We start from the raw sequence: 236,430 nt of genomic DNA on the forward strand, positions 1-236,430 counted from the left end.
GGGTCGGGGGGCAGTCGTAGGGGGTCGGGGGGCTAGTCGTAGGGGTCGGGGGGGCAGTCGATAGGGGGTCGGGGGGCAGTCGCAGGGGCGGGGGCGCAGTCGTAGGGGTCGGGGGCAGTCGTAGGGGTCGGGGGGCAGTCGTAGGGGTCGGGGGGCAGTCGAGGGGTCGGGGGGGGCAGTCGCAGGGGTCGGGGGCAGTCGTAGGGTCGGGGGGGCAGTCGTAGGGGTCGGGGGGCAGTCGCAGGGGTCGGGGGCAGTCGTAGGGGTCGGGGGGCAGTCGTAGGGTCGGGGGCAGTCGTAGGGGTCGGGGGCAGTCGTAGGGGTCGGGGGGCAGTCGTAGGGGTCGGGGGGCAGTCGTAGGGGTCGGGGGCAGTCGTAGGGGTCGGGGGGCAGTCGTAGGGGTCGGGGGGCAGTCGTAGGGGTCGGGGCAGTCGTAGGGGTCGGGGGCAGTCGTAGGGGTCGGGGGCAGTCGTAGGGGTCGGGGCAGTCGCAGGGGTCGGGGGCAGTCGTAGGGGTCGGGGGCAGTCGTAGGGGTCGGGGGGCAGTCGTAGGGGTCGGGGGCAGTCGTAGGGGTCGGGGGGCAGTCGCAGGGGTCGGGGCAGTCGTAGGGGTCGGGGGGCAGTCGTAGGGGTCGGGGCAGTCGTAGGGGTCGGGGGCAGTCGCAGGGGTCGGGGGCAGTCGTAGGGGTCGGGGCAGTCGTAGGGGTCGGGGGGCAGTCGCAGGGGTCGGGGCAGTCGTAGGGGTCGGGGGGCAGTCGTAGGGGTCGGGGGCAGTCGTAGGGGTCGGGGCAGTCGTAGGGGTCGGGGGCAGTCGTAGGGGTCGGGGGCAGTCGTAGGGGTCGGGGGGCAGTCGTAGGGGTCGGGGGCAGTCGTAGGGGTCGGGGCAGTCGAGGGGTCGGGGGCAGTCGTAGGGGTCGGGGCAGTCGTAGGGTCGGGGGGCAGTCGTAGGGGTCGGGGGCAGTCGCAGGGGTCGGGGGGCAGTCGCAGGGGTCGGGGGCAAGTCGTAGGGGTCGTAGGGGTCGGGGGGCAGTCGTAGGGGTCGGGGGCAGTCGTAGGGGTCGGGGGCAGTCGCAGGGGTCGGGGGGCAGTCGTAGGGGTCGGGGGCAGTCGTAGGGGTCGGGGGCAGTCGCAGGGGTCGGGGCAGTCGTAGGGGTCGGGGGGCAGTCGTAGGGGTCGGGGGCAGTCGCAGGGGTCGGGGGCAGTCGTAGGGGTCGGGGGCAGTCGCAGGGGTCGGGGGCAGTCGTAGGGGTCGGGGGCAGTCGTAGGGGTCGGGGCAGTCGTAGGGGTCGGGGGCAGTCGCAGGGGTCGGGGCAGTCGCAGGGGTCGGGGGCAGTCGTAGGGGTCGGGGGGCAGTCGTAGGGGTCGGGGCAGTCGTAGGGGTCGGGGGCAGTCGCAGGGGTCGGGGCAGTCGCAGGGGGGTCGGGGGCAGTCGTAGGGGTCGGGGGCAGTCGTAGGGGTCGGGGGCAGTCGTAGGGGTCGGGGGCAGTCGTAGGGGTCGGGGCAGTCGTAGGGGTCGGGGGCAGTCGCAGGGGTCGGGGCAGTCGTAGGGGTCGGGGCAGTCGTAGGGGTCGGGGGGCAGTCGTAGGGGTCGGGGGCAGTCGCAGGGGTCGGGGCAGTCGTAGGGGTCGGGGGCAGTCGTAGGGGTCGGGGGCAGTCGTAGGGGTCGGGGCAGTCGTAGGGGTCGGGGGGCAGTCGTAGGGGTCGGGGGGCAGTCGTAGGGGTCGGGGCAGTCGTAGGGTCGGGGGGGCAGTCGTAGGGGTCGGGGCAGTCGTAGGGGTCGGGGGCAGTCGTAGGGGTCGGGGGGCAGTCGTAGGGGTCGGGGGCAGTCGTAGGGGTCGGGGGGCAGTCGTAGGGGTCGGGGCAGTCGTAGGGGTCGGGGGCAGTCGTAGGGGTCGGGGGGCAGTCGTAGGGGTCGGGGCAGTCGTAGGGGTCGGGGGCAGTCGTAGGGGTCGGGGGCAGTCGTAGGGGTCGGGGGCAGTCGTAGGGTCGGGGCAGTCGTAGGGGTCGGGGGGCAGTCGCAGGGGTCGGGGGCAGTCGTAGGGGTCGGGGGCAGTCGTAGGGGTCGGGGGGCAGTCGTAGGGGTCGGGGGGCAGTCGTAGGGGTCGGGGGCAGTCGTAGGGGTCGGGGGGGCAGTCGCAGGGGTCGGGGGGGCAGTCGTAGGGGTCGGGGCAGTCGTAGGGGTCGGGGGCAGTCGTAGGGGTCGGGGGGGCAGTCGTAGGGGTCGGGGCAGTCGTAGGGTCGGGGGCAGTCGTAGGGGTCGGGGGGCAGTCGTAGGGGTCGGGGCAGTCGTAGGGGTCGGGGGCAGTCGTAGGGGTCGGGGGCAGTCGTAGGGGTCGGGGCAGTCGTAGGGGTCGGGCAGTTTCGGGGGTCGGGGTGGCGGCCCCGCGCTGCTGCCTCCCCCGGGGCCCCGGACGCCTGGGCCCTGCAGCGCCGCGTCCCCCCAGGGCGGCGGCGGAGCCCCGCGCGGTCGCCAGCGGCTCGGACAGCGACAGCGGCGGCAGCAGCAGCGGCAGCGAGTACCACGAGGCGCCCGAGGGGCCGCTGGGGTGAGGTGCCCGGACGCCGGGGCCCCGGGAATGGGGGGCGCCCGGACGCCGGGGCCCCGGCGATGGGGGGTGCCCAGATGCTGGGGGCCCGGGAATGGGGGGCGCCCGGACGCCGGGGCCCCGGGGATGGGGGGGCGCCCGGACGCCGGGGCCCCGGCGATGGCGGGGGGCGCCCGGACGCCGGGGCCCCGTGGATGGGGGGGCGCCCGGACGCCGGGGCCCCGGGGATGGGGGGGGCGCCCGGACGCCGGGGCCCCGGGGATGGGGGGCGCCCGGACGCCGGGGCCCCGGCGATGGGGGGGTGCCCAGACACCGGGGCCCGGGAATGGGGGGCGCCCGGACGCCGGGGCCCCGGCGATTGGGGGGCACCTGGACACTGGGGCCCTGGAGATGGGGGGTTCCCGGAAGCCGGGGTCCCGGGGATGGGGGGGCGCCCGGACACCTGGGCCCCAGGAATGGGGGTCACCCAGACGCTGGGGGCCTGGGAATGGGGGGGGCGCCCGGACACCGGGCCCTGGGAATGGGGGGGCACCCAGACGCTGGGGGCCTGGGAATGGGGGGGCGCCCGGACGCCAGGGCCCTGGGAATGGGGGGCTTCCTGGACGCCGGGGTCCCGAGGACGGGGGGGGTGCCCGGACACCTGGGCCCCAGGAATGGGGGTCACCCAGACGCCGGGGCCCGGGGATGGAGGGGCGCCTGGACGCCGGGGCCCCGGGGTGGGGGGGCACCCAGACACCAGGGTCCCGAGGACGGGGGGGTGCCCAGACACCTGGGCCCCGGGGATGGGGGGGGCACCCGGACACCTGGGGCCCCAGGAATGGGGGGGCACCCAGACGCCGGGGTCCCGAGGATGGGGGGGTGCCCGGACGCCAGGGCCCCGGGGATGGGGATGGCTGGACACCTGGGCGGAGGAGCAGGGAGATGGGGGCACCCAGGGGAGGGGAGAGGGGATGGGGGGGGCCCGGACGCCGGGGCCCCGGCGCTGAGCCCCAGCGCGCAGGCAGGAGCGGAGCCCCGAGCCCCCCGCAGCCCCTCGGCGCCCCGAGCCGGAGCCCCCCGAGAGCCCCGCGGCGACGGTGAGGGGCAGCGCACCCAGCACGCTCTGCAGGCGTGCACCGTGCCTAGGGCCCTGCACACGCGTGTGCAACGCATGGGGCCAGCGCACACGTGTGCGACGCGTGTCCGGCTCTGCAGGCGTGTGCAACGCATGGGGCCAGCGCACACGTGTGCGACGCGTGCCGGGCTCTGCAGGCGTGTGCAACGCATGGGGCCAGCGCACACGTGTGCGACGCGTGTCCGGCTCTGCAGGCGTGTGCAACGCATGGGGCCAGCGCACACGTGTGCGACGCGTGTCCGGCTCTGCAGGCGTGTGCAATGCACGGGGCCAGCGCACACGTGTGCGACGCGTGTCCGGCTCTGCAGGCGTGTGCAATGCACGGGGCCAGCACACACGTGTGCGACGCGTGTCCGGCTCTGCAGGCGTGTGCAACGCATGGGGCCAGCGCACACGTGTGCGACGCGTGTCCGGCTCTGCAGGCGTGTGCAACGCATGGGGCCAGCGCACACGTGTGCGACGCGTGCCGGGCTCTGCAGGCGTGTGCAACGCATGGGGCCAGCGCACACGTGTGCGACGCGTGTCCGGCTCTGCAGGCGTGTGCAATGCACGGGGCCAGCGCACACGTGTGCGACGCGTGTCCGGCTCTGCAGGCGTGTGCAATGCACGGGGCCAGCGCACATGTGTGTGATGCGTGTCCGGCTCTGCAGGCGTGTGCAATGCACGGGGCCAGCGCACACGTGTGCGACGCGTGCCGGGCTCTGCAGGCGTGTGCAATGCACGGGGCCAGCGCATGTGCGTGCAGTGCATGACAGACTCTGCATGCGTGCACCGTGCATAGGGCTGTGCACACGCGTGTGTGGCGCACACTAGGCGCTGCATGCATGTGCAATAGACAGGGCCCTGCACATACGTGTGCGGTGCACACTAGACTCTGCATGTGTGTGCAATGCACGGGGCCAGCGCACGCGTGTGCAGCATGCACCACACTGCATGCAGGTGCAATGCACGGGGCTGGCACACGCGTGTGCGGCACACGCCGGGCTCTGCATGCGTGTGCAATGCCCGTGTGCAGCGCGCAGCTGACGCCCCCTCTCCCCAGGCGCCGGGGGCCGACCCGTGATGCCCCCCCGTGACGCCGCCGAGCCCCCCCCTCCACCGTCCGGAGCCGCCCAGGGGCCCCCCCGGCCAGCAGGGGCCCAGGCGTCCGGGGCCCCCCCCACCCGCCCCGGCGAGGAGCAGACGAGGCCGAAGGAGGCGCCGAGTCCGACACAGCTAGAAATAAATACGGTGTATTTACCGCGCCGTTGCCGTGTGACCAGGAGGCGCCGCGGTGGTGCGGGGTTGGGGGGGGGGGGTCAGGCCGTGGTGCGAGGGGCTCGCAGCCCCCTCGGGGCCCCCCCCGGCCCCGGCGCGCACACCCGCTCCGGCGCGCACACCCGCGCGGCTGCCCGCAGCCGCCCCGGCCCCGGCGGGCGCGCGAGCGAGACGGCAGCGCCGGGCCGCAGCACCCTGCGCCGCTCGCCCGCCCCTGCCGCCTCGGCGGCCCCTTTTGGCGCCCGGACCCCGCGGCGAGGGGCCGGCGGGCGCCCCGGCCCCGGCCCCGGCCCGTCTCCGCCCTGCTCCTGCCCCTGCTCCGGGAGCAGGCGCGCACGTCCGGCTGTGTCCGGTGCTGTCCGGTGGTGCTCAGCGCTGTCTGGTGGTGTCCAGCCGTGTCCAGCGGTGTCCGGCCATGTCTAACGCTGTCTGGCCATGTCCAGCTGTGTCCGGTGGTGTCCGGCTGTGTCTGGCCGTGTCCGGCTGTGACTGGTGCTGTCCGGTGGTGTCCGGCACCGTCTGGCGGTGTTCAGCCGTGTCCAGCCATGTCCAGTGCTGTCCGGCAGTTTCTAGCAGTGTCCGGCCGTGTCCGGCCGTGTCCGGCTGTGTCTAGCGGTGTCCAGCTGTGTCCGACGGTGTCCGGTGGTGTCTGAGGGTGTCCGGCCATGTCCAGCTGTGTCCGGTAGTGTCCAGCATCCAGCTGTGTCTGGCGGTGTCCGGCTGTATCTGGCCGTGTCTGACGGCGCCCAGCGGTGTCTGGCGGTGTCTGGGGGTGCCTGACAGTGTCCGGCTGTGTCCGACGGCGCCTGGCTGTGTCCGGTGGTGTCCTGCCGTATCCGGCCATGTCTGACGGTGCCTGGCCGTGTCCGATGGTGCCCAGCTGTGTCCAGCAGTGTCCAGCGGTGTCCGGCGGTGTCCAGCCGTGTCCGATGGTGCCCGGCTGTGTCCGGCGCTGTCCGGCGGTGTCCAGCCGTGTCCGATGGTGCCCGGCTGTGTCCGGCGGTGTCCAGCCATGTCCGATGGTGTCCGGCTGTGCCCGGCGGTGTCCAGCCGTGTCCGATGGTGCCCGGCGGTGCCCGGCGGTGTCCAGCCGTGTCTGATGGTGCCCGGCGGTGCCCGGCGGTGTCCAGCCATGTCCGATGGTGTCCGGCTGTGTCCGGCGGTGCCCGGCGGGAGGCAGCCGCCCGCGGGCCGGCCCCAGCCCCGGCCCAGAGCGCCGCCGGCGCCCGGCGGGGAGGAAGCGGGGACGTCGCAGGGGCCCCCGGCGCCTTCAGGCCGCGTCGTCCTCGGGGCTCAGCGCCTGCCGCTGGGGGCCGCCGGCCATCAGTGCGACCCCCCCCGGCCGCGAGACCCCCCCCGGAGCGCCTGCGGCCCCCCCTCCGACCGCGAGACCCCCCCCCGGATCGCCTGCGGCCCCCCCCCCGGCCGCGAGACCCCCCCCCGGATCGCCTGCGGCCCCCCCTCCGACCGCGAGACCCCCCCCCGGAGCACCTGCGACCCCCCCCGGGCCTGTGCAACCCCCCCGCCCCCCGAGTGTGCGAGACCCCCCTGCATGTGTGCAACCCCCCCCAAGCATGTGTGCCCCCTCCCTGCAGGTGTGTAACCCCCCCCCCCCAGTGCCTGCGACCCCCCCATGTGCTCACGAGCCCCCCCCCCAACGTGCACAACCGCCCCCAAGCGTGCACAACCCCCCCCAGCATGCAAGAACCCCCCCAAATGTGCGCAACCCCCCCAAACATGCATGACCCCCCTCGTGCACTCAGACCCCCCGAGTGTGCACAACCCCCCCGATCATGCACAACCCCCACCCCGAGCGTGCACAACCCTCCCCCGAGCGTGCACAACGCTCCCTGAGGGTGCACAACACCCCCGAGCGCGCACAACGCCCCCCCCAAGCGTGCACAACGCCCCCCGAGTGTGCACAACGCCCCCCGAGCGTGCACAACCCCCCCGAGCGTGCACAACCGCCCCCTGAGCGTGCACAACCCCCCCCCGAGTGTGCACAACCCCCCCCGAGCATGCACAACCCCCCCCGGGCGTGCACAACCCCCCCCGAGCGTGCACAACCCCCCCCGAGCGTGCACAACGCCCCCCGAGCGTGCACAACCCACCCCGAGCGTGCACAACGCCCCCCGAGCGTGCACAACGCCCCCCGATCATGCACAACCCCCCCCCGAGCGTGCACAACACCCCCCGATCATGCACAACCCCCCCGATCGTGCACAATGCCCCCCCGAGCGTGCACAACGCCCCCCGAGCGTGCACAACCCCCCCCCAGCGTGCACAACCCCCCCGAGCGTGCACAACCCCCCCCCAGCGTGCACAACCCCCCCCCAGCGTGCACAACCCCCCCCGAGCGTGCACAACGCCCCCCGATCATGCACAACCCCCCCGAGCGTGCACAACCCCCCCCGAGCGTGCACAACGCCCCCCGAGTGTGCACAACCCCCCCCCCGAGCGTGCACAACGCCCCCCGAGCGTGCACAACGCCCCCCGATCATGCACAACCCCCCCGAGCGTGCACAACCCCCCCCCGAGCGCACACCCCCCCCCCCGAGCGCGCCCCCCCGGCGGGGGCCGGGGCTCACCGGCGGGTAGCTGTAGCCCTCGTGCCCGCGGCAGATGTGCACCTCGTCCTCGGTGGTTTTCTGGTAGACGGGGTTGTCGAAGTTGATGCTGTTGGTGTTCTTCAGGCGCCAGGTCTTCCACAGCAGGAAGGCGCCGAAGGCCGCGAGGATGAGGAGCGCTGCGGGCCGGCAGCGCGTCAGGGCCCCCGCCCGCCCCGGCGCCCCGGTGAGGGGCTGCGGCGCCCGGGCGAGGGGGTGTGCGAGGGGACACGGCACCCGTGCGAGGGGCTGCGGCACCCGGGCGAGGGGCTGTGCGAGGGGACACGGCACCCGTGCGAGGGGCTGCGGCACCCGGGCGAGGGGGTGTGCGAGGGGACACGGCACCCGTGCGAGGGGCTGCGGCGCCCGGGCGAGGGGCTGTGCGAGGGGACACGGCACCCGTGCGAGGGGCTGCGGTGCCCGGGCGAGGGGCTGTGCGAGGGGACACGGCACCCGTGCGAGGGGCTGCGGCGCCCGGGCGAGGGGCTGTGCGAGGGGACACGGCACCCGTGCGAGGGGCTGCGGCGCCCGGGCGAGGGGCTGTGCGAGGGGACACGGCACCCGTGCGAGGGGCTGCGGCGCCCGGGCGAGGGGCTGTGCGAGGGGACACGGCACCCGTGCGAGGGGCTGCGGCGCCCGGGCGAGGGGCTGTGCGAGGGGACACGGCACCCGTGCGAGGGGCTGCGGCGCCCGGGCGAGGGGCTGTGCGAGGGGACACGGCACCCGTGCGAGGGGCTGCGGTGCCCGGGCGAGGGGGTGTGCGAGGGGACAGGACACCCGTGCGAGGGGCTGCGGCGCCCGGGCGAGGGGCTGTGCGAGGGGACACGGCACCCGTGCGAGGGGCTGCGGCGCCCGGGCGAGGGGCTGTGCGAGGGGACACGGCACCCGTGCGAGGGGCTGCGGCGCCCGGGCGAGGGGCTGTGCGAGGGGACACGGCACCCGTGCGAGGGGCTGCGGCACCCGGGCGAGGGGCTGTGCGAGGGGACACGGCACCCGTGCGAGGGGCTGCGGCGCCCGGGCGAGGGGGTGTGCGAGGGGACAGGACACCCGTGCGAGGGGCTGCGGCGCCCGGGCGAGGGGCTGTGCGAGGGGACACGGCACCCGTGCGAGGGGCTGCGGCGCCCGGGCGAGGGGCTGTGCGAGGGGACACGGCACCCGTGCGAGGGGCTGCGGCACCCGGGCGAGGGGCTGTGCGAGGGGACAGGACACCCGTGCGAGGGGCTGCGGCGCCCGGGCGAGGGGGTGTGCGAGGGGACACGGCACCCGTGCGAGGGGCTGCGGCGCCCGGGCGAGGGGCTGTGCGAGGGGACACGGCACCCGTGCGAGGGGCTGCGGCGCCCGGGCGAGGGGCTGTGCGAGGGGACACGGCACCCGTGCGAGGGGCTGCGGCGCCCGGGCGAGGGGCTGTGCGAGGGGACACGGCACCCGTGCGAGGGGCTGCGGCGCCCGGGCGAGGGGCTGTGCGAGGGGACACGGCACCCGTGCGAGGGGCTGCGGCGCCCGGGCGAGGGGCTGTGCGAGGGGACACGGCACCCGTGCGAGGGGCTGCGGTGCCCGGGCGAGGGGGTGTGCGAGGGGACAGGACACCCGTGCGAGGGGCTGCGGCGCCCGGGCGAGGGGCTGTGCGAGGGGACAGGACACCCGTGCGAGGGGCTGCGGCGCCCGGGCGAGGGGCTGTGCGAGGGGACACGGCACCCGTGCGAGGGGCTGCGGCGCCCGGGCGAGGGGCTGTGCGAGGGGACACGGCACCCGTGCGAGGGGCTGCGGCGCCCGGGCGAGGGGCTGTGCGAGGGGACACGGCACCCGTGCGAGGGGCTGCGGCACCCGGGCGAGGGGCTGTGCGAGGGGACACGGCACCCGTGCGAGGGGCTGCGGCACCCGGGCGAGGGGGTGTGCGAGGGGACACGGCACCCGTGCGAGGGGCTGCGGCGCCCGGGCGAGGGGGTGTGTGAGGGGACACGGCACCCGTGCGAGGGGCTGCAGCACCCATGCGAGGGGCTGTGCAAGGGGACACGGCACCCGTGCGAGGGGCTGCGGCACCCGGGCGAGGGGCTGTGCGAGGGGACACGGCACCCGTGCGAGGGGCTGCGGCACCCGGGCGAGGGGGTGTGCGAGGGGACACGACACCCGTGCGAGGGGCTGCGGCGCCCGGGCGAGGGGGTGTGTGAGGGGACATGGCACCCGTGCGAGGGGCTGCAGCGCCCGTGCGAGGGGCTGTGCAAGGGGACACGGCACCCGTGCGAGGGGCTGCAGCACCCGTGCAAGGGCCTGTGCAAGAGGACATGGCACCTGTACGAGGGGCTGCAGCGCCCGGGCGAGGGGGTGTGCGAGGGGACACGGCACCCGTGCGAGGGGCTGCGGCGCCCGTGCGAGGGGCTGTGCAAGGGGACACGGCACCCGTGCGAGGGGCTGCGGCGCCCGTGCAAGGGCCTGTGCAAGAGGACATGACACCTGTACGAGGGGCTGCAGCGCCCGTGCAAGGGGGTTGTGCAAGGGGACACGACACTCATGCAAGGGGCTGCAGCACCCATGCAAGGGGCTGTGCGAGGGACCGTGCAAGGGGCTGCGGTGCCCGTGCGAGGGGCCGTGCGAGGGGCCGTGCGAGGGGCCGCGGTGCCCGTGCGAGGGGGCCGTGGTGCCCGTGCGAGGGGCTGCGGTGCCCGTGCGAGGGGCCGTGCGAGGGGCCGCGGTGCTTGTGCGAGGGGCCGTGGTGCCCGTGCGAGGGGCCGCGGTGCCCGTGCGAGGGGCTGTGCGAGGGGCCGCGGTGCCCGTGCGAGGGCCGTGGTGCCCGTGCGAGGGCCGCGGTGCCCGTGCGAGGGGCCGTGCGAGGGGCCGCGGTGCCCGTGCGAGGGCCGTGGTGCCCGTGCGAGGGCCACGGTGCCCGTGCGAGGGGCCGTGCGAGGGGCCGCGGTGCTTGTGCGAGGGGCCGTGGTGCCCGTGCGAGGGGCCACTGTGCCCGTGCGAGGGGCCGTGCGAGGGGCCGCGCCGGGACCTACCCAGGGGCAGGACGACCGAGAGCGCGCCGGGGCCCGGCCTCTTCTCCGCGCTCTCCGCGGTGACGCCGGTCTGGGCTGGAAAAGGGGAGAAACGGTTGTGAGCGCCGCGCCGGGCCGAGCCGTGGGGCCAAGCCGTGGGGCTGAGCCGCGGGGCCGAGCCGTGGGGCTGAGCCGTGGGGCCAAGCCGTGGGGCCGAGCCGTGGCGCTGTGGGGCCGAGCCTTGGGGCCGTGGGGCCGAGCCGTGGGGCCGAGCCGTGGGGCTGAGCCGTGGGGCTGAGCCGTGGGGCCGTGGGGCCAAGCCGTGGGGCCGAGCCGTGGGGCTGAGCCGTGGGGCCGGCAGCAGCTGTCGCACCTGGCAGGGTGGTGGCGGCCGGGCTCGGGCCGCGGAGGCCGGGGCGGGGGGGGGGCTGCCGGGGCGGCGCCGGGGCCGTCGTCACCGTCGTCACCGTCGTCATCGTCACTGTTGTCGTCGTCACCGTCGTCGTCGTCACTGTCGTCGTCGTCGCGGCGGGCGCCGAGGTGCCTGCAAGGGGCCGGAGGCCGGCTCGCACGAGGGCCGGCTCGCACGAGGGCCGGCTCGCACGAGGGGAGGGACACGAGGCCGAGCGGGGATGCGCGAGGTGGCACTTGCACACTGGGGACCCATGAGGCCAAGTTCACACGCGGAAACACTTGTTCCGGGCTCACACAGAGGGACGCACGAGGTCACCTCGCACGGGGCAGGGCTGCCCGAGGCCGGCGTGCACGAGGTCACCTCGCACGGGGAAGGGATGCCTGAGGCCAGCTCGCGTGCAGGAGGGATGCACGAGGCCAGCGCGCACGAGGTCACCTCGCACGGGGAAGGGATGCCTGAGGCCGGCGCGCACGAGGTCACCTTGCACGGGGCAGGGATGCCCGAGGTCACCTCGCACGGGGCAGGGATGCACGAGGCCAGCGCGCACGAGGTCACCTCGCACAGGGCAGGGATGCCCAAGGCCGGCTCGCATGCAGGAGGGATGCACGAGGCCAGCTCGCACGAGGTCACCTCGCACGGGGCAGGGATGCACGAGGCCAGCTCGCACGAGGTCACCTCGCACGGGGCAGGGATGCACGAGGCCAGCGCGCACGAGGTCACCTCGCACGGGGCAGGGCTGCCCGAGGCCGGCGCGCACGAGGTCACCTTGCACGGGGCAGGGATGCCCGAGGCCGGCGCGCACGAGGTCACCTCGCACGGGGAAGGGATGCACGAGGCCAGCTCGCACGAGGTCACCTCACGCGCAGGAGGGATGCACGAGGCCAGCTCGCACGAGGTCACCTCGCACGGGGCAGGGATGCACGAGGCCAGCGCGCACGAGGTCACCTCGCACGGGGCAGGGATGCCCGAGGTCACCTCGCACGGGGCAGGGATGCACGAGGCCAGCTCGCACGAGGTCACCTCGCACAGGGCAGGGATGCCTGAGGCCGGCGCGCACGAGGTCACCTTGCACGGGGCAGGGATGCCCGAGGTCACCTCGCACGGGGCAGGGATGCCTGAGGCCAGTTCGCGCGCAGGAGGGATGCCCGAGGCCGGCGCGCACGAGGTCACCTCGCACGGGGCAGGGATGCCCGAGGCCGGCGCGCACGAGGTCACCTCGCACGGGGCAGGGCTGCCCGAGGCCGGCGCGCACGAGGTCACCTTGCACGGGGCAGGGATGCACGAGGTCACCTCGCACGGGGCAGGGATGCCCAAGGCCGGCTCGCATGCAGGAGGGATGCACGAGGCCAGCGCGCACGAGGTCACCTTGCACGGGGCAGGGATGCCCAAGGCCGGCTCGCATGCAGGAGGGATGCACGAGGCCAGCGCGCACGAGGTCACCTCGCACGGGGCAGGGATGCCCGAGGCCGGCGCGCACGAGGTCACCTTGCACGGGGAAGGGCTGCCCGAGGTCACCTCGCACGGGGCAGGGATGCCCGAGGCCGGCGCGCACGAGGTCACCTCGCACGGGGCAGGGATGCCCGAGGCCGGCGCGCACGAGGTCACCTCGCACGGGGAAGGGATGCCCGAGGCCGGCGCGCACGAGGTCACCTTGCACGGGGCAGGGATGCACGAGGCCGGCGCGCACGAGGTCACCTCGCACGGGGCAGGGATGCACGAGGCCAGCGCGCACGAGGTCACCTCGCACGGGGAAGGGATGCCCGAGGCCGGCGCGCGGGGCCGCGGGCGCAGCGGTACCTGGGAGGCAGGCGCGTCCGTCGGGCGCCAGGCGCTGGCCGTCGGCGCAGGCGCAGGTGTAGCGGGGCGAGCGGCGGGAGACGCGGGGCGCCGGCAGGCAGAGGTACCCGCAGCCCCCGTTGCCGCCCGCGCACCAGTTCTCGCCTAGGCGGGGGCGGGAGGCGGCGTCAGCGGCGCGGGCGGCGACGCGGCACCAGGGAAAGGCGGGGGGCGCGCGGGGGCGGAGGGATGGGACCGTTCAGGGATGGAGAGACGGAGGAAGGCGGCGACGGGGGGTGCAGGGACGGAAGGACACAGGGACGGAGGGACGGAGGGACGGCGCTGCAGGGACGGGTGCAGGATGCAGCAATCCAGGGATGGAGGCACCCGGGGACGGCGGGATGCAGGGATGGAAGGACACAGGGACGGAGGGATGGGGGATGCAGGAATGGAGGGATGTGGGGACGGAGGCATGGAGGGATGGAGGGACACAGGGATGCTGGATGGAGGGATGGAGGGACACGGAGGGCGGGATACAGGGATGGAGGGATGCAGGGTGGAGGAACGGAGGGACACAGGGATGCTGGACGGAGGGATGGAGGGACACATGGATGGAGGGATGCTGGATGGAGGGACACAGGGATGGCGGGATGCTGGACGGAGGGACACAGGGACGCTGGACGGAGGGACACAGGGACGGCGGGATGCTGGATGGAGGGACACAGGGACGGCGGGATGCTGGACGGAGGGACACAGGGACGCTGGACGGAGGGACACAGGGACGGCGGGATGCTGGATGGAGGGACACAGGGACGCTGGACGGAGGGACACAGGGACGGCGGGATGCTGGATGGAGGGACACAGGGACGCTGGACGGAGGGACACAGGGACGGCGGGATGCAGGGATGGAGGGACACAGGGACGCTGGACGGAGGGACACAGGGACGGCGGGATGCTGGATGGAGGGACACAGGGACGCTGGACGGAGGGACACAGGGACGGCGGGACGCTGGACGGAGGGACACAGGGACGCTGGACAGAGGGACACAGGGACGGCGGGATGCTGGACAGAGGGACACAGGGATGGAGGGACGCTGGACGGAGGGACACAGGGACGGCGGGACGCTGGACGGAGGGACACAGGGATGGGGCCGGGCTCCGGTACCTGCAGGCTGCTTCAGGGCATGGTAGAGGACCAGGTCCTCGGGGGAGAACAAGTTCTCAGCCACCGTCTTCACCTCGGCGCCCGTCAGGCGGTTGGCGCTCAAGATGGCCTCCTGGTCGACGTCGGTCCAGAAGACGGTGTCCTGCGAGCGGAGAGGGGTTGGGGCGGCGGCGGGGGCAGCGCCGGGGCCGGGGCCGGGGCCGGGGCCGGGGCTCACCTCGAAGACGGTGACGGCGAAGGGGTGCGCCAGCACCCGGGGGTCGGTCAGCACCGTCTGGCGGTTGCCGCCGTCCACGTCGATGCTGGAGAGCGCGTGGAGCCGGGAGTCCACCCAGTAGAGGCGCTGCGACGGCAGGTCTGCGGGGAGCCGTCAGCGGGGCCCCGGGACGGCGGCGGCCACCGCGGGCGATGGGGCCAGGGCCGGGGCCAGGGCCGGGGAGCAGGACAGGGACGGGGGCAGGACGGGCACTGGGAGGGGGCCGGGACAAGGAGCGGGACAGGGACGGGGACGGGGACGGGGACGGGGACGGGATGGGGAAGAGGCTGGAGATGAGGCCAGAGATGTGGCTGGAGAGCAGGACGGGGACAGGGACAAGGATGGAGATGACGACGTGCACCAGGACAGTGACAACGACGGAGACGGGGACGATGACGGAGATGGGAGCAGGACAGGGACAGACGTGGGACCGGGGGCAGGACAGGGATGGGGAAGAGGACGGCGACGGAGATGGGGACGGGAATAAGGACAGGGACGGGAACGAGGACAGTGACGGAGATGGGGACAACGACGGAGATGGGGACGATGACGGAGATGGGAGCAGGACAGGGACAGACGTGGGAGCGGGGGCAGGACAGGGATGGGGAACAGGACGGCGACGGAGATGGGGACGGGAATAAGGACAGGGACGGGAACGAGGACAGTGATGGAGATGGGGACGACGACGGAGATGGGGACGATGACGGAGATGGGGACGACGACGGAGATGGGGACGACGACGGAGATGGGGACGATGACGGAGATGGGAGCAGGACAGGGACAGACGTGGGAGCGGGGGCAGGACAGGGATGGGGAACAGGATGGCGACGGAGATGGCGACGGGAATAAGGACAGGGACGGGAACGAGGACAGTGACGGAGACGGGGATGGGAGCAGGACAAGGATGCTGCATGGGGTTGCTGGAAGCCCCGCGTGGCCCGAGACGTCCCCGTCGCCGCCCGCGTCCCGTCCCCGTCGCCGTCTCACCCAGCGTGATGCCGTTGGGCCACTCGATGCCCTCCGTCACCAGGGGGAAGTTGTCCGCGCCGTTGAGCCCGCTCTTGGCGATCTTGGCCGAAACGCCCCAGTCGGTCCAGTACATGAAGCTGGCGGCCGGAGAAGCGGGGAATGAGCTCGCCGGCGACCGCCGCCGCGCCGGGGCCGAGCCGTCCCGGGGTTGGAGGGGGGGGGAAACGGCGGGGTGGGGTGGCCGGCAGGGAAACGCACCCGCGAAACGGGTCCACCACGATGGCCCGCGGCTTGGAGCCCGGCTCCCGGATGAGGGTCTTCCTCTTGGAGCCGGCGCCGTCGGCCACGGAGACGGAGCCCAGCACCGAGTCGGTCCAGTAGATGTTGCCGTGGACCCAGTCGACGGCGAGGCCGTCGGGCGCCCGCAGCCCGGCGCCGATGACGGTGGCGTGGTGGCTGGCGTCGCCCGCCTTGTCGATGGAGGCGCTGCGGCGGGGACGGGGAGGGACGGGAGCCGGTTTCGCCGGGGCTCGGCGGCCGAGAGCCGGGGCCGGGGTTTTGGGGGGTGGGGGGGGACACCCGTCCTCACCGGTAGATCTTCCTCTGGGAGAGGTCGGACCAGTAGACGGTGTCGCTGGCGACGTCCGTGTCGAGGGCCACCACGTGCTTCAGGCGGGGGATGAGGCTGGTGTAGTTGCTGCGGTCCAGCGCCAGGCGCCGCACCTCGTGGCGGTTGGTGAAGAAGAGGAAGGCGGCGGGGCCTGCCGGGGCGAGAGGAGGCGATGCCGCCGCGGCCGGGGGGCAGGCGGCGCGGCCCCGGGCCCCGGGGAGGCCGCTCACCCACGGCTTTGCAGGCCTTGCTGGCCGGCTCCAGGCGGTAGCCCTCGCTGCACTCGCACTTGTAGCCGCCCTGCAGGTTGACGCAGAGCTGCCCGCAGCTCTCGGGGTCCTGGCACTCGTCGATGTCTGCCGGGAGAGGCCGAGGATGGCGGCGGCGGCGCGGGCTGCCTGCCGTCGCGGCGGCCGGAGCCCCGGCAGGTCTCACCTTCGCATCGCTTCCCGTCCACCAGCCGGAAACCCTCGGGGCAGAGGCACTCGTAGCCGATCTTCAGGTCTTTGCAGATGTGGGAGCAGCCGCCCCGGTTGTCCAGGCACTCGTTGACGTCTGGGGGGAGAGAGAGGATCGTGCGTCCATCCCGCGGGCGAGGGGACCTCGTGCGTCCATCCCGCAGGGCGAGGGGACCTCGTGCGACCCCCCAGCGGGGCGAGGGGACCTCGTGCGTCCATCCCGCGGGGCGAGGGGACCTCGTGCGACCCCCCAGCGGGGCGACGGGACCTCGTGCATCCATCCCGCGGGGCGAGGGGACCTCGTGCGTCCATCCCGCGGGCGAGGGGACCTCGTGCATCCATCCTGCGGGCGAGGGGACCTCGCGCGACCCCCCAGCGGGGCGACGGGACCTCGCGCGACCCCCCAGCGGGGCGACGGGACCTCGTGCGTCCATCCTGCGGGGCGAGGGGACCTCGCGTGTCCCTCCCGCGGGGCGACGGGACCTCGCGCATCCATCCCGCGGGGCGACGGGACCTCGCGCATCCATCCCGCGGGGCGACGGGACCTCGCGCGTCCATCCCGCGGGGCGAGGGGACCTCGCGCGTCCATCCCGCGGGGCGAGGGGACCTCGCGCGTCCATCCCGCGGGGCGAGGGGACCTCGCGCGACCCCCCAGCGGGGCGAGGGGACCTCGTGCGTCCATCCCGCGGGGCGAGGGGACCTCGTGCATCCATCCCGCGGGGCGAGGGGACCTCGCGCGACCCCCCAGCGGGGCGAGGGGACCTCGTGCGTCCATCCCGCGGGGCGAGGGGACCTCGTGCGACCCCCCAGCGGGCAACGGGACCTCGCGCGCCCCCCCCGGCGCTCACCGCACTCCTTGATGGGCTCGTCGGACCAGTCGCGGCAGTCCCTCCGCTTATCGCACACCTTGGCCAGGGTGATGCACTCGCCCGAGCGGCACTTGAACTTGTCGGGGCCGTCGCAGGCCGTCACTGTCGGGCAGGAGCGGAGGGGGCTGGAGCGCGGCGGCGGGGGCCGACGCGGTGCCGCCGGGGGCCGCCCGGGCCGCCCCGCGCCCCCCTACCGTTCTCGCAGCCGGCCTCGTCGCTCATGTCCTTGCAGTCGAACTCGCGGTCGCACTGGCGGCTGCCGTGCACGCAGCTGCCGTCGTCGCACTGGAACTCGTCCGGGCGGCACGTGGCCGCGGCTGCGGCGGGGACGGGATGGGTGAGTTGGGGGGGGGGGGTCCGGCGTCCGGCCGCCCCTTCGCTCGGCCCCGGCCCGGGCGCCTTACCGCAGTCGGCCTCGTCGGAGCGGTCGCGGCAGTCGGGGCTGCCGTCGCAGCGCCAGCGCCGGTGGACGCACTCGCCGCTGCCGCAGCGGAAGTGCAGCGGCGGGCAGGGGCTGGGGGTGCCGGGCCGGGGCCCGCAGGTCTGCGGCCACTCGTCGGAGCCGTCGGGGCAGTCGGGGTCGTCGTCGCAGGCCCACAGGCGGGGGATGCAGAGCGAGTTGTTGCAGCGGAAGGTGAGGGGGCTGCAGGTGGGCGCCGGGCAGCGGAGCTCGTCGTCGCCGTCCTCGCAGTCGCGCTCCTCGTCGCAGACGAAGTCCCGGGCGATGCACTTGCCGCTGCGGCACCGGAACTGGTCGGCGGCGCAGGGGCGGGGGGCTGCGGGGAGGGAGGGAGCGCCGTCAGCTCCCCCCCCGCCGTCGTCGGACCCCCCCCCCCCCGGCCCCGGCACTCACGGCAGTCGCGCTCGTCCGAGCCGTTCTCGCAGTCGGCCTCCGCGTCGCACCGCCAGGACGCGGGGATGCAGCGGTTGAGCCGGCCCCCGCAGCTGAACTCCTCCGGCTTGCAGGACACCGAGCCTGCGGGAGCGGGGGGAGACGGCGAGGTCTCGCACGGCGCGGACAGCGCGGACAGCGCGGCACGGGATGGCGTGGCACGGCACAGTGCACGGCACGCGGCACGGTGCACGGCACGCGGTACGCGGCACAATGCACGGCACGCGGCACGGTGCACGGCACGCGGCACGATGCACGGCACGCGGCACGGTGCACGATGCACGGCACGCGGCACACGGCACGATGCACGGCACGCAGCACAATGCACGGCACACGGCACGGCCCGGGGAACATGGGACACGGGACACAGCATGGCACTTGGCCCGGGGCACATGGCATGGGGCACACGGGACACGGCACACGGCATGACACATGGCCTGGGGCACACGACACGGGGCACACAGGGCCTGGGGCACATGGCACCTGGGACATGGGACATAGCATGACACATGGCCTGGGGCACATGGGACACGGGACACGGAACATGGCATGACACATGGCCTGGGGCACATGGCACATGGGACACGGCATGGCACGGCACAGCACGGGGCACAATGGGACACGGGACACGGCACACGGCATGGCACATGGCCTGGGGCACAGGGCGCACGGGACACGGCATGGCCTGGGGCACACGGCACGGGGCACATGGCACATAGCACACGGGACGCGGCACAGCCCGGGGCACAATGGGACACGGCACACGGGACGCGGCATGGCACACGGCCCGGGGCACACGGGGCACATGGGGCACAGGGCGCATGGCACACGGCATGGCACACGGGGCACACGGGGCACAGGGCACACGGGGCACACGGGACGCGGCATGGCACACGGGACGCGGCATGGCACACGGGGCAGACGGGGCAGACGGGACGCGGGGCACACGGGGCACACGGGGCACAGGGCGCATGGCACACGGGACACGGCATGGCACACGGGACGCGGCATGGCACACGGGACGGGGCACACGGGGCACAGGGCGCATGGCACACGGGACGCGGCATGGCACACGGCCCGGGGCACACGGCATGGGGCAGACGGGGCACAGGGCGCATGGCACACGGGGCACGGCATGGCACACGGGACAGGGCACGCGGGGCACATGGGGCACACGGGGCACAGGGCGCATGGCACACGGGACGCGGCATGGCACACGGCCCGGGGCACACGGGGCACACGGGACGCGGGGCACACGGGGCACACGGGGCACAGGGCACACGGGGCAGACGGGACGCGGCATGGCACACGGGACACGGCATGGCACACGGGGCAGACGGGGCAGACGGGACGCGGGGCACACGGGGCACACGGGGCACAGGGCGCATGGCACACGGGACGCGGCATGGCACACGGGACGGGGCACACGGGGCACAGGGCACACGGGGCACACGGGACGCGGCATGGCACACGGCACACGGGGCAGACGGGGCAGACGGGGGCCGGCCGGCCGGGCGGGCACTCACGGCAGGCGGCGGGCGCCTCGTCGGCGCCGTCGGGGCACTCGGCGCTGCCGTCGCACACCCAGGCGTAGGGGAGGCATCGCCCGTCGCCGCACGGGAACTTGCCCCGGCCGCAGCCCTCGGCCCCTGCCCGGCGCCGCGGGGCCTCAGCGCGCTGCGGGCCGGGGGGGCCGGGGGGGGCCGGGGGGGGCCGGGGGCACCCGCGCTACGGGGGGGCTGGGGGTACCCGCGCTATGGGGGGCTGGGGGGCTGGGGGAGGGCACCTGCTACAGGGGGGGCCGGGGGGTACCCGTGCTATGGGGGGGCTGGGGGGGCACCCGCACTACAAGGGGCTGGGGGGTACCCGTGCTATGGGGGGCTGGGGGGGCACCCGTGCTATGGGGGGGCTGGGGGGGCACCTGCTACGGAGGGCTGGGGGGGCCGGGGGAGGGCACCTGCTACGGGGGGGCCGGGGGTACCCACGCTATGGGGGGCTGGGGGGGCACCCACGCTACAGGGGGGGCCGGGGGGTACCCGTGCTATGGGGGGCTGGGGGGGCACCTGCACTACAAGGGGCTGGGGGGTACCCGCGCTATGGGGGGGGCCGGGGGATACCCGTGCTACGGGGGGCTGGGGGGGCACCCATGCTACAGGGGGGGCCGGGGGGTACCTGTACTATGGGGGGCTGGGGGTACCCGTGCTATGGGGGGCCGGGGGGGCCGGGGGAGGGCACCCGCTACGGGGGGGGCCGGGGGTACCCGTGCTATGGGGGGCTGGGGGAGGGCACCCGCTACGGGGGGGCCAAGGGGTACCCGTGCTATGGGGGGCTGGGGGGCCGGGGGAGGGCACCCGCTACGGGGGGGGCCGGGGGTACTCGTGCTATGGGGGGCTGGGGGTACCCGCGCTATGGGGGGGGCCGGGGGGTACCCGTGCTACAGGGGGCTGGGGGGGCACCCATGCTACAGGGGGGGCCGGGGGGTACCTGTACTATGGGGGGCTGGGGGTACCCGTGCTATGGGGGGCTGGGGGGCCGGGGGAGGGCACCTGCTACGGGGGGGGCCGGGGGTACCCGTGCTATGGGGGGGCTGGGGGGGCACCCGCACTACAAGGGGCTGGGGGGTACCCGTGCTATGGGGGGCTGGGGGGGCACCCACGCTACAGGGGGGGCCAGGGGGTACCCGTGCTATGGGGGGCTGGGGGGGCACCTGCACTACAAGGGGCTGGGGGGTACCCGTGCTATGGGGGGCTGGGGGGGCACCTGCACTACAAGGGGCTGGGGGGTACCCGTGCTATGGGGGGCTGGGGGGGCACCCACGCTATGGGGGGAGCCGGGGGGGCACCTGCTACGGGGGGCTGGGGGGGCCGGGGGAGGGCACCCGCTACGGGGGGGCCGGGGGTACCCACGCTATGGGGGGCCGGGGGGGCCGGGGGAGGGCACCCGCTACGGGGGGGCCGGGGGGTACCCACGCTATGGGGGGGCTGGGGGGCACCCGTGCTATGGGGGGGCTGGGGGGGCCGGGGGAGGGCACCCGCTACGGGGGGGCCGGGGGTACCCGTGCTATGGGGGGCTGGGGGGGCCGGGGGAGGGCACCCGCTACGGGGGGGCCGGGGGGCACCCGTGCTATGGGGGGGCTGGGGGGCCGGGGGAGGGCACCCGCTACGGGGGGGCCGGGGGTACCCGTGCTATGGGGGGCTGGGGGGGCTGGGGAAGGGCACCCGCTACGGGGGGGCCGGGGGGCACCCGTGCTATGGGGGGCCGGGGGGGCCGGGGGAGGGCACCCGCTACGGGGGGGCCGGGGGTACCCGTGCTATGGGGGGCTGGGGGGGCTGGGGAAGGGCACCCGCTACGGGGGGGCCGGGGGGTACCCACGCTATGGGGGGGCTGGGGGGCACCCGTGCTACGGGGGGGCTGGGGGGGCCGGGGGAGGGCACCCGCTACGGGGGGGCCGGGGGTACCCGTGCTATGGGGGGCTGGGGGGGCTGGGGAAGGGCACCCGCTACGGGGGGGCCGGGGGGTACCCACGCTATGGGGGGGCTGGGGGGCACCCGTGCTACGGGGGGGCTGGGGGGGCCGGGGGAGGGCACCCGCTACGGGGGGGGCCGGGGGTACCCGTGCTATGGGGGGCCGGGGGGGCCGGGGGAGGGCACCCGCTACGGGGGGGGCCGGGGGTACCCGTGCTATGGGGGGCTGGGGGGCATCTGTGCTATGGGGGAGTGTGGGGGGCACCCACACTATGGGGGGGGTGGGGCCTGTGCTATGGGGCAGTGTGGGGGGCACCCACACTATGGGGGGTGTGGGGCACCCGCACTATAGGGGGGCTGTGGGGTGCCTGTGCTATGGGGAGGGTGCCCGTGCTATGGGGGGGCCATGGGGCACCGTGCTATGGGGGGGCCGTGGGACACCGGCACTATGGGGGAGCCGGGGGGCACCAGCGGGCGGGATGGGGCAGGGCAGGGGGCACCGCAGCCGCCGGGGGGCTCTGGGGCAGCTGTGGGGCTCCCCCAGGGTCTATGGGGCAGGAATGGGCCCAACCTGGGTCCTGGGGTCTATGGGGCAGCCGTGGGGCCCAGCCCTGGGGCTGAGGGGCCCCCCTGGAGTCTATGGGGTGGCCATGGGGCCCAGCACCAGGGGGCAAACACGGGGGACTCTGGGGCAGCTATGGGGCCCAGCCCTGGGGCAGATGCAGGGTCTGTGGGGCAGCTGTGGGGCCCAGCCCTGGGGTCTGTGGGGCCCAGCCCCAGGTCTAGGGGGCGGCCGTGGGGCCCAGCCCCGGGGTCTGTGGGGCCCAGCCCCCGGGGTCTATGGGGCAGCTGTGGGGCCCAGCCCCAGGGTCCATGGGGCCCAGCCCTGGGTCTATGGGGCCCAGCCCCGGGGTCCGTGGGGCCCAGCCCCCGGTCTATGGGGCGGCTGTGGGGCCCAGCCCCGGGTCTATGGGGCGGCCGTGGGGCCCAGCCCCCGGGGTCTGTGGGGCCCAGCCCCCAGGGTCTATGGGGCAGCTGTGGGGCCCAGCCCCAGGGTCCATGGGGCCCAGCCCTGGGTCTATGGGGTGGCCGTGGGACCCAGCCCCCGGGGTCTGTGGGGCCCAGGTCTGTGGGGCAGCTGTGGGGCCCAGCCCCGGGTCTATGGGGCCCAGCCCCCGGGGTCTATGGGGCGGCTGTGGGGCCCAGCCCCGGGTCTATAGGGCCCAGCCCCGGGGTCTATGGGGCGGCTGTGGGGCCCAGCCCCGGGTCTATGGGGCCCAGCCCCCAGGGTCTATGGGGCGGCCGTGGGGCCCAGCCCCGGGTCCATGGGGCCCAGCCCCGGGTCTATGGGGCGGCCGTGGGGCCCAGCCCCAGGTCTATGGGGAGGCTGTGGGGCTCAGCCCCGGGGTCCATGGGGCCCAGCCCCCGGTCTATGGGGCGGCCGTGGGGCCCAGCCCCCGGTCCATGGGGCCCAGCCCCCAGTCTATGGGGCGGCCGTGGGGCCCAGCCCCGGGGTCCGTGGGGCCCAGCCCCCGGTCTATGGGGCGGCCGTGGGGCCCAGCCCCGGGGTCCATGGGGCCCAGCCCCCGGTCTATGGGGCGGCCGTGGGGCCCAGCGCCCCCAGGGCAGGGCGGGGCGGGGCGGGGCCGCGGCCGCGGCCGCGCCCTCCCTCCCCCTCCCCCGCCCGCGCGCCGGGCCCCTATTGGCCAGCGGGCGACGGGTCGCGCCGGTGGCCAGTTGCGGCCGCGGCCAATGGGAGGCGGCGGCGCGGCGGCGCGGGGCGCGGCGCGCGCGGCCATTGGCCGGCCCGGCGCGCGGGGGGCGGGGCCTTCCCCCCTCGCCCTTTTCCCGCCCGCCGCCGCCGCCGCCGCCTCCCCTCAGCTCATGGCGGCAGCGGCCCCGCCGCCTCGCCCGGCCGCCCGCGCCCCGGCCGCTGAGGGGACGCAGGGGGCCCGAGGCCTCCCGGTGCCCCCCGGTGGGTCTCTGGGGCCTCCCGGTGCCCCCCAGGCTTCTCCAGTGCCTCCCGGTGGGTCTCTGGGGCCCCCCGGTGGGTCTTTAGGGCCCCCCCGGTGGGTCTCTGGGCCCCCCCGGTGCCCCCCGGTGGGTCTCTGGGGCCTCCCGGTGCCCCCCAGGCTTCTCCGGTGGGTCTCTGGGACCCCCCGGTGGGTCTCTGGGCCCCCCCGGTGCCCCCCGGTGGGTCTCTGGGGCCTCCCGGTGCCCCCCAGGCTTCTCCGGTGGGTCTCTGGGACCCCCTGGTGCTCCCCGGTGGATCTCTAGGGCCCCCCCGGTGCCCCCCGGTGGGTTTCTGGGGCCTCCCGGTGCCCCCCGGGCTTCTCCGGTGCCCCCCGGTGGGTTTCTGGGGCCTCCCGGTGCCCCCCGGTGGGTCTCTGGGGCCTCCCGGTGCCCCCCAGGCTTCTCCGGTGGGTCTCTGGGCCCCCCCGGTGCCCCCCGGTGGATCTCTAGGGCCCCCCCGGTGCCCCCCGGTGGGTCTCTGGGGCCTCCCAGTGCCCCCCGGGCTTCTCCGGTGCCCCCCGGTGGGTCTCTGGGGCCTCCCGGTGCCCCCCAGGCTTCTCCGGTGGGTCTCTGGGCCCCCCCGGTGCCCCCCGGTGGGTCTCTGGGGCCTCCCGGTGCCCCCCTGGGCTTCCCCGGTGCCTCCCGGTGGGTGTCTGGGGCCCCCCGGTGCCCCCCGGGCTTCTCCGGTACCTCCCCAGTGCCCCCCGGTGGATCCCTAGGGTCCCCCGGTGGGTCTCTGGGGGCCTTCCGGCGCTCCCCAGCCCCCGCCCCCCCTCCGGTCCCTCCCGGTTCCCCGCCCCGGTGCCGCGGCCGACCCCAGCCCCTTACCTGCGCCGGCGCCCAGAGCGGCGAGGAGCAGCGCGACCATCACCGGCGCCTCCGGCCGCGCCGGGATCATGCTGCCGCCCGGCACGTGCTGCCGCCGCCGCTCACCGGAGACCGAGGAGCCGGTGGCGGCGCCGGCTCCTTTCAAGGGGGCCGCACCGGGGAGGGGTTTCGCATGGGGTGATTCTGCCCCGGCGCCGCCGCCGCGCCGAGAAGGGGAGGAGCAGCGGCCGCACGATGTGACATCGGCGGCCCCGGCCCGGCCCCGGCCCTCGGGCCCCCCCGGCCGCCCGGCTCCTGCCTCTCTGCCGGGGCTTCAGCCATTCGGCCGCTTTCCCCCCACCCGGGAAAATAAAATGATAAAAAAAATCAAACAGTGCCGCCTGGGGGGGGGGTTGGCTGTCCCCCCCCCCCCCCCCGAAAGCGCAGCGACGCAAAGCCGGGGGGATCCGTCCTCGCAAAGCGGCAGGAAAGCGCTAAATTCAACCGTCCGCGCCAAATTCAACCAGCCGTCCGCGCCAAATCCAACCAGCCATCCGCACCACATTCAGCCAACCATCCGCACCAAATCCAACCACCCGCACCAAATTCAACCAACCATCTGCGCCAAATTCAACCAATCACCCGCACCAAATCCAACCAACCGTCCGCACCACATTCAACCATCCGCACCACATTCAACCAGCCATCCGCACCAAATTCAGCTAACCGTCCGCACCAAATTCAGCCAACCACCCGCACCAAATCCAACCACCCGCAGCAAACCCAACCAACCGCACCAAATCCAACCAACCGTCCCCACCACATTCAACCGTCCGCACCGACACGGAGCTACCTGGGTGCCCGGCGAGCGCCGGCAGCTGCAGGGATGGGGCGACGTGGAGGCGAGGAAAACAAACCCCCCCCCCCAAAAAAAACCCCATCCAAACACACACGGTTCTGCTTTTCCCAAAATTGGGCGAGGGGCGGCGGCGGCAGGAAGCCGGGTGCTTTCGGGGCCGCCGCTGTTTGCGCTCCGAGGGCGGCTGGGGCGAAGGCAAACATCGCGCCCGGCCGCCGGGGTGCAAAGTCCGCGGTGGCTCCGGGGCGGAAAAGCGGCCCCAAACGTGCCCCCCCCCCCACCCCCCGGCGATACGGCGCCGTCCCGTCCCACCAGCCCCTCGTTAGCCCCCCGCGGGGTTTAGCCCTCACGAAGGCGCGAGCAGCGCTGGTTAATCAGTCGTTATTTCCCCGGCGTTAAGGGATTCGCGTCTCGGCCCGCGGCTCCTGGGGGCAGGGAAACGTGCCGGGAACGCGGCGGACGAGCGAAGGGCGCCGGGGACGCCGGAAAGCCGCGACGCGGGGAGGCCGGGGGGGGGGAACCCCCCGGCGAATAAAACCCAGGCAACGTTCGTTTAATTTATTACCGTTTTGAAATCCAGTGACATTGACACACGCGGCCGGCGCTGCTGCCCGCCCCGGCGAGCGGCTGGCGCTTGGGCCTGTTTCATAAAATACAGTACTAGGAGTGGACTGCTACGCACATGCATCCACGCTTTAAAACTACAGTGAGCCAATACTGCAACCGAAACAGTACTGCCATAGAAAGAAAAAAATAGATATCAAGTGTTCCCCGATCCGTAATTCTTTTAAACAGTTAATGCTGTTACAAACGCTACTGATGTCAGGACAAGGCAAGACACGAACAGTCCTACATCTCTCTGCGGTATAAATATGGAAGAGTTTTATACAGTTTACTCAAGTCTGATACTACGTCGTTGCTACCCGTTAGAGCTAAGGGAACGCGGCTTCTCCGCTCGGGAAGGACGGGCCGGCGGAACGTGGCGCTAGTCCTCCTCCGTGCCGCTGCCGGAGCGATCCTGCAAGGCGAGAGGGAGAGGTGAGCGGGGCGGGGGGCCGCGGGGCGCCCGGGGGTCCCGGGGGGGAGGCGGCGCGTTACCTCCTCCTGCTCCTCCTCGCTGTCGTCGTCGCTGACGACGGGCTTGGCGCGGGAGCCGCGGCTGGTGCGCCGGCGGCCCTTCAGCCGGTCCTGCGCCTTCTCCTTCCGCCCCAGCTTGATCTTCACCTTGACCGATCGAGCTACGAAGGGGAAGGAGGAGACGCCGTGACGGTGACCGCCGCCGCCGGGCCCCCGAGAGGCTCCGTGCGGGGCTTCCCGCTTTCCCCCTGCCGCCCGTCCGGCGGCGCTCGCCGAGACGTTGTGCCGTCCCGGATGCTGCCGCTTCGACGGCCCCGGGAGCGGCCGTGGGGCGTCGGGGAGCCCGCGCGCACACGCGCCGCCCACCCTCGGCGCCGGACGTCCTCGCCGTCCCCGGAGCAGGGCGCGCGGGCGGCGTGAGCTTCCCCCGGCGGGGAAGAAGGCCCAGGGTCCGCTCCCTCCCGGAAACGCGCGCTCCCGGTGCAGGGGCGACAGCGCGGGAGAGTACTCACACTCGGATTCAGATCCTTCCTCTTCTCCTTCCTCCTCCTCCTCGCTGTCCTCACCTTCGCTGTCCTCCTCTTTCTCAATTTTCTGCCTCACGCTGGTGAAGACGGACTGCAGCACTATCGAATCCTCGTAGATCTGCGGGAGCGGCGCGGGGGTCAGAGCGGGGAAACGCCTCCCGGCGCGGCGCCCGCGTCCCACCCCGGGCCGCGGCGCTCCCGCCCTCCCTCGCCCCGCGAGCCAGCCAGCCAGCCGGGGCCTGCTGGGCCAGCGCGGGCTCCACGCGCTTCGCCGTCATCTCCTTTAGCGGCATCATCTCTTAACCTCCCGCGAGGAAGGAGCGGGCAGCACCTGGCCCGCTGCGGGGCCGGGATCCTGCTCGCGGCCCGGCCGTCGCTCCCCGCTCGCACGGGGCGGCGGCGCCATGCCTTACCAGCGAGCCTTCGAGGTTGAAGGTTTGGGCGTTCTGGCACAACAGCATGACGTCTTTTTCCAGGTCGTTCAGGCTCCGATATTTGTGGTTGCGGATGCGCTCCTGCGGGAAAAGGGGCAAAGTCGAGTCCTGCTCCCGCACGGCGCCGCGGCGCTCGGTAGCCGGGCAGCGACCGAGGGGACTGCGCGCCCTCCGCTCGCTCCCCGCCTGTCCTTCCCGGAACGCTCCCTCGCCCGCCAGCGCCGCGGCCTCACGCCGGACACGACGCGCGCGCTCCGCCCCGGGAGCTCAGAGCGTTTTGGGAGCGAAGGGAACGGCGTGCACCGGACACCCCGGGAGCGCGGAGCCCCCGGCAGCTGCCTCCCAGGGGCTAACGGCGGCGCCGGCCCCGGTGGGCTCGTGCCGGGACGGCAGGGCACCGCGGGGAGGAAGCCCCGAGCCGCCGGCCGCAGCGCCGGGGCCAGGCGGAGCGGCGCCGCTTCCAGCGTTCCTCAGGTTTCGGAGCCCGGCGCGAGGCCGGCCGCCGCGTTTCCCGGCGGTTACCTTGATTTTCTTGAAGTCCACCGGCTTGCGGATGAGCTCGTAGTACTCCGGCAGCTCCTTGCGGGAAGGCAGCTGAATGAAGACTTCGCTGAGCTGGCGTCCACTGCTGCTGCAAAACAAGGGAAACGGCGCGTCAAAGGCGAGAGCCGGGCAGCCCGCTCCGCGGCAGAGCCGCTCCCCGGCCATCGAGCTCTGCCTCCCGCGCAGCGAGAGGGCACGCAGCGGAGCTCGCTCTCCGCAAGCGGAAGAGATCCCCTCCCGTCTGCTGGCGGGGGCTGAGCTCTCCTCCAGGGGGGCTTCGGAAACGCGAGCGGCGCGACTCGCCTTGCATCGGGGAGCCGGTTACTCTCGCGCCCCCGGGGCTGCGGGCGCCGCGCTCAGCCAGGTGCTGAAAGCCACCTCTGACGCTCCAGCGGCTTTTTAAAAGCCGCATTGGAGGCGAGCCATCAGCGAAAGCCTGCTCCTCCGCCCGGCTACCGTGGCGCAAACCTCGCGCCCAGAACTGCCTCCTGCCCCTCCGAGGCCAAGGCAAGCGGCGAGAAAGGCCAGCGGAAAGGAGCCACGAAGCCGCCCCTCTCCCGGGGAGACGGTTTCGGGCTTTGAACGCGCGACCTGCGCCCAGGTGCCCGCGGCACAGCCGGGCTGTCCGGCGCGGGAGGCGGCGGCCGGCGACCACCTCGCAGCAGGGCGGCTGCTGGCGCTTGCGGGGCCACTACCGCTACAAACTGGAAAAACCGCTTGCGAGAGCACTAACGGGTCGGCTGACGGTCTCGAAGGGACGAGGAGTTTCGCAGCCAGCCCGCACGCACACGCACGTGCCAGGCACGGACCGGGCAGGCGGCAGCCGCGAGCGCCGCGCTCATCGCGAGCGCCGCTCTTTGCCGAGGCCGCGCGAAGCGGCCGCTGCGCACCTGGGACCGCGGCAGAACTTGCCCTCCGCGGGGAGGTCGACCGACAACTCGTTCCTCGTTTCCAGCCCTCCGAGTAAAGCTGCCAGCTGGACGCAGGCAGCGTTCGGTCCGTTTGCTCTTCCAAGCGTTTCGCAAGTCTCAGCCGCCCCAACAAGCCAAGAACGGAGAAGGGACTCCCGCCGCACCGGCGGGTCAGAGGCGCTGCGCGGGCTCTCGTCCAAGGCCACCCACGGGCAGCCGGGGTTGGGAGGGACGGTGGCGCTCTCGGCTCCCTGGCCGGGGTTCAGCCCGCGCTCCCGCGGCCGCGCGTGGGAACGGTTTCGCTTGGCACCTGCCCCTGCTTCTCTTACCTGTCCTTATACTTGATCACGGCATCCACAATCTTCTTCATTTTTTTGGTGAGGTTGGGCGGGTTGGGGGAGAGTTTCTCCGCGGGCGGCCTGCCGCGCTTCTTCTGCTTTTTGCTATCGTCATCCTTGTCCCGGCTGCGGGTGCTCGTGGTAGGAGTGGCAGAGCCGACATCCGTGTCCCGTTTGCGTTTACGGGAAGACTTCTTCTGGCGCACCTCCTCTTCGATCTCCTCCAGCGTGCCCTCCTCTATCGCCTAACCCAGGGGAGCAACACAGGAACCGCTAGCGCTGCGGTCACCGGGTCGGCGACGAGGAGCTACGCGGCTCGCGGCGCTGAGGACCGCCACGGCCTGCGCAGCGGCTGCCGGGCCCCCTCTGCTCGCCCAGGGACTTCCCCCCAACCCCAGGAGGGAGCTGGCGCGGTCGCGGCCGAGACGCTCGTGGGCTTTTTCAACCGCCCTCCGGCTGCGGCAGGTCAGAGCGAACCGCCAGCGCCGCGAACACCTGCTGAAGAGCTCTGGGCGCTTCTAAGCGGCTTCCCTCGGGCACATCTCCAAGGCGTCTTACGGACGCAGCTGGGCTCAGCACGGGACCAGAGACGTGACTTGGGGTTTCCGTTCCCGAGAAGGAGGCTCTGTAGAGCCCTGCTCCTTGCGCCCAGACTCTCTCTACTTTGGCTTTAAATAAGGGAATACCAGCCACCGAGGGGCTTTTTTAGTGACCATGACGGTATTTTACGATGAGGGGTGAATTTGCTGAAAGGGTATTTGTGGGATGGGGAGGAGACGTGGCTCAGGAGAGACAGTACCCGACCACGTGGAGTAGCTCTACAGTCTCTCTCGACTCCCACTTCCCAAAAGATCTCGATACGCCGGCCTTGATACAGCAACTTAACGTGCTAGCCGAGGCGGCCCCCCTCTTCCTGCTCACAAACGCACCCTTCAGCAGCGCACGCGGAGGCGCAGAGTCTGCCCAGCAGCGTTTTACGGGGATGCTCAAACCCTGCTGGAGCAACCACCGACTATGGCACGGGATCACGACCGGAAACCTCCGGGGCCCCGCAATGCGGTGAGGTGAGGTGGTCAAATACCAAGCACCAGCCTCGTACGGTGATACCAAAACCCGGCTTGCCGGGCAGCAACCGCGCTCGGGAAGGCGCAAACGAACTGCGCTTTGCCTTCGGCAGGCCAAATTCAAGCCGTGTGACAAGCTCTGCAGCACAAGGCAGTTTTTCTGGAGCTGGTGGGAACGGCTCTGCTGCGGGGCGCGGAGCACCGTGCTGCTAACGCAGCCACGCACCGACAGAGGCTCCAGAACTGGGTATTTGCTCTTGCGCGCACACACACACAAACATGAGCGCTGAAGCATAGGTTTGAGAAGGCCATTGGAGAACGATGCTGTACCATGTATACCTTGAGCCACTGCTTTTCAGTCAGCGAGTCACTGTAGTCCACCTCCTTACGGTGCCGTGAGCCTCGCCCAAACATCTTTTCCTCCTCCTCCTCACATGTTAACCTCTCCACCTCTGCATCATCCTTGATGATCCAAGATGGCAGCTCATCCTCTTCCATCAGACGCGGCTTGCGCTTGGGATTGCGCGCCTCCTCCCGCCTGCGGTCTAGGTCCATGCGCTAAAACAAGAGGTGTTTGTTGTGGGGCTGCTGGCAAAGCTACGGAGGGCAGCGACTACCCTAACGCGTTTCCGCGCGCTAAGCTCGTCCCTGTAGGAACGCTCGCGCGAGTCTGAAACGGCGTCACAGCTCCGCGGGCACGGTACAGCCTGCGAGAGCGCCGAGGTGACCCGAGGACGGACCTTGCGCAGGGCAGGACTTGGCTCGGGGCTCTCCGAGCTGGCCCAGGTGTTGGCACGGGCAGGGAAAGCGGCACGGCTGTTTGCGCAGCCGGCAGGGTCAGAGGACACTACCCTGCGATTCCCTGGGGCATGTGGTGTCTGCGGCCTGTGACGGGAGGACCCACGTGAGGAACCGAAAGTGTTTTGATATCTACCGGCTCACTACAGCTCAGTAGGCACCGTTTAAAAATAAACCCAGTTGTACAGGCAAATCGGCTGCAGCAAGGTATGGTAAACAGGGGAGACGGCCCAAACAGGAGGCAGAAAGCAGGTATTAAGAGTATGTTGCATCTCATTACTCCAGCTGCTTTGCCAGAGTCGGGCAGCTCTTATCTCTCCGTCAGCCTTTTTCAAATCAGTCGCCTGGTACCTTCTGCTACCAGGTCCCTTGAGGGCTCCAGGCCGGCGTGCCAGCGCTGGTACGGCTGACGGGGGCTGCGATTTAGAAAGTCAATTTCGGGGCTCTGGAGGAGACACACAAAGCATTACACAAATGTCCGATTCTAATTAATGTTTTGCCTGAACTAGAGCCTTTCATCCGAGATCTGTAATTCTCAAATGAGGCTTTGGGTTAAATGCTCTCCTCCCCTCGCATGAGAAACAAGGAGTCTTTCCTCCCTCTTTTTCTAAATGCTCCTCATCCCATCTCCAACAGTCGTCTCAGACCGGAGCTCTTCTGGGTGGGAAACGTTTTTTGTGTTTTTTTGTTTTTTTTAAAACAGGAGCCTGCACAGCACACCCAGGTCCTGGTTTATGACCGGTGTACGGGGGCATAAAGCCGACAGACCGTGCAAAGCTTGCACGCGAGACAGGGCAGAGCTCGCTCAAACCTCCAAGCCCCATCTCCTTCCTGCAGCGGGAACACAGCCGCCGGGGCTCGGCTCAGCCTCCTGCTCTCCCTGCATCCGCGGGGCCGACAGCACCCAGAGCCTCATCCCTTACCAGAGCGGGGAGGCAGACGCAAGCGTCCTGACTTTGAGCCCCTGCTCTGTTGTTTTGTTTTACCTGTTGAACTCGAACGAATCACGGCTCCATTTAGCACTCTCAGTTGATTTCTGTTAGAAAGACCGTTTTAGCTGCTACTCGGAAGAACAGCAGGCATCACTTCTCTTCCGCAGCCTGTGCCATGCTCACCATGAAAAGGTCAAACTCCTCTTCGTGCCGCGCAATCATCTGGTTGACCGTTTCATCATCGGGAACCTCATCTTCTTCCTGCAAGATTTTAAATTCCCGATTCAATGGCGAGAGAAGACGCCGCGGCAGTTCGTACGCTCGGAACACAGCACCGAACATCGTTACCATCCGACGCTTGTTCGGTTGCCCGTGAAAGATGTGTTTTTTTTTTTTTTAAATTTTTTATTTTGGTGGTCTCAGTCCAGTTTCTAGCGGACAGGTATCCACATTTCAAAGACCACCATCAATCAGAGCTGGCACGTGCGTTGGCAGTCTCAGCAGCAAGGCCGAGGATTGAATGGGCGTGGAGACTGAACAACCCCTCTCACCTTTAGAGGTGGTTCCTCCAACTCAGCGTTCAGGCACAGGGTTGAGGCAGTGTGGGGGAAGCTTGCACTGCCACTGCCGCTGCCCGCGCTGTATCTGTTCTGTGGATAAATAGAGGACTTCAGTCTCCAGGGCTGTCAATCCGGCACCTTTCACCGACGCTAAAATTCACTTCAAATAGAAACAAGTGTTCATGCTCCTTCCTTCTAGCCCCCACGCCCTTGGCCTCAAGGACGCAAAGAGCAGTGGAGCAAAGCCAGCCACACGTTCGCCATTCGCGCTCTGGAGTAGCAGGAAGCGGCCTGTGCTGCCCCTTACCTCGTCCTGCTCCTCATGTTCCAAGATGGCCTGGAGGAAAGCTCTTCGCTCGTGGCTCGAGGACTTCTGGTCAAACATGCCGGCTTGGATAACTTTCTGATCAACATTCAGCTTGTATTTGGCCGCGGCAAGGATCTTCTCCTCCACGCTGTTCACAGTGCAGAGTCGGAGGACGCGCACTTCGTTCTGCTGCCCGATGCGATGCGCTCGGTCTTGCGCCTGCAAGTCCTGCCGGGGAAGCGCGCATTGTTTGCCAACTGACTTAAACCCAGCTCCCTCCAAGATAAATATTTGGTCCTTTAAACACATCATGGGAAAGGGCTACGGGCTTCCCACTGAACTCTCTCAGCGATATCTGAGGATCATGTTACGCCCACAGGAAATTCAGTTAATCAAAACAACTTGTATTGATGGCTACTCTACCCTTATGAGATTGGACGCATGTAATAAGAAAAGAAGAAAAAATAACATAGACAATCGCATCTAGTATTCGGGGACCGCTCTCTCTGGCTCTTACAGGCTGTTTATCACTGGGAGTTTGTCTGTGAATTTCCACCAGTGGAAAGCCATTTCCACCGGCTTTCTCAGCCGGCCCTGGGCTTAGAGCGAAGCACAATCACAGGATAAAAGCAAAGTTGCGGTGTCTTAACGCAACACGTGCTAGGGAGGAGGAAGGGCTCTCTATCTCTGTCAGCAGCTGAGGTCAATTTTTAAACATTACTGTTAGCATAAAGAATCATGTAACTGCAGCTGCAAGAGGCTCTTGTTGTTTCTGCAGCCTACGTCATCTCTCAGGACCAAGCCCTACCTGTAGCCGAGAAGGCAAACAGCCAGGTTCTTACGCAAGGGACCTATCTCGGCCACGACACCGTGGCAGGCAGTGTTGGAAGGACAAAAACAGCAGCTTTTCGGGGGAGAAGCAAAGCAGCCGATAGTCGCACAGCTCACAGGCTGGATCTTCGTGGTAAGGCTAAACTGCCATTACAGGCTGCAGTTCTCCAGGCTTGGCAGGGAGAGGGGCTAAAACTTAAGACCGAGTGAGGTGTTCTTCTGTGCGTGCAAGTGAAACCAGAGCCGTCTTCTCCATCTGTTTCACTGCTTTTTTTGGTTGGTTGGTTGTTTTTTTTACCTGGTGAGGATTCCAGTCGCTGTCAAAGATAATCACAGTATCTGCAGACTGGAGGTTCAGACCCAGTCCGCCAGCTCGAGTGCTCAGCAAGAAAATGAAGTACTCGGAGCCTGGCTCATTGAAAGTCTTTAACAACATGCCCCGGTCTTCAGCCTTAGTGGTTCCTAGAAACAGAGAGGCATGATTATTTCTGCCACAGGTTACACACAGGCAATAAACACTACGGCGCTAGACCTGGCGACACAGGAGAAGGGATTCTGCGTCGTTCGGAAAGCATTGCCCACCATCCTCCACACCGCAGCTCCAGGGGCGGCAAAGACAGCTCCGGGATGCCCAGAAGAGGTACTTCTGGTACAGACACTGTGACATTAACGCCAGTGTCAACGGCCCCGGTGAGGAGCCCTCTCGAATACTGTGCCAGCGATGAAGAACGACAAGTTCAGAACGAAGCGTGGAGGGGAAAGCCCAGTCAGGGTGACGGAGCTTATCTGATGAGAGGATGCTACAGCGTGACTTGGTCAGCCTAACGTAACACAGCCTAAGGAGGTATATGGTTGCTTTCCGTAGAAAGGTTGTGAGAGACAGGGCAAATGGGAAGAATCGCAGCTATAGCTGGTGGGTATTGCTCATATAAAAACGACTTGGGCTCTATATTGCCCATGAGCAAGTTTAGGCTGCAGATCAGATCTCCAAAGTAGCAGAGCTCTGGACAGCCTCCCAGAAGGACAGTGGCTCCAAAAACGCAACTGGTTTTAAGACAGCGTTTGGTAAGCGTAAGAGCAGGGTTATTAAACAACGTTGCTTGCGGCAGCAAGTGACCGGACTCGGTGACACGCAAGGGTCTCTCCCAGCCTGTATTCCCCCAAGACCATCCTCTTCCAGCTCTCTGAGGTGGAACCCAGAGAAACTCAGCTTGGCAAATCACACGTCTCCATACACACCTAGACGTATCAATCGGAGAAGAGTTAGGGATATTTCAGAGTGTACGATGAGCTCACCACTACAGCAAAGGGAACAGTTGCAAATACTCGGAGTACACCTCTTCACACCGGTTGTGGTTGACAAAGGCTGTCAAGGCCTCAGCACCACGGGGGGAGACTCTCCCAGGTCAGCGCTGGGGGAAGGCAGAAGGCCTGGCCACACAGGGTGCATTACTACCCTGCTCTTAATGGAAACGGCCGGATCACGTACTGGACGCGAGGATGATGCTACAGTAACACGCCCATCCTGCGCCAAAAGTCAATAGATTTTGTGATCGAAGGAGTGAACGGTTCCGAGAGCCTGATTTAATTCATGTAATTCTTTAATTCAAGAAGCCTTGATTTAAATAAGTGCTCTAATCTTGTTTTGCACTTCCGACTTCTTAGTAGTTTTATCTTTGTTCAGAAGGTTGATTCCCTAAGAAGTACTGCTTTTGCTACCCGAGAGGGTATGGGTCTGCGCACACTTCAGCAATCTGCTGGCTGCATGTGTATTTTTTTGCAAGCATTTAATGTCTCATTCCAGCACAACATGGTGAATTGACTTTCCTTATTTACTAGATCAGATTTTTTCCATTTATGGTTTATGCTGCACTCCTTCTGAATGAAAAGCGGACTTCAACTGAATTATTTATATTTACGTTAACATATTATACGTCACCCAGCCCTTAACAGCATCTTTCAGAATTTCAAGAATAAACAGTAGATAAGTTTAACTTTATAAAATCAGATGCTGCTAAAGTTAAGTTAAAGGCTGGCACTTTGTATCTTTTTTCTGCATCCTGTAAGCGGTTTATTATCTGAAACAAACAACGCATCCATAAAGTACACTTCACTTGCAAGTCGAAAGAGTACACACTGGCAAACGCAGAAAGGAGGCTTATCTAACTGCTCATTAGTTACACACGTGGGGTTTGAATTGCTGAAAGCTTCAAGTGACAGGCAGGAGGCTGCCACCCCCGGACGTCAGAGATGCTCACCGTCCAGCCTGAGGTATTTGAATCCACGGTAGGCAAAGTAATCTTCCATGATGGTCATGAGGGAAGTCATCTGACAGAACAGCAGCACCTTGTGGTTGGTGGCTCGCAGTTTGGGAAGAATTCTGTCTAGGAGCTCAAATTTCCCCGATGCTCGGTACAAATCTAGTCTGGTATAGAAGAGCGGAAATGAGAATTCAATACTAAAAACAAGGTATCTTCCTCTCATAAGAATTATCAGTGCCCATTACAGTATTGCGAGGTCACTTAGCATGCACCAATAACCCACACCACAAAAAAAGCTAAAAATATCCCTGCTTGCTAAAATTCTGAAATAGCCTACTTACCCCTGCACAATGCCGCCAGTGAAACCTAAGTGCTCGGAAAAGGATTCCTGCAACCAGAAAGAGGAACAATGTCAAAAAATACCCCTGTTCTCACACGCACAAGTAACCAAGAAATCCAACAAAGTCCTGGAACTGCCCTAAAAGGAAACTGGCCACCAGGTTCAAAGAGGGAGAACCGGCAACAGCAAAGGTCCTGTCTGTGAAACGACCAGCTGCGTTGGGAAGCACGCACAGAAACGAAGCGGTTTTCAAAGGCTTCCCTGGTGCCAGATGAAAAACCAATGTCTTGCTGTCTATGTGAAGAGAGAGATTGTGTCCAAAGAGATCAACCTGGCAATGAATACAACTGATTTCACACTTTCAGGCAACATTGCTTCACTGAACGTGTCTGAACAGATTTCAAGCCATTTTGGATGGCAAGGAGGAACATTTTGAAATGCGACTGAACTCCACGCAACACCACAGAGTTTATGCTCAGCTGGCCAAGCAGTTAGCTCCTGCACTCATGATTTTAACGCACTGATCCTAGCTGGTCTGCGCAGCCATGACACAGCAGCAAGAAGCGGCTGTTTTATCCACTCTTCACACCTCCCTTCAAATCAGACAGCAGATTGCGGGGGGAGGGTGAAACCAGAATAGTTTTTACAAGGTTCCAAAGCACCTGTACTCAACACACTTGCAAAAACTGATGATGCGTTACCTCTATATGCTGAAACATGTACGGATGATTACAAATTTTCCTCAGCTGCATGATCGTATTCATCAAGGTTTTTGTGCCGCCTTTACCCTGCACAAACGAGACAGAACATTCGAAATGTGAATTTGACTACAACAGCTATCGAGGTGTCCACAAGAAGCGTTCTAGAAGTATTTAGCTGGGAGCGCACATCCCAAAGTGCTGGGCAGATCTAGCACGAGGTGCATCCCGAGGGCAGGCCAACTTCCAGGCAAAGCACACTCCCCAAACCCACAGCTGGAAAAGCTGCCCCAAACAGCAGTGGGCTGGGTGGGCAGACAGGCTTTCCTCAGTTAGCTAAGGGATGAATTTCAAGGTTTTAAAATCACCTTGAGAAATCTAAGGAATGAAGGGTGTTTAAAAGGCAGTTGCTTTAGGGGAACAGAGAGTTGAAAGGAGGTAGATGGAAGAACAAGGAATTTTTTATCTCTACCTCTTTGCTATTAACCCAAACCAAAGTGTCTTTTTTTTCCCCCCCCCTCCTCTTTTTAATTAATTGCCATCTGACTTTTTAAACCACTTTTACAAGCCAGCTGGTGGCCTCAGTGAATTTCCTAGCAGACAGTTAACCACACACTGAAATCCGCCACATCCTCCAAGGCTCGCCTGTAAGCGGGAGGGATTCGTAGCAGATCAAACTCAATCCATAATCTAGAGACGGGCCATCCACTTGAGCAGAGGAATAGCCCACAGCTGCTCTGAACCAGTTACCACAGTCTCTGAATGTTCATACGGTGCATAAAACGGGTTCATGCTACATCTGTTCTTTGTGCCGGTGGTTGAAGTCAGTCAGGAACTAACGCTGACCTCACCAGCAGAAAGGTCTTCCAAAGCCCAGAGGGCAGTTGACACGTACAGAACAGACACCCCCTCCCCAGCTCCACTGCCCGACAGTGAAGGTGCATCTACCAAAAGCAAGGACTTCTTTAGCCAAACCTTTTTATCCTTCTCGGATCCGTCCGTGAGGAGTACTCCCTTGGCCTGCATGTGTCTATAGAGCACCCTCTGCAATGCCGACATGTCGCATTTGATCACATACTCCACCTGGAAGGACCAAGGAGAGGTTAATTCCACAAGAAACGTGAGCGAGCTTCTCCAATGCCGGACTACAAACACACGGAATTCTTTTAAAGTGCGGCACAAATTCATCCATTTTTAAAGCCTGAGGGCACCTCTAAAACCTCGTATCAGATAAATTAACCCAGCTACTTCTTGATGGAGCTTAGTAAACTGCACCAAATGAAAACAAGGGGAGAACGAACACAGACACGTAGGAAGAGCGGGACAAAGTTGTTCTTCCAGCCTTTACCTTTTCAGGCAGCTGTGCTTCTACTTCCTTCTTTAGCCTCCTTAGCAGGAAGGGACGTAGCACTTTGTGTAAACGTCGAATTATCAGAATTGTTTCTTCTTCATTCAGATCCACCTATTTCACCCAGGAAACAAAATCGTTATACAATGACTTGTGGAAGTTCCTCTCTTTCCTCAACACCCCTCAAAGACCGCAAGAGTCCCAAGGTCAGGGTAAGACGTAATGAAGAAATCCCAGTTACACAGCTTACGGAGGTTGTGTTTTCTAGCTGAAAGTCTCTTTGATGCGATCACCACAGTTTGAGGTTTCTGCATTGACTTCATTTTTAAGTTCAAGCTCACTTATCTTCCCCTGGCTGTGTGATAACCTGCTCTGTATAACCTCAGCTGCTGCAATTCAGGAGGAGTTTCTTCAAAGAGATACGTAACCAATAACATAATGGCACTGAAAGCACCTTCATGGTTTGAGAATCTATGCTGGCAAGAGCCCAACCGGCTTCTCACGTCGATGCTCAGATATCTACGTGACAGGAGAACAGTCCATCTACTCTCATTTCCAGGATTCAATTACGCTCTGAGTTTTCTACTCTACCAGTAAAAACCACACTAAAGAAACACCGCTTTACAGGAAGATGATGCCCCTAATCTAACTAGCAGAAGTTAAAGATTTTTGAGAGCATATCTGTCTCCTGAAGTTTATAAACACACACCACCAAAAAGCCTGGTGGCTGACAACAGCCCTAAATTGTCCCAACTTAAATTGCCATCACAACGCTTCCTTCCATCCCTACCTTTTCTCCTGTCATGGCAAATGGAGCGTTAAACCACTGCTCAAACGTGCTACAGCTCTTGAAGATGGTTGGCAGGAGGAAATTGAGCAGAGCCCACAGCTCTGGTAGCTTATTCTGTAGTGGAGTCCCTGTCAGCAGCAAACGACGTGGAGCTACATAGTGTGTGTTGAGGACTTGCGTTAGCTTACAGTGGTGGTTCTTCATTCTATGCCCTTCATCCACAATCATGTACTTCCAACGGATCTGTTGGCAGGAGAACAACAGAAGTGTGGGCAAGACAGAGACAGCAGCTCTCCCCGCTGCAGCACTTTTACTGAGCTCCGTCTATGACTGGAGAATCACACTGACAACCTTTGATAAAACTGTGCCTCCAGAGTTGTCCAATGGAGCAGGAGAGATCACAGTGAAAAAGGACTGTAGAAACCCACTCAAACTTCTATTAAACTGCTGCTTGGAAACTGCTCCCATCAGGAGCACTTTATATCTCTGGCTCAGAGACAAAAAAAGGAAGGAGTAGGAAAAAAGGAAGAATGCTAATGCCAAATAGATGGCAGAGATTGATGCTAGCTTTTGGGAATTTCAATATTTCTTGAGCTTTTTGGCCATGAACAAACAAACTTCATTTAACTCTCAGCAGTATGAGGAGAGAAGAAAAGAGAAGACAGTTCCCTTCAAAGCCTTGTCAAGGTAAGAAAAGGCGCATCAGCTTGAATGGATCTGAAAACATGTGCAGACCCCAGTCACCAAGTGAAGCGGTGCTGCCTATCTGTTGTGCCAAGCTGAACTATTTTAAGCAAAGACCAAACCAGTTCATGTAAAGGGTTTTGACATACTGCCTACATCCTTTTAAAAGGGTGCAACTTTTCAAAAATAAGTGAGGCCTAAAATCTTTGCCCTGTGGCATGCTGCTAAGTATATAAAAATCTCCGCTGATCAGCTGGGATAGAAAGGTGATGAAAATCTTGCATGGTTTCCAACATATATTCATAGTTCCATGACTGACTTTTTTAAAAGTGAAAAAAAGGTTTGCACTATCACACTATATGCAGCCAAAAATAATGAATGGCACAGAGAATACTACATCAACTCTTTTCCGGCTGGTCAGGGTAAGCAGCAGCTCCTCTCTTCCTAACACGTGATAACGAGAGACTCAAGAGGGGAAAAAAACCCATTCATCTCACACTTCAATTGCAAGATCTTTTGGACAGGGACTGTCTCTGTTACGCCTGTACAATGCCCACTAGCACAATGAGGCTGGATGACCTCTCTACTGCAATGCACATAACACCTAACAGGGAGCTTCTGTTGCCTTCTGCTGGGAGAACTCACCTACCTTAGCAAGAATGTGCTTATCTTTGATGATATATTCGTAAGTAGTGAGCAAGACATTGAATTTTCCACTTCGAAGCTGAGGTACAAATGCTCGTCTTGCTGCTGGAGAGCCCTGGTACCAGAATTTAAAAAGAAACATTAAGCTAGAACATAGTTCTCGGAAAGGAGAGGCGGTAGGAGTAGTTATTCTCAACATGACAACAATTGTTCTGGTTATATAAAAGCAGCGCAGCTAGAACATTTGTGCAGGCAGCATCAGTCAGATTCTTTCTGTTGTTAAGGAATGAGAAACAAATGTGGATTTAATCTATTTAGTGCCAGGAAGAGTCCCATATTCCTTTTGATAATGGAAACACTGTTATAGTGGGGAGAGGAAAACGCAAACTGGCATTCAAGGAATCCTCACAAAAGGAGCAGCCAAAAGAGCCCAGTAGGTGAGTGCAAAAATAAAGCTGGTACTTGCCTTGTATGAGACCTTCACCACAGAAGGAGCCCATTTATCAAACTCATATGCCCAATTTGACAGAGTTCTGGAAAAAAAAGAGGGAGAGGAAAAAGGGAATGGTAAATCTTGTCCTTGGCAGAACGGAGAATCATACCACAGCCCTGGAACCAGCCACAGCCACAGTAACCATGCCAAGCATTTTCTATGCTTTTCAATGCTGAAAGGGGTGATGAATTCACACATTGCACTTACGAGAGAGGTACTATAATGAGGAAGGGGCCGTTGATACGTTTGTGCTCCATGAGGTATGTAATTAAAGCAATGGTCTGGATTGTTTTGCCCAGACCCATTTCATCTGCCAGGATACCATTCAGATTATTATTGTATAAGGACACTAGCCACTCCAAACCTTTGATCTAAAGAAAAAAGAAAAAAGGGGAAATCAAGGGATGACAATTAAACACAATGACAGAGGAGTCGCATATCAAGGATGGGCTAATGACCTGCATCCCCCACCCCTCCATCTTATGCATTATGTAGATGAACTCCGTATACACTATTAAACAACTTGTTTTAATTATTTAAAACCAGTCACTGGCATTAATGTATTCCTCTGCTTTCAGGATCACGGATTACACACAGCCGGCTAACATTCTTTGCTTTAAGCAGCGAGCAGGTCTGGCTCATTATTTTATACCAGAAAAAGCTCAGCAGCCTGGGTCATCGCACCTCATCTCTCTCATTGAATCTCATCGCATTTCTACTGACTGCAGGTGCTTTACGTCCTTGCAGGGGGGAGAGATGTGCTAGGTCTGCCTTCAACTCCCACTTCTTGCTACCACGAGCATCTCGGAACAGCCCGAATCGCCAAAACCTTGCCTCCTCTCAGGCTACCCGGTAGCGCCAGCCAGACTAAACGCAATGCCTCGCGCTGGGAACCGCATGCACGCGTAACGCGCAGCCGCATCGACGGCGCTGAGCGGGGGCGCTCCCGTCCGCAGCCTCTCACCTGGTACTGTTTGAGAACTCCGTTGACCATAAGCGTGGACTGCTTGTCCACTCTCTCGGTGACTGCGTGGGCCACGGCATAATAAGACTGCAGGCCCCTTGCCAGAGCTTGAGAAACCCCGTATTCATCATCAACGTCTTGCTTAGCATTCCTGGGGGGAAAAGATTTGGAGATAAGAAAGATCATCCTTTGGGCATACAGGTTGGGAATCTCCTTGGCAGCCCCATCAATCCTCGGGGTGGTTAATTCCTTCTTCCAAACACAAATCAAATCAGCTTTCATTCTGGAAAGCTCGCTCTCAAGAATGGAGAGCAAAGCAAATACTGCCCCTCTGCATTTCACTCCTTTGACACAAAGCAAGAGATTTACAAAAGTGACCAAGTGACTTTGAAAAAGCAGCCCCAAATATTCTGAAACCTACTCAAACCATAATTCAAAAAAATCAAGGTGTACTTAGTCTCTGCTGTGCTAACAGGAGAGATTCTTTGGAGTTAAAAAAACAAAAACAAAAAAAAAAAGTACCTAAAGAAGTATTATAGAATTACAAGTAAGTTTCACTCAGTGAAATGCAACAGTTCCTTGTAGCCAGGCACAAAAGGAGCAGAAGAATCTCTTTTTGCACCAGGGAATGGCAACACACAGGCTTCCCTTTACCAGGTATTAATGTGTGTCAGATACCTCCAGCAAAGCTCCCCGGAGCAACCACTCCATCCCGCCCCTTCTCCCCCAACCTTCAGCAGGGGTTAAAAAGAGGGGACCACAACATTTAAACCACAAAGACAGCAAGTTAAGAGGTGGAGCTTACTCGATGATGTGTCTGGCATCCACTTCTGACACATCGTCACTGTCTGGATCTGGGATCTTTTTCTTCTCCTCTACAGGCAGGGCAGGCTGAGCAGGTTGCGGTTGCTCTTCTTCCTCCTCCTGCCAGAGGATACAAAGTGCACCGTTCTGAACAAAGCGACTTACTGTCGTTTCCATTGTGTGGATGAGAGTAAAACCTGCACAACTGCACTGGGAGGAGTGACTGAGTCGGTATAAAACGCTTGCATAGGACAAACTCTCCAGCTGCACTCCAGAGGCACCTACAGACTAGCCTCAAATAGAAAGATGCAGAGCACTTTCTCAGTAAATTCTTTTGAAAGCTCTTTTTTTGCCCAGACCCCAAGGGGGGAAAGCATGAACAGACTGGCTAAATGGCACATCATGGACATAGAAAGCCCCGGAGATAAGATACTCTGAAGCAAAAGAAAAATCATCCCTCTTGTACCAATAAGTCAAGGAAGAGCACAGAGCACTGTAACAGGGTTATGAAGCTCCAAAAACAAAATGGGAAACACAAAACGGGGAACACAGCTTCACAGTACTTCCTTCTGAATGTCCAAACAATTATGTGAAAGACATTAATGAAGAAAACACGACAGCTAATAAACTAAATTCGCCCATCTCCATGCTGCCTGTGGTTGTTCTTTATGTAGGTTTTCAGTTTATCCCAAATACGCTTATTTTAGTCGGGCTCGCACAGATCCATGCTGGAAAAAGTAAGCACTGAGATGAGCTTACTGTTGTATATTACATTTACTGCTGTTTCCTATTCTCTCAAAAATATGTGAAATATTAAAGCATAAAAATGACTGGTGATATTTCTCCTTACCTCCTCCTCCTCTTCTGACCCACTTTCTTCACTGTCAGATCTTGGAGCTACTTCATATCTAATTAAATAGAAATATTAATATTTAATTTCAAATCTGCTACCCACAGCACTCTACACAAAGCATGAGATCAGCATGGTCCTATAAACCCTTGGATTAAACTGGAATTTAGTTCTTAGTATTACTTTTACAACAAACTGCTTATTTATTTATTTCTCCTTACTGATTTCAAGCTTTCACATGTGCTCTTGGAAAAACGTATGCTCGAAAGCATATGTACAGGACCACCCACTAAGCACTTCTGGAAATCTTTCCCACATAATTTTAGTAGCTGCATAAGTACGACTGATGAAATCTTTCCTTTCTGACCTACAGCACCACTTCTTTCAGCTCTCTGCGCTTCCCAAGGTTTTGGGTTTGGGCCCACGCCAATGCTTAGTGCTTGTCTTGCCGCTGATCCAGTACCGAACATCGGTCCCAACCCTCTGAAGAGCTCCGTCAGGGAGAATCACTACACAAATCCAGCGCGAGACTGGAGCCATGCTGTCTCAGATCCCAAAATATTGGGGCTTTCCATTGCTGCTCAGGCTCTGGCATATCATTGCATAAGATGCAGAGCAAAGGGACAAGAACAAACACTTTCCCCATCGGACTTGTAGTAGACCAGACGATAACCCGTGGCCTGCAACGACTCACCCTGGGTTCATTTCCAGCCAGGCTTCCAGTTGCCCAGCCTTTGGCGCGTCCGTGCCAGTGAGGATCTTGCCACTTTCCACATGGATCACTTTCACAGGGAGATCGCTCATTTGGCTGGTCTCATCCAGAGGCTGAGAAAGCAAGGTCATGCTGCAGTTAAGCATTTTTATTTTTCCACCTCAAAACAGAGCTTGCATTTACACCAGCAAGCACCACTTCAACCAAATCCACTTAAGTACTACGGCAACAACAGTTAGGAAGAAAATGGCTGTTTCAAATACCACTTCACCAAAGGATGGGCAAAGATAGAAAGCTCGCTAGATTTAATATCTTCATTTTTAAAAATGAATGTGCAAATTAAGAATCCCTGTGTGGGACAAAGAATGCATATTCGGATGCCAAACAGCATTAATAAAAGAACGATTAATTTGAAATATCACTAACTACCACTGAAAAGCTCTTCTGCTCAGGAGGGATTTTGCAAAGTCTTAAGCACATGTAGTTTTAAGCACCTGGATTATCCCAGTGCATTATCCGAGCTGCTTGCATATGTAAAGTTATGAATCCCTTGCAGGAATTTTTACAGCTTCATTGCAGTTGCACCTGAACATTTGGTAATCTTTTGTGTACTTATCCTCAGCACGCATGTCTGTAGGGAAGGCTTTATCAACCAGAGACAGCGAGTGAAGGCAGCTCCGGAGGGCGGTCCATCCCCCTACTGCAGGCACCTCTCAGGGTGGAACAAAGCGTCCTTGGGAGCTGCCTGTCTCTGATTACGGAGGGGACTTAGATAACCCATCGTTTTTCAGCAATGGGCAAGGTGATGTGAATCCTAAGCCGACTCACTTGTCTGAGATAACACAGGAAATCTGTGTTACAGGGGGAAACCAAACTCCAGTTCATAAACTCCCAGATGTCCTAAATACTGAATCATCCTCTTCCCCAGCAGGTCTAAAGCCCGACTGCATGGACTGGGCTTCCTGCTAAAACTGTTCAAGTTGACGATGGCAAGAGAGACATTTCTTTGCATCATGGTGTAAATTCTTACTTAAGAAGTCTCAGTTTAGCTGCCTATTGCATTAGATCTCATCGTTGCAGTTAGCCTTTGAGCACAAAGAATTATAACAGGCCTTTTCAGCACGTGGCTAACAAATGTTTTCTATCCTACTTGGCACAGCATGAAATAAGATTATTGGGCTTACTTCGCCATCTGGTCCAATTGCAGGAGTTTGCCCTTCTGCATTCTCTGCCTTCTGAAAGAAAAGGAAGATAACTATTAGCAGTTCAGTGCTGAAGGAAACAATAAAATCAAAGCCTCAACAAACGTGTTATTCCAATGCCACGCTTGTTATGTGACTATCCCAGTAAAAACGGAAAAGGGCGCAGAACAGTAGACCCAGCCAGACAAGTTCAGCTGTAACGAACTTGTGAATCGAGTTCCTGTCCAAAACGCCTCCAACGGAGCTAATACTTCAGTGTGATTGTCTGCTAGCCCCCATCAGCTAGTACCACCCTGGTTCTTGCCAGCGCACCATTCTAGCACCGTGCAAAGCTTCACTTTTAACTCACCTTCTTTTTCTTTTTCTTCTTTTTCTCCTTTGCGACCTGCGCAGCCTTGTGTTGCCGCACTAGCTCAGTCAGGTTTGCTACGTACTCATCTGTCTGCTGAAGCAGGTAGGCCAAGCGCTTATCTTTCTTCTGATCAATAAGCTTGCGGTATCCTTCTTCATCTTCAGCCTAAGGAAAAAAGGAACGTTAACATCCTGTGAGCAACAAATAACTGAAATTAGCCATCCTTGCATGTATGCTGCCTGTGCTGTTCATAGCACAAACACCTTTAAGTACATAACATCTCATTATGCACATGTGCTATATCTATATGTACGCAAACAACAGCTTCCCAGCGCCACCAAAGCCTTACCATCAAACGACGCATTCTCTCTTTCTCAATCCTCTCATTCTCTTTCTTCTGCTCACGTTCGGTGTTGGCATGATAAGTGGCCACTGCCTTTGTGAGCTTTTGAATTTTGCCTGTGACAGATCGATGGTATTCCTTGAAATCTTTAGCATGCTGGAGAATGCTATTGAGGTATTCCTGTAGGAAAAAAAAAAAAAAAGCAATGGCAAATGGGCAGAGTCAGGACTTGTACAGTTGTGTGTTCTGCTCTGTTATGCATTATGCATTTGTAACATCTTAAGCTAAGTGAGATTTACTGCTCTCATATTTGATATAGACAACAATCTTCCTCTTTCAGTATAATTCTTTAAAAAGATTTAACTCATGATTTTATACCATCAGAAGGCTAACTTGGGAGCTCTCTCCAAGAGGCCTGTGAGTTCCAGCTGCCCAGCTCCTAAGCCGCCTTTGAGAGCGGCAGCCCTCACATTAAGCACTTCATTATGTCACAGCTGACCTGGTGCTTTTGCCTGCGTTTCCGTTCTTGCTCAATCTTCTGTTGTTTCTCCAGTTTCTCGGTGATGCGAGCTTCACGCAAGGACTGCCGCTTGCTGCGTTTGTAAGCCTTTGCGTTCAGGGCCGTTTCCAAGGCTGTATCTCGTCTCATGCACACCACAACTTCCTGACGCAGCTTTTTGAGAGATTGACATTAAAAAAAAAAAAAAAAAAAATCAATTCTGCAGTCAACGTTGCAAGTATTAGAATTTCATGAGTTTCATGCCACCCGAGGCTCAGCCACACCGCTGAGAAAGACGACTGGAGTGTCTTTGGGTAACAATTTCCAAACCAAAAAACAGTGAGGAAATAAGCAGTTTTCCCTGGTGGGGGGGCTGACATCTGCCAGCAGGAAGACAGACACAAGTTAGTTAACAAATCAGATCTGCTGTGATAGACAACCTCCAGACAACCTACCTGTCTCTGAAAGTTGAGCAGTCTTAGTGCTTTAAGTTCAATGGTAGCTTTGGTTCTCAGGTCACCAGCCAGGGACCCAGGAAGGTTTTCTAGCTCTTGGATTCTGTGAGCAATACGAGCTTGCAGTCTGCAGAGGAATGAGACAGGATTTCATGGCAGACAAAGACCAGCAAAATGAATTTAACTATCTACTTTTCCTGTCAGTTGAAGTGGAATGGAGTAAGCTACCAAATATAACTCCAACTTGTCAAGTCCTTCTCTCAAGGAAGACGGAGGTCCTTGGCAGCCCAACATCCATTTGGTATCCAGAGTTGTAACTCTTTTGTAATAAATTGGCATAGCAGGCAGACTCTTCCCTAGCAGACAGACACCTGCACTCTCTAATAAAACGTCAGACTGGTGTCAGACCCTGGAAAGCAGGAGAGACAAGACCTCCAGAGATGCCCTGACAAGCTCCCAGGAAGTTTCACGCCTGTTTCTCTCCAGATCTCTGTATATCACACATGAATGAGGTGTAAAACAGGACAGGGAATCATTACGGTATTCCTCAAGAGAGCAAAAAGTACCAGTGGGCTGAAAAAGGTGAAGAAAGAGCCAGTCGCTGCTTCTCCAGACCTTGTAATCCAAAACAAGACAACATGACCCTTACCTGTATTCCCTCTCCTGCAGGATTTCCACCGGGTCAAGCCCTCTCGGTTTCTGGATGGGCGTGATACGGTTCTGCTTCTGGTGCAGCTGTACCATGGGGGCTGGCTGGGCTGGCTGCCCGGGGGACTGGGTTTGGGGTGGCATCACAGGAGATGCTGCAGGAGGTACCGCCGGAGGTGCTGGTGAGGGACGGCCGGTTGGCTGGGGAGGAATCAGTTTCTGAGGTGTGCTAGTGGGGGCTGCAGCATTTGCCATTGGTCCTATTCAAAAACAAACCAGAGCAATACCATTTCTCTCCCTTTCCTTATAAGGGTAAAAGGCACCTGTCTCCCAGGAAAGCGGCTGGCAAAAACTCCTGAACGTTTTCTGCGTCATTTCCTTTCCTTCGAAACGGAAAGCAATTCTGTGTCCACAAACCCTGATTTCTGAGCAGTATATCTGGGCTTTTTCCTCTCACCTGAAGCCACCACCCATCTGTCAAGCCGTAAATTTAGCAGCAAACAAATCCAATAGCCTTCCTACCCAGATTAAGCCATTAAACTTTGGACAGCTGCCTCATAAAGGATATAGAAGTTCTTTACATAAAAGTCCCATAACGTTCTGGCAGAAGAACATGTAAATTAAGCCAGCTCTTCAGAGAGCTTAGTCACCGTTTATAGGATTTTAACTAAGAACTTCCAAGTTCCTCAGACAGCAGTGCCACACTGCTCCCATGCTGCAGACATGGCCAAGCAGAATTTGCTGCCTCTCACGTGCCAGCAGCGCAGAGCATCGCTGGCAGGCTTTCTCCTTCAGCGCGTCACCTCGTTCAGTGCCAGCACAGAACAGGCTCTTAATTCTGCGTCACTGCACAGAGGGGAAACACCAGGCGGGTCTGCTCCGAACAACCCTCGAGTCTTACCTTCAGGCCAGGGCTTGGGGGGGCCGCCGGGGGGCTGCCCAGGCATTCCTGGGGGAACTCCTGAGGGTCCAGGAGGGGGCATGTTAGGCCCTCCTATACCTGCACAAGGGCCAACAAATGCAGAAAGGGGAAAAGAAAAAACAAACAAAAAAAATACACAGTAAGCTTTTGCGTGGATTAAAGTTACAACCACTTGATCTTTGCATGCAGTTACCAGGAGCAAAGTTTATCCTTCCTTCTGCTTATGGATAGTCAGAGCCTGACCAGCACACAGGCCTTTTCACAAGCATATAAAACCTTAGGTGTGCCAGTCTGTCTCTGCTGATTACAGGCGGCGCTGGAGGGAGGAAACAGCCCACCTATGCTCTGAATTGCCTGGAGGAACCTCTCCGCCTCGCTCCTTTGACAGCGATCGGCCCAGATTCAGCCTCCCCCCAAAGTTCCTGCCCCCAGAAAGCTAATCGCCCCAAATCAGATAGTCTTCTGTTTGTGCATGTTTTAGCCTAAAACTGGGCAACACTAAGACAGCTTCAAAGGAGGATGAAAGCAAAAGCAGTGGCAAGGGCCAAGGCTGCGCTGGACACTGACAACAAGTCTGCGTGTGCCTGACACGAGACCCAGCACCCTTCCATCCATCCACCCCGCATGCCGCCGGCAGAAAGCAGAGGCACGTCACTCCCGCCCGTCACCTCCCCGGCACCCGCGCTGCAGGGCAGCGGTGCCGAGGTCGCAGCAGGCAGGCAGCGCTCACCATGAGGTCTGTTATAGTTTGGAGGTGTTGGTCCTGGTCCAGGCCCTTGCACTGGTCCTTGCACTGGTCCTGTCCCAGATACAGAGGGTGGAGGTAGTGTTGGCATTTGCTGCTGCATTCCAGGCATTGGTCTTTTTCCCTGCACTGCCATTTGAAGATGATCGGGTAGAGGCTGGCCTCTGGCAAGCATCTTGTAGGCCATGATCTGAGCTCTTAACTGGTGCAGCTGGTTCTGGTTAAAAGGGGTCGGACCCCGATTCTGTTGCCCTAACGCTTGCGGGTCCGTGCCATCTAACGGGACGCCTCCAGGACCAGAGGACATCTGAGGGCCAGAGGATGGACCGTTAGCTGGAACCGGGCTTGATGCGTGCTCAGAGCCACCAAGTGGAGAAGGGTAACCTGGAAGGAGAGATTGGGTTATACAAAAGCACGCTGCAGACCACTCATAACAAAATGGATGGGAAGATGGATTAAAAACAAAACAAAAAAAGCTACAGAAAACATCTTCCTCCCCAGTCCAGCCTGCATCTGCTTCAAAACTGGATACTCAGGGAAAGAAATAGCGCTAAACTCTTCCCAAATTCAAAGATTTAAAACAAGTAAAACCAATAAGGGTTTACTGCGCTCCCAGAAGAGACCAGCGAACCTGCCCTGTACCCCTATGAGCTGCAAGGCTCTTGTCACAGCGCCTCTCATGTGTATTCCCTCATTTCAGGGTTATTTCTACTGCTGCGAAGAATTAGAAGTAGCCCTGAAACAGGGCATTGCTCGTCCTCGCTGCAGCCCTGAGCTCTCTATCCCAACTGGCAGTCGTGGTACTCGGAAGCGCAGGTTGCGGGATCTGACCAGCTGCGCGAGAACCGTGCGCTCGGACAGGATGACGTGCCCCAGATGACGCTGTATTGCGTAGTGGCCGATTTCAGCGCGGGAGGAAATCAGGCCGCAAAGAGGAGCAGATGGCCCTCCACAAAGTTTGAAGCTCGCATGCGACCCTCCTGCGCTCGCTCTCATGACATGCGCTCTCCTAAGAGACACCCGATGTAAGCATCGGTGGAAGAGGCAAGCAAAGAGCCACTGATGCTCTGAAGATCCCTGGACTGATCTGCAGTCCTGTCCCCACTGGAAAAGGAAAGTTCTCTAAAGAAAGAAACCTTGAGAGTGTTGATCCATGGGGCTTGGAGGAGGACCCATTCCTGTGTGCCCACCAGGCCTCATTCCCATCCCTTTCATCTGGCTGTAACGAGGATCATCGGTTATTCCCTTCTCATGCATCGAATCCATGGGCTGCAAGAGAAAAAGCGACATCCTAAAATCTGCTCAAGAGCAGTGATCACCAAAGATTCGGCTCCACCGACTCCCAGGGACTTAAGACTGATGAAGCAGAGCACAGGCGGCTGCTGCATTGCGTGATGCAGTTTGCAGGGAGGTTAGCAGCGCTCCAAATGCATTAGCAATTCACCGTTTGTAGCATGCTGATCCAGACGCTACCAATAACATCCTCAAAACGAAAATCTATTTGCAGGCAAAACGCTCTGTGCAAACGGCATTAAGTGGTGGCGGGTTGCGAGGAGAGGACTCGACACAAGGGGATGTTTAAAAGAAACTTGAAATTGCTTAAATGTTTTTTCATTTTCTTCTTCTAGGTCTTTGAGCTTATGACACTGGAGATGATCAAAAAAATTGAGGGTTTCTGAGAACCACTTAGAAAAAGGGGATTTAGTCAGCTGATTTAAAAAAAACAAAAAGCCTACATACTTTGATGGTGGAAACGGAAAAGAAAAAGAAAGGCTTGTTTACTTGTTCATTTAACTCCAAATTCCCAGTGAGCCCTTGCAAGGGGAGATATCTTTATTAGCAGTTTCACATTCCTTTATTCCATATTTAGAATGTAAAATTCTCAGCCTGCGCTTGAAATCTAAGTTTTCAGCAAGCTTAAGGGACCAAGAATGGCATTGACATTTAAGGAAATCAAAATGTACAAATTCAACTCAGACTTTCTGTACGCTTCATCAAGAGAAATATGAAGTGTGAGCTCAAAAAAAAAAAAAAAAGCCACCCAAGACATTTTTACTTGTCCTTTTAAAACAGAACCTATTTTTGCACTTCTACCAGAAACCTTCTTCCACCTAAGCGCTCGTTACCTTGTGCATCTGATGCATGTTGTCCTGAGCGTAGCCCCCAGGCCCCTGAGGTGGCAGTGGGTGTCCTGCTGAAGGTGGTCCAGGGCTGGGTCCCATCATGCTATGCGCAGAGCCAGGAGACGGTCCCGGACTGGGGCCCAACATCGCACCGGGAGACGGGCCGGGCCCCGGAGAAGGCCCGGGCCGAGGTGTTCCTCCCATCGGAGGATCCGGCGTAGACATCTTCAAAGCAGTTGCTCCAGGGGGTATCCTGTTGCGAGAGAGCTGCCTTAGGTCGAGCTCTTGTTGCTCTCCGAAGACGCCGGAGCTGCTCCGTGCCTTTCGAGAGGGGTGAGGGAGACCCGGTGAACCGAACGCCCCCCTAGTCCACCCCACGCTGGGGAGAGCGGGTGCAGAGCAGGGCACAAGGCAAAGGCAGAAAAGGGAAACTGCCAGACCGGGTACGGGCAGCTCCTCTGGCACGCGACCGACGCGCCCAGAGACAAGGCCTGATACCCTGCTAATGGAATGACTCTGCGAGAGCACGCAAACAATTTCGGCCTCGTAGCCCTGCAAAAAGTCATAGGAATTAGAAACAAAAGAGCAGGTGCTCCAGGGATTAGGGGCCGTATGGGATTAAGGGCAGGAAAGTCGCCAAGAGCCTGCGTTCTCCCCAGCGTTCTCCCCAGCGTGGTCCTGACTGGTTTTTAACGTCCCAAGCAACACAGCTTTCACCTCTTCATCAAGACGACGTTCGGGCGGCTTTCAGATCCCATTGTCTGGGAGCCTTTCTTCGCAGGGATGCAAAGTTCCCTCTCATTAACGCTAAGTATACTTAATAGCAGCACTGTCAGTAACTCTGCCCTCTCTGTCACATTAACGTGCAAGAAACTCGCTTTCAGATCCATCTTCCGTGCAATACAAGTACTTACTATTCCTGGCATTTATGCATAGATGCATCATGAGCAGAAAATACACTGTTATCCAGGCCACATTAAAAGTTTTTCCAGTTTAACTGACCGTGCGATTTTATGCCAATTTCGGTAACTAGGAGAAATTTTTTGTGTGGAGACCAAATCAGTTTAAAATTGGCTTATATTTGCTCAGCTTCCCTCAAAAGATAACTTCAGAGATTCAGGTTAAACGCAAATACTCACCGCTGAACGAACATGAAAGCGCCCTCATTCAGAACGCAAAAGCTAAACTATATCGTTCAGAAACTCATTTAAGTTAAACAGGCAGTTTGCGTGTGTGGAAACGTGTCATTCTTACGTTGCGCTCTTCGCAAGCTAGGTAATGCAGGTGAAACTAGAATTTCTAGTTAAGTTTAGCTAATTCAGATCTACACTGGCACAATACAGCTATTAAAAAACCCACGTTCCCATTTTAGGTTTTGGAAGTATATTTGCAGTTACAGCAAACAAGCTGGAAACGTAGAGATAGTCGGGTCCGTTTTCCAGTCCCAGAACGGGATCAACTCCACTTCCCGGGACAGTGCTTGCGGCTAACGCAGAGCAGAAAACACGGTGTTATCCCAACCATTTACCGCCCAAACGTGAACCAGGAAACACCGGGGATGAGCGTGCCAGTCTCAGAGGCTGGATGACCAGAGCCAGGCTGCCGCATTAATGCGGGGAGGCCTGAACTGCAATCACGGTAACGGAAAAATGCAATTCCCACCGTAGGAAACCACACTTCCGCAACGGAGAGAGGATAATCCAAACTACAAAATGAACTATTTGGCTGGCTAGTGACTTCAGGTGTAATTTTTGTGCTCCTTTAAAAGGAGTCCTTCTGAGAGAGAAAACATAATTGGCGGATTTTTGCTTCATCAGATTTGATCTAGAAGTATGCCTCATTTTGATAAACAATTACAATTAACACTTAATAGATTTTCGCATGCAAAGTAGAACGGTGAAATACTAGCTAAGAATAAACCTTTGCAATGAGGAGTCTTCATCTGGAAAAGGCTGTCAGAAACTGTAGGGTTGCTGAAATAGAAATTATTTTTATTTCAAAATATGGTGAAAAGTGGAAGTGCATATATATATTTTTTTAAGATTCCAGATGGTAAAGTGAACATAATGCCCAGTTAATGTACGAGAACGTTTACTGTATTCAGTTTTGACCACGCTTCTTTGCTCAGAGCCCCATTAGAATGAGTTACAGAGACAAGAATTTGTAGCATCACTGCATTTTAAAAACGCAGTCGCACCACAGCTTCCACAGGATATAAAACCCCCATTCACTGCCCTAACCAGATTAAGTAAAAAAAGATCCACTTGCTTGTGAGGCAGGTAATATAAATTAAACTCCAGCTATAAAACAAGGATGCAGTGTTATCAATTCCAAAGCTTCCGATTCTCTGAGCAGCGAGTCTGGGGGAAAAACGCGCGCGCTCCCAGCCCGAATCCGCTCTCTCAGAACTGTCAAGCTACATTGGAGCAGGTAAATGTTTACAACCAGCTGCCACCTGGGAAACCAAATCCATTTCTGGATTTCATGCTCTGACACATATTGCAGCTGTGAGAGCAAAGAGGCACCATAAGTGGGAACTGAAGGAACAGAATACAAAATTGTTCTCCAATGTACCAAGGAGGAGTACTCAGGGCTTTAAATACCATCCTGGGCTGGCACAGGAGGCTCTCAAATGCAATATATTAGACACGCTCTTCCAAAAAGAGCAGTCCTCAGAGCAGCCCTCCCTTTCCTTTTACTTCGCAGAGCTCGATTCTGGAGAAATCTTAGGCTCCTTGCTTCAGAGGAAAGAAACCATGAGGCTGATGCTCGCCTTTTACGGTCAAAGGGCTGACAGAAAGGTGAAATGCTGATATTTCACACCTTCCTCTGGAATAGGCATCCCTACCTTTTTTAAGGGTAGGTAACATTACAACAATTCGAGTTAAGAGCCAGTATTAGTATCTACCTTAGTTTTTCCTCCTTTTTTATATCTTCAATAGAAATACTACGATACAAATTAAGGATATTTCTCACAAATTAAAAAGATTTTAAGAGACGGCTGGAGATGCTTTTTGGCTATCAAGAGCATCCAGAACAATCACGATTAATTACACTCCTTTCAGCAGCTAAAGCTCAGGATGAAATCTAGCGTGTGCAGGGTACCAAATTTCTCACCCCAGCCTAGAACCCTTCCTTCTGGAGCTCCTGTCAGTCAGGACACGGGGCTGGATGACATTTCATTCTGATTCGTTCTGGCAATTTGTGGTTGCCTGGGTGTTTATTTATAATTTACCTATGTGGTATTTTGCAAACACGCAGGAGAAAGAAGCCAAGTGCATTCTCTCAAATACAAGGAGATGGGAAAAAAATAGGCGTCTTACAGACTAAATAAACCCTTGTATTAACACATGTTCACGAGAGAATTCATGCACTACAATGTTTTCACTCAAAAGGGTACAGCGTATCTGTTAAAAAGCAGAACGAAAGCATGCCTAACCCCTTCCCTTTCCACTGATCCTGCGAGGAAGCCCCCAGTTCTGTCTGGCTCCGCAACAGTTCCAAGAGAACAGATCTAATAATTTTAAGGAACTGCAGAAGAAAATAAAAAGGTAAGCTGCCTCCAAATTTTGAGCCAGATATTTCCTGCTTAGAGATCCAGACTTGAGGAAAAACTATAGTGATTCCCAACATGAAGAGTAATGTGTTCAGTCACAGCCATCAGTGGGAGCAAACTTACCAGTGATATTGATAAGTACGCGAGCAAATGCCACCCAGTTTGACTGTCCTACATTCATGCAGTTTGTATTTCAGCTAGGCAGGAAGTGTTCTGACACGTGAATCTGCAGACCGGAAACGATGGGTACCAGGCACTTTGCTCCCTGCAAGATTCTCCTTCTGCACTAGCCTTAATCTATTAAAACATCTATTCAATGTTGTTAAAAAGCTGCGCACTCATTCCTGTTCTACGGGTGCCTTCTTCACGAGGGATCCTGCTTGTGCAACAGCTACCAAAGAGCGCAGACATGTCGCTTAGCTTTTAAAAAACATCAAGGCTCTTCAGGCTTAGAATTTCCCAACTTAGAACAAAGGCAATGTTAAATAATCATGCCACTGACCACCATTTCTTGAATCCTTTGATTGCTACCTCTCTTAACCTTAGAACGTGAACAGTAATAGCATTTTAAGTCTGGAATCCAGTTGACTATTTCAGGGTTTACACATCTGCATAAAAAGTCAAGTCAATGGAATAGAAAAACTGTGTTTTACTAGTTGCATCCATTTTCACTCATTTTTGCAGTTACAAGATGGCGCAACGCTTGCAGTCTGCCTCGCTACAGTCCTGCCAATAACCAGTTACTGAGAAACTTGTCTCTTTTACAGTTTCAGTTTCATATTTTCACATTTAAGTGACTCAGGTTGAGTGGCAAGCCTGCCCACAGAAAGCCAGAAAGTTACAATTCATGACAAGCTCATCTAAGACAGAACCCAGGTATTTATATCTAAGCTAATTCTCTTCTATCTAAGCTAGTTTCTTTCTACTCTCATGTCTTTCCAGCCCTTCACAACCCTTTTTTCCACCCCCAGGAAAAAAAAAAAAAAAAGAACCTGTAAAAGCTGTTTCCTTCTCCTTTCTCTAGGGTTAATGAACGAAGACTATTTAACATTTTTTTCTGACAAGAACAGAAGGATGCTACCCACTTACCTACAGCGGACTGAGCCCTACTCAAGCGGGAGCCGCGTGGCTTGCAGTCGCTGACCTACAAAACCACAACTTACAAACGGCACAGGCGATTTATTTAGGGGTGTATTTTTACTGTCACAGGTTATGTATTACATCCTCTAGCTGTTAATAGATAACACGATATTCCAGCTGCACAAACTAGGGTTTCAAACCCTTTCAAGGACAAACTACTGTTTTGAGAACAAAACTAAAATAAATACTGTACTTCAAGGAACATTATAGAATTTCGAATTACTCTTTCATTACAAATTGAGCCCACTTACGGCAATCAAACTGCAGGGCTGCTGTTCTCTGATGCCACGCAGCCAGCGTCACTGAAGAATCAGGACTGGGCCAGTACAAATATTATCTGTCCGCTGTGGTAATACGGATTTTATACTTATTTCTAATGGCTGAAATGAAAAGATATCTGACTTCCTAATGTCACCTATGTGGACGTTTCTGATCCGTGCCATAAAATGGAGCTTAAGCAGCATAAAGTATTCCTCGTGGAACAGAGATGAGGAAATAAGGAACCTAGCAATCGGGAACATACCTATGGACATTGAGGTCTCCAATATCTCACAGCACAGTGACAGCGTGGCGACGAGGGGCAGTTGAGGTCTCAGGATTACACGTTTTTAACGTAGTGCTGCGGAGGGAAAAATGACAATTAGTTGACAAGTTTGTTTCTTCAACCCATATTTCTACTGGCGTGGTGGCCAGAAATGACTGGGGCATCCCACTCAGGGTCCCGTTGCAAGGACCGGAGAGTTTTGCTGACCCTCTGAAGAGAATCGGATGTGCAGGTGTGCGAGCAAGCAGTAACACAGCGCACGTTCATCAGCCTATTAAAGATAGGAACAAATTCTTAACGCTGGTAACAACCAACGCTATGGCGTTTTGGAAACGCACTTACTTATGGGTAGGTTAACACCCTTCACCAAGGTGCTGGAGCTGGGAACGCAGCTCCTCCCTTGCCTGCCCGTTCCACGTCTCGTCTTAGATCATAAACCCGCTGAGGAAGACACCGTCCTTTTGTTCCGTATTCGTTCAGCACCTTACGCAAGGGGGTTCAGAGCCAGAACGCTTCGGGGAGCCCCACGTTACAAATAATTTAGAAAAAAAATAATGGAGCAAGCCGCCTGAAATGCGGCAATCGCTCTCCTTTCCCTGGTCCTATCTCCAAACACAGCTTGGTTTACAAGCCCTGCAGCAACCCAGTATAGACAGGGCAGTTGTATTTGAGCCCCGTTAACTGGTTAAGACAAAGCCTCATTGAGCGGAGAGGGAGACCAGAGGGCAGCACGCCCTGCCACCACGGACGGACAGCGACGGGACAGAGGGAGAGGTCTGATCCCCACTCTGCCTTGCTGGGAAAGACTTATTCCGCCTAGCTCCTTCCTGTGGAAAACACCGAGCTCGATCGGTCAGAGGAGCCGCACGTCCCACCTCCAGCCTTTTCCTTCCATAGTTTGCCCCAAAGCTACTAACCTCCGCGGCCAATTTCCCACTGCTTGACCGGCGCCAGCCTCCCCAGCCAGCTGCCAACGGCCACCGCGAACACGTGCTCCGAGGCCGCAGGCTGCTCCTCGGCTACGAGCGCGCGAAGGACGCTCCAGGTGAACGGCAATAAGCGTTCCCTCGCTGCGGCCTGCGGTTTGCCCTGAACCTCCCTGGCACCGCTGCAGCACGAGCAACGGGGAAGTGCAGTTGGGGATGCTCAACATTCATCTGCGCGATTGCAAAACCAAAACGTTCCAATTAAATTGCGTGCGCGCACTCGTCTCCCTCCCCTTCGCTGTTCCTAGGGGACGCATGGGGTTTTTATTTTCTCAGACGGAGAAGGATGAGAGCACGTCCTGTGTGCGCACAGGCACGGCATCAGCCTGATCTCAATCCAGATGTCTGCCACTACGGCCCTGTAAAGGCATAATATTCGCTGCCTGTGTAAGAATTAAAATTAATAACCTTTGTGTTTGTTAAGGCAACAGAAATTTCACACACTTCTGCGCTTTCAAAATGCATCTTATTTGTTTTCACAACCATTATTTGATTTAAAAAACAGATTAGAGGCTGGGAATTGTTATTAAGCCCTCAATTACAGAAGGAAAAAACCTTCCTTAATTAATTTTAGTCATTTGTCACGGGTGGGTTTGCTTATTTTTCCTATTTACAAGGCTTTTCAGCGCTTTTCCATGAAGTATAACGCCAGAATAGACTACTGTGATCATCTAGTTGGAAAATAAACTTGCTTCCTTGAAAACACAATCTCTTTGTTTTGTTAAACCAAACCCAGCGTTTGCAATTTACAGTTATCCACTAAAGCATTTGTTAGAATTTAAGGCAGTTTTATATAAGAGTTTTCTTGTATAGAGGGAAAGGGTTAACAGAATTTTCATCAGAAAACTTGGGACGCTTTAAAACCCCTGAGAACGAATTAAATTCATTAAAACACAAAAATAGAGAGAGTCATTCTCCTCTTAGCAGCATCAACATTGCCTTCCATGTACGACGGGATTCTCAGAGATGCCTACAGGATTTGGCTGTGTTACTTCCCCGTACTTTGAAAATCCTGTCGGTAAAACACTAAACTAGGCCACAGAAGTCTCATTTAGGATGATCTTTTTTAAGCTCTCAGTGTTGCGATACGCACGTTCGACAACACTGAAAACTCAACCTGTGCAGAAAGGTAATCAAATACGCCACAAGACACTTAAAAGCCACTCATTTCTTAGAGGATCTTAATGCAACTCATGAATTTTAAAAAACAGCTGCACAAATCCTTTAATTACATCCCCACTTCTGCTTCTCTTCAGATTCTGATCTTTGCAGGAGGAAAACACAAATTATTTTATCGCAGAAAATTAGCAGATTCTCTCAGCTAACTTGCCCATCTTCTTTCACGTTTCAACGGCGAGCGGATTGGCGGAGCCTGCTCCCTGCTCCGAGCGCGCTGCACACCATTTACTCACCACCGCACCGAGGAACCACAGCAAACTCCAGGCACCCTCGGCGCCCGCCAATCAGAAAAAGGAGAAAACAAGCAAAAAAACTCCTAGCCCATGCGAAACCTCTGTCACTTGCACGTCTCTGAGGAAAGCACGCTAAAAGTCACGTCCGCCTGGAGCACGAAAACGCTACGTGTAAATCTCAAACGCTTTGGGCCAGAACAACGCGGACATTTATGGTTTCTGTTTGTTTCTTCCTTCAAAATTGGGGTTGGGAACACATTGATAGTAAGAATCACCTAGGACTGGGCATTATTTGATAGTCAAAGGCCTCAAATGCTTTAACACGGTATAATGGTTGCGTGAAGCTTTTCAACACGTCACCAATCCGCAGCGCCTGAAAAACGCAATGTTTGGCGACTGTTTTGGGTTTTTTTTGTTTGTTTGTTTGTTTTTTTAAAAAGGAGCCTCGATTTGTGAACGGCCGTCAGAAACACACACCACAACCCCCCCACCGCGCCTCTGTCGCCGAGACGCGGTGGGGGAACAGTCGTTACAGACCAGCGCTACAGCCCGGGAGAAAGACACCGGCTCATAACAAAAGACGTCGCCGCCAAAGGCCGCGCAGCCGGCAGCGGGGACACGAACCCCCCCCCCACCGCCGCCGCCACGCACAACACAGCGGAGGAGAGAGGGGAGTCGAGCCCCTCCGCTTGGGGGGACACGAGCGCGCGTCCCCCGCCTTTTCGACGGGGCCGCAACCGCATTAAGACACTCCGGGCTTCAACGTGCTTTGAGTGCCTCCGGCGGGGTGGCTGAGGGTGGGGGGAGGAGGCTCCTGCAGGGGCTTTTGGGCAGCAAGGAGGGGGCGGCTGCACCCGAGCGCCGCGAAAAACCCTCCGTAGCACCCTGGGGCGGCTCTCTTTCGCCGCGGCTCACGCCAGGACGGGCTTTGTGCCGGGGGCGGCCAGCAGGGAAGGCTCGATCCCCCTCTGGCCGGCGCAGGAGACCAACCTTCGCGTACGGACAGGGCGCGCTGCCACAAAGACGGGAGGCCGGGGCAGCTTCTTGCGAAGCCAGGGCAGACAGATTTCATCCCCTGGCTTTGTCCTAGGCAGCGCGAATACACAGATTCGGCCACCAGCTCGGGCGCCAGAGGATGCAGCCCGGATGCCGTCAGCCCGAGGGATGCAATAACCCCTCTGCATCGCAGCCCCCCCAGGAAGGGGGCAAAAGGCAGATTAATTTTTAGGGGTGGAGAGCAGGGAGGGGGCAGCAGGCGACCTGAGGACAGGATGAGAGCGACGGCAGAGGGCCACTGCTCGCGGACGGGGTGGGGGGGGACGCTGCTATCAGTATTTCAGGAAGGAGGTGCAGAACGAGGAGCAGATCCCTTGGAGACCAGGGAAGCTGGTGCTGAAACCCAGACGGCGCCACAAAAACGCAGCTACGGGAGGAAGAAGCCACAACGGAAGAGACAGAAGCCGGGAAGGGGCAGTAGGGTATAAAGAGTGAGGGGTGCTGGCCCGGCGTGAGAAGCTGGAGGGCAGGAGAAGGGCAGTAAGGTGGGACGAGGGGGATCTCACAGGGTGGAGAAACGGCGTCCTCCAGAAGGACAAACAGCAGAGCGACGGGGAGAGGAGGAGCAATAAAGGGGAGACGCTCCGGGGAGGGGGGACAGGGACGCTCAGGGACGCAGGACGGGGGCCCTGCCGACGGGAGGGGAAATGCCCCGGGGAAGACGGGTGCTCCAGAGGACGGGCAGCACCCCACAAAGCGGGGGAGAAGGGATGCCAAAGGGGGGCGTAAAGGAGGGGGCGACACGGATCCCCCCCCGGGAGACAGCGCTGGGGGACAGCGAATGCTCGGCAGGTTGCGGGGAAACGGATGGGGCGGAGGGGGTGCAACCGACCCTGCTGAAGGGAGATGCTGACGGGGGGCTGAGGGGGGGGCACTGCGGCGTCCCTGACCCCCATCACCCAACCTGCCAGCAGCACAGGCTGCCGCTGAGCGAGGGGCAGGGGGGAGGCGGGGTGGGGAGCTGGGGGGCAGAGCCCCCCCCACGCTGGGGGTGGGGGGGAAGAGGGCTGCAAGAGCTGGGGGGGGGGGGCCTGCAGGAAGGAGGCTGAGAAGGGGAGAGCGGAGGGAGGGCTGCAAGAGGGGGGAGCCCGAAGGGGAACTGGGGGGGGGGATGCCTGGAAGGAGGGGCACTGGGGGGGCTGAAAGGAGGGGGGCGCTGGGGGAAAGGCTACAGTGGAAGGATGCTGAAGCAGGCTGCAGAGGGGGAGGATGGGGGGGCTGGGGGCCTGGGGGGGTGCTGAAAGAAGGGGATGCGGGGGGGTGATGAAAGGAGGGGAGGCAGAGGGGTGCTGAAGGGAGGGGACAATGAAAGGGGGGATGCGGGGGGGACAATCAAAGCGGGGGATGCAGGGGGGATGCAGGGGGACAATGAAAAGGGGGGGACGCGGGCAGGTAATGAAAAGGGGGGGACGCGGGCAGGTAATGAAAAGGGGGGGACGCGGGGGGGTAATGAAAAGGGGGGGACGCGGGGGGGGTAATGAAAAGGGGGGGACGCGGGGGGGGTAATGAAAAGGGGGGGGTCAGTAAGGGGTAGGAGATGCCAGGGAGGGGGGTCGATGGAAGGGGTGGGGGGTGCTGGGGAGGGGGGTCGATGGAAGGGGTCGGGGTTGCTGGGGAGGGGGGTCGATGGAAGGGGTCGGGGTGCCGGGGGGGGGTCGATGGAAGGGGTCGGGGGTGCGGGGGGGGGTCGATGGAAGGGGTCGGGGGTGCCGGGGGGGGGGGTTGATGGAAGGGGTCGGGGGTGCGGGGGGGGGGTTGATGGAAGGGGTCGGGGGTGCGGGGGGGGGGTTGATGGAAGGGGTCGGGGGTGCGGGGGGGGGGAGTTGATGGAAGGGGGGGGTCGATGAAAGGAAGGGATGCAGGTAGGACGATGAAGGTTGGGGGAGGGGGGGAGATGAACCGGGGGGGGGGGAGAGGGGGAGCAGCGATGCCAGGTGGAAAGGGCGCCGGGAATGCAAAGGCCCCACGGAAGGAGGGATGATGATGATGATGATGATGTTTGGGAGGGGGGGGGAACCGGTGAGCGCTCGTTGAGGCGGGTTGGGGGGGGGGGAAGGGAGAGACCGCTCCCACACCGCCTCCCCCCCCCCCCGCCCCCAGCCCCGAACAATGGGCGGGAGCGCGACGCCGAGCTCGCGTGACCCTCCGGGGCCGCCGTAGCGCGCCCCCCCCACCTCCCACAGCGTCTTCCCTCCCCCCCCCCCCAACCCCGCCGGTCCCTTTCAGTGAGGGACCGGCCCGGGCGCCGTGACAGGCCCCCGCCGGCCCTTACCGCGCTGGTCGCCGCCGGCAGGGTCCATACCCGGCGGGGCGGCCGAGCCCGCGGCGCGGCGCGGCGGGAACAAAGGAGCCGCCACCGCCGCCGCTGCCGCCGCCGTGTGTGAGGGAGCGCGAGCCGCGCGCGCGCGCCTCCCCCGCCGCCCGCGCGCGCCCCCACCCCGCCCCCCCAGGCAGGCAGGCAGGCAGCGCGCATGCGCGCCGGCTCGGCTTCTCTCCCTCCCCTTCCCCGCCTCCGTGCGCACCGCCCCCTGCGCACTTCACCCGCCCCCTCCGCCAGCGCAGCCAATGAGGGCAGCGGAGAGCCGGCGTGCGCCCGCCCCCCTCCCCGCGACAGCCAATGGCAGCGCGGAGAACCCGCTCCTCAGCAGCGCGCCTCCTATTGGTGAGAAGGGGCGGCAGGCACGCTCTTCGGCCAATGAGGCGGGGACCAGCCGGCTGGGAGGAGGGGGGGAAGGCCCGCCCACTACCGCTCGGCGAGGCAGCCAATGGGAGAGACCCCACAGGCCCCCCCCCTCCCCGCTTTCCTATCTCGCGCGCCCGCCCGCCCGCCCGCGCGCGCGCGCGCGCGCTGCAGCCAATCGGCGCTGCGCAACCTGCCCCGGCGCTGGCTCCATCCCCGCCGCAGCCAATGGGGTGGCGGGAGGAGAGGCGGGGGGCGGGGCGAGCGAGGCGCGTGCCGCGTGCCGCCCGCTCGGCGCTGACGGCGGCTCCCCCCCTCCCTCCGCGCATGCGCACTGGCCGCGCCACTGCGGCGAAGGGGAGGGGTCGGGGGGAGGGAGAGAGGGGGTCCACGAGGGGGGAGGTCGGGGGGGTCCATGAAGGAAGGGGTCCACGAGGGGAGGGGTCCATGAAGGAAGGGGTCCAGGAGGGGGCAAGGCCCGGGGAAGAGCGTCCACAAGGGAAGGGGTCCATGAGGGAAGAGGTCCATGAGGGGAGGGGGTCCATGAGGGGAGGGGGTCCATGAAGGAAGGGGTCCATGAGAGGGGAGGGGTCTCTGAGGGAGGGGGTCCACGAGGGGAGGGGGTTCATGAAGAAAGGGGTCCATGAGGGGAGGGGGTCCATGAGGGGAGGGGTCCACAAGGGGAGGGGTCCATGAAGGAAGGGGTCCATGAGAGGGGAGGGGTCTCTGAGGGAGGGGGTCCACGAGGGGAGGGGGTTCATGAAGAAAGGGGTCCATGAGGGGAGGGGGTCCATGAGGGGAGGGGTCCACAAGGGGAGGGGTCCATGAAGGAAGGGGTCCATGAGAGGGGAGGGGTCTCTGAGGGAGGGGGTCCACGAGGGGAGGGGGTTCATGAAGAAAGGGGTCCATGAGGGGAGGGGGTCCATGAGGGGAGGGGTCCACAAGGGGAGGGGTCCATGAAGGAAGGGGTCCATGAGAGGGGAGGGGTCTCTGAGGGAGGGGGTCCACAAGGGGAGGGGTCCATGAAGGAAAGGGGTCCATGAGGGGAGGGGGTCCATGAAGAAAGGGGTCCATGAGAGGGGAGGGGTCTCTGAGAGAGGGGGTCCAGGAGGGGAGGGGGTCGGGGAGGGGTCCATGAAGGAAGGGGTCCAGGAGGGGGCAAGGCCCGGGGAAGAGCGTCCACAAGGGAAGGGGTCCATGAGGGAAGAGGTCCATGAGGGGAGGGGGTCCATGAGAGGGGAGGGGTCTCTGAGGGAGGGGGTCCATGAAGAAAGGGGTCCACGAGGGGAGGGGTCCATGAGGGAAGAGGTCCATGAGGGGAGGGGGTCCATGAGGGGAGGGGTCCATGAGAGGGGAGGGGTCTCTGAGGGAGGGGGTCCATGAAGAAAGGGGTCCACGAGGGGAGGGGGTCCATGAGGGGAGGGGTCCACGAGGGGAGGGGGTCCACGAGGGGAGGGGTCCACGAGGGGAGGGGGTCCATGAGGGGAGGGGTCCATGAGGGGAGGGGTCCATGAGAGGGGAGGGGTCTCTGAGGGAGGGGGTCCATGAAGAAAGGGGTCCACGAGGGGAGGGGGTCCATGAGGGGAGGGGTCCACGAGGGGAGGGGTCCATGAAGGAAAGGGGTCTTTGAGGGAGGGGGTCCATGAGAGAAGGGGTCCATGAGGAAAGAGGTCCAGGAGGGGGCAAGGCCTGGGGAAGAGGGTCAACGAGGGGAGAGGGTCCATGAGGGAAGAGGGTCCACGAAGGAAGGCCATGAGGGAGGGGGTCCATGAAGAAAAGGGTCTCTGAGGGAGGGGGTCCATGAGGTAAGGGGTCTACGAGGGGGCAAGGCCTGGGGAAGAGGTCCACGAGGGGAGGGGGTCCATGAAGGGAAGGGGGTCCATGAAGGGAAGGGGTCTACGGGGGGGCAAGGCCTGGGGAAGAGGGTCCACGAGGGAAGGGGATCCATGAAAGAAGGGGTCCACGAGGGGAGGGGACTGTGAGGAGAAGGGATCCACGAGGGGAGGGGGTCCACGAGGGGGCAAGGCCCAGGGAAAGGGGTTCCAAGAAGGAAGGGGGTTCGTGAGGGGGCACAGGCCGGGGGTCTGTGAGGGGAAGGGGCTGGGAGCAGGGGACATGGGGGGAGAGATGGGTTTGGAGCAGGGGAGACGCGGGGAGAAGGTGGGGTGGGAGAGCGGGGAGAAGGTGGGGTTGGAGCGGGGGAGACGTGGGGAGAAGGTGGGGTTGGAGAGCGGGGGAGACGTGGGGAGAAGGTGGGTTGGAGAGCGGGAGACGTGGGGAGAAGGTGGGTTGGAGAGCGGGAGACGCGGGGAGAAGGTGGGGTGGAGAGCGGGGGAGACGTGGGGAGAAGGTGGCGTTGGAGAGCGGGAGACACAGGGAGAAGGTGGGTTGGAGAGCGGGGGAGACGTGGGGAGAAGGTGGCGTTGGAGAGCGGGAGACGCAAGGAGAAGGGTTGGAGAGCGGGGGAGACACGGGGAGAAGGTGGCGTTGGAGAGCGGGAGACGCGGGGAGAAGGTGGCGTTGGAGAGCGGGAGATGCGGGGAGAAGGTGGCGTTGGAGAGCGGGAGACACGGGGAGAAGGGTTGGAGAGCAGGAGACATGGGGAGAAGGTGGGTTGGAGAGCGGGAGACGCGGGGAGAAGGGTTGGAGAGCGGGAGACACGGGGAGAAGGTGGCGTTGGACAGTGGGAGACGCGGGGAGAAGGTGGGTTGGAGAGCGGGAGATGCGGGGAGAAGGTGGGTTGGAGAGCGGGAGACGCGGGGAGAAGGGTTGGAGAGCGGGAGACACGGGGAGAAGGTGGCGTTGGACAGTGGGAGACGTGGGGAGCAGGACGTGCTGCAGGATGAGGTCTCCTGCGGGTTGAGGTCTCCTGCGGGTTGAGGTGGAACAGCAGGAGCCCTGCTGTCGGGCCCGGATCTGGCCTGGCTTGGCCGTGCCCACAGCCCAAAGACAACGGTGGTGGCCGCTGCTAAGTAAAGCTCTGCCTTCTCTTCCAGGCTCTCCAAGCGCTCGCTAAACGTACGCTAATTAAGTAGAGCCGCCGCAAAGGACACGCGGGACCACCGCAGGCGGCCTTGGGGGGGGGAACACCACCTGCTTCGGCAGCACGGAAAAACGCCGGAGAGAAAGGACAGAAACTGCGACCTGGCGATGAAACCGAGCGGACGAGGGAGGTACAACGGGCCAGGACAGGGCCCTTCCCAAAAAGGGGGCTCGTGTTTTGGAGCTAGCTCCGAACTTCCACGTTTTACCTGCACAAATCGCCACGGAACGCCCCCTCCGGGCCGCAAACTCCCGAGCGAGCCAAACGCCTTGCGATCCCTTCGCTTCGCCCCCCAAAATTAGCTTTCGCTGCAGCAAGGGCGACCGCTGATTTCTGCTGTCTCGCAGCAAAAATCGCTCTCCTTCCTTCACCGAGAGGGCTGAAGCCCTTGCTCGAGATGTTAAAAAAAAACAAAACGGGGGGGGGGGAGGTCTCAAATCCTACTCTTAATTAAAAGGAGCATAAACGAAGCGGAGCCGCTGACGGCGACGTGGGAGATGTGCGTTTTTCCCTGCCCTCCTGAAGCCACAGAGCTGCCGTCGGCGCAGGACCGATGCGGCGCCGCCGCCAGCCCGACCCCTTCAGCGCCCGTCGGTTTTCTTCCTTTTCCTCCTCCTCCCCGGCCCTGGCGGCCGGCCGACCGCTACGGGATCGGGGGCGACAGCCCGGCTCCCTGAGGAGGGAGGGATTTCGAAGCGAAACCCCGCCAAGCGGACGATCGCCCCGCGGGGAAACAAGCTCGCGGCTAAGAACGGCGCCGCGCAGAAGCGGGGAGACTCAAAACCCACTGCGCTTGCACGACGGGAAAAAGCTGCCAACGCTCGGTATTTTCCGTGAGGATTTCCCAGCCGGTTTTGCCGTCGTTCCGGCGAGGGAAAGCGTAAAACAAAGGGGGAAAAAAATATATATAAAACCGTGTTAAAACACCTGCTCGTGAGCCTGCGTTGCAGGAGAGCCGCCAGCCCGGCACGGCCGCCCCGTCTGCGCCTGGGACGCCTCGGTCCCGGGAGAGAGCGGGAGGCGTCGGGGCCGACGACGTCCCAACGAGCTTTCTGCTCGTTAAGACCAAACCCGTTGCCGAGCCCCGGGCGCCCGACGGAGAGGCCAAAGTCTGCGGAAAAGCGCCTGCGAACGTACGACAAGAAATCGAGCGCGGCCGAGCGCCCGGCGTGCCGTTCCCCAAACAAATCGCGCCGAATCGGGGCTGGGTTGTGGCTGTTTTAAGACGCGCTTGCCAAAATACGGATTTTTTCCTTTTTTCTTTTTGGAAGGGAGTTGCTGGACGCGGACGGGAGCCGTCGGCATCATGCGACGCGCGGGACCGAGCCGGTCCCGACCCGGAGCTGGCTTTAAGGGGAGACGGGCTGGATCGCGGGGAGGACGCCGGCCGGCCGAGCTTCGGAAAAGGAAACGCACCCCTTAGGGCGAAGCGCGCGGGAAAAGCCGAAATCGGGGAAGGGGAGCGACGGAGCCGGAGGCCGACGCAAACGGGAAATAACGAAACGCCGAGAAACAATTAAGCCGAGGGGCAAACTGAACGCCCGGCGCCGCACTCCCTCGGCGCGAGCCCCCGCTCCAGCTGTGATTAGCGTTTCCTGGCAAGGCCGTTAATTAAGCCAGGACGCGACTCCGAGGTTGGACCGAGGCCACCGGCCGCTTCCGCGGGGCCGACGCGCCGTCGAATTTCCCGGGGATTCATTTCCCGGGAGCCGCCCCCAAATCCGAGCGCGGGAACGGGCGGCGGGGCCCTTAGAGCGAGACGGCGCCTTGCAAACTCCGCTTCCCCCCCCGAAACGCCCCAATTCCGGGCGTTCCCGACAAATTAATTCCTCCCCGCTCTTCCCCCCCCCCTCCCCGGGATAACGGCAGGCGCGATCGCAGTTAAGAGCGGTGGGCGCCGCCGTCTCGGTGGCAACGTCGGACCCCGTTAAAACCACCTTCGTCTTAACGGGGGCGAGCGCAGCGCCGCGAAGACGGGGAGAAGCGCCGCCGCGAGCGGCGGAGGAGGGAAACCCTCGCTGGGGAACCGCTCCGGCGCGGATTTACCCCGATACTCGGCGGCAGCAAACCCCGATCTAAAACATCCCGGCCGCGGCGGCAAACGCGCAGCCGCGCTCTGTGCTGGATACCGGCCGTGAATAATCCCACGAGGAGTCAACGCGCGAACGACAGATGCCGCAATAAAGGGTTAATCGATAGTTAGGGGGTCGCTGGGGAGCCCGGGGGGGCGTCGGAGAGACGCCGGGCCGCTAGCGAGGCCCCAAACCCAGCCCGGGGCGAACGCCCGCAGCGCGCGGTCGGTGCGAGCGTCGCCCTGCGTTTCCCTAGGGGGGGGAAGAGGGGTTCGGCCGCGTCCCGCAGGGAGGTTTCCTGCGAGCGCGAGCCGCCCGAGACCCTCGCCGGCGGGACCCCGCGCCCCCCTGCCCGCGGCGGGTGGGGGGCAGGCGGCGACGCGGCCGGCCGGGGCCGGGACGCGGAGGTCTCGCAGCTCGGCAGCACCCTCTGCCGCATCCCGCGGGAGCGGCGCAGGGATGGAGGCGGAGGGCGCGGGGCCGAGACGCTTCCCGCCGCCGGGCGCCGCATTCGCCCCGCCAAGCGCCGTCCCCGCCGAGGCGGCACGAAGGAGGCGGCGGCGCGCGTCGAGACATCCGCCGCCTTTATTGAGCGGCGCCGAACGGCCGCTGCGTCGCTCAGTCACCGGCCCGCGGCGCCCGGCGGCGGCGGCTCCTTCTCCGCTCGCTCGATTTGCTCCTCCGTCAGGACGACGGGCTGGTACCGCTCCTCGAAGAGCTTCTCGTTGGCCTCGGAGTGGAGGTGGTGGAAGGAGACGGCGCGGAGGTGCTCGGGCAGGAACCTGAACTCCTCCTCGTTGATGTCGCAGTCCCTCATCTTGGCGCGCAGAACCCACCAGCGTCCCCAGAAGCCCACGTCGAGGACGCGGGCCGGGAGCTCGCGCCAGCGGGGCTGCAGGTAGCGGCACTGCGCCAGGTAGAGGCCGGCCTGGGCGTCGAAAGGCGCCTCGTAGACCAGGGCGAAGAAGACGAGGTTCCGGTAGCGCAGCTGGCCCCGGTCCCGCAGCCGCAGCAGGCGCTGCACGTGCCCCTCGGCGACGCCGCTGCGGATCCACGGCGAGAGGAGCAGCAGGGAGCCGGCGGCCTCCAGCAGAGCCGCCTCGAAGGAGCCGGCGCCGGGGACGGCGGCGCCGCAGGCGGCCGCCCCGGCCAGCAGGGCCAGGCAGCCCGCAGCCCGGCCGGGCCGGCGCCGAGCCCCCCGCGCCGCCTCCCGCGCCGCCTCCGCGTAGTCCTGCAGCAGCGCCCGCCACCAGCGCCCTGCGCCCAGGCGCCGTCAGCGGGGAGGGGGCTGCCCCCCCTGCCCCAGCCTGGGCCCAGGAGTCCGGGGACCACCATAACCCCCTCTTCAATGGGCCCAGGAGTCCGGGCAGCCCCCCCAACCCCCCCTTTAATGGGCCCAGGAGTCCGGGCAGCCCCCCAGCCCCCTCTTCAATGGGCCCAGGAGTCCGGGCAGCCCCCCCAACCCCCCCTTTAATGGGCCCAGGAGTCCGGGCAGCCCCCCAGCCCCCTCTTCAATGGGCCCAGGAGTCCGGGCAGCCCCCCCCAGCCCCCTCTTTAATGGGCCCAGGAGTCCGGGCAGCCCCCCCCCAGCCCCCTCTTCAATGGGCCCAGGAGTCTGGGCAGCCCCCCCCAGCCCCCTCTTCAATGGGCCCAGGAGTCCGGGGACCCCCCCAACCCCCCCCTTCAATGGGCCCAGGAGTCCGGGCAGCCCCCCCCAGCCCCCTCTTCAATGGGCCCAGGAGTCCGGGGACCCCCCCAACCCCCCCCTTCAATGGGCCCAGGAGTCCGGGCAGACCCCCCCCAACCCCCCCCTTCAATGGGCCCAGGAGTCCGGGCAGCCCCCCCCAGCCCCCTCTTCAATGGGCCCAGGAGTCCGGGGACCCCCCCAACCCCCCCCTTCAATGGGCCCAGGAGTCCGGGCAGACCCCCCCCAACCCCCCCCTTCAATGGGCCCAGGAGTCCGGGGACCCCCCCAATCCCCCCCTCCAAAGGTCCCAGGAGTCCGGGGCCCCCTTGGACCCCCCCAGCCCGGCCCTCACCGGCGCGGCTCCCCGCGATGCGCGCCCAGAGCCCGCCGCTCCCCCGGGCCGGGGCCGGGGCCGGGGCCGGGGCCGGGGCCGCCGCCTCCCCCGCCGCCGCCATGGCCGCGAGCGGCGCCGGAAGTGGCTCCGGCCGGGACGGACACGGGGACGGACCGGGCGGAACCATGACGGCGGGGGGGCGGGGCCGGGGGGGCCGGACACGGGGACGGACCGGGCGGAACCATCGCGGCGGGGGGGCGGGGCCGGGGGGGCCGGACACGGGGACGGACCGGGCGGAACCATCGCGGCGGCGGCGGCGGGGGGGGGGAGCCACGTCCGCGGGGCCGGGCCGGGTACCGGGGGGGGGGGGAACCGGGGTGGGGGGGGACCGGGAGGAGCCGGGGGGTCCCGGTCCAGGCCCAGGAGTCCCCGGGGGGGGTTATGGGGGTCCCGGTGCAGCCCCACGGCGGGGCTGGCGGGTCCTGACCCAGGCGGTGCCGGTCCCGGGGGGTCCTGGGAGTCGCGGGATGCTGGAGGGGGGTCCCGGAGGCCCCAGTGCCGGGGGGATCCTGGGGATACCGGGCCCGGGATGCCGGGGGAGCTCCGGGGGGGGGGTCCCGGGGGTCCTGGTGCCGGGGGGGGCTGCGGGGTCCTGGGGGGGTCCCGGGGGTCCTGGTGCCGGGGGGTGCTGGGGGGTCCCTGGAGATACCAAGCCCGAGATGCCGGGAGGGTACCGGGGGGGGGGTCCTGGGGATACTGGGCCCGGGATGCCGGTGGGGGGGCCGGTCCCGGTGCCAGAGGGGGCCCTGGGGATACTGGGCCTGGGATGCTGGGGGGGGTCCGGGGGGGTCCCGGGGGTCCCGGTGCTGGGGGGGCCTGAGGGGTCCTGGGGATACTGGGCCCGGGATGCTGGGGGGTACTAGGGGGGTCCCTGGGGATACCAGGCCCGAGATGCCGGGAGGGTACCGGGGAGGGTCCCGGGGGTCCTGGTGCTGGGGGGTCCTGGGGATACCGGGCCCGGGATGTTGGGGGGGGGTCTCGGGGGTCCCGGTGCCGGGGGGTCCTGGGGATACCGGGCCCGGGATGCCGGGGGAGCTCCGGGGGGGGGTCCCGGGGGTCCTGGTGCCGGGGGGTGCTGGGGGGTCCTGGGGGGGTCCCGGGGGTCCTGGTGCCGGGGGGGGCTGCGGGGTCCTGGGGGAGTCCCGGGGGTCCGGGTGCTGGGGGGTCCCTGGGGATACCAGGCCCGAGATGCCGGGAGGGTACCGGGGGGGGGTCCCGGGGGTCCTGGTGCTGGGGGGTCCTGGGGATACTGGGCCCGGGATGCCGGTGGGGGGGTCCCAGTGCCAGAGGGGGCCCTGGGGATACTGGGCCTGGGATGCTGGGGGGGGTCCGGGGGGGTCCCGGTGCTGGGGGGGCCTGAGGGGTCCTGGGGATACTGGGCCCGGGATGCTGGGGGGTACTGGGGGGGTCCCTGGGGATACCAGGCCCGAGATGCCGGGAGGGTTCCGGGGGGGGTCCCGGGGGTCCTGGTGCTGGGGGGTCCTGGGGATACTGGGCCCGGGATGCCCGGGGGGGGGTCCCGGTGCCAGAGGGGGCCCTGGGGATACTGGGCCTGGGATGCTGGGGGGGGTCCGGGGGGGGGTCCCGGTGCTGGTGGGGGGGGGGGGGCGCCCCAACCGCCTCACGTCTCGCTCCCGCAGCGAGAGACCCCGCCATGGCGGCGTCCGCCGAGCTGCGGTTTCACGGTGAGTCCCGGCGCGACGTCGGGGCAGAGCCGGGGCCCCCCCGCCGCGGCCCCCCCCGCCGCGGCGCCGGGCCCCTCGCGGCCGCCTGACGCCGACCGTCACCGCGCAGAGCTCGAGGAGGCGGCGGAGCCGCCGGCGGGCGAGCGGCCGAGCCACGCGGCCGTGGAGCTGGGGCCCGGCTGCGAGGAGGGCGAGCCGGGGGCCGACGCCGACAGCGCCGAGGTGACGCAGCCGCCGCCGCCGCCGGCACCACGGGGAGCGGAGGCCCCCGGCCGCGGCCCCGCGCTCACGGCCCTTCCTCCGCCCGCAGCTCCTGGGCGGGCAGCAGCAGCCGCGCAGCTTCTGGACCTTCGAGTATTACCAGGCTTTCTTCGACGTCGACACCCACCAGGTAGCGGCGGTCGCGGCGGCCGGACGGCCCGGCTCCTCGGCGCCCGCCGCCTCTGAGACGCCGTCGCCCGCCGGCAGGTGCTGGACAGGATCAAGGGCTCCGTGACGCCGCTGCCGGGGAAGAACTTTGTGCGCCACCGCTTGCGGAACAACCCCGACCTGTACGGTGAGAGGGCAGAGCTGCCGCTGGCCGGGCGCCTGCCGGCGCCCCGGGGCCGGCCCCTCGCCGACCGCCCACCCGCTTTCCCCTCCCCAGGGCCCTTCTGGATCTGCGCCACCCTCGTGTTCGCCCTGGCCATCAGCGGCAACTTGTCCCACCTGCCGGAGAAGCAGGCGTCCCCCTCCTTCCACTACAGCCCCCAGTTCCACAAAGGTGCGAGGCCCCGGGCTGGCGGGGGGACGCGGGGAAGGGGACGGGGCAGCCCGGGCTTTGCCTTCATTGTCCCCGTCCCGTCCCCTCCGCAGTCACCATCGCCGCCACCGTCGTCTACTGCTACGCCTGGCTGGTGCCGCTGGCGCTCTGGGGCTACCTGCGGTGGCGGCGGGGCCCCGGGGCGCGCGGCAGCTCCTACAGCTTCCTGGAGACGGTCTGCGTCTACGGCTACTCGCTCTTCGTCTACATCCCCACAGCGGTGAGTCCCCGGGGCGGCGGCGGTGGGGCCGCGTCCCCCAGCGGAGCTGACGCCGCCGCCGTCCCCGCAGGTGCTGTGGCTGATCCCGGCCGCCTGGCTGCAGTGGCTGCTGCTGGCCGTGGCCGCGCTGCTCTCGGCCTCGGTGCTGGCGCTCACCTTCTGGCCGCTGGTGCGGGCCGAGGGCCGGGCGGCCGCCCTGGCCCTGCTGGCCGCCGTCGTCGCCCTGCACGCCCTGCTCGCCGTCTGCTGCAAGGTACCGCTCGCCGCGGGCCGGGGGGAGCGCCGCTCTGGGGACGCCGGACCCCCCCACTCATTCCCTCCTTTTATTTTTTCTCCCTCCCAGCTTTATTTTTTCCAGCGGCCGCCGGGCGCCGGCCCGGCCCCCTCGCCGCTCCACGCCACGCTGGGGACCGAGCCCCACCACAGCCGCGCGCCCCACCACTTCGCCAACCTCTCCCAGCCGGCGAGGTAAGAGGGGGACCCCGAGCGGGGCAGGCAGCCCCCGGCTCGATGCGGACGGCCCCGGTGGGGGGCCAAACCCTCGCCTGGCCCTCGGCTCTTCCCGCAGCTCGAGGCAGTGACGCGGCTCCAGCCCCCGCGCGAGGACGCGGCCGTTTTCCTGCCTGGCGCGGCCGGCTCTGCCCTGCCGGCGGCTCTCGGCACAGCCCGGTTCCCGGCGGGACTCCTCCGGACGGGGTGCCGGGCCGGGCCAGCACCGTCCCCAACTCTTCTCTATGCAAACAGCGACCGAAATAAACCCCGGGGCTGTCCCCGCCTGGCGACCCGCGTTGTCTCCGGCTGGGAGCCGAGGGCCTGGGGAAGGGCCGCGCCGGGGCTGGGGACACGGGGTCCGGCCGGGAGCGGACGCGGTATCAAAGGCAGCAGGGCGCGAACCTTCGAAACCCTCCCGTTTATTCAGTACTACAGCCGAAAAACAGCAGATCCGCTACTCCTAAGGCGCAGCCCCAGCGAGGGGTTGGGGGCCGCCCGCGGCAAAGGGAACGGCCCCGGGGAGACGGTCGCTCTCCGCAGCGGGGTCCCTGCGCGCCCCTGCCAAAAACCGCCGCTCGCGGCCTTCGAAAGGAAAACAAAAGAGAAAGGAAAGTTCACGCTATGAGTGCTGGACGCTAACAGACACCAAATACACTTCCTAGTGCAGCCACGCAAGGGAGCCTTCCATAACAGATGCCCCCGCGACGCCCGCCGGGCCCCGGCGAGGGCAGGGACGGGGCCGGGGCCGGAGACGGGGCAGTCGCCGTCGCTCGGGGCTTTTGGTACATACAGCGTTTCCTGCGAGCGTCACCCTCGCGGGGACCAGGCCCCTGAGCGCGGCTGCCGGTCGCAGGCCGGTCTCCGGCCCCCGGCGCCTGCCCGGCTCCCGGTGAGGGGCAGGAGGTGCCGCCGTCCGCCCCGGACCCCCGACGCCAGCAGGGCAGAGCCGGGAGCGGGGCCGCGGCTGCGGCAGGACGGGGCAGGCGGCCCCTCCGGGCACGGCCGGCAGCGGGTCTGCGCCGCAGACCGGGGGGCCGCGTCCCCATCTGTTATGGAAGATGGCACCTAAACGCCGTTAGCTACGTGATTGCTCGGGGAACAGCTCTAGCGGGGTCCAGAGGTTCCGACATTTCATAAAAAAACTGTCCAGGTCCGTTATCAAAGAGCAGAGCGTGGACTCGGCGGCTTCGTCTCGGCTGCGTCTATCGTACAAGGGTAAAAACATCCCTGGCGGCCCCAGGCGGGCCACAGTTCGGAGAGGGGCGGAGAAGGGTCGTCTTCATTTGGTTTCCTGGCGCTGTCAGTTCAGAGGGGAGCGGGGAGCCCTTAGCTCCCGTAATGCATTGTGTTGGTGGTGATGGACATGGGCGAGGCCATGGAGATGGCGGGGCCGCCCATGGTGAACTGGCTGTTGATGGGGTAGTGAGTGCTGGCGCTGCCGCCGCTCTGGCCGCTGGAGGAGCCTGCGGGGGGGGAGAGGGGCCGTCAGGGGGGCGCCGGGGCGAGCCGGGGGCTCGGCGGGCCGCCGGCACGCGCCGCGCCTTACCTTGGACGATGCCCGTGCTCATGATGGAGCCCATCCTGGAGTGAGTGTGGTTCACGATCCCAGTGTTGGCTGCGGAGCAAGGGCACAGGGCTGAGGCCGGCCGGGCTGCCCGGCTCCCCCGGGGAAGGGGGAGCGGGGGCTAAACCCCCCGGCGGGGCCGGCCCGGCCCCCCCCCCCCCCCCCCCCCCCCCCGCCCAGCCCGGACACTCACCTAAAGGAATAAGGTTGTTGTGGCCGACGTTGGAGCCGCCGGCAATAACACTGCTAAGGTCGTACGCCGTGGGCATCCCTGCGCCGGAGGAGAGGGGAGAAAAATCAGCCCCGCGGCCCCAAACGCGAGCAGAGGGTTTGTCCCCACGGAGCCGGGGACACGCGGACGCGAGCGGGGCCAAAGAGCAGGGCCAGGTCCTGCAGGCAGCTCCGCTCGGCAATCCCGCGGGGGGCGGGAGCCGGCTCCGGCCGAGCCGATCAACCCCGGCCGGGAGCTTTGGCGTCAGCGATACGGCAAATCCCTCCCTCGCAGCCGCGGTTGCGCTGGAAAAGCTCCTCCGGAGCGGCTGCCCGCGCCCCGAACGCACCGGCCACGGCCATCCCCGTGCTCATGTTGTAGGTGCTGCCCGTGTTCCACATGTTCTCCGACGGGGACGTGTAGTGGGAGCCGGGCGGGGGCGAGGGAGTCGTGCCTGTGTACCTGGAAGGCGGCGCGGGAGTGAGGCCGCGGCGGGGAGCCCCCCGGCCCTGCCGCCGCCGGCGGAGCCCCCCGGCGGCCCCCGGCCCTACCTGAAGAAGGGGTTTTTCAGGTCGAGGAGGTTGCTGGACTTGGAGCCGGTCTGGTCCACCTGAGCCACGATGCTGATGTCGTAGCTTTGTCTGCGGGGGGAGAAGGGCCCTAAGATGCCGCCGGGTCCGGACGGCGGGGCTCGAGGGTCCCCGCGGCCAGAGCCGGGCACCTCGCCGGGGGGGGGAACGGGCTGGAGCTCGCGGCCCCAAGCAACCTGCCCCGCTCCGCGTTCCCGGTTCGGCCCTCGGGGAGCGGCAGGAAGGCCGGTGGCGCCGGGCCCTCAGATCTGGGTCACGGCGGTCTGACGGGCGGCACCGCGCCGAGCTATAAATACGCCAGGCGAACTGGGCCAGGCCCCCCCCGCTCCCCGCGCAAACCGGGCGGCGAGGCCAGGCCGGCCCGGCAGCGGCTGCGGCGATCGCCCCGCGGGGCCCGGCCGAGCTATTCCGGGCGCCGAGCAGAGGCGCCCAGGGACCGCGGCAAACTAGATCGTGGCCGGCAGCCGCGCGGATGCGCGTCAGGCGCAGGCCGAGGGGAACGGCCCAGACGCGAACGCCGCGGCGGGACCCTTCCCCGCTGCCCGGCGGCGGCTCTCACCTCTTGTTGGCGATGAGGAGGCAAGTCCCTGAGAGAGTGTCGCCGGCCTTGGCGAAGAGCGGCGACTGGAACAGGCACCGCACCTGGTACCAGTGGGTCAGCGGCTCGGTGGGGGCTGTCGAGAGCCACACGGTCATTCTGGCGGAGAGGAGAGCGCGGCGGGGTTAGAAACGCTTCGCTCCGTGCCAGCCCCCGGCGCCAGCGCGGAGATGCCGGGGGCAGACGGCGCGGGACGGCCGGGCCCTGCGCGGCGACGGCGCCGCGTCCCCGGGACGTGGCTCCCCCACCCCGACAGCGAGGGCCGTGCCTGTAATCAAACCCCGTTAGGGAGCAGCCCCCTCCCAAGAGGGCTGGGACCGCGGGAGAGCCACGATCCCCAGAGCTGCCGGAAACGGCCCGCGGGAGCGGACCCGGGCGCCCGCGGCGCTTCCTAACGGACGGGAAGCTGCCAGCGGCGCAGCGTGCACCGCGCGCCCACCGCTTACATTGAACCGATGAAGGCCACGTCGAACCAGAACGCCAAGCCGTGGACGAGCCCTGAATGCAACATGTGGAACTTGAACGGGATTTCTATCCTGAAAGCCGAAGGGAAACCGTCAGCAGCAGCCGGGGCCGAGCCGCCACCGTCCCCCTCCCCTCGGAGCCGAGCAGGGTTCGGGCCGGCCCCGCGCTGCCGTCTGTCCCCGTTAACCACCGGCGCGTGCCCGGACGGGGCGGGCGGCGCGGTTTTAATTGCATGCAGCCAGCGGAACAAATGATCCGCTGCGGCAGCACCGGGCTCCGGGGCCCTGCCAGCACCACGCCGGCTCTGTGACCGGCCCCGGGACGCGCGCCAGCCTTGACCGGCCGCTGCCGGCGGCAGCCGGGGTTTCACGGCGGCGCGGATCCGCTGCGGTGGCGCGTTGGTCTCCCAGGCGCCCCAGCAAATCCCAGCTCACCCACCTGTGCAAATCACCTTCTTTGGCTTCTAAGAAGTTCACCGTGTATTTGACCGACTTCGCCATTAAGATCCTGATATCGAAGGTGTCCTGGGGCGAGAGGCGCAGGTTAGCCGGGGCGGTCGCGGAGCGGCGCGTCCGCGCTCTGCTCCCGCCGCGCGCCCGCACGAGCTACAGCCGGGTGACAGCCCCGTGCCCAGACCCGCGGGCCCGCCGGGGCGGTTCGCCCTGCCGTGCCCTCCGGCCGAGCGAGGGGGACCTCGGGGCGCTCACCACAACGGGCTGCCGGAAGTACTCGTCCACGGCTGCCCCTCGAAGCGCCGAGAGGTCCACGCCGTGGAAGGACGGCTGGTACCTGCGGGGGAGAGGCTCGTGAGGGCGAGCCAGCGGCCACGGAAACGTCGGCTCCGGCCCCGCGGGGAGCGGGAGGAGGGTTTGGGACCAGCCCCAGTCCGTCTCCGTCTCCCCCCCGGCCGCACTCACCAGAAATTGGCCTTCGTGAACTGCTCCATGTAGAGCTGCTCGTCCGTGAACGGGGCCAAGTGGACGTCGCCGATCGTCGGGAACATGTTCCCTGCAAGGGGAGCAGAGGGCTCGGTCGCACGGGGAAATTACCCTCTCTTCCCCCGGGCTCGTAGGGCCCGGCAGCCCCGGCGCGGGCAGGGACGCCGAGCCGGCAGGACGCGGTCGGGAGTCGCGCGGGGAGAGCCGGTCTCCGCTCTGCCGCCCAGGCAGGGATGCAAGAGCGCCGAACCCTCCCGGAAACCTGCTTCCTGCAGGAGGGGAGAAGAGGGAAGTCAGGGCCGGAGAGCCGGTCCCTTCCTGAGCTGATTAACAGCCTCGTCAAGCAAACGAGGTCGGCGAGGGCAGTCTGAACAGCCCGCGCGGCACCGGCAGATGGAGGAGCTGCCAGGGACAGATGGCGGGTCCGCGCGCGGGAACATCTGCGGCCGCCGTCGCGCCGCGGAGCCCCGGCCCCGCGCGGCACAAGGGGGTTGTCAGCAGCCCCTAACGAAGCACCGAGAGAGGATCTGCGAAACCTCCGGCCCCCGGCTGCTTTCCAGCGGCTGTGATGATGCCAAAGCTCAGCCGTCTGCCTCCCAGCTTAGGGCACGGAGGGATTCGCTGGCCCGGATCAGAGCCAGCCCCGCGCGGGGCAACGGGCCCGGCACAGCGCAGCCCTCGGGAGCTGCTCCCAGCCGGCCTGCGCGCAGCCGGACGGAGCCGAGGCTCCTCGCGAGGGCACGGACGCTCCGGGATAGACAACGCGGACGGTTGCGTCTCGGTTCGTCTTTAACCGCCCGCGCGGCAGTATGCAAACGCAAACCCCAGCAGTTCAGCCCGGGTTTGTTCTGGCAGCTCCCAGCTGGCTCAGGCATCAGCAGAAGCGACTCCTAGATGATAATTTTCTTTTTAAATGAAACCCCAGCAGCTCAGAGCTGACTGAGAGCGAGCGCGAACAGCGGCTGGGTGCAGAGCAGAGGCTGCAGGGGGATGCGGCAGGGAACACACACAGCTCCGGTGCTCCGGAGCGCGAGGGGGAAGAGGTGGCGAGAGACACTGCCACCAAAACCCGCATCCCATCGCCAGCTCCAGCTGGAGCGTCGCCGCCAGCATCTCCCTCCTGGAGCCGGGAAAGCGGGCCGGACTCTGCCGCGGAGCGAGCGCTCCGGCTCGCCCGGCCCCGCGCTGACGGAGACCATCTCCGCAGCGATAACAGCCCAAAGCAGCAGCTCCTCGGAGCCGGACGGCAGACGGGGAACAGTTCAAACACAAAAGCATGGAGGTACTGCAGCTGAAACAGTCCGTCCTCACCTCCCTCTCCTTCACCAGACTGAAACTGCGTTGCTAAGCCTAATTAAATGCCAAAAGCTCTAACGAGAGCGTGCATCCTGCCCACTCTCCACCTGCAACCCCCTCCCCCGGGGGTCTCCCCCTTTGGCCTCTCCGGCAGAGGAGGAAGAGGCTCATCCCAGACCCCAGCCCCGCGCTGCCTCGCGGCGAGGCAAACGCGGCAGGGCTGGCAGCGAGCTGGATTTGCATGGAAGGACGGATGCGCGAGGGCTGACGAGATGTGTCAGCTCCCTTGGGAAATTGCCTGGAACACAATTTAATTACATTTCTAGCCCCGCTGCACGGCGAATCACACGCTCCGACTGCAGCGCGCTAGAGCTCCGCCTGAACATCGGCACAACGGAGAGCGAGAAACAGGGAAAAAATGGTAAAGAGCTGATTCAAAAAAGCAAAGCAAACATGCAGGCGTGGGCTACTGAGCACAGACGAGTCCGAGCCGCTCCGCTGATGCCCAGCACAGGCAACAGCCGCTTTCAAAGGTGTCCCCAACCCCCAGGCGCCCCATCCCCAGCGCCGTGCGGGGAGCCAAAGACCAGACCCATCCCTACAAGAGAAGCGGCCTCGCATCCCCCTCGCACTCACCACTGGGCTTTAAGTACTTCTTCGCATGCAGGTAGCTCTCCAGCATCCGCTCGTTGAAGAGCATGTAGCCCATGGGCTCCGAGATGATGATATCCACCTGCTCGGGCAGCGAGACCTCCTCCACCTTCCCGGGAATGACGACGATCCGGTCCGTGAGGTTGTTGCTTTTCACTAGCACCTGCTCAAGGAAAAGGGCCCGTGACGGGGGTGAGGAGCAGCCGCGCAGTCCAGGAAACCCTGCCGGGGCTGGGCAGCAAGCTCTGGCTCAGCATTCCCAGTACCTCCATCCCAGAGCTACTGGGTTATACTGGAGCAGGGGAACGAGTCCTTAAACGGGCTCAACCCCCAGGGACGCCAGACCACGCGAGTTCAGCGCGCGATCCCCATGCTGGAACCTGCACCGAGCTCCGCCAAGCAAAGAGCTTCCCAGGCGGTGGGAGCCGAGACACCGACCTCTGCGTGCTGGGCCATGGTGCTGGCTTCCACCGCGTAGATCTTCCTCGCCCCAGCCTGCGCCGCAAAGAAGGACAGGATACCGGAGCCGCAGCCGACGTCCAGGACAATCTGGGAGGGAGAAGGCAGGTCAAAGGTAGGTCAGCAGGTCAAAGGCTTCCTCCTCCCCAGCACGAGCATCTGCGGCGCCGGCTGAGTCCCAGGAGGCAGAATCGGGGCCTGCCGGCTCTTGCTCCGGGTTACGGAGGGACAGAGAAGCCTCGAGACCCCGAACACTTGGATTTCCCCAAGAGGGGAAAAATAAGAGAGGCAGCACGTCGGGTACAGCACATCCTGGGAGAGAAACCAGCACCTACCACAGCGCGTCTATTAGCTAAATGCTTAATGGCAGAACAACCCTTCAGGAATCCCCTGGCAAAGGAGCCAAATTACAGCGGGTGAACAGGAAGAGAGAGAGCCTTTGATAAAACTGGCTGCCTCGCGCATCTCCAGAGACGAAATTACCTCCAACAAGTTGCCACCTCCACACTGACTCCCTGGAAGCACAATTGCTCATTAGACCCTCCAGTAATGACCTGCGCGCGCGGAGCCAGCTCCGCTCGACAGCTCCCTGCCTCATAGAAGGGCCAAATTACTCCGCTATCAAATCAAGAGGCAGGTGGAGCAAGGGCAGGGGGACAGGCGAGACCGTTTGCAGGTCGAGGGCTTCGGTGTCCGACAGCCTCCGCCGGGAAGCACGGGGGAACGCGGCAGCCAGGCTGGGACACGGCTGCTCCGAGGGCTTGGCGCTGATGGGGCTACAGAGACCTGGACAATTCGCACTGCTGAGCGTAAGAGCGGGGAAGAACAGAGGGATTAAGACCGACGTGACTGAGACAGCTAACTACACCGAAGCGCTCACAAATCCTATTTGATCCTATATATATAATCCGTCGGGTTGGGGGGATCAGGTGGCAGGGAGCGCTGACGGCGTGGGAAGCCCGCTGCGCCCCGTTGGCGAGTCGCTCCAGGGATGGTATCAGCCAGCGGCGCAGGGCTCTTGGCAGGTCGCCCCCTTCTCCGGCGGGGCCGGGGCAGACGCTGCGATCTGCCGGCTGGAAGAGCTCCGACGCCAGCGCTGCCAGGCGGAGCAGCCAGCACCCATCCGGCGAGGGCGCCCCGGGCGAGAGAGACGGGACGCGTGCTCGCGGCCTGCTCGCAAAAAGGATGGCCCATATATTGGGAGGGATAATAAAAGAAAGAGACTAGGAAGGAGGCAGGAAAGAGCCACAAGAGACTCAAAGTGGGAAAAGGCATGCTTTACAAGGAGAGATCTAATCAAGTCTCCTCTTCAACAGCTACAGCATATAATTACCCTCCCAGGGAGAAAATGCCAAGTGCACAGGGCTCTTCAATGCAGCAGAGAGAAGCAGCCCGAAGTCTGGCAGCAGGAAGCTGAAGCCAGACACCGAAATGAGGCACATTAAAAAACTGTATCAGCCAGCGCGATTAATGGCTGGAAGAGGGCAGAGCCACCACCGCCAACGCCTTCGAATCAAGACCGGACAGAGAAAAATCAAGCCGCTGGGCTCAAGGTAGGGCGCAGAGAGGCGGCTCTCTGCCCGGAGCCGGGCAGGACAGAGGGACACGTCGCCTCTCGCGACGAGCGCGTGGCCCCAGGTGCCCCACGGGCGTCGGACCCGGAGCTCGGCGCGGGAGCCCGACTGCGCCGCGCTCCCCTCCGGCGTGGGAGGCAGGGGGAAGCTGCTCACCTTGTCTTTGAAGTCGCTGTGGTTCTGCAGGATGGCTCGCTGGTACGTGCCCGTCCGGACGTAGTCCTGCATCATGTTCTGCTGCTGGGACAGGTAGCCGTAGAACTGGGGAGGACACGGAGGGCGTTTCAGCCGTGGATTTCAGCCCGGCTGGGCGCCCCGCCGGGGGCAGGCAGGGTCTGAACTGCCCCCAGGGAGACGGGGACGCTGCGGCAAGCCCTTCCCCTCCCTCCGACCGCGCGGCCTTGCCTGGAGGCCGGGAGATGGCGGCCCGCACGGGCTCCTCACCTGGAAGTACTGCACCGCCGAAGACTCCTCCGTCCGCTCGCTGAACACCGAGCGCTCCGTGTTGTGTCCCCGGCAGTTCTTCAGGATGTTATAAAAGGAGCAGAAGTCTGGAAGACAAAACGAGTCCCTGGTCTTTAGCCGGGGCCAGAGGCAGCCGAGCGGCCGGGATGGGCAGCAGCCACCCCGGGCCGGGGACGTACCGTTCGGCGTCGCGAACTGGACGAGCACGCTGTTGCAGCCCAGCGTGATGATGAAGGACTGCTTGCCCACGCGGCTGCACTCCGTCTCCCGGGACACCGAGCACTTAAACACGCAAACGTCTTCATCTGCGGGGAGAGGAGACGGCGGCGGGTGAGAGCCGGGCACCAAAGCTCCCCTCTGCTCCCCCAGCCGCGGCTCCGCCTGGGGCACCCGGCCCCACCGGCTGCCTTAGCTGGGCCCTCTGCCTTCCTTCCCACTCGTGTCCTGAGTTGCAGGGGCTCAGCTCTATCGTTTCACTGAGCGCCCCTCTTCCTGGAGGAGGGGGGCCTTTTCATCTTGTTCCAGCCCAAATTCGCAGCCCTCTGTTCGCTCCCACGTGGGGTGTCTCCCCCTTTTAGGACCTCTCCCCTTCTGTCCCTAGCAGCAGTCCTCGTCCTCCCTGGATAACGCAGGGCGCGTTCAGAGCTAACGTTTTAAAAGAAAGCTCATCGGAAAGAGCCAAGCGTTCCCACGCAGCTTTTATGGAGGCTTCGCAGCCCCAGGCTTTTCCAGTTCAAGCAAAGAGGCATCGGCGAAGATAGCCGGCCCCACGCGGCTGGGGAGAGGAGACGGTTGAGCGGCGCAAGAGCCTCGCGGGCTGGACGAGGCAGGATCCCTTTCGGCCGGCCGGCAGCTAGCGATGCCGCGGCCCGGACCCGGCAGCGCGGCGGCTCCTTCCTGTCACCAGCGTTTACGGGAAGGGCAATAAAAAGCTCAAGGGCCCCTCTGCTACTCCGCTGCGTCCCGAGGGAACCGGCTCTGTTACGAGGGGATTAGCGGGAGCCGCCGCGCAGGGAGGAAGCGGAAAGCCTCTGGCTCAGGCAAAACTCATCTGCTCAGCCCGACGCTTTATCACCGCGGGGCGGAGGGGTCAGGAGCCTCCCGCGGCCGCGCTCGCCCCGCACAGGGGTTTTCCCAGCCCTCCTGCCCGGCTCTGCCGGTTCTTGGGGCTTCACGGCGGGTCAGAGGCATCCCATCCCTCGTGCGTCCGCCCCTGAGGCTTTTCGGAGGGGCCCGACCTGGGGCACGGCCCTGGGAGATCCCTCGGCAGCACAGCAAGCCCCAAGTTAAGGTTTCGCCACCAAAAGGCCTCCGAGACGCGCAACTTGCCGCAGCCCGACCTCTCCAAAGGGGCTTTTCAAAGCTTTTCAGGAGCGGCCTGGGACTCCTTCACCCGTTTCCCGGTCGCAAAGGGAAGCACGGCACCGAGAAACCGAAGCCAAACTCCAAAAAGCAGCAGGAAGAGGCACCGCGAGCACCCGGATCGAAGACCCCGCGGGCCCCTGCCTCCCGCGCGCCGGCCCTCGCTCGAAGTCGCCGCTTCGCACCCTGCCTCTCGCTAGCTGAAGGAACGCTGAAGAACTGGCATAAAAACATAATTAGAGTAATTAATCTCTGTGGACTTGCAGGAAGGGAGGGAAAAAATAATAAAAAAACCCCTCGCGCTCAGCTAAAAGCAAAGGGTTTTATGAAGCGTCCTAGCAGCTAGGAATACGGATTCAAGCTGTTCCCCACCAAGGGATGGAGCCAGCTTCTGCGGCGGAAGGAGGAGCAAAACGGAAGGAGCGAGGAGTCCTTAAAACGGCCCGTTGGGGAGGCAGCCTCCGCCCCGGGTCTCGCGCGGCACCCGCAGGTGAAGCCTCGAGCCGCCCGCGGAGCAGCGGCCAGAAACGCAGGTAAGGAGAGCCCAGGACCGCCAGCGAAACCCGAGCTTGAGCTTGGCTGGCCCTCGCTCTGCCGGAAAAAATCAAGGGGTTTCCGGTGGCTTCGTGTTTCCACGCGGCTCCCGGCTGCCGCCGGACGGCCCAGCGCAGGGAGAGCCTTGCCCCCAGCCCCGCGCCGGCCCCAGGGCCGCCTCCGCGAGCAGAGCTGGCGCTCGCCGGCAAAGACACCAGGACGAGCTCAGCCCGGGTCGCTGGAGAAGCCGGACCCTCGACCCGGCGCGAGCCCCCTCCCGGCGATACGGCGGGGATAGGGCAAGGCGCCGCTCCGGGGAAGGTCCGACGAGCTGCCCGGGGCAGCGGCTGGACCCCGGGCTCCCGTCGCGGGCGCTGCCGGCGCCGTCCTCCTCCTCCTCGCTTCGGCGCGGCGCTCCGCAAAACGGAGCCCTCTCCTGCTGGGGTGCAGCAGAGCCGGGGCCGGACCCCTCCTCGGAGGCAGGGGCCGCGCCGGCGGGCCGTTCCCCAGGTCCGGGGCGTCGGGGCTCGGCCGCCCTGGCGCCCGGCGCCGCGGATCGGGTTACCCAACTCTGCGGGAGCGAGGAGAGGAAAGGCGCAGGGGGTTCTGCAGCGCCGAGCTGTAAATAGCTCGACCCGGCGGGCTGCCAGTCCAGCTATGCGCTCCCGATTTATTTAGCTGATGATTTTGCAGCGGGTGATAAAAACCGATGCTCCGAAGCGCTCGGGCTCCCCGTGCTCCGGGACGAGGCTCCGATGTCCTTGCTCCAGGCCGGCGCCGAGAAGGGGATTTCCAAAGGCAGCCCGATGCGCAGAGCCGGGATCCCGGCCTGCTCCGAGCCCCGAGCAGCAACACGCGGCCAGGAACGAGCGCTCGCTCAGCGAGGGGCCGCGCGAGGTCAGGGAGCGAGCCGCGGGCCCGGCGGCAGAGCCGGGAGGCGCGCGAAGCCGCTGCGGGCCGCGCACAGCGTTTGAACCGGCGGTCCCGCAGGGAAGGGGGGGCGAGCACGTCCCGGGAGAGACCGCAACCCCCCCTGGAAAGCCTGCTGCCGCCCCAGGCGCCGCTTTGCAAAGCTATTAAATGCAAATTCCCCCCTCCCATCCATGTTAATCAGCCTGTCAACCCGGGCCTCCAAGTTCTTTGTGGAGGATAAAAAGGGACAGCAGATGTGCGCTGGGCTTCCAGGCCGCTCAAAGGCCGGCGAATAATTCACAGGGAGACCGCCGGATCAGGCAGGGCCGTATTTCAGCGCCGGGCGGGCGAGGGAGCGTCGGCTTCCCCCTCCTTCCCCGGCTACACAAAGGTTTTTCTGCCAAGCGCCTGGAAGAGGGGATTATCCCCTGCTCGCCGTGCCGGGCGCCGGGGCGGCAGACGGGTCCGGGGGGATCGCCCGGGAAGCGCTCCGGGCGCGCGGCGGCAGAGCAGCTCCCCAACCCCACCGCCGCCAAATCCGAGGTTTTACCAGCAGCAGGGAGCCCGGCGCGACCCGCGCAGCCGGCGCGTCAGTTCGGAGGCATCGAGGCGCTGCCGTCGGCCGGATCGGCACGCTCCGGCCGGAGCCGGCCCCGCGGCACGCAGTTATCGCAAGAGGCATCCACGCGGTTCCCAAAAAACAGCCCCCCCCACCCCAAGCTCTGCAGGGTCCCGAAGCCCCTTAGAGCCCGGGAAAACCCGCAGACAGGGAGCCGGAGCGAGCACAGAGCCCGAGTGCCGCAGGTCCCAGCGCCAGCCGGAAACGGCCCAAGCACCGGCCCCGCTGCGGCCGGGGGGGATCCCTCCCCGCCAGCGTTCGCCCGTGCTCCGACAGCCGCCGGGGAAGGCCCTGCCGCCCCGTTTCGCGCCCGAGAGCCGCCGCTCCGAGGCTCGCCAGCCGGCGAGCAAGGAGGCTGCGGAGCAGCTGGCGAGGGGCCGCGAGCCCGACGTTGCGGCTGGACCAGCGCGTTTCAGACTCGCTGAGCGATCCGGTCGGCCTGGAATTGGTCTCGTCCTGCCTTTTTTTTTTTTTTTTCTGTTTTAAATCCGCTCTCGGGCTCCGCAACGTGCTGTAGCGACGAGCTCCGCTGTCCGCGGGCCGTCCGAAAAGCGGCGAGGCACGAGGGCGCTGCCCGCTGCCGTCGGTACCGTCCCCTTGGAAAGGCAGCAGGGCCGAGGGAAGCGCGTTTTTCCCCCTCGCTGCGTTTAGCGACGAGTCGCCTGAGCTCGGGAAAACGATGGCGGTTTTAGGAAGACCTAACCAAGGCTCTGGGTAACCTCGAGGGAACCGCGCAGGCCCGAGAAGGGCCCCAAGGAGCCGCGCTCGACGTCTGCCCCAGCGGCAGTTTCCCCCCCCCAAAGAAAACCCTTCAAGCGCCGGCGGCTGCGTGACCTTAAGGCGTTGCGCACCTTACGTCTCGCCGCCGAGAAGTCGTTGAAAACCTCCTTTCCAGGCTGACCGCGAGCAGACTCCGCTCCCGACCCTCCCGGTTTCGGCCGAGAGCTGCCAACTCTCGGCTCTCTTCTCATCCAGGTGCCTGGGAAGCCACTGAGTCGCCTCTCGTCCCTCTCCGGGAGGGACGCAGCGGCCGCGAAGAGCCGACGAGGACGCCGCGGCCGGCTCGCCTCGAGCTCGAGGGGGCGAATCGCAGCGGCGAGGAGGAGGCAGGATTTCCCCGAGCCCCAGCCAGCGCGCCCGCCACGCTTCGCTCCGGGTTTTGGGAAGCCCCCTCGGCAAAGGGAAAGGGCCAGGGCTCCTCGTCGCCGGATCGAGGACCGCGCCGGCGGGCTCGGCCCTCTCCGAGCAGCCTTTTCTCGGCCGTCGAAGCCTTTCTGCCCCAAAATCAAGGGTGCGCGTGCCTCAGTTTCCCCCGCCCTGCAGCGGTAACAGCCCTCTCCTTTCCCCACCGGGCTCAGCAGCCGCAGCTGCCTGGCTGCGGCCGGCAGATTCAGCCGATGGAAGGGAGCTCGCGAGACCGAGAAAACCCTCGCGGCGAGGACGAGGGCCGAGGAGGAGGCAGCCGCGCCGGGCGGCGAAACGGCGGCTCCGGAGAAACTCCTTTTCCCCGGGGCAGGGGCAAAACTGCCAAGAGCCTCCCAAGAGGAAACGCCGGCGAGACTCACCGGACCGCGGCCGAGGAGGAAGAACCGCAGGCGAAAACCGCCGGGCAAGACCAAGCTCGGCCCTAGCGCAAATTCGAGCACGGAGCCAAGCAGAGGTCAGGGCCGCTGTTCTGCACGTTATTTAATTACGCTGATCAATTAGGCGATTTCATTGGAGGAGGTAATTAGCACCTGCTAAGCGGAGAGGGAAGGGAGCAGGGAGAGGCGACGGGTCCTTATTCCCCCGAGCAGAGTCAGCAGCGCGGCCATAAAACCGACGTCTCCGTCGATGAGTCGCGTGAAACACTTCAACCCCGCGTTTCTCGGGGGCTTTTAGGCTTCCTGCTAACGCCCGCGCCAGGCGGGACACCGGGCTCGGGGGACATAAAGCCAGCCCGGGCGTTTGAACCTGCCCAAGATTTAAAAATAAAACAGGGCTCCCAGACATCAGTTTGCAAGGAAGACAAACGAAGCCTTCAAGGGGATTTAAAAGGAGGAAAAAAACACTTCAGGATCTAAGAATAATTTGTCTAAATTAACATCCCTTTTTTTTTTTTTTTTTGCCACTGGGAAAAAACACACAAGCAAAGACCTCTGCAAACGAAACCAACGGGGAACGAGCTGGAATTCGCTAGCTCGCTCTCGTTGTCGAGCGAACAATAACCCAGACTTTCAGATTTCAGCCGTTTTAGGCGTCGCGGCACAAGCGAGGAAAGGGATCCCTCTCCAGAGAGGCACCTTAACCCGACGCTGCCCTTCTAAGCGACGGCAGGCAGTAAGGGAGGAACGCACGCGAGCTGGCGAGGCGGCCGGGCTCGGGAATCCTCGCTCCCAAACAGACGGGGAGGCGACGCGCTCCTGCCACCCCGCTCTCGCGCCGCGCGAGCCGCGGAGACAAAGAAAACTCCGCTCGGAAAACTGCGCCTAGAGAGCGTGGCAGGCCCCCGAAGGTAAATAACGCGGGATTTATTCCGACGATAACGAAAAGATACCGGTTCAAAGCTCCGAGGGCCCTAACACAGCATTAATAATCCCGTAAAATCCCCGCAGCATTAGAGTAATCGTTTCGACAGGAACTCAGCCAGAGAGATACCTACAGAAACTCCCTCCTGGCCGTTCACCGCGGCGGAAAGCCGCCGTTGCAGCGCGCCTGGAAGGTCACCAAATTCAGGCTATTTCGGGCAAGAGAGGATCGCCGGGGGGGGGGGAAGGGAATCGCCTTTCAGGGCCTCCTGAGCCTTGCTGCAAAACACCTTGCCGCCCTCCGCCGCGGGACGGAGGAGCTCGCGGAGGGCCGTCGCCCTTCCAGGCGGGCTCGTTCCCCTTTCCAATCCCAAACGAGCGGGTTTTGGGTTTTTTTTCCCCACCCCCCCCCCTCCAGCCCTCGTGCTGCCAAGTCCGGCCTGACGCGGGGGTCCGTGCCCGCGCCGGCTCACCCGCCGCGAGAAGGGCGCTGGGAGAAGGTTTGCAACCGCTCGGGCCGGCAAAGCCGGAGAAAGAAAGGGAGTCACCGGGCGATCCGCGGCAGGAATGCTTCTGGTTTGAGCGGCAGTAAAACAAAGGCACGGTATGAGGCCCGCAGCGGCGGAGGCACACGCGCGAGCGAACGCCTGGAAATCAGCTGGCATTAATCTGGGGGAAACGGTGCGCGCGGGGAGGGGGCTGGGGCGTAGCGAGCGCCGCCAGCCGCCGAGCCCCGCGCAGGAGGGCGCCCGGCCGCCTCCTCCTCCTCCTCCTCCTCCCCGCCGCCGGAGCCGAGCGTCGGGACAAATTCACATTTTCCATTACCTCCTCTCTTTCCACCACCTGCTTTTCGCATACCCGTTCCCGCTCCGAACGGCCACATCGCGTTTCTCCCAGATGTCATCCGAAAGGGCTGCAGGTTTTGGAAAACCCCGGCAAGGGTGTCCCCCCCCCCCCCCCCCGCCCCCAGGCGGCAGCTCGGCCCGCCGGGGCTCCCAAACGACCCCTCGACGCTCAGCTCTGCCCGACGGGAAAGACCCGGACGGCTCGGCACCCGCAAACCCGTCCTCGACGCGCCAACAGCGCAGAAACCACCGGGGCGGCGCGGCCCCGAATGAAGACGTTACCCGCCTCGCCTCCCTCGGGCGGCCGTCGCGCCTCGTGCTCCGAGTCCCGACCCGGCACCGCGAAGCCTCGAACCGCCGGGCTTTTGTCTCTGCTCCGGCTCTCGCTCCGCGGGGCTAACGAGCCGGTTTCGACCCGCTCCACGGAAAGATAACGCGCTAAAGTAGATATAATCTAATTTCTCCCGGCTCGAGCCGGGAACGCCTTCCGGAGGAGCCGATCGGGGGGGAATAACCCGGTGGGCTCCGCTCGCTCTCCGGTAGCTCCCCGAGGCCAGCTCTCGCTCGCGCAGGGCGGGCGGCACAGCGGACGGACCCACGGCCGGAGGGCAGCGCTTCCCCCCCCCCCAAAACTCCTGCGTCCCCAGCTCTGCTCCTGCCCGGCCACGGCCCCCCGCCCCAGGGTCCTGCCCCCCGTAGACGCCCGGCCCCATAGATGGCCCCCCCACCTCCCCTTGCAAGCCCTCATCCCCCCCACAGCCCCCCATCCCCTGCTTGGGGCCGTGGGTCCGGCGGCCTGCGCCCTCCCTTGCCCCATAGACTCAGCACCCCACAGGCCCCCCCCCCCCCCCCCCGCGCGCGTCTATCCAGTCCCTGCCTGGGCCTGTGGGCTCAGCACCCTGTGGGGCTTCCAGCACCCCACAACCGCCCCAGCCCCACAGCCCCCTCTGGCCACCCCCCCCAACCCCTCAAGACCCCCAGACTCCTCATGTCACCCCCATCCTCCACCTGGGCCTACGGGCCCAGCACCCCGTGGGGCTTCTGGTGCCCCACAAGTACCCCTGCACCCCCCCAGCACCCCACAACCCCTCAAGATCCCCACACTCCCCCTATCCCCCAACCCGGGCCCAGCACCCTGCGGGCGCTTCCGGTGCCCCACAACCATCCCAGCCCCACAGACCCTGCACCCTACAGCCCCCCTCAGCAGCCCCCGACCGCTCAAGACCCCCAGACTCCTCCTATCCCCCCACCCTCCCCCCAGACCCACAGACCCAGCACCCTAAGGGCCCTTCCGGTGCCCCACAACCACCCCAGCCCCACAGCCCCCTTCAGCCCCCCCTGACCCCTCAGGGTCCCCATCCTCCCCCCACCCCCCTTATCCTCCCCCCAGACCCACAGGCCCAGCACCCTGGGGGCCCTTCCAGCACCCCACAACTACCCCAGCCCCACAGCCCCCTTCAGCCCCCCCTGACCCCTCAGGGTCCCCATCCTCCCCCCACCCCCCTTATCCTCCCCCCAGACCCACAGGCCCAGCACCCTGGGGGCCCTTCCAGCACCCCACAACTACCCCAGCCCCACAGCCCCCTTCAGCCCCCCCTGACCCCTCAGGGTCCCCAGACTCCCCCTACATCCCCAGACTCCCCCCGGACCCACAGGCCCAGCACCCTAAGGGCCCTTCCAGTGCCCCACAACTACCCCAGCCCCACAGCTCCCTTCAGCCCCCCCAACAGCCCCCTGACCCCTCAGCGTCCCCAGACTCCCCCTATCCCACCCATCCTCTCCCCAGACCCACAGGCCCAGCACCCTGGGGGCCCTTCCAGCACCCTACAACTACCCCAGCCCCACAGACCCTGCACCCCACAGCCCTTCAGGGTCCCCAGACTCCCCCTACGTCCCCATCCTCCCTCCAGACCCACAGGCCCAGCACCCTGGGGGCCCTTCCAGCACCCTACAACTACCCCAGCCCTACAGACCCTGCACCCCACAGCCCTTCAGGGTCCCCAGACTCCCCCTACGTCCCCATCCTCCCCCCAGACCCACAGGCCCAGCACCCTGGGGGCCCTTCCAGCACCCCACAACTACCCCAGCCCCACAGCCCCCTTCAGCCCCCCCTGACCCCTCAGGGTCCCCAGATTCCCCCCGGACCCACAGGCCCAGCACCCTAAGGGCCCTTCCGGTGCCCCACAACTACCCCAGCCCCACAGACCCCCACAGCCCCCCCTGACCCCTCAGGGTCCCCATCCTCCCCCCACCCCCCCTATCCTCCCCCCAGACCCACAGGCCCAGCACCCTGGGGGCCCTTCCAGCACCCCACAACTACCCCAGCCCCACAGCCCCCTTCAGCCCCCCCTGACCCCTCAGGGTCCCCAGACTCCCCCTACATCCCCAGACTCCCCCCGGACCCACAGGCCCAGCACCCTAAGGGCCCTTCCAGTGCCCCACAACTACCCCAGCCCCACAGCCCCCTTCAGCCCCCCCAACACCTCCCTGACCCCTCAGCGTCCCCAGACTCCCCCTATCCCACCCATCCTCCCCCCAGACCCACAGACCCAGCACCCTGGGGGCCCTTCCAGCGCCCCACAACTACCCCAGCCCCACAGCCCTTCAGGGTCCCCAGACTCCCCCTACGTCCCCAGACTCCCCCCAGACCCACAGGCCCAGCACCCTAAGGGCCCTTCCAGCACCCTACAACTACCCCAGCCCCACAGACCCTGCACCCCACAGCCCTTCAGGGTCCCCAGACTCCCCCTACGTCCCCAGACTCCCCCCAGACCCACAGGCCCAGCACCCTAAGGGCCCTTCCAGCACCCCACAACTACCCCAGCCCCACAGACCCCCACAGCCCCCCCGGCCCCTCAGGGTCCCCAGACTCCCCCCACCCCCCCATCCTCCCCCCAGACCCACAGGCCCAGCACCCTGCGGGCCCCTCCAGCGCCCCCCACCCCCCCCCCCCGCCGCCGCAGCCCCTCAGCGCCCCCCCAGCCCCGCCGCGGCCCCCCGGGCCCAACCCGCCGCCGCCGGCCCCCCCCCCTGTCCCCGGTGCCCCCCCGGTTCCCCTCACCCCCCCCCGGGCGCGGCCCGGCCGGGCGCGGCCCACGTGCAGCCCGCACTCACGGCTGTAGAGCGCCAGGCAGGCGCTGTCGGGGCCGGTGCGGACCTCGAGGCGCAGCGCCTGCTGCTCCTGGTGCCGCTGGATCTCGCCGTTGGCGTCCCCGATGGTGAGGAGCCGCACGCCGGGGAACACCGACACCGCGGCCATCTTGGAGCCGCCGCCGCCGCCGCCGCCGCCTCCTCCCCCCGCCCGGCCCGCGCCGCCCCGCGCCGCGCCGCGCGCCCCGGCCCCGCCCCCCAGCGCCGCCCCGCACCCAGCGCCCCGGCCCCGCCCCCCAGCGCCGCCCCGCCCCCCAGCGCGCCCCGGCCCCGCCCCCCAGCGCCGCCCCCAGCGCCGCCCCGCCCCGCGCGCCCCGGCCCCGCCCCCCAGCGCCGCCCCGCCCCCCCAGCGCGCCCCGGCCCCGCCCCCCAGGGCGCCTCGGCCCCGCCCCCCGCCGGCAGCGTCCCGCAGCACAGCGCCCCCTGGCGGCCCCGCGCCGGGCACCGGGCAGCGGGCACTGCACCGGGCACCCGCTAACGCAGCGGGCAATGCACCGGGCACTGGGCACTGCACCGGGCACCCGGTAACGCAGCGGGCAATGCACCGGGCAATGCACCGGGCACCCACTAACGCAGCGGGCACTGCACCGGGCACTGGGCACTGCACCGGGCACCCTGTAACGCAGCGGGCAATGCACCGGGCAATGCACCGGGCACCCACTAACGCAGCGGGCACTGCACCGGGCACTGGGCACTGCACCGGGCACCCGGTAACGCAGCGGGCACTGCAGCGGGCAATGCACCGGGCACCCACTAACGCAGCGGGCACTGCACCGGGCACTGGGCACTGGACCGGGCACCCTGTAACGCAGCGGGCAATGCACCGGGCACCCACTAACGCAGCGGGCACTGCACCGGGCACTGGGCACTGCACCGGGCACCCGGTAACGCAGCGGGCAATGCACCGGGCAATGCATCGGGCACCCAGTAACGCAGCAGGCACTGCACCAGGCAATGCACCGGGCACCCGCTAACGCAGCGGGCAATGCACCAGGCAATGCACCGGGCACCCGCTAACGCAGCGGGCAATGCACCGGGTATCCGGTAACGCAGCGGGCACTGCACCGGGCAATGCACCGGGCACCCGCTAACGCAGCAGGCACTGCACCGGGCACCCGGTAACGCAGCGGACACTGCACCAGGCAATGCACCGGGCACCCGGTAACGCAGCGGGCACTGCACCGGGCACTGCAGCGGGCAATGCACCGGGCACCCGCTAACGCAGCGGGCACTGCAGCGGGCACTGCACCGGGCACCTGCTAACGCAGCGGGCACTGCACCGGGCAATGCAGCGGGCAATGCATCGGGCACCCGGTAACGCAGTGGGCACCGGGCACTGCAGCGGGCACCCGCTAACGCAGTGGGCAGCGGGCAATGCACCGGGTACCCGGTAATGCAGCGGGCAGCGGGCAAGGCAGCGGGCAATGCACCGGGCACCCGGTAACGCAGCGGGCACCGGGCAATGCACCGGGCACCCGCTAACGCAGCGGGCAGCGGGCAATGCACCGGGTACCCGGTAATGCAGCGGGCAATACACCGGGCAACACACCAGGCAATGCACCGGGTACCAGGTAATACACTGGGCATCGGGCAAGGCACCGGGCAATGCACCGGCTACCCAGTAACGCAGCGGGCAATACACCGGGCACTGGGCACTGCACCGGGCAACGCACCAGGTACCGGGCAAGGCACCGGGCAATGCACTGGGCATCGGGCAAGGCACCGGCTATCCGGTAACGCACCGGGCACTGCACCAGGTAGCAGGCACTGCACCGGGCAATGCACCGGGCACCAGGTAATACACTGGGCATCGGGCAAGGCACCGGGTACCCGGTAACGCAGCGGGCACCGGGCACTGGGCAACGCACTGGGTAGCAAGCACTGCACCAGGCAACCTGGCACCGGGTAATACACCAGGCACCGGGCAATGCACCGGGCAATGCACCGGGTAGCGCGCAATACACCGGGCATCGGGCAACGCTCCGGGCAATGCACCGGGCATCAGGCAATGCACTCAGCAATGCACCGGGCATTGGGCAACGCACTGGGTAATACACCGGGCAATGCACCGGGCATCAGGCAATGCACTCAGCAACGCACCGGGTACTGGGTAACGCACCGGGCATCAGGCACTGCACCGGGTAGTGCGCAATACCCCGGGCATCGGGCACCAGGCAATACACTCAGCAATGAACCGCGCACCAGGCACCGGGCACCAGGCAAGGCAGCGGATAACGCATCAGCCATCAGGGAAACGCACTGGGTATCGGGCAATGCACTGGGCAATATACCGGGCACCGGGTAATGCACCAAGCGTCAGCCAATGCACCGGGCAACGCACTGGGCAATGCACGGGGTATCGGGCAATGCACTGGACACCGGGCACTGCATCAGGCACTTGGCAACGCACCAGGCCTCGGGCACCAGGTAACGCACCGGGCACTGCGCTGGGAAATGCGCCGGCACCGGCACCGCCACGGGGCGATGCTCGGGAACCGAGCGATGCACCGGCACCGGGCAAAGCACCGGCACCAGCACCGGGGACCGGGCAAGGCACGGAAACAGGGCACCGGGACTGGGTAACGGGGGGCAAGCGGGCAAGGCGCAGGCACCGGGCGCCGCATCAGGCTCTGCGCCGCGCGCGCTCCCCTCCCCGCAGCCGCCGCCTCGGCTCCCGGCCGGCCGGAGAGGGGGAAAGGAGGCTCGGCCGCCTCCGCCGCCGGCCCGCCGGGGACGCGCCGCCCCTCGTCACCCCACGCACCGTCACCGCGCGGCACACGCCCTTTATTGACGCCAGAGACGCTCCCCGGCCTCCGAGCTCCCCGCGGGGGAGGCGCCGCCGTCTGGCTCGCGCCACGGGCACCGAGGGGAGACGGGGAGGCGGCGCGAAGCGGGACGGGGCCCGGCAGCCCTGGCACCCGTCTCGCGCTAAACCACGCGCTTTTCCTTAAAAAACCCAACAAAACCAAGCGAAGGTGAGAGCAGACAGCCGGAGAGGAGGAGGAGGGAGCGGGGAGGCGGCTCGCCCCGGAGAGCCGTCGCTTTGCATCGTTCGTCCTCGTTCTTTCACCCAAACGCAGTTCGCGGGCACCGTCCGTCCTTCTCCGAGCATCCTCTCCCGTCCCGCTCCCTTCCGGGGCTCGCGGCCGGGAAAGCCCCTCGTGCACGCCGCCACGCGCCCTCCACCCGGCCCTGCTCCGCGGAGCTGCAGGGGTGCCGCCGGGCCTCCTCCGACGGCCGCGCTCCGTCCTCCCTGCGCGGCTTCCCGGGAAAGGCTGGACTGAGCCGGGCGCCCCGGAGCTGCTGGGAGTCCCGGGGTGACGGCGGCGCGCTCAGGCACGGCGCCGGCGCGTCCGGGGATCGCTGGGGTCACTCTAAAGCCTTGAAGGTGCTGAAGTGGGGCGTCTCCGGGGAGGAAGCGCGGGTGGGTCCCTTCTCCGGGGGCTCCGGGGACGGGGTGGTGGCGCGGCCGCTCTCGGCTCCCCAGTGTCCGTTCTGCTTCCGGGGACGGCGCGGGGGCAAGGGAGGCAGGCGGGAATGAGCGGAGCACCGCAGCCCCTCCGCCGGCCGGCGGCTACATCCCGACTCGTGCCGAACCCCAGGCCAGGCCTGGGAAACGCCCCCCAGCCCTGCGGCCGCTGGCGAGCCGGCCGCGTCCCGCGCCAGCCCTCCTCTCACCCGGTCTCCGGCAGCAACTCACCAGGGAGATGGTGGCGAACGCGCAGTTTTCATAGGAAAGCTCTGCGAGGAAAAGGGACGGGAGCGTTTGCAGGGTGCGGAGTCGGGGCATTTCCCCGCCGCGGACCCTGCTCGGCCCCGGCCGCACCACGAGACCCCTCCGGCTCCCTCGGGCCTCACCTGTCGTGGGGTATCGCGTTTCCGTCCAGCACGACGCCTGGTCCCTGCAAAACAAAGCCAGTGACACCCCGGCGAAGCGAAACCGTCTGCCGCGCTGCCGCTCTCGCCCGCTCGGGAAGGGACGCCTGTCCGCGGGACCGAGGGTCCCGGGTGACTTTCGATCCTCGGGGCTGTTTCCCCCGGACGCACCAGCTTGTGCCTCTCTCACCTCTTTGTCTGCTGTCTTCTGGCCTTGACTGGTAAGAAAGAAAACAGACGTTTGCGGCGTTGCCGTGGTAAAGCCAAGGCTTTGCTGCAGGACGCAGCAGGCACAGCCCTGCCCTGTCCGGTAAAGCCTGGGGCGACGCGGGAGCCACGCGGGTGAATTAAACCCGACTGGTGGCGTCTCCGTTCAGTTCTCCCCAAATTAGCGATCTCCCTGGGTGAGTTCTGCCACCTCTGGCTTGCCCTGAGCAAGGGGGAGCGAGGCAAGAGATCCCCCTTAGCGCGCGAGGCAGCGTCTAACCGCGCTCCAGCCCCCGGCAGGGAGGACGCAGGTGAGTGACGCAGGTGCAAATCCCTGTCTGCGGAGCTGGGATCCGCTGCCGCGTGACACCGCCGGGCTGGGCCGGGAGAGAAAGAGGAGAGGCAGCGTCCGCCCCTCCACGCACCTCGCTGGGCCACCGCCGCCAGCACCGCCACCAGCAGCACGAGGCCGGCCACGCTCAGGGCGACTGGGAGGATCCAGGAGCGAGCTGGAAAATGAGGGGAAACGCAGCTGTCGCCCGGCTGCCTGCGGGGGTCCTGACCTGCCGCAGGGCCCGGGGGACATCGCGCCCGCGGAGCGGGGCGGCCCCCCAGCCGTTACCTTGCTGCACGGTCATCGGCGTCGGCTGGGCTGGGCTGGCCGAGGTGGCCGGGGCATCGCAGCCCGAGTCAGCCGAGGCTGGGAACAGACGCGGGGATCAGGCGCGGCGTCCCGCGCGCTGCCCCCATCCCGAAGGCAGGAGCTGCTCCCCGCCGCGGCCCCTCGCACCGGCCCGGGGCACCCAGCAGCCCGGCGCCCCTCGGCCGACGGGCCGAAGCTGCCGGCTCGACTGCGGCCGGAGGCTTTGGGGCAGGGCTGGCGCCTCCGCGGGTCCCCGCGCGTCCCGGCCGCGTCCCGCCGCGTGCGTCCCGCACCGTTCACCATGACCTCCGCGCTGAAGTGGGAGCTCTGCCAGGCGCTTCCGTTGTAGCTCCTGTACCGGCACCGGTAGCACCGGGAGCCCAGGGCCGCCCCGTCCAGGATGAAGTCGACTTTGTACTGGCTCGGCTCAGCGGAGACGCTCTGCACCGGGCGGCTCGCGCCCACGCCGAAGAGCTCAAACGTGCTGCCGGCGTACAGCCTCGGGGCGAAGCAGCTGATCCGAACGGGACCCCCTTCTTCTCCGGAGAGCAGGCCGAGCGGAGCCGGAGAGAGGTCGCGGGCCGCCACGGCTCCTGGGGGAGAAAGAGGAGGCTGAGCGGACACCTCCGGTCGCGTGGAATTCGAGAAAGGGAAAACATACCGGCCGCGAGGAGGAGAAACTTCATCACGATCATCGTCCTCCGACCGGGTCTGGAACACAGACGGCCCTGCAAACGAGACCCAGACGCGCACCAGCTCTCAGCAAAAAGAAGAAGCAGCTTTTTGCTTAAGATGAAGTTTCATCACCCAGGAAGGAAATGACAGAAGGTGCCCAAGTACAGATTGTTTCATTATTCCCATTGCAAAAAGAGGCGTTTTCCAGCCACGATACCCAAAATAACGGGAATTGCATGCCACGCTCTGGGCATGAGAGACTCCTCTGATGCTGGACATGATCCACTGGGGTCGTTTCTGAATTATCATAAGCAAAAGGCGAGTTAGGCGCCGGGTATATTCAAGAGCTGCTCCAAGCCAACACCTGCATAACGAAGAAAGTAATGCACACGCAAATCTCCCGGCAGCTCTGCCCGCGTGAGCACAGGCTGGAAAACTCGTACATTTCTCTCTGGCATTTTTTATTCCCAAACGCTTTCCCAACCTCTAAAGAAATCACTTCACCCGCTAATGAAATGCAGCTGCCTCCGAGGTGGAACAAAGCAACGCTTATGCAACAGCCCAGGGCAGGAAACGATGAATAAGCCCGTGACTCGCTGGACGGGGGGGGGGACACACCTCACCCGGGCTGCCGGTGCCGACACGGCGCGAGGGCGGGTTCACCAGTCGCCGGCCGGGAGGACGCCGCCGCCGCGCCGGCAGGCCGGTGCCGCGCGTCGGGGCACCGCCGCCGAGTCAACGGGGACCGCGCAGGAGACCCGGCAGGCGGAGACGCCAAACCACGTCCTCGTCTCCGAATCTGCCTCCCTGGCCCCTCAAAGTGCCCCCTACCCCCCGAAACCTGCCCCTGGGGCCCCCCAACCTGCCCCTAGACCTGCCCCTGAAGGCTCCCAAGCTGCCCACTGACTCCCTAAACCTGTCCCTGGGGGCTCCCAACCTGCCCCCCGACCCCCTAGACCTGCCCCTGGTGCTCTCAAACTACCCCCTGATCCCTAGACCTGTCCCCGAGGCTTTCAACCTGCCCCATAACCTCCTAGACCCGCCCTGGGGGCTCTCGTTGCCCCCCCTGACCCCCTAGACCTGCTCCAGGGGCTCCTGACCTGCCCCTCGGCCCCCCCAGACCTGCCCTGGGGGCTCCTGACCTGCCCCACAACCCCCTAGATCCACTCTGGGGGCTCTCATTGCTCCCCCCGACCCCCTAGACCCACCCTAGGGACTCCCAAGCTGCCCCTCAGCCCCCTCAGACCTGCCCTGGGGGCTCCTGACCTGCCCCACAACCCCCCAGACCTGCCCTGGGGGCTCCCACCCGCCCCACAACCCCCCAGACCTGCCCTGGAGGCTCTCATTGGCCACCTTGACCCCCTCAGACCTGCCCTGGGGGCTCCTGACCTGCCCCACAAACCCCCAGACCTGCCCTGGGGGCTCCTGACCTGCCCCACAGCCCCCCAGACCCACTTTGGGGGCTCCCGACCTGCCCCACAACCCCCCAGACCCACCTTGGGGGCTCTCATTGGCCACCTTGGCCCCCCCAGACCTGCCCTGGGGGCTCCCACCTGCCCCACAACCCCCCAGACCCACCTTGGGGGCTCTCATTGGCCACCTTGGCCCCCTCAGACCTGCCCTGGGGGCTCCTGACCTGCCCCACAACCCCCCAGACCTGCCCTGGGGGCTGCCACCTGCCCCACAACCCCCCAGACCTGCCCTGGGGGGCTCATGACCCACCCCACAACCCCCCAGACCTGCCCTGGGGGCTCATGACCCACCCCACAACCCCCCAGACCTGCCCTGGGGGCTCCTGACCTGCCCCACAACCCCCCAGACCCACCTTGGGGGCTCTCATTGGCCACCTTGGCCCCCTCAGACCCGCCCTGGGGGCTCCTGACCTGCCCCACAACCCCCCATCTGCCCCGACCTGACCCCTGACCCCGCCCCAGTGCATTGTGGGACTTTGGCTCTCCTCGGGGGCGCTGATTTGACGCTAGCCAAGGCCGGAGGGCGGGCTCTGCTGCGCGTCGACCAATGAGAAGTCAGGGTGCGGCGCGCGTGGGCGGGGGGAAGAGCAAGGGCAGCCAATGAACTACGGGGATGCCGGAGGAGGCGGGCCAAACGGGCGCCCAATGGGACGGCGCCCTCCGGCTCCCTTGAGGACCCCGGCGGCGCGGGCGGCCGCGGCGCTGCCTGAGGAGCCGCCGGGCGGGGGCCGGGGCGCGAGGCCGCTCCCGCCTCAGGCGGCCGCGGCGGGCAGCCCGCGCGGCCGGGGCCCTGGGCGCCACGTCCCGCCGTGGGGGGCGGGGCCGGCCTTAAAGGCGCAGCGCGGGCGGAACATGGCGGCGCGCTGGCTGTGGCTGCTGGCGCTGGCGCCCTGGGCCGGGCCGCGCGCCGCCCCGCCGCCGCCGCCCGACGCCGAGGTGACCTTCGTGCTGCCGGCGGGGCGGCGGGAGTGCTTCTACCAGGGCGCGCCCGGCAACGCCTCCATGGAGGCCGAGTACCAGGTGGGGCCGGGCTGGCCCCGGGCGGGGGGGGGGGGGGGGGGAAGGCCGGTACCGGGGGGGCGGGGCCGAGAGGAGACCGGTACCGGGGGGGCGGGGCCGAGGGGGGCCGGTACCGGGGAGAGGAGACCGGTACCGGGGGGGGCGGGGCCGAGGGGGGCCGGTACCGGGGAGAGGAGACCGGTACCGGGGGGGGCGGGGCCGAGGGGGGCCGGTACCGGGGAGAGGAGACCGGTACCGGGGGGGCGGGGCTGAGGGGGGCCGGTACCGGGGAGAGGAGACCGGTACCGGGGGGGGCGGGGCCGAGGGGGCCGGTACCGGGTGGAAGAAGCTGGTACCGGGGAGGGCCAGTACCGGGCGGAGGAAGCCGGTACCGGAGGGGCCGGTACTGAGGGGGCAGAGCTGGTACCGGTGGGGGGCTGGGGGGGGCCAGTTGGGGGGAGCAGGGTTTACCGGGAGGACTTGGGGGGGGTGGTTGGTATCGGGAGGATTTGGGGGAGAACCGGGAAGATTCGGGGGTGGTTGGTGTTGGCAGGATTTGGAGAAGAAGCAGGAGGATTGGGGGGGGGGATGAGGATTTGGGGGGGGTTGGCTGGTACCGGTGGGATTTGAGGGGGGTGTCAGGATTTGGGGAGAACTGGGAGGGCTTGGGGGATGGTTGGTGCTGGGAGGATTTTGGGGTGGAATCAGGAGGATTTGGGGGCAGGGGGAGGTGGCGCGGGGGGGGCGGTGCCGCTCACGGCTGCGTCGCGCCCCAGGTGATCGGCGGAGCCGGGCTGGACGTCGACTTCTCCCTGGAGAGCCCCTCGGGGCTGCTGCTGGTCAGCGAGTACCGGAAATCGGACGGGGTGCACACGTGAGTCCGGCCCCGCTCGCCCCCCGCCGCCGCCGCCCGGCCCGCCGCGCTCACCCGCGCGCTCTCCTCTCCCCAGCGTGGAGCCCACGGAGGCCGGCGACTACAAGCTCTGCTTCGACAACTCCTTCAGCACCATCTCGGAGAAGCTGGTGTTCTTCGAGCTCATCTTCGACAGCGCCCAGGACGACGACGACGCGGACAACTGGATGGAGGCGGTGGAGCCCGAAGACATGCTCGATATCAAGATCGAGGACATTAAGGTGCGCGCCGGGGGCTGCGGGGGGAGGCAGGCGGGAGTCCCGGCAGGGCTTGGCCCAGTTGGTGCATCCGACTGGTCCCAGCCGCCGGCTCTGGCGTTTCCCTGCGCGCAGGAATCCATCGAGACCATGAAGAGCCGCCTGGAGCGGAGCATCCAGATGCAGACGCTGCTGCGAGCCTTCGAAGCCAGGGACCGCAACCTGCAGGAGAGCAACCTGGGCCGGGTCAACTTCTGGTCGGCGGTGAACCTGGGCGTGCTGGTGGTGGTGGCCTTCCTCCAGGTGTACATGCTGAAGAGCCTCTTCGAGGACAAGAGGCAGGTGCGGACGTAGAAGGCGGCGGGGACGGGACTCTGCTCCCCGCGGGGACGGTTCGGAGCCGGGTGCTGCTGGCGGAGGATCGCACGCCCCTCCGCCCGCTCCACTGACTCGATCTCCAGCTGCTGCTTCTCCCCCGCTGCCTTGGCCGCGGGGGGATTAAAACAGGCCGGCTTTCTACCCCCGATGGCATCGGTGCTTTGGAGCCGTAGCGAACCGACGGGGCCCGGGAGGGGAGGGAGGGAGGGAGGTGGCGCTGGGTGAAATCGGGCCGAGGTCGGTCCAGGTCCCTGTACCTCCCCTCGTGCCTCCTCTGCGCTGTCCCCGGAGCGTCCCGCTCTCTTCCTCCGCCTCCGGGGACCGGCGCTCCGAGTGCAGGGGCCCCACGCGGCGCCGGCGCCCGCTCTCCCTGCGGGAGCGTGCCCGGAAAGCCCTGCTCTCGGCCGGCTCTTCCTCGGGCCGGACGTAACTCGAACGGGGCTAATTCCCGTGGCTGCTCCCCTTCGCCGGGCCGGGACCTACCCGGACCGCTCCGCGCAGCGTCTTGCTCCCCTCGGGAGGGAGCAGCCCGGCTCCAGCCCCAGTGTGTCAGGATCTTCCCTGCAGGATCCCGCTGCTCCGGAGGCTTCTGGCTCGCAGCGTTTAGGGAGTCTTTGCCACCTCCTCCGCAGTTCCCACCCCACGAGGTGCCACGTGTCTCCTGTCCCCCTAAACGTGCCTTCCACCACTCGAGCCCCGTGTGGACAGATGCGGCGCCCGGGGCTGTGCTTCCTCCCGGCCTCCTCTCCGGGGGCACGCGTCCCATCGCGGGCCAGCTTCGAGCAGCACATCCAGGAGCGGCTGCCCGGGAGGCCGGGGCCCTCTCCTACCCGCCGGGCTCCCGGTCCCGGCTCGCCGCGCCTGTGCGTGGGCAGCGCTGACCTGGATGTGTTTAATCCCGGTGGAGCCATCCATCACCTGCGCATGACTAAGCCTTATAGGAAGAAATCTATTCTGGGCATCAAAGGCGATGAGTCACCGTGAACCCGAGTTAGGTTATAGTCCTAGTCCTAGCCCGGGGCTGTGCAAACTGCAGCCGTTGCCCTCTGAGTCACCTCAGTCTAGAGGAGGAAGGGCCTGGGCAGCAAATCTCAGAGGGGAAAGGGCACCGGAGGGGGTTCTCCATCCTGCGCCGCTTAGCAGAGAGCTGCCCGCTACGGCTGGTCCGTCTCGGAGGGAGGGAGGGATACGGGAGCGCCCTTCGCAAAGGCCGAGTCAGGATGAGCGCACGAGGGGTTTTTCCCCACAGAAAACAGCTGAACAAAAGCGAGAACGTGGCACTGGGCACGGAGCAAATCGAGCCTTAAACGTGCTCAGAAATAGCACTCGGGGAGCAAATGTTCCTAGTGTCCCTGAACGAGGGCAGGCACCTGGGTTGGGGAGGAGGAAAACATGGGGAAGAAATACTCCAAACGCAGGGTGACCCTCGGAGGTGTTTTATGTGTTTCGGCCCCCGCCGCTTCCCTGGAAGATGCCGCTCGGGCCCCGCGCAAGCTGCCCGCGGAAGGGAAGGGGGAATCCCTTCGGTCAGTGCAGAGTCGCCCGCAACTTTGCAGGTGGGGCAAGGCGAGGTGAGCTGGAGCCTGGCCCACGCTAAGGGAGCGGGTTACTTGTCTGTCAGATCCTGGCATACGCACAGCGATGGAGGTAAAAAGCGCCCAGCAAAAGCATTCAGCCCAAGGAAAGCCAAGTCCGGCTCGCCGGGCTCCCTGCTGCCGTGGGAGCCGATGGGGAGGATGCTTTCACGCAGGATCAAAATATCCCAGTGCCGGGAACCCTCGCGCACGCCCGGTGCCTCGTTCTTCGTGCCCGGCTCGAGAGCTGAGGCCGTGTCCCGTCTCTGGGCTGCGCGGGGCAGCTGGCGGAGGCGTCTCCAGCCGGATCTTGGCTTGACGGAGCTACGGCCGGGCAGAGCCGCTCAGGAGGGCGCGAGCGGGTCGGGGGCTGGCGGCAGCACTGGCAGGAGGCGGCTGGTCAGAACGGCCGGGAGGGAGCCGAGGGAGCTGGGCGCCTGGTCGCAAGAAAGAAAGAGGAGGGGGGAAAAAAACAAAACAAAACAAAAAGGTGTTTGTGGCTGTCTGAGCTACCCCGGTGGCGGGGAGGCGAGGAGGGTCCCACGGCCGCAGCACCGGCGTGCGCGCCCGGTGCGGGAACGGGGCGAGCCTCGGGGAGCCGGAGCCCTGCGCCGTGTCGCCTCCTGGCAGGCAGCTCCCGTCCTCCCAGAGAGCTTCAAACAGCACCCGGGGGGGAATCCTGCGAGGCCTCGCTCACCAAAATCGCTAGGGACGATGCTCCCTCCCGGATGCGATTATTCCAGCCCTCTCCCCCTCAGCTAGGAATGCAACCACCTTTCATCAGCTCCCTCGCTAGCATCCTCCAATTAGCCACTGATTACAGCACCTCAGAGTCACGACCGCAACTTTCCTCCTTGCAGACGGAGGCTCGTCCCGGCGGGCCCCGGAGGCCGAGCAGGCGTTCGCGGCGGCGCTGCTGCAGGGCCGGCGCCGGGCTCGTCGTGGGGCCGCTGGAGCAGGGCTGCCCCTTCCCGAAGGAGCGCCCGCCGTGCTGCGCGTCACACGTATGGGCAGCAAAACACTCTAAACCTCTTTCAGCTTTACACCCTGTGTCGGGCTTCCCTCCACCCTGCGACGCTCCCCTGCACGCTTCTGCGACGCCGGGGACGCGGAGGGTCCCGCGCCGGCGGGGGAGCGGGAGGCTTCGGCCGGCCCCGGCCCCTCCTCGCGCAGTCGTGTCGCCCATCGCGGCTGGCGCCGCGCATCCTGCAGCTCCATCGCGTGGCCAGGCCGCGCTGCTCCCGCGGACAGAGCCCAGCTGCAGCGGCCAGGGCTGAGCCGAGGCCGGGAGCGGGAGCGGAGCCGCGCGTGGCTCTCTCAGGGCGAGCAGCAGCCCGAGTGGCAAATACACCAAAACTCCAGCTCTGCTCCAAGACCAGCAGCAGCAGCAGCAGCAAAGCAAGACCAGCCGCCAGGAGCAGCGCCGGAGAGCCCCAGCGCAGCGGGACGGCGGCGGCCAGCCAGGGCCCCGCGGGGCCGCCCCGCTCCGAGCGGCGCTTCCTGCCCCGGCTCCAACCCGCCGCCCCACGGACACCACGCGGAGCGGCGGGTTTTGACGCGCCCTGAGCCAAGAGGCTCGGCTGGAGCGACGCCGCCGGCTCGGACGGCGACAGCCGCGCGCAGGGGGCTCCGGGCGGGCGGCAGGCAGCGTCCTGCGGCGCGGATGCCGGCGCGCCGTCCGCCCGCACCCCGGGCACCCGCTCTGCGGCCGGGCTCCCAGAGCCGCTGCGAAAGTCCCAACTTTGCTCGTACTTTTACGGAGCTGGAAGGAGGCAGCCAAGGAGGCGGCGCCCGGCTCCCTCTGCCTCCCCGGCCGGCCGGCGCCAACGGCTTCGAGCCCTCACCAAGCCCCTTCGTCCCAGCCACTGGCAATCAGATGCTGGAGGAAAAGACAGGAGGAAAAGGAAGGGATGAGACAGAAAACACCACAAAGTGCCAGAGATTTTCACCGGAAGAGTTTTTTCCCTTTATTTTTTTTTGCTTTTTAGTTTATTAATAGGATACAGAACGGAGGCACTTACACATTGGCAAACTGAAGGAACAGGAGAGAAGTGTATTGATTTTTTTTTTCCTTTTAGCCACACGAGATGAGAGAGGAGGAGGCCCCCAAGCCGCGGCAGGAGAGGTAACACCAGGGAGAGGGGACAGAAGGCAGAACAGCACGACCGGACTTCGGAGCAACGCAGCGGAGGGCGGGAGCGAAAGCCGGGCAGAGCCGTCGCGGGGCCCCCAGCAGCCGCTCCGTCCCCCGCTCCCGGCCGGAGTTAACGCTGGGAATGGCGGAGGGGCAGCCGGCGGCCGAGGTAAGGCAGTTGGGGGTCTCTCCGCTAGGGAACAGGCCACCACGGAAAGGTCTCCGCGAAAGGGGGAAGAGTTAAGGCAGGTCTGCAGCCCTCTCCCGCTACAGCACAGCTGCCGGCTCACAGGCAGCAAGGGCAGGCTAGGGCTGGAGTTGATCTTTTTAAAAACCTACTTTTTTTTAATACAATTAACACAGTCTTTAAAAATATTTACAAGCTCTGCTCCCAGCCAGAGCCCCGCGGGGCAGCGCACGCCGTTAATTCCTCCGGGAAGGCACCGGTGTCTACGGCAGCAGCGGCCGGGGCGGCGGGGAGGTGCTGGGGACGCGGGGTCCGAGGCACGGCTGGCTCAACGCACGGGCGCTACAGCAAGGCTTTAACAGCAAAGCTCCCCCTCGCTAAGGGCATCCTCCGAGACGCAAAACCTCCGCGGGACTCCGCGACCTCGCGCACGCTTACAGGCGGCCACCGGCGAGGAGCCGTCCTGCGCACGGGCTCGGAGAGCGACAGGACTCCCCTGCCCGGGACAGCAGCGCTAAACGCTCGCGTCCTCCTCCCTGGGCTTGGAAAAGCTGCGATTCTCGAGATGCCGGAGGCCCAAACAGCCTCCGGCGGCCCAGGCCTGCCCTCCTTAAACAGAGACGCCTCCGAGCTACCCACCGCCTGCGAGCAGGAGGCGGCAGACGCCAACGCGCTATTGTCACAGGACCCACCTCTCTGCACGTCTCTTACTCCAGTCTCTTTTTGGGGTCGGCCTGGCTTTGGGTTTCACTTCTTGCTGACGATCGCTACTCACAGTTGCTCTAGGCACCGTCTCGGTACACGCGCAGCTGGCCGCTTTAAGGTGAGCACCAATTACAGATCGGGGCGAGTGCAGGTGTTGCAGAAGAAATACCTGAGGTTTACTGCTGAGCGGGCACCTCTTGAGAAAAGGACTACCTGGACAGTCTGCTCCTGCTTGCGGCGTATTAGATTTATTAGCAAATCGCTATCTGCAGTCCCATCATTTTCCATATATAAATTTTCCTCAAAGCTATAAAAACTGAAATATAGACTATGGTCAGATTAGCAATCAACTTTAGGGTAAGGGGTTCAGGAGAGAAAAACAAAAAATCACTATGTTTTATATATATTATATTAATACAAAAATTCTGGTGGGGAGGAGGAAGAGGAGGAAAAGGAAGAAGAAAGCGTATAGGCAGGAATCCGATCAGCCTCAACGGCAGCTTTAGGAGATTCTGCACACAGCCAAAGAAAGAAGACAGTCTTTGAGTCAACCACCTCTCAGAGCTCTCCCATCCCCGTCTCATACATTCAGACGATCCCGAGGCAAGAACGCTGAGCGTTTGCGTGTTGGAGGAAGGGGGAGAGGGGGGATTTCTGACAAAGTGCAATGTTCAACCCAAAAAAATATAATCCTCCACGGTTTATTATACATGGGGCACAGCGGGACTCAGTGCACCTAGTGCTGGGGGGCTCCTCCGGCGCCGACGGGTTGTCCCGCGCCAGCCCCTCGCACCGTAATGCCGACTACCCACTTCCTAGCTCGGACACAGCGGAGATGAGGGAGGGAGAGGAGCATCGCCCATCCTTAACTGATGCCATCGGTATTTACAAGCGAGGATGTGCTGCGCCCGTCCCAAGGAGGGGACTCGGCGTGCTGGTGGGGATCGGCCTTGGTTAGAACCGCTCTGCTGACTGACCACAGGTAGGATGGTTTTAAAAACAAGAGATTAGACGCGGGGTTTCCCCTCCTCCCCCCTGCTCCCTCCCCCCAAACGGCAAATGAAAGCGGCAGGCGTGGGGCAGCCGCTCCGGGCACGCGGGAGTCGCTAGCAGCCCCTGGGCGGTTAATCGAGCAGGGAGGGTTCGGCCGGTCGGATAATGGTCGGCCGGTTCGGCGCGGCGGGGGGTCTTCTGCTGCAGAGAGAACGAGAAGGGGAACAGAGGTGTGAGCGGGGGGGAGGACGGGGTCAGCGCTGCGGCGGTGGGCGCGAGCTGCTTCGGCGGCATCCCCACCCGGCCGGTGAGCTCTGCTGCGCCCCACTTGGCCTCACCGCCCCCGGCGCCCGGAGCTCGCTCCAGAGCGGCGTCGCTCCGGGGGGCAGACGGACTCGGAAGAGCAAAGCTGGGAACAGGTCGTGTTCTCCCTGCTAAGCCCCAACGTTCCCCTGCGCTGAAACCGGGGACACCAGTGGGGCTGGGTCCAAAGCCAGCCAGCCGGGCTGACGGAGCCCTTGCGCTACCCGAGACGACCTTGCGCTAACCCAGCTGACTCCGCGTCCCAGCGGGACCTCCATCGCCGCCCAGACCGCCCGCCAGCGGCACAAGCGCTCCCTAACCTCCGGAGCGACAGACCTGCCGCGTCCCGGGAGGCGCCGGCAGCCAGCCGACGAGGACTGCTCCGTCTGTACGGCTTAGGCGAGTCGGGGCCTGGGGGGCTCCAGCCCCAAGGGACGAGGGAGCTGCCTGGGGGCTCCGAACCTGGCTCCTCTGGGAGCCGGCCCGGAGGCACGCCGGACGGCAAGGGGCTGGCGGCTCCCTCTCAGGCACGCGGGCAGCCCGGCCACTGCAGGCAACGCTGCCCGGCACAGCGTTCAAGGGCTGCTGCCTCGTCCCTGCCTGCTCGACGTGACGGGACGCCTCTGCCGGCCCCACGCTGCTGGGAGGATGGGAACCTGCAGCCCTCAGATACGGGCTGCTTCACAGACGCTGCTTCAGCCAGGAAGGGCGGCTGCACTGGGACAACCTGAGCTGCCAGCTCCCCTCTAACTGAGGGGTTTCCCCCCACGGAGGCAGCAGTGGCGTTGGCGCGAGCTCAGGCCGGCACGCAGCCCAAGGACCCAGCGCAGGAAGCAGGAAACCAGCCCACGCCTCCTCGGGAGGGCTGGGCACCGGGCTGAGAAGCTCCCCGGGCACCGGGGCAGCCCGCCGACGCGACGTCTCTTACCTGGGCACGCCTGGAGGAATGCCGGGGGGGATGCGTGCCGGCCGCGACGGAATCTGAGGAGGGGCTGAGAAGGGGTCGTTGTTAGCAGCGAAGATGTTCTGAGGTCCTGGGCGCGAGGGGATGGGGGGAGCGGCGAAGGAGGAAGGTCCCCCCGCAGGGATGGGGATCAAGGGCGGCCCCGGAGTGGGGCCCCTCACAGCGGGCGGCCGGCCCGGCGGCAGGACGGCGGAGACAGGTCTGCGCTGAGGCGGGGGGCTGCAGGGGAGAGGAAGCGCGTCAGGGCAAGGAGCGCTCGGCTTGCAGCCTCTGCGCAGAGGCCCGAGCGCCCCAAGGAAAAGGCCCTCTCCGCACCGAGAGCGGGGCAGGCCTATCGGCCCAAATCCGAGCTGCCCGCCCCACTAATTCCTTCAGCAAGCGCCCGTCCCAGCCCGGCGTACCTGTGCCCACTGCTCGTCTGCAGCCACGTGTCGTCCACGGGCGGGGGGACCGGCGTGGATACCGTGCTGGTGCTGATGTCTCCGATGATGTTCAAGGCCTCTTTCAGGGCATGGTACATTCGCAGCATGTCATCCCTCCTCTGCGCCTGGTCAGCCGACTCCTCCATCAGGCTGTTCTGGTCAGCAGACGAGTATAGGTAGGCCAACAGCTCCGAGTGGATGAAATCCTTGGTCTGCAGAGAAGCGACAGCAAGTAAAGGTCAGCCCCGAGATACTAAACCCGCGAGATTGGGAACTGGGGGAGTAGGAGCTAAAGGACCTACAGCAGCAGAGGCAGCGGAAGCCAGGACACGCTTATCCCAGCTCGGGAAGGCAAGCGAAGCCCCAGCCGCTCAGGAGCTGCGGGATGGTTTAGCGTCCCTGGATTGCTAGAACCAGGCTGGAGCAAAGGCCAAGAATCAAACTGCCTTCTCAGCAAAGCTGCAGCCAAGCAGCTACAGCGCAAAGACATGAAAATTAATAATCGAAAGAGCATCAAATCCCATTGCTCCATTCTGGCCCAGCAACAAACATGGCGCAGCTGATCCGACCCTGAACTCAGGGGGGCTCAGGACTCCACCCCAGCCTGCGCTGCCCAGAGAATGGCTCCCTGAATGCCCTGGGCCCAGGAGTCCCCGTCTCTCTGGATGGGCTGCGGCCACGCCAAGGCTCCCCCGAGCACAGCCACTCACATTGTTTATCATGAGGTGCATTATCGTCTTTGGCATGAGGTCCCGGATGGACTTGTTGATGATGCCGACGTAGGAGTCGACAAGGTTGCGGATGGTTTCCACCTGGCGCTCCAGCTGAGGGTCCATGGAGAAGGTGTTCTCTTGGACGCCATCTTCGTTCTCAGTCTGCGCACGGAAAGCAGGGCACAAGATACTGTCAGGATCTCACAGACCCATTTGGAGCCATATTGCTCCTAGTGACGGTGGGTGAGGGGAGATGTGGCCAAGGGGCTTCGCATCTAGGGCTGGTTCTGCAAGAGTGGCCTGAAACCCCTCTGCTCCACACTTATTCCCCATCCTTTCCACGTATTTCTATAGGTGCTTTTTGAAACTGAGTTTATTTCATAGCTGAGAAGAACTACTAGATCCATCAGTAGGACAGCACAAACTAGTGCCATGCTAAAGTTCATCACGTTCTGTGATACCAAAGCATTTTCCAGGGCACCCAATCTAGGTCTGTGGACACCATGATATGGAGAAGCCACCGCAGCATCCACACGGATACAGGCGACCGAGAACCTACTGTAACACACAAGGACTGAAAAATTGAGAACTGAAGCCAAGAGCTTGCTACTTTTAAGTCTGGAGGCTTCTCTGGCAGCCTCTCCCCAGGCTGGTCTTGGACTGCACTCATTAGCCAGCCTGCTCGTGGAGGGGTCTGACAAGTCAGGGGGAATGTTTACTTGGTCTTTCTCTGGGTAAACTCCCGCTCGGAGGAAAGAGGCTTTCCAGCTGTCCACGTCTTCTTGGGAGTCGCAGGCCAGCTCAATCTGACGGAGATCTTTGTACACGTTCCTAGGCAAGAAGGAGCAGAGCTGGGTGTAAAGAACAAGGGGGGACGGCAACCAGGAGGCCTGGTTGTCAGCTGTGGTGGAGACAGGAACCTCCAATGGCCGCCCCAGCGGGTCTATGGGATGGAGCACAAGCAAGGTCTCCAGCACCACGAGTCCTCCCTCCAGGGAGCCAGAGGAAGCCTGAAATCCCTCCAGAATGTGTGTATAAATATTGGCAGCTGCTGCTTCCTCTAGAGAAATCCTCCTTTATCAGATCACAGCTGCTTCTGCCTTGCAGCACAAGACCAAGTGGAAGGGGAAGCTGGACACATGGCTTGGGCCCGGACCAGCGCTGACCAAGGCCAAGGCAACACGATCAGCCGGTCAACCACAGAACGTATTCAACGTTTTGAGCGTGGTGCCCTACCCAAAGATTTCAGGAGATATCCGCATCAGACACCCAGTCTCTTCTCCGAGCTCACAGCCCTTACCTCTGCTCTGTGTTGAAGATGGCAAAGACATGTTTATTAGACATAAATCCCTTCTCCACGTCCCTGATTTTCAAATTATCCAAAGGCAACATGTATTTCTTCTCCTTCTCCTGGAAGAGAGGACAAAAAGGAAGACAAGGATGAGAGTGAGCGAGCACACTGGTGCTCCGCTAAGCCCCTTCTCCAGTTTTCATGAGACACCCTCCAGAAACGTGGTCAGGGATCAGAGTTAGCTCCTGCAACGGAGGGAACAGTGATTTCCTCAAATTCACAGCCGAGGAGGTCTGCCGAGAGCAAACGGGCTTTGCAGCTCAGCTCACGGCAGCTGCCCAGTGGACCCAGGTACGCAGACCCCGGGCAGGAGCCAAGAGCGTTACCTGGGACACAGCAGCGCTAATTTGCCCCACCAGGAGACTTCCCTCCTTCCCCCAAATTAGCAGCTCCCTAGATGCGGACAGGCTGCTCTCACGGCTCCAGTGCAAGGACACCATGGACCACGCGATCGCTTTAGGTACCGATCGAGCTACCGGATTTCCCTGCCTTTTCGCCAGCTCCGGGAGCATCCCGCAGCGCTAGGAAAGCAAGCGCCTGGGAAGGGGCTTTGGTCCCGCCGGGTCTGCAGGCAGCTCCGGGACCCTGCATCGCTGCGGCCCTAGGGCAGCCGACGGGGCCGGCTCTAACGGAGGCCACCGGCCGCGGCGCCGGGGCCCAGGGATTTCGCCCCGGCGCCTGTCCGTGCCGGAGGGGGCGGTGGAAGGAATCGGGCCTCGCAATCTGGCACAAAGGCCGCTGCTTATTTAAGAGGCTGCAATCCAGCCTCGCCGAGGGGCCACCCAGCCGAGTCGCGCGGGCCGTCTCGCTGCCGAAACGCCACATCTGGAATTGTTTATAACAACTCCAGCTCCACTTTGTCTCCAGATGCTGCGCACACGGTCCCAAAAGTGACGTTCGCCTTTGTAGAGAGGCCACGAACCTAAACCCTTCCCCCACCGCCCCCTTCCACCGCCGCCCCACACTCCTCCTCATGATTTCCTGAAAAACCCACAACTTTTTTCCAGACTGGATTCGGTTGCAGACTTTGCCACGTCAGAAGAGACAAAGCAGTTTCCTTTCGCCGATCAGCTTCTCTCCTTATTAAAAAACCCGGGAGGGGGAGAAAAACCCCATGGATGCCCCGGGAAGTCGGAGACGGACTCCAGCCCAGCCTGCCCAGTGTTCAGACTACCTGTTCAGGAGGGTATAAAGTTGTACAGTAGTCTGCACATTGGTTAGATCGGGTTTGGCAGAGCAGCGCCCGAGCAGCGTCCGAGCGGCCTCAGGTAAGGGGGGAGCTGAAGCGGATGCAGCCCTTCTAGGGGAGATTCGCTCGCTATGCTTGGGCTCGTTCGTGCAGCACGTTTCTTTGCCGGAATTGCTGGAAGCGGCCGGGCATAACCGGGGGCAGGCGAGACCCCGGGGCTGCGCGGCCCCGGCAGAGCCCGACCGCGCAGCGCCCCGTCGCTCCGCGCAACTTCTGCCGATCCCGCAGCAGCCCCGGGGCGACGGCGAGGTGGGACCCTTCCCAGAGGCACCCCCCCCGTCCCCGTAAAACCAGGGCGCTGGGTGCCTGGTTAAAAGCTCCCTGCAAAGCAGCAGTTCATTTTTAATGGCCCGGTTTGGGGGGAGGGAGCGCTCTGCCGCCGAACACAGAGGCTCATTCATAGGCAGCGGCTGGTTCTCATTACCCAGCGCGGAGGGGCCAGACGAGCGCCCCCCGAGAGGCCTCCGCGCAGGAAACGGGCTGCCGCGACGGGGGAGCCAGCGCGGGCTCGGGGGGGGAGCGGGCTCCCGCGCCATTTCTCAGCTCACCACGTTTCCTTCTCTTTTAGGAGGCAGATTTAAAAGGGCCGGGCGGGGGGCGGCACGGGAAGGGAGGTCAATCGGAATTTGCAGCAGCGGTTGAGGAGAGCAGGTCATCCCGCAGCTGGCTTAGAAGAGAAAGCGCTGAACAAAGGAAGCCTGGCTCGCGCTCGCGTACCGTACGGGGGCTGCCGTCACGCTGCCGCGCGGCGCCCACCAAATAAAGTTCTGTTGGTGTCTCCCGTTTCTGCCCCGCGTGCTCGGCTCTGGCGTTCCTAGGGCCGCGTTTCGCCCCCCCGTTCCCCGTTGCTAACACCCGGCTCGGCCGCGGCCCAGCTCCCTCTCCCCGCAGCATCTGGCCGCTGACGTAAGGGGAAAGGCGAGATCACAGGCCCGTTTTCAGACTGTGGGGGCGGAAATGCTGGAAAATCTGAAATCTGAAAGCGGCGCGTCTGCGACCGAGCCGCCGAGGAGCCGTGCTCGGAGGAGACGCTGGCTCCGCCGCCGGCCCCGGCCCTTCGGAGCAGCAAGGGGTCGGGGGCTGCCGCGGCCCCGCAGCAAGGCTCGCCGCCAGCCCTGCCCCAGGGTCAAGCCCAAAGAAACCAGCCCTGGGCAAAGCGTTTCATGGGAGCAAACGCGATTTCCAGGCAGGGGAGCAGGGGTGCTCCCGTGGCGCCACCGGAGGCCCGGCGGGCCGGCAAGCGGGACGTTCAGCCCGAGGCGCACACAGCCGACCGCGAGCCAGAGCCGGACAAATCAGTCCGGGAGCAGCAGCGGCCCCCTCCCAGGCCGCGCCGCTGCCTCCTGGACGCCGAGCGGTGGCAGGACGGGCTCCGCGCGGTCCCAGCACGCACAAACGCTGCACCGCCTTTCTGGCTTTGCCACCGAACCCTCGGGGCGAGCTGGGGAAACCGAGCGTCCTCCGTGTGCCTCGGCCTCCCCATCCGCGTGGGGCAGCAAGGGGCTCCGGGGGAGGCTGGGGAGGGCCGGAGCCCGTGCAACCCCCCCCAGCGCCCCGTCTCCCTGCCCGCCGCAGACAGGGCTGCCCGGGCCTCCGGCCTCTCATCCCTCGGCGCGCCGGGGCGGGACGCTCCCCCCAGGGGCCACAAGGAACGGAGCAGGGCAGCGGCGGTGAAACCGCACGAGCCGTCGCGGCCAGCTCCTGCCCGCCGCAGACGGCGTTTCCCTCTGAACTTCAAGCCTTTTCCCGCTAGCAGCGGCGCATCCTGGGCCGCAGCAGCTCCACCCCAGCGCCGGGGCGTTAACCCGTCAGCAGCTCCCGTCCGAGCGCCGAGCAGGCGCTGCGACGGAGGCAAGGCTCGGGGCCGAGGCACGAACAGCGCGGCGACCCCCCAGCGAAAGGTGGGGGGGCCTCGGGGGTGGGGACGATAAACCAATAGTCCCACCGGGTCAGACAGAGAGGAAAGTTTCCCTTCACCCAGATTCAAGCCAGCGCTGGTGGCTTTCCTTCCCTCGAGACAGAACCGAGCTAGTTGCTCTCCTGGCCAGGTTCACTGGGAGGAAACCGCTCCACCCGCCTTGCTCCCCCGGCTTTGCACCGGCCCCGCGCTGCGATGGTTAAACCTGGGAATCTGCTTCCGACGCGGGTTATGAGAAACCCTCCTTCAGATTTGTTATCAGCCCTGATCTATGGCCTGGGTGCAGGGCGGCCACCGAGGCAGCCAGCGTTAACACGGGGGCTGCCGGGGTGCAAGCCCACCGCTCTGGCAAAAGCCGGTGCCTGAAGAGTACTCAGGGCGGTAACGGGTTCGGCTAGAGGAAGGGCCCTGCTCTTTCTTGCTGCCTGAGGTGTGGCAGATCTTGCAACAACAGTTCAACCACAAATAAAAAAAGCCTTCCCGAAACAGGCAGGGCGCAGAGGGTGCCTGAGCTGCGCGGCCACCCCCGGGGCTCAGCCAGGCGCAGGCAGCTGGATCCTGTACGACCCCCACTTGCCAGTGTCTCCCGGTTTATCTATGTTTACACAATCCGGAGGTCCGGGGGAGTGTCTGGAGACATGGAATTTGCTGGCTAGGATGGAGCTCAGCGTCGGAAGGGCACCCTCCAGAGGACGTCTACACTCCTGCACACTGGGAGATGGCAAGACTCAGGCCCTGGAGCTAATTCACAGGTTTCTCCCATCCCCAGCACTGGTATCTCTACTGCAGGCACCCCTTTTTTTTTTTTTTTAAATCCAGGAAAAAGGGCTGGGACCAATACTGGGAGAAATAACCCTTGTTCCCACCATAGCTGGAGACTCCAGGTAGGATTTTTCTCATGCAACAGCTCAAGAGACTCAGGAACCACAGAACCTCCCCCCAAACCCGTCCTTCCCCCCTGCACGTACCTCCTCATCCTTGTACCAGGACAACGACTCTGCCGTCAGCACAAACCAGTACTCCTTGGAGCCTCCCTTCATGATGCTGATGTTGTTAATGGTCAGCCAGCCCCTGCGGATCACCTGGAGAGAGAGGAGCGTGGGGGGAAACGGAGGGAGGAGGAGGAGGAAGGAAAAAGAGGTTACAGGCGACCGTGGAGTCTCTGGAGGAATTCCCCAAACAGAGAGCAAGGGGAAGCACTCCTCAGCCCAAGAGTCCACCTAACCCACCACAGAAAGCTCTAGCCTCAGCAGAAGACCCTTAACCAGGCAGATTTCTAGGCCCCACCTCAAACGTAAGCTACCAGCGTGTGGAGCGAGGTCTGCAGCTCCCTCGGGTCCCTGGGTGAGAAAAGCAGCGATCCCCTGCCCTTCGCCGCTGGTGCCGTCCGATTAGCCAGCCAGCAGCCTCGCTTCTAGGCCGGAGAGCTGATGAAGAGCAAAAGCTCCCAACACCCCAAAGGGGTAAGGCAGCCAGCAATTCAGAGCACGTCTTGTTTTTAAGAGAGGACCAGAACTGCCCAGGGGCGTCACCGTCTCCGTTGCGCCTCCAGTTAGACCACGAAACCCAGAAAAGCAGAGGGCTGCTTCGGGGGATCCCGAACAGAGGTTCTGGCTCTCGTCTGTCCCGCAGACAGGCTGCGGCACTACAACCCAGCGATCCCGCTGGCACGCGCAGCGCGGGTGTGCCGGAAACCTCGCTCGGGGAGCAGCGTCTTGGAGGGAAGGCAGATGTGGGCCTTCATCCCGACTGCTTCAAAGCCGCTGTCATGCTGCCTACTAGCAAGACCAAAAAGTTATCGGGAAACTAAACAAGCCCAGTCAGCTGGGGCACGTTCCCAGTAGCAATGTCCGCCAACTTACCCAGTCCAGTAACTATCAGAGCAGTCCTCCCCTTCCCCGTTCTGCTCAGAGCCTCCGTGACCACGTGCCCTCGCTGAGTACAGCCAAGACAGCCCTCAGCCTAGCTAGACCTGGGGAATCCCCCATTTCTTGCCCAAACCCGCTCCCCTCCTCGTACGTTGTTCCCAACCCCAAATCAACCTCCCTGCCAGGAGGCAGCTCCTCTGCCTTCTCGCAGGCTGGCCTAGCCGGCAGGTCTTCCCGAGCTCCTCGCTCCTCGCTCCTCGCGGACGGCTCCCTCATAGCCCCACGGACGGGATCTAACATGCAACACGAAACAGTAGCCAACGGCACGGGGGGCAGCAGCGCACCGAAGCAGTATTGCCAAAGCCTTACGTTGCAAGCGGCAGTTTTTCACGAAACAATAAGCGAGCGCTGCGTTATCGGGAGGTCTGCACCGCAGCTGGCTGCTCCGAGGCAGGCGGAAGCGTTTCCGGTAATAAGTCAGCCTGGGAAGCAAACGGCCAGCCCGCCTGCCGGCGGCCCCTCTCGTCGCCGCGCTGCCCTGGCAGGCACGCTCTCTCCCAGCACCGGTAGCGAGAAAGCTCGTGTGATTCGGGAGCGGGGCCCCGCGCCTACGGGCCGTGCGGTCCCGGGGGCTGCGGGCCTGCCGCAAAGACACGCGGTAAGGAGGCTCCAGCATCAGCGACACGACACGAGTGGCCGGCAGCAGAGCCCTCGCTGGGCTATCGGGCACCTGACGTGGCACCATCAGAGCGAGAGGGGGGCCACTCGCCTGAGCCTGCAATAATTTCCTCAAGTCCGTGCAGAACAACTTCATGCCTACGGCCACTCGCTGCACCTTAGCCAAAGCAAAATCTCCGCAGGGATCTCTCAGGGTCTGTCTGTTAGAAAACACCGAACTACCAAAAACTGCTCACAGCCATGAGAGCGGGCCACAGAGACATTGCTAGAAGCTGGAATCACTCCTGGCCTCTACTGCAGGCAATCCAGGGCCTGTTTGGAGACGAGCGCCCGGGGCGAATGAGCAGCACGCTGCTCAGCCAAGCAGGACGGCTCGGCCCAGCGTGCTCCCGATGGCCCCCACCAGAGCGGCGGCAGATTTACGTCCATCAGCTTCACAGCTCAGACCTTTGGGACAGGCTGGGAGTTTTCCAGCCTTTCAAACGAAGGCATCATTGCTCTCTGCCCAGTGGGGTTCCTCCATTGTTCTGGTAGCTATTGTACTAAAAGGAAGGTCACTGCTGCTTGTTACAGACCCCAGGACGAGAGCAGAAGCCTTCAGATTGAGCTAGTCTCTTTCCCTACTGGGGCTGTAGGGGAGCTGCATTCTTCTAGCCATCGCCCCTGCGGTTTTACTGCCGAGCTCCTACACCCACCGCTTGGTGCTCTGAGAACTGATGCTCTGCCGCGAGATCGCGCTGCTCTTCCAGCTGATGCCCGTCTGTTTGCAAACAACCTGCTCCCAGGTAGACGTGGCAACGGAGGCCCTCCGAGCCGGGCTTTCTGCCATGTCACCCAGTCTAGCACAGATTCTCCTCTCGAGGCAGCGAGGTGACCCAGATGCCAGGAAGCTGTCTGCTCCTAAGAGGAAACCTGGCCAGAGTCAAATCTCCCTGGGGCAGGAGCTGCCGCGTGATCAACAGCAAAACCGACTCCTACCAGAAACCAGCACAGAAAGAGGACTGTCCACCAAGCCCCGCTCCTCACAGACCAACACATCCAGCCAAGCTCGGAGGTGCTACAACACCTAAAAATCTTGCTTTCAACAGTGCTAACACCCGTGCACATCAGGGCATGACCATCTTCCTAGTATGGAAACAGCATCTTGCACCATGGGCTGCTTTAGACGCTCCGCGCTGAGCATCCCGCAGCAGCGCGTCGGTGGCAGCTCTGCAAAGCCCGCGACTGAGATGGCCTTTGGCTACCTTCAGAGAGGCCTCGGCCCTTAGCCTCTGCGCGCCGGCACCGCAGAGCGCGGGCGCCCGCGAGCCGCAGCCTTTCTACCCCATAGCTTCACAGGCGTTAGTACCACCACACAGGTTAGTAATGGGCAGACGGTGGGGGTGGGGGAAAAAAAAACACACTCTGCACGTGTTGAGGGAGGTTGATTCAAGTCAGTCCAAAGCATGGATTGGAGGGAAACAAATAACCCTCGTGGTTAGGCAGAGAAGAGTTAGACACGAGCCAGGTTCGGAGTTTGTTATGGCTTGTACCAGGAACCACCTCTGAGCAGCTGTGACAGAGAGACCCAGGCAGGGCTTTAATCTTGACATCAGAAATTGTGAATTAGTGTGTGAAAAGGAGCCAGCGTCAGCCCTTTCATGCTGCGGGTTTTCTGTGCGCTGCTTGGGGAACCTACCACGGGATCACGCTAGGGCCATTCTCGTTTTCAGGCTGCTCAGGTAGCTGCCAACATAAAAGCCACGACAAAATCCTGTCTGTTACGCACACGCAAAGCTCGGTGCACTAGCGGGTGCAGGCAGCTAGAGCTAAAACTTAACTCATACAGATCTTCTGGCGAGGGGAAGGGAGGAGCCCTGAAATTAAGATGGCAGAAGTTGTCAATTTAAAGATTTCACCTTCTGATTCGCTCTCTCCAGGCTCTTGTGCGTTTGAGAGCCCAATTCACATTTTAAAAAAATCTCTCTGAATTGGAACCGAATTTGGTTTTAAAGGAACAGAGCAGGAGGGTGGAGATAGAGCAGATGAGAGGATCAAAGCCGAGGAAGGGGCACAGGGAAAAGGCTCAGCAGCAAAGCAAGAAGCTGCTGTCTTGGGAGGCAGGTTAGAGGCTCCAGCAGGTTCGGGGCAGCTGTGGAGGGAATTACAAGGAAGAGGGACTCTGCCTTTTATGGTAGAGGGGGGAGAGGGCCAAGGCTGTAGCATAGAGGGAGCTGGAGAACTAAGAAAGAAGAAAAAACCAAGATTTGATGTCTTTAGTTAAAGGGTAAAGGAGGGGAGGGCACCCTCCAGAGCCAGAGACATCCCAGTTGTGCACTGGCTTGCAGCAGGACCTGGGACTCCTCTTACTCTAATCACAAATGCATCAAGCACATGTAACCCAGGTCAAGGGGGAGGAGAGAGGGAGGCTGAGCCAGACTGCGTGGCACCAAGCAGCACAGCAGAGAGCCCGGAAGAAAGTTCCTTTAAGACTGACTGATGAGTGAGAGCATCTCGATGGTTTTAGGGCTGGCAACCCAGGCAAGCTGGCCCTGCAGAGGCACTCCAGAGCGCAGCGACAGCCTACGGCTTTGCCCGGTTCCGAATCAGAAGCAGCCCGTTGCGGGGCTGGCGCCTGGAATCCTTAATTGTCAGATCGCCACCTTCCCGTCGCCCGGCACAATCACGTTCTCACAGCCAGTGATGGAAGAGCAGCCTTGCACAGAACTAATCATCATGTGGAAGGCAACAGACGGGCCCCTGGGAGGATTCCTTTGTTTCGCAGAAACATCTGGATGGTGCTAAAAGAAAATGGAAGTGTCTGAACACTTGGAAGAGACGGGAAATAGGCATGGGGCCCTCAAAGACTCTCAGAGTGACAATTCAAGTTAGCTGCGGATGTGGTTGGGCAAGTCACAGGGTTTAACAGAGCAAAACGTATAAGCTTCCCTGGAAGAGCTGGGCAGACGCTGCCGGCACTACGGCAGGGCGACTGCCTCACCAGCACTACATCCCTCTTGCTACTCTTTTCACTGTAACTGAGTTATTTGAGCGGTTTCATAAAACTCATTTTTGAGACCAGAAAGTATATTGTACTCGAGTTACAGACACTTCTTCACAGGACTCTGCTCAACTGGTTAAAAAGCAGCAGGTAAGAAAGGTACCTGGCTCCGGGGAACTTCGTCTGCAGGGTAATCCAGCCACCTTGCTTCATCTATCAGCCCAACACCAATCCCCAGCGGCCGGAGCCAAATTATCTTCCTTGGAAGTGGTACCCTAGCTTCCTTCACGAATGAGGGATTCAGATGCGTGGCCAGGGACGGACCGCGGGGGCAGTCGCTGATGGACCGAGGCAATACCTCAACCGTGGCCCGCGAGGAGATGGGAGGCTCTTTGAAGGAAAGCCCCAGCCAGGAGTTTGGAGACTGCTTCCGTATCAGACACTTCTATTTTCTTGGACTGCACATGTAAAAGCGAACTCCAAGCCCGGAGCAGCGGGGTCAGGACCCCTCCACCCAGCCCACCGCCTCCAGAGGGTATTGCTCGACCACTAAAAGGGAAAGTTTTCCTTTTGGAGGGAACGTTGCCTTCTGCCTCCCCAGAAGTGAGTACGCTTGAAGGAAAAGCTCTCTCTGCTGCCTGAACGATGAGGTTTAAAGCAGCAGATGGGCTACACAAGGTTTGCCTCCCCCACCAGGGCACAACTGCTAACGATGTCTGGTAGGCACCTAGGAAGAAGAGGGCTTCTTGCTAGAGACCACACAGGGTTTCCACACCAGCCGTGCAGTGGTCTGGCACAGTGGCTGGCTGAACTCAGCAGCAGTGCTGGTGGCCAGCCCGCAGCTGGGACCCAACCTCACAAGCCCAAAAGGCAGCTTGGAAATGGAGGGGAATAAAACACTTCCATCCCCACTGGCAGCGGCTGCTGTGAACAGGGGAGCAAGTTCCTCCCTGTTGTGCGTGCCCAAACCACCAGCCACGCGGACGGAGCCGCGGGCAGAGGGCTCCCCGCCGAAGCACTCGCCTCGCTCGAGCCTGTGCTGCGACTCGACGGGAACCACATCCCACGACGGCTGCGGGAGGTTCTGCGCTAAGAGGGTCCAGCCCTGTCAAACCCAGCAGCACCAAGATTTTGGCTCCCTGTGTCCCAGCTCCCAGCATAGCCCATACCTAAACCCCGAACCCCAGGACCCGACTCTTCCTATACCTGTTCCCAGCAAGTACACACAGATGCCAAACAGCAGTATTGCTGAGCCTCCGTTCACAGTGCGATTGTCACGGCACACACAGTCATGAGCCCTAAGCCCGTTTTCTCAGCTCACGAGGACTGTGCTGGGGCCGTGGGAAGAGACCACACAGGGGGATAAGGGGAATAGAGGGAGTTTCCGTCTCTAGACTAAGCCCATAAAGCCCAGTAACTCTGCTCTGGGAATCCTACTCTTCCTCTGCCGTCAGCATACTCAATTCTGTGAGGCGAGAGGCTTTATTTTAGCATTGGAAGTTCTTTCTGGCAGGGCCACGTCCATCACTGGGTGTTGTCTATCAGCACTATCACGCTATATGGGTACTTACCAGTATCTCACCCTTTAGGTGCGCAAAATTAAGGGGGGGAAAAAAAAAGCAGGACAAGGAGACAGAACAGTCAAGAAAAACAAAGTGATGGAAAGAAGAAGAGAGCAGGAAGCACAAAAAATGGTAGGAAAAAGCAGAAAAACAGCAAAAGAAAAACAGTTACATGCTATTAATTATAATTTTACAGTGTTAATATTTCATTACAATCTTTCCAAACAAGAGGCAATGTCTGTATTACGTACTGCAAGACCTAACACCATGCAAGGGGGCATTTCCAGTCCTGCTCTCAGTCATGCACACTAGATAGCAGACATCCCTCTCAGAACTGGAAGGCTGCATGACGAGACAGAACTGAGGCCAACACGGCTGCCAGGTACGTCCCTGTGCTAGTCTTGGTCTCCGCTCCCTCTGCCCCCTCCCCAAACAGCTAGTTTGCAATAAATAAAGGGGCCAGGACGGGGAAGTTACGCTAGCCCCTGCCCAGACTCGCTCACTTCTGAGGACACAGGGCTCCTCCAGCGGTGCACGTTGCCCAGCTGTCCCAATCCCACTACTTTTAGATGAGCTCCTCTGGAGCAAATGCTCCCACCCCATGAGTCAGAGCTCTGTGTTTCCTGTCTGCAACCCCAGTGTCAAATATCTCTTTCTCTCAAGGAGGGAGTTTGTGGATCGACCCAAATCCAGCTTTCCGAACTGCAAAACGCAGCTCTTGGGTTGCTCTGAAGCGTGGTTGGAGCGGGATCCAAGCCTAGACAGCTACCTCTGCCCCACGCTACGAGGGAGACCGCGGAGTTGCCAGGCTATACCTGATTCGGGATGGCTCTTTTCTTGTTCGTCTGGGTGTTCCTTTGCTGTGCACTGAAATAAGAAAAGAGCACACACAGCTTTATGTGGAGAACACAAAGCAAGCGGCAAACGCTCAGAGCCCACGCAGCCACAGAGACTGAGTCACACCGTTTACCTAGGGGCCACATGGACCCTTGAGGTAACACGCTTCCCACCGGGGCCATGAGGAGTGCTGTAAGGAAGAGCTGAGTCCAAAGGGGTAGCCCATCACGTGGAATTCAGCCAAGAGCATCTGGACTACTTTTTACTCATTATTGTTATTGTGCATTGCAATGCAGACAGAGGAGACCTTTCCAGAGTTTTGTCCAGGACTGAATGTACACGAGACAGCAGTACCAAGGGATGAGGCTTTCCAACCTGGACAGCTTTATCACCTTCCTTACAGTCCTTATCTCCAGGCACACGGGCTATTTACACTCCCCACGTGTTCCACAAGGACAAAGTTACAACTTGCAGGAGAGGAAAAAACAAGCAGATCAGCAGTGTTTGCTAATTCAAAAGGCCATAGAGGACAAAGAGCTCAGGGAGTTGAACTCATCAACCCAGCCAAGCCAATACACCCAACTCTCCCTGCCACCGGAAGGTAGATAACCGGAAGGACTTGTCTCCAGAACCCGCTTGCAGCCTTCTAGTCCCCCCCAGGTCGGAAAAGAGCGTACCTGCACCAGAGGGAAAGCTACCTGTCTCTCCTGAGCAACCAAAGAGACGAGGGGCGAGGTGCGGGACGTAACCATTAGTCAGGAGCAGGAACAAAATCCATGAAAACAGTTAGAATAATGCCAGGACGCCCCATGGAAAAGCAGTTTACAAGCAAAAATGGGGTTGGTTCTCTGGGGAAGGTCGCTGCAGAACCACGTTCACAGCAGCCACCGTCCCTCCAGCCCAGGATGTTCCTAACCTGCCACCTGAGGGAATCTGGGAGCATGGACTGAGGAAAGATCGCTCTTTACCTGCCCTGTTCCTTACGCTCCTCTCTAAACCCCAGCCTGGTCTGAGAAAACAAGGCGAGCCCGATGCCTGGTCTGACCCAGTGCAACAGCTCCTGCTCTCATCTTGGATGCGAGAAGCTCTCACTTCGCTGAACTTCACTGCAGGAGCACTGCAAAGCTCAGCCTGGTGGAGGCCTCTCCACCTCTATCAAACACCCCTTCAGCCTGCGGGGAGGGGAAGGTGCAAGCAGGGCTGTCCCGTCACTCGTTACATACTGTTTCAGCCGGTACCCACCCTGTCGTCAAGTGCTGCTCAGTGTAACAGCTGGGGAGTGGGAGAGTTTCAGAGGAGTCCAGAGGAAAGAGTGAGATGGTTCAAAGGAAAAACAGGAGAGATTAGGAGAAGAGGAAGGAACTGTGAATGAATGTGAAACGCAGAGACATAAAAAAGAGGGGAGAAAAAGAAAATAGAGGAAGAATAAGTGAACTTAAAGAGAAGGAAGCGGTGCGGGCTTTGACTGGTGCTACAAAGAGCGTGACTAGCCCAGGGCAGAGCTGCATGCCTTGGCTCTTTCTTCGCAGGGACACCTGAGCTAGACCTCTTGGCAGCTCCCAAAGGTTCTCAGAGATAGGGACCGGGCTCACGGAAAACACAAGTGACCCTGGTGTCCTCGGGCAAAAGGCCAAAGCTGAAGAAAGACAGACTGACAGAAGAGACCCCCTCCCCTCAGCCCTTCTCTGTTCCCGGCCCTGCCTGCTTGGGCAGACGATTACGAGGGATGAGCTCGAAGAACGTGCAGACGTTCCTGCTCCAGCCCAGGGACAGCAGCCGACGTGTAAGTCCAGCAGCTCCACTGGGACACAAAGAGGAGTCATTTCGCTTTCCCTTAGTGCGGCCAGGGGGCACGGAAAATTCCCACCTCTCAGCTGAAGGGTAGCGACAGCCTTAATTACTTGAATTCATCACAAGCACTCCTGTGAGAAGGCCCTAAGCAGTTCTAGCTCATCGGCACCAGGCTGAACAACCTGACTCCAGTTTTTCACGCGCTCTGCTGTAACAAGCAGTCTTAACAAACCCTGCTTCAGGCTAATATCTGAAGCAAAGGAATGATGCGGGGCAGCTCAGATCTTCAGGCCCTACATCAGGTAACAAGCAAAGAAGGGGAGCTCCTGTGCAAATCTCACAGGCCTCCAGAATTGCTTGAACTCAGGTGCAGGAGGCACTGACATGGTTTTCGTGGATAATGCTGGCACTTGGGAGACTCTTCCACCAGTTGTCCCATCGGTGACTCCGAAAGGGTAATTTAACATCCCACACACCTCATCTGCAAACTGGGGATAGGACCGTGAACCTCATTTATAAAAGAATTTGATAAAAACCCCACCCCACTGGCCAGTTACCTACTTGGCAAATCCAATAAAGTCTTCGTGGTTAGTGTTGATGTAGGAGAGCTCAATGTCAATCAGCAGGAGAATCTGGAAAGAGATTTACAAGTCAGGAGTCCCACAGGAACAGCTGGCCACCTCTGGCTCTAGCACTGCTCAGGAAGAGTTGCCACAGAGCCCCAAGGGACGTGGCCGTGCTCAGGGGCCACCCGTGACCGCACCGGCCTGGACAGAGATGCCAGACCTGCGGCGCTCTGCATCGCTGCCGCGAGAGGGAGCTTTGGGACTGCGAGCGGGGAGCAGCCGGGTGGCCGGTCCAACTGCGGGCTGCCCGCACAGGCTGGAATTTGCTTTGTCCTCAGAGGAGGAGCAGCAAACAGCTCCGCTTTCTCCTGGCTTTCTACATACGCGAAGGAAGATGGTGGGGTGAGCCTGGAAAGGTGCTCACCTGGTCCTTCGTTTTGCCTTCCCGTTCCCTGATGTGAGTGGTAACGATCCTCTCCGTCTCCTCTCGTAACCTGGGGTAGGAACCAAGCTGAAAAGAGAGGGAGAAGGCCAGGGAAAACCGCTGCTGATCAGACTGCGGCAGCCTCCAGCGCTTATCACAGAAAGCTAGCCACAAAACACACTCACAAAGGCAGAGGAGGACAGAAGGGATCGAGCCCCAGTTCCGTCTGTAGGACACAACTGGGGCTCAGAGATGGAAAAAGCAACAGAGTTGATTCTCTTCACTAGATCCGACAAGACAGCAGAACGCCCTCCTGGGGGCCTGAGAAGCATGCTTAACATATGAATTAAGTTCTCTTCCCGCCCTCAGACCCACGGCTAAGCAGATCCAGATTTTCACGGCATGAAGCGCGAGCTACTGCTAAGCAAGGCAAAGGAGGTGGGTTCTCAGCAATGCAAGGCCTCAGCTACGCTAGGAGCATTTTTAGCCTTTACTGTTACGGGGGCGAGCAAACACCTGTGCAATATGTCTCGGCAGGACCCATGCCGCGAAGCCAAGTTAACGCTATGACTGTATCTGCTGGTGCTTCCAGCAAGTGTTCAGGCGTTAGAAGGATGCAGCGTCCCCCCAGATTAGCAGCAACCTCGCTGTCAAACTCACTTTGGTCAGCTGGGTCCTGAGAGCAAATATATTCCAGATGTTCAGATTAGATAAAGAGGGATGAATTAAAACCCATTACCTTTTCGGCACACTTTTTAATGACTGTGGCCAGCTCTGAGACCACCAGATCAACACACTTCAAACTGGGCTCTTTAAGCTTTACAATCTGTTTTTTCACTATGGCTTCAAAGGCCATGTCGGGCGTGAAGAGCCCCGTCCTGCATCATGCAGAGAGCGAGAGCGAAACACCAAGTGGAGTGCAGGGGGAAAAAATAGCAACAAAGACAGAAAGAAAAGAAAAATGAGTTTTTTTTAAAAAAATTAAGGTTAGTAACATGCAAAGGAAAAAGCTACAGTGCCTGCCTGTGAAATTCCTTCAGATCCCTCGGAGCTGTTCTGCAACCAGCTCAGGCAATCCCCTCAGCTTCCCTTCATCTCACATTCAAGCAGACTGAGCAGGGGCACAGATTCTCAGCTCCAGGCCCACGAACACATCCTGCCCTGCCGGTTTGGAGACTGCTTTGCAGCAGTGCTGAACACCCTCCTTTGAGGGTGCCTCACATCCACTTTGCCTCAGCGCACACGCGAGGCTGTGTTACCCTGAGCATGGCAGGAGCCCTGGGAAGTCTCCTAGGCTCCCTCTAGCCTGGACCACTGAGACCAGCTCTAGCAAACTGTGAATTTCAAGTCATCTTTGGGGTAAGAGCCTCCCTCTAGGCAAATTGAAGCAGCAGCTGCTACAGTAACCTCCGGGAAGTCGCTGTTTCACGGCTGCCTGGAGGGCTAACCTCTTGCTCCGGCAGAAACAGCGTGCACTAACCCAAGAGGTCGTCCTAGTGCACATCCCTCTGAGCCCGGCGTAGGCAAAGCCTTGTCCTCCGGTCAGCAGGGCGGCTTGCCTGCAAGATCTCTCCTCTTCGTTACCCTTCTGGCTGACAGATTCCTCCTCTTGTCCTGTCTCTTCTTGTCCTGTCTAACTTGGGACCGAAGGAATTTCGGCAGTAAGCGCTGGCTTCTTCACGTTACCCAGATCACAATAAACCACGCTGAACACAAAAGAGTGCAGAGCTCCTGACCCACAAACAAACCCCCACAGGTCCTACCACTGACAGAACCGGATGAGCATTTAAACTGTTCTGCTCCACAAAAGCACTCTGGGAAACAAATATCACAGTGACTGTCTCATCTGGTCCCTATACGTAGTCAAAATCTTTTTTTGTTTTTTTTCTTCTTGAACACAAGCATTACAAGACGAAAACAGGAGCTTTCTCCTGTCCTCTTTTCAGTTTAACGCATTTCTTTTGCTTCTACCAAACGAGGTTAGAAAAGAGTCACCCTGAGGAGCCAGTTATTAAATATGGAAAGGGCCCATTTATCCAGGGCTGTCACACAGCTTCAGGGTAATTAACACTTCCAAGAATAAATGACAATGGGGGAACCTTTTGAAATGGAAATGTGCTTGTTATCAAGCAGCTTATTAATTGCAGGCATTGAACTACAGGCTATGTAAGTAAGACACGAGACCGTTTGCTGGAACTGCTGCCCCCAGCTTTTGTTTCCATTTTCCACGGATTCCCAGAGTGCAGCGAAGCAGCAGTTTAAATTGCAGCTTGAGAAGACACGTGCTAAGAGAGGTACCAGGATCCAAGAATAACCTGCCCACCTGCCTGGCTCACACCAGCGCATCAGGAACAAAGCCTTGGCAGCGTCCCTTCCGACCCGCCACTGCGCGCTGCAGCCGGAGTCGGGTCTCTCGAGGCCCCGGAAAGCCCGCTTGCGCAAGAGCCGTGCTGTCCCCAGGAGGGTGACAGACACAGGAAGCAAAGCGTCTGGCTGAGCGTCACCCAGAAGGCCAGGGCAGGGGCAGGAGCAGACCTCCTGGCTCTGTCCTTCGCGCCGCCTGTGAGGCCTCAGCGACCCCTTGCTCGAGCCTGAAGCGCCGGGTGACACCGGGCGAGCCCGGGGCCACGGAGGCGTCCTCAGGGCTTGGTCGCATCCCCGCTCTGGCCCAGACAGCACAACTTTGACCAGAAGAGCCTCTCAGCTGAAGGGCACTCCAGGTTAGGAGATGCATCAGTCAAAGCTCAGAAATACCCAGTTTGCTTAGGGGGCTCCCAGATTTTGTTTCTTTTTTTGGAGGGGAAAACCAGGCAAGGCAGGCAGGTTAGAGCATCACTCCTGCTTCCCCATCCCACTGGTAGGAAGGGGCTGGATTGCCTCCAGCCAGTTCAATACCTTACTGGTACACTGTCTAACTGTATTGATTAACTCCTGAATAACGAGGTCGACACACTTCAGACAAGGCTCTTTCAGCTTCACCACCTGCTTTTTCACAATGGCCTCGAATGCCAAGTCTGGGGTGAAGAGCCCCGTCCTACAGGAGTCCACACGCGGGGCGAGAGGGCAGACACATGGCAGAGAAAAAAACAAAATGGGTGATCAGGTTTAGAGGCGATCGGCTGCATCCCGACGAGAGAGCAGCAGCACCACCCTGGAGAGCAACTCCCTCCCCGGACAGGCAGGCCGCGAGCTGGGACAGCTCCTGCTGCTGGTACCGTCCCGTTCTTGGATCCATGGTGTTGCTGAACCCCGCTGCTCCACCACCCTCGGCTGGGGCTTCCACAGTACGGCAGAGGGGACGGGGGCTGACACTTCCACCTGCCCCTTTCACCGCTGTGTGCCCTGCTCTCTCCAGCCGCGGGGTGGGAACACCTCAAATTAGGGTGCTGCTCCCTCCATGAACAGGAGCAAGAGCCCAAAGTACCAGGTGCACTGACACCGTAAGCAGATGGGAAGCAGCCTTTTCTGCAGCATTGAGGGAAAAGGGATACACCGAGAGCAGGTCAAGTGACTCCTGGGGAGAGCATACAGGCAAAGAAAAGAAACACTAGATTTCTCTTTCCCCATCATGACATCAGGCCAAAGGAGAGCAGGCATGCTGAGGAGAGGACTCGTATCTAATGCAAATCCTCTCCCACGTCCCTAATTCAGGGCTGTCAGGCCCCAGGCATGCAACGGTTGTGCACTGTACGGGCTGAGCAGCTTCCACATAAGATGCGCTATTTCCAGATGAGACAACTCTGGTCCGAGTGCACGCACCTACAGCCAGAGCCTGGATCCTTATTCTTTTAGCTGGGGATTTTAACTCATGTTCCCTAAGTTTCTCTCTAGGTCATTTCTTCCCCCACTTGAGGAAATTAAAGAGGCAAGAGAAGGACTATCTTAGTGTCTGAACTGACGGCACAAGGGGAACCTTTTCAGATCAGCACTAAGCAGCAACTGCGTTCCAGCTGTCTCTGGGTCCTACAGGAGCAGGGCTCGTCTGCCTCTGCTAACTGAGGCTGCAAACGCAACGCTGAAGCGACATGGGGGGAGACTACACAAAGCAAAATCAGCAGGATGGTTAAGTTACCCCTTTAATCCCTTCTAAAAGGGTCCAGCAAGGAACTTCCGTTCTCAGCAAACGCTGGTCTCCACAAGACACTGGACAATGAACTGACAGTAACACAGATCGTCTCTCGCTCGGCAGGAATATTCCGATCACACGTACCACGTGGATCTGGCTTACTGATCTACCCTAAGGAAAACAGGATCTGCTGCTGCACTGCTCCGATACTTGCCTCACACCATGGATGTTTTTAATTGCATAGCTTATTTCTCGTCTCAAATCCTTCTCGTCAAACTCCATCTAAACAGGGAAGAAAGCCGCAATCAGATTTTACAGCAAGCAACTTCTAATAACAACGTAGGTGTGCTATCAGGCTCCCACTTCAGCCATGCTCTTACACCATCACGAGGCAGACAGATGCCAGTCTGAAACAGTTACCGCCATCAGCCCATTAGGCACTTTACAGTCCGGTTAAGAGGGGCTGCTCTCTGTCCCAGAGAGATTGGCTCACTCCCTACGTCTGTGGTTTAATCATCTCAAATTCTGACATATCTTGCTAGTACTCCATAGGCAGACAAGTTCCCGTTTTGGCATTCTGCTCCCTGCTCTAAAACACCCTTCTTGCAGGCCCAGTGCTTAAGCTAGAGATCGGGTGTCATCACCCAGAAACGACAGTCTGCTTTGTCTACTAAAACAGAGAACTGATGCTCATCTCTTCCTTCTGCAAGCACCTCTGAAGGCGGAGAAGGGAAAGGCTTCAGCTCCGCCTGCACGTCACAGTGCACGGCTGGGCGAGAGGGACTTCAGCTCATCCCTGGGGTCAGGTCGGGAACTTCTGCTGGTTTAGGAAATAAGCACATACAGCAAAGATGCCCCTTCTAATCACAGCAGGTGGGAAACCAATCACATTCTGCTTTGTGCGGAGACAGAGAGCCTACCAAACGCAACACATGTCCCCAGGCCAGCTTTACCTTGACTAGCTCAAAAGGAAACCTCTCATGGAAAATGCGATTGATTCGGGCACCCCCGGAGAGTTCCAGTGTGTCCACCTGGTCTCCTGAACCTTCAATCCGCTTCTCAAAGTCTACACCAAACTGCTGGACCATTCTGTGGAGAAGCAGCAGGATTAAACGGGTAGCAGCTGATTACAACAGATGACAAAATGGACAGCCATCCAGGCTGTCTACTACAGTCAGCAACATGCCACCAGTTCAGCCACGTCGGGCTTCAGCTTGTCAGGACCATGTAAAAATTATCCAAATTCCCTCTGCGGAAGTCACAGAAGCAGAATCTCCCTTTTGCTGTAGTCCAAAGAGCACACAGGCAGGCCAAGGAGGGACACAAGCCACCTTTTTTAACCTGAGACCAAATGTGCAGTCTGTTTGCCTTAAAACAAGCAGGTTATGCACACACAGCTCAGTAAGCATGAGTCACTAATTCTTGCCTGCAGAGAAGCTCACCAGGCATTTCTGGGACAGGCTTTCCTTGTCCTTCCCAGCAGCCTGTCAGATTGGTGCTGGAGGGCACAGAATCTCTTCTAGGTGCCAGCTTAGTGCTGTTAGAATTGGCAAGGCCTTCCACTAGCACCACTCGTTCCTAATGACAGGATTATTCTGGGCATTGGGCATCTCCTTGGAAGGAGCCACTAGCTGAGACCAATGAGCCTTTCAGGAAGATCAAAGTAACTTTGAAGCTCTGTGCCAGCAGCTTTAAGCCTCCTTTGCCAGGTGAGGTACCAGGAATGAAGCAGCGAGTGGGAGAGACCTACTGTAACAAAGCTTTGGTTTTTCGCGTGGGATCATCAGGGCGGAAATTCTTGTACTCCTCAACTTCCTTCTCCAGGGACAGCAGCTGACTCTGAAGCTTGCTGCGCAGTGAAGGCAGTGTCTCCCGAATGTGGTTGGTCAGTTGCTACAGAAGAATTGGGAAAATGAGCGCAGCAGTCCACCTGCCTGCAGACTGACTGCAGGAATTCCCCTCTCCCATCAGCATCAGCGATAAACACTACCAGCAACAAACATTCAGGAAGAGCAGCTTTTTCTCTCCACAAATATGAGAGAAGCAGAAACTCGCCCATGGCAGGGACTGCTACAGCAGTCCAGAAAAGCTCTCCCTCTAGTGCAACACTAAACCGCCAGCGAACCAAGTGCAGCGCCTTGACACAGTGCCTGCAGTTTGGCCTACCTGGTTAAGGACCTTCTGCAAATGTGGGGTGCCCATCCGGTCTGCCATGTGTCTGTAAGCCGGGTGAGAAAGGAAGAACTTCCGCTCCGCTGCCAGCGCCGCCCTAATGTCCTTCTTACCATCAATGTCCTTCTGGCTCCGGTTAACGACACCGATGTAGCCTGCAACAGGACACATTGGCTCTTGCTACGAACAGACCCAGCCAAGAGCTGTCTGAGCAGGGCTCTGCGATTCTCTGCATTGCAATCCATAGCGACTTGGCTTTCCTCAAGCAGAGGGCAACATCTTCAGCAAGAAGGGACTGGGCTCCCCAGCAGACCTCGTTCAGAGACAACAGACTGCCCAGGAGTTGCCCTTCGACTCGCTCTGAAACACCACCCTCTCTGCCTGAAAGACGAGGGTGCAGCAAGGCCGTGGGGAGGGAGGATACAGGGTGACACAAAGCCTTCAAAGTTCGTTATACCTCTTCGTAAAGGAAGCAGCTTGTTCTCCAGCACATCTCTGGCATCTGTGCCTTCATCCATCAGATCTAACTTGGTGATCACTCCAATCGTCCGCAAGCCTGAGGCAGCCACATAAACAAGCAAACAATCAATTTTATTTCACAGAATACATCGAAGAGAGGCATGCAGGTGTGTAACCAAAATGAGTATGAACTCGCCAGCGAGGACTGGAACTGTCGACACTTTCTCAACCATCAGAGGACCAAGAGTCCTCCGCGAGAGAAGGAGAGAGGAGAACCCCCTTTGGTTCCAAAATGGTGCAACTGGTTTCTGACACTCTCTTGTGACAGCAGTTGAAGATTTTATGACTCGATACCTGGGCCACTCAAACCCAGGAGCCACCACGCTGCTGCAGGGCTCAGAGCGGACAGAGACAGGCAGGAGGATGTGTCTGTCTTACCTTGAGGATCGACTTCTTTTGCCATCTTGAGCGCATCTGAGTTGGCCAGATCCATGTTGGCTGGCGTCACAGCAAGGATCAAGCTGCTCTCCCTACTGATGAACTGCATGATCATGTCTTTGATCTGGTACTCAATATCTTGTGGTTGGTCCCCCACTGGCACTTTGGTGATACCCGGGAGGTCAATCAGAGTCAGGTTCAACACTGAAAGGACAGAGACCACATGTGTTTGGGGTCAGAGGTCTGGAGCTGGGAGCAAAGGGAATTACAGCTGTCGGTCCTGCAGTTGACTCTCTTCAGATCTGCTCGTGGATCCATGCCTCTGTAGCCCTTACAAGTCCCTCTGAAGGAAGAGTTACTGCTGTATTTGCTCAGGTGGTGGCCACACGGCCATTACGTGCATCTAGCCTATCTTACATCAGCCTGGGGACACTTTTTGCATGTTAGGACGCGGACCAGGGTAAAACCCGTAGCTGTTACGCATGCAAATGCCAGCTTTTCTTTTTTCACTAAGTATATTAACAAATACTACAGCTGGTATGCGGAGCCCTAGGGCAGAAAAACACCTCACTCACCGTGTGGCGAATAGACACGAAGGTTGATGGGGACAGGAGAGATGCCTTTGTTTGTGCCTGTGACTCTGTCCGTTTCTGCTTCGATCTCTTGCCGCACCTCGTCAAAATCCGTGAACTTTTTGGATTTGCAGTGCAAAAACTCAGCATATTCTGGAAGACATAACCCCCCCCAAACACACACACACACACAAACTGAATAGAGAATTTGGCTCCTATCTCAAGCCCAGCCCAGTAAGACACATGCCAAGAGTCAACTGTTTTTAGAATTCTCTACACCATGAAGCAGAGCCAGACATTCATTCCTGTGCAACACCAGACCAGCCAGCTAGAACCTGCCCCAGCAGCCACGCAGAAACAGTGCCCCAGAGAGGCACCATGGGCTTGCCCAGAGATTAACCTGGTCCTGTTCAGCCTCCTGACTGGCAGCAGCCCCAAACAAACTTGGCCTAGCAGCTTCCTCTGGCTGAGGAGGGAAGAACGGGACAATGGAGGCCAGCAGACTCAGGCTGAGCAAGCTGACACTTTGCCTGCTGCCTCTGCACTGGCAGCAGCTGCTTTGATGTGGACTTCAAGTCACACTTTCCTTGCCAAAAAGAAACTGCCCTCGGGTGAGATGCTGGCAACCAGCCTATGCTGGCTCCAGCTAGTGAACCTCAACATCAGAATGGCTGTGTTTGTTTTCATCCAGGCCTGTTTGCCTTTCAGTCCCTGCTGATTGCTTTTAAATGTTTTATTGCTGGGACTCCGAATGCTGAAGAAAGGTCCGAGTCTTCAGCTGCCAAGATGCTCTGAGTGCTGGTGTGCCTGGGAGGCAGAGCAGCAACCCCCCGGCACTGGCAGCACCGTTGTGCTGGCAGCAGGGCTCCAGCTGGCTCTCAGAGACATGCAGGTGCTGGAGACCTGGGCTCTCGGCCTCACATCGTCCCCTCTCTGAGGCGTGACCGGGGCACGACCGCCCCGTCGGAGAGGAGTCTCTCCCCAGCCCCCTGCCAATAAGGAACTACAGCTCCCCTCCACCTGTGCCGACAGCTCTGCTTTATTTACTCATTTACTCCCAAGATTTATCACTCCATTTCACTCTGCCCTGGAGCCAACAAGCCCAGCAGAGCTGCAGGCACTAGCTGTGCAGAGAGGGGTCTGACCCCAGGCACTCAGTAATTCCCCTCCAAGCCCAAGCAACTGTGCCAGGAGATAAACATTAACTCAGCCCGGGCTCTTCGGCGAGAAGATGCCTTGGAACAGAACCGGTCTGAAAAGCAGCTGCTGCTTCTGGGCCGCGCTACAAGTCAGGGAAGCCTGAGCAGGGAGCCCTGTCTCTCTGAATCACCCATCTGCTCACAATGGTTTCTGCAAGGTGCCGAAGGGCCTGGATCCAACCTGTACCAGAAGCCAAGGAAAGCATTTACGCTCAAAATAACAGAGCTGATTCAAGGCCTTCACATCTGATCTTCAACTGAATCAGCCCTTTTGTCAGGAGAGGCTGCAGCATCTACTTCATTTTACTCTTCAGGCCTGTTGATTTGCAACTAAGTCAACGGTGCTGCCCTCATGAGTGGGAAGTAAAGGACATCGCAGTACAGCTTGGTTTCCCAGTCTGACAGGACGCTATTAGCTATCTGAGATTTTCTGAAAGGGTCTCGTGACCTGCTAGTTCAAGAGAAGCTTTGAGGGGACTTGGAAAACTCGGCAGAGAGGTGAGGGATAAGAGATACAGTGCTTCCTCTACCATCAGCTGGACAAACACTCCTTAGCTATTTGAAACAGTTCCAAATCTGCCCCTCTGAAAGGATTTTAATAGATTTGTGACCACTGCTTGCCTCAGGGAGAGGAGGTCTGTAAGGGTGGTGCTACTCACTTCCTTTCTTGAACAACACCAATGCCTGGGTGGGACGAGGGGGGAAATGCCAATCCTGCTGTCACCTTTCTACTCCTACCAGTTTAAGCACCTGTTGACATCTTATCCTTTGAGGGCTACATCTGTCCTTTTGCAATCTCTTCACAGGTTCTGGATACTAGAAACAACAACTTATTTAAAAAACAGCCCCCCTGAATGAATGTAAAAGGAGGCTGCAAAGAGCAACTGCACAGACTACTCAGCTGTGGTTTTGAACAGCAGAGCAACAGCACTGATTTGCCCACACAGATGCACAAGCAATAGGACACCCAAGCCTCTGAGGAAGAGGATCGCTTGAGCAAATCATACACGTTTCCTTCAGAGAAAGGTAATAAAAGAAATCGCCATCAGAGATCAGTTTCCCGATGTTTTTAAGGTGGGTTGTTGTTGTGGTTTGCTATCAGCTCCTTGGTGCTGCTTGTGGGGTGTGAAGGCAGGTGAACCAGTGCAAAGGCCAATTTCACAACTGTTCCATATCACGCTGCAAAACGGAACTGAGTCACAGAGCAATAGGGAAGTAAGTAGCCAGGCATGCTTTTATTAGCAACTGTCAGAGCTATAAATGTTTATGCACAGACCAAGTCTCCCTTGTAGTCAGAATAATTACACCTTCAGGAGATCAGGAATTTTCTACTGGAGGGGAACAAAAGGAAGGACTTAAAAGCACCAGTGTTTCAGCTAATGCTCTTCTCCCATTTCCACTGCGGTTTCATAGATACCCCTTCTCTCCTTTGTGCTAATACAACGCATCTAAAGAGGGCTAACTTTTGTTGTTGTTTTTTTTTAAAAAGGTACTGTAGTCTGACTCAGGATTTAACACATTTTGGGGAAGAAAGGACCATCAGAATCATCTATAGAGGTATCCTGCATACCAGACCATAAATTCGCAGTGTAAGGGACAGCACGTATTCAAAACGTTCCTCAAAAAATGCCATTTGGGAGATATAACATGTGCAGTGAAAGCAGCACGCTGCTATGGCAAATCTCTTCAGCGCTGAGGGCTCCCACCCAGCAAACCACACTGCTGGCATATGCTCTCAATTAGACGTACACTGAAATGACAGCATTAGTGCCAAATTACAGAAAACAAGCCTCCTATCTCATTTGCCACTTCCAGGGTGGCTTTCATCCTGAAGAGCACGTTTGCTTTCCAGCAGTCAAAACCCTGTTCTAGGAACATTCAAAAGAACCAGAACTGTTACCTAAACATTCATAAGCTCGTTGAATGACAAATCTGCAAGAGACTCAAACACAGACAAGCATCCAAACGCCAGCAGTAGTTCCAGTCTAGAGGGTATACGGAGCAGTATTTGCCAGCCAAGACTTTCAACGCAGCAACAAATCTCTGCCGCCTCCAAACAGGGAGCTGGACAGCTGCTCTTGGCTGGACTAGCTAGACCGTACCTGTCTTGGAGAAGATGAGCTGAAGGATGAGAGGCCGCCGAGTGACAATTCCAGAGCCTCGGGGAAGGAAGTCCCTGCAAGGAATCAAAAGAGACACACGTTTACTCATGCGGCTAAATAAGCAAGCAGTTAATACCGAGTCAATCACACCAATATCTAAACCACAGGCACTGGGAGACGGCTGCGCAGGGCCTTGAACACACCTCGGTCCTATGCAGAACTGGTTCCTCCTCTGCATCCACAGCTAGGAGAGAGGCAAATGATTTGTCCACGATCACAGACACTCGTGGCACGGCAGGAATGCCGCTCTCCCAGGATGCGTCTCGGTCACAAGGCCATCCTTCCATCCCCTGGCTATCTTTCCTCACGAAGGAAAGGTGAGGGACCAGGGCCTCCGCTGCGCACCTACACGGACACCTCCGAGGTCAGACCACGGCACCCTTCGAGGAGCGCCTCCCCAGCCTGGACTGAAGGAAGCAGCACGGGCACATAAAACACCAGTCTCTAAAATCAGACCCAAGGAGTACGGACACCAGAGCAGAGCAGCTCCTGTGTCCTTACAACCCCCTTCACCATAAACCACCTGCAAGTGACTGCTCTCAAGACTGAGCGCGCAGGAATTTGGAAAGGTTTTTCCAGCTGTCGACAAGCAAGTTAAGTGTCTACCAGATTTCTATACCCTGCTAACCCAGAGAAAAGAGAAGTAAAACACACCTCAACAGGAGGAGAGAGGGAGAAAAATGTCACCTTCTCTCCGTCCTTTGAAACCATACATCTTTGCTGTTTCACACCATCTGCTTTTAACAGCAAGACACGGCAAAGAACTGACAATATTCCTCCAACAGCATAAGTCTCTGAGCGAGTTACTCTTCCTGCCCCCTTCTCAGGGTGTAAATTTGAGTACGCAGAGCCACTGTGCGTGACCCGTGCGGTGGATGCCTCTGCCTGGAAACGGCGCTGCCGTGACATCCTAGCCAGGCGGCTTTGTCTGGGGCTATTATCGCTCGCTGAACGGCTACAGCTCTTATCCGACGCCAAGGGCAATGGGAACCAGACTCAAAAGCAGGTTTGCTGAGCAGCTCTCTTTGTCCCCGTTTCTGGTTTTGCTTGTGCTTTGCAATGGAAGCGATAAGAGCTCCTTGGAAGAGGCCAGAGCAGCTTTCCGTGAACGTATAGCTTCCATTAACGGCATGCTCAGGCACTGCGCAAACCCAGAAGAAGAGACCGCGTCCCAGAACGCCCCGGCTCACCAGCCGAGCCCTGAACAGATGAGCACGAGGGAACGAGATCCGTATCACGGGCATGCCAGGCACTGTCACCTGCACTTGAACGTGACGTGCCACACTTGAGAAAACGCTGACCTTGAGATGCCAGTGCCAAGAAATCACCTTATTTAGAGAAGGAAAGACTATGCCAAGAATTCACCTACTTCCTTATGGTGCTCCCAAGCCCCGCGTGGGAGTTCAGCTGTCCTTAAGCCGACACGTGAGCATCTGCAAGTGCAGCTGGCAGCGGGGCCACGCCTGTGACTTACAGCGGCACTGCGTGTGCTGGAACAGTCGCTGCGCTACGTCAGCGTGACGAACCCGGCCGGCCGCTGCGCTCGCCCATCACCTGAATGTTTCACCGGTGAGATTAGCGAGCAAACAGAGATCCCCGAGCTCCGTTCAGGGAGGCATCAGCGACGCCGCCGCTTGCAGCACGCGCCCCTGAGAAAGGGACGAAGCGATGGGGCTGCTCGCTAAGCAGGCGAGAGGCTGGGCATGCCCCGCTCTCCCGAGGATGCTCCGTGCATCGGAGCGCTGTATGGCTGACAGGCTCTTGAGGCCTTTCGTAGCGCACAAAGCACACCCCGCAGCAAGGACGTACAACTCCAGCGCACGAGTTAGCTTTCACCTGGGCATCACGGGCATGGGCAGAGGTGAACCGGCAGCAGGGCGCACGCAGCGCGGCCGGGACCCCCGCACGCAGCAGCCAGCACCCCGCCGCAGCGCTTTCGTCGCTGCCCGTGCTCCAGCTGGCCGGATCGGACGGACGCGGGCTGCGTTGGCAGGCAGCCGGGCCCCACAGCTCTGCGGTCAGTCGTGGGACAGCCCCATACGGGAGGCAGCCTCAAGGACAGAGCCTCGAAATAAAAATTAACTTTTATCACTGATCACTCGTCAGGAACAACTTCCTGCACAACCAGGACTGCAGGTTCTGCAGGTGGCCGCAGCCGGTGGGATCCAGTAGGAAAAGGAAGTCTTCACGGGTGTCTGCTTGATGATAGCAGGAGCGTCAGGACTTATTTTCTCTCATGCTCAACTTTGTTTCAGTGCCATTTGCTCCCCGGTGTGGTTAAGGATCTGCAGTTTCACTATGATGCCACACAAGCCCTATTTTGCAGCTCGGAACGTGGTGGTGGTTTCTTCTCTTTTAAATAACCAATGTGAGAGTCATAAAATCCTCCCACCTCCCTCTCCGAGATCCCACCCGCCCAGAGCACCAAGGTGGGCAAGTGTCTCTTCTAGATCGACACCACCAAAGCGTTTCTTGCGCCTGGGGTGAGGTGAAACGTGCCCTCGAGGCTCACTGCCGTCTGCGCAGGCTCCGCTCCTCTCACCCGTGCGGTTTCCGAGCCGCTGCCGTGCGGACCTTGCTCTCGTGGGCTGAAGAGACCCGTGCCCGCTTGGTGAATGGGTAACTCCTAACAATGCCGCGTTATGTGCGAACAGCGAAGTGAGGGAGAGGCCATTAGCGCCCGGAGTTATCTTCCCCAGACCGCGCGGCTTAGCCCTCCACCACATCTGACCCGATGCACCTTGCAAACGGCTAATGAGCTTCTCCCCTCGGAGGAAGGGAAGCGAGATCACCCTCGCAGCAGCCTGCCGCTCCGGGGCCCTGGCTAGATTAAAAAAGCCCAGTTCCCGGATCCTCGGGGCGGGCTAATTTCACAACGCAGAAGGAATCAGGCCGTACGGCACAAACTGGTCCGCCAATACGTCCGGGGTCGGGGCGAGCGCGGCGCGGTCACGCGCAAGAACGCGGCGTGACCTGCCATTTCGACGCGAAGCTGCAGCGTGCCGCCGAACAAGGGCTCGCTTCATCCTGCAGGACAGAGCGACGCCCACGCTGCAGGGAGATGTGGGCCGACCTTTGTGTAGCCGCGGAGCCAGGCCGCCCGGCGCGGTATCCGGCAGCAAGGGGGTGTTTTACAACCGAAGGGCACTGCCGCGTTCGGTCCCATTCAGGCACGCGTATCTCGTGTCCGGCATCAGCAGGAGCCGCCTGCTCCGCGAGAAAACGCGGACTGCACGATACACGGGGGAGAAACGGGGGCCCGCCAGACGGTCCTCTCTGCATTTTTCAACCAGCGTGACGTTGCTCAGAGGTATGCGGCTGGCGCGTGAACAGTGCCGTAACTGGAATGACGCATCTGAGAGACGCAATTGTCGAGGAGGGAAGTCAAAGGGCTGTTTGAAATGTCAATATCAAAGCCGGATTTTCCCATTCACCTGATGATTCAGGGCTCCTCTATCTCTGCTTTGTATTTGCCCCCAGTACCAGGAAATTCTCTCTAGTTTGCTAAGACAGAGTAAAAGGACAAATGTTTGTTTCTGAAGCAAGTACACTTAACAATTCCCATTATTGCAACATCTTCAATGTCAAAGACACTTGAGAGCTGGCTCTCCAGCCGCGAGCTCTCCCGCGCGCTGCCCCGCGGACTCCTCGCTGCAGCAGCCCGCGCCCGTCAGGCTTTTGGCCGTGCGTCCCCCTGCCCCAGCCCCTCTCCGGTGTCAGGTTTTAGCCTCCCTGGCACGCTGTTTATCTTGACAGGTTCTTCACCAGTGACCCCACGGCTGCTCCTCCTCGATACCCGGGAGGGGACACGTCCTGCCCTGCGCTCGCGTGGCGCTGGACGGTCGCTCCGCGGCCCCCAAAGCCCCTTGCCAAGGAGTCTGTTTTCACCAAAAAAGCACCTCGCTTGACCCAAGGGGAAAGGGGCCGCTGGCAGAGGGCCGGGCAGTTCCCGCCGGGCGTCCTGGCCCTGAACGAGGGAGCTCCATTTCACTAACGCCTGAAGAGCTTTGAGATTTGCAGGTTGTCCCAACGTGGAAGGGTGGAGAAAGAAACATCCCAAAAGATATCAGAGTGCTAGCTCGCCCAAAATACAGCAAGCACTTGTAGGAACAAGGGCTCTTTACTTTTTAAATCTTTCCTTTCTTTTGCTCTATTTTCAACCAGCTCTGCCTGCTGATAAAGTTCAGTTTCCTCCACCCATTTCTGAAGCAACGCCTAGCAATTAAATTACCATTCCTATGGCTATCACTACTATAAAAACCTCTTGAACCCACTTAGTCAAAGCCATGATTTATACGCACAGAGCTGCCTTCCAGAATCCTAAACTAAGTGTGGCCAATTCCATTTAGGCAACTGAGTCAAACCAGATCTGGAGAACATTTGTTGCGAGCCGTGACCTGGCAAAAGACATAAAAACAGGTCGCTCTCATCTCTTTCCTACCCTGTAGGATACATTTTCCCTCTAAGAAGCTTGGACACTGCATTAGCATCAGCCCAAAATTCTCATCTCGCCACCTTCTGTTCTTGATGCTCAGTGCAAACGCTGCATTTTGTCTCCCTTTGGGGGTCTCTGAGGCCCTTCACAGCTCCCGTTTCAGCCTCGCACCAGGAGAAGGGACTGTGCACGACGCAGGTAAAAGATCGGGAGCACGGTCCCTTCAGTGCTTGACCCTTGCTGCATTTCACCGGGGTTCAGATACCTTCAGCCACCAAGAACTCACCATTGCAGCCTTCCAGGTTAGTCCAAGTCTTATTTCCAACCGCTCGGGGTATTGATAACACACTACGAGTGACTATAATGCCCCATTGACATTTGGTCCCTCAAATACGTTGTCAAAGGGAGAGCCTCCCAACCGGGCAGATCACAATGACTCCGTTGTGATCCCCGGGCCCGGCAGCCACGGGCCCACCACAGTCAATGGCTGGGTTTTATGTAGCTCGGCGATGTCTTGGACGCTGCCGTTTGTCAGCGCGCCGCTCCGAGAGCCAGAGCAGGGCCAGGGGAGACTCGGAGCATTTAGCACACTTGTACTGGCATTACAAGGGCTCCAAAGATGGGGTAGTCAATGCACGTTTCATCAGGACATCAACAGAATGACTTTTAATACAGCCAGTAATGTAATTTTAATGCAGTATTTTAGATTTCCTTTTGTGCTTTCCCCAATAAAAAGAGAGGAGAAAAGCAAGTCGCTTCAGACCCCTGACAAAGCATACAGTAGTCATCAAGACCAACTATTATGTTGATGCCTGCTGAAACAGATGTAAAGGCAAGACAGATTCCTTCCCCCCCGAACACGTTTCAGTCCAGCATCCAATTCAGAGAAGATTTAGTGGACTTTAGGCAGCTGAACTCAGTTCCTGGCTCCTCCACAGGCTTTTTGTATGCTCCAGAGCAAGTCCCTTCCTTGTCTGAACAGGGCTCGTAACCCTTCTCACGTACACTTAGGCCCCGGAAGGGACCACCGTATGCGTGGTCATAACGTCCCAGTACTAAGGTCCGTTAATTTCAACTGAAGCTTTCTTCAAACAGTTGAAAAATACCTGACCTGGGCCTTCTGGAGAAAGGATGTAAACCTCCCATTGACTCCTTATCCAGTGTCAACACTCAGCTGCATTCACCAATCACCACCCTTAACTCAATCAGCTAAAATTACTTTTCTGAAGAGGGAGCAGCGGATCTCCCCAGGGCTCCCTACGACAAGACTAAGGCCGGGATGTGAGGGGGTCACACGGAACAGAGCCGAAATCCCCTCTTCCACGTTACTGCTCAGCCAAACGCCTGCTCCTTAACACCACCCCAGACCTACCCTCCTGCTAACCGAGGCTTGGCTACGAGATGCAGCAGGCCTCAGATACGTCACCGGCGAATCTGGCACGGCTTGCTTCTGGAGACAGGATGCTGGCTGTGAAGTGCTGCTTGAGTCGGCTTCCTATGTTGGCATCTAGCAGCCCTTCCGACTTCTTACCAGGTCAGAAACAAGAAGCCGAGAATAAAGATTAAACTAGTGCAAAAGGGTGGTTATCAGCAAAAAAAAAAAAAAAAGCAAAAAAAAAAAATCCACCTCCTGTTTCTACCCAGCTGTCAGCAGCCTCCCCAGCCCCACAAAGGAAGGAATCTTTCAGAAGTTCACAGGAAGCTTCCTCAGAAGGAAACACCATTAACTGAAGTGGAAGGCCTCCTCGCATCCCCTTGCAAAGCTTGAGCTCAAGTGCAGTGACAGCCACCACAGCGGGACTTCCGGTAGGAGGAAATCAGAGCAGGTAGAAAGATCAAAAAAGCTCAAAAATCCAGCTGTTTCTTCTGGGTTGTTTATTCATCTTCAACTTGGAGAAACATGGACACTGAGCACATCACCAACAGGTCTTCTCTACCACCTGCATCGCACTGCTACTGTAAACTTCCCAACGGAGGGTTACACCTTACAGGCTGTTTACAGGAAGTTTTCCCGTTTCTATCACATTTTGTGTACTAAAAATACCACGCACTAGTCAAAGAGCAACAATTAGTTTCAGAGACCGCCTTGGTTAAGTACTGCTCCCTTCCTAACGCTAAGGGCACGTCAGTCTGTGTTTATGCATTTATACAGACATACATTTAAAAGCGGCCCCTTCGGCTTCATGAAAAAACCTCTCGTGGATAAAACGAAGCTTGTCCCGAAGCGGTCAAAGCGCCCTGTTTGCAGCGTGCGGAAGCCTGCTGTATTTAGCTTGCTATCTAGAGCAAGTTTCATGCAGCACGGCTGGTTTATTTTGACAGTTGCAATAGCCTCAAGGACAAGACTAGCCCAGCAAACGAAACCAGTCAACATCCAGCCGTACATCCATGAGAAACACTCGATGCGTTCCCCCATCAGGCGCGGAGTAAAAGCTGTCGAGCCGTCACCCAGCTGCGAGGGTGAGATGCGGGACCGCGCGTGGCCGGCACCCCAACGGGGTCAAGTGCTGCGCGCAGATAAGCAGATGGTCCCTGCTCTCAACCATTTGCAATCTTACCAACAGGTTTGCCAATTCAGGCCTATTAATCCTTCTTCGTGCTGAATTTTTGCGCACAGCTGTTATAATAGAGTGTGTAACTATAATCTGTATTCCTCGTTATTTTATTCCCAAACACTTCAGTAGGTGCGTATAGAGAACAGTGCTAGAAAAGAGCGAGAGAAGCAGATGCTAACACGCGGGTATTATCACCACACAATGACGACGACCGAGCTGATTGTTCAAGACTGCTGAAAACGCAGGGACACCAAGCAAAGGCAGAATTTACTGCATACGTAGTTACCTGATTATTAACCCAAGTGCATCAAGGCAGAACAAAGTTAGTGCCGTGAGACATAAGTGAAATATTCCAGGTTACAGAGAAAATCACACAGATCAAGTCCCACGGAAAGCCTTCCCGTTCAGACCCTTTTTGAAAAGGGAGTCTGTGGAGTGCGGTTAACCCCTTAGTGAAAGCCTTCTGACAAAGACTTAAATGCTCTGAAACAAAGGTTTTTAATTACTAGGCTGGTTTTCCAGCAGCACCATAATTAGAGGCTGCCAAAACTTCCACTGGCAGCTATTTATGAGGGGTAACAACTTGACCGTTTCAACCCCAACTGCAAAGAGACTTGGCAGAACTCATCGGCCCAGATGCAAGTTTAGTCTGGCAAAGTTAGACCTGCCCTGGTCCAGCTGACTCCTCCTCTCCCTCCCACACGAACAACAACGGGCTCAAAAGGCATCCTCAATTGCTTTGCAGGCTGCAAATCCATGCTATGAATTAAACCCCTGTGAGTATAAAAGAAAAGGCAAATTGTGTCAGGTGATGCATCACAGAGCAGGCTCCGGATCCTGACCTCACCTCTAGGAAAATGTTAAGTAAGCCGAAATTTGAACTGCGGAAAGCACAACAGTGGAGAAAACTCACGCAGGCCTTTCAAAAGATCCCTTCTCTACCGATAAAGGAAGCCACAGCGACCACGAAGCCAACAAATCTAAAGCGCTGGAAAAGACACTTGGTCGGCTGTGTGGAAATAGGACGGTATCCCGTTACGTCAGACCCGACGGCAGAGCAGGGCCGAGTCGCTGTTGTGTTGTCAACGGAGAAGCAGATCCGTGCACGCTCCTGCCGGCCAGTGTCAGGATGAAATGACATCACCGGAAATCTGCTATTGTTGCTATTACGGCATCCGCCCCAGCCTCGACTGGAGCCCCGTTGTGCAATGAATTTTTTAGGCACGGCGAGAAGCAGCCCGCGCTACAGCGAGCTTGCAAGCCTAGATCAAGCCAAAGCGGAGCACAGGAACAAAGCAGAAGGGGTCAAGCAACATCCTTTACCCCGAGCGTGGAACAAGTGCACGCAGGAACGGAGCAGCATTGAGTGCCGCCAGCTCTCAGCCCTGCGCTGCGCTATGAATTGCAGGACCGGCGCCGCCATCCCCAGAACGGCAGAGACAAAAGGTGGAGAAGGCCGAAGGACTGACTTCTACCCTCCGCTCTCAGCGCTTCGATTCAGAAGCGGAAGTTGTTAGCAGCTACCACGGATTTTGAAAGAGTCAGCAGGGTCATATGAAGCACACGGAAAGATTTTTAAACCCCACAGCCTTAGCGCAATATAAAATCAGGAGCGTTCGGCTCCCCCACGTTATCTCGACAGCCACGCTCTCCTCCCCACCCTAGCGCATCCCAGGCCGCGTGTCAATCCCTTATCCTGCCAATTCCGACCGGCTCTACAGCAGGGTCCTGACACCCCTCCGCTCCTGGGAGAGGCCTGGCAGAGAGCTCAGCCCTATCACAAGGGCACACAGCTGAACGGCACCAAACACGAAAGCCGCCCAAACCCAGGTGCAGCGATGACTCCAGGCCTAAGGCTATCAGAGTGGAAACAGAAGCGTCTTTAGGATGCAACTCAGCATTAACCTTTGTAAGTTAACACAGTCATGTTGAAAATTATAAACCGGAGCAAGACCATGCTCTAACGCTGTCAGGTCTCTTGTCAAGCATCGCAACGGGATGCCGTGCCGGTTGTTTCTGATCAAGCCTGGGCTTCCCCTGTCTCCGCTTTACACATTTGCACTCCGCAGGTCAGCCCAGCGTTTCTGGAGCGCCTTCCGGGCACCCGCGCAGGAACTCAAGGATGCTGACGGCCGTCAGGACGAGCCGGCGAGGCCCTGGCACCGCTCGGCGGGAAGGCTGCGGCGGCCGCGCTCGCGGCATCCCGCGCTGCTGAGCTCCGGGGACGGGCTGCCCCAGGCCTCAGGGAGGCGGACGGGGTTGGGGGGGGGGGGGGGGGGACGCACGGCTACTGAGTCAGCAGGGGCTGGTGAGGGTCCCGGGGGCCTAGGCAGGGCCCTGTGGGGGGGGCACCAGGCAGGGCCTAGTGGGGAGTCCTGGGCCTAGTGGGGGGGGGGTCCAGGTAGGGCCTGTTGTGTGTGTTTTGGGGGGGTCCTGGTCCCCGGGCGGGGCCCAGCGCAGCCCCTCCACACCCCTGCACCTCCCCCCGGTGTTACCGCGCATCCCCAGCCCGGGGACCCCGCTCCGCTCTGCTCCCGGGCCCGGGCCGGGCCGCACCGGGCAGGCGACGGCGACAGAGGCCCGGGACTGGCGGAGCCCCCCGCTATTCACAGAGCTCCCCTGCGCCAGCGCCGCGCGCGCCCGCCACGGCCCGAGCCCCCGCCTGCGCCGCTGGCGTAAGGGCCGGCCTGTGACCCGCTCCCCTGGGCCGCGCCTTACGCCAAGTGCGTAGCACAGGGCCGGGCTGCCGGGATGATCCGCAGTTTGCGTAGCGGTGGCCGGGCACGGGGCGGGGGGGGGAGGGGGGGCTGCTACGGCGGCGCTCGCGCCCCCGCCCGCCTCGAGCCGCCTTACGCAGGCGGGATTCACCAAGCGCGCTTACGCCAGCTGCGCCGCGCGGCGGCGGCGGGCGGGCGGGCGGCTACGCAGTTTGCGTACGCGGCGCCCGCCCCTCCCCGGCGCGGCGCGGCGGGACTCACCGGCCCACGAAGTTCTCGAGCACGGAGCTCTTGCCCGCGCTCTGCCCGCCCACCACGGCGATCTGCGGCAGGTCGAGGTGGCAGCTCTGCCCGATGGAGCTGAACGCGTCCTGCAGCTTGTTCACCAGCGGGATCAGCTCCTCCATGCCCCGGTTCCCCATGGCGGCGCGGAGGGCCCCGCTCTCCCGGCGGCGGCGGCGGCTCCTCCTTACACAGTCCGCGGCGGCGGCGGCGACCAAACTTCCCCTCCGAGTCTCCTCATCCGGCACTGGCGACACCCCCGGAGGCGCCGCTCAGCCGGGCCCGCCCCGCGCCCCTCAGCCGGCGCCGCCATTGGGAGCCTGAGCCGTCAGTCAGAGCAGCCGGCCGAGCGGAGCGGAGCTCTTCGCTGTCACTCAAGAGGGAAGGCGGGAGCGGGTCGCCACGCCCCACCTCTCCCTTTTCATTGGTTTCCCAACGCGTCGCTCGTTCCTACCAGCCAATGGGAGGTGGAGCTGGCCTGTCAGCTGAGACGGCACAGCGGCAGCTCCCGCCCCAAGACTTTGTTCCTGCCATTCTATTGGTAGAGAGGACTGCCACTCCGGGAAGCTAGCGAATCGCTTCCCGAAGGAAACTAGCTTGTTCACCCCTCCCATACGCCCTTGTCATTGGACAGCTCCTCTGCCAGTCTACCAGACTGACCAACCCAGGGCGGGTACTCCCTGACGAAAAGCCGCTCATGATTCGCCAGCCAGCCGTCAATCACGAGCCCCATTGATGCTCTGCCGCTTTCTCCCTTCCCGGGCACAGCCCAATGACGTTTGGAGATCCCCTACCGTACGTCCCCGTGTAGAAGCCCATGTCTTGCTACCGCATGTCTCCGAGGCGAGGGCCGGAGGCTGCACTGGGGCCAGGGGAACCCCCCTCCCCTGGGGACCGTCACCCCCCAGCGCAGCCACCTCGGGCCACGCTCAGAGTCCTCTCTGGCACCAACACACCAGCCTGGGGTCACATTCAGAGTCTTTATTTTGCACCATCCTCCCATCACAGCCCCGCCACGGCACCTCCTTACCAGCACCCGCTGGGGACAGCTGGCCCGAGGGCTCGGACGCCCCTCACTCCCTGCCACCTTCCTTCCCCGCAGCATCCTCCGCCGTGGCGGGAGGTCCGCGGGAGGCCTGCGCTGCCAGGGAGGAGCGGGGACGGGCCCGCGGGCTGCCACGGCTCCGGGGGCACGGCGAGGCAGGGGCCTGCATGCCCGTCACCAGGTCGCTGAGCCCTGCGGGGAACTGGCCGGCGCAGAGCAGGTCCGAGCTTCTCCTGGAAAAGAAGGATGGGCTGAGCACCCCTCGCCTGCCCCACCGCGAACGGGGCATCGGGCATAGGTTACGACGAGTCCCAGTGCCAGGAGGCTCCAAGCCCTCGCAGGAGGCAGCGCGGCAGACGGCGGCGCAGTTGGCCGAGGTGGCCCCCGGCACGAGCCGGCGGGGAGCACCGGCGCTCTCCGTCCTGGCGCCATGTACCTGAGGTCCGCGGGGCTCTGGGGGCCGCTCCCCGGGGCGAGGGGGAAGGTGGGCAGCGAGCGGCGCTGGCGCCAGAGGTAGCCCGCGGGCAGGTCCTGGGGCAGGTCAGCATCCAGGCGCTCCAGGGGCAGGGCCATCTCTGCGGCAGGGAGGGCAAAGGCACCGTGAGCCTCCACCCCACTGCGTCTTGCTGTGCGTCTTGATGCTCATGTCAGACTTGGGGAGCAGAAAAACCCCTTTCCACACTGCAAATGCCTTTGGGCATCCCCAGGGCAGCAGCTGAGCCCCAGCACCTGGATTTCAGGATGCCAGGACCAGCAATAGAGGCCTCCGAAATCCAGGTGGGACCAGAACACCCTGAGAAAGCTGAGTCCAGCGGGCCGGCACCTCCTCCAGGCTGGATTGGGAGGGCTATCTGCCCCTGTTACCTTCCCCAGCACAGACCAGCAGGGATTCAGTGAGAACCAGCTGGACACTAGCAGGGTGTATCCCTCTTTCTAAGGGCAATCCTCCCTCCTCCAAGCACCTCGCGGCCCTACCGCTCCGGATCCGGCTCAGCTCCGGTCCCAGCAGCTTCCCATCCATGCTCAGCAGGATGTACTTCTCCACGCGGAGCTCCGGGCTCAGCTGGTCCACCGTCCGCCGGTTCGGCCGCTCCCGCGCCTCGGTCCGCGCGTCGTGCACCGTGTTCATCTTCCAGCTGCGGAAGGGAAGGACAAGACAGGGTCTGTCACGTTGCTGGTCACTTCAGCGCTGGGCTCGGCCGGAGCCATCCCAGCCAGCCCGCGAGGAGGTCTGCGCGGCGTCGGACAGGGATGCAGCCCCATTCCTGGGGGTGAGGGGCTGCCATCCTGGCTACCCAGCTCTACAGCCCGGTCGCAGCCGCATCCCAGGCCGTGGGCGCTCTTCCGAAGCCAGCAAGGCTGCACCCGTTGCAGATGCTGGCTCTCCACCATGTCAGGTGGGCCAGGGAGGGATGCTGCAAATTTTGGACACATCTTGGCTATATATCCTAGCCATAAGGAATTGGGGGGGGGGGGGGGGGGAAACAGGGATGCCCAGAGAACCATTCCTCCTCCAGCTCCATTTCGTACACCACAGGCTGCAAGCTGGACTCATCCCCAAACCACGAGGCCTTTGTCCCAGGGCTGCGAACGGCACCATATGCCCTGGTGCCAGCCCGGCTGCACCCACAAGGCTCTCCTCTCGCTGGAGAGATCAGGCAGCCTCGCTGAAACTGCACCATCATCCCTCTGCGGAGAAATAAGAGCCGTTCGGACTCAACGCCGTGTCGTTTACGGCCCCCAGAGCCCCCATCCAGCCAGGGGAGCTGCGGCCTCCTCCAGGCAGCAGCCCCCCGTCCCAGCCATTTACAGCAGCGGCGGGATCAATCCTCGGTCCGGTTTCGCCCCCGGCAGAGCCGCCACCCGCGCGTCCCGGGGGCTCTGGCAGGCTGCCCGTCGCTCGCTAGCCAAGGTCAGACCCGAGGGTGCCCGGCGAGCTGGCCGGCGCTGCCCTGCTCCCTCCCGCGGGGCAGGGCCCCTCTCCGGCCACGCGCGTGGAGCCGGATGGCTGCGGCGGGCCGGAGGCAGGGGAGATCCGTTTCCCCGCTCACCTGAGGGAGCCCGTTTGCGCTCCACGGAAGCGGGTTATTCGAACCCGCTCGCGTTACCATAATCTGGGCTCAGCCATTTCGCTTGGACACAAGAGAGCTGCCCCACCGGAGCAAGGAACACTCTGTTCCTAGAGGAGGAGAGGAAAGAAGAGGCAACGAAGCAGAGGAGACAGGTTGGATTTGTTGGCACCGCTTTCTGCAGATGCACCAAGCCACAAGCACAGCTTTCAGTCCCCAGCGATGAGGAGGGAGGGGCAGCACGGGAGGCTGCAGACGGAGATGCCAGCAGCTGCTCACTATTTCCCCTTCCTCTCCTTCTCTCTGGGAAAAACTAATTAAATCCCTTGCTGCATTAAGCAAGCCTGTTACCAGATTTCCAGCGGCAGATTTCTGAGAAAACCCTTGCCTTATTTCTGGAGGAAGAGCAGATGGAGGGGCACACGGATCAGCTGCGAGCAGGCCAGACCGCTTCAGGCTCTGCTCGCAGAGGTGACACAGCTCTGGGAGAGACTTGTTCTGCAAGAGCCCAGAGGAGGGAAAGCTGGAGCTCGATCCAAGCCAGGCTGTCGCACGGCTCAATTTCTCTAAGCGCTCATCCTTCATCCAGCTAGTTAACGCTGGAAACAAGCTCATCGCACAGTTGTGCGGTTCCCCCCCGCCCCAGGAGGGCCGGGATGAGCTGCCGGCTGCTCCGACACGTGCATCGGCAGGACATCCGTGCCCCCGCCAGCCCACCCCGGGCAAAGAGGGGCTCCAGGGCAGGGCTGCCGGCAGCGTGCCCGCAGCAGGGCCGGGCTCTCCGTCCGCGGCTGCAGCATCCCTCGGCCCGCCCCAGCCGGAGCGCCCCGCAGAAGCGGGCTCGGGCGCAGCCGCGCTGGGCACGGCGCATCCACGCAGCTGAGGCCGAATTGGGCCGCAGAGCGCAGGCACGGGGCCGCTTTCGCGGAGACGCGCGGGAATCAGCCGGGCGGCTCTCGGCCGGGGCTCACCCGGCACCGCCGGGAAAGGTGCGGGACGCCTCGGCACGGTGCGCGCCGGGTCTGCGCCTGGCCCCGGCCAGAGTCCCCACCGGCACCCTGCTAACTAGGGAGGAGGAAGGTTTTTTGGGTCATTTCTGAAGGCTTTTTCCATTTAGCATTTTAAATGCAAAACTCTTATTTGTAACAGGATACTGCTGCTATATAGGACCACCCCACAAGCAAGACTAACAGCTGTTGAAGTTGGAGCACAAGGGAAAAGCTTCCTCTGAGCCCCTTGGATGTCACCTCTCTGCGTTTTCAGGCACATACCTCCTTGCTTTAGGGAGAAAGCCCCCATTCCCCCTTACCACCAGGTGTTTAATGGAGGTCCCGCACCTCCAAAGGAGGTCTGACATGGGTAGGCAGAGCCCCCTGCGACAGCCCAGCCTCGACAAGCTTTCCACCAGGCTCCCCTTAAATAAACTACGGCAGTTTTGGGAGCTGGCGCCCCAGCCCCTTGCTGAACCAGTACCCTTCCCAAGGGACGTTACTTACTTCAGACCGACCGGGTCCCACGCACCAATCCAGGACGCGCTCCTCTTTCACACTAAAAGCTATTTAGGGGGGAAATGATGTTCTGCCAATCTAAAGAAACAGGAACAGTGATTTATACCAAAACAGGGACCATTCCCACAGCTCAGGCTCCCCACATGCTCCCTCATAGCTGTTCCCCAGCAGCTAATCCTCCTTTTATACCCACGCTACCCTCAGACGACCTGATGGGGGGCACCTGGCCCTTACCTGGCCTTAATATCCCCCCCCTTCAGGACCCGGCTCAAGTGCCTGGCTGCTGATGCATAACTCTCTAAGCTAGTACCTGCTCCGAGTGTTTGGGGCTAGGTAGCCCTCCAGGCAAGGTTATTTCAAGGTTATGGTGAGAAATCCTGGGTGCGCTCGGAGGAAGGGCAGAGCTCCTCTTACATTGCATGAGGGGAAACTGAGGCCGGGCAAGGCACCGGCTTCCCCCCGCGAGGCCGCCCCGCTCTCGCTGGCACCAGCGATGGGGGACGGCCAAGGGCGAGCGCCTCGGTCAGGCCCTGGGGAGCTGCGGCCGAGGCCAGGGCCGCAGCGAAAGCCGGTCTGGGCCGCGGGCGGCGAGGGGGGCAGGCGGGTCTCTGCAGCCGGGGAGACCCCAAACACGCGGGGACCGGCTCTGCCGGGGACGCCCCGCTCCGGGGTTGCCGCTGCCACGCGGGTGCCGGGATGGGGGTTGTCCCAGCGCTTCTGGGGTGGGGGGCGCGGAGGCAAAACCGGGGGAGGAGGGAAGGTTACCCACGGGGATGTGGAGAGGCTGGGAGTGGGGGGGCAGAGGAGGGGGTCTCCCGGGGGATATGGGGCTGGGCAGGGGGGTGAGGAAGGGGATCTCCATGGGGGATATGGGGCTGGGCAGGGGAGCAGAGGACAGGGATCTCCATGGGGGCCACGGGGTGTCCCCTCGCAGGATATGGGGGATCGTGGCAGGGGGGTGAGGAGGGGGCTCTCCCCTGGGGGATATGGGGGATCGTGGCAGGGGGGTGAGGAGGGGGCTCTCCCCTGGGGGATATGGGGGATCGTGGCAGGGGGGTGAGGAGGGGGCTCTCCATGGGGGATATGGGGGATCGTGGCAGGGGGGTGAGGAAGGGGCTCTCCCCTGGGGGATATGGGGGATCGTGGCAGGGGGGTGAGGAGGGGGCTCTCCCCTGGGGGATATGGGGGATCGTGGCAGGGGGGTGAGGAGGGGGCTCTCCATGGGGGATATGGGGGATCGTGGCAGGGGGGTGAGGAAGGGGCTCTCCCCTGGGGGATATGGGGGATCGTGGCAGGGGGGTGAGGAGGGGGCTCTCCCCTGGGGGATATGGGGGATCGTGGCAGGGGGGTGAGGAGGGGGCTCTCCCCTGGGGGATATGGGGGATCGTGGCAGGGGGGTGAGGAGGAGGCTCTCCCTGGGTGACACGGGGGGGGTCCCCTCAGGGGATATGGGGGATCGTGGCAGGGGGATGAGGAGGGGACTCTCCCTCAGTGACACGGGGGGGGGTCCCCTCACGGGATAGGGGAGATTATAGCAGGGGGAAGAGGAGGGAGCTCTCCACAAGGGATGTAGGAGAACAAAGCAGGGCGATGAGAAAGCACATCGCTCCCCCCTCCCCCCGGCCATGAAGGCCTAGGGCCGAGGCTGAAGCCTCAACATGGCGGCCGCGTTGCCCCTGGCGACGGCCGCTTCCGGCGGGGCGGCCGGAAGCGGGGGTCACGTGGCGCGGCCGAAGATGGCGGCGGCGGGAGCGGGGCCGCTGCTGCGGGTGGCGGCCGAGTGCGGGCGGAGCCGGGCGCGGGCCGGGGAGCTGCGGCTGCCGCACGGCGCCGTGCCCTGCCCCGTCTTCATGCCCGTGGCCACGCGCGGCACCGCCAAGGGCCTGACGGCGGCGCAGCTGGCGGCGCTGGGCTGCCGCGTCTGCCTCGGCAACACCTACCACCTGGGCACGCGGCCGGTGAGCGCCCCGCCCCCTCGGCCCGGAGCCCCGCCCACACCCCCAGCCCCGCCCACACAGCCCCGTAACCCCGCCCACAGCGCTGAACCCGGCCCCACCCACGCGGCTCCGAAGCCCCGCCCACAGCCCTGGCCCGGCCCACGCAGCCCCGGAGCCCCGCCCACAGAGCCCCTAAGCCCCGCCCCACAGCGCCGGAGCCCCGCCCACAGCCCTGGACCTGGCCCCACGCACGCAGCCCCTAAGCCCCGCCCACATCCCCACCCCCACAGCTCATGACCCCACCCACAGCCCTGGCCCGCCCCACACAGCCCCTTGCCCTGGGGAGCCCCCGCCCCAGCCCCCACCCCCACAGCCCCAGAGCTCCGCCCACACAGCCCTGGAGCCCCGCCCACAGCCTGCCCCACCCCCACAGCCCCGGGAGCCCCGCCCACACAGCCCTGGAGCCCCGCCCACAGCCTGTCCCACCCCCACAGCCCCGGGAGCCCCGCCCACAGCCTGCCCCACCCCCACAGCCCCGGGAGCCCCGCCCACACAGCCCCGGGAGCCCCGCCCACAGCCTGCCCCACCCCCACAGCCCCGGGAGCCCCACCCACAGCTCACCCTCACCCTCACAGCCCCGATCCCGGGGAGCTCCGCCCACAGCCCCGCCCTCACTCACAGCCCCGCCCACACCACCCCAGGAACCCCGCCCACAACCCTGCCCACACAGCCCTGCCCCAGGGAGCTCCACCCACACAGCCCAGGGAGCCCCGCCCACAAAGACCCCACCCAAGAAGCCCCACCTACACAGCTCTGGGAGCCCCGCCCACAGCCCCGCCCTGACCCACACAGCCCCACCTGCCCCAGGGGGAGCTCCACCCACACAGCTCTGGAAGCCCCACCCATAAACCAGTCCCTGCCCCAGGGAGCTCCACCCACACAGCCCAGGGAGCCCCGCCCACAAAGACCCCACCCAAGAAGCCCCACCTACACAGCCCCGGGAGCCCCGCCCACAGCCCCGCCCTGACCCACACAGCCCCACCTGCCCCGGGGGGCTCCGCCCACACAGCCCCACCTCCAGAGCCCCCTGCCCCAGGAGGACACGCCCCCAGGACCAGGCCCTAGGGAGCCCCGCCCCCCACCCCGGGGAGCCCCGCCCATGCCCTGCCCCAGGACCACGCCCCTTCGAGCCCCGCCCCCATGCATCCCCCTCCCTCTCCCAAAACCCCATGCCCAGCCCTCAGAGGACCTGCCCCATGGCCCCGCCCCTTCCTTGGGATAGCCCCGCCCCCTAGTCCCAGGAGGACCCGCCCTGACCCACCCCGTGGACACACCCTGGCAAAGCCCCGCCCCCAAGAGCCCCACCCCCCCCAGGACCCAAACCCCTATGCTAAGACAGCTCTGCTCCCTGGGGTGGCCCCACCCCCTGGGGTGGCCCCGCCCCCGGTGGCCCCGCCCCCTGCCTCCCCGTGCCGTGGGGGGCAGTGGGGCGCCCTGACGCGGTGGCGGCAGCAGGGCCCCGAGCTGGTGGGGCGCGCCGGCGGCCTCCACGCCTTCATGGACTGGCCCCACAACCTGCTCACGGTGAGCCCCCCCCCCCCCCGCCGGGACCCCCAGCCCCTCCGGGCCCCCTGGGCCCCCCGGACCCCCCCCTTCGGGACCCCCAGCCCCGCCGGGACCCCTGGGCCCCCCGGACCCCTGCTGGGCCCCCTAACCCATTGGGACCCCCAGCCCCTCTGGCTCCCCCCCGCCGGGACCCCCAGCCCCTCCGGACCCCCCCCATCGGGACCTCCAGCCCCTCCGGACCCCCCCCCGCCGGGACCCCCAGCCCCGCCGGGCCCCCTGGGCCCCCCGGACCCCCCCCGCCGGGACCCCCAGCCCCTCCGGGACCCCCCCCATCGGGACCCCCAGCCCCTCCGGACCCCCGCCGGGACCCCCAGCCCCGCCGGGCCCCCTGGGCCCCCCGGACCCCCCCCGTCGGGACCCCCAGCCCCTCTGGACCCCCCCTGCCGGGACCCCCAGCCCCTCCGGGCCCCCTGGGCCCCCCGGACCCCTGCTGGGACCCCCAGCCCATCGGGACCCCCAGCCCCTCCGGACCCCCCCCGCCGGGACCCCCAGCCCCTCCAGGCCCCCTGGGCTCCCCAGACCCCCGCTGGGACCCCAGCCCCTCCAGGCCCCCCCCCGCTACGACCCCCAGCCCCTCTGGGCCCCCCGGACCCCCGTCGGGACCCCCAGCTCCTCCAGACCCTCGCCGGAACCGCCAGCCCCTCCGGACCCCCCAGACCCCTGCTGGGACCCCAGTCCCTGCGGACCTCCCCCGCCGGGACCCCCAGCCCTTCCAGGCCCCCCGGGCCCCCCGGGCCCCCGTCGGGACCCCCCAGCCCTTCCGGGCCCCCCCCTCCGGGACCCCCAGCCCCTCCGGGCTCCCTGGGCCCCCCGGGCCCCCGCCGGGACCTCCCCAGCCCTTCCGGGCCCCTCCCACCGGGACCCCCAGCCCCTCCGGGCTCCCTGGGCCCCCCGGGCCCCCTAGCTCCTCTGGCCCCCCCTGCTGGGACCCCCAGCCCCTCCGGCTCCCCCAGGCCCTCCCACCAGGACCCCGGCCTCCCTGGGCCCCCCGGGCCCCCTGCCGGGACCCCCAGCCCCTCCGTCCCCCCCCAGGCCCCCCAGCCCCTCCAGGCCCCACTGCTGGGACCCCCCCCACCCCCTCCACACCCCCACGCTGGCCCCTCAGCTCCTGACACTGGCCCCCCACCCCCTCCAGGCCTCCACGCCATGCCCCCCCACCCACATCAGACCCTCCCACTGGGACCTAGACACCCACCCTGGATCCCTGCCCTGGGACCGGGACCCCCGCAGCAAAGCCCCACCCGGATCCCAGGACCGGGCCCCCCCCCACCCTGGACCCCTGCACCCAGCCGCTGCCCTGGATCCTGTCCCAGCTCCCCCAGCCCCATTCCCCCCCCAACCCGTGGCGTTCGGGGCGCCCCAGACCCCCACCTCAGCCCCCCGCCCCGTGCGTGGGGTCCCCTGGCCCCCACCCCGCTCGGGGCAGGGGGGTCTCAGGCCCCCCAGCCCACTCCCCGCTCTGCCCGGCGCCCAGGACAGCGGCGGCTTCCAGATGGTTTCGCTGGCGGCGCTGTCGGAGGTGACGGAGGAAGGCGTCCGCTTCCGCTCGCCCTACGGCGGGGAGGAGATCCTGCTCAGCCCGGAGAAGTCCATCGAGATCCAGAACGCCCTGGGTAAGCCCCCGCGCCGCCCCGGGGGGGCCGCCGGCTCCGGCGGGGGGCCCCCCGGCCCCGCTCACCGCCGCCCCGCGCCCCGCCAGGCGCCGACATCGTGATGCAGCTGGACGACGTGGTCAGCAGCACGACGACGGGGCCCCGCGTGGAGGAGGCCATGCACAGGTCGGTGGCCCCCGCCGCCCCCCCGCTGCCCCCCGCCGCCCCCTGCCCGGCCCCGGGCCCTGACGGCCTCCTCCGGCCTCTCCCGCAGGTCCATCCGCTGGCTCGACCGCTGCATCGCCGCCAACCGGCACCCGGAGCGGCAGCATCTCTTCGCCATCATCCAGGGCGGCCTTGACCCGGCCTTGCGCGCCAAGTGCCTGGAAGGTAGCGGCGCCCTCCCGCTCCCCGTCTTCCTCCCGCTCCCCGTCTTCCTCCCCTCCCCGTCTTCTTCCCGCTCCCCGTCTTCTTCCCCTTCCCTGTCTTCCTCCCAGTCCCTATGTTCTTCCCCTTCCCTGTCTTCCACCCGCTCCCCCTCTCCCATTCCCCATCTTCCTCCCCTTCCCCATCTCCACTCTGTTCCCCATCTTCTTTCCATTCTGTCTTCCATTCTGTCTTCCTCCCGTTCCCCATCATCCTCCCGTTCCCCATCTCCATCCCGTTCCCCATCTCCATCCCGTTCCCCATCTTCTTCCCATTCTGTCTTTCATTCTGTCTTCCTTTCGTTCCCATCTTCCTCCTGTTCCCCATCTGCCTCCCATTCCCCGTCCTCTTCCCCTTCCCCGTCTCCATCCTCCTCCCCATCTTCCGCTCCCCGCCTGCCTCCCGGTGCGGCGGATGCTGCCCGGCTCCCCGTGCCGCAGAGATGACGCGGCGGGACGTGCCCGGCTTCGCCATCGGCGGCCTGAGCGGCGGCGAGGAGAAGGCCCAGTTCTGGCGCGTGGTGAAGCTCAGCGCCGAGCGCCTGCCCCGCGACAAGCCCCGCTACCTCATGGGCGTCGGGTAGGCGTCCGGCCCTCCCGGGGGGCCGTTCCCGGAGCCGGGGGGCGGTGGGATGGCAGGGAGCGCCGCCGGGAGCCCCGGGACGCAGGGAGCTGGGAGGAGCTGGGAGAGGCAGGATGCGGGGAGATGGGGCAGGCAGGGAGCTGGGGGATGCGGGGGGCCGGGAGACGTAGGGAGCCGGGGGAAGCGGGACAGCCAGGGAAGTCAGGGAGCTGCGGGATGCGCTGGGATGGGGGGAGCTGGGGGGAGCGGGGAGCTGCGGGATGCGCTGGGATGGGGGGAGCCGGGGGGAGCGGGGAGCTGCGGGGAGCTGCGGGATGCGCTGGGATGGGGGGAGCCGGGGGGAGTGGGGAGCTGCGGGATGCGCTGGGATGGGGGGAGCTGGGGGGAGCGGGGAGCTGCGGGGAGCTGCGGGATGCGCTGGGATGGGGGGAGCTGGGGGGAGCGGGGAGCTGCGGGATGCGCTGGGATGGGGGGAGCCGGGGGGAGCGGGGAGCTGCGGGGAGCTGCGGGATGCGCTGGGATGGGGGGAGCCGGGGGGAGTGGGGAGCTGCGGGATGCGCTGGGATGGGGGGAGCTGGGGGGAGCGGGGAGCTGCGGGGAGCTGCGGGATGCGCTGGGATGGGGGGAGCCGGGGGGAGCGGGGAGCTGCGGGGTGCGCTGGGATGGGGGGAGCCAGGGGGAGCGGGGAGCTGCGGGGTGCGCTGGGATGGGGGGAGCCGGGGGAGCGGGGAGCTGCGGGGTGCGCTGGGATGGGGGGAGCCGGGGGGAGCGGGGAGCTGCGGGATGCGCTGGGATGGGGGGAGCCGGGGGGAGCGGGGAGCTGCGGGATGCGCTGGGATGGGGGGAGCCGGGGGGAGCGGGGAGCTGCGGGATGCGCTGGGATGGGGGGAGCTGGGGGGAGCGGGGAGCTGCGGGATGCGCTGGGATGGGGGGAGCCGGGGGGAGCGGGGAGCTGCGGGGTGTGGGATGTGCTGGGATGGGGGGAGCCGGGGGGAGCGGGGAGCTGCAGGATGCGCTGGGATGGGGGGAGCTGGGGGGAGCGGGGAGCTGCGGGATGCGCTGGGATGGGGGGAGCCGGGGGGAGCGGGGAGCTGCAGGATGCGCTGGGATGGGGGGAGCCGGGGGGAGCGGGGAGCTGCGGGGTGCAGGATGCCAGGGCTGCGGGGAGCAGGGGGTCCCAGCCCGTGCCCCCACGGCACCGGGGGCCGCCCGGCTCAGCCCTCGCTGTCCCCCCCCCCAGCTACGCCACCGACCTGGTGGTCTGCGTTGCCCTGGGCTGCGATATGTTTGACTGTGTCTTCCCCACGCGGACGGCGGTAAGCGGCTGTGCGGGGTTGGGTGGGGGGGGGCCGGACCGGGGCGCCCCCCTCCCGGTGCAGCCCCTCACCCCGCTCCTGGCCCCCCCCCAGCGCTTCGGCTCGGCCCTGGTGCCCTGGGGCTCGCTGCAGCTGAAGAACAAGCAGTTCGCCAAGGATTTCCGACCCATCGACGAGGACTGCGGGTGCCCGACGTGCCAGGGGTGCGTAGCGGCGGCGGCGGGGGTGGCGGGGGGGTCCGGCTCACGGCTCTGACCCCCCGCCCGGGCTCTCTCCCCACGCAGGCACAGCCGGGCATACCTGCACGCGCTGCTGCGCAGCGACACGGCTGCCCTGCACCACCTCACCGTGCACAACATCGCCTACCAGGTGAGCCGGCGGGCCGGGGAGGGGGCCGGGGGGGCCACGGCCGGCCGGCCCTGACCCCCGCCGTCCCCGCAGCTCAACCTGATGCGCTCCATGCGGGAGAGCATCCTCGCCCAGCGCTTCCCCCAGTTCGTCCGCGACTTCATGCGCACCATGTACGGCTCCCGGGACAAGTACCCGGCCTGGGCCGTCGAGGCTCTGGCCTCCGTCGACATCCCGCTGGACTGACGGGACCGCGCGCCGCCCCGCGCCGGAGCCCCCGGGGCCGTGCCGGAGCCGTGCTGGAGCCCCCGGGGCCGTGCCGGAGCCCCCGGGGCCGTGCCGGGGTGTCCGGAGCCGTGCTGGAGCCGTGCCGGGGTGTCCGGAGCCGTTCTGGAGCCCCCGGAGCCGTGCCGGGGTGTCCGGAGCCGTTCTGGAGCCCCCGGAGCCGTGCCGGGGTGTCCGGAGCCGTGCTGGAGCCCCCGGGGCCGTGCCGGGGTGTCCGGAGCCATTCTGGAGCCCCTGGAGCCGTGCCGGGGTATCTGGAGCCGTTCTGGAGCCCCCGGGGCCGTGCCGGAGCTGTGCCGGGGTGTCCGGAGCCGTGCTGGAGCCCCCGGGGCCGTGCCGGGGTGTCCGGAGCCATTCTGGAGCCCCTGGAGCTGTGCCGGGGTATCTGGAGCCGTTCTGGAGCCCCCGGGGCCGTGCCGGAGCCGTGCCGGGGTGCTGGGCAGGGCTGGCGGCTCCGGGCGCAGAGCGAGCCCCCGGCCCGGGTTTGCTCTCCCCCCCCCCCCCCCGGGCGGTTTTATCCTTTCTACACAAATATTTTTGTACCAGCTCCCTGGTTTTTAGTACCTGGCTCTGTCCTTTGTCCAAGCGAAGGGCGGCGGCGGCTGAGAAAGCCCCCCGCCGGGGCCGGGCCGCGGGCAGGACACCGGCGGGGGGGCAGCGGCCCCGGGGCTCTCTGGGCCCCCAAACCGCAGGTCGGGGGTGGGGGGGGATGTTGGGCAGGAGGTGACAGCGGGGTGCAGCGTGCAAAAGGGGTGCAAGAAAGTGCAAGGGCAGGTGGGGGGGGTTAACGGGGGGGAGTGCAAAGTTTGGCAAAGGGGGGGTGCAAGGGGGGGTGACGAGGTGCAGGGAGGGGGGGTCGGGGACCCAGGCTTTCCCCCCCCCCCCCCAACCCGGGAGCAGCCCTTCCCCGGCGAGCCGTCCTCCAGCCGGGGGGGGGGGTCTAGTTTGGTGAGAAAAAGGGGAAAACCCGCCCCTCCATGACCCCTCCAGGTGTGTTCCCCCCCCCCCCCCCGGACGCCTGGGCCCGGCGCGGCGCTGTCCGCGGTGCTGAGCCGCCGCAGCCGGCGGCCGGGGGGGGCGTTGGGGGGGGGCGGGATGTTTGGAGAGCCGGGGTGCTCCGGCGAGCTGGGGAGGGGGGGTGACGGGGGACCCGGGGACACAGGAGGGGGCCGGGCCCATGGGAGAGCCGGGGACCGCGGGTGTGGGAGAGGAGCTGGGGTGGTGGGAAACCGGGGAGGCAGGAGAGGACGGGAATGATGGGGGAGACCCGGGGACGCAGGGGGGGACCCGGGGCGAGGGAGACCCGGGGACGCAGGGGGGGACCCGGGCCGAGGGAGACCCGGGGACGCTCCGGGGACCCGGGATTATGGGAGACCTGGGGATGCTCCGGGGACCCGGGATTATGGGAGACCTGGGGATGCTCCGGGGACTTCGAGATGCTCTGGGGACCCGGGATTATGGGAGACCTGGGGATGCGCTGGGGACTTGGGGATGCTCCAGGGATTATGGGAGACCCAGGGGTGCTCCGGGGACAGAGACGTGGGGATGCGCTGGGGACTTGGGGATGCTCCAGGGACGTGGGGTGCTCTGGGAACCCGGGATTATGGGAGACTTGGGGATGCTCCGGGGACTTGGGGATGCTCCGGGGATTATGGGAGACCTGGGGATGCTCCAGGGACAGAGACCCGGGGATGTGCTGGGGACGCTCAGGGACTTCGAGATGCTCCGGGGACCCGAGATTATGGGAGACCCAGGGATGCTCCGGACGCGCTCCGAGATGCAGCGTCACTGTCCCGTCAGCGACAGCCCGGCCCAGCACCGGCCCCGACCCCGGCCCCGCTCAGCCCCTCCACGAAGGGGCCTGGCCGGAGCCAGCCGAGCCTAAATGGGCACCGGGCCGGGGCGGAGGGCGCAGGAGGGGCCCGGCTGAGGCTGCTCAGGGCCATCAAGGGCCGTTCATGCCCTCTGGGCCCTGACAGCTCAGGCCCTTGCACTCGCGTGTCCCCCTTGTACCTGTGTGTCCCCTTGCATGCACGGCCCTTTGGACCCACATGTCCCCTTGCATGCATGTCCCTTGCACTCGTGGGTCCCCTTGCACCCGCATGTCCCCCTTGCACATGTCTCCTTGCGCCTGCATGTTCCCTTTGCACCCACGTCCCCTTGCACCCATGTCCCCTTGCACCTGCATGTCCCCTCCACGCACATCCCCTTGCATGTGCATCCCCCTTGCATGCACATCCCCTTGCATGCATGTCCCCTCGTGTATGTGTCCCCTTGCGTGTCCATGTCCCCTCGCGTAGCCCCCACTCTGTGCACACCGGCGCAGCCACTGCCGCCCCCCCTCGGGCCCAGCTGCGTCACCTGACACCCGCGTTGCCACCGGCACCTCCGAGGAGGAGCGCTTGGCCTCTGTCCCACGCTGGGACATGGGCCATCCCCACTGCCCGCGTGGCGTCCTTGGCAGCAGGGCGAGCGGCACCGTGACCCCCTGGGGACGGGGGACGGGCTGGGATGGGATGGGGACAGATGGGATGGGGACAGGGGTGGGGACAGGGATAGGGACGGATGGGATGGGGACAGGGATGGGGGACAGGGATGGGGACAGGGATAGGGACGGATGGGATGGGGACAGATGGGACGGGATGGGGACAGGGACGGGGCGAACGTGCTTCCCACTCCCCGCAGGGGCCGTCGCGCACCTGACATCAGCTCAGCGGCGTGGCGAGGCCCCAGCGCCGCCACCACCGCCGCCGCCGGGGATGGGGGTCCCCGACGGGCCGCGTCCCCGACCTGGTGCCCTCGGCAGGGGGCAGGGACCCAGACGCCTGGGTCCCCTGGGGGGAGTGGGGACCTGGACACCTAGGTCCCCTGGGGAGAGGATCCCGGACACCTGGGTCCCCTGGGGGGGGCGGCAGGGACCCGGACGCCTGGGTCTGCCAGAGGTGGGGGCGGGGACCCGGACGCCTGGGTCCCCTGGGGAGAGGATCCCGGACGCCTGGGTCCCTTGGGTGGGGGCGGGGACCCGGACGCCTGGGTCCCCTGGGGAGAGGATCCCGGACGCCTGGGTCCCTTGGGTGGGGGCGGGGACCCGGACGCCTGGGTCCCGCGGCTGCTCCGCGGCGCAGGGGCCGGGCCGGGCCGGGCGCCCGCCGCTCTGGCCGCCCTGCGTCAGCCGGGCCGGGCCGGGCCGGGCCGGGCCGCCGGGGCGGAAGTTTGCGCAGGGGGCGCGGTGCCCGGGCTGCGTCAGCGCCGCAGCCACCTCGCCCGCCCCGGCCGCCCGCGCCGCAGAGCCGCGAGGCCACGGCACTGGGCGCAGGTGAGCGGCGGCCCCGGCGGGGCGGGACGGGACGGGACGGGACGGGCAGAGACCGGGCGTTGCAGCCCCGGAGCCCCGGGACGGGACGGGACGGGACGGGCAGAGACCGGGCGTTGCAGCCCCGGAGCCCCGGGACGGGACGGGACGGCACCGGGCGTTGCAGCCCCGGAGCCCCGGGACGGGACGGGACGGGACGGGACGGGCAGAGACCGGGCGTTGCAGCCCCGGAGCCCCGGGACGGGACGGGACGGGACGGGCAGAGACCGGGCGTTGCAGCCCCGGAGCCCCGGGACGGGACGGGACGGGACGGGCAGAGACCGGGCGTTGCAGCCCCGGAGCCCCGGGACGGGACGGGACGGGACGGGCAGAGACCGGGCGCTGCAGCCCCGGAGCCCCGGGACGGGACGGGACGGGACGGGCAGAGACCGGGCGTTGTAGCCCCGGAGCCCCGGGACGGGACGGGACGGGACGGGACGACACCGGGCGCTGCTCCCCGAGGAGCCCCGGGATGAGACGGGACGAGACAGGCAGGGACCGGGCGCTGCTTCCCGGGGAGCTCCGGGAGCCCCGGGACGGGACGGGACGGCACCGGGCGCTGCAGCCCCGAGCTGCACCGGCCCCGGCGGGTCCCGGCTGGGGCGGTTGGGACCCCCCGGCCGGGCCCAGCTCCAGCCACGGTCCGTCCCGCCCCCTCCCCCCCACCTCCGAAAGTGGACCCAGGCGTCCGGGCCCCCTTCCCCCCCCCCCACAAAAGGCAGCCCCCGGGCCAGTGCGGGATCTGTCGGGCCCCCCCGAGCGCCCCATCCCCAAAGCGGCCCCAGGAGCCCCGCGGCCGGGCTGAGCCCTGGCGCTGCTGGCGCACGTGTGGGGCAGGACGCGTAAGCTCCGGGCGGCCTTATCGCACGGACTCCTGCCCTGCTGCCGGGAAGAAATGAGCTCCGGGGTTTCAGCACAAGCCAGACGGCAGATAAGTAATTACCCCCGAGAACCGAGAGGAGCCTTAACCGGGGCAATTCTCGTCAGCGAGTTCCCAGCGGGAGGGTCAGGCGAGGCCGCCGGGCCACTCCGCTCCCCGCGGCACCTTGGTGATGTTTCCGAGCAGGCAGCGGGGCCGTTGCAGGGGACGCGGCGTCCCGGGCCGCTCCCCGGGCTTGGCAGCGCTCGTTCCCGGCCGGCGTCAGCCCGGAGCATGCGGCGAGGCCTTCCCGCATCCCGGAGCGCGAGGCATTCCTGCATCCCGGAGCGTGCTCTCGCAGCACGGCGCGTTCCCACATCCCGGAGCGTGCTCCCGAGCACGGCCTCCCGCTATCGCCGCGCCGTGTTTGCGCTGGCCCCACCTGGCGCGGCCCCGCATGCCGAAGGGCCCTTGGCCTTATCGCGCCCAGCGACGCTTATCAGCCCGCGGCCTTGGGGCTCCGCGCTGCCTCCACCAGCAAAGACCTGCTCGCGCGAGCGGGGATGCGGTGCAGTGGGTCCGTGGCTGGCTGTGAGGGCTGCGGGAGAGACCGGCACGCTCCCAGCTCCCTGCACGCTCCCTGGATCCCTGCACGCTCCCAGCTCCCTGCACACTCCCTGGATCCCTGCACGCTCCCCAGTTACCTGCACACCCCCAGGTCCCTGCACGCTCCCTGGGTCCCTGCACACTCCCTGGATCCCTGCACGCTCCCCAGTTACCTGCACACCCCCAGGTCCCTGCACGCTCCCCAGGTCCCTGCACACTCCCTGGATCCCTGCACGCTCCCAGCTCCCTGCACGCTCCCCGGATCCCTGCACGCTCCCCAGTTACCTGCACGCTCCCCAGGTCCCTGCACGCTCCCCGGATCCCTGCACGCTCCCCAGTTACTTGCACACTCCCTGGATCCCTGCACGCTCCCAGCTCCCTGCACGCTCCCAGGTCCCTGCACGCTCCCAGCTCCCTGCACACTCCCCAGCTCCCTGCATGCTCCCAGCTCCCTGCACGCTCCCCGGATCCCTGCACACTCCCCGGATCCCTGCACGCTCCCAGCTCCCTGCACACTCCCTGGATCCCTGCACACTCCCCAGCTCCCTGAACACTCCCCAGCTCCCTGCACACTCCCAGCTCCCTGCACGCTCCCCGGATCCCTGCACGCTCCCAGGTCCCTGCATGCTCCCAGCTCCCTGCACACTCCCTGGATCCCTGCACGCTCCCAGCTCCCTGCACGCTCCCAGCTCCCTGCACACTCCCTGGATCCCTGCACGCTCCCAGCTCCCTGCACGCTCCCAGCTCCCTGCACACTCCCTGGATCCCTGCACGCTCCCAGCTCCCTGCACACTCCCTGGATCCCTGTACGCTCCCAGGTCCCTGCACGCTCCCAGCTCCCTGCACACTCCCCAGATCCCTGCACACTCCCCGGATCCCTGCACGCTCCCCAGCTCCCTGCACGCTCCCCAGCTCCCTGCACGCTCCCTGGATCCCTGCACACTCCCCAGGTCCCTGCACGCTCCCAGCTCCCTGCACGCTCCCCGGATCCCTGCACACTCCTCAGGTCCCTGCACGCTCCCCGGATCCCTGCACACTCCCCAGATTCTGCACGCTCCCAGCTCCCTGCATGCTCCCCGGATCCCTGTACGCTCCCTGGATCCCTGCACGCTCCCCAGTTCCCTGCATGCTCCCTGGGTCCCTGAACACTCCTCGTTCCCGCACGCTCCTCCCCAGCTCCCCGTGCACTCCAGGCTCCCTGTGTGCTCTCCCAGCCCCACATGCTCTCCGGGTCCCTGCATGCTCCCAAGGTCCCTGCATGCTCGCCCATCCCTGCATGCTCCTGCTCCCCACGTGCTCCCAGCTCCCTGTACCTTCCCAAGGTCCCTGCACGCTCCCCAACTCCCTGCACATTCCCAAAGTCCCTGCACGCTCCCAACTCCCCTTGTGCTCCCCCATCCCCACGTGCTCCCAGCTCCCTGCACGCTCGCCCACCCCTGCACGCTCCCAGCTCCCCGTGCGCTCCGCGGCCCCGCGCCGGCTCAGCTCCTGGTCTCAGGCATCGCGTCTCCTCCCAGGTCGGCCCCAGACGACACCGCTGCCCGGTGAAGCCGCCCCGAAGCCGTGCCGCCATGAAGTGCCCGGCCAGCCTGCGGGTGCTGCTGCTGCCCGCCTGCGTCTCGCTGGCGCTGCTGGGGCTGCGGCTGCAGCGGGGCACCCAGGAGCCCTTCGCCACGCTGCCGCAGGATGAGGCCGGCGGCGACGCCGGGCCGGCGGCCACCTTCACCTGGCGGGAGGCGCTGGGCAACGACACGGCCGAGCCGGCGGCCACCCGGCACCCGCTGCAGCCGCCCTACCCCTACCCCTACCGCTTCCTCCTCAACGAGCCCCACAAGTGCCGGGACCGGACGCCCTTCCTGGTGCTGCTGGTGGCCACGGAGCCGCGGGACACGGCCGGGCGGCGGGCGGTGCGGCGCACCTGGGGCGACGAGCGGTCCGTGCCCGGCGTGGCCGTGCTGCGGCTCTTCCTCACCGGCGTGCACCCGGTGTTCGGGGGCCCGCTGCAGCGGCTGCTGGAGGAGGAGAGCGCCCTGTACCACGACGTCCTCCAGCAGGACTTCCTGGACACCTACAACAACCTGACGCTGAAGACGCTGATGGGCATGGAGTGGGTGAGCAAGCACTGCCCCAACGCCAGCTACGTGGTGAAGGCGGACCAGGACGTCTTCCTCAACCTGGGCTACCTGGTGCGGCAGCTGCTGCAGCCCCAGCTGCCCCCCAAGCGGGACTTCGCGACGGGCTACATCTACCGCAACACGGGGCCCCTGCGCAACAAGGCCTACAAGTGGTACGTGCCGCCCGAGGTGTACCCCAACGAGACGTACCCGCCCTACTGCGGCGGGCCAGCCTACGTGCTCTCGGGCGACCTGGCCCGCAAGGTGCACGCCGTGGCCCAGACCCTGCCCCTCATCAACATGGAGGACGCCTTCGTGGGGCTCTGCCTGCACGCGCTGGGCGTCACCGTCACCAGCAGCCCCTGGGGCCTCTTCAACATGCACAAGATCGCCTATGACAAGTGCAAGTTCTCCAAGCTGGTCATGGTCCATCACTACAGCCCCGGGGAGCTGCTCGAGCTCTGGCCCCACTTCCAGGGGCCGGAGGTGGCCTGTCCCCACTAGCCGCAGCCGCCCGGCGCCGGGGGACCCCGCCAGCCCCCGGCCCGCGCCAGGACTCGCCCCTTGTCTTGCACGGACTCGCCCCCTCTCGGACTTTCTGGCCAGTCTCTGGCTCCGCAGCGGTCGCTCGGAGCCGCCTCCGAACCTCAGGTCCCCGGGCTCGGCCGCTGGCTTCGCCGTCGGACAGGGACCCCGAGCCGGGGGGAAGCCACGGCGCCCGCGTTAAGTTATAGCCATTCGCGTTTGTAATAAAGGGGCTGGGACAGAGCCGGCCCAAGCCAAGGCGCCCGCTGCCTCGTTCCTCCGAACACCCGGCGGAAACGGGGGCTTCGCCCCGCGGGAAAGCCGGCGGCAAGGCCGAGGGCCGGCGCGGGGCACCCGGCTGCCGCGCGGGGCTCCCCCCTTCCCGGCGCTAGCTGGACTCGAACCGCGCGGCCGCCAGATTTACAAACATGCGCAACGGGGCTGGGGAACGGCGAGACGGCCCCGAGGCCAACGGCTTCCTCCGCTCTCCGGGCGCACCGAGCGGCTCCGGGAGCGGAGCAGAGGCGGGTTGAGAAGAGTTTCCAAAAGCACGTTGCTTAAAAAAAAAGGATGCACCGCTGCAGCCGAACCCTGCGGCCCGTACCCGGCTGGAAGGATCACTCTTGAACGCTGCCCGGGGGGACCGGCCGTCTCGCACGCGAGACGCGTTGGTGGGGTCCGCTCGGAGCGGCGCTGGCACGGCGGGAGCAAAGCGAGGGCCCTGGGGGCAGCCGAGCTGCGGCCGGCCGCGTTGGCTGCTCCTCTTCGGCGGGCGGGCGGAGGAAGGCACTGCCCGCGTGCCGCGCCGCGTTGCTGCACCTGAACCCCGGCAACACGAGAGCAAACAAGGCGCCGGCGCCGCTGCTGCTCTCGGGAGAGCCGGGCTGCGGGCCAGGTGCTCAGCGGAGCGTGGCAACGCGTGCTCCGAGGACGGCAGGAATTAGACACATCAGGAAGCAACTGTCACCGCTCACCTAGGAGCGGTTGTGCAAGGAATTCTTGCCGAGTGCCGGAGCGGCCAACGGACAGGCAGCTGCCCTTTCCTCAAACCCTGCCCTGTTGGGGACGGCGGCACCCGGCTGCACCGGAGGCCGTTCCCCGCCTCGGCTCAGGAATGTGGGCAGGCCACGTGTTTTCAGCCGAGATGGGGCACTCTCGGGTCGTGCTAAGCAGGTCACTGCGCACAGCCACGGCTCCGGCGCCCGACAGGCGAGGAGCAAGGAGCATTAGTCATTTCTGGCATGGTTTTCTGACCGCTTCATCTCTGCTTGCACAGAAGACGATTAGAGGCAGTAAGTTTGGCTTTCCCCCACTTGCCCAAGGCACAGGCTCGTTCAGCAGGCTCCGACACGCTTCTCTTCCGTGGCGGCATGAACTTCCCAGCTCTCCCAAGCACCCGAGTCGGAGAAACTCGACCACGTACAGATGAGCACAGGGAACAACAGCGGCAACTGCTGCACAAAGGGAAACACAGGAGGAAAACAGCCACTCGGGGAAATGAAGTTTGATTCCTGCCCGACCCCTCAGGCCGCAGCGCTGGCCCAAAGCCAGGTCCAGCACGCTGAAGCGTGGTGGGAACGGGTCACGCTGCTTTTGGAAAGGGGCAGTGAAAGGCAGCTGGGAGCACTAAGAGGGAAGGAGAAGGGTTAGAGGAGCCCTGTTTCTCCTAGGAAACCCGATGAGCTCGGGCGGCTCCGACCAGGGCGCCGGCAGCACCCAGGGCGGCAGTGCCATCTAACGGCCACCGCTGCGACACAGCCCGGGACCGACTCTGAACACGCTCAGTCCTCTGTCTTCACGCCGCTGGAGAAGGACCTTCGTCTCTCTGACACCGCCACCTTCCCTTCTGATGCAGCCCTGGCCACCTCCTGGAGCAAGTTTTGCCCAACAGAAGTTGGTCCTCAGGAGGAGGAAGCAAGTCTAAGTTTTGCTCTGATCAATGCATCTCTGAACGAGGTCTCGGGGAAGGGGAGCCCCCTTCCGCCGCTCTAGAGCGGCCATTAAGGAGTAACCACTGCCTGGTCAGAGCAGGGACTAGCTGAAACCATGCAGTCACTGCTGTGTTCTAGAAGAATCACAAACCACCATTTTATTTTTAGAGGCAAGATCCCCATTTCCTGCATTAGGAGTTACCCACCTTGTACCATTAGAAGCCGCCTGGATCAGGAAGGTGATCCATCATCTGCCAGCATAGGGCTTGAAGACTGTCCTGCTGGCATCAGGTTTCACTTTTGGCCGATTCTGGCAAGTCCTCAACCATGGACAGCACCAGCAGCAAGCGTGTGAATAGGGACGTGCTATTTTGTTCCCTAAACAACTCCCGAGTCCAGTGCAAGTGCCTCAGGAAACCGCCTTCACTCCCCCCACCACTGCTCCCCAGCACGGAGCACCGGAGCGGGTCCAGGCCCAGGCCCGCTGCCTCTTCTGTTCTGCCTGACATTGCATCAGTGTCTGAGATGGAGCAGGGAGGGAAGGGAACGCTTTCTGCTCTAGGGGAAGATTCCTGAAGAGCATGGGCCCCTTGCTGGGACAGGAAAGGAAGTTTTGAGCCATGTTACGTTCCTGCAGGTGATAACAAGGCCCCTCTACAGTGAATCGCAAGCTCAGGCCTGTCTCGGCTTCACAGCAGAAAACCCAACACAGACAAGGTGAGCCTAGGTAAGGCGCAGCCCTAGAAGGTTATTAACATTTCAGAATATTCTGTGTTCTGCATTTAGCTTTTACACAGTACTGAAATTAGCTGCCTGCACAACCTCGGGTGCCTGAGAACATCTTGGCAAACAGAATGGTACATTCTGGCTATTTTTCACTTTTTCTGCTGTGACTGCTATTACAGGATGAGGCAAGAGACTACCGCTGCAGAGATTTTAACCGGCATTCGTATGCAATGTAGAACTACACGTTTGGAGACAAAACATCAAGACTTTGTGTTTATTTGTCTACATTCAGCTTAATCCAGATGTACTGCCTGAATGATTCAGACATACAAAACCCACTCTTTCCCACTGGTTTTTAAAATAAAATCTTCACTTATAAAACTGAAACACTAAAGCATTAAAATACAGAAAGCTTGTTTAACTCACTTCACAAAAGCATTAACAGATGACATATCCCTTATCTATTTAAAGCCATACTGTGTTAACACTTCAACGTCAATTTTAAATAGAAAAAGGATACTGAAGTCGTATTAACTCAAAAAATCTATTTAGACAAAGTTGTAATGGCAACTAACAAACCATTAAATACATAGATGCCCAAAATACAGCTAAGTATGGAATTACAGGTACTCAACCATTAGTGACTGGTATCACAAAGAGCACTGCAATGTGGAAACAGGGGGGAAGGGGGGATTTACGTGTTTACTGTGATGCAATAAAACTGAATATTCAAAGGGTGCGCAAGTGCAGAAGGTAACAAAACTTCACACCCACAGAGGAAGGGATGGTTTATCTGTACTGATAATTCATGCTGTGATCGTTTCTGCCGTAGCCACCTTGGGAAGCTTGATAGGAACTGGGGGGGCCGCTGTAATTTTGGCCTGAACCAGGGGAGTTGTAATTGGACTGTGAAGAATATCCACCTGCAAAGGGAGCAGAAAGGAGAGAGAAAGAAGTTCACTTATAATCACATTGCGAAATAAAAGCTATTTTAACACAGAAGAACACAGCATTTTTACTCCTATCCAGGCTGAACTGCTGTGATACAAGAGCACAGGCAGAAGACAAAGATGTTGTCTTCACCCACCAACATATGCACAGAAAAAAATATATAAAAGAAGTGTCTTATACTAACCTTGCTTACCTTGGTAAGAGGACCCTCCGCCCCCAGATCCTCCCCCATAGCCACCATGTGAACCAGTATTGTATGAGGCACCTCCTGAATAGTTATTTCCTCCACCTCCTCCACGGCCACTGTTGCCACCGTAACCTGGAAGAGAGCACGGGTTGAGCGAAGCTGGTCTTCCAGGCACTTCCACTGAGACTACCCAGGCAACTATCAGTTAAAAAAAAATTGCCTATTACTAACATCAAGCTGAGCTTACAGACAAGGGTTCAGCCAGCAAGAGCTTCCTCGCTCCCCTTCCTGCAGCCTTTGGCAGCTAAAAGCACCACGCAGGCCTAGCTGTCAGGGCAGCAGTACTGCAATCAAAGATCCATAAAGGAGAATCTCCATGTGCAGCATTTCTCAAAAAGCTCCACAGAGCTGCAGTAACCCACAGATTTAATAAAACTTGCTAAATGCGTGCAACTATTGCTCCCCCAAGGTTCAGAAACTACTGGTTTAAGTATATAACAGTGCCTTCCTCACAGACTGCACAAGTGTATACGATCAAGGCTGAGAAGTGTTCCAACTATAACTGCAAGGGCAGAACCGAATTACACACCCACCTGTTAGGATAAGTCTCTGCTTTCCCTAACAATTACTCAGGTCAACTAGCTGGGCACAGCAGAGTAGACAACTCCACGCTCATCTTTCAAAATGCAAGAGCGTCTTCACAGAAAACGGGACAGACCAGACCAGCAGGTTATCTGGTCAACAGCTGGTCAAGCTCGTTAACATCAAATAAACAGAACCTGAGCAGTTTAAGCCCACTAGATATCTAAATTGTTCTAAGATATTCGTTTGTACACGATCAAACGGCTTGAGCACCCACTTTGCAAGATGAACTAACGTTCGCATTATCAAGTCCACATTTTACTCCCCCGACAAATAAGCAAGGCAGCACTCACTGAATTTGCTCTCATAGTTGTAATCTGAGCCTCCACCACCAGGCGAGTTGTAAGAATTGGAGTATGAAGAATAGTTGCCTTGGCCATGATTATATCCTTTCTGTTTGCCTTGAGGGGGGCCGTAGTTACTGTACTGGTTTTGGTTGTATGACTGCTGTTGCTGGCCTTGGTGGGACTGATACCCTGAACCATAGGAAGGTTTTTGCTGCCCTCCATGCTGCTGTTTCTTTCCGCCGTGTTTTGGAGGAACAGGGGAATTGTAGTTATCACCACCTTGATAGTAGGATCCATACCCGGAGGAGCCACCACCACCACCTCCGCCGCCACTCCCAGAGTTGGAGTGGCCACCATTGCTATAGAACTGGCCTAAACAGAGAAAACAACGTTAGTCTGCAACAGCGACAGCATTTTGCTGGGGCAGGTATAGTCCAGAAACCAAGACATTTCAGAAGTGAGACACACTACTTAAAGGGCTAGGCTCATATCACAATAAAGATTTTACTATTATGAAAGCAACAGTTTAAGAGTAGCTTGATCTTACACTGATGAAAGGCTCAAGAAACTCCACACGAGGCCAATAGGTGTAACATTTTGTTCATTTAAGTAGACAGGGAATTATGAAATACATTGACATCATATGATCTTCCAAGTTACTTAAAAAAAAAATTTCTCATTTAACAACTCTGAGCCAGTTCTCCCATAGCTTTAATTCCAGTATAACCCCAAAGTTTAGAACTAAGCTCAGGGCTACTACAGTTTTTTAATGCATGTTACAATAACTAACAGTAATTAAGTAATACTCTACAAAGATTTAAAATCTGGTGCTCAAACTACATTTGAGACAAGTCAGCCAGCAATGGCAACTGATGCTCACTCTCCACAGCTGAAAAAAGTGGTGATGAGGAATAATCTTATTCCTGTAATGAGGAATTAAGTCAACATCCATGCAGTTCACTAAAATAAAGAGAATCTTCCGTATTGATTTGCACGTTGAATGAACAAAAACAAACCAAGTGAAATGAAGATGTGCATACACAGCTTATCCTATTGTGTAGCACTATTTATCTCAAAAATCTGGTACCACCTCGATCTTAGATCCAAGGTTACCAAAAACCTCTAATGGATCAAAATCTTCTAAAAAGCCTGGATGCAAAAGCACTGTACATAATCAAGGGTTAGTGGGTTCCCCCTCCCCCTTTTTATTTATCAATAGTACTACAGTCATGCTCTTAAACTGCTGAGCAATTGTTTTCCTGCAAGTTGAACTTCAATGAATGTTTCACAGTTTGGGCTTAACGTGAGAAGGTTTACTCTACAGTCAGACTTGCCATATTAAAAACTAACTTATTTCAAGGAATAAAAGCCACTAGAATCTAACTAAAAATCTGCACCAGTGTCTGTAACAGCACTTACACTCCTGGAACTTAACTATACCTCTAAAGAGGAAGAGTTTTGCTAGCATCTCCTTTGAAAACAAGGGAGGTGTATGAGAATTTAGTATTTCTCAAGGAAAAACCTACAGTTAAAAAGAGATAAGGTATAAAATCTTATACCTTTTCTTTCTGCAACTTCACGTGAAACTAATGAAACAACTCATCATAAAGGTGAATCAAGAGCTCGTTTCCTAAATTCAGTATGCTTTTAATGTGAAGAGTGGTGGCTCTTCAAGGCACCTAAGCTTTTTCCTTCACCTTGCTCATTTTTGTCAGAACCTCAAATATCACTGGAATCACAAAATCAATTCTCCACTGTGCCCTCTGCACTAGAGTAAGACTTTCTACATTACACAAGATCTTCTTTCCCCTCTTCCACAGCAGACCATGTTTTAGTTGGTTAGAAACAAGGCTCTGCAATATACTCCTCTCCAGGCAAAAAACAAAACGGCAAAGTACTCCTGCACGGTGACTGGTAGGTACCTTGCTCTATCACTTGCATTAAAATTCCTGTCTTTGGTTCAAACGTATCTGGAAGGAATATGGGATTTCTCCAGAACGAGAGGTTAAGAACTAAGACTTGCACCGCTTAAATTCAAGCTGCAGATGCTGGAAGCTGGTCTCTGCCAAGCAAGCAGTCAATTTCTGGAATTTACATTTTATATGAACCCTTCATATTTAACTATGAAGTTTTAATGCTGTTTGACACTTGGTATTTTCTACTCCCCCTAAATCAAAGCTAATGAATAAAAATATCCAACACACCAGTAGTTACTTTAACATGTATTCACTTAAAAAATGGCAGTTTTTCACCTCATTCAGGACAGTATCTATTCACCTGTATAAAAAAATCATTATCTCAAACAATAACTTTCTAAAAAAAATAGGGCATGCATTAGTTTTTTTTCCCCACTAAATATCTTGGACAATTTTTTCCTTTTTACCTGATGCTTCATAGGTTAAAGATTTTTTCTTTCTTTTTTTTTTTTAAACTAGTTTAGTTACTGAGTTAACTCAAATGTTGTTGAGCCTCACAAGTTAAATTAATGCAATGGTGCAGGCTTTGCAGCTAAAAACAGTGACAAACAAAATACAGTTTTAAAACAAATACTATAGCAAGAATAAAGGACCGAACACTTTAAATTTAATCAGAGACTAGTGTCTCAAATGGCCAATTTCAAGTTCCCTGCAATTTCAAGTTCCAGTGAAATTATTTCTCCAGCTTATAAAATACTTGTAGGGTGATGTGCGTTTTATAATAGGTACGCACTGGACAGCCTGAGCAACGAGGCTGCCGAGTCCACAGCCACTGGAAGTTTGCTGAAGTGCTTTAGGTCCTTTATGCTTGGCTCAAAAAAAGCTCATTTTCATTTAACGAATGAATCCATGCATTTTCAGAAGTTATCAAGACTAACATTTTTACATTAACTCCTAATGCCTGGATATTTATTGTATCAGTATCGGAAGCACAATTACAATACCTTTGAAAGTACACTAGCTACCAGCCACAATAAGTCACATCCCTCAGCGTTAATCCACCAGCATGTTACAACGGATGTAGGATTAATTTTAGCACATACGATTCCACATACAAGTCAACATTTTGCATGCTTAAAAAGCTGGGCTGTACTATATTCAGAGATGTTGAAAAGTCTTCCCAATATCAGAGGCATTTACCCAATTTCTGGGATTTATTAAAAGGCTCAAATTTTGTACAAAACCTGCCGTAAATTAAGACAAAGGTAGATTAAAACACTTCAGTATCTGTTTCTTAAAAATAAAGTAATGCTTTCCATAAAAAGCAAAGATGGGCTTTTTGCCTTTATGCTGAACAGAGCTGGCTTTGAGACTTGTGCAAACTGCACAAAAACATTCTTTGATAATTAGTTCCCCCTGTTGTGTACATCGATACAACCAAGTTCAAAGGCAAATCACAATAAAAACTGCCACTGTCTTAAGTTCTGCAGGCTAATAAAAGTTTCAGACAAGCTGCGGTGAAAAGCCACTGTTGAGAAACCCAGTGAAGCACAGGGACACAGCACGAACACTTTGGGTTTTGGAGTTCGAGAAAATTGGAGTAAAAAGCTGTTTTTTGTGCAATACTTTTAGATGATCTAGGAAGACCCAAAATCATGATAGCCGTAGCAGTCTGTGAAAAAGTCACCTACAAAAGGGGGAGACAGAGCAGAGAAAAAATATTAGAATTCTTTTGAAGATGGCAAAATGCGCCACATTTTGAAAGTCATGTTTTAGATTTCTCTGCTCCTGTCACCCCCCAATGAAGGCTTCTTCTCAAGACCAATCGCTGTGTATTTTCAGGAAAATCTGATTCACAAGTGTGGCTGATAGCTTCACATGGCTTAAAGCAGAGAAATTTAAAATATTCACAATTTTAGAGGAAACGTGAAGTCACCTGGATTTGAGTTTAACTTTTAAACATATACATAAGCCATCTTTCATTATTTCTCATTCAGAAAAAAAAAAAGAGAACCCCTTAAGATGGCTTCAGCATAAGCATATCATTTTATATTGCAACCCAATCCAAGTTTTACACCCCCAGCAGATTGATGTGTTTCAAAATTTAAAAGATGAACACTTACTATAGCCTGCTGTTGCAGAATTTCCTCCATAACCATAGCTTCCGTATCCAGCACCTAAATTGGAATGAAACGTTTAAATAGAAGGGAATACAAGCACACAAAAGCTTAATTTCCTATAACGCTACAGGTCAGACTATGAAACACTAGAGGAGGTTAATTCACCTATTGGTGTACAGGTAGCTTCTATCACATTTAGCATGGATGAATCAAACATGCACAGCAGCTCACCTGCATTCATGTAGCCACCGTGATTGCCACCGAATCCACCCCTGCCTCTCCCACGGCCTCGGATATTGCCACCTCTTCCACGACCACGCATATTGGGCGGAGGGGGCACTTCGTTGTGCATGGGGCCTCCCATTCCGAAACCTGGATTATGCTGCTGAAGGAGAGAGGCTTGTTACACAACACTGGTTTCTGGATCATTTCACCATACATCCAAGATGAAAACAACACCTTTCAAAAATCACGTCAGGAACTCTAGAACGTGTCAGATACTGATCTTCATCAAAAGGGAACAGGGGACAGACAAAAGTTAAGAGAGCAATACCAAGTAAGCGTAATCTCCAGGAAAGAGAGGCTAAAGACAAGCCACCTGCAAAGCTTCATGGACGCCATAGAAGAGTACAGATAGAAGAGAACATGCCAGTATTGCTGCTTTCTTATCCAATGGCTACTACTATACCCTGGTTTCTCTCTGTACATGTTAGGTTATTCCCCATCCCCGAAAAGAAAGATTACAATTGCAATGTGGAAGATAGAGGTATTACAGAATCATTGGTTACATCACAAACAACAGAAGTCATTGACTAGTAAGTTTACTTACTTTTACTGCAAACTTGGGGCCTCCCCTGGCAGGCACAGGGGCTCTTTTCTTCTTATTTTGCTCAATGGCAACAGGAGCATCTGGAAACAACTTCTCTAACGCAGCCAGAGCAGCATAGGCTTTTGCCACCTTTTTATTTGAACCGGCTCCTTGAAATTTCTGCCCATCAACCTCCACCTTTGAAATGGATCAAATCATTGTGTGTGAATGGAAAGGGCAGAAACAGAAGCTGCCTCTTGTGAATACACTCGGTGTCATTAACCCTCAGACAATTCCAATAGGAATCTAGGGGAATTCTTATTAAGGATATAAAGTTGCAAATATCTGAATTCAGATGCAAGTATGAAGAGGAACAGGAAGTCATCTCACCTCCATGACAAAGCGCTTGTCATGACTGCCACCTGTTTCCGAAATCAGTTCGTATTTCAGCCCACGCCTCTTCTCATTTAGTTCCATCACAGGATTCTTGCCATGCTTTGTCAGAATTGGTCCCTGTTGTTTCACGTTCTGAAAGAGAAGTGGTCATGAAGCTGCAAGAAAAACCTATTGGACTACAAGTTACTCCCAAACTATGTACTTCTTACAACTAAAATATATCTTAAAGGAGGACAGTTGCACTAGGATGAGCTTGTCTGATATTCTTCTCTCTTAAAACTTATAGTAACGGAAGATGCTATGTTTTACTTCTGTCAGCACAGTGTGTAGAGTCGAGCCAGACTCCTTTAGCAGGGAAGAGCAACGTGTTAAAAGGCTCTTCAAAGAAAGGCCTACAACATCGCTTTCCTCAAAGAATCAGGACAGCCTGTTTTGAACTCAAGACTGTACTCACCTCTGAGGTCTGATCCGAAGGAGGAGAAGCAGCACTGGGTGTAGAGACTGTTTCCACTACAGGAGGAGGAGCAACAACAACCGGTTTCTGTTCCGTTTCCTCTGCTGATTCATCTCCCTTTACAGACTCTTTGCCTTCCACTCCTGTGGGTAAACCCATATCTTGCAACACCTAGGACAAGGAGAGTTGGAGAAGAGATTACTGAAAAGCACTTACCTCAGAGACGTGTGCTGGTTCTCCTATGCCCTGTATATTTTGGGGAAAGTATTTGAAAGGGCTGCTCAGAGTCACGCTGTTAAATTTTGTTAAGAATATTATGGCTAGCATTCTGTAAGGATTACTCATCTTACTTTCCCCTCCTTTCCCAAATCCTGTGGACACTTCCAAAACTAAGTAGTGAGGTCTCTGCCTTGCAAGTTCACGCACAGACTATACCGTCTTGATATTTAACTTCTACCCTGGATGCGACCTGGTCTGTGCTGGAAGGTTTACACATTTCACAGATAGTTTTAATCATGACTTTTGTGATGATCAGGGGCTTTCAGGTTGCCCTTTTCAAGTTTAAGAGGTCAACAACCATTCCTAGAAAATATACGGCCTGTTATTTAGAGGCCTTTGGCAGAAGTTTACAGACACAGCTCTTACCTTCACTGCCACATGCAATTTGGCTGTCTTTTTGGAAGGTCCTGATGCCTCAAATGTGCTGCCATCAATTTCCACAGACATTGTAAAGATAGGAGCATGAACAGGACCAGTCTGAGACACAAGTTTGTACTGAAGCCCAGGTTTTAGCTGGTTTAGTTTCATCAGTGCATTCATGGCCTGGGGAGGTTCGAGTTTTTCCTCTGAACAGGAAAACAAGATTTTCAGATGTTTGCAATCTCTTTAGAAGAAGCAAAGCTAATTTCAGATAGCGCGTTATCTGTCGTTTTTGTCCTTGTAAGAGTTTAAAAGTTATACCAAGTTAAGACCTTACAGTGGTAGTTATTTACAGTTTTAAAGTTCACACGCCCTACAACTCATATTTACAATATCAGTCAAGATCAAACACTTTTGCAAGAATTCTTCTGTGACCTGCCCCCCCCCCCAACTTAGCCTGAAAACAGCTTTCAGGTAGTCATTTGTACCTACCTCTTGTTAACTCAATACCTTTTTTCTGAATCTTCTTTTTCTTTTTGCTGGGAGACTTCTCCTCTCCATCCTCCTCCATAGGACGCTTCATTGGGGTAACAGCATATGTTGTACTGGGAGGAATCTGGACTGTAACAACCGGAAGAGAAGAACTAAGTATTCCAGTTTCCAATAACAAAAGCGGCAATAGCCTCACAAACACGTTATTTTTTTCTAGTACCTACCAGTGTAGTCAACAGGGTTTTCATTCTTTGGTTTCTTGGGCATTTTGGAAGGCAGGGGATCCATCCCCAAGACCTTGTGAAGCTGGCCAAAAGCAGCAAGTCTCAGAGCATGCTAGAAAGATTAAACGCATGTTACTGGGACGCACAAGTTGCTACAGCAATCTTTGTTCACTGCAGTTTCAGATGGGAACATTCTACCCACCCCTACACAAAATTCCTCCTCATCAGTTTAAATAGGACTCTCCTTTGAATTTTTGGCAGTTCAACCCAAAATACGGGTCATGGCAGTAAGTCACTATTTAAAACCTGATACTTTGCTTCTGGTTGGCCAAGCTACAAATTCCTTATTGGTGTGGGACCCATTTGTATTTCTTTACTTGACTAGATATTAAAAAAAGTTAACACCAACCTCTGTGAGGCTACTATACTACCATTAACCAATATGGAAGTTCAGAGTCAGTTGAACTGATTAAGTTTTTGTAACATCTGTAGTCAAAACTATACCTGAGCACTCTGTGTGATATCTTCCCTTTGTTGTCTGTCTAGATGCCCAATAGCATCAGTGGCTTCTTTTTCACAAGGATCATAAATACCAGAACCATCTGAAGGCAGGAAACAAGGAAGATATGCAGAGAATTATCCTGGTGTTTCTAAAGAAACTAAACTAAGTATTCCCTTGGCATCAATCAACACTCATCTCTCGAAGAACACCGACTGACATGATCCATCCAATGTCCAACATTCTGAAACTTGTCTGGATTATTTTACAAGTACAATTATAAGTGAAACTGGTCACAACCACTCAGAGAAGCAATTTTACACTTGCAAAAAACTGGTACCTCTCTCTACAGGGTTTAACATCATGGGTCCATAGCTTTGAACACATGTGCCCTAAAGAACAGCAAGGTACTGTAGTACCCATATATACTGGGGGGTTCTGAGTTTTGAATCTAAGTTGTCCACACATATAACAAGGGATGTCTCAAATACTAGGCAACACAATAGTGCATCAAAGCTTCAATCATATTTCATTTCAGCTTCACTTTGAAATGTAAATGCAGAGAACCACCTAACCTGGCATAACGATTCCTGATGCAAGGCATTCGAGAACTCTCCTCAGAGCCTCGCCAGCTCCCATTGGTCTATTAGCAGTTCCAATAGATTTTTCACACAGTAGCTCTAGAGGCTGAAAGACATTTGTGAAAAGTGAGGAAAGCAAACGTATGTGCAAGCGTAGCGTACTGTGATTATTGTGAGCTTAGAGTTACTTAAAATTCTCAGCACAGAACGCAAGGAAAACAATTCACACTGCAGAACTTCAATATGCATCTTTCAAGGGTGCAAACTTGTTTTTACTATTATATAAAGCTAACTTATTGAACGCGTGTCAACTTAGCAGAGCTAAACGACTTGAAGAAGCGGTACATAAAAAGGAAAAGAAAAGAGAATTACCCATCCTCTTAGTGGTGCCCAAGTAGGAACCCGAGTACACAGATCTCTCAAAACCCGGATGACTATGACGCACGACTTCAGACCGTTAGCCCTGGCCTAGAACAGGAATCAAAAGCAGACATACATTCAATAAAAATACCAAAACTGTTCTTTTGCAGACATTAATGTTTGCAGTGCTACTTTGTCAAGGGTAAACAATATTTCACATTACAATTTTATAACTTTAATCGTAGTGTACAAAGGCAACATTACTCTTAACACAAAGCAGCAGCTATGCATCTACTCATTAAAAAAGGTTCCTTTTGAATGTTAAATTCACTTAAGTGCTTCTTTAGCAACTGTACCATTGACAGACGCTAAGTTCAGCACATCTAACTATCGTCCAACTTTAAAGTATTTTAAATAAAAAAAGTTAGCCAGTTAAAAGTTTACATATTTTCTACTTAAAGACAAATATAAGAACAAAATGCAAACCTGGAACCACTTGGCGTGTCGGAGTGACGCCAAGGCAGCAAGGCATTTCTGCCTGTCCAGAACGTCCGGGGAGTCGTTGACTGATAGCGTTTCTATTCGTGGATGGAATAAGAAGACAAGGCACAGTTTGACCAAGGGGGTTCTGTCAGGTGGAGAGGGGATGAGGCAGCTTCCTAAAGGGCAGCTGAGGCTCCCAAAAGATCGTGATCTAGATCCTTTACCTGGAAGGATGGTCTGCAGTACACTTGACTATTGGCCTTACTTAGAAATTAAAACTGCAGAGACAGGCAAGTGTAACAGGGACAGACTGAAGTCTATTTTGTGAGGAGGAGATGGAAAGTAATGCTGTATGGGAGAGGACAGAAATCCTTTACTACTTGAATGAAGTTGCAGAGTATGAGGCCTGTAATTGCTAATAAATGGAAATTTAAAATAAATCCCCACTCTGCGTTCAGAGTGTAACTTTAGCGGAGGAGTGGGGGTATGCATGAGCTTTTCTAGGATCAAGGGAACCCCCTCCGCCCATAAGGCTTGACTGCCCTGGCCCCAACCCGTGACAGAGAGCGTCCTGTTGGTCAAAGGTCCAGCGTCCCTAAAATCGACAAACTAGAAGGCTTGGTAGACGAGGTCAGATATCAAAACCATAGACAGTCAATAGAGCACAAAAATATTTTCCAGTCTGTGCTGCAGCAAAATTGAAGCTATGGTTTTAAAAAGTGCAAAGTTTCTGACGACCAGGGTTTTAGATAAGGCTAGTGCACAGAGCAAGTGTTTGAGGTCTGTGAATTAAACAGCGTGATGCCTATGATACAGGATTGATCATAGCAAAAAAAAAAAAGTCAAGCGTAAAGACATTTGTGAATTCTCGTTCCAAAAAAATTTAAGATCAAACGTAGAAGCTAACTTTATCCAAAACTCTGAATCACATTCTGGAATTCTGAGCTTTAGCTGATAAAACAGCCAATCAAGGAGACCCAGAGCACCTATCATTCTTGCTGCAACACAAACTTTGTAACATCCAATTTCATGTACATGCAAGTCATTTAACAAGAAGCCTTCAATATGTTTAAAATGTATATGCTTATATTTTTATGTATTGTGCAGGCCACTTACATGGCTAGATACAAAACAAGATTAATACAACAACATTACATATTAGTGAACTAAAGGCCCAAGTAAAAAAAGGAAAACTGAAAAAAGGAGCAAAATACCATTTGAAAGGTGCTACTCAGTTTCAGAAGTTCAGTCCAAATAAACCATAATCATGATCTCATGTGGTTAGCATCGCGTTAGGAAATCTTGAATTTGTATAAAAATAATTGCTGCTACTTAGGCTGAAATTGAATAGCACGCTTTAACAGTGAATTAGCAACAGAAAAATACAAGTTTCCAAACTGACTGTTGGCTGTTTTCAGTCTTCCATACCTCCAGCTAACTGTTTTTCCATTTCTTCTCTGACAACAGGTGACGTCAAATGGATGGTCAGTGTCAATGAAGGCTCTTTTGTATTCTTAATTACAATTGCAGCATCGCCAACTGACTGGATTATTTCATATTTGTCTTCAGTAATAGCCTGCAATATAGTTTCACCACTTAGCAATCTTCCAAAGCATTTCTTAGAGCTGCAATGTCCCTTTTTTTCCAGAAAAAACAAGAACAGGGTCTATAAAGTTTCAGTTAATAAAAAGGTGTTGATTTACAAGGGAATTCTAGAATGATGCTACACATCTATGACAATTACTTTTCTAAGAGAAGATAAGCATGCGCATCAAAAAAATGCCATCAAGTGTCTTTTTATCCATTTAAATTATATTTTGCTTGTTCTGCTCACTGTAACAAGCACACAGAAATAGCGAAAGATTTTACTCACAGCAAGCTGTACTCCAAGATTGTCAGCTACTTTCTCCAGGAGATCTGTTGTGGGCTTATCTTTGCACAAAAGAACTAGCTCAAGATCCAAGTCTCCCTTCAGTAACAGGCCTTTTGCTACAAGCCCTACACGCATCACTCCACGAAGGGTCCTAGTCAACTGTTCTGTAGCCTTCTGATCCCTGCAAATATACAGGGTACAATCATGACGGCTTAAAAACTAAAAAATTAACTGCAGCTAGATAAGTGCAAACACTTAACTGAAACTAGGGGATATATCTGCAAAGACCAAGTATGAAACATGACCCCCACTGAAGTGCTACTACACTTACCTAGGAAAAGTTGCTTTAGTCCCAGGTTAGCTCTCCCTCTCCTCTTAATTCCATTACTCCACAGCCAGGCAAAATAACATCTTTTCAAACTTCAGAGAGTATATTTCTACTACTCTAAGTAAGACAGCCCTATCACTTCGGACAGTGCCCTTTAAAACACTTGTTTAGCCATGTTCCTTACCCTCCTTCTTTGTTTTCCTCTTCAGCTGCTGACTCCATGGCCTCCTGTTCTGGCTGCTCCCCACTGACTTTTTCCTGTTCATCTATCCAGTCAGAAACAGCTTTGAGGGCCCGTTCTGTATGGGACACCATATTCTGAACTGCTTCCAGCTCTTCTTGAGTTGGGTAGACGGCTGAATGTTTTGCCATCACGTGGCGGTCATCGTTCACAAAAATACGCATTGGTCGCTGAAAAGCGAATTTGAAACAATTCAGTAGCGGGCTAAACACAGAAGTTAATCTTGCAAGTCCAAAAATTCCAGAACCTTACCATTTTTGCCTTTGAATGTCTGTCCAAATTTTCAGAAGGTACTTATTTAGATTCTTCCACCAAAAAGACTGTACCAGTACCACAGTTTTCCGTAATCTGGAAACAGCAGAAAACTGATCAGCAACGCTTTACTGGTGGGCTAGTACGGTCCCCACAACCTGCTTGCTAAGTACATGTAATAATAACAAAAATAACTGATATAAATATGTGGAAGTGGTAACATAAAAGACAATTCTATGAACTTATTATTGAAAGCCGCGTTTTCTTCTCCCGAGGACTAATTTCTTTAGACCTGAGTAGTACCCACAGTAATGACTAAAAACAATTTTATCATACAGCTGTCATTCCAACTTCCACAGACTGCCTACGAAGGCTTACATTAACTTCTCATTGTTACCCGATCACCTGTTCAACAGGTACCATATGCTTATTTACTATACAGCAAGTCAGCTGTACAGCAACTGCAGGCCACATTACACCAATGCTTTGAACTGCAACCTCATTCCCTTGGACGCTCTTCGCAAAATGCAAAGCATTCCACTAGTCTGAGCTGCAACCACGACTACCTGATTTTCCCTCCTTGTTTACGCCTGCAATCTCAGTGGCCTTGAGTATGTTATTTTGGCTCCTTATGCCTAAAAGGCTTTCCCATTAGAAATTGATTTTTTGCAAAGCTCTCTCTCTCTCTTATTTCTAAAACAAAGGGCAATTAAGATAAAGTATTCCCTGATACACACAGAAACAGCGTGCACTGGAAAAATTAAGTTTTTGACATGATTTGTATATAAGCTAATATGTTTACCTCATGAAATTAAAGAACTAGATTTGTATCACCTGGTTAACCAAGCAAGGCAATAGTTTTTGCTGTGCTCATTGATGCCACTCACAAGCAACTCCTTGCAAAAAAAAAAATCTGTTGGCCACATATGGCTTTTCAGCCCAAGTTCATTTTTACAGCCCCAAAGTAAGCAAGTTGGATTTTCATTATCATCAGCATATCACAAATTCAGTAGCTGCATTGAGTCCCTTCACTTAATTACTTTAGCACATCCTTTATCAAGAGGAAATGGCATAATCTTACATTAGCAAATCTGCCTTTGAAGTGCCTGTAATTCCTGAAATTCAATAGAATTGCTGTGTTGATTAAGCCAAAATCACTACAGCCTGTTTAAGAACAACATGTCATCTTTCAAACCAAACCAAAACCACTGGTATAGCTTGTGCCTGTAACTGAAGTAGTTAACTTCTTTTGTTAAAATGCAAGTACTTTGTTCCTCTGTTTTTAGCCAAGGGGCCTCCCAGCAAAGAAACATTTGTGTCTTAAAGGACTAGTTTATGCTTTGTGAAAGAGCACAGCTTTCCAAGATTGCCTTCAGATGTGAACAGACTTCTGGCAAGAAGTTCAAAATACCATCTTGTACCCCCTGGGATTTACTCTTCTAATCTTAAGCATCATTCACATAGGAAACTATGTGACTGTGATAAGAATCAGCAGTTGCTTGATTAACGGTCATTAATCTGACTACACCTTGAAAGCATCTATCTTCAATCAGACTGTTGATTTACCTCTAATTGAAACTTCACATGGTCAGTCCGATTCCTGCAAATACCTTGTTTCTTAGTAACTCCAGGAATTGTTACGTGCCATTTAAGAGCATTAATACAAGTGAGGCAAAGGAACAGCCTCCTGGCACAAGGCAAGCACCTGAGGATTCACACAAGTGATGGAGATTAAGACTTAGCATCCGTATCCAACACCTCCATCAGCCCCCACTTCATTTCAAATCAGATTTTGCCCAAGTTGTTTAACTTAGTTTGACAATTAAGCATACATGAAGATTGTCATAACTAAGGCACATAAAAACTGCCAGAGAAAGTCAATCATGTCTCAGTTATTTAAGTCCTCAGTATCAAGTTCTACTTCCCTGGAAATCCAGCTGTTTCAAATGAGTTTCAGTCAAATAGACTGAAGTTTGTTTTTGCTTTTTTCCACTGGAAGCTACACATGAGTAGTCTTACTGTTTCTTAGGCTAGCCAGTAATTACTATATAGCTTGCAAATATAATTGAAATGCAATTGAGTGTTTTACATTACCCTTTGACAGATGATACAAATCGCAAGTAAGCCTCAAATATCTTAAGTAAGTACAAACTGTTCAATATACCAGAATAACAATATCGAGCAATTAGCTGTCCAAATACTTGGTGCTTTATTACAGTTATACTGTTTTAACCATTACCTGTGCTAAAATAACATCCAGAGCCTGGACAGAAATCAGGACCCCACTGTGCTAGATGTTTTACAAACAGAACTCGGGCTTACAACTTGCAGAATTTACAGATACCAGCTAGGATGAAATAGAAAAAGCTCATTTCCTCAAGCCAGCATCAGACAGTAGGGGGTATTTATTCATGCAGATTTCTAGAACATAGATACACCTCCAATTCCAATCTAGCAAACAGTTACATATGGGATGACTTTCCCATTGTGACAAATTGGGACAGCTTAAAAGGATCTAATTGTAATTAAACCCACAAGTCAGTGTCCACTGACCAGAGAATTATTCCCAAGATACCTGCAAGAATCCACAAAGCACACATTGCAATACAAACATGCATATATATTCTTGCATAGTCACACATCTTGTCGTGTGTTAGCAGGCTCCAAACTTCCCAATCCATTCTAAGGCCTAAGTTTGAATTGGACCCAGAAGAATTTGCATCACTATTCATTTTTATTGAGAATGGTTACTGTACCCAGTAACTTTTGGTTAAAGTTTCCTTAGTTCCCTCCAAGCAAGGTAAGAAGGTAGCTGAAATTCAAACTAACGGAGAGCAGCACTTATCCCTACTGTCAGAAAATACTACAACGCCCCAACGAGCGAGACTTCTGTTTCCTGTGATTTCTAAAGACGAATGTTATCTCTCCTCTTGAAATCACTGAAGTTCATTTTTAATGAGAACCCAGGAGCTGATGCTGCAGCATCACAGGATTCATGCCTCTTAGGAAAAAGAACCACAGAACAAGTTAAAAACATAAACACTCTAAATTATGCACAATTCCTGACATTGCTCATAAGGTTGATAGCCATTACAGTTTGGAAAAAAGGAAAACATCTTGAAACTTAAGCCCCATTTTAAGACTTGCCTGCTCTTATTTTCCCCTCCTATGATTACTACCACAAGCAGGATGTCAGTGACTTTCACTAGATTCTAGCATTCCAACATAACGAGCCAGACCGTCTCAAACACATTTTGGGGAGCGGGGTGGATGACAAAATTATAGTAAGAACGCTAAGGGCTGAAACTTCTTCAATAACGATGCCCTAGATAAGGGCAAAGTTTAATATATGTTAAGTAATGTACGTAGCAACATAGTAATTAAGCAATGTAATGTAGAACTTTAGAATGCTGCTTCATTTTTAAGGGGGAATTAGCAATTTTTCATTTGTGTTTCCAGCCAGTCCTACTCCGCAGCGTTCACACCTGAAGAGGATGCCTGAACTACTTTGGTTGCAAAACCTTAACGCTGCGTTTTTGTTCAGATTCGGATGGCTTTCCTTGCAGGCAATTCCTTCAAGGCCTAAGGACACTGACGGCATCAGAAAAAAAAAAATCCCACAAAAACAACCTTACTACCTGAATAACTAAGCTGATGGTAAACAAAAGCCATCGGCGCTCGCAAGGCGGCAACGAGGTGCAGCGAGGATATTTCGAATTGCTGTTCTGAACCAGCCAGAGCCGAGCGGCTACAACAACAGGATGAGTTAGAGCAAGGCGGGGGGCGCTTCAGGGGGGTGAGGGGAGCCTCGCTTAGCGAAGGCCCAAGCGAGACGAGCCAAACCCTGGAGGGTAAGTTTTGGGGCGAGGAGAGAGCATGTGGCTGGGGGGGGGGGGGGGGGGGGAAGCGGCACACTGTAGATGCAGACACGCATCCCAGCGACACCGGAGGCGATGCTGCCGCCTCATCTGAGCCCCCCCCAGCACCGACACCGCGGGGGGGGGGGGGAACGAGACCCCCCCCACCTCGAGAAACGGTGGGAGGGGGGGTACCGCGGCGAGGCCGGGCCTCCCCCTCCGCAGGTGGGCGCCGAGGGCCAGCGCAGCCCGTCCCGCAGGTGGGGTGGGGGGGCAGCGGCTGGGGGGGGTGTGGGGAAGGGGGTCCGCGCCCCCCCCTCCTCCTCCACGGCCAGGGGCGCGCGGCGACCCGCTGCCGCCATTTGCGAGCGGGAGAACAAAGCGGCGGCGCCTGCACGGAGAGGAGAAAGGGGGGGGGAGAGAGAGAGAGACCCCCACGCGCGCGCTGCCCCCCCTCCCCGTGCGCGCGCACGCACGCGCGTGGGGGGGCGAGGTGCGCGCGCAGCGCCGACCCCCCCCCCCGCGGCAAACACCAACTCTCCCCCCTCCCCAAACCTCTCCTCTCGCCCTCCCTCCCCCCCCCCAGCCGCTCCCCTCCCCTCACTCACTCGCGGCCCAACGGCCGCCCGCCGCCATTTTGTCTCTCCACAGCACAATGGGGCCGCGCGAGGGAGGGAGGGAGGGAGACGAAGGGGGCCGGGTCACCGCCGGTGCGGCCCGCTCCCCGCCGCCGCCGCTGCTGCTTCCCCCCCCCCCCCAAACACCACACACACAGAGAGAGAGGCGGGGACCCACCCTCCTGCGCCGCGGCCCGGCCGCCCAGCACCGCCCCCCGGGCCCGCCTCAGCGCCGGGCTCCCCTCAGGGGAAAGGACGCGGTCGATGTTGGGGGGGGGGGGAAAGGGAAGGGAGGTGCGAGGTTCTTACCGGGGTTTTGGTACGGCTGAGCGGCCGTGGCGCGCCGCCGGCCGGCCTGGCCCGGCCCGGCCCCCCCCCCCCCGCGGCGGTGCGGTGCGGCCCGGTGCGGCGCGGTGCGCGGCTCGGCTCCGACTGCAGCGCGGGGGGCGGAGCCGCCGCCGCCGCCGGCAGGGGGAGGGGGCACGTGGCGGGGGGCGCGCGCGCGCGCGCTCGAAGAGTGGGGAGGGGGGAAGGGAGGGAAGAGCCGGCACGGGTCACGTTGGCGCGGCGGCGACCAATCAGGGCGGGCGGTGGGCGCGCGCCGGCTACGCGCCGCCGTTCCTCCCCCCCTCCGCTTTTCCTTCCTCCCTCCCTTCGGCGCGGCACTGCGCAGGCGCGGGGAGGGGAGGGGCGGGGCGCGGGGGAGCGCGGCGAGGCGGGAGCGCGGCGCCGTGAGGGGAGCGCGGCGAGGCGGGAGCGCGGCGAGGCGGGAACGTGGCGAGGCGGGAGCGCGGCGCCGTGAGGGGAGTGCGGTGAGGCGGGAACGCGGTGCCGTGAGGGGAGTGCGGTGAGGCGGGAACGCGGTGCCGTGAGGGGAGCGCGGCGAGGCGGGAACGTGGTGAGGCGGGAACGCGGTGCCGTGAGGGGAGCGCGGCGAGGCGGGAACATGGCGAGGCGGGAGTGCAGCGCCGTGAGGGGAGCGCGGCGAGGCGGGAACATGGCGAGGCGGGAGTGCGGCGCCGTGAGAGGAGCGTGGCGAGGCGGGAGCGTGGCGCCGTGAGGGGAGTGCGGCGCCGTGAGGGGAGCACGGTGAGGCGGGAGCGCGGCGAGGCGGGAACGTGGCGAGGCGGGAGCGCGGCGCCGTGAGGGGAGCACGGCGAGGCGGGAGCGCGGCGCCGTGAGGGGAGCACGGCGAGGCGGGAGCGCGGCGCCGTGAGGGGAGCACGGCGAGGCGGGAGCGCGGCGAGGCGGGAGCGTGGTGCCGTGAGGGGAGCACGGCGAGGTGGGAACGTGGCGAGGCGGGAGCGTGGCGCCGTGAGGGGAGCACGGCGAGGCGGGAGCGTGGCGCCGTGAGGGGAGCACGGCGAGGCGGGAGCGTGGCGCCGTGAGGGGAGCACGGCGAGGCGGGAGCGTGGCGCCGTGAGGGGAGCGCGGCGAGGCGGGAGCGCGGCGAGGCGGGAGCGCGGCATCGTGAGGGGAGCGCGGCGAGGCGGGAGCGTGGCGCCGTGAGGGGAGCGAGGCGGGAGCGCGGCGCCGTGAGGGGAGCGCAGCATCATGAGGGGAGCACGGCGAGGCGGGAGTGCGGCGCCGCCACCGTCACTCCCCAACCGCCCTGGAGCTGGGGCCGTCGCCCCAGCGAAGCCCTTCCGGCCCTGAGGGGAGGCCCAAGGCTACCTCCTCCCCGCCTCAGCTGCTCGAGGAAAGGCCTCCACCATGAGAGCTCCCTGCTGCAAGGCCTCGCGTTTTGTTAACCTCCCTGTTTTTCCAGGCTGGGAGCAAGAAGGAAAGTCAGGTTCTGAGGGGGGAAAAGGATTGGGGAGCTTTAGTGGAGAGCAGCTGCTCCTGCAAGCCAAAGACTGGCTCTGCCCAAGGGTCTCGGTGAGTCGGATGTCCCAAACGCAGGGACGCGATGCGCTGACCGGGCTTGCGTTTGTCCTAGGCCCAGCAGGAGCTGCTGCGGTCGGAGCAGCAGCATAAGCATCTCTCCACCTTCTCCGCTCCACGCCTGGCCTTCGTTGCCTGCCACACTTTCCAGGTTAACTCGGCTTTGCGGCCAGCACCTCGTTGTTTTGAATCAGCTACAGAGTTTTTGAGAGAAGAGATTAGGTGAGCTGACAGCTTAGGGTTACATGCCAAACCGAAGTCCACGTGTGCAGCAAGGCTGGCTGCGGTGATTTCCAGCTAGCCGGTTTTCACCTGGCGGAGGTGGCTCCAGGGGACGCTTTTCGTTACGTGCAGCCTGCAGAAATATGAGCCCGGGCGAACGGTTACAGCCTGCCTTTATCAAGGTTTTCCTGGTTGGACGCAATTCCACCCTTCTTAAGAAAAGAAGCAAACAGAGGCTGACTGGTAGGGGAGCGATGAGGCGCAGCTCGGCCGCCGGAGGGGAACGTCACCCTCCCCGAAGCTGTGGCCTGCGATGTGTTTGTGCAGCGGCAGAGGGTGCCAGCCGGCCAGGAGTGATGTTTTCCACACTAATGGTGTAACAGGACAGGAAGGGGGAACTGCCTGCAGGAGTCGTACGTTGCAGCAGTTGGAGGGTTGTGGAAGAGATGAACAACCTCTTGTTACATACTTCTACGTTACTGTACTTAACCTGGCATGAAACTCTCAAGACTTGGGGAGGCAGAATGAGCCCATGGTCTCTTTCTCCTGCCTTGTCAGTGAGTTCCTCCCTCCACTATAACACAGCAGGGAATGAGCTCAAAAACATCTTTTACTCTTGTTGAACTCAGCTGTAAAACTGAATCACAACTGTCCAAATGAACACTAGCTCCTTAAGAAAAAAGTCTATTAAACTCAGTCGGTTGATGATCAAGAACGCTGTCCCATGTGGTTCTAAGGTTGCACCTATTCAAAAAAATAAAGTTACTGAAGCCCAAAACTCTGCAAATAGGAAGTATAGTGTGTTAAGGCGTGTGCCAAAGCAAGTTTAACAGCCTTTTTTTGGGCAATGGCCAGCTATATCAGTAATACACACACAGTCACGCTCTGCTTTTTCTCTAAATGTTCTGCACCATTGGACAGAACACATGAGAAACGCTGTAGAGGCTAATGCCCGCTTTTGGCCAAAGCCACCTTTTAAGCGAGCTGTGCTGAACAGGAACTAGCTACCACTGCCTGCTCTGCAGAAAGAAAACATCACGCCTGGTAGGTTTTACTGCATGATCACTCGTACGAAAATGCTCTTTACCCTTCCTCACCAGATCAGGCGGGAGCCCGTGCGGCGCGGTGAGACGCCCTGGTGTCCCAGCACAGCGGAGAGCCTCGCCGAGGCACCGCGGATTGAAGCCGGGCGTCCCTCAGCGACCTGCCTGCCCGGTCCACCTCAGCCTGGCCCCGTTGAGCGCATCCGCACCTGACCATAAATGCAGTTTATCCCCAGCGGCCCTGGCTAGCTTCACGGAGCACAGAACTAAGCACAGGTTGTGTGTACGCCTTAGCTGTGTGTTTCTTTTCCATCACTCAAACTTTGCTGAACCTCATTTAAAAAAAAAAAAAAAAAGTCCAGGCCTTAATATTGCTGTGTCTTTTCACCACCCCCTTTGAAAATCTGGAAGCTTTACAGAATGCAAGCAATATTAATCTACTATTGTACCTATTTCTCATTATGAGAAGAGTAACTCTGCTCTGAGCAGGGGGGTTGGACAGGGTGCTCTCCAGAGGTCCCTTCCCACCCCACCCATTCTGTGGATCAGTGCACGGAAGGGAACGTGATAAATTGTTTGCCATGAGGTCAGAAACCTGAAGGAACCACTCCATGGAAATGAGGTCTAAATAGGCACTTTATTTGTGGTTGGAATGCTGACATTGATACAACTATCACGTACGACATTGGAAAAACACACGTACATTCCTGCGAGAGGTATGTATTTGCATAGGCGCCCCGGTGCATAGTATGAGTAGTTAATGCCTCTGAGAAATACATTAAAAAAGGAAGGAGTATTTTCGTAGAACATCAGCCCTGCAGGTCTCAGCAGCGGCAGTTTGCCGTTGCGGGATCACTCCTGCCTGATTTCAGGGAATAAAGAGGAGCATGCATGGTTTACAGGAGCAAAAGAAGTATCACGTAAGGCAGAAAAGAGAGTAATTGTTCCTAAAGACAAACAATGGCTTAAAATACGTAGCTTAGGTGTAGGGAGGGGTGCTCCCAAGCACACAGATTGGCCAGATAGTTGCCCATGCTTCCAGAAAGAAATAGTGGAAGTCATCGAGTAAAGCCTAGGTGGACACAAGAATCCTGCCGTAGCATAGAAGTGATTCAGACAGAGCTTTTCTCACCTGTGTGATTCTGTGAAGATTTTTCCCCAAAAAATCATTTAATGGAAGATTTGCCATTTTGCTTTACGAGGCAGGGCTCTCAGCGAGTGTAGTGCACAGAGCTTTCAGCTTTGAGGAGGAGGAAGTAACATTACAATCGGCTCCAGTGAAGGAGGGAGAGAGCTGTTTCTGGCTGTTGCTTTGGCTTTCATCAGGAAATAGTACCGGGATGCCCTAATTTTGTTGCAACACGTCCCAGCCAAAGAGAATAGCTTTTGCTTGCAAATTTATATTTTTCATTTTTCAAAATGTTGTTTTGGACAGCATTTCCACAGCCAAAGAGTCTTGATATAGAAAGACACTAGCTAAAGTCAAGGAGCAAGCAGCAAAACTCACCCTCTACACAAAAATTTCAAACAGTTGAGGAAAAAAAAACCCCTCAAAACCTACACAAATACGTCAGAGCTGGGAAGAAAAAAATCCAGGACCCACATCACACTGTAGAAAATACTTTGCAAGCCCTTTCTAGGAGGTGCTAGTGTAGCCATAAACCAAATGCATTCCTGTAACTGCTTCTGCTTATCTCCTGACCTCCTATTCTGAACTGTAAGGAGGCGTCTGCCTCCTTTTTAATGCCTATTTTTCAATTTACTCCCCAGTTAGCACTGGATCAGCTAAAGCTAGCTCATGCATAGGGATCTGTATTAGACCGAGGGAAAAGATGCTTAAAGAAACTACTGTGTTTTATTTCCAATAAATGTAGAAATCCTTCTGCACCTGTGATAAGCTTTGAGAGAAGTTAGTGGCACTGTAACTTTGTGAAGCATCATATCTGGAGTATGCAGCCCAGAGAAGGCAGTAAGTTAGACTTTAAATCTTAGGATGTTAATAGACATGCAAGAATGTATATATTTAAAAAATCTGTCACGAATGCAGTACTGAAAGAGATCATCCATGATAACAGCTAGGGTGTTTAACTGGAAGTAGCATTGTAGGCCTGTACAGTGCTGAAACTAGTGGGAAACAACTAGTAACAAAATATACAAAACCCCAAAACATGTAATAGCTGAGATATAAAACATTTCTTGTATCTTACAAAAATGCTACAGGGGTCTAAAGATTACTAGAACTAGGTATAAAAAGCAAAATATCTCCTTTAGCACTAATTAAAGTTACACATGGCTAACCAAATTCAAACGTTTGCAATAAGGAGTTTTTGCACTTTTTAACTTAAACTAAAGAGGTGCCTCTAACTCCATACTGCTTCCTGATACCACCGGCCTCCCCCATGCTTTGGAAGCTGTTTAAATTATCCACCATTAAGCTCTCTTTCTTCATGGAAGCTGCCAAAGATCTGGACCTTCCTGCCGGAAACCCCGGTCAGCTAGGCGTTCAGAGAGTGCCGCAGCATCTAAGACCGTCAGGCAACCCTGCTTGTTGGTCGTTCGGTTCGCTTAAAACTACCTTATGTTAACTATGTTATTGAAAAAGGCTGTATACATTACTCCTTTGCCATGCACTGGGGGCCGGGGGTGGTCAAAAATCCTTCATGTTGTCAAACACAATTAGCTAATGGCGTTTTGCCTGTTAGGCCTGTTTTGCTTTATTGCAAAATTGCAATTAAAAAAAAAAGTTCTATATCTAATGCAGGATTTTTTTTTTTCAGGGGAATTGGTAGAAGCACGCTTCTAGGCTGTCAAGTCATTTTAGAAGGATGAAATAAGTACACGGAGCAGCCGTCCGTCCATCCCTGATTGTACCCAAAAACTCGCATTTCCGGCTGTTTAGCTGGATATTTGGCATGGTCCGGGAATGCACAAGTCTCATTCTTTCGCCAACGATTTCCTTTCCACCTTCACTGTTTATACACACGTGTAGGAACATTAATGGACATATCCCCAAAAGAATTAGTTTTCTAATCCGCGTTCATTAAAACCCCAAAACAGCTCCCTAAGAAGTCTCCAAAACGCAGTAAGAAAAGCAAGCCTATGATCAGCACATTTAAATTCTCTGTGTAGGAATCAACAGCTTCACTAGAATATTTTGGGGGGCTGCAAGCGAAAAAAAGCCGAAACCCGCTGCTGAAAGCTGCCATTTCAAATCTGTTTGCTGGGCACTGCAGCGTCTGAATTTAGTCAAGCGCTAAGAGACGATGTAACACAGCGGATGTTTAATGGACGAGGTAACGGCATCCTTTTTTTTTCCTTAAATAGTATAACTGGGTTTAGTAATTTTACTTTAAACTCGCCTTGGTGTTGAGCTGGCAGCCCTGAAGACCACGTGATGCCCCACACGCAGCTCGGAGGCGCTCAGCAGCACCGGTTCGGCGTTCGAGCCCCCTTGGGACCGAGGGGGGTCTGGGCTCTGCAGCTGCACGGGAGCAGGTTGTGTTCAGCAATCGCAGTGATTTTAAAAAAGGGATCCTTAGCCATAATCCATTCCTCTTAGGGGAGAAAAGAGCAAAAACCTTCTTAAACGGAGCCCCGTTGCTGCCGCAGCCCCGCAGAGGCACTGCGCGTTAAGCCAAGGAAAGGCGGCTGCAGCGCGGGTGGCGGGAACAACGTTTTTGTACTGGACAAGCGGCGCTTAGTGCTGTGTGTTACATCCCGGCAGCTTTGCTCCAAGAGCGGGAGCGGACAGAGGAGGGACGGAAAGGGAAAGGAAGGTGCTAGGCATCCGTTTGACCTTTGTTGGTCTTCTTCAGAAGCTTTTTCAGATTGGGCGACATAAAGTAAGGCTTTTCGGTTGAGCCGTCATTACGTTCCAGGTCTTCCACTGCAAAGAGAGAACGGCCCCCCGCACGGCAGGGAGGGGGTTACAAACGGCGGGCCGCAAGCGAGAGGAAGGTTTCCCGGCTGCCCGCGGAGGGTCTGTGCCAGCAGCTGGCCTGCTGCCGCGCGCTCGGCCTTCGCCCAGCACCCAACGCCGCCGGCCGCCTGCAGCACCTGCCGAATGATGGGGTGCATCCCCAGCCCAGAGCCGATCGTTCAGCCTCCGGCAGGAAGTTATGGGAAAGCCGCAGCCCAAAATACCCGGCGAAGCACCAGCTTCAGCGTTTGGCGGAAAAGCCCCGGCACGCTCGAGGGAAGCAGGGGCACCAGTGGCCCGTCTTCGTCCTGCGAGGAGAGCGCTCAACTGCCCGGATGGCAGGCAGACCGGACCACCCAGAGCAGGAATCGTTCAAGTCCTTATCACCCTCCCCCACCCCGGCCTGTTACGAGGTGCAAACGAGGCACTGGGTCTCGCCAGCGTTTGCTTTCCAGGGCTGCAAACCTTGCAAACTGCCTTTGAGTCAAACGCCTCCAGACTTCTTTTTTCGCACGATTTCTCTAGCCGGCGAGATCACGTAACCCCATCCCAGGCGGACCTCGAGCTTCCTGTGGGCTGGCGCCGTACCTGGCGCCTGCTCCAGCCAGTAAAGGAGAGTCGAGGCTGCCGCCCCCGTGGCAAGCTCTACCCAAACTCCCAGTCTGCCTTTACCCCGAAGCCTCCAGCTCCTCAACCCCGTAGACACACCCGAGAGAGAGGAGCCAAACCCCAGCTCAACTCCCTCCAGGACAAGCAGAGTCCGCGAGCCAGGAATCGCTACCCTCGGCCTGACCAGTGCGAGAAACAACCCGGGGGATTTTTAAATGCCTTCAGCGGCAAGTAAAAAGACGACTGAATTTTAACAGCTTATAGCTGGTGACCAAAAAAGCCGCCTGGATCTCCCTTTAACCCTCTGAAAACGATGGCGGGGGAAAATGGCACCTCCAAGCCGCCAGCTGTATGGAAGAGAGAGCCCTGTTTTGTGGCGAGCGTGTTGCTGCTGCAGCAGACTTGGGGCGAAGCAAATGGCATCTCCTAAAGCAGTCCTCGAGCGCGCCGCCTGATTTTGCATAGAAAGAGTAGGCGAGGAAAGCAGCTTGTTTCTTGTAGGCAGAGCAAAGAGGAAAGCAGAGCAGCGCCTGGGGCAGGCTTGGGGCGGGGGAGGGGGGGTTCGGGCTATTGCACCCGCTCATCCCGCTCTGCGAATCCCCATCCCGCGAGGGGAAGCGACTCCTCCGAACGGCGCGCGAGGAACAACGGTGCCCGCCCCCCTTCTGCAGCTGCTGATCGGCAACGCAGCTCTCCTAACCTACAAGCAAAACAAAGGTCTATATCGGCATCCGCGTGGGCGCAGCAGGAGCCTGGCTGGGCGGAGGCGCCTCGTCACGCGTCGCGGGACCCGGGCTAATTGCAGGCGATGCTCACAGCACTGCCAGTTCCTCTCTTGACACAAGAATATTCGTTATTGGGCAGGAAGATAGGTTTGACGCAACAGTCGCTCCTGGGACGCCAGTGGCCGCCCCACGGAAAAGGTTCGCCCGGCGGCTGCCAGACGGAGCCTCGGGAGAAGGCTGGGCAGGTTGGGCCTGGTGGGGAGACCACGAGCCGTCCTCGAGCCCCCCACGCCACGGCAGCCCCTAGCCTTGGCCGTCGGCGCTTTTGGAGGGCTCTAGGCTCCCCTTCAGCAGGATCTCACTCAGCTCTGGGGACATGTAGTAAGGCCTCTCGGGAGATCCATCGTTCCTCTCCAGATCTTCACCTTTTCGCCACCCCGGGAAGAAGCAGCCACGATGGGGAGAATAAAAAGTAGCAGAAGAGCCGGCGAAAGGCACAGCAAGGATGAGAGAGGAGAATAAAAGTGAAGGGAGGCACGAAGGGAAAAAAAAGAAAAGGAAAAAAAAAAGGAAAATTAACGTTAGTTGCAGTTAGATCCCACCAAGACCAAAGCACCAAAACAGAAAGAATTGTAGGAGACCTAACGACAGGCCGCAGGTCGGAAGGGAAAGGAGACGCTTGTGAGATCGCAGGGAGGAGCCGGCAAAAGGAAAAAGTGGAAGAAAACTTTACAGCCCCAGACAGAGCAGAAGGGTTAGTTTTTGCATCCCTCAGGATCAAATTAAGCTTAAAAACCACAGGCGCTGGTTTTGTGCGCAGGTACAGAGGCACACAGCTCCCAGGGGGAACCCTGGAAATTCTTCCAAAGCGCCTGGGGGATTTGGAATAAGTCCTAATCCTGGCGGACCCCCAGCGCGCTAAGCGCTGGATGCCGCCATCGGCACTGCAGTCACAAAAAATGAGACATCCAGCAATAAACGGTGGTGATGCACAAGGCAAAGGAAGACGGGAAGCTTGCAGGTGCTTCTAGCAACAACTACAGGACACACAGGAAAAATCCAGACCGCGGAGGGAAACGCAACACCTCGGCAGCAGGGAAATGGAAAACGAAGCGTCCCCTCAGGTCTGCTCTGCTTGCTCACGAGCGGACGTCGCTCAGGGGACGATATTGCCACCAAGAGCAGGAGCGGCCCCGTGGAGGACGCGGAGAGGGCTGTGAGCTGAGAGCAAGGGTCGGCCCTGCGCCGGCGCGCCGAGGCGAGGGAGGTACGGCTGTAACGCTGTAACGAAGGGCTACACAGCGGGGGACACGTCCTTCAGGGTGGATACTTACAGAAGCAGAGGAAGAGCGTGTCCACGCACATGCCATACACGCTGAAGAACCCGTGTGCGATGAGATAGGAGCCCACGATCACCGTCTGCAAGAGAAATCGCGCAGTCAAACTGTCTGACCAGGTATCTGCAAAGAACGCAAGGCACTGCAGAAACCCCGGACCTGTTAACGACAACGGGGAAAGCTGCTGAATCCCGAATCCTCCCAGGATGGGAGGAGAAGTAGGCAGGGATGGATGGACGGATAGCGCAGAGCAGCCCAAGCAGGGCAGAAGGTCCCACCAGTAGCTGCCCTGGAGGGAGGCCAGGCTGGTCGGCTCCGTCCCTTCAGCAGAGCCAAGCGGGCAGAGCCGCCTCTTCGGCTGGAACAAAGGCCCCTTTCAATGGGAACGGAGAAAACGCCTTCGCGAAGGCGACCCTTCAGGAAGGGCATGGAGAGGAGTATTTCTTCCAGGCCTTCTAGGGAAGCGTTAAGGGGTTTTGGTTTTTTTCCCTTCTAAATTCACCAAAAGCTGAGAACGCAGCTCACCAGAATAGGGACCCAGTAGTAATTCAGGGATGGTGCTGTGTCTTGAACCAGTTTTATTCGCTGGGTGAAAAAAAAGAAGGCGAGGATTCCTAAAAAATAAAATAATGCCGACCATTCAGGAAACCAGGCAGAACGAGGAGGGCAGAAAACGGGTGGGGGGGAAGGAGAGGTAAAACAGCAATGAAAAGGAGTGGTTTATGGGGAAAGAGCGAGGAGATCAGAGGTTTACTTTGAACAGCGGTGCAGGAGAAGGGCTGTAGGAGAGGCTTGCAGCCCCAAACACTCACCAACACTTCCCACGATGAGGAGTTTCCCAAGGAAGAACAGGAAATCTGTGACCTTATCTAAAACAGCCACCCTGGAAACAAAAGAGATATGAGCACCCGCCCTCTGCCCTTAATTCAGAAAGCAGCGTGGGAGGAGGGAGAAGTGCATAACAAGACCCGGAGGCTTGACATAAAACTCAATGGGAGTCTGAGGACAGGTCGGACGTGCAGTGCCAACATCTGCGTTATCTCTGGCAACGAGAAGGACTTTGAAATAAAATTCCTCTTATGCCAGTCTTCCAAAAGCAGAGTCCTTGCATTTGCCAGGATCTTACCTAATGATGTTCCTCATCAGCAGGAAGAAGGCGTTCCTGGCAGAAGTGCAGAAGTTGGTGCCATAGACAGCAATCTAGAGGGGATCGCAGAAAAAGGCACGGAGAGAAGAGAAATGGAGTTGCACAGAATTCACTGTCCCTGAGTAAGAAGCGGGTGCAATTAAACTTGTCTTTAAATAAAAGTCTAAACAGTTTGGATAAATCACACCCTGGAAGTGCCTCCTTCTCCGCTGACAGTGTCCAAACTGTGGACACCTAAAGTTGCACCTATCTGGGTTCCCTGAGAAGGTCCAAGCCGCACAGCTAAGGACAAGGCTTCCAGTGAAATGGCTGGGAAATGCCGAAACGCTCCACTTCCCAGTGAAGTCAGGAGACACCACTCTCAACAGCGTTTCAAAGAAACCTCCAGGTATGCCGAGACCGCCCCGGTCACTACCTTTGTGGCACTTCTGACGGCAGGTTCTTACCATGATATACGCGTTTCTGTTCAGGAATTTGATGAATTTTTCCAGGCACCAGAAGCAGCACTTCAGACAGCTCAGGAGGAACTTGGCAAACTTATTGTCTGCAGCTGGAGGAGCACCACAGGACGCAGCGGAGGATAGGAGGCAACAACCAGAGGCATTTTTTCTTAGAGAAGCAACTTGGCAAATTTCAAAATCCCTAAGGAAAGACACCCTGCTCCCCCATCACACCTTCATACACAGCCTCCTTGAGCATATTCCTGAGCTGTTCCTGTTTTCGAGCTCCCTGGAAGGCCACTGCTTTTACAGACAATGGGAAAAACCTCACATGTTCTTCCCACGCTTTCACTCAGCACTTGTGTTTCATGGTCTATAGTATCACGGCTACAACAAGACTTTAGTGGCACCTGCAGAGATCCAGAACTGGCCTGTCGACTTAGCCTGGCAGCCAAGTCAGGTACCTTGGCTTCTGCCCTAGGACGCATCTCTTGGAGAAAGAGATGACCAGCCTAAAAGGTCTAAATCTTAAGCCTAAATCTTTATTCTCTACCTAAATACTGAAGTTACTCCTCTGGATTAGTCATCAGCTTTGATACTCATGAAATGCAGGAGACCAGCCTTGTTTATCCAACAACCATTCCAATTTAGGTACCTTTTAGCCTGTGGTCCAAATATTCCAGAGTGACCCGGATGACTTGGACAATAGCAAGAATCAGGGAGCCAAAGGCGAGCGAGCCAGTGTGGTACCTGCCCCAGGGGAGATTGCTCAGGTGAGGAGCAGAAGACATCAAGAAGCTGCAGCCCAGTTGGGTATTCGCAGCCCAGGCGAAACGCTGTAGCGAGCCTCCTTCAGCGTGACACCAGCGCTTACCTGAGCGCGCGGCCGAAGGATGAGAAGAGGGGGAACGCAGGGATGTCGTCGGGCTTCTTGAAAGCCCAGTAGTAAGAAGCAAAGGCGCCGGCTAGCGTGACCTGGCCCAGCGCGATCACAAAGTTGGCCAGCCAGAAGAACATGAAGACGTTGTAGAACTGGAAGACGATGAGGTATTTGTGGTAGGCCGTCTCGCCCCCGTAGAACGCAAACAGGCACTGGGCGTCTGGGCACACCTTGGTGACATTGCTCGTGTTGAACGTCTGAAGGGAGGATAAAAGAGACTTAGGCGCCACAGCGGCGAGAGCCACAGAGGAAGGAGGGCAGGCAGGATTTTTGGTCAATCCAAAGCAATCTCCGAATCCTGAGTTTCAGAAACTATTATGCTGTTCAACTTTTTGCTCTGCAACACTTGTCTGAACATGCCACTTGCTCAGGGTAGAAGATGAGCTTTGTACATACAACAGCTTGAGGGAAAATAATAACCTGATGTAAATGAGTTCAGAAATCCAGATTGCCCCCTGGAAGAACATGCAGGCTGGACTAGCCACCAAAATATTTTTAATATAATAAAGGACCTTATCCTTGACAGACTAAGCACAGCATTCTTCAGACTTTCCCAGCACTTCCTCACCTCAGGCTTGCAGGTCTGCCCAGAAAATTGGCACGCGGTCTCATTAAACACCTTATAGATAGCCTCATTGGAGGTCGACAGGAAACTAGAGAGCAGCAGTTAAGGAGAGGCAATTTTGTGCAAACCAGACCAGAATTCCCAGCGTATCCCGCTCAGAGCTGCTCTCACCACCTTTTTGTAATTGCTTTTCTGTTGCTTGTTTGTTCGTTTCTATTTTTAAGTTAGAGCTAGAGACTTAAGCTGACAGTTTGGGAAACAGATGTGTCCCTAGCTGTACAGCATTTCTAGCACCCTGGAAGACCTCTGGTTTCTGCTTGCCCAGAGGAGACATGCGGGAGGGAGGATACACAGCGGTGCTGGCCCAGTACGCGATGCACAGGCACAGCAGGAAGAAGGTGCACAGAGGAAACAGCAGCGACATCATGATGTGACCGACAGCCCTGCAAGGAAGAGGGAAACCAGTAAAAACCAGGCAAAGTCTCGTCGCGACAGGGAAACCGTCAGCAGCAGAGCAGCGGCTCCTTGCACGGAGCAGCCTCTCCGGAGCCCCGAGCCCCAGGCACCTGCTGGCCTCCTTGATGAGCGCGATGGCGATGAGGATCCTCTTGCGGAGGAAGATGAGCAGCAGCACGATCACCACCTCCACGACACACAGGATGATCACTGGAAGAGAGGAGGGACATCCTGGTAGTGCCGCGTGCAAGTGCCCCGAGGTGGGACCCCTAGCCCGGAGGCGGCGTGGGCAAGGCCACCGCTCTCCTCCGGCGCAGGGGACTCAGCAGGCTGGGGCGAGGACAGGGACTCACTGAAGGCCAGCCACGTCTGCCTCAGGTGAAGGTAGACGCGGAGGTCCGTCTGGAACCCCAGGTCCTTCAGGGAGACGTCGGAGCCTGCTTCCCCCTTCAGCTTTGCATATTCCATGTAACAGTGGAAGATCCCTGCAGCAAAAGGGAGAAAACTGTCATATTAGCACTGAAAGACCAAGATGTTGGCCCCGCTGCTTAGTCCCACCAACGTTTGGGTACAACAAGCCTGGAGGGACGGTGCGTATAAACTTGGTTCGTGCCAAACCCACTTGCACTTTGGGCAGCTAAAGACAAAAGGGGAAACGAGAACGTGCTGCAGGCCGAGGCTGCTGCTCACCATAACCCAGCACCAGGATCACCATCACGATCATCACCCAGACCATGATCCCAGCGAGGTAGCGCAGCAGGACGATGAAGACGAAGCTGACCACCATCGCGATCACCAGGCCTCTGTGAAAGGGAAGCGGGAGCAGGGTCACACGTGAAAAACCGAGGCGAGGCCACCACTTCCCCACAGCCTTCTTCCGTCAGTCCACTTGTCCCTCCTCATTTCTCAAACCAGTTTTAACCACGAGGCCGGAGCGATGTCCTTAAAAGTGGAAATCAGTAACGTCAGAGCAGGCACGGCATGAACAGAGCCCAAGGCAAGTTGCCCCTAAATAGCCTATGGTGCCTCTCATTTCTGTGGACCTCCGCACTCTGCAAAGGGTCTGTCCCTCAGGGCACATCCAAAGCTGCAAAGAGACGGTTCGACCCGCTAGGACAAGCTCCTTGTGCAAACTTCAACAAGCAGAAACCAAAGCCTCTTGTTCCCTTCTTGCCTGGGACCAGATCCTCGCCACGCCGTGGCTCGAGCCTGCTCTGTTTTTGTCTCCTCCCACCCTTTTACTATGTGTAAGTTTGCAGGGAAATTATGCAAAAGATAAAACAAAAAAAAACCCAAACCCCACATCGGTGGTCATTCACAAGCTTTGCCCAAGGTCTGTGGCACGCAGGCCCGCGCTCGGCGAGCACCCGCGGCATGCCAGCTGCCTGGTGCCGCTCCCCCGGGAGCTCAGACGCGCTGCTCGCCATGTGCATTAGCCTGCTCACATTATTATCCAGTACCAGGAGACAGTGTAATCTTCAAAGATCTTCATGGCCAATTGTCTTGCTTCCAGAACCACATTTGCTTTTCTGCAATGAAAACAAACAAGCAAACAGAGTTGAAGGCAGGGGAAAAGCGGAGGCCGGGCCGTTTCGGCTCAGCTCGCCCACTCCCAGCTCCGAGCAATGCTCCGCCGGTGCGGGGGCGAAGCTGGGCCCGTGGCACACTCGCAGAGCCGCCTCCATCAGCCAGGACCTTCCCCAGCTTTGCTCCCTGGCGGCCGCCAGCCTGCTTTGCTGCAATGCTCTGCACTGACCCGGACGGTTTCCTCTCGCCCCCTCCTCTGTAACCCCCCCGTTACAGGCTGAATTTCAAGCAGTTTAAAATGTGGGTCGCGTCTCCAGCATGAGATGTTGTACAAATGCAGCACGATGACTCAGCGATGAGGGCTTTAGGGTACTTTGGCGCCACAAATAACCAGCAAATTAACACGCTCCTGGAGCGCTGGCAGAGGAAACCGCACGTCTCCCGTCCAGGGGACGCGGCGAGAACGAAGCAGCTGCCTGCCCCGGGTGCAGCCACGTCCCCACCGAATCACTTCGATTGTTATCGCGGATTTTCCTGTCCGGGACTGTCCTGGCACAGACGGTTTTCCTCACGCGCCGCATCCAAGAGAGGCCGCCAACTCACTTGGCCCCTTCCAGCAGCTCCGTCACGTTCCTGCGGCGCCCGCGGCCGTCGTCGTAGGTGGTCTCGTTCCCAACCATGACGACACCTTTCTTGGCCCGCAGGGCGGGGAAGCACCGGCGAGCCACTGCACGGGAGGGACGGGGTTGTCAGGCGACCACCCGGCTCCTGGGCATGGGAACGGGAGCGGGCGCGGGAACAGGTGCAGGAACGGGCATGGGAATGGGAATGGGCATGGGAACGGGTGCGGGAACAGGAGCGGGTGCGGGAACAACAGCAGGAATGGGAACGGGAGTGGGAGCAGGAGCCGGCATGCCACAGCCTGGCACCAGCAGCAAGAGGGACCAGCTTGCTCCCTTGCTCTGCTGCCGCCGCTAGGCGATGCAGAAGGGACGCAGAGCAGGACCCGGGTGCTTGCCCTCGTCCAACATCCCTGCGCAAGCGAGCCAAGAGGCCGCCCCGGGACGGCAGCTGCCCCCCGGCCCGAGCACGAGGGAGCCAAGCAGCAGAAACCCTGGCCAGGGCCTCCCTTTCCTCCCGGACCTTCCCAGTCGGAGGAAAGCCGCTGCAAGAGCCTGCCCGGGTGCTGCCTGCAGCAGGGGGCGGACGGGGGTCTCGGGTTGCAAATCGGCTCCAACTTGTCAGCTTTCCCGCCCGGCCGCTGCAGACGTACGTGGCGTGCTGGGAATCAGCATGGCCGGACACTCCTTATCCTTCAGCACTTCGATGGGAGCCTGGGAGAGCGAGAGAGACGGACGAGCCAGAGGTTAACCTGCAGCCGGGCGATTGCCCCGCACTAGGATCTGCCGCCAGCGACAAAGCCACTAAACTGCCACCAAAGGAGAAGCAAAGCAAAAAACGGCCCACCACCGTGCGAGGGAAGCAGCATCCCATGCCTGGCTCCACGCTCCCGCCACCCACCTTCTGCAGGGGCCTGAAGCCCGGGACGCAGAACTGCCGGTAGTAGTCGAGGTCAGCAGGCGAGCCGGCGCTGTAGGCCCCCAGGTAGGTGAGGTACCGGTCTGGACATTTGCTCACGCAGATCTGGAAGCGTTAATGGACAGCGGCGTGAGTTTTGCCCGGCCCCTCCGTTTGCAGCCCGGCGCTTGCTGCGTCGGGGCAGCAATGCCCAATTGGGGTTTTCTGCCCATTTTTGTTGCTTCAGAGCGCACCGAGGCCACAGGGGGCGGCGGGGGGGCACCGAGCCACTTTTGGGTTGTCGGCTTGGCTCAGTAAAAGCGCAGCCCCGGGGCGGGCGCAGGGCAGGGGCCGGTACCTGCGTGGTCGGGCACTGGAACTCCAGCAGCACCAGCGGGCTGGCGCATTTCACAATGTCGAAGTAGAAGAGGAAAGGCTTGTTCCTGCAAACGCACGGGTCAGCTCTCAGCATCACCCGCCCCGGCATTGCGCGTCGCTCCCCTCCGCCATGGCCCCGTCTGCCTCGGCACCCGCCGGCGGACGCGGAGCCCGGAAAAACCCGGGTAGCGCTGAGCAAGCCTGGCGCCTGTTTCCGGGATGCTCCAACGAGCCTCCCGGCGGCAGGGGAAGGAGGGAATTTGCCTCCGCCATGGTGGCCGGCGCAGAGGGAGCGCAGCCGAGCGGAACAGCGGCTCGCCCTCCCGGGGCCACGCGGTGCCGGCGGCGTCTCCCGCGCTCCCATTGCCGCCACCGGGGGAAGAGGAGGAGGAGGAGGAGGAGGCAGGTACGTACTCGTTGGGGGTTCCCTGCTGGCCGCAGAACTGCCCGCGGCTGTCCGTGGGGTAAATCACCTTCCGGGGGTCTCCGTGCGTCCAGGCTGGGGCAAAAAAAGCAGCTGGAGCGACCCAGGCCGTCTGCCCGCCCTGGCCCAGCAAACCGCCGCTTGGTGCGAGCAGGAGCCGCTCCTTCCCGGCGCAATGGAACCGCGGGAAGAAGCCAGTGCCGCCGCCGCCCGCGGTGTTTTCCTGGCGCCCGAGCCCCCGGCGGGGGGCAACGCCCGAAACCCCAGCTTTCGGCAGCGCGCCAGCAAGACCAGGACGTACCCACGAGGCCGACGGCAACATAGCCCACGACGGCGACGACCAGCAGGACGCAGCAGGCGACGTCGGTGCAGCCCCTGGGCATGGGAGGGTGGCAGGGCCATGAGCCGGGGGCTCAGCCTGTCCCGTCCCCCCCACCCCCGCCGCCGCTGAACACGCCAGCCCGCTCGCCCCAACCGCTCGTCCGCTCCTCTTACCGGTCGTAAATGGGACCTTTGAACGTCGGGTCGTATTTCTGCGGCGTTCCTGCGGAGACGAGGGGAAAAGGGGCTCAGAAAGCACTGCGCCGGGGAGAGGGGCCGCACCAGGAGCCTTGGCGTCCCGGGAACCTCGGCGTCCCAGGAACCTCGGCGTCCCGGGAACGCGCCGCGACCGCCTGGACGCTCCCGTCATCCTTGGGGCTCGTCTGCGCCGGCAGCCCAGCAGCAACACGCTGCTGCGGGCAGAAAAGCGACGGTTGGAGGCAGAGGGTCCCAGGACGGAGCAGCTGGCGCGGCGGTGGCGGCCCGCTGGGAAGCGTGGCCGGAGAGAGTGATGCCTGGGAGAAAATCATCTCCGAGGGCCGCCTGCCTCCTCGCAGCATGGAAATGATCGTTTGACCGGAAAACAAGTTTCCACCGAGCTCTCTGAACGCTTCTCTCCAAAAACGTTTCCATTCTGCTCCCGGGAATTTTCCAAAGTCCCCAAAAATGCTGCCACGGCATCAGAAGGGCTCGCGGGGCCAGCACGAGCGAATCCCACCAGCCGGGAAACAGCCGGGGCCAGTTCCCGGAGGAGGGGGACGAGACCAGTGCGCCTCACGGCCCCCCATCTTGCAGCTGTCTGCGCGAGCCCGTTTCCCTTTCTAGTCTTAGGGTGGGATTTCGGGTGGCTCGGTGGCCGCGCGAGCCTCTGCCGGAGAGGCCAGCGGGCAGAGGGGCTCCCGCCGCCGGCTCGCCCCGCTGCCATGAGCGCGCCCAGTCTCAGCTGCGCAGCGGGGGTTCCTGCGCCAGCGTTTTCCTGCACAGCATCCCAGCCCCGGCCCCGAGCCAAGCACCCAGCTGTGCTGCCGGAGACTTTTCACCTGGCACCTTGGCCTGGGGCCTCCCGGTTGGGGCCTCTCTAGCTCCTAATCTCGCAGGAGCAGCCGGCAGCAACACCCGGGTGCACAGGAAAACTGTCTTCCCGGTGGCAGCTGCTGCCGGACGCCGGGGACCCTCCAAAGGAGCCAGGAACGCCGAGCCCAGCATGGTGACTAACCGGGGCTGAGCCAGAACCAGTTCTCCCAGCCCCGAGCCGCCGTGGATGGTTAGGCATTAACAGCCGGCGCGCCACCCCAGCGGCTCCTTAGGCAAGTGCCCTCCCAGCCGACCGCGGAAAACAACACCGGGGAAAACGCAGCTGTTTTGCTTCCCCCCTCCCACCTCCGGACCCTCCTTATTGTTTCGGGGTTTAATTTCCTCTGCTCAGCCTCAAAGCCGGCTGCTCGCTACGGCCTCCCCCAGGCGCGAGCCGAGAGGGCTCCGGCTGACCAGCCGTGGCCTGGGAGCGTCCGACGGCGCCGCTGTCCGTCCCGGCAATGGCTGCCCCAGCCTACCCTTACCGTGCTTGCCGTAGTAGTTTTCCCGGCCTGGCGACATGCTGGTGGGCGGGCGGCCGGGACGAGCCCGAGCCAGAGCCCGAGCCGGCGCTGGCGCAGCAGCGGGAGTGGGAGCACTGGCCGGAGCCTGCACACACACATTCCTGTGAGCAGCCCAGCGGGGCGTGCCGAGCCGGCCCTCCGCCTGCAAACGCCTTTAAAGGCGGCGCGGAGCCGGCAGCGCTGGGGCTCAGCCTGGGCCTGGGCCCCCGCCGGGTGGCTGCAGCCTGTCACCGGGAACGGGGCTGCTGCCGCTGCAGGGCGCAGCCAGCCATTCGGGTCCTTCCCCCAGCAGCGGGTGCCGCCGCCTCTGCCGCCTCTGGGCCCCGCTTGCGGGCTGGTTTTTTCCCCCCAAGCTGACGACTTCCTCCTTGCAAGGTGCCACATGCACCCGCCATTGGCTCAGCTCGGCACGGCTCGGCTTGGCTCGGCACACCGCACTGCATGCCCGGCCCGGCTCGGCCTAGAGCAGCTTTGCAGAAACTTTGCAAAGTGAGAAGCTGGAGGAGCTCGGAAAGGCACACGCCGGGTGGCTGTGGGCCCCGTGCTCGGCCCAGGGCTCCCAGCCGCAGCCGCCCTCGGTGCCGGCAGCCGAGCAGCTGCGGCGGCTCCCCCCGCACCACCGTGTTTACGCCCATGCGACACACAGGGCTTTTCATCCCCGCCGCCGCAGCTCGCCCGCCCGCCCGGCTATATTTAGGCTGTAAATAAATATCCCGCTGGAGGCGCGGGCCATGCGGTCAGGAATAGAAAGCGTCAGCCCGGCTCCTCCGGCCCCGGGCGAGGGGCACCCGCAGGATCCAGCGAGTCGGCATCCGGGCAGGATGGAGACAGGCAAAGCCACGGCTAGGCTCAAGGGAGCTGCTTCGGTGCCAGTGCTACCAGGCCGCTGCTGCCTCTTCCTCCTCTTCCTCTTCCTCACCAGGCTCTGCCAGCCGCCTGGGCTGTGTCCCCCCGCCAGGACGCCAGGACAACCAGCCAGCCAGAGCCCCCCCACCGCCGCCCACATGCCACCACCGGCGCGCGGCGACCTGCCCAAAGCTGCCCCGGGCGCAGCAATTCCCCCCGCCGGCCACGGCCGATGTCAGAGCACAACGGCAGGCAGCAACGGCGGGGAGGCTGCTAAACAGGGATGAAGGTGCCGGTGTCGGCGGCGAGGCCGGGTCACGGCTTTCTGCAACAGGAGCCTGGGAGCCGCCGGGGCGGAAGGGCGTCGGAGCGGCCCCGGGCGGGAGGAGAGCACCGGGACTGGGAACTGGGAACAAGGACCCGGGACCAGCTCCACATCCGCCCAACAGCTGCCCTGGGCAAATCCGCTGCGGCTCCGCAGCTCGGCAAGAGGCGCGGGAACAGGCCGACCCCTGGTTCCCGCGGCCTCCCCTGCCCCAGGAGCCTCGCCGGGCTCGGGAGCCACCGCCACGAGGGGCTGGGGGACGCCCAGAGCTGCCGCGGAGCCCGGAGCATCCTCGGGGCCGGCCCGTTCCCGCAGGTGAGGGAGGCGCCGGGGCCGGAGACGCTGCCGGGGGGGCCGAGCGACCGACCCCCCCCCACACACACACCCTGGCTCCCTCCACCACCGGAGAGCCAGGAGGAGGGAAGGCCTCGGCGCTCGGCTTGGCCGCGGCGGGTGGGAGGGCGGGGGCCCAGGCGCGAGTCGGGAGCCTGACGGGCCACCGTGACGCCGCCGGACGATCCCAGCGCGGCCGGGGACCGTGTGACCCCCCCAGGCCTGGGAAAGGAGCCAGGCCCAGCCCGGCCAGCGGGTACCGGGGTGCTCGGCGGGGACACGGCATCTCCTCGAGGTCGGGGATGGGGACAGGCGGTCCCCAAAGCCAGCGCGTGCTGGGGACCCCTGAACAGGCTGGCACCAGGGAAGGGGGTCTCCGGGCAGGATGGGGACCTGGAGGGGACCCCAGGAGGGATGGGGATGCAGGGAGGGGACCCCAGGGAGGCTGGCATGAGGAAGGGGACCCCCAGCAGGGGGGATGGGACCCCACAGGGACCCCAGGAGAGATGTGGGTCTGGGGATGGGACCCCTGGTGGGAGGGATGCAGGTCCAGGGGACCCCAGGAGAGATGCGGGTCTGGGGATGGGACCCCCGGTGGGAGGGATGCAGGTCCAGGGGACCCCAGGAGAGATGCGGGTCTGGGGATGGGACCCCCGGTGGGAGGGATGCAGGTCCAGGGGACCCCCGGGAGGGATGTGGGTCCGTGGACGGGACACCCGGTGGGAGGGATGCGGGTCTGGGGGGACACCAGGAGGGATGCGGGTGTGGGGATGGGACTGCCAGTGGGAGGGATGTGGGTCCAGGGGACCCCAGGAGGAATGCAGGTGCAGGGATGGGACCCCCAGCAGGAGGGATGAGGCCCCGCAGGGACCCCCGGGAGCGATGGGGGGGCCCAGAGGGACCCCCGGAGAGGTGGGTCCCGGGGCTGGGACCCCTGGCCAGAGGGATGAGAGCCCGGGGGGGCGCCGGCGGGGGGGGGAATGCGGCTCCGCGGAGGGGACCCCGGGGCGCCGCCGGGGACAAAGGGCCGCCGGGGCGCTGCCGCCGCCGCCCGCCCCACCCTGCCCGGCCCGGTACCGTAAGCGCCGCCCGGGTCCTTGCGGCCCGGGGCCTCGTCGTCCATGGCGGGGCGGGCGCTCCGGGACCAGCCGCCGCCGCTGCCGCCGCTCCCACCGGGGCGCCCGGGGCGCCGCGCCTGCGGCTCGGAGCGATCGGGGCGGGACCGGGACCGGGCGTGTCTCACCGCCAGGGCCGGGCGCCGTCGCTCCGCTCCGCCCCGCCGCGGCCTGCGGGGCCCGGGCGTCCGGGGATGCGCAGCTCCTCCACCCCCAGGGTGGGATGGGGGCCCAGGTGTCCGGGTGATGCACAGCCCCCCCCCCCCAGGGTGGGATGGGGGCCAAGGCATCCGGGTGATGCACAGCCCCCCCCCCCCCGGGTGGGATGGGGGCCCAGGCATCCAGGGATGCTCAGCACCCCCCAGGGTGGGCTGGGGATCGAAGCGTCTGGGGGATGCACAGAGCCCCCCCCTCCTTCCCCCCAGGCATCTGGATACTGCAGAGCGCCCAGGGTGGGATATGGGGCTCAGGCGTCCGGGGGTTGCCCAGCCCCCCCCAGGGCCATGATGTGGGGCCCAGGCGTCCGGGGCTGCCCAGGGCCATGCTGGCGGCTGGCGGCTCCCGGCCGGGCCCTGTCGAGCCCAAGGGCCGTCTGGGAGCGGCATGCCTGGGCCAGGCTAGGGGCAAAGGTCCCCCGGGCCGGGCCGGGCCAGTGGCAGCGGCAGCAGCGGTGGCGGCGGCTCTGTCTCCGTCCCCTTTAAGGGCCGGCTCAGCCGTGGGCGCAGCCGCTCACCTGGCTCAGGTGACGCCGGGGAAGGAGGAAGCGGTGGCTGCCGGGGAGGGGGCCCCGCCGCCGCCCCGCCATGTCCGCCTCCGCCGTCTTCATCCTCGACCTCAAGGGCAAGGTGAGCCGTGGCGGTGGGCACTGCCTGGGGGTCCCGCTGCCGCCCAGACCCCCTGCCCTGCCCGGGGCTCCTGCTGCTGCCCCGGCCCCGAAGGGCAGCCAAGCTCGGCGGCCCCCAGCCCCGGCCCCACCGGGGGTCTGGCTGGGCCGGCGTGCGGCGCCCCGGGGAGCAGGTGGGAGGGTGGGCGAAGGGGGTCCCGTCGGGGCCGAGCCCCCAGCCCCAGCTGAGCCCAGCACCCCGCAGCCGCTCATCAGCCGGAACTACAAGGGGGACGTGAGCACGGCCGAGATCGAGCACTTCATGGCCCTGCTGCTGCAGAGGGAGGAGGAGGGAGCCCTGGCGCCGCTGCTCGCCCGCGGCACGGTCCACTTCCTCTGGATCAAGCACGCCAACCTCTACCGTATCCTTGCCGGGCCGTGGCCCCCATCGGCCCCCGCTGCCCCCTGCCCTGCCCCTTTCCTTAGCCCGCACCCCAGTGGTGGCCGCCACCAAGAAGAACGCCAACGCCGCCTTGGTCTACGCCTTCCTCTACAAGGTGGTGGAGGTGAGAGGGGTGGCACGGCGGGGGCCCGGCTCGCCGGTGCCGCCTGCCCCCTCCCTCCCCACGGCGCCCCATGCCCCCCCAGGTCTTCTCCGAGTACTTCAAGGAGCTGGAGGAGGAGAGCATACGGGACAACTTCGTCATCGTGTACGAGCTGCTGGATGAGCTGATGGACTTCGGCTTCCCACAGACCACGGACAGCAAAATCCTGCAGGAGTGAGTGGGGCCAGGCGGGGGGCGACTGAGCAGTGGGTGCCCGCAGCCCCCTCACCCCCTGCCCGGCTCCAGGTACATCACCCAGGAGGGCAACAAGCTGGACACGGGGAAGTCGCGCGTCCCCACCACGGTCACCAATGCTGTGTCCTGGCGGTCTGAAGGCATCAAGTACAAGAAGAACGAGGTCTTCATCGACGTCATTGAGTCTGTGAACCTGCTGGTAGGGCCGGGGGCAGGCAGGGGGCTCCGCCGGCCGCCGACGGGGACTGTCCCAAGCCCCGACACGGCGCCGGGTGCGGAGCCAGTGACGGGGCCTCTGCCACCGCAGGTGAGCGCCACTGGCAGTGTGCTGCTCAGCGAGGTGGTGGGCACCATCAAGCTGAAGGTGTTTCTCTCGGGGATGCCTGAGCTGCGCTTGGGCTTGAACGACCGCGTCCTCTTTGAGCTGACCGGACGTGAGTGCCGCCGGGGGTGGGCGTGGGGACCGTCCCTGGGGGGGCCGGGCGGCCCTGTCCCCGCCTGAGCCCACTGCCCTCCGCTCCCAGGGGGCAAGAACAAGTCAGTGGAGCTGGAGGACGTCAAGTTCCACCAGTGTGTGCGGCTCTCGCGCTTTGACAACGATCGCACCATCTCCTTCATCCCCCCTGACGGCGACTTTGAGCTCATGTCCTACCGCCTCAACACCCAGGTGGGCCCGGACGCCAGGGTCTGCCCCAGGAGCGGTGAGGGGGGGACGGGGACGGGAATGAGCCTTCTCCTCCCGTGCCGCAAGGTGAAGCCACTCATCTGGATCGAGTCAGTCATTGAGAAGTTCTCGCACAGCCGAGTGGAGATCATGGTTAAGGTGAGACCCCAGGCCCTCTCCACCCTCTGCCTGGAGGCCCCAGGGCCACCCCTGCCTTGTGGGGCCACCCAGTCCCATCTGCCCCCCCATCTACCTCCCCAAGGCCAAGGGGCAGTTCAAGAAGCAGTCAGTGGCCAACGGGGTGGAGATCGCGGTGCCGGTGCCCAGCGACGCCGACTCGCCCAAGTTCAAGACCAGCGTGGGCTCTGCCAAGTACCTCCCAGAGAAGAACGTCGTCATCTGGACCATCAAGTCCTTCCCGGTGAGCCTTCCCCGTCCTGGGGCGCGGGGCCCGGCTGGCGCGGGTGGCTCATCACGGGGTCCCTGTGCAGGGTGGGAAGGAGCACCTCATGCGTGCCCACTTCGGACTCCCCAGCGTGGAGAAGGAGGAGGACGAGGGGCGGCCGCCCATCTCCGTCCGCTTCGAGATCCCCTACTTCACCGTCTCGGGCATCCAGGTACGTGGTGGGGATGTGGCTGGGTGCCCTGCTGTCCCCCTTGTCCACACGTCCCCCGTCGTCCTTCCTCGGGTCCCTGCTGCCCTCGTCCCCTTGCTGTCCAGCGTCCCCAGCCCCAGCACGTGTCCCCCGGCCGGGATGCAGCCTCAGCACCGGGGGGCCGGCTGGGGGGCTCGGCGGGGGGCTGGGACTGGGGGGGGTTCGGCCGCGGGGCCCCGTCCCTGTCCCCGTCCCCGTCCCCGAGCGCTCTCTCGGCCAGGTGCGGTACATGAAGATCATCGAGAAGAGCGGGTACCAGGCACTGCCCTGGGTGCGCTACATCACCCAGAGCGGGGGTGAGTCGCCGCGGCCCGGCCCGCCTGGACCACCAGCGGGGCACCGGCACCCGCACGGGGACGGGCATGGGGACAGGGACAGGGACGGACATGGGCACGGGAACAGGGACGGGGATGGGGACAGGCATGGGGACGGGCATGGGGATGGGGATGGGGACAGGGATGGAGATGGGGACAGGGACAGGCATGGGGATGGGGGTGGGGACAGGCATGGGGATGGGGCTGGGGACGGACACAAGGACGGGGACGGGCATGGGGACGAGGACGTGGATGGGGACGGGCACGGAGACAGGCACAGGGACGGGGATGGGGACAGGGACGTCCCCCGGCTCACGCCCCCGCTCCCCCCGCAGACTACCAGCTCCGCACCAGCTAGAGGCACCCGGCCATCGCCACCACCGCCCTGGCCACCCGGCCCCGCGCCCCGGCCACCCGCGCTCACTGCCCCGATAAAGTTTGCAGCCGTGTCCCCGCGACCCTGTGGCTCTGTTGGGGCGGGGGTGGGGGACAGGGTGGGACGAGGACGAGGGGGGACGAGGACGTGGTGGCCAGCGTGGGGCGTCCGCGTCCCCCCGGCCCATAGCAGTGTCCCCCCCCGACCCTCTCATCCCCTTGTCACCCAGTGTCCTTGTCCCCAGGGCCCCTGTCCCCAGCATCTGTGTCCCCAGGCCCCATGGTCTCCGAGGGCCTGTGTCCCCTGCCATGTCCCTTTGCCCCCTGAAGTATCTGTGTCCCTTTGTCCCCAAGTATGTGGCCCCTTGCTCCCTGTTGCAGCTGTCCTGGTGTCCAGGCCCCATGGTCATCTAGTGTCCTTGCCCATAGGTCTCCTTGTCTCCTAGTGTCCGTGTCACCTTGTCCCCCACTGTGTCCCTGAGTCCCCTTGACTCCCACTGTGTCCCACCTGTCCCCCCCCACCTCCCCCCACAGCCACATGCCCATGCACCCCTATGACGGTGACCCCAGTGTCCGTGTCCCCATGTCCCCCACATCCCATGTCCCCGAATGACCCTGTCCCCTTGTCCCCCAGTGTCCCTGTCCCCGCACAGGTCTGCCTGCCCCTGCCTGCCCCAACACGGCGGGGGGGGGGCTGTTATTGGGGGGGGCCAGGAGGGGTGAGCAAGGGGGTGTCCTGCGTGGGGGTCCCCAGGGGGTGTCCCACGGAGATGCCCCGCGGGGCTGTGTCCCGTGGGGGGGTGTCCTGTGGGGGGGGTCTCGCAGGGGGGTGTCCCGGGGGCTGTGTCCCCGTGGGGGGGGGTGCCCCGTGGGGGGGGACCCGGCAGGGGGGTGTCCCGGGGGCTGTGTCCCCGTGGCGGGGGGTGCCCCGTGGGGGGGGACCCGGCAGGGGGGTGTCCCGGGGGCTGTGTCCCCGTGGCGGGGGGTGCCCCGTGGGGGGGGACCCGGCAGGGGGGTGTCCCGGGGGCTGTGTCCCCGTGGCGGGGGGTGCCCCGTGGGGGGGGACCCGGCAGGGGGGTGTCCCGGGGGCTGTGTCCCCGTGGCGGGGGGGTGCCCCGTGGGGGGGGACCCCGCAGGGGGGTGTCCCGGGGGCTGTGTCCCCGGGGGGGGCCCGTAGAGGGGGGCGGGGCGGGGTCAGGCCGGGGTCACGGCCTCGGGGGCGGCGGCCGCCGCCGCCTCCTTCCCGCCCGAAGCTGCGTTTGAATCGGGGAGCGCCGCCCCCGCCGCCGCGCCGCCGCAGCCAATCAGCGCGCCGCGCCCCGCCGCAGCCTGCCCGGAGCCGCGCGCCCATTGGCCGGGCCGCGGGCGGGGTGGGGGGCCGTGACGCGGCGGCCGGTCGGATACATTGTAGCGGGCCGGGGGCGGCGGCGCCCCAGCAGCCCCGGGGGCGCCACGTGGGTGGCGGCGACCGCGGAGCCCCCGGCCCGGCCCTACCCGCCCGGCCCCCGGCCCGGCCCCCGGGCTCCGACCCCCGCCCGGCCCCTCCCGGCCCGGCCCCGCCTCCGGCCCGCCCCCCGCCCCCGCCCAGTGCCGCAGACACCGGCCCCGCTCCCCGCCCGGCGACGCCCCGCTGCAGGGTGAGGGGCGCCGGGGGATCCCGCCGCGGCGGGCGACGCTGGCTGACAGCGGGGCGGGGGGCGCCCCCCGGGCGGGGCTGCCGCCGGGGCCGACGCGGGGGCCGGGGCGGCGGGGGGGGGGGTCGGGCGGGGCTGACATGACGGGGCGGGGACCGGGGGAGCCGGGGGGGGGGCAAGCCCGGGGGGGACCAAGCCCGTAGGGGTCTGGGAACCGGGGGGGCTCGACTGACCCGGGAGGGGCCGGGGACCAGCGGGGGCAAGCCCGGGGGGGGCTGGGAACCGGGGGGGCTCAGCTGACACGGGGGGGGGGACCGGGGACTGAGGGAGCAGGGGGGGCCAAGCCCGGGGGGGCTGAGAACCGGGGGGGCTCAGCTGACACGGGGGGGACCGGGGATCGAGGGAGTGGGGGGAGCCAAGCCCGGGGGGGGGCGCTGGGAACCGGGGGGGCTCAGGCTCGTCTGACATGAGGGGGACAGAGGGAGCAGGGGGGAGCCAAGCCCGGGGGGGGGCTGGGAACCGGGGGGGCTCGGGCTCGTCTGACACGAGGGGGACGGAGGGAGCAGGGGGGAGGCCAAGCCCGGGGGGGGGGCTGGGAACCGGGGGGGCTCGGGCTCGTCTGACACGAGGGGGATGGAGGGAGCAGGGGGGAGCCAAGCCCGGGGGGGGGCTGGGAACCGGGGGGGCTCGGGCTCGTCTGACACGAGGGGGATGGAGGGAGCAGGGGGGAGGCCAAGCCCGGGGGGGGGGGTCCAGGCACCTGGAGGGCCCAGGGGGAGATGTTCCCGGGGGGGCCTGGGCCCCGGGGCCCCGCTGACACGGGAGGGACTCCAGGGACCAGGGTGGGGGGGCCGGGACGGTCTGGCCTGCGGCTAATCCTCGGGATGTCCCAGCCCTGGGGGATGGGGGGGGTCTGGGGACCGAGGGGGCTGACCCCCCCCTCCCCGGCCTGACCCCCAGGTGCCGGCCCGGCCATGCTGCTGGGGGGCGAGATCAGCGCCGGGGACCGGCTGAGCGGAGCCGCGGCCCGGGGCGACGTGGCCGAGGTGCGCCGGCTCCTGCACCACGAGCTGGTGCACCCCGACGCCCACAACCGCTTCGGCAAGACCGCGCTGCAGGTGGGGCGGCAGCGGGGGGCACCTGGGCGGGCGGAGCAGGGGCCTCTGCAGCCGGGGATGGAGCACAGGGACCTCTGAGATGGGATGGAGATCGGGGACTCTGGGATCCGGGGATGGAGCATAGGGACCTGCAGGATGTGGAGATGGAGAGCAGGGATCTCTGCCAGGACATGGAAATGGAGAGTAGAGATCTCCTGTGAGATGCAGGGATGGAGAGCAGAGATCTCCTGTGGGATGTGGGGATGGAGAGCAGAGATCTCCCGCAGGACATGGAGATGGAGAGCAGGAATCTGCTGTGGGACACAGGATGGAGAGCAGGGATCTGCTGTGGGATACGGGATGGATAGCAGGGATCTCCTGCAGGATGTGGAGATGGAAAGCAGGGCTCTGCTGTGGGACATGGAGATGGAGAGCAGGGCTCTGCTGTGGGACATGGAGATGGAGAGCAGGGCTCTGCTGTGGGACATGGAGATGGAGAGCAGGGCTCTGCTGTGGGACATGGAGATGGAGAGCAGGGCTCTGCTGTGGGACAGGAGATGGAGAGCAGGGCTCTGCTGTGGGACAGGGGATGGAGAGCAGGGCTCTGCTGTGGGACAGGAGATGGAGAGCAGGGCTCTGCTGTGGGACAGGGGATGGAGAGCAGGGCTCTGCTGTGGGACAGGGGATGGAGAGCAGGGCTCTGCTGTGGGACAGGGGATGGAGAGCAGGGCTCTGCTATGGGACAGGAGATGGAGAGCAGGGCTCTGCTGTGGGACATGGAGATGGAGAGCAGGGCTCTTCTGTGGGACATGGAGATGGAGAGCAGGGCTCTGCTGTGGGACAGGGGATGGAGAGCAGGGCTCTGCTGTGGGACATGGAGATGGAGAGCAGGGCTCTGCTGTGGGACAGGGGATGGAGAGCAGGGCTCTGCTGTGGGACAGGGGATGGAGAGCAGGGCTCTGCTGTGGGACATGGAGATGGAGAGCAGGGCTCTGCTGTGGGACAGGGGATGGAGAGCAGGGCTCTGCTGTGGGACATGGAGATGGAGAGCAGGGCTCTGCTGTGGGACAGGGGATGGAGAGCAGGGCTCTGCTGTGGGACAGGAGATGGAGAGCAGGGCTCTGCTGTGGGACAGGGGACGGAGAGCAGGGCTCTGCTGTGGGACAGGAGATGGAGAGCAGGGCTCTGCTGACGCCGCGGCCCCGTCCCTGGCAGGTGATGATGTTCGGCAGCCCGGTGGTGGCCCAGGAGCTGCTGAAGCAGGGCGCCAGCCCCAACATCCAGGACGAGGCGGGCCGGGCGCCGGCGCACGACGCGGCCCGCGCGGGCTTCGTGGACACGCTGCGGGTGCTGGTGGAGCACGGGGCCGACGTCAACGTGCCCGACGGCGCCGGGGCGCTGCCCATCCACGTGGCCGTGCGCGAGGGCCACGCCGCCGCCGTCCGCTACCTGGCCGCCGACTCGGACCTGGCGCACCGCGACGCCCAGGGCCGCACGCCGCTGGACCTGGCGCGCCACCTGGGCCTGCCCCACCTCTGCGCCCTGCTGCAGCGCCCGCCGGCGTGACGGCCCGGCCCGGCCGGCGGCGGCGGGGGGACACCGCGCCACGCCGCGCCCCCGCCCCCGCCCGCCGGCCCCCTCCCCGCCGCCTACCTCAGAGGTTCGTCTTTAACTTTCACTGTTGTTCCTATTTATATTTTCGCCGGTGCTCCTGGGCCCGGTGGGGGCCGAGCGGGGTCCCCGGGGGCCGAGCGGGGCCGGCCGCAGTAGGGGACAGCACCGGCCGCGGCGGGGGCAGACCGGCCCCCCCTGCCGGGCAGCAGGGCCCCCAGGGGTCTGGGCGCCTGCCCGGGGGTCCCAGCGCTCGCCCCGGCCCCGCGGGGGCCGCCAGTTCCTTCTCGTGTTGGTTTTTATTTTGTAAAGACAGAAATTAAATGAGATTCTATTTATTGTGCTTGGGGGAGACGTTGTGGGGGATAATTTAATGTTTTTAACCATTAAATTAATATTTGTGGACTGTGTGGAGCGCTGCCCGGCCTCCCGTCTCTCTCTCTCTCAGCGGCGTTTGCCCCCCGGGGCTGGTCGGGGGGTGGCGGGGGGGCCGGTGCCCCCCGGACGGGGTGACCCCAGGGGTCCCGGAGTGGCCCTGCTGTGGGGTGGCACCAGCTCTGGGGCCGTGGGGGCCCAGACAGGGGTCGGGGGGTCCCTGATGGGGAAATGGGGGCTGGAGGAGGGGGGCTGGGGGGGTCCCTGGGGGGATATTGGGGGGCTGGAGGAGGGGCAATGGGGGGTGCCTGAGTGGGAAATGGGGAGGTTGGGGGTGCAGGGGGCCCTGGCACCGGGTGGGGGTTTGGGGGCGCCAAGAGGGTCTCCGGTGAGAGACGGGCTGGGTCCCTCCGCCGGGGGGGGGAAGGGGGAACGCGGGTGGGCCCCACCTCGGCCGCCCGCAGGCGTTTCCCCTTTAAGCGCGGGCCCCGGGGCGGGGCCTCTACCCGAAGCCCCGCCCCTCCGGCACGTGACAGCGGCCCGGAAGTGCGACGCCCACGTGGGCGCAGGATGCCGGAGCCGGAGCTGCGCGTGAACGCGGCCTTCGCGGCGCGCTACGGCCGGTACCGGCGGCGCGAGGAGCTGCAGCGGCGTGAGCGGGGCACCGGGCCGGGGGGCGACCGGGGACCGGGACCGGGACCGGGACTGGGCGGGGGGGGGAACCGGACCAGCACCGGGACCAGAACCGGGGGGGGGAACCGGACCAGCACCGGGACCGTGACCGGAACCGGGGGGGGAGGAAATCGGCCCAGCACTGGGACTGGAACCGGGGTGGGAGGGGAAACCGGACCAGCATCGGGATCGGGGACTGGGAGCGGAACCGGGAGGCGATGGGCACCGGCGATCGGGATCGGGGACCAGAACCGAGACTGGGGCCGGAACAGGGGGGGAGGAACCGGACCAGAACCAGGGGGCGATGGGCACCGGCGATCGGGATCGGGGACCAGAATCGGGACTGGGACCGGAACCGGGGGGGAGGAACTGGACCAGAACCAGGAGGCGATGGGCACCTGCGATCGGGATCGGGGACCAGAATCGGGACTGGGACCGGAACCGGGGGGGAGGAACCGGACCAGAACCAGGGGGCGATGGGCACCGGCGATCGGGATCAGGGACCGGGCCCGGAACCGGGCCCGAGGTGGGGAACTGGCCCCGGAACCAGGGGGCAATGGGCACTGGAGATCGGGATCGGGGACCGGAACCAGGGACTGAGGCTGGAACCGGAACCGGGGAGGGGGGGAACTGGACCAGCACCGGGTCTGGAACTGGGGGTGGGTGGCGATGGCACCGGGGACCAGTTGGCAGAACCAGGACGGTGCCGGGCCTAAGACCGGGAGGGGAGGTGGAACCAGCAGTGGAGATCGGGAACGGGGACCAGAACCGGTACCGGGACCAACTGAACCAGTACCGCGGGGGGAGAGGGGGGTTGAAGTGGGGGATGGACTGAGGAGCGGCAGGAAGAAACCAGGGATGGGGCCGGAACTGGGACCAGGACCGGGATGGGGGGACCAGGCCCGGGCAAACGGCCCCTGGGGGCACCGGGAGCGGGGCGGGCGGGTGCTGGTGCCGGGGGCACCGGGTGACCCGGGTACCGGGGGGAAGCAGGTGCCCCCCACCGTGGCCCCAGTGCCGCCGCTGAGCCCGGTCCCCCCCACCCCAGTTCAGGACCGTTATGGGGACGACGGCGGCGGCGGCAGTGACTCCAGCTCCCAGTCAGACTCCAGCGGGGACGAGGTGGTGAGTGGGGGCGGGGGGCAGGCCCGGACGCCTGGGCCCTCTCCCGGTCGGCGCCCCCGGATGAGCCCCCGGCCCCGCTGCCTCGCAGGAGGTCGACCCGCGGCTGGAGAGGGATTTCTACCGCACCCTGGCCCTGCTGAAGACCAAGGACCCCCGCATCTACCAGAAGGATGCCACCTTCTACAGCCAGGACGGTAACGTGGCGTCCCCAAGGCGTCCCCTGTCTCCCCGCCGCCCCCTCCGCACTCCCCCTCACTCCCCGTCTGCCCCCAGACTCCTCCGCGGAGAGTGATGCCGGGCGGCGGGAGCGGCCGGAGAAGCCGATGTACCTGAAGGACTACGAGCGGAAGGTGATGCTGGAGAAGGAGGGGTAAGGAGGGGCGCCGGGGGGGTCCAGCTGGGGCGTTCGGGGCCCGATGGGGGGCTCCTTGGGGGTGTGGGTCTCCTCGGGGGCCGGGGGGGAGCCCCTGGGGAGGGACTGAGCCGCCGCCTTCCCTGCAGCAAATACGTGGACGAGGAAGATGAGGAGGACGAGGAAGCTGCAGCCAGACGGAGGAAGGTGGGTGCGGGGCCGGGGGGGCCGGCGGTGCCGTCCGCGTCCCGGCGGCCCTGACACGCGTCTCCCCGCGCAGGAAACCGCCTCCAAGAGCTACGTGGAGGAGCAGAGGGAGCTCAAGGAGAGGTGGGAGCACCAGGCCGGGGGGCTGCACCCAGCGGGGGGCCCTGGCACCGGCTCACCCGCCTCCCTGTCCCCCCCACCCCCAGCTTCCGGGCCTTCGTGGCGGACAGCGAGGAGGAGGAGGAGGAGGATGGGGGTGAGGGGGGCTCTGCCCTGCTCCGCCGCCGCAGCCGGACGGCAGAGGAGAAGGTGAGGGATGGGGATGGGGGCTGCGGGGGGAGCCGCCCTGGGGCGCGGGGCTGACGGTCTCCTCCCCCAGGCCCGCGAGGAGGAGGATTACATCCGCTGGCTGAAGGGGCAGGGGGACGTCCCCGAGGAGCCGCTGCAGGACCTGGTGAGGGGCTGAGGCCGGGCCAGAGCTCGTGTCACTGGTGGCTGGGGGAGGCACCCGGCCCTGACCCCTCGCCTCGCCGCAGGTGCCCCTGCAGCGCTACTGGAACGACCCGGCGCTGGACCCCGGCGAGCGCTTCCTGCGGGACTACGTCCTCAACCAGGGCTACCGGGACGAGGACGAGGAGGAGGAGGAGGAAGGGGACGAGGAGGAGGATGGGGAGGAAGGCGAGGGGTGAGTGGGAGCAGCGTCCCCGGGCGGCGCCCCGGGCCGGCTCGCCCTCACCCGCCGCCTCCCCGCAGGTGCCCGGGGGCCTCCCCGGCCCGGCTGCGCCTGGACGACTCCTCGGACGAGGGCGAGCTCTTCCTGGCGAAGCAGGAGGCCTTCGAGCGCCGCTACAACTTCCGCTTCGAGGAGCCCGACGCCCAGCAGGTGGGGGGGGCGGCCGGCGGCCAGGGGGGGCCGGGCGGGCGCGGGGGGTCCCAGCCCCACCTGCCTCCCCCCAGGTGCGGACGTATCCCCGGACCATCGCCACGTCGGTGCGGCGCCGGGACGAGCGCCGCAAGGAGAAGCGGGAGCAGATCCGGGAGAGGAAGAAGAAGGTGAGAGATGGAGGGGGGGGAAGGCCGTGGCCCCCCCGGGGCCGGGCGGAGGGGCTCTGCGGGGCTCAGCCGTCCGTCTGTCCCTCCGTCGGCCGCAGGAGAAGGCCCGGAAGCGGGAGGAGCTGAAGCAGCTGAAGAACCTGAAGCGGGAGGAGATCGCGGCCCGGCTGGCCCGGCTGCGCGAGGCCACCGGCAACGCCGCCGTGGGCTTCTCCGAGCGCCTCCTCGAGGACGACTTCGACCCGGACCAGCACGATCGGCTCATGGAGGTCGGTCCCGGCGGCCCAGTCCCCCCTTTTCCCGGCGCTCCGGCCCCGCCGACTCTCCCCCTTCTCCCCCAGGAGTTCTTCGGCGACGACTATTACGGCCGGGGGGAGGAGGAGAAGCCGCAGTTCGAGGCGGAGGAGGGTCTGGACGGTGAGCCGGGGCCCGTGCCGGGGCGGTCGCGGCCGCGCCGGCTCGCTAACGCGCCGCTCCCCGCGCAGACGACTGGAACTGGGACGCGTGGACCGGCCGGGACGAGCAGGAGGCGGGAGGCCGCCGCGAGCCGCACTGCGACGATCCCGACTTCGTGGTGCGTGCCCTCCCGGGCTGAGGCCGGGCAGAGCTCGTGACAGCGATGCCCGGCAGCCGGGCCGCCCCGGAGGGTCTCGGAGCCCCCCTTCCCCGAGCCGACGGCTGTTGTGTCCCGACCCAGATGGATGCGGACTACGACCCCCAGGCCCCCCCAGCGCCCTCCAGGAAGCGGCTGAAGAAGGAGGCGCCCGCGCTGGGGAAGAAGAGGCGGAAGACGCGGTTCCGGGAGGCCGTGGAGCAGGAGAAGCCGGCGTTCGACCCCGGTGAGCGAGGGGCGGGGGGTCCCGGGCTGCCGTCCCCCCGGCCCCGGTGGAGGGAGGGGGCGCCGGAGCTCTGACCCCCGTCGCGGCCCCCAGCGGCCGGCACCTTCGAGCAGTACCTGGACGAGTATTACCGGCTCGACTACGAGGACCTGGTGGGCGACCTGCCCTGCCGCTTCAAGTACCGCAGTGTGGTGCCCTGCGACTTCGGCCTCACCACCGACGAGGTAGGGCCCGCCCGGACGCCGGGGCCCCTCCTGGCTCTGCGGCGAGCTCAGCCCCCCGCTCTGTCCCCCCCCCAGATCCTGGCGGCCGACGACAAGGAGCTGAACCGCTGGTGCTCCCTGCGCAAGACCTGCATGTACCGGTGAGGGGCGGCCGGGGGGCCGGGGGGGCCGCGGCGGCCTCGCGCCCGGCTCAGCCTCTCCCTCGCCCCCAGGTCGGAGCGGGAGGAGCGGCAGGATCAGGCCAACTACAGCCGCCGGGCCCAGAACGCCTGGAAGAAGCGGCAGATCCTGAAATCCCTGTCGGCCACGTACGTGCGGGGGGCGGCGGAGGGGCCCGGCGGGGGGGGTCCCGGGCCGGCCCCAGCCCCCCTCAGCCGCCCTCTCCGGCTCTGCAGCGCCGAGGAGCCCGAGCCGGCACCCGCCGCCAAGGCCAAGGCGGGCAAGAAGCGGCGGGACAAGCGGCGGCGGCGGGAGCCGCCCGGAGCCGAGGCCGCCCCGGCCGCGGAGGAGCCCCCGGCACCGGCCCCCAGCCCGGCGGGAGAGCGGCCGCGGCCCCGCGGGACGGCGCCGCTGGGGGCGGCCGTGCGGCTCGGCGGCCGGGAATTCTCCGGGAAGCGCCTGGAGGCCTACGGCCTCAACCCCCGGCGGCTCCGCTACCGGCAGCTGCTCCGGCAGAAGAGGAAACGGGAGGAGCGGAGGGGGCCGGCGGCCGGCAAAGCCCCCCGGCCCTGAGCCGGCCGGGGGAAGGCGGTGAGTCCCGGCGCTGACCTAGAAAGGCCCCGATGGGGCCGGGCCTGGCAGGCGGCTGCGGCGCCCCGTGCCCTCGCCTGCCCCGGCTTAGTGCCGGCAAAGCCGGCGGGAGGCTTCAAAGTGGGGCAGACGGGGCCGGTTCCCCCCCCCGACCAACCCCACAGCGCCGTCTGCCCTCGGCCGCGCGGCACCACGGTGGCGATGAGGGGCCGGTGGCGGCGGGGGGCGGCGGTGGCGGGGGGCAGCCTGGCCGCGGCCCTGCTGCTGCTGCTGCTCCGGCTCCTGGCAGGGTGAGTAGCGGGTTTGGGGCCGCCAGGACGGCGCCACCGGCCCCGTCTCACCCCCCCCCCCCCATCTCTGTCCCCGCCGCAGGGAGGGAGTCGGCGGGCGCCCGCGGCACGGCTCGCCCCCGCCGGGGGTCTGGGGGCCGCCCGTGGCCTTCGTGAAGACGCACAAGACGGGCAGCAGCACCCTGCAGAACATCCTCTTCCGGGCGGGCGAGCGCCGCAACCTGACGCTGGCCTTCCCCCGCTACACCTTCCAGTTCGCCTACCCGCAGCCCTTCTCGCCCGCCTTCGTGGAGCCGCCGCCGCCCGGCGCCACCGGCTACGACCTGCTCCTCAGCCACCTCCGCCTGGAGCCCGCCGCCCTCCGCCGCCTCATGCCGCCCGGCGCCGTCTTCCTCACCATCCTCCGCGACCCCGTCCGCACCTACCGCTCCGTCTTCCAGTACTACCGGGGGGCCGTGCCCGCTTTCCAGGCCCTGGGCAACCGCAGCCGGCCGCTGGCCGCCTTCCTCCGCCGGCCCCGGCGCTACTACGACCCGCGGGAGCCGGGGAACGGCCTGGCCAGGAACCCCATGGCCTTCGACTTGGGGCTGGAGGCCGGCGGGGAGCCGTCCGGCGGCGCCTGGCGGCAGGAGCTGGAGCGGCTGAACGGGACCTTCGGGCTGGTGCTGATCGCGGAGCGCTTCGAGGAGTCGCTGCTGCTGGCGCGGGAGCTGCTGGGGCTGCGGCTGGAGGAGCTGGCCTTCGTGCCCCTCAATGCCCGGCGGCCCGGGGACGAGGCGGCGCTGAGTCCCGCCGACGTGGAGCGGCTGCGGGCCTGGAACTGGCTGGACGTGCGGCTCTACCGCTTCTTCCGGGCCGTGCTGCGGGGCCGGGTGGAGCGCTACGGGCGCCGGCGCATGAGCAGGGACCTGGGGAGGCTGCGTGCCCTGCTGCGGGACGCCCGCACCGGCTGCCTGCACGGGGGGCCCGTGGGGCCGGCGGAGACGGCCGACGAGCTGCGGCCCTGGCAGCCCGACACGGCCGTGGTCCTGGGCTACCGGCTGCGGCCGGAGCTCGCCGGAGCCCAGCGCCGGCGCTGCCAGCGGATGGTGTGGCCGGAGCTGCAGTACCACGCGTACCTCTACCGGCGGCAGTACGGCAGGGACATGCGCACGCCGCCCCCCGGCTGACCGCGACACCCCTCCCACGACAGCCTCGCGCCGGGTCAAGTAGATCTTTAATTCTCGGGGGGATGGACGGCAGAAGAGGGGGGGGATCCTGAGCGGAGCCACAGGCAATAAATAAACCCAGACCCTCAACGCGAGCAGCTTGTGATGCCAAAAGTGACGCAGATAATCGCAACCCCTGGCCGCGGCTCAGAGCAGCCGCCGGGGCTGCGGGTCCCCGGGGGGGAGCGTGGCCAGACCCCGAGCGGTGCGGGGAAGAGTGAGGAGCGGGGGGGCCGACTCATCCTTCCCCCCCCCCCCCCAGCCAAAGGCCACTGGGAATTAGAAAACGTCAGCCCTGAGCTCTGTTCCCAGCTCTCCCCATGGCCGGAGCCGGCCCTGCCGCCGCGGGGCCGGCCGGGTGCAGTAGTGAACGAACGGACCTGAGGTGCGGGGGCTGCGGGCCGGCGGCCCCCGGAGCTGCCGCAGCGCCGCGGCCTTATCCAGTGTACGAACCACCTTCCGTGCGCCGAGCCAGCGGCGGGTCCTGCCCTCGGGCTCCCGCCGCTGCGGCTCGAGGAAGAAGTCCTCAACGCCCTCAAAGGAAGACGAACTCGTCCGAGCTGGGCTTCTTGCCCTTGGTGCGTTTGCCGGCCCGAGGCAACTGCACCGTCTGCTGGGTGAGGCGGGAGCAGAGCTCGTCCAGGCCGTAGTCCTGCGCGTGGCCCTCCGCCACGGTGAACATGGGGTACTTGTCCTTGGCCGAGGGGGAATTCAGGACCTGGAGCCGGGGGGAGCGGGGTGAGAGCGGGGCGGGGGGGAAGCGCCCAGAGCAGCCTCCCTCGCTTTCCCGGCTGCGTTAGCGCTGCAGCGGTTCTGCCAGGCCCCAGGGCGCCGCGCTGGTTTAACGGGACCCGGCCCTGCCGCAGCCGGGAGGAGGCGGCGGGGACTCACGCGGCTCAGCTCTGAGCACAGCTCCTCCAGGTCCTGCCCGCCGCAGGCGTAGAAGCCGATGGTGCAGCTGGGATCCATCTTGCCGAAGGCCATTTTCCGGGGGGAGCTGCAGTGGAAGGACTGAGAGGGGACGGGGAGTCACGCGCCGGCCGCGCCGCCCCGCCGCGCTCCCGGCCCCGCAGCCTGCGCCCACCTGCAAGGGGAAGTTCTCCCGCGAGGTGTCCACGCAGGGCTGGCAGTAGTGGGGGTCCAGGTAGAGCAGGAAGTCGTCTGGCGAGCAGGGAGAGCGTCGCTGCCCCAAGCCCGGCTGTGGCCGGCAGCCCGGGCCCGGCCTCGTCCCGAGGCTCTGCCTCGCGCTCGCGTCCCGCAGCCCAGGGCCCCGCGGGGCTGCCCGGGCAGCGCAAGGAGGAACCGCTCCGGACAGGGAGGAAAAGAGGCCGATACCTTGAAACCCGATGAAATAGAGCGAGTGGCGGGGCTTCCCGCCGATGATCCCCAGGCAGGACTTCAGCTTGAGCAGCTCCTGCGGGCAGAGGAGGGGCAGCAGAGGCAGGGGGGGACCGCGTGCCGCAGCCCTCCCCGGGGACGGAGGACGCCCCCGCCCTGCCCCTACCTTCACGCAGTCCACGTAGACGGGGTTCAGGGTCTCGCCGCCCAGCCGCATGGGCACCAGGACGATGACGGCTCGGCGCGGCCCGCTGGGCTCCGGCGCGCCCCGCATCAGGCTGGCCACGTCCCCCTTGTACACTGGAGGGAGAGGGGCTGCTCAGGGCAGCGCCCGCCGGAGCGGGGCAGGCAGCTCCGCGCCCCGCTCGGCCCCCGGTGCCCCCGCAGCCGGCTGCCCCTACCTGTGCAGTCCTGAGACACGTAGACCGAGAGGCCGCTGGCTTCGGGGCAGCTCTCCACGGCCCTCCTGCAAGGCGAGGGAGAGGGGGCGGTGAGTCCCGGGCGGTCCCGCCGCCCCTCCGCGGTCTCTGGGCGGCCCCCGGAGCCGGAGGCCCCGTCGCCGGCTCACCTGAGGATGTGGGCGACGATGGAGGGGCCGTACCAGTCGCCGGCTTTCTTCCCGGAGCTGCGGCCCAGCTCCACGAAGCGGTGGATGCCGAAGGGCGCCCGGGGGTGGTCGGCGAAGCAGGCGACGACGGCGCGGTGCCGCTGCTCCGCCTCGCGCTCCCGGGGGCTACGGCCGCGTCCCGGCGGCTCCCGGCGCTCCCAGGCCCGCGGAGCCCTGCCGGCAGGGCCGGGGCGGGAGGGAGAGGCCGACGGCGCGGGTTGCGGCTCCGCCAAGGTGCCGCTCAGCAGGGCGTCCGGCCAGCTCCAGTCTAGGGGCCGAGCGGAGCTCAGGGCGCTGCCGGCAGCCCCGGCGCCGGCCCCAGGCGGGCAGGGAGCCCCCGGCGCCCGCTCACCTCTGCCCAGGAGGTGCACGAGCAGCCCCTGGGCCAGCAGCATCTGCCCGCTGCGGAGCATGCAGCCCCAGCCGCAGTCCGTGGTCCAGGGCGTGCCGTCCAGCGCCGGGAACTCCCGCCGGTAGGTGAGCCACAGGCGGGAGACGAAATCCCGCTGGAAGCGCTCCACGTCCTCTGCAAGGCGGGGACGGCCCGTGGGCGCGCGGCGGGGCGACGGGCACCCCTCCCGGGGGGGGGTCCCAGCCGTGCGCGCGGTGGGGATGGGGGGGCGGCGAGGACGCGACCCCCCCGCCCCGGCCGCTCACCCTCGGCGGCGAGGCAGTAGACGCGGCCCAGGAGGTGCACGGGCGACAGCTTGCTGAAGTGGGTCTTGGTCTTCACCGTCCAGCCTGGCGGGGGGCCGAGCCGAGGGGTGAACCCCCCCCCGTTCCCCTCCCGGCCGCGGCTCGCTGCCCCCCTTCCCCCTCCCCCCCCCACCCCCGTGCACCCCTTCCCCATTCCTGCACCCCTGCACCTTGTCCCCCCCGCCCCCGTCCCACAGCCCCATTTCTGGTCCTGCTGCCCCCAGGATCCCTGTTCCCTGTCCCGGGACCCCCGTTCGCTGAGCCCCCCCAGTCCTGTTCCCTGTCCCGGGACCCCCATTCCCCGAGCCCCCCCAGTCCTGCCCTGTCCCAGGACCCCCATTCCCATCCAGGAGACCCCTGTTCCCTGCCCCCCACCTTCCCAGGACCTCCGGGACTCCCTGTCTGGGAACCCCTTCCCCACCCTAGGGACCCCCTCTCCCTGTCCCCCCCCCATCCCAGGACCCCCCTTCCCCATCCCAGCTGCCCTAAGACCCCTATTATCATTCTGGGACCCCCCCCCTTCCCTGACCTCCCCCATCCAGGATCCCCGGACCCCCCATCCCAGGACCTCTCCATCCCCCCCCAATCCTGGGACCCCCTATCCCCAGACCCCCCCATCTCCCCCAATCCCAGGACCCCCCCCCCATCGCTGGACCCCCGGGACCCCTTGTCCCAGGACCCCTCCACCTCCCCCAACCCCAAGACCCCCCATCCTGGGATGCCCCCTGTCTCCCCATCCCAGGAGACCCTACCTAGGACTCCTAGGACCCCCCATTATTCCTAAATCCCCCTTCCCGGGACCCCCACATCCCTCCCCCATCCCAGGAACCTTATTCCTGGGACTCCCGGGACCCCCCCCATTCCGAGACCCCCCCCCGATCCTAGGACCCCCACATCCTCCCCCCATCCCAGCACCCCCCCCATTCCAAGACCCCCCCTTCCCGGGACCCCCCCGTCCCCCCCATCCCCCCCCATCCCAGGACCCCCGGGATTCCCCCCACCCCGGGACCCCCGGGACCCCCCCGTCCCCTCCATCCCAGGACCCCCCAGCCCGGGACCCCCCGTCCCCCCCATCCCAGGACCCCCCATCCCGGGACCCCCCCCGTCCCTCCCATCCCTGGACCCCCGGGATCCCCCCCCTTCCCGGGACTCCCCCCGTCTCCCCCCCACCCCAGGACCCCCCATCCCGGGACCCCCCCGTCCCCCCCCATCCCTGGACCCCCGGGATCCCCCCCACCCCGGGACCCCCGGGACCCCCCCGTCCCCCCCATCCCAGGACCCCCGGGATCCCCCCCCTTCCCGGGACTCCCCCCGTCTCCCCCCCACCCCAGGACCCCCCTTCCCGGGACCCCCCCGTCCCCCCCCATCCCAGGACCCCCGGGATCCCCCCACCCCGGGACCCCCGGGACCCCCCCGCCCCCCCATCCCAGGACCCCTCCCCCCCCGTCCGCCCCCCCACCCCGATCCCCCCCCCGGTGCCGCCCCGCCCCCCCGGGCCCCGCCCCCACCGTATCTGACGTTGTTCCAGGCCGACAGGAAGCGCCCTTTGACCCGCGCCCCCTCGTCGGGCTCCGGGGGGGCCCCGCGGCCGCCGCCCGCCCGCCGCCCCGAGGCGGGCGACACCGAGCTCATGGCGGCGGCGGGGCGCGGGCATGGCGGGGGCGGGGCCGGGGGCGGGGCACCGGCACCGGCACCGGCGGCGGGAGGGGGCGGGGCGCTCAGGCGGCGCCCGGCGGCGCCCGGGCAGCACCGGCGGCGCCCGCCGCCATCTTCCTTGTGGGCGCGCGGCCCGGAAGCGGCGTCGCGCCCGGGCGGAAGCGGCTCTGGCGGCGGCGGTTCTGATTGGTTGGCGGGGGCCGGGGCAGGGGCGGGGCCGCTGGGGGCGGAGGCTGGAGGCCAGGCCCGGCCCGGGGAGCGGGGTCGCCATGGCGACGGGGGAGGGGGGCCAGTTTTGGGGGGGGGGACACGGGGGGACCCTGGGGGGGGACATGGGCCCTGCGGGGTCGTCGTGGGGGGCTGAGATGCCCCCATGACCCCCCATGTCCCCCATCCTGTGTCCCCTTGACCCCCCATGTCCCCCTGTCTCGTGTCCCCATGACCCCCCCTTCCCCTCTATCCCCCATCCTGTCCCCCCATGTCCCCCATCCTGTGTCCCCTTGACCCCCCCTGTCCCCCTGTCTCGTGTCCCCATGACCCCCCCTTCCCCTCTATCCCCCATCCTGTCCCCCCATGTCCCCCATCCTGTGTCCCCTTGACCCCCCATGTCCCCCTGTCTCGTGTCCCCATGACCCCCCCTTCCCCTCTATCCCCCATCCTGTCCCCCCATGTCCCCCATCCTGTGTCCCCTTGACCCCCCCTGTCCCCCTGTCTCGTGTCCCCAGGACCCCCCCTTCCCCTCTATCCCCCATCCTGTCCCCCCATGTCCCCCATCCTGTGTCCCCTTGACCCCCCATATCCCCCGTCTCGTGTCCCCATGACCCCCCTTCCCCTCTATCCCCCATCCTGTCCCCCCATGTCCCCCATCCTGTGTCCCCTTGACCCCCCCTGTCCCCCTGTCTCGTGTCCCCATGACCCCCCTTCCCCTCTATCCCCCATCCTGTCCCCCCATGTCCCCCATCCTGTGTTCCCTTGACCTCCCATGTCCCCCGTCTCGTGTCCCCATGACCCCCCCTTCCCCTCTATCCCCCTATGTCCCCCATCCTGTCCCCCCATGTCCCCCATCCTGTGTCCCCTTGACCCCCCATATCCCCCGTCTCGTGTCCCCATGACCCCCCTTCCCCTCTATCCCCCATCCTGTCCCCCCATGTCCCCCATCCTGTGTCCCCTTGACCCCCCATGTCCCCCTGTCTCGTGTCCCCATGACCCCCCCTTCCCCTCTATCCCCCATCCTGTCCCCCCATGTCCCCCATCCTGTGTCCCCTTGACCCCCCATGTCCCCCTGTCTCGTGTCCCCATGACCCCCCCTTCCCCTCTATCCCCCATCCTGTCCCCCCATGTCCCCCATCCTGTGTCCCCTTGACCCCCCATGTCCCCCTGTCTCGTGTCCCCATGACCCCCCCTTCCCCTCTATCCCCCATCCTGTCCCCCCATGTCCCCCATCCTGTGTCCCCTTGACCCCCCATGTCCCCATCTCCTGTCCCCATGACCCCCCTTCCCCTATATCCCCTTATATCCCCCATCCTGTCCTCCCATGTCCCACTGTCCTGTGTCCCTATGTCCCCCCTTCCCCTATATTCCTCTATGTCCCCCTCTCCTGTGTCCCCGTGTCCCCCATCCCGTATGTCCCCCATGTCCCCTATCCCATGTCCCCTGTCCCCTCTGTCCTCCCATGTGCTGTGTCCCCATGTCCCGCCACGTCCCCTGTCCTGTGTCCCCACATCCCCTGTCCCCTTTGTTCCCCCATGTCCTGTGTCCCCGTCCCCTATGTCCCCCATGTGCCTCTGTCCCATGTCCCGTCTCCTATGTCCCCCTTGTCCCGTGCCCCCATGTCCCCCATCCCCTATGTCCCCCGCACATCCCTCTATTCTATGTCCCAAGTCCCCTGTCCCATGACCCCATGTCCCTTGTCCCTTATGTCCCCTGTCCCGTGTCCCCATGTCCCCCCTTCCCCTATATCCCTCTATGTCCCCCATCCTGTGTCCCCATGTCCCCTGTCCCATGTCCCCTGTTCCCTACGTCTCCCCATGTCCCTGTCCCATGTCCCCATCCCCTATGTGCCTCCACGTCCCCCTGTCCCGTGTCCCCATGTCCCTGTCCCCTGTGTCCCCTGTGTCCCCAGTCCCGTGTCCCCATGTCCCCCGTCCCCCCACGTCCCCTGTCCTTTCTCCCCATGACCCCTCCCGACTCCCACGTCTCCCCGTCCTGTGTCCCCATCTTCCCCCTTCCCTCTTCCCCCCCCACCCCGATGTCCTCTCGTCCCATGTCCCCTCGTCCCCTCCAGCCCCGTGTCCCCCAGCTCCCCTATCCCAGCCCCTGCGGGGTCCCCGGGCTCCGGCCCCCCCCCGGCCCCGCGCTCCCTTCATCGCTACCCTCCAATTTGCGGCGACGCCGAAGGGCTGAACTCAGCGCTTTTCCCAGGCCGGAGCCCAGAGCCGCGGAGGCCCCGGCCCCCCGGCTGGCCCGGCTCCCGGTGGGGGGGTCGGGGACTCCCGCGTGGCCCCCCGCCCCGGGCGGCCTCTCCCTCCGGGCCCGTGGCGCCGCCCCCCTCTCCAGCAGGAGCTGCTCTGGCGGGAGCCCGCGGCCCCGCGACCCCCGTCCTGCCCCCCGGGGGCCGGGGGGCTGCTGGAGCGCCCCGGGATGCGGGACCATGGCTGCCGCGCGCTGGCATCCGGGCTGGGGGACCCAGGCGTCCGGGGCTTCGGAGCCCCCCCCCCCGTCCCAGCTGGGGGATCCAGGCATCCGGGACTTCGGAGCCCCCCAGGATCAGGAGGGGGGACCCAGGCATCTGGGGCTTCGGAGCCCCCCAGGTCCCAGCTGGGGGACCCAGGCATCCGGGGCTTCAGAGCCCCCCAGTCCTGGCTGGTGGTCCCAGGCGTCCGGGGCTTCAGAGCCCCCCCAGTCCTGGCTGGTGGTCCCAGGCGTCCAGGGCTTCAGAGCCCCCCAGTCCTGGCTGGGGGTCCTAGGCGTCCGGGGCTTCAGAGCCCCCCCCCCCCCGCCCAGGTCCTGGCAGGGGGATCCAGGCGTCCGGGTGCAGCTCAGAGCCCCCATTGGGGTGGGCTCCATCCCTGCCCCCCCAACACCTGCCCCCACTGGGACCCCCGCAGCGGCGCCAGGGGGGTCCCACCACCCTGCTGACCACCGCCGCCACCTCTGCGCCCAGCGGGGCCGGGGCCAGCGGGCGGTGGGGGGCCGCTCCGGCGTGGCGTGAGCGGTGCCGCCGTGGGGCAGGCCAGGGGGGCAAAGGGCCCCGGTGCCGCTGGGCCGGGGGGGGGACAGCTCGCTGCGGTCCCCCACCCCATGGAGATGGGGGCCGGCCCCACGGAGGGGGTGCCAGCCCCACAGGGACTGGTGCCAGCCCCACGGGGGGACTGCTGGCCCCACAGAGGGGACGCCGACCCCAAGGAGATGGGCAGCAGCCCCACGGAGGGGGTGCCAGCCCCACGGAGGGGATTCCTGTCCCCATGGGGGCATCGCCGGCCCCACGGAGGGGATGCCGGCCCCACGGAGGGGATTCCCATCCCCATGGGAGCATCGCCAGCCCCACGGAGGGGGTGCCAGCCCCATGGAGGGGATGCCGGCCCCACGGAGATGGGTATCATCCCTGTGGGGGGATTGCTGGCCCCACAGAGGGCATTGCTGGCCCCATGGAGGTGGTTAGCAGCCCCATGGGGGCTTTGCCAGCCACCCCGTTCCCCAGGCCCCACACAGGGTCTGGTTGCCCCCCCAGCCCCTTTGCATTGAGGGACCCAGGCGTCCGGGCCACCCATGCAGGCTGAGGACCCAGGCGTCCGGGCCGCTGGCGCCGGCGGGGCGAGGGCCCAGCACCGCCCGTGCCTGGGGGGGTTCCCAGCTCTGCACCCCGCCGGCGCCCGCGGCCCCGGCTCCCAGCCCCACCTGGCGCCCCAGCTCAGGGGGGGCCCAGGCGTCCAGGACCCCCGGCGGGCGCCTCCCCGCGTGCGGGTCGGGGCCTGCCGAGCTGGGTGGCGGCGGCGGGCTGCGCCCCAGGGCCCTGGGAGCCCCAACCTGTTCGGCAACAGGCTGGGCTCCACGTGGGGCGGCAGGCATGGGGGTGGGGGTGCCCCGGGGGGCCTGGGCACGTCTGGGGGGGGCTGGGACATGTCCAAGGAGGAGTTTGTGCACATCTGCGCGGTGCTGGGCACATTCACAGGGGCTTCTGCAGGGCCAGGAGCAGGGTGTGCACGGCTGGGAGCTCATGTGCACATCTGGGGGGGGCTTGTCCGTGTCCAAGGAGGGGTTGGAGCACATCTGGGGGCTCGTGTGCACACCTGGGGGGGCTTGTCCATGTCCATGGAGGGGCTGGAGCACATCTGGGGGCTCGTGTGCACACCTGGGGGGGCTTGTTGATGTCCAACGAGGGGTTGGAGCACATCTGGCGGCTCGTCTGCATGTATGGGGGGGCTCATTGATGTCCAAGGAGGGGTTGGAGCACATCTGGGGGCTCGTGTGCACGTCTGGAGGGGCTTGTCCATGTCCAGAGGAGCTTGTGCACATCTAGGGGTTTTGGATGCATCCAGTGGGGCTTGTTGATGTCCAAGGAGGGGTTGGAGCACATCTGGGGGCTCGTGTGCACGTCTGAGGGAGCTCATTGATGTCCAAGGAGGGGTTGGAGCACATCTGGGGGCTCGTGTGCACGTCCGGAGGGGCTTGTCCATGTGCAAGGAGGGGTTGGAGCACATCTGGGGGCTCCTGGGCGCACCCGGAGGGGTTTATCCATGCCCAGAGGGGCTCGTGCACGTCCGAGGAGGAGTTGGAGCACGCCGGGGAGCTCGTGTCCACGTCCGGGGGGGCTTGTGCCGTCCGAGGAGGGGTGTGAGCGCGTCCGGAGGGGGTGGTCCCTGTCCAGAGGTCCGTCCCTGCCCCAGGAGGCTTTGTGGGCGCCCGGGGGGGCGGCGGGCGCTGGCAGCCCCCGGCCCGTTAGGCACGGCCGCTGCCCGCCCTCAATGGCGCTTTGTTCCCCGGCGCCCGGGCCCCAAGTGGGTCAGTGGGGAGGGGGCATCGCCGGGGGGTCGGCGGCTCCGGGCTGCCCCCAGCGCGGCCCCCCACCTCGGGGGGGCTCGGGTCTGGGCCGGGCCGGGGATGGAGGGGTCAGGGGGTCCGGGGGTGGGGCTCGGCCCGGACCCGGGCTGGGGATGGAGGGGTCGGGGGGATCTGGGGGGGTCAGGGCCGGGACAGGGATGGAGGGATTGGGGGGAGCCGGGGGGGCTTGGATCTGGGCCGGGCTGGGGATGGAGGGGTCGGGGGGTCCGGGGGGGCTCGGGATCTGGGCTGGGCTGGGGATGGAGGGGTCGGGGGGATCTGGGGGGGTCAGGGCCAGGACAGGGATGGAGGGATCGGGGGGAGCCGGGGGGGCTTGGATCTGGGCCGGGCTGGGGATGGAGGGGTCGGGGGGTCCGGGGGGGCTCGGGATCTGGGCTGGGCTGGGGATGGAGGGGTCGGGGGGATCTGGGGGGGTCAGGGCCAGGACAGGGATGGAGGGGTCGGGGGGATCTGGGGGGGTCAGGGCCGGGACAGGGATGGAGGGGTCGGGGGGTCCGGGGGGGGGGCTCGGCGCTGTGCAAGGTCGGGGATGGAGGGGTCGGGGGGTCCGGGGGGGGCTCGGCGCTGTGCAAGGTCGGGGATGGAGGGGTCGGGGGGTCCGGGGGGGCTCGGGGCGGGGCGGGCCGGGGGCGGCGTTGTCCGGACGCCTGGGCCCCCCGCGGCGGGGCGGGGCGGGGGCGGCCGGGAGCCCCCGGCGCCGGGAGGGGCCGCCCCGGCGGGGCTCGCCCGGTGCCCGGAGCGGCGGCGGCGGGCGGGGCGGCGCCGCCCCCGGCCCGGCCCGGCCCGGCCCGGCCCCCCGGTCCCGCAGCGCGGCGGAGCGGAGGCAGCGGCGCCGGGTCCCGCGCGGTGAGTGCGGCCGGGCCGGGCGGGGAGGGGGAAACTGAGGCACGGGGGGACGCAGGCGTCCGGGCACCGCCAGCCCCGCGAGCGGCCGCGGCGGCTCTGGCCCGGGGGGGGGGGTCGGTGCTCCGGGGTGGGGGGGGGCCGTTCCCATCCCCCCCACCCCACCCCGGCTTTCAGTACCGGCCCGTGCAGCGCGGACCCGCTCGGGGGCACCGGGAGACCCCGGCCCGGTCCGGTGCAAGCCTGCCCCCCCAGCACGGCTCGGTGCAACCCCCCCCGGCCCGGTCCGGTGCAAGCCTGCCCCCCCAGCACGGCTCGGTGCAACCCCCCCCGGCCCGGTCCGGTGCAAACCTGCCCCCCCAGCACGGCTCGGTGCAACCCCCCCCGGCCCGGTCCGGTGCAAGCCTGCCCCCCCAGCACGGCTCGGTGCGACCCCCCCCCCCCGGCCCGGTCCAGTGCAAACCTGCCCCCCCCGGCCCAGCCCGGTGCAAACCTACCCCCCCCCATCATGGCTCAGTGCAACCCCCCCGGCCCAGTGCGGTGCAAACCTGCCCCCCCCAGCCCAGTGCGGTGCAAACCTGCCCCCCCCATCATGGCTCGGTGCAACCCCCCTGGCCCAGCCCAGTGCAAACCTGCCCCCCCCAGCACAGCACAGTGCAACCCCCCCGGCCCAGCCCGGTGCAAACCTGCCCCCCCGGCCCAGCACAGTGCAACCCCCCTGGCCCAGCCCGGTGCAAACCTGCCCCCCCGGCCCAGCACAGTGCAACCCCCCCAGCCCGGTCCGGTGCAAACCTGCCCCCCGGCCCAGCACAGTGCAACCCCCTTGGCCCAGCCCGGTGCAAACCTGTCCCCCCCCCCCCCCCAGCATGGCTTGGTGCAACCCCCCCAGCCTGGTCTGGTGCAAACCTGCCCCTGCCAGCACAGCCCGGTGCAAACCTGCCCCCCCGACCCAGCCTGGTGCAAACCTGCCCCCCCAGCACAGCCCAGTGCAAACCTGCCCCCCGGCCCAGCCCGGTCTACCGCCCCTCCCAGCATGGCTTGGTGCGAGCCCCACCCCCAGCCCATTGCAAACCTGCCCCCCCAGCACAGCCCAGTGCATGCCCGGGGGTCCCACGTGCGTGCCGGGGTGAGCGTGCGTGGCACGAGGGTGCACCCCGGCCCCGTGCCGCCGGCCCAGCGCCCCCCCCCCGCCCCACGGCCGCCTTTAATGGGCAGATCTGTCCGTGCAGCGAGCGCGGAGGGAGGGGTCCGGGCCCCCGGGCACCCACTGTGCCCCCCGCCGCCCCCCCGGCGCGGCCACCGGTGCGGAGGAGGGTGCCGGCACCGCGCCCCGGACCCCCCGCGCCGAGCGGCGGCACTCCGGGGCGCCCACCCGCCGGCTGCGCCCGAGGTTCGGGCGGGGGGCCGAGGGGGAGGAGGCGCCCCCCCCCCGCTCCGAGCGCCTCCACCGCCGCCGCCTTGCAGGTCTCCGGGATGGCGGCGGCACGGGCGGCACGGGGCCCCGGCGCGTAGCCGGAGCGGCGGCATGGAGGGGCCGGCGCGGCACGCCGCCGAGATCGTCTGGCTGCACTACAACTACACGGGCAAGCTGCGGGCCGGGCGCTACGCGGGCGGCCTGCGGCCCGAGGCCGCCGTCTTCCTGGCCGTCTGCGGCCTCATCGTGCTGGAGAACCTGGTGGTGCTGGTGGCCATCTGGAGGAACAAGAAGTTCCACGCGCCCATGTACTACCTGCTGGGCAACCTGACGCTCTCCGACCTGCTGGCCGGCGTCGCCTACGCCGCCAACATCGTCCTGTCCGGGGCCAACACGCTGCGGCTGACGCCGGCGCTGTGGTTCCTGCGGGAGGGCGGCGTCTTCGCCACGCTGGCGGCCTCGGTGCTCAGCCTGCTGGCCATCGCCGTCGAGCGCCACGTGGCCATGGCCCGCGCGAAGCTCCGCCAGGGCGGCAAGAAGGGGCGGCTGCTGGGGCTGGTGGCGGCCAGCTGGGCGGCCTCGGGGCTGCTGGCCGCGCTGCCCGCCCTGGGCTGGAACTGCCTCGGCGACCTGCCCCGCTGCTCCACCGTCCTGCCCCTCTTCTCCAAGCGCTACGTCTCCTTCTGCGTGGCCGTCTGCCTGGCCGTCCTGCTCTGCGTCGCCGTGCTCTACGCCCGCGTCTACCGCGGCGTGCGGGCGAGCAGCCGGCGCCTGGGCGGCCCGCGCGGCTCCCGCAAGCACCTGGCGCTGCTGAGGACGGTCGCGGCCGTGGTGGGCACCTTCGTCGCCTGCTGGCTGCCCCTCTTCCTCCTGCTGCTGCTGGACGCCTGCTGCTGCCCGCCGGCCTGCGCCGTCCTCTACCAGGCCGACTACTTCCTGGGCTTGGCCATGCTCAACTCGCTGCTCAACCCCGTCGTCTACACGCTCGGCAGCCGCCAGCTGGGCCGGGCCGTGGGGCGGCTGCTGGGCTGCGGCCGGGGGGGCGCCCGGCCCGGCCCCCCCGGCCCCTTCGGCCTCCCCATCCTGGAGGGCAGCGCCAGCCGGTCGGAGCGCTCGTCCCAGCGCCCCGCCGCCGCCGGCCTCCGCCGCGGCCCCCCCGCGCCCGGCCCCCCCGCCGCCCGCCCCTGAGCACCCCCCCCTGCCTGAGCACCCCCCCCCCCGGTTTTATAGCGCCTTTGTAATAAAAAGCCTCCTCGGAGCCCCCCACCCCGGCCTCGGCCCTGGCTCTGCTGCCCCCAGGGGCTGCCAAGGGTGGGGGGGGCTGGGGCAGTGGGAGGGCCCTGGCTAGGGGGGCAGTGGGGGGTCTGGGGGGGCACAGCTGAGCAGGGGCAGTGGGGGGACCCCGGCTGGGGGGGCAGTGGGGGGTCTGGGGGGGCACAGCTGAGCAGGGGCAGTGGGGGACCCCGGCTGGGGGCAGTGGGGGGGGGCTGGGGGGCACACAGCCGAGTAGGGGAAGCAGGGGTGTTTGGGGGGGGGGCTCAGCCAAGCGGGAGTAGCGGGGGGGGGCCAGGGGTCCTCGGTGTCGTGGTGATGCCCCCCCCTCCGCCCCCCCCAGCTGGGCACCA

At 62.3% G+C, this 236,430-nt stretch overlaps 19 protein-coding genes and 2 long non-coding RNA genes across 72 annotated transcripts; 11 read left to right on the plus strand and 10 right to left on the minus strand.

The window, feature by feature from the left end:
• Window positions 1-4,875: 4,875 nt before the first annotated feature.
• LDLR (low density lipoprotein receptor) lies at window positions 4,876-24,392 on the minus strand. 3 transcript variants are annotated; one of them, XM_068922964.1, is made up of 18 exons: window positions 24,213-24,392; window positions 19,434-19,556; window positions 17,869-17,991; window positions 17,420-17,791; window positions 17,210-17,332; window positions 16,995-17,117; window positions 16,124-16,243; window positions 15,919-16,044; window positions 15,668-15,839; window positions 15,337-15,564; window positions 15,097-15,215; window positions 14,071-14,210; window positions 13,854-13,995; window positions 12,710-12,853; window positions 10,871-11,041; window positions 10,519-10,593; window positions 7,505-7,662; window positions 4,876-6,222 (listed from the first exon to the last, which is right to left on the minus strand). In XM_068922964.1, exons 1-18 carry the CDS (start codon window positions 24,280-24,282, stop codon window positions 6,187-6,189), a joined length of 2,565 nt encoding a protein of 854 aa, XP_068779065.1. In that variant the 5' UTR covers window positions 24,283-24,392; the 3' UTR covers window positions 4,876-6,186. The 3 variants fall into 3 exon arrangements, with proteins under 3 accessions (XP_068779065.1, XP_068779066.1, XP_068779067.1); XM_068922965.1 differs by lacking the exon at window positions 19,434-19,556 and having other exon boundaries at window positions 24,213-24,391; XM_068922966.1 differs by lacking the exon at window positions 12,710-12,853 and having other exon boundaries at window positions 24,213-24,391.
• A 1,202-nt stretch (window positions 24,393-25,594) lies between these two features.
• Window positions 25,595-62,384, minus strand: SMARCA4 (SWI/SNF related BAF chromatin remodeling complex subunit ATPase 4). Of its 12 annotated transcripts, none has more exons than XM_068922951.1 (37): window positions 62,217-62,384; window positions 56,470-56,565; window positions 55,896-55,950; window positions 51,254-51,503; window positions 50,264-50,396; window positions 49,113-49,511; window positions 48,362-48,460; window positions 47,462-47,720; window positions 46,813-46,939; window positions 46,358-46,531; window positions 45,865-46,038; window positions 45,513-45,680; window positions 45,146-45,196; window positions 43,944-44,074; window positions 43,250-43,307; window positions 42,401-42,519; window positions 41,596-41,746; window positions 40,839-41,002; window positions 40,605-40,671; window positions 40,143-40,253; window positions 38,810-39,052; window positions 38,020-38,133; window positions 37,647-37,754; window positions 36,675-36,761; window positions 35,975-36,021; window positions 35,631-35,797; window positions 33,671-33,834; window positions 32,542-32,769; window positions 32,226-32,324; window positions 31,858-31,935; window positions 30,275-30,502; window positions 28,872-29,125; window positions 27,611-27,719; window positions 27,068-27,169; window positions 26,640-26,772; window positions 26,149-26,288; window positions 25,595-26,068 (listed from the first exon to the last, which is right to left on the minus strand). In XM_068922951.1, the coding sequence occupies exons 4-37, from the start codon at window positions 51,473-51,475 to the stop codon at window positions 26,036-26,038; spliced, it is 4,941 nt and encodes a 1,646-aa protein (XP_068779052.1). In that variant the 5' UTR covers window positions 51,476-51,503; window positions 55,896-55,950; window positions 56,470-56,565; window positions 62,217-62,384; the 3' UTR covers window positions 25,595-26,035. The 12 variants fall into 12 exon arrangements, with proteins under 12 accessions (XP_068779052.1, XP_068779053.1, XP_068779058.1 ...); XM_068922952.1 differs by having other exon boundaries at window positions 51,254-53,223; XM_068922957.1 differs by lacking the exon at window positions 55,896-55,950 and having other exon boundaries at window positions 27,611-27,716; window positions 30,284-30,502.
• A 5,922-nt stretch (window positions 62,385-68,306) lies between these two features.
• Window positions 68,307-69,881, minus strand: TIMM29 (translocase of inner mitochondrial membrane 29). The gene is made up of 2 exons (XM_068922704.1): window positions 69,779-69,881; window positions 68,307-68,996 (listed from the first exon to the last, which is right to left on the minus strand). Exons 1-2 carry the CDS (start codon window positions 69,879-69,881, stop codon window positions 68,362-68,364), a joined length of 738 nt encoding a protein of 245 aa, XP_068778805.1. The 3' UTR covers window positions 68,307-68,361.
• Window positions 69,882-70,026: 145 nt separating this feature from the next.
• Window positions 70,027-73,302, plus strand: YIPF2 (Yip1 domain family member 2). Its single transcript, XM_068922811.1, has 10 exons — window positions 70,027-70,113; window positions 71,461-71,505; window positions 71,615-71,727; window positions 71,816-71,896; window positions 71,974-72,061; window positions 72,152-72,268; window positions 72,361-72,527; window positions 72,598-72,780; window positions 72,871-72,995; window positions 73,096-73,302. The coding sequence occupies exons 2-10, from the start codon at window positions 71,475-71,477 to the stop codon at window positions 73,106-73,108; spliced, it is 918 nt and encodes a 305-aa protein (XP_068778912.1). The 5' UTR covers window positions 70,027-70,113; window positions 71,461-71,474; the 3' UTR covers window positions 73,109-73,302.
• Window positions 73,303-73,422: 120 nt separating this feature from the next.
• On the minus strand, window positions 73,423-91,921 carry CARM1 (coactivator associated arginine methyltransferase 1). Of its 2 annotated transcripts, XM_068922808.1 has the most exons (17): window positions 91,724-91,921; window positions 88,892-89,047; window positions 82,010-82,135; window positions 81,810-81,916; window positions 81,522-81,626; window positions 79,771-79,881; window positions 79,318-79,495; window positions 77,365-77,455; window positions 77,155-77,236; window positions 76,886-76,971; window positions 76,429-76,518; window positions 75,944-76,081; window positions 75,346-75,435; window positions 75,144-75,256; window positions 74,777-74,854; window positions 74,566-74,634; window positions 73,423-74,482 (listed from the first exon to the last, which is right to left on the minus strand). In XM_068922808.1, exons 1-17 carry the CDS (start codon window positions 91,866-91,868, stop codon window positions 74,346-74,348), a joined length of 1,902 nt encoding a protein of 633 aa, XP_068778909.1. In that variant the 5' UTR covers window positions 91,869-91,921; the 3' UTR covers window positions 73,423-74,345. The 2 variants fall into 2 exon arrangements, with proteins under 2 accessions (XP_068778909.1, XP_068778910.1); XM_068922809.1 differs by lacking the exon at window positions 88,892-89,047 and having other exon boundaries at window positions 91,724-91,920.
• A 2,601-nt stretch (window positions 91,922-94,522) lies between these two features.
• C31H19orf38 (chromosome 31 C19orf38 homolog) lies at window positions 94,523-99,069 on the minus strand. 7 transcript variants are annotated; one of them, XM_068922863.1, is made up of 10 exons: window positions 97,779-98,342; window positions 97,378-97,457; window positions 97,147-97,213; window positions 96,779-97,078; window positions 96,465-96,542; window positions 96,268-96,351; window positions 95,826-95,853; window positions 95,618-95,661; window positions 95,460-95,500; window positions 94,523-95,254 (listed from the first exon to the last, which is right to left on the minus strand). In XM_068922863.1, exons 2-10 carry the CDS (start codon window positions 97,396-97,398, stop codon window positions 95,129-95,131), a joined length of 789 nt encoding a protein of 262 aa, XP_068778964.1. In that variant the 5' UTR covers window positions 97,399-97,457; window positions 97,779-98,342; the 3' UTR covers window positions 94,523-95,128. The 7 variants fall into 7 exon arrangements, with proteins under 7 accessions (XP_068778964.1, XP_068778963.1, XP_068778966.1 ...); XM_068922862.1 differs by lacking the exons at window positions 97,378-97,457; window positions 97,779-98,342 and adding an exon at window positions 98,986-99,047; XM_068922865.1 differs by lacking the exons at window positions 97,378-97,457; window positions 97,779-98,342 and adding an exon at window positions 98,739-98,768.
• Window positions 99,070-99,430: 361 nt separating this feature from the next.
• On the plus strand, window positions 99,431-101,272 carry TMED1 (transmembrane p24 trafficking protein 1). The gene is made up of 4 exons (XM_068922929.1): window positions 99,431-99,652; window positions 100,408-100,505; window positions 100,582-100,765; window positions 100,877-101,272. The coding sequence occupies exons 1-4, from the start codon at window positions 99,485-99,487 to the stop codon at window positions 101,093-101,095; spliced, it is 669 nt and encodes a 222-aa protein (XP_068779030.1). The 5' UTR covers window positions 99,431-99,484; the 3' UTR covers window positions 101,096-101,272.
• A 1,268-nt stretch (window positions 101,273-102,540) lies between these two features.
• Window positions 102,541-145,751, minus strand: DNM2 (dynamin 2). 6 transcript variants are annotated; one of them, XM_068922902.1, is made up of 21 exons: window positions 145,375-145,679; window positions 135,347-135,420; window positions 132,049-132,198; window positions 131,474-131,677; window positions 131,034-131,132; window positions 130,571-130,731; window positions 130,155-130,297; window positions 129,358-129,493; window positions 128,619-128,686; window positions 127,234-127,372; window positions 124,339-124,425; window positions 123,910-123,980; window positions 121,536-121,587; window positions 120,730-120,741; window positions 114,601-114,714; window positions 110,415-110,524; window positions 109,834-109,945; window positions 109,112-109,276; window positions 108,381-108,613; window positions 107,944-108,198; window positions 102,541-103,130 (listed from the first exon to the last, which is right to left on the minus strand). In XM_068922902.1, exons 1-21 carry the CDS (start codon window positions 145,533-145,535, stop codon window positions 103,094-103,096), a joined length of 2,583 nt encoding a protein of 860 aa, XP_068779003.1. In that variant the 5' UTR covers window positions 145,536-145,679; the 3' UTR covers window positions 102,541-103,093. The 6 variants fall into 6 exon arrangements, with proteins under 6 accessions (XP_068779003.1, XP_068779004.1, XP_068779000.1 ...); XM_068922899.1 differs by lacking the exons at window positions 102,541-103,130; window positions 127,234-127,372 and adding exons at window positions 105,946-106,913; window positions 125,078-125,216; XM_068922898.1 differs by lacking the exon at window positions 102,541-103,130 and adding an exon at window positions 105,946-106,913.
• Window positions 145,752-146,361: 610 nt separating this feature from the next.
• On the minus strand, window positions 146,362-150,095 carry LOC138063082 (uncharacterized). Of its 3 annotated transcripts, XM_068922926.1 has the most exons (5): window positions 150,006-150,095; window positions 148,898-149,007; window positions 147,416-147,576; window positions 146,877-147,015; window positions 146,362-146,673 (listed from the first exon to the last, which is right to left on the minus strand). In XM_068922926.1, exons 3-5 carry the CDS (start codon window positions 147,567-147,569, stop codon window positions 146,469-146,471), a joined length of 498 nt encoding a protein of 165 aa, XP_068779027.1. In that variant the 5' UTR covers window positions 147,570-147,576; window positions 148,898-149,007; window positions 150,006-150,095; the 3' UTR covers window positions 146,362-146,468. The 3 variants fall into 3 exon arrangements, with proteins under 3 accessions (XP_068779027.1, XP_068779024.1, XP_068779026.1); XM_068922923.1 differs by lacking the exon at window positions 150,006-150,095 and having other exon boundaries at window positions 148,898-149,214; XM_068922925.1 differs by lacking the exons at window positions 148,898-149,007; window positions 150,006-150,095 and adding an exon at window positions 148,492-148,782.
• A 1,640-nt stretch (window positions 150,096-151,735) lies between these two features.
• Window positions 151,736-158,691, plus strand: QTRT1 (queuine tRNA-ribosyltransferase catalytic subunit 1). The gene is made up of 10 exons (XM_068922918.1): window positions 151,736-151,975; window positions 153,470-153,538; window positions 155,055-155,193; window positions 155,280-155,358; window positions 155,447-155,562; window positions 156,039-156,177; window positions 157,421-157,496; window positions 157,590-157,699; window positions 157,781-157,865; window positions 157,938-158,691. Exons 1-10 carry the CDS (start codon window positions 151,754-151,756, stop codon window positions 158,088-158,090), a joined length of 1,188 nt encoding a protein of 395 aa, XP_068779019.1. The 5' UTR covers window positions 151,736-151,753; the 3' UTR covers window positions 158,091-158,691.
• A 2,638-nt stretch (window positions 158,692-161,329) lies between these two features.
• Window positions 161,330-168,641, plus strand: LOC138063079 (beta-1,3-galactosyltransferase 2-like). The gene is made up of 2 exons (XM_068922919.1): window positions 161,330-161,445; window positions 164,464-168,641. Exon 2 carries the CDS (start codon window positions 164,518-164,520, stop codon window positions 165,562-165,564), a length of 1,047 nt encoding a protein of 348 aa, XP_068779020.1. The 5' UTR covers window positions 161,330-161,445; window positions 164,464-164,517; the 3' UTR covers window positions 165,565-168,641.
• Window positions 168,503-186,870, minus strand: ILF3 (interleukin enhancer binding factor 3). Of its 19 annotated transcripts, none has more exons than XM_068922890.1 (20): window positions 186,759-186,870; window positions 181,976-182,071; window positions 181,667-181,893; window positions 181,155-181,335; window positions 180,710-180,857; window positions 179,285-179,376; window positions 178,811-178,906; window positions 178,433-178,544; window positions 177,863-177,960; window positions 177,359-177,470; window positions 177,135-177,263; window positions 176,649-176,848; window positions 176,004-176,174; window positions 175,544-175,681; window positions 175,175-175,351; window positions 174,577-174,727; window positions 174,349-174,402; window positions 170,316-170,681; window positions 169,387-169,512; window positions 168,503-169,165 (listed from the first exon to the last, which is right to left on the minus strand). In XM_068922890.1, exons 2-20 carry the CDS (start codon window positions 181,976-181,978, stop codon window positions 169,032-169,034), a joined length of 2,715 nt encoding a protein of 904 aa, XP_068778991.1. In that variant the 5' UTR covers window positions 181,979-182,071; window positions 186,759-186,870; the 3' UTR covers window positions 168,503-169,031. The 19 variants fall into 19 exon arrangements, with proteins under 19 accessions (XP_068778991.1, XP_068778983.1, XP_068778988.1 ...); XM_068922882.1 differs by having other exon boundaries at window positions 169,378-169,512; XM_068922887.1 differs by having other exon boundaries at window positions 174,577-174,730.
• A 279-nt stretch (window positions 186,871-187,149) lies between these two features.
• Window positions 187,150-195,525, plus strand: LOC138063088 (uncharacterized). The gene is made up of 3 exons (XR_011136682.1): window positions 187,150-187,261; window positions 189,656-189,874; window positions 192,376-195,525. It is a non-coding gene; the product is annotated as an uncharacterized lncRNA (long non-coding RNA).
• LOC138063087 (uncharacterized) lies at window positions 187,531-189,270 on the plus strand. 2 transcript variants are annotated; one of them, XR_011136680.1, is made up of 2 exons: window positions 187,531-187,852; window positions 187,939-189,270. It is a non-coding gene; the product is annotated as an uncharacterized lncRNA (long non-coding RNA). The 2 variants fall into 2 exon arrangements; XR_011136681.1 differs by having other exon boundaries at window positions 187,531-187,817.
• SLC44A2 (solute carrier family 44 member 2 (CTL2 blood group)) lies at window positions 190,217-208,229 on the minus strand. 4 transcript variants are annotated; one of them, XM_068922872.1, is made up of 22 exons: window positions 208,084-208,228; window positions 204,079-204,127; window positions 203,885-203,958; window positions 203,574-203,658; window positions 203,140-203,224; window positions 202,785-202,907; window positions 202,537-202,597; window positions 201,867-201,990; window positions 201,182-201,265; window positions 200,427-200,539; window positions 200,090-200,221; window positions 199,847-199,946; window positions 199,631-199,723; window positions 199,284-199,368; window positions 198,650-198,912; window positions 198,431-198,525; window positions 197,782-197,885; window positions 197,315-197,388; window positions 197,001-197,071; window positions 196,714-196,802; window positions 196,186-196,270; window positions 190,217-193,484 (listed from the first exon to the last, which is right to left on the minus strand). In XM_068922872.1, exons 1-22 carry the CDS (start codon window positions 208,127-208,129, stop codon window positions 193,378-193,380), a joined length of 2,142 nt encoding a protein of 713 aa, XP_068778973.1. In that variant the 5' UTR covers window positions 208,130-208,228; the 3' UTR covers window positions 190,217-193,377. The 4 variants fall into 4 exon arrangements, with proteins under 4 accessions (XP_068778973.1, XP_068778975.1, XP_068778972.1 ...); XM_068922874.1 differs by lacking the exon at window positions 208,084-208,228 and adding an exon at window positions 205,464-205,592; XM_068922871.1 differs by lacking the exon at window positions 190,217-193,484 and adding an exon at window positions 194,962-195,276 and having other exon boundaries at window positions 208,084-208,229.
• Window positions 206,851-212,434, plus strand: AP1M2 (adaptor related protein complex 1 subunit mu 2). Its single transcript, XM_068922915.1, has 13 exons — window positions 206,851-206,988; window positions 208,824-208,966; window positions 209,210-209,366; window positions 209,443-209,510; window positions 209,593-209,723; window positions 209,796-209,943; window positions 210,052-210,178; window positions 210,269-210,411; window positions 210,496-210,567; window positions 210,671-210,829; window positions 210,900-211,025; window positions 211,285-211,360; window positions 211,714-212,434. The coding sequence occupies exons 2-13, from the start codon at window positions 208,925-208,927 to the stop codon at window positions 211,734-211,736; spliced, it is 1,272 nt and encodes a 423-aa protein (XP_068779016.1). The 5' UTR covers window positions 206,851-206,988; window positions 208,824-208,924; the 3' UTR covers window positions 211,737-212,434.
• An 897-nt stretch (window positions 212,435-213,331) lies between these two features.
• CDKN2D (cyclin dependent kinase inhibitor 2D) lies at window positions 213,332-216,506 on the plus strand. The gene is made up of 3 exons (XM_068922931.1): window positions 213,332-213,390; window positions 214,348-214,505; window positions 215,700-216,506. The coding sequence occupies exons 2-3, from the start codon at window positions 214,362-214,364 to the stop codon at window positions 216,048-216,050; spliced, it is 495 nt and encodes a 164-aa protein (XP_068779032.1). The 5' UTR covers window positions 213,332-213,390; window positions 214,348-214,361; the 3' UTR covers window positions 216,051-216,506.
• A 474-nt stretch (window positions 216,507-216,980) lies between these two features.
• On the plus strand, window positions 216,981-222,371 carry KRI1 (KRI1 homolog). Of its 3 annotated transcripts, none has more exons than XM_068922908.1 (20): window positions 216,981-217,122; window positions 218,191-218,267; window positions 218,356-218,461; window positions 218,541-218,637; window positions 218,769-218,826; window positions 218,900-218,949; window positions 219,033-219,135; window positions 219,206-219,280; window positions 219,363-219,511; window positions 219,580-219,709; window positions 219,784-219,879; window positions 219,978-220,148; window positions 220,221-220,296; window positions 220,365-220,453; window positions 220,577-220,718; window positions 220,812-220,942; window positions 221,018-221,082; window positions 221,155-221,250; window positions 221,338-221,692; window positions 222,237-222,371. In XM_068922908.1, exons 1-19 carry the CDS (start codon window positions 217,041-217,043, stop codon window positions 221,672-221,674), a joined length of 2,130 nt encoding a protein of 709 aa, XP_068779009.1. In that variant the 5' UTR covers window positions 216,981-217,040; the 3' UTR covers window positions 221,675-221,692; window positions 222,237-222,371. The 3 variants fall into 3 exon arrangements, with proteins under 3 accessions (XP_068779009.1, XP_068779007.1, XP_068779010.1); XM_068922906.1 differs by lacking the exon at window positions 222,237-222,371 and adding an exon at window positions 222,065-222,203; XM_068922909.1 differs by lacking the exon at window positions 222,237-222,371 and adding an exon at window positions 222,065-222,203 and having other exon boundaries at window positions 218,191-218,264.
• On the plus strand, window positions 221,894-223,151 carry LOC138063031 (galactosylceramide sulfotransferase-like). Its single transcript, XM_068922705.1, has 2 exons — window positions 221,894-221,982; window positions 222,065-223,151. Exons 1-2 carry the CDS (start codon window positions 221,894-221,896, stop codon window positions 223,149-223,151), a joined length of 1,176 nt encoding a protein of 391 aa, XP_068778806.1.
• Window positions 223,152-223,181: 30 nt separating this feature from the next.
• ATG4D (autophagy related 4D cysteine peptidase) lies at window positions 223,182-227,469 on the minus strand. The gene is made up of 10 exons (XM_068922914.1): window positions 227,340-227,469; window positions 225,793-225,876; window positions 225,488-225,661; window positions 225,097-225,403; window positions 224,930-224,994; window positions 224,695-224,828; window positions 224,526-224,604; window positions 224,275-224,351; window positions 224,082-224,201; window positions 223,182-223,908 (listed from the first exon to the last, which is right to left on the minus strand). The coding sequence occupies exons 1-10, from the start codon at window positions 227,461-227,463 to the stop codon at window positions 223,726-223,728; spliced, it is 1,347 nt and encodes a 448-aa protein (XP_068779015.1). The 5' UTR covers window positions 227,464-227,469; the 3' UTR covers window positions 223,182-223,725.
• A 7,447-nt stretch (window positions 227,470-234,916) lies between these two features.
• Window positions 234,917-235,993, plus strand: S1PR5 (sphingosine-1-phosphate receptor 5). The gene has a single exon (XM_068922706.1). It carries the CDS (start codon window positions 234,917-234,919, stop codon window positions 235,991-235,993), a length of 1,077 nt encoding a protein of 358 aa, XP_068778807.1.
• Window positions 235,994-236,430: the final 437 nt, after the last annotated feature.

Source organism: Struthio camelus, chromosome 31, assembly GCF_040807025.1.
Source record: "Struthio camelus isolate bStrCam1 chromosome 31, bStrCam1.hap1, whole genome shotgun sequence".
Taxonomy (NCBI): Eukaryota; Metazoa; Chordata; class Aves; order Struthioniformes; family Struthionidae; genus Struthio; species Struthio camelus.

Bases quoted from the DNA above. Each gene is read 5' to 3' on its own strand.
- LDLR (XM_068922964.1), bottom strand. From the start codon at position 24,282: ATGATCCCGGCGCGGCCGGAGGCGCCGGTGATGGTCGCGCTGCTCCTC. The intron at 15,216-15,336 runs GTGCGTTTCCCT...TCCGGCCGCCAG, and splicing joins GTGGTGGACCCGTTTCGCGG to CTTCATGTACTGGACCGACT. The intron at 10,594-10,870 runs GTGCGACAGCTG...CCCCTTTTCCAG, and splicing joins GGCCGCCACCACCCTGCCAG to CCCAGACCGGCGTCACCGCG.
- SMARCA4 (XM_068922950.1), bottom strand. From the start codon at position 51,475: ATGTCTACGCCGGATCCTCCGATGGGAGGAACACCTCGGCCCGGGCCT. The intron at 40,254-40,604 runs GCAAGTACCAGC...TTCTGGTACCAG, and splicing joins TGGTGAAGGTCTCATACAAG to GGCTCTCCAGCAGCAAGACG. The intron at 27,170-27,610 runs GTAACCGCCGGG...CTTTTCCCGCAG, and splicing joins TGGACTTCAAGAAAATCAAG to GAGCGCATCCGCAACCACAA.
- TIMM29 (XM_068922704.1), bottom strand. From the start codon at position 69,881: ATGGCGGCGGCGGGGGAGGCGGCGGCCCCGGCCCCGGCCCCGGCCCCG. The intron at 68,997-69,778 runs GTGAGGGCCGGG...GCCTGGGCGCAG, and splicing joins CATCGCGGGGAGCCGCGCCG to GGCGCTGGTGGCGGGCGCTG.
- YIPF2 (XM_068922811.1), top strand. From the start codon at position 71,475: ATGGCGGCGTCCGCCGAGCTGCGGTTTCACG. The intron at 71,728-71,815 runs GTGACGCAGCCG...CTCCGCCCGCAG, and splicing joins CCGACGCCGACAGCGCCGAG to CTCCTGGGCGGGCAGCAGCA. The intron at 72,781-72,870 runs GTACCGCTCGCC...TCTCCCTCCCAG, and splicing joins TGCTCGCCGTCTGCTGCAAG to CTTTATTTTTTCCAGCGGCC.
- CARM1 (XM_068922808.1), bottom strand. From the start codon at position 91,868: ATGGCCGCGGTGTCGGTGTTCCCCGGCGTGCGGCTCCTCACCATCGGG. The intron at 77,456-79,317 runs GTGAGTGCGAGG...CTCCCCTTGCAG, and splicing joins GAAGTACTTAAAGCCCAGTG to GGAACATGTTCCCGACGATC. The intron at 76,972-77,154 runs GTGAGCGCCCCG...CTCTCGCCCCAG, and splicing joins ACTTCCGGCAGCCCGTTGTG to GACACCTTCGATATCAGGAT.
- C31H19orf38 (XM_068922863.1), bottom strand. From the start codon at position 97,398: ATGCAATTCCCGTTATTTTGG. The intron at 97,079-97,146 runs GTATGTTTTCCC...TTTCTCCCCCAG, and splicing joins GTTTCTCCTCCTCGCGGCCG to GAGCCGTGGCGGCCCGCGAC. The intron at 95,854-96,267 runs GTGCGTGGAGGG...CTTTCTTACCAG, and splicing joins GGCGGCGGTGGCCCAGCGAG to TCAAGGCCAGAAGACAGCAG.
- TMED1 (XM_068922929.1), top strand. From the start codon at position 99,485: ATGGCGGCGCGCTGGCTGTGGCTGCTGGCGCTGGCGCCCTGGGCCGGG. The intron at 99,653-100,407 runs GTGGGGCCGGGC...GTCGCGCCCCAG, and splicing joins CCATGGAGGCCGAGTACCAG to GTGATCGGCGGAGCCGGGCT. The intron at 100,766-100,876 runs GTGCGCGCCGGG...CCCTGCGCGCAG, and splicing joins TCAAGATCGAGGACATTAAG to GAATCCATCGAGACCATGAA.
- DNM2 (XM_068922899.1), bottom strand. From the start codon at position 145,535: ATGGGGAACCGGGGCATGGAGGAGCTGATCCCGCTGGTGAACAAGCTG. The intron at 131,133-131,473 runs GTAAGACAGACA...TGGCTGCCTCAG, and splicing joins AAAAGAAGTCGATCCTCAAG to GCTTGCGGACGATTGGAGTG. The intron at 110,525-114,600 runs GTACGTGCAGGG...CCTCTCTTCCAG, and splicing joins CCTGGTACAAGGATGAGGAG to GAGAAGGAGAAGAAATACAT.
- LOC138063082 (XM_068922923.1), bottom strand. From the start codon at position 149,124: ATGAGCTTGTTTCCAGCGTTAACTAGCTGGATGAAGGATGAGCGCTTA. The intron at 147,577-148,897 runs GCAAGGGTTTTC...TCCCTTCCGCAG, and splicing joins GCTCTTCCTCCAGAAATAAG to CTGGAAGATGAACACGGTGC. The intron at 147,016-147,415 runs GTAGGGCCGCGA...TCCCTGCCGCAG, and splicing joins GCTGAGCCGGATCCGGAGCG to AGATGGCCCTGCCCCTGGAG.
- QTRT1 (XM_068922918.1), top strand. From the start codon at position 151,754: ATGGCGGCGGCGGGAGCGGGGCCGCTGCTGCGGGTGGCGGCCGAGTGC. The intron at 151,976-153,469 runs GTGAGCGCCCCG...TGGCGGCAGCAG, and splicing joins ACCACCTGGGCACGCGGCCG to GGCCCCGAGCTGGTGGGGCG. The intron at 156,178-157,420 runs GTAGGCGTCCGG...CCCCCCCCCCAG, and splicing joins CGCTACCTCATGGGCGTCGG to CTACGCCACCGACCTGGTGG.
- LOC138063079 (XM_068922919.1), top strand. From the start codon at position 164,518: ATGAAGTGCCCGGCCAGCCTGCGGGTGCTGCTGCTGCCCGCCTGCGTC.
- ILF3 (XM_068922878.1), bottom strand. The intron at 177,264-177,358 runs GTAGGTACTAGA...CGGTTGTTACAG, and splicing joins AAACCCTGTTGACTACACTG to TCCAGATTCCTCCCAGTACA. The intron at 175,352-175,543 runs GTGAGATGACTT...TCCATTTCAAAG, and splicing joins ACAAGCGCTTTGTCATGGAG to GTGGAGGTTGATGGGCAGAA.
- SLC44A2 (XM_068922871.1), bottom strand. From the start codon at position 208,129: ATGGACGACGAGGCCCCGGGCCGCAAGGACCCGGGCGGCGCTTACG. The intron at 204,128-208,083 runs GTACCGGGCCGG...TCGTCTCCGCAG, and splicing joins GGACCCGGGCGGCGCTTACG to GAACGCCGCAGAAATACGAC. The intron at 199,947-200,089 runs GTGAGTCCCTGT...CCTCTCTTCCAG, and splicing joins GCAGACGTGGCTGGCCTTCA to TGATCATCCTGTGTGTCGTG.
- AP1M2 (XM_068922915.1), top strand. From the start codon at position 208,925: ATGTCCGCCTCCGCCGTCTTCATCCTCGACCTCAAGGGCAAG. The intron at 210,568-210,670 runs GTGAGACCCCAG...TACCTCCCCAAG, and splicing joins GAGTGGAGATCATGGTTAAG to GCCAAGGGGCAGTTCAAGAA. The intron at 210,830-210,899 runs GTGAGCCTTCCC...GTCCCTGTGCAG, and splicing joins GGACCATCAAGTCCTTCCCG to GGTGGGAAGGAGCACCTCAT.
- CDKN2D (XM_068922931.1), top strand. From the start codon at position 214,362: ATGCTGCTGGGGGGCGAGATCAGCGCCGGGGACCGGCTGAGCGGAGCC. The intron at 214,506-215,699 runs GTGGGGCGGCAG...CGTCCCTGGCAG, and splicing joins TCGGCAAGACCGCGCTGCAG to GTGATGATGTTCGGCAGCCC.
- KRI1 (XM_068922908.1), top strand. From the start codon at position 217,041: ATGCCGGAGCCGGAGCTGCGCGTGAACGCGGCCTTCGCGGCGCGCTAC. The intron at 220,297-220,364 runs GTGAGCCGGGGC...CTCCCCGCGCAG, and splicing joins GGCGGAGGAGGGTCTGGACG to ACGACTGGAACTGGGACGCG. The intron at 220,454-220,576 runs GTGCGTGCCCTC...GTCCCGACCCAG, and splicing joins GCGACGATCCCGACTTCGTG to ATGGATGCGGACTACGACCC.
- LOC138063031 (XM_068922705.1), top strand. From the start codon at position 221,894: ATGAGGGGCCGGTGGCGGCGGGGGGCGGCGGTGGCGGGGGGCAGCCTG. The intron at 221,983-222,064 runs GTGAGTAGCGGG...TCCCCGCCGCAG, and splicing joins CTGCTCCGGCTCCTGGCAGG to GGAGGGAGTCGGCGGGCGCC.
- ATG4D (XM_068922914.1), bottom strand. From the start codon at position 227,463: ATGAGCTCGGTGTCGCCCGCCTCGGGGCGGCGGGCGGGCGGCGGCCGC. The intron at 225,877-227,339 runs GTGGGGGCGGGG...GCCCCCCGCCAG, and splicing joins CTGGAACAACGTCAGATACG to GCTGGACGGTGAAGACCAAG. The intron at 224,605-224,694 runs GTAGGGGCAGGG...CTCTGCCCGCAG, and splicing joins TCTACGTGGACTGCGTGAAG to GAGCTGCTCAAGCTGAAGTC.
- S1PR5 (XM_068922706.1), top strand. From the start codon at position 234,917: ATGGAGGGGCCGGCGCGGCACGCCGCCGAGATCGTCTGGCTGCACTAC.